This window comes from Pogoniulus pusillus, chromosome 31, assembly GCF_015220805.1.
Source record: "Pogoniulus pusillus isolate bPogPus1 chromosome 31, bPogPus1.pri, whole genome shotgun sequence".
In the NCBI taxonomy this organism is placed as follows: domain Eukaryota; kingdom Metazoa; phylum Chordata; class Aves; order Piciformes; family Lybiidae; genus Pogoniulus; species Pogoniulus pusillus.
Genome location: NC_087294.1, coordinates 875,385 through 1,106,038, shown reverse-complemented (window position 1 = coordinate 1,106,038; position 230,654 = coordinate 875,385). Strand labels below are relative to the sequence as shown.

The following is a 230,654-nucleotide window of genomic DNA, read 5'->3' as shown; positions in this document are numbered from 1 at the left end:
CGTTGCTGAGTTCTCCATGGCACTTACAAATCCCAACAGTCCCCAGCGTTTTTTGGAGTCCAGGTAAGCTATTTGCTTTCATGTGTGACAAACTATAGGGTGAGGTTTCACATGAACACAGTATTTTACCAGTCTTGCCCTAATCATTGGGGGACTTATGGGAATCATCTTACATTTTTTTTTCTTTATAAGTTATGCACAGTAAAACATCACATAAAAACTTTCACAGATACATTCGTGCAGGAAAAGGGAAGAAGCTCTGTGCCAATAGGCCTGCTCAGAACCAGCACAGCACAAAAAAAAACAGAAGAAAAAAATCCCTACTGACACTGCATTACTGATGGTAGGTAGGTAGGTAGAGATGTACAAAAGAATTCAAATACCTATGTATGTATTTAAATGCTATAGATTACTGGCTCAATTAATTGCAAAGACCCAATTTCATTTTAAGAGTATTTCATAAGATAGGCTTAAGTTCAAAGTGGTTTTATGTCAATAAAAGCATCTTTCATTTCTTTTTATTTCCTTCCTGACAGGTTAGTCAAGAAAAGGATTTTTTTTCCCCTGAGGACTAGCTTTCACTTGGGAAATAAGTGCTATTTTATTTCATGTTAGCTAACTCATGGTAAGTGGCAGTAAGCTACAGCAGGTTAAATTCACACAGTTTAGATCTTCCACCATCATCTATTTCACAAGCCAAAAGAAGGAACACAAAACATACAAAAAAAATACTAAAGAAATATGAACATAGGAAGTAGTAAGTAGGTAAGTGACAGAACATGCTGTTAGCTCTCGGTATAGCCACTCTGCTGCTTTTTAGGGAAGGTGAAGAAAGCAATGAAACTTGGATGCACAGAAAGAGACACATTCTATGGCTGTCAATAACAGGGTACCGTTTCCCTGGCTCCTGGAAAACAAAAGGCAGAGAAGCTCACTTCTAGCACTGTGCAAAAGATAACTACGGAAACAAAGCGTTCAGGTTAATTCTTTATTTCCAACATCAACTACACTGATAAAAATCTTGCACCAATCAGGTAGCCTACCACATTTTGCATGTAGACTTCCTGAAAAACTTTTTTTTAGGTACAGAATAAAACAAAATCTCACCCAAACAAAGACATCAATTGTATATGCACGAGTGAAAGTACAGAATACTTCAAGAAATACACTGTGGCAGCTGAGCATATACCAAAGAAAGGACTTTCCATTGGCAAGACTACGTAGTGCACACAAAAGCTTTAGTTTCATAGTATATACAGTAAGGTGATCCATAAAGTGGCTTGTTGATGCGAGTCTTGTGACCAGCAGTCTATGCCTTCAGTTTCCAGTGGGCACTTTCTGAAGAAACAGACCTCTAATTATAGGCACATGGGAGTAGAAAGCACACAAATTTGCAAGGTGGCAGCATAGGCATTTGGTTCCATTTTTAACCCCCTTTGTTTCTTTAGGCACATCTGAATGCAAAATTTTATTCTTTTTTCTTTAACACAGTGCAAAATTGAACACCCTCATGGGCAACAATCACTTTGAAAACAAGTTTCAGCTTATTAGGCATTTGAAAGACGAAAGGGAGATTCTGAGTAAAAAGGGTAGGACATCCATGCTAGAGAAAGAGTAATTTTAAATGTTTGTATCAATTTAAAACTATGCTATAGTTGCAGAGCAACTGCAAGTTGACAGCAAAGACTGTGTTACAGCCCTGTCATTAACATGGCCCTTTCTTTTCACACCTGCTGAATTGCTGTCTGTAAAGCTGTATTACAGTTGCAGATAGCATGGGAAACAGCCAGCTTTATTCGAAGTAAGAAATGCACATCAAGTTCAGCTGAGAATACCCCTATGTACAAAGTCCCTTTAGCTTCAGGTTGGGTTGCATTCTGATTTGAAAGCAGAATATTCTATACACACAAAGCTTATGGCAAGACTAAGGCTCCAGTGAGGCAGGATTCTTGCTTTGCTGGTAGCTTGGTTCTTTTTAAGCGTTTGGCACACTTCTCGAGGAATCAGTGGGCACCAGCTGGAAGGGCTGGAGGCTCCAGTGCAGGCCCTGCTTTGGACAAAGGTGCATTGATTTTTTTATTTAGAGGGCAGGGACCTGCTGCTAGGCATTGCAGTAGACTTGGGATCTCAGCTTGGATTATCTCTTGAATTATAGTTTTAAGTTATTAAACCCCTCAGTGTACAGAAGGAGAAAATATATCAAGAGATTTTACTGCAACATAGCAGTAAGTTTACCACAAACACACACCAAAAAAACTCATCAGCGTTGTTTTAGCTCAGTACAAACCCTCCTGCCCCAGTTGGGACTTTTACCTGAGACAAAATCTGCAGCATCGAGACACGGCTCAAAGCACTGCACAGCAGAGCAGCTGTCGCACGTTGCTGGAAACTCGGCCGCCACTCCGGCTGCAGCGCATCCCCTCCCTTCCCCTGCCTCCCGGGCGGGTCAGTAGCGGCCATAGGCGCCAGTAAAGCCAGTTCACCTGCTCCAGCCCTGTCTGGCTGTGCCCATACTACCTCGCCTTTGTTTCGGGGCGGGGGTTTGTGTGTGGTGGTTGGTTTGGGTTTTATCCACTTCGAAACATTACACAACACTTCTTGCGTTAGCTGTCCAGAGACAGCACTCTGAATGTTTTGGTTAAAGCATAATTAGCTGCCTTGAACAGTTTTCTTTTAATATTGTTTGTTTACATGCTGTGTATTTTATTTACTGTCCAGCACCAAGTATGCAGGTAGTACTGGTTTGTCAGCTGCAAATATGAAGTATATATATGTATATATACACACAGACATACATAGGCCAGTATCCTGTGAATCAGAATGACCAAATGTCAGGCACAATTGCTGGCGTACACCAGAGCACAATGTAGCAGTGCGCAGGAGAAAAGAGTTGTTTTCATCTCATGGCCATTGTCTAATTGATCAAATAGCTACATTCAGCTGTCTGATACGGGGTCTTCATAAATAACTACGGGAAGGGTACTACATTCCTTAAGGGGCTGCTCCAATTAAAGTCTCATGAATGAGTTAATGACACAGATCCTGAAACTGCCCCAAGGTAAATGAATGCATTACTGGGAATCAGTTTTCTGTTGTCACCATAAACACAGGAGGACTGTTTGACTATAAATTACCTCCTTCCAAGGGCTAAGCCTAGGAAAGCAATCATAATTAAAATGTGTTCCAAGATACATGGTACCACTCTGCTGAACACCACTTCAAATCACACCCAGCTTCACCAGGAAAACCTGTAGAGTGTGCTGATACTCGCCCTGTGTAAAGTACCATCAGCATCTGCTTCCGTGTTGTGATTTGCTCTCCATTACATACTTTTTTTTACTCTATGCCAAATTCACACTTGAGTCAATGTAATAAACTATTCTGGAATATAGGAAGGGAGGCATTCATTTAAAGCCATTTGCCTTGCAGCTTATGAGCTTGATCTGTGTTCCATCCCAGAGAACACCAAGTTGCACGTACAGAGTTTAAAAAGCAGCTCTGACTCACACTGGATTGCAAGTGAATGATGACAGTGTAAGCACACCAGTGTAGCTAGAGGGATTTCTGTGCTCCATTGAGATCTTAGCCTGCACCCATTTCAGGGCACTCATGTTATTTTCTAACACATTTGTAAAACGGCTACTAAAACAAAACCACCAAAACAACCACACAAACCACCAAAATGCCTTTTCTTTCAAGACTCTCAGGAGCCCTCCAGAAGCCCTTACGTACCACCTTTGCACAAACACACACAAAAAGATTAAGTCCTGTAGCACATTCAGAAAAAAAAATCTAATAGGCAACAATAAAAGACCTGTTCACTTACAGTGCCTGCTTCACATGTGTAGGCTGCACAGTTCGGGAGGAATCGCCTCAAGCATAGGTAACAGCTACCGTTTGACTTTTAAACTGTGTGTCCTTGAATATGTACATGAAATGGTTACAGACATCATTATGTACATTTACTCAAGCATCAAATCCTTGACTTGAAGCACAAACTTGTCCTATGCCTTGCTGGCTTCACAGCTGCTAACTCGATCTCGCTGCACACGGACTGCTTCCGTAATAGGGAGCACAGCAGACATAGGCACTCTTCTGTGGTATCAGTTGCACTAGTTCCTATATGTAGTTGCAACAGGATATTTCAATCAACATAATCTGAGGCTTTCAACTATCACAGTACAAGAGGCATCCCTAAACCCTCTTCTAGCACTCTGGCCACCTCCTAAGGAGCTCCTGTGGAGCAGCCTATACAAATGCTATGAAATCTTACTGCAGGGGTGGTCACTTCCAACCAGCTGTTGGAAAAGTCCCTGGTCCATGCTAACTCCCAAATTGCACCTGTAAACCAGAAGTGCTGATAGCACAGGCAAAGTTTGTCATTAGACTAATAAAATATCCCTGGCATACATAATAATTGCACTCCAGTACCCAGCAGCGCTCCCTGACATGTTTAGTTTTCTAGCACAGAGGCAAACAGCAGCACTGACTCCTAATCTGAATAGTACATAATATAGACTTCTTCAGTCTCTCTCCTTTGTCTTGGCAAAACTCTTGATGTTAGCAGATCTTCTGTGTATATAAATATCTGATCTGAAGAATCTGACTAATCCTTATGCGGAAACAGTTAGACACATCCGTAGAGAAAGAGTTATTTCCTGAACGTGCAGTTGCAGAGTCTCCACCGTGTCTGAGGCTCATTGTCCAGTTCTAGTGTCACTGGTGAGCTGGCTCTTAACTGTGATTTTGGGTGTGCCTCAACAGGACCCAAAGAAAGCCAAGTAAACACAAAGGCTTCTGCACTTACCATATTGACAGCACTCCCCACACATGGCTGGACCACACTCTGCTGTGGGGGTGAGACCATCCTGCCCTGTTGTGCCACTCATGCACTAGCATCCCCACCCCTTGGGTTTTAGCATAACAAAGCAAGGGATGGAGGAAGTTGTTTGTTTTTTTTATGGTATGTGTGAAGACCTTTTTAAGACCTGATGATTTTTCTAATCGTGTGATGTAGAGTCATCATCTGTGTTACTACTGTGTTTGCTGCGTTGCCCTTGAATTACACACTGTCAAGCAACAGAACAGTTTAGCTTTGTAGGATAGGATGAGATTGTATGCATGCAATGCAATTCAGCTAAAGGGTATGGTAAGGGAACCTAAAAGTCTGGCCAGTATAATCTTGAGAGAGAGTTGTCTGCTGATGTAAGCCAGCAAGATAACTCAGAATTATTCTCAGGCAGGGGATCCTTTCTGCTGCAAGAAGAAGAGAGGTAGGAATCTACTTTAACTACCAAGCCAGTCACTAGAAGTGTAGTTTCGTTATGACACACTAAGATGCCAATCAGCTTTCCATTTACCCTGCCAGAGAAAGTAATCCAGACTCTTTTCCAAATTGCTTCAATGTTTCAAGCAAGTAAAGGATTATATAAGCTCACAATTTGAGGTGACTATCAACAGAAGCTACCACTCATGAAGATACCAATACACATGGGTGGTATGGCCTATTCATTCATAGTGAAATTAATGTTAGGGTTAGATCAGGATTTACCTAACTTACATGCAAAATTAAAAATACTCCAGATTTTAAACCAGGTTAGCCTGCTGGCTGTCCATAGCAAAGAAATGTCTTCCTTTTAGCATAAGCAACGAGCTTAGTTAAGTGCTTGACAAACACTCAAATGGAAAATGCAGGTGACTGTTGTCATTGGAGTGTTTACACAGGTAGCACTACAGACAAAGCATGAGCTAGGTAGTACGCTGCTGGGCTTCTCATCCCATTGCACATGCTGGCTTTGTTTACATTGCATTCTGCATATTCTCCTCCTCTTTGCTGTTTATGTAAAAAGACTGCAAGGAATGAGATGAAGCTGATGCAGCTGTCAGCTGGCTCCGGTTCTCCTCTTCCATAGGTGCAGCACTCCTGGCTGCTGGAGCATGCAGTCGGTGAGCATCCAGCATCTCCAGCAAGAGATCATAAAGTGGAACCACATTTTTACACTTCATGTTGTAGAGGTGCTCCATTCCTTTGTTGCTGTTGGTTGTAACAGAACAACAGTTAGCTTCCAAATATGCTATGGGGGGAAAAAAGCTATCATTTATTAGGTTGGTCTAAATTCCACCTTGTGTAGCACAGCTAACTTAACAGTGCAATTGCTGCATGTGTCTGCTACAGTTAGCAAAAGAAGGCACCTTCAAAGAACATCCCAGAATGCTCAGGAGCAACTCACCTTCCAATAGTGACACTTTTGCTCTCCTTTACCTAGATTAGAGCACAGAAACTGCTCATTTAGAGTGTGAGGAGATGAAGCTTGGCTAAGTAAAAGGGAAACTATAAGATTTTTTCCCCTATTAAAAAAAAACCCTCAGACAATTTGCTGGCAAATGGTAGTTGGTAATAACCACTCACAAAACCATGGAAACAATAATTCACTTTGCATCTGGAATTTCTTTAATTACACAAATATTTATTAGAGAAAAAATAAAAGAAGGAACAAAAAAGATTATTACCATGAAGGCAAAGAAACTCCACAAGAAGGCACACATATTAAAAGTATGAAAAACACATGGGCAGACTCCTTGGCTTTTCCCTCAATACTTGCTTACCAGCCCAGGAGGTAACATCTCCATGTTTCAGCTTTAGGAGCAGTGATGTTGTGCTTATTCTAATCTTAATTTTATTAACTGGGGGGAAAACCCCAATAAATTTAAATCTATGTGACAACGTTGCTGGTCCCCTCATAAAAATAAGATGGCTGATGTATCTGTGTAGCCTTGTCATGTCACCACTCCAGCCACTGAGCAGCTGCCTGAAGAGGTAGTTGCTTTGGGGACAATCATTGCTGCAACTACTCAGTGCCTCAGACACCTGACCTCTAGTTAGCAAAGGCTGCAGCCCTCTAGACTGGGTTTCATTAGCTCTGCATTTGCCCTCACCCATCAGATACACATAATGATAATAACCTTTTTTTAACTTTTCTTTCCCAAAATGATTTGCAATCAAGCCACTTCTGAAAATTGGCTACTTAAGGTGGTAGCTCTATTAAATTTTATCTCGTAGGAGATTGCAGAGCTGCTACATTAGTATTCTACTTGGTACTTGTCAAACAGAATATGAGATGCACATAGCATTAAAAGCAACTACTGCTTACAGCACTATCAAAACAGGAAGCAAAGGGAAAGCAAACCAGGAGAAACAAATAGGGAAACTGTTGACTGCTTTCACACCATAATTGCCCCTATCACTCTGCAGACAAGTTCCATACAGCTTTATGGAAAGCAGACTTTTTTCCTTTTGTTTTTTTAAGCAGCTCTGTACACAGTTTGTAGTCCCACCTGTGGAAGAAAAGAGTTTATGTCTGCCTTGGTGAAACCCTGTGATCGCTTGTATGGGAGCAGTGCAGCAGGGCTGACTGCACGCTTGCTCTCACCTCATGTGTCTGATGTGAGAGAGGATGAGAAGGAGCTGAGCCAGTCGTCTGTGTTGCTGCTGCAGAGAAAGACCTGACTTAGCCATTAAGTGTATCAGAGTGTCTGTGATTTTGTCCAGAACACGGTGAATGTAGTCTCTCTCCTCCAGAGATTTCAAAGTGCTGGACAGAAAAGTGTACACACCTGGAGTAGGAAGGAGAAGAAAACAAACAAACCACAGGCAAAAGTTACTTCGATGGAGTCAGACTTGCCCAAGGTACACCTTGTGGGTGACCTCTTCTTCTGTGTTGAACTGTGGGGGCTGAGTCCCACTTGCCAGCCAGGTCACTGACACTGAAGTTTGGATTTGGCTGCTGTGGGCAAAAGAAGAAGGAAGATGATGTCGCTCCCCTGCCCAAGTACGTGCAAGGTCTGGACCAGGTGGTAGGAAAGATCTGCATCCTGCAGTTAGATGTACAGAGAGGCTGAACTCCTTTGTCAATCACTCGCTTCTGAAACCTTGAGGTGATGCTGTTCTCCTTTGAGAGCTCCACAGTACTTACTGACTTGCCCAGGCCTTTGGCAGCATTTACCATTTTATTCTCTGTTTAATGTTTGATCTTTGGTGATTTGCTATTCAACTTAAAACTGAATAACATGCTGCCACAAAACAGGGAAACAAAGTCAAGGTTGGTTTACACACCTGCACCTTGGCAAAAACCTCCCAACCAAACAAGAGCCTTGAAAGGTAAGCTGCTTCACCTGCAAACTTGACTCTACTTTGAAACTCAAGTGTAACCGGTGTAAACTTAGCTCTCAGACACTGCTTACTGAGAACAGCCTGACGATTTGGACAAGAAGGAAATCTTTCCAGAGATCAAAACACCTTCAGCTTCCCCCTCCTACTGCCCTTCTGTATCTCCTATAGAACAAATGAGAGATGAAAACTGCTTTAAAAAACAAAAGGTTAACTCAAACCCAGAACAACTTCTGAAAACTGTCAGAACTCCTAATCTTGGTATGAATACAGCTTGAAATCTGTTACAGATGAGTAGCACAATGGTCTCTTTTCTTACAAAGGTTATTATATTTACCAAAATTAATTCACTAAAAACAAACAGGTTCTGCAGCTTTTCTCAGGTGGATGATTTTGCATCCTTCACCCAGCATAGGTCTACTGACAATATTGGGCTTTATAGCTTAGTAGGTACCTGCAGGGACAAGATACTTAACTATTACTGACAAATCACAGCCTATTAGAAGGAAATAGGCCTCCAGAGCAGCTTACTTCAACCAAAGGATGCTATTGTGACCTTGTTTCATGACTTTTAAACCAGCAAAAGAAAAAAATCTCTGAGGAGGAACTGTATCTCACCCACATCTAGCCCAGTAGCTATTAGAAAGTATAAATCAAAAAAAGCACTCCTCTAAAAATCCGAAACTCCAGCCTTTTTCCACTCAATAACTGCCAAGAAGAGTGGCATTTGGCTTTTATTTTTGCCCCCCACAGTGACTTCTTCTGCTCCAGGCCAATGACCGGAAATGTCCCCAAAAGAAATGCTTGCTATCCATCACACACATACATACACACACAGAGTTTCGGAATAGAGGTGCAGAAATTTGTCTTAGCAAAGTGAATATTAACAGTCTCAAAAGTCTTTCCACGCTCTGAAGCTGAAAGCAAGCCTAAATTGAATAGCTACCAGTTTGTTTTCCAGCTCTTTCTGTAGATCATTACTGTAAAACATAATAGGAGCAAGAAGAGAGGAAGCACCACCCTGCAAACAAGTAAAGCCTCTTGGTCTGTGCCCAGATGACAAAGCTATGCACAGAAGAGCACCTGTCAGGGATGCAGTACTACCCTGCCAGCTGCAGCTGAATGGTATATATGATTTTTTATATGTCACTATATATAGTGATACAGTTTCGCATCTTACTGCAGAGAACACCCTCTACATCGGTTCTGCCAGAATAAACCCTCCTTTAAGATACCTCCACATTTAGAGTTCAGGCTGACAAAATCACACTCAAGGCTCTTCTTTCTCTTCCACTGTGCCTCATTGGTCAGAATCTGTAGCAAGTCAGGCTGAGCTACGAGCAAATTCAACTCTATACCAGACTCTCGGGTTGTCCTGAGGGCCAGCTACAAAGGAAGGAAGGAAGGAAGAGGAAGGAAGGAAGGAAGGAAGGAAGGAAGGAAGGAAGGAAGGAAGGAAGGAAGGAAGGAAGGAAGGAAGGAAGGAAGGAAGGAAGGAAGGAAGGAAGGAAGGAAGGAAGGAAGGAAGGAAGGAAGGAAGGAAGGACCTACAAAAAAAGCTGGGATGGGACTTTTTAGGATATCAGGTAGTGACAGGGCTAGGGGGAATGGAGCAAAGCTGGAGGTGAGTAGGTTTAGACTGGACATGAGGAGGAAGTTGCTCAGTCTGAGAGTGGTGAGAGGCTGGAATGGGTTGCCCAGGGAGGTGGTTGAGGCCCCATCCCTGGAGGTGTTTAAGGCCAGGCTGGATGGGGCTGTGGCCAGCCTGCTCTAGGGTAGGGTGTCCCTGCCCATGGCAGGGGTGTTGGAACTAGATAATCCTTGTGGTCCCTTCCAACCCTAACTGATTCTATGATGCTACGATAGGAAGGAAGGAAGGAAGGAAGGAAGGAAGGAAGGAAGGAAGGAAGGAAGGAAGGAAGGAAGGAAGGAAGGAAGGAAGGAAGGAAGGAAGGAAGGAAGGAAGGAAAAGAAATATTTAACAGGGGCTGGAGAATTCAAGAGAAAAGAGTAACAAGCAGTTACAAGGAATAATGTAGCAGGAGTTCTATAGGATGCATAGAACCAGCTAAATCTTTCTATCTCTCTGGAATAATCAACTAATCACCCAGAGAAATCACCCAGTAGGGCAGAAGTGACCTATATCTTTATCTCCACATACTTCCCCTCCTCTTTTGGGATAGACTCAAAAGTAAAACAACTGGCATCATGTTGCCTTCTCATGTTTTCTAATATTTATTTTCCAGCGTTAAGAAACAGCTCTTTATCATTGAGCTGAATGGTTGTTGTGGGTTGTTTTTCGTTGTCAGAAGTAGAGTTTGGTTCTGTAGCCAAAAGATGTGTTGCTGCGGCTTTAGAGGACACCTTCTGGGCTGTTATTTGGCTAGATACAACACTGTCCTTGCTCTTACAGACATGCTGCCGCCTTGGTATCTCAGCAAAAATGTGGAAGTAGCATAAATGCAGATTTTGCTTTATAAACAAATCCTTCCATCTTTTCCACACACACTGGGTGAAACAAAAGAAACTTGCTTGCATTTTACCCAAGACTACAGGGAAAGGGAGTATAAAGATCATAAACAGCCTTGAAAGATGTTACCAAAAACAGAAAAGAGAAGCCCAACAAAAGCAATAAACAGCTCCTCATGAAGAGACTAACAGATGTCCAAGGATTTAATGAGTTGTTTGTGTACACTCAGTGAATCGAATCCTCACAAAGCTTCTGAATGCAAATGCAGGCTGCTTTTAAACATGAACAATTAATCCAATTAGGCCACTTGTTTAAATCACTTTGAGACCAGCTAGTGTAAGCATATGCATACATCATACAGGTAACATAAGGTCCAAAAACTCAGAGTGCAGCTTTCTGCGGCTTCCTTAGTCCAAGAGTTGTGTATGTGCAATCATAATGTAAAGGTGCAGTTTAAAGGAGGCTTGGAGGTCATCTTCACTCTCCTACTCAAATATTACAACTTCAAGGGTTGATCAAGCTGTCTAAAGCTTTGTCCATCTGAGGTCTGACTTTCTCCAAGGACAGAGGTTTCTGAGGACAACCTGCTTCAGTGCTTAAATGCTCTTGCTGGCAGGTTTCTTCCTTCTGTTCATCTAATCATGATCTGTAGTTTGTCTCCTTTGCAGCTCATTCTTCCTTTTGCACTTCTGCAAAGAGTCTGGCTCCAGCTTCTCTGTAATCTATTCAAAAGTTGTCTGAGGACTGCAGTTGGATCTTTCCTTAGTCTTTTCCGGGATGAACAAATCCAGCTCTCTCAGCCTCTCCTCATACAACACTATGCTTCAGAGCTCAAAATATTTCATGTGTCCCAAACAGAATCATAGAATCACAGAATGGTAGGGGTTGGAAGGGTCCTCTGAAGATCATCAAGTTCAACCCCCTCCTGCCAGAGCAGGATCACCTAAAGCAGATCAAATAGGAACACATCCAGGTGTGCCTTGAAAATCTCCAGAGATGGAGGCTCCGCCATCTCCTCTGGGTAGCCTGTGCCAGTGCTCGCCCACCCTAAAAGTGAAGTTCTTTCTCACATTTAAATGCAACTTCCTATGCCCTTTATCTCTTATCCTGTCACTGAGGACCACTGAGAAGAGTCTGGCCCTATCTTCCTGACACAGACCCCTTAGACATTTCTAAGCCTTAGGAAAATCTTCCACTTTACCTAATAGACAGTGGGTATGTTTTATGAAGAAAAGCATCTCCAGAAGACATTTTAGAGTGCCAAACATCACTTACAAAGCTATTACACAAACCCCAAGTTATGCTACTTAGTTATTTCTGTAATGCAATCCAGCCTCCTAAATTGGACATCTAAAGGATCTCACAGTCAGAAACTCATGTTGGCATTCCCACTGCCTGGCAGGTTAACTCCTCCAACAGTTACAAGATTAGTTGCCTATAGGAATGCAAAAACTGAAACGTGACATGAATTCCCTTTATGCATAAGAACAAATACAAGACATACATTAGCAACACAGCCATACATTCTGTGGCCACACATGCACACACATTCAATTTAGAGCATACTCAGTTATACTATAAACCACAGGAATTCGTGATGCTGTACATAACAATGTTATAAATTGCTTGGATCACAAACCTGTAACAACTCAACTCAAATCATGCACTCTGATTTACAACTGTCAAGACTCTTGTACAAAGCCAGACTTCTGAGCAGATGTAAACTTTCATTTAATGCTAAAAACAAACAGATCCAAAAAAAAGATTATTCCTCAGATCATGAGATGAGCTCCGACCTTCTACTACATAAAGCACTACTGATTCAAACCTGCTGAATATGAACCTTGAAGAAATAGCTTCACTCACAGTCCCATCTCTGTTAAATGCACAAGAAAATTTGCCTCTGATTATCACTGACCTCACTTGCCCTATTTCCCACCCCTCCTCCCCTTTTTCCTTAGAAACAAAACCCATTAACAAAGGGAGATGTGCTCACAAAACAATAGCTGGTGCTGTCTGGCAGAGCTTTATTTAAGTAACAAATTTAGCTCTCTGGATCAATACTAAATATTGCAATGGGGCATGAATGCCCAACAACTTGGATTAATGCTCAAGACAAGAACATCCCATGTGTTTTATTCAAACTTCCAGAGGTATTTTTTTCCTAATTCAGTATTTCCTGAAATAAATTACAAATTCTAGATTCATTTGAGAGGATAACTACATTTGAGCATAGTAGCTAAAAATGTGGAGGAGTATCACTTTTCAGGAAGAACTTTTGACTCTAGGAAATACTGTGTTATAATTATCAGGACAATAAAAGTAAAATAAAATGTCAAACAGTAATTACAATTGTCACACCCTGGTATAGATGACAAAAATGACAGACCCTCATTCCTAATACACCAGGTGCTTGCCTCAGATGTCACTTTTTTGGTAGCAGATGAGAATCACAACAAAACTTGAACCACATCTCACAGAACATAAAGGGAATCTTTTATATTTCCTTGTTTAAATATTTGGGGGTTTGAGGTGGGGTTTGGGGTTTTTGTTGGTTTTGGTTGGTTGATTGGTGTCTTTCTGAATAGATCAGGAAGGAAGATGCTCCAAATTGATAAAGCAGTCTCCCATGTTTAGTGTTAGTCTTTGGTGGGTGTTACCTGAATTTGTGCTTCATGAAATTTGGGCAAGAGATCTGTTAGACCACTGGATAAAAAGGAACACATAGGCCTCTGCATCTGTTTTGCTTTGAGACCAATACCACCTGTGAGTTCAAACACAGCAGGAAAAGGTGAGAACAAGTGGGTGCATTCTCTGAGTTGGGCAACTCTAGCATCCTTAGTCATTAGGTGACAACTCAGCAGTCTCACAAAATCACCTATTTTTTGAAGTGCATTTCAGAATGAGATTTACTTATTAAAAAGAAGGCATAGATTTACAACTAAGCATTGTGTAGGATCTAGGTCAAAACACTGCTCTGATCACCCTTCCCATCAAATGTACGCAGGGTATTGGCTAATGATTGCATTAATTTGCCATGTGCCATCTACACTACTAACCAGGTTTGCTCACTTCCATCACTGCTTGGTGGCTCTGCCTGCATTTGTGCTGACAGATCCCTCTTGATTGCTGCTGTCTCAAAATGAAAACGTCATTAGTGACAACAAGCAGCGTTCAACCACATGCAGGAGCAACGAGTCAAAGCAAAGCACATCACTTACCAGAGTTGAGCAGGATGATGGACTTAAGGCACACAAATTCCTCCCCTTGAAGGTTCATCATGCGAAACCGAGCAGCAGTAGCCAGTAGCATGTCAAATATTTCCACCATGCCCTCTACACATTTCCCTTGATTCCTGTGAGAATACCATCAAGGGGAAGATATTCACAGCTGTAACTCTGTGGCAGCATAAGCTTTTCACCCCCCCTTCATCACTGCCCTCCAATTTGCTTTCATGAGCTCACTAGCTGGGCCATGACTTCCTCCTCTTTGATGTAGGTGTGATTACAAAAGCATAGTTCTCAATATCACACATAAATGAATACATAGCTAGGTATTATATTCCCCCTCAAAACGTCAGCTTCATAAACTCATCACCAAGCCATTACTGTAGTGAAACATATGAGGCTGATTCAACCAAACCTTTACATTCAGGAAAAGATTTGTTTAAAACTACATTTTTATGTATTCATGTAGGTGTTCTGTCAGTGTTACTTTGTTTCCTCTTTCAGTTTTTCTTTACTTTTAACTCAAGTAGTCCAAATTCTTTGCGTTTCTTCCTTCCTAAGAAGAATTGTACCTGTCCATGCAATCTGTAATGTTCCAACACGTTTAATCCCATTTTTGTTTCATATCAGAGTAATTGAGACCCTTATTCATGAGCTCAAGAACTTAGGACACCAAAATCCTCTGTGTAGATGGACATCTGATTAAAACTTTACTCCATGAATCCGATAAACTTCACATTACAGTGCTAGACAAAGCTGAAGTTTGGGAAATCTTAGTGTTCATTAGCAATCACAATTAGCCACCTGCCTCTGCCCACAGTACAAGGCATTCTCACTCACTAATTTTTATCTTACACACCCAAACTACAGTTCAAGAATGAATGCTGACTGTAATTTTTTTGTCATGTCTGACTGAGGCATTTACTTGCTTCCTAATCCCCATGAAACTACTGGCATTCAGTAGTCCAAAGATTCAAAGTATTACAGTATCACACAGTATCACCAAGGTTGGAAGAGACCTCACAGATCATCAAGTCCAACCCTTTACCACAGAGCTCAAGGTTAGACCATGGCACCAAGTGCCACGTCCAATCCTGCCTTGAACAGCCCCAGGGACGGCGACTCCACCACCTCCCCGGGCAGCCCATTCCAGTGTCCAATGACTCTCTCAGGGAAGAACTTTCTCCTCACCTCAAGCCCAAATCTCCCCTGGCACAGCCTGAGGCTGTGTCCTCTTGTTCTGGTGCTGGCCACCTGAGAGAAGAGAGCAGCCTCCTCCTGGCCACAACCACCCCTCAGGTAGTTGTAGACAGCAATAAGGTCTGCCCTGAGCCTCCTCTTCTCCAGGCTAACCAATCCCAGCTCCCTCAGCCTCTCCTCGTAGGGCTGTGCTCAAGGCCTCTCCCCAGCCTTACACCAGAATGTGTATTACACATTCTGAACAAAGAGCAAAATTGGAATAGCCAAGGCCACAGTTTAAAGAGATGGTAAGCTATCTGTGAAATCAGACTTCTAAAAACACCTTACCGTGACTCATACGGCGAAAAAGGGATTCTGATAGCGAGAAAGAAGTCTTCCTAGGTACCTCTTACAAAAACAGTTCAATGAACTGTATCTTACAAGACCAATATTCCAATCAAGATCTTTTTGCTGACAAGTACAGACAGCCTCAGGACAATAATTGTCAGTCCTGCAACACATAGTCTGTCTGGCTGAAACTCCATGCGTGTTTAGTCCCACCAAATGAACTTACTAATTATGTAACTTGAAGAGGTTCTGAATACTTTGCAATCTCATTTACTCTGCTGTCTGCTGTGTGTGGAATACCAGGCTACTGCACAAGAAAAGGAAGAGCATCACTTTAGGCAGAGTGAGGTACCAAACTGTGCAACGAACAGTTCAGAAATTTCTGCTTTCTTTTCAGACTTAGGCACCAGATCCAGCTCCAGGAGCTTAGTACCATCGCAATGCAGGCTCCTAATCAAATAGTTTTATTATCTAGGCTACAGCACTGATTTTCTTTTTTAAGCTAGCTTAAAGTATCTGAAATAGGAACCAGCAGTTCTCCTGCACTGCCTTCTGACTTTCTAACATTAGCTGATAACAGGGAGGCCTAAGTAGGAAGGCCTAGATAACTTTCCTGGAGGACAAGTTAAGCAATAGATTTGAAAATTATCCTTATCCCACCACTATATTGCTGTCTTTGTGTACTCTCAGATTACTGGAACCAAAACAACAAAAGCTTGTTTGCTGCAAAGCATCAGAAGAATTTGCTGCAAAGCATCTTCTCAGAAGAATCCTCAATACTTTGGATGTTGGGAAATGTTTAAGAGAATTAAAGGTCTTCAGTTTCTGAATAAAACTATTATGTGTATTAAACTTTAGTAAGTCCACAGAATCACAGCACCATCCAAGATGGAAGGCAACTCAAGATGTGTTTAGTCCAGTCTCCCACCCAAAGCAATGTCAGCTGCCTCAAGGCTTTATGCAAGTCTGGTCTTTAAAACCTCCAAGGATGGAGACTGCACAACCTCTCTCAGGATAATTATTTTTGTCATCATGGGTTTTTTTCTCCCCTGTATCCATTCAGAAGCTCCCCTGCTTCAGTTTATGACTCCTGTCTCTGTTTCCCACCAGGCATCTCAGAGAGCCTTAATAATCCTTGTAGAGTTTCAGTGAGGCAAGCTCATAAGCCCCTTTTTGACCAGGCTGAGCAAGTTCACTTCTCTCAGTCATTAAGCACACACTCCCACTTTGGTGGCTCTTCACTAGCTTTACTGAAGTTTCCTAGGTGATCTTTCCTGTAACAGGGGTGCGAAGCTGGATGTTATATTCCAGATACAGTCTAATGAGTGCCAAATAAAAGCTTAATAATCACTTCCCTTAGTCTACTGCCCACTGCACCAGTGACTGAAACAGTCCCAGATACTGCTGGCCTTTATGGCTGTCACGTTGCAGTAATGGCACATGCACAGGTTGCTGATCACCTGTACCCCAGGCTCTGTCTAGCAGAGCTATTCCCTTACTAGTTCAGCCCCAGCTTGAAGAGTAGATTAAGTCCATCACAGGTGCTTCACATTTCTCCTGTCTGAATTTGATGAGGTTCCTGTCAGTCTGTCCTCCATTCTGTCTAGGTTTAAATGTATGGCACCTCTGCCCTCTAGCATATCCATTGCATCCCCTGTCTTGGTGTCATCTGCAGACACGAAGACAGTACACTCCATCTTCTGTTCCAGGCCACTCACAAAGACATCTAACAAGACATGTTCTAGGATAGATTCCTGGGGTACTGCAGCTGGATTAGTAAAATGTAATCCAAGCTCTACAACTGTATCATGTAATGAGCAGTAGTCAGACTGCACATTTTATTCCATTAAGTGAAATGCATTTCATTAACAACAGCAGTGGTAGAATTAAAACCTCACACCAAAGGAATGTGGAAATCATTAGTGGCAACTAAAAAGCTGATACAATACGGCACATATTGCAGAACAACTGAGACTGAGGTGGGCTTAAATATCAAGGCAGAGTGAGCAAGAGATGTAGTCATTTTATCACAGAAGTGATGCAGACTGGCTGACCTGTAGTTCCAAGACTTACTTTCTTCTTTTGAAGATGGGTGCAACATATGCTTCCAGTAACTGAAGACCTCTCCTGGTTCATAGCCTTTCAAACATGACAGAGAACAGCCCTGCAATGACAACATCTAATATTCTTGTATGCAGATCATCCTAGGGACCTCTATGGGACAAAATGTTTTAAGAGATTCATGGCTCAGTTCCCTTTCACTATATCAATCTTCTTCCTTTTGAACTCTAAACATAAGAACCTGGATTTTAGTTGAGTTCTAGAAAAAAGCATAGACATGAGGAATGTCTTTTTTAAAAGCCAGGATCAAATGGTAGACAAGTAAACATTAACAGTGGTGGGTGTTTAGGTGACAGGGACTCCACACATTCTCATCATACTTTGCATGTAAAGGGAAAAGCTGAAGTAGGCACAGATGCACCCATCAAACCAAAGTCCAACTGTCTCTGGCTTCTTTATTTAAAGACAAAGGATTGCCAAGGCCATACAGGATCCTCCAGATTTGGGAAGGGAATGTCATATTCAAAAATGGACTTAATAAATTGGTGAGGCTTGTCACATGATGTGCTTCCCAGCCTAACGGTAGGTTAGCAAACAGCCTAGGTATGATTGAGAAAGCTGCAGGGACAACATCTGCATCCTGATTTAGAAGAGAGCATATTCACAGACTTGAATGCTCTAGCACAGAAGAAGAATTGGAAGTCTGCACACAGTCATACTGCTGTGATAAGACTTGAAACGCAAAGGCTTGGTGAAATAGTGCACAGACCAGACAGAGTGCATGACTGGGGGATGCTTGTAGATAGGGTACAACTTGATCAGGAAGCTCACGTATGGAACAAGAGAGAAGAACCTGAGCTCTACGTAAAGGGAGACCTTGACTGCCCAGACCATAAGTAACCAGAACCACAGATGTCAGAAGACTCTGTATAGGCCAGAGAAATTAACACTGACGACTGGGGCAGACAGGCAGGGATTGTTACAAACTGACTAAGAGTATAAAGTGGATGAGTCTTTCTGTAACTCACAGAAGTCTCCCAATCATTGATCTACAGTTTTGTGGAGGATTTCTACATGGATAGGCTGCAATCATTGTCTGGAAGGTCAACATAGCATTGTGCAAGTAATACATAGAGTTTTTGGAATCTGTTGATGATAACTTCCCAACACAAACAGCACAGTGTCCGACCAAGGGCAATGTTCTATCGACCTACTTCTCACAATGAGAAACTGCTGGTGAATGTGGCCACACTGTCTGCAGCAAACATGAGATGTGATGAGATCACGATACAGAGGTAGGCTGGAAATGCAAACAACAGACCTTTGCCTCTGGGTTTCAGATGAACTGGCTGCACTTTATATTTAGAGATTCTCTAGGCAGAATATTCTTGGAGAAATCACAATGAAAAGTTTCACAAAAGCTAGACACTCTTTGAAAGAAAGTACATTGAACACTTAGGAACAAGCCTACCCCACTGCAGAGGAAGACTAGGCATTTTAACAGAACAAGCGAGAAGTCCCTTACCAAACTAAAGGCAAGAGAAAATAAGAGAAAATACATGAGAAATAGAAATAAAAAGAGACAACAAAGGAAAAGTACCAAAATATTTTTTAAGCATTTACGCCTAAAACATGTAAGGAACAGAGGATACCAAGAAGGGATTTCACAGGAAACCTAAAGTGAGAGCATGCACACTTCACTTTTCAGAAAGTTACCTTCCAGTAATAATTTTCCTTTTTTTTCCCTTTTTTTTTTTAAGGGTAAGGGTGTTGGTGGCAGGGGCCACTTCGCTAAAAAGCCTTTCCAATTGATTTATAACATCGGTTCAATAATTACTTCTTGTTTAAACAAATCAAATGTTTTTGGCTACTTACCCCAAAATATGTGCCATTAGTTTCAATGCATGAATCACAGTCTGGGAATCACTCACTGGACAAGCACTGGACTGGAATTAGCATAATTCAACTTGGAATCAAGTTTATAGCCCCTTCAAGAATTTCTTGAAACAAACATTTGCCAAATATGAAATAAAACCTAAGTAACAGTTGAAGGAGGAAAAGGACAGCAGCAAAAGAGACCATTAAGAGTAAGGCTCTCTGTTCCTCCACTGAACTGGGCAGTTACGTTTACAACGTTTCACATAACCTGCCCTTTGAGTTACTCCTGTTGGCATCATCACTTCCCAAAACAAGTTGAAAAGGACAGATTTAGAAGCAAAGCAACAATTAGGATCAAACCTGAAGCTCAGTCAATTCCTATCTTTTCCAGTAGTAACAAAATTATCACCTTCTGAGGTATGCTAATATTTTCTGATGTCTCATTTGCTTGCTTCTTGAGCTAGCTATGAACCAAAAGTGGTGCCTAATTCACACACTAAACAAGAGAAATTAAAATAAAGCCAAATAAGGGCAAATTCAAGGAGACTGGGAGGATACAAAAGACAGAGCAGAATCATACCTCGTGCTATTTCTGAAGCACTAAAGAATTGTCAAAAGATTGCAACACCATCAGTGAACTTGATGAGTTTGCACTAAATTCCACTGCCAGTGTCACCGACAAAGATGTTAAACAGTGTTGGTTCCAGTACTGACTCCAGAAAAACATCACTCATTACTGGTCTCAAATTGGATGTCAAGCCATTGACTGGAACTATTTGAGTGTAACCACCCAGCTGGTTCCTTACCTACTGAATAGTGTGTCCAGTTCAGAAACAAGGATCAGATTCAGGACAGTGCCAAATGCTTTGCACAAGTCATTTGCTCTTCTCTTACCCATCAATGCTGCAATCTCTTCATAGAAAGCCACCAAATTTGCTAGTCATGATTTGGCATATTGGCTGTCAACAGTCACCTCCTCTTTTTCCCATGTGCCCTAGCACAGTTTCTAGGAGGAGTCAGTGCATGATCTTGCTGGGTACAGATGTGTTGTATTAACAGACATTGATAAAAACTATATACTCCTTCGTAAATCAATGCACTAAAACAGCTTAAGGAAGCAGCCACCTCAGCGGATTGTCCACCTGGAATCCCTTGCCTTTAGTTAGAGCCATGCAGTCAGAACTAAGTCTCTTTCCTGACTGGACCAATAGAGGATCATCTACCTGAGCACATAAAGTAAGAGTACATTATACATTTCAGCAGTAGTGACTTGATTCTGAAACATAGACAAGTAAGTACTAGGTATCTCTTAAATTATTTTTGTCTTGGTAAAACATGATGTGAAATGGATCCACAAATATTCCTCTAAAATACTGCTATAAAAATTCTAAGGAAGTTGATTTTTTTGAGTCATATTTGAGACATTTACATTATAAAATTATTCTGAAGGCTCTCCATTTAGGAATAATGAAGTTGCAAGAACTGGCTGAAAAACAAATGTTATTCTTGTTGACAGGAAGGCCTTTTTTAGTTCAATTTACATTCAGTCTGGATCACCTTAAAGACAAAAATACCTCCAAATTCTCCTCAAATCAGAAGTCCAAAGAAATTTTGAAAAGGTCAGCATCACAATTCAACATGACCTGGAACTGGGGCCTGAGCTTCCAAGGTCAGAGTGACTAGATGAAGAAGAAATCTTAGAATGTGTGTACGGTCTACACTGAATCCAGAAATTATTTCATTCTTTCTGAAAACTTCTGTTCTGTGCCTACAAATCCACCCAGGGATTCTCCTTTTCTGACAGCTGAAGATAAGGAAAAGCTTCTTTACTCTGAGGCTGACAGAGCACTGAAACAGACTGTCCAGGAAAGTTGCAGAGTCTCCTTCTCCAGAGGCTTTCGAAAGCCTCCTGGACATGTTCCCGTGCAACCAGCTCTATGTGAACTTGCTTTAGCAGGGATTTAAACTAGATGATCTCAAGAGGCTCCTTCCAATCTCTACCATTCTGTGGTGCTGTAAAATTGTGCAGATCAGAATGAAAGGAGGTTTGATTTCTGTTGTTTTGTTTTGTTGTTTGGGTTCTTTAATTTCGTCACTTTGAGCATTATTTACCACCACCCCAAAGAGACCCTAGGGGTCCTCATGATTTACATTGAGCTTGTTTGAATTACAAAATTGAAGAGTCTCTGAATTTTGCTCCAAGAAATGTGGAAGATTGGTTTTGGGCAATTCCTTCCCCAAAACCAAAACCAAAACCAAAACGAAAGATTAAAGAAAGATTTCATTACTTCAAGAGATTTTTTTATCTGTCTACATGATTATCTACTTGGTTCTATCAGGTAAATAACCTGAGGACAGGATGATCATTTGAGTTGTGTTTCTTCACAGAATTTATTGCTATTAAAGATGGGATGAAAATTAAATGTACACTTTATTTTTTCTTTTTTTGCCCCAATTTATCTCTAAGGGAAAATTTGGATGTACTTATTGACTCTGGGCTTTTTCCCTTTGAAATAAGTAAGAGCAACAAGTCACCAAAGAAGCGTTCTAAAACTAGCATCTGTGACCATTTTGTTTCCATTTTGTCTAATGAGTCAGTGGCAATGAATAGATTCACAATTACACAATGCCAAAAACACTGTTATGCATTTACTCAAGAGAGACAAGGGTGATGTCCTCAGACATTTGGAACACTTTATAAGATGAGATACTAACAAATCATATTCAGATTTCAGCCTGATACTCTTCTATTGTATCTAATTTTCTGTTTATCAAAAAGCACTCTCTGCACAGAAAAAATAAGACTCTTTCTGTGCATGGTGAGAAATTTTCAGACCAAAACCATGAAAGCAGTAGATTATGCAGCTGCCCAAACATGCACAGAATGCTGTCTTGATGCTATTCATGCTAGATGCAGTTTAAAGAGCTCTGTGACCTCCTGCTATCGCTCAGTATGAAAATCAGTAAAGCAAAAAATCTTCAATTTCTCCCAAAAGAATGAAAACAATCTGCATCAAGCACTGGAGGAGGAAGACAACAAGAGTTTCCTGTTGTTCTTCTTGTTGTCATTATTGCTGTTATTATTAAAGAAGAAGAGGAAGAGGAGGAGGAGGAGGAGGAGGAAGGGGAAGGGGAAGGGGAAGGGGAAGGGGAAGGGGAAGGGGAAGGGGAAGGGGAAGGGGAAGGGGAAGGGGAAGGGGAAGGGGAAGGGGAAGGGGAAAGGGAAGAAGAAGAAGAAAAAGAAGAACGAGGAGGAGGAGGCTGATTTTTTCTGCTGTTAAGCATGTTTTGCAATCATGATAAGACAGTAACATTAGAACACAACGTGACAAGACCCATACTGTCTCATATCAGAGGTATACATTTACGTATAGGCATTTGGATCGACTGATTTCAAGTGATTATCTCCAGTGCTAGATTAGAACAGATACTACTAGTGGATTAGCATACAATTTTCTGCAATTCCTATCATCACTATTGTACTTCTCTTGATCATCACAAGCAAGAAGTCAGACTTCCTTGTATGACAGCTTATCTATCTCTTTGATTGCATAAGAAACCCATCCAGGAACTTTTCCTGTTCCTTTCAATATTCCTGTTAAGGGAAATCAGAAAGGCACAGTTCTCCAAGCATGGATGTAGCACAGATTCAGAGTGAAATACCCATCTCCTTTTCCTATTGAGGCAGGAAGCAGCAATCTATTTACTTTTCCATTAGTGACAAAGAACTGCTGGCTCTGTAGAACTGACTTCTGTTCGCAGTGAGACGAAATGGCCACCTCAGAACGCAGGTACTAGGATTACTCCTCTCATGTGTGTGTTAGTTCACATCTGTCTGCACAAAATTTGGATCTTGTTTAATACCTTCTGGAAATCAAATAAGATCTCCCTTATCCATTTGCTTGTTAATTTCCTCCAAGAACTCTAATGTATTGATGATGAATGGCTTCCCCTTTCAGAATGCCTGGCGACCCTTTACCACCAACTCCTGTTTATTCCCCCCTCAGACAATTCCCATCTTTAGGTGCTGTCTCACCAGTTTCCTTACAGTGGTCACCAGTCCCACCCACTGTTTTAAGACACAGCACTGAGGTTGGTTCAGGTGAGTAGCCATGCACCCCAGCCAGCAGTTCAGTTCCTTTAGACTTATGTTCCAAACCTTTAAGTAACCCCTGATAATCATGATATTTGAATGCAACAAATCCTTTAAAACACAGTAAAATATGACTTTCTTATTCGTGAAGAAACATTCCATTTTCTTCAAAGTTCTGCAGAGCCTATTGTCAGGCCTAAGACACTTCAGCCCTGCTCTAATGACATATTTAAGATCTGCTTTCTTGGGAATCTACCAGACAGGAAACATCTGCTCTGAACTATTAGAAAGCTAAGCCTTTACTCCTAGATTTGCCTAGTAAGAGATACTAATGAAAACAAACAAACCCCCCCCCCAGAATATAAAACATTGGCATTTATCCTAGGCTTTCTTCAGTTGTATCAGGTACTGCACATCACCTACAAACACTGCAAATGTGCTATTCTAGTTCCTGATTAGGCCTATTTTTCTACCCTATAATTACTGTTATCTGAGCTTTTCTACTAGCTTCAGCTGCAGACTGCAAACATGTCCCAGTTTTATGTAACTGGTAGGCTGCTAAAAGTCTTGATTTTGAACCCAGGCTGAAGTGATTAGGCAGTGAGAGGGTGCATTACCCCACAGAGCATCCCATCTAATTACCAAGCCGAGTGGGAACAGAAAGGACTAATGTGATGATACTCATCCAAACAGAGGGGAGTAATCTACTGGCAGCTTAATTGTTGTATAATTTTTTGTATAGGCAAATCAGAATTTTTAAAGGAACTTCAAATAAATAACAAAGAGCTGTTTTACAGATCTCTTCAAGGAGTCTTCCAAGTGTGAGTTGTTACATTGGAAAATTATAGAAGTACTTACTTGAAAATTTAACAAGTGGATACTCACAGAATGAGAAAAGTCAGTCTTTAGAAGATTTTCAGAAACAAGGCACACTCATGTTTTATATAACTCAAGTAGGAGGAGTGAGTTTGGAGAAGAAAAATAAGATTTGTTGAAACAGCAGGGTTGGAATGTTATTTCTATAGCATTTCGGACAGATATGAACAAAACAAGGCTGTATTTACCCAGCCAAAACACAAAGAGCTGCACAATAAAACTTCATGTGACTTGAACTGTATATACATTTGTATACAAACAACTGTTTCCAAGATTCTAGACAGAAGTAATCTATTAGAGACAGGAGAAGCCTGGGAAATGAAAGGGATGTGTAAATCAGAGAGAACGTCTGCCACAGAATGATCAGAGAGAGCTGGAGTCATATGCAAAACGTGGTAAAGCTTCTTACTGACAACACTGAATTTGCGCCAAGTCCAGAAAAACACAGGCTAGAAACAGATCTGGGATTTATCATCTGCAGTTAGTGGCTCTGAATTACAGACAGTAGCTAAACTAATACTTGCAGCCAATGCTGTTATCCCCATAGATCAGGTAAAGGCGTGACGGAGAGTCAGGACAGAGTGCAATGGATGAAATCATTGAGAAGTGGTATCCTGTGAAGAACATGCTGAAGAGACAACAAATGAAAGCAACTGGTACTACAGCACCCATCTTTCACATTATTATATCCATTCGGTTACATAATTTCATTCTTCAGATAAACTGCAATAAAATATCAAAACATATTTTTCACTTCTATGGTACCTGCCCAAACACTTGATGGAAGGACTCCATTGAGTCAAACAATATTCTCTCACTGTATAGCATCCTCAAAATCTCATTTGCTAAACAAAATCAGCACTTCAAACCACTGTTAGCACAAATTAATGGCTAAATCAACAGTTAACTATTTAGCATATCAGTGCTCCCCCAAGAGTCAATCTATTTTAGTTTCAGCAAATTTACTCACCAAGTAGACTGAGGCAAGTAAATGATGCCTTGGAAACACATTTTTCATTATTTGAAGATGAGAAGATGAAATAGATACAAATTTTGAGAAACAGCCTTAAGTCTGATTATGAAGTCAATTGATTTTTGAATATTGAGTAGTAGGTGGCTCCAGCTGCATGCAAATTGTTGTCTTTAATCCAAACAGAGCTGGCTTCAACTGTGTGAATCAACCACTCAGACTCCACTTCGCTCAGAGTGTGGGGAGTTTTAATTGGGGAAGGTTGTGGTTTCAAATGTTTTCCTAGTTTTTGCTTAAGTAAGAGGTAGGCAAATGGTGTTCTGTGTCTGCACTTCAGTTACCCTTTTTTTCTCAAACTCTGTTTCAGGATATGGAATGGGCAAGTGGGTCAGTGTAAGGCATTCTGCAGTTCACAGCAGTTTCAACATTATGCCATGTTTACTTTCCTACAGTAGTACATTTTGCTTCTTCCTCACACCAAGAAAACATTTTAAAGCTGTTATGTTTCTTGAGAAGAGTATGCTTATAATTAGGTAGATAGTTTCTGTACTCAAAATGAGAACGTGTTTATATGGATCTAGTTCCATAGCTCAAAGATCATGTGCTAACACAAGTGGAAATGAGTGTTTCCTAAGGTGAGAAATACTTTTCTATTCCTATGAAGTATTCTATTTCATACTCTCAGGCACTGTCACATATATTTTACTAAACAACAAAATTAAACTTTTCTTCCTTTATTTCTTTTTGCTATAGAGGGAAGGGGAATCAAATGCAAACATCAAAATTCAGTGCCCTACAGTTAATGCAGCAAGCTGCTCAAAAGCTGGTTTCCTAGCAAGAGCTTTCTTAATTCACCTAGGAACAGTTGCAGTAGCCAACGACTTTTTTTGCCATCCCTCTACTGCAGCTCACTGTCCCTGCAGCTACATGGCAGGACCAGAAGCTTACCTAGTTCTTAGCTGCATCACAACATACTCTACCTCCTCATTTCAGCTCTTTATTCAACCTCAATTTAGATCAAGATGCCATACTCTGCATTGAAGTGGCTAGTGTGCACACGTAAGCTCTCTCCTGCAACTCTGCTGTGTGGGTGGTAGTCTTCAGGTGAAGAGGACTACTAATAGCTGGGATGATTCTATCCTAACTAACTCCTTCTAGATTTGACACAGTCACTTGTCAAATCCCCTGCTCACTGGTTATTCTCTTTTAACACTCTTTCACAAGGCTGAAAGTTTTCATGGCTGGGAAGAAAGGAAACTTGAATTACTAAGATAACTAGAATATATATTAACAATCCATCGATCTTCCTGCTTTTATTTGTGAAGAATGCCAGCTAAAATCCAAGATATAAGATATTGCTGCATGGCAGAGATGCATAATTTTATCTCTCACTTAGAAACACCTACACTGCATCAACAAGACAGGCTACAAAAGGCTTAGGGCAGGAAGCAATTGTGTCTTTTACATATTTGACTCCCATTTTCAGGAGCTAAAAAGAACAAAACAACAACCTCAAGGTATACTGCACAAATTGAGAACTTTAGGTAATCAGAAATAATTTTCTGAATCGAAGTGATGAGATTTCAGTACTTAATTTTCATTTCATTTACTTTTGCAACAAGCAGTATGGATTAGAAGACATTTGCTGCTGTCTTTGAAAGAAGGTAATTCAACCAGCAGTTAGATTTCAGATGTGCTCCTTGTCTAATACATGACCAGCATCACACTTCACAACACTCACATTTCAGGTTCCTTTTGCAATTACACATGTTACAATTCTGCTTAACTGAAGTCCTGTCAAACTATATCATGAGATGACTAGGATTAATCTGACTGCCATAGAGAAAGTATAACCTAAATAATTCACAGCAAGATGCAGACTGACCTGTCCAGTAATAGGTTAGGTGCAAATAAAAGCTTTCCTGGGTGTTCCATGGAGCGCCAGACTAAGCCAATCATCAGTATCTCTAACCAGGCACATTCCAGTAGATGGACCTGATCATGGAGTGTTAAATCCACAAATCCTGAAAGAATAAATAAGAGTCAGTAAAAGCACTGCAGTTTTATAAGTGGAACAACCTGATTCAGAGAATCAGTATAGGAAGCACATTGGAGCTGGACAGCTAAAACAAAACCACAATAAACCAAACATTAGTTACATTTACATTTTGGGCTGAGTTTTGTTTACTAGGTCAACCATGGCCATGGCTCCAACCTGCATAACAAGGAGCTAAGAAGCAACTGCAATGCTGTTTGCTGATGAGCAAATGGATAAGTACACAAGTGGCACTTTTGTTCAAACTTAAAAAAAAAAACAAACTTTACTGTTAATTCTAAAGTCAATTTTATCAAAATAGCCCAGCCCCAGGGCAGAGCAGGAGGGCATCCCTGGCCAACAACGGTCAGCACTTTCTAGTCCCCTAGCTGTGTGCTGCCTAGGCATACCCTGCCAAAAAAACAGGGCAAGAATCGGGTAAGCAGCTCCACCACCCCACCCCCATCTGTTGCTAGTGGCCTGGGAAGCTGCTGTACACTGCAGGAAGGGACAACCACCTGCTGCATGGTGCATGGCGGAGCAAAAATGGAACAACCTCGCTTACAGCTTGAAATGATATCTGTAATCAGTTCATCAGGAAAGGAAGGCATTCGTGAGGGAGGGAGGACAGAAGGAAGGACAGAAGGGAGGGAGGGAGGGAAGGGAGGGAGGGAGGGAGGGAGGGAGGGAGGGAGGGAGGGAGGGAGGGAGGGAGGGAGGGAGGGAGGGAGGGAGGGAGGGAGGGAGGGAGGGAGGGAGGGAGGGAGGGAGGGAGGGAGGGAGGGAGGGAGGGAAAAATGAAGGAAACAAACATACATGTTTTTTAAACTTAGTATTGTGCTATGAAAGATATTTTACAAGTAATAAAGAGGAAGACAACATAGTTCACAATAACTTATAAAATATTAGGCTCTGCAGAACAGTTGATATGTTTTATGAAAACAGCCAATAGAGATAATCAGTCTGCTGCAAAAAAAAAAAAAAAAACAAGAAAAATCAAAGAGCTTTCACATGTCTGATGTGTAACTCATCTATCAATCATTAGGAATTAATTTAGAAAGATGCACTACTTTCTCTGTTTATAAAAGCAGTAAGACCTGGGGAATTAAAAATATCATTGCCTGCATTTTTTTCTTACTAAGTGCAAAAATTACTTTCCGACTTCATAGACTGATGGAATGGCATTTGCCTGAGTCACCAAACAGTTTGAAACAATGCAGCTGAAACTTAAAACAGCAACATTTTTAATTACAAAGCATTAATTAAAGTGCTCAGGCGTGAAATTGGCAGAACAAATCTGGAGAACAAGCAATAAACATCATGTTTGCTATTAAGTATTGCCTTTGTGTGATGACACACAATAAAACAGTGGGTTCTTCTACGCCTGAAGAGTACTACAGCAAGGCACAAACGTAAGTCCCTGAGTGGTGTGTGAAGTTTGCAATTAGCACATTACAAGTCAGTTATATTGCCATCGTTTCACAGGGCTGCACAGCATTCTGCAGCGGATTGTTTCGACTGTTGCAGGAAAAATGAGTTCCTTACAGACGTGCCACTACACTTTCCTGTAAAACTCTGCTCATTCTACAATATTCTGCAGGACAAAACCACTTTGCTCTGTTCTCCACACTGTCTTGGTCTTTGTAGTTTTACTACACCTTTTCTCAACTCCTTTTTAAGCCCTATCTTTTTGCTGGCTCTGTTCTTCCCTATGCCCATATATGACATTTCAGATTTCCTGCTCTTGAGAGTAGAAACATACTTCCCAACAATGGTAGCATCATTTAAAATACAGCAACATGAACACTTTGCCTTAAAATATCTGGAATATTAATTCTGTCTGGAATATTAATTCTGATTTTAGTAAATCTAAGAATATTTAAAAATAGGATTAAAAAGAAAACTGATTGTGAGTCCATAGTTTAATGAAGTGTCAGGCTGATCCTGCTTTGGGTTCTATGGCAAAACAGTTATCACAAATGTTGATTAATAAAGACTTAAAAGTCGGTGATATAAAAATAGACATAACTTTAATTCACAAAAAAAAAACCTTACCAATTATCTTCATGACCCTTTAGGTGACAGTATAAGTTTAGACTATAAAAACAATAGTTTTGATGAAACAGCTTTTTATGAGACATTTGCTTTCATCAAAACATGTAAAAAAGAAACTGAATTAAAATGTTTTAAATTATGCACCTCAGTATGTAATGGCAAAAGACAATGAAGTGATTCCAAGTGCTGGTAAAGGAATGCCTCTCAGTTCACTTCTTTATCTTAGACACCTTTTTTGATGATCACATTATGTAGGTGTCATGATGGGATGTGGAAGATGATGCCAAAAGCAGGTTGATAATGTAAGTAATCTAAATCACCCATTTTCTTCATCCTAAAAAATACATACATGAGTTTAACCCCAAGAACATTAAGCATGTATACAAGATTGAGAAAGACAGTTTACAAAGGCCTGTAGTGATAGGACATGGAGCAATGGTTTCAAACCAGAGGATTTAGATTGGATCTTCAGAACATGTCCTTTACCATCAGGGGAGTGGAACACCGGAACATGTTGCCCAGGGAGGTAGTTAAGGCCCCATCCCTGGAAGTATTCAAGGTGAGGCTCGACAAGGGTTGGGCAACCTGATCTAGTTGAGGATGTCCTACTTACTGCAGAGGGTGTTGGACTAGAGGACCCAAAGCACTCTATGTTTCTATGATTCTATGAAACAGTAACAGCTACAAAGAGGACTTTGACATCGCAGTGATAAGGGAAGGGCAACTGACGTCATCTACCTGAGTAAGGCATTTCACTCTGCCCCACATGACATCCTGGTCACCATACTGAAAAACATGGACCTGATGGGTGGAGCGCTGCTGGATAAGGAATTGGCTGGATGGTGGCATGCAGAGAGTGGTGATCAATGGCACAATGTCCACCTGGAGACCAGTGACAAGTGGCATCCCTCGGGAGTCAGTGCTGGCACCAGTGCTGTTTAGCATCTTTGTCAGCGACATGGACAGAGGAATTAAGTGCACCCTCAGCAAGTTTGCAGATGATGCTAAGCTGTGTGGCACAGTCGACTTGCCAGAGGGCAGAGATGCCACCCAGAGGGACCTGGACAGGCTGGAGAGGTGAGCCCAGGCCAACCTCATGAAATTCAACAAGGCCAAGTGTAAGGTCCTGCACCTGGGTCAGCACAATCCAGAGCACAAATACAGGCTGGTGGTGAATGGCTGAGAGCAGCCCTAAGGAAAAGGACCTGGGGGTCTGGGGTGATGAAAAGCTCAACATGAGCCAGAGGTGTGCATAAACAGCCCAGACAGCAACCGTGTCCTGGGCTGCATGAAGAGAAGCATGGCCAGCAGGGCAAGGGAGGGGATTCTCCCCTTCACTCTGCTCGCATGAGATCCCATCTGGAGTACTGTGTACAGTTCTGGAGCACTGTGTACAGTTCTGGAGCCCCCAACACATGAAGGACATGGAACTGTTGGAGCAAGTCCAGAGGAGTGCCACGGAGACGATCAGAGGGATGCAGCAGCTCTGCTATGAGGACAGGCTACGAGAGCTGGGTCTCTTCAGCCTGGAGAAGAGAAGGCTTCGAGGAGTTTGTAGTAGCCTTCTGGTAGCTGAAGGGGGCCTACAGCAAGGCTGGGGACCGACTATTTACAAGGTCCTGGAATGCCAGGATGAGGGATGATGGGTTTAAACTGGCAGAGGGGAGATTTAAACAGCATGTTAGGAAGAAGTTCTTTGCAGTGAGGGGGGTGAGACACTGGAACAGGTTGCCCAGGGAGGTTGTGGCTGCTCCCTCCCTGAAGGTGTTCAAGGCCAGGTTGGATGAGGACTTGAGTGACCTGTTCTAGTTGGAGGTGTCCCTGCCTATGGCAGGGGCTTGGAACTGGATGAGCTTTGAGGTCCCTTCCAACCTAAACCATTCTATGATTCTGCGATGCATTAGTATCAGCCCAGTTTGAGCTTCCAGTTGGAAGCTACACCTAACGAAGATGATAAACTTTACAAAACACATGGGGAACTCTGAGAGATAAGGAAATGAAATCACCTCTGTGTTACCTGAATTTGGAAGCCGTTCTTGAAGGAGGATGAGAATCTGGACAGATGATGTCATAAAGAATAAAGCATTGCAAACTATGCCCTCTAGCGAGGAATAAGAGAAATCTGGTTACTCTGTGAGGCTAAATAGGGAGTTAAAGAACAGCAATAGATCACCACATAAAGGAAAAGAGAACATTGCAGAAGGTAATGGTCTAAGAGAGAGAAGCACATACTGGAAGCTAAACATGCTCCAGGTCAGACTAACAAATGAAGGCCACTGTTGATAATAAAACTAATTATTATCTAAGCAACATACTAAGTTGCCATAAATTTGCTGTCATTAGGAACACTAATCAAGATTTAATCATTATTTTTTCGACATACTCTTTTTCAAGGAAGCTAATTCTGAATGATGTTAGAGAAGGTAAAATTAAATGATGAATAAATCATTAATCACTTCATCATTCAGAGCAATTTAATGTCACTGAAGTTGTGTGTAGATGTGCACTGCATTCTCAAATATCTTTCTTTTAATGCTGGCAAATTTTGAAAGCAAAAGCATTCTTCCAATTCTGAATCCTTTGTTACTATGCTGCAAAGTAAAAGAAAGACCTTCACCTCACTGCCAATAAGTGAATTGTACCTTATGGATATAACCTACATCTGACTCCATATATCAGACTGACGAGTTGCAGGGCTTCGTAAGGCATATCAAAATCATTGTATGGCCAAAACCCACAAGACCTAGACTGCCATTGAGTCATCCATATATCATCTGCCTGACAGAAGAGACACTTACAGAATGAAAGCCTTAGGGGATCACCCCTTATTCAGATACAGATAAAAGAACAGTATTTTTGAGTAATTGTCACCACAGAACACAGGAATTGTTCCACAAACTCTTGCATACATATGGAAATCTGAACTTCTGAAAAGCCAGAAAAGTCTTCTGAACACTCAGCTAAGAGTAGGTGGCAAATAAATTTACATTATGAGTAGAACACACACAGGTAAAGCTCAAACTAAACTGATTATCCTTTCTTATACAAGACAGTGGTGTGTGCCATTTCAGTGACAATAGGATAGAAATCTCTCTTCCAGGCAGTAAGACACACTGAAGCAGCAGTGGGTTTCCTGAAGGAAAAGCTGTAAAAAGCCTTTCTGTGGCAAGCATGTCTCTCTAGGGGTGACATTAGACCAGGGAATCCAAAACTGTATGATCCTGTCACCCTAAAACAGGGAGGCAGCAATTACCTGCAACAGGTATGAGCAAATCTCTTTGGTATCTGGGAGTTTGGGCAGCTGGTCAAAGGCAAGGATTGCCATAAGAGAACAGAAGGACTGCTGAAATTCATTGTTTGCCTTAGTGCCTTTTTGATCTAAGAAGTAGCTTCCTATTTCATCATAATTTATATCTCAATTAACATTCTCTGAGACTCAATATCCAGTGTCATTGCCGACTGAACCCTCAAACAGGCAGCTCTCCAGTGGGTACTTACTATCATCTGGGAGCCATTTAACTATCATTACTTTGTAGCTTCCACTAATGTTCTTAAGGCACAACTACCAGGTTTGCAGACCATTGCTCCTCCCACAATGAACGATAAAGCAATGCTCTTTGTTTACTTTGGTTCAGCTGAAATCCTACCTGTATGTTTACATGTCTTAATTACCATTATAGGTACCTAAAATAAAAATGTCAGCTGATTTTAAAAAAATATATTGTGTTATAAAGAATATTTTCACTTCCAGGTGCTTAGAAGGAAAGTAAAGTAAAAGCAAGGAAAAGCTTTAAAAGCATCTCATTTACAACAGCAATTGATACCAGATGCGTACAGCAAAACACCGCAGCAGGACAAACGTATGCCTCTACAGAAAGCTTTCTCAGACTCCAGTGCTATGTAGCTCCAGGCCTTCCAGAGCTGAAGATAAAGATGCTCTTTTTGTGCTAACTTGTCCCTTAACATCTTTTCCTTCAGGTTTATCCAGATGCTTTTGGAACTCGCTTCCACTTCAGATTTCTTTTATATTCTCTGGGAATTGTCGTCTCCAGCAAAAACTCTCACACTCTAAGTTAACATTAGGAAAAGAATAATCTTCTGTTTTTCTGAAAACCAAATCTCTTCCTTTCATTTGATGCATCTCATTATTTTATTGAAATATATCATAATTCCCTAGGTCATCTTCTCACTGCTAATCTTCCCTTTTCCAAGTTCTTTTAGTGTATTCAGTCATTCCATGCAAGAAAGTTATCCTGAGCATTCATTTTGTCCTTCTCAGAATATTTTCCAAGTATTTTCAGTGTCAGTGAGGCTAAGACTGAACAGTTTTCAGTCTGCCCTTGTCTTCATTACCTTAGTCAATTTAATACTGTTAGTAAGTTTTATCATCATTATTCATGCCTTTTCCCCAGCTAGCTTCACAGAACCACAGAATGGCAGGGGCTGGAAGGGAACTTGAAAGATCATCCAGTCCAACCCCCCTGCCAGAGCAGGATCACCTCTACCAGATCACACAGGAATGTGTCCAGGCAGGGTTTGAGTATCTTCAGAGACAGAGACTCCACAACCCCATGGGCAGCCTGTCACCATCACTGTGAAAAAAATTCCTCCTCATGCTTAAATGAAACTTCCTATGCCTCAACTTCCACCCATTGCCCTTTATGAACGTGCTGAAATACGTCTCACTAGTGAACTCCAAAGGTTATCTCTTTATTAAATACCTCGCTTGTTCATATGGAAAGTCTTTAATTTGATAGCAACAGCAATTTTTGTATCTCCTATAGCAAAAAAGACTGCGAGAAATCAGAACATTTCTACATCACATGTCTTAAATTTGCTCGTATGGACCACTACTTTTTTCTATCCTGATACAGTGTTTTAAAAAGTATCACAGTATCACAGTATCACTAAGGTTGGAAGAGACCTCACAGATCATCAAGTCCAACCCTTTACCACAGAGCTCAAGGCCAGACCATGGCACCAAGTGCCACCTCCAGTCCTGCCTGGAACTGCCCCAGGGACAGCGACTCCACCACCTCCCCGGGCAGCCCATTCCAGTGTCCAATGACTCTCTCAGTGAAGAACTTTCTCCTCACCTCAAGCCGAAATTTCCCCTGGCACAGCCTGAGGCTGTGTCCTCTCGTTCTGGTGCTGGCCACCTGAGAGAAGAGAGCAACCTCCTCCTGGCCACAACCACCCCTCAGATAGTTGTAGGCAGCAATAAGGTCACCCCTGAGCCTCCTCTTCTCCAGGCTAACCAATCCCAGCTCCCTCAGCCTCTCCTCGTAGGGCTGTGCTCAAGGCCTCTCCCCAGCCTCGTCGCCCTTCTCTGGACACGCTCAAGCATCTCAATGTCCCTCCTAAACTGGGGGGCCCAGAACTGAACACAGCACTCAAGGTGTGGTCTAACCAGTGCAGAGTACAGGGGCAGAATGACCTCCCTGCTCCTGCTGGCCACACCATTCCTGATGCAGGCCAGGATGCCACTGGCTCTCTTGGCCACCTGGGCACACTGCTGGCTCATGTTCAGGCAGGTATCAACAGGCACAGAAGAAAAAGTTGTTCTTTACAACTCAACACAGTATCTCAGCTATGCAACAGTCATGTCATAGGACACATTTGGAAGAAAACACTAATTAGGTTGGCAAAGACAGCAAAGAAGTAGTGATGAGTGCTGCAAGCCAATAGCTAGCAACCATTCGTTAAAGAAACCAAATTAAGAGAGGCTTATAAAGACAAAAATAGCTAAGGAGTTGAAACAAACAGAAAAGTAATTCCTGCATCAAGTTCCGTTTTCATCTGTTTCTCCTAAGCAAAAGCATAGTTGAGGATCAGTACCTTAGAAACCACTTTTTGATAGAGACACGAAGCCTGCGCTTGCTGCAGTGCTTCAAGCAGGGAGACGAGGCCACATCTACACACTCACCCAGCCCCTGAGGTGACAATATGAGCTCAACTTGCACGGATTGCTAAACCTTTTCAATCCTTAAGGCTGAGCCTGGAAACCTCTCACTTAAGAGGCGGCTGAAAGCTAAGAAGAGGCTAAACCTTGCCCCTTGACTACAGCCTTGTCTGCACACAATGACAGCTGGGCAAAATATAGCCCAAGGGCAAGTGGAGAATCACTGCCACTGTTTCCTATGGGTCTCAGTACTCACACAGCTATTTCTATAATGCTACTTATTCCTACTTCTTTCCTCAGATCTTCAGAACAAAATGATAATAAAATGCCATTAACTCCTCCCCCCCGAGGGCCCTTTAAAGTATGCTTTAAAGTGTGATAAGGACATACTGGCTTACACAGCCCCAGTGTTTTAAATCAAGACATATTCTGAAGACTGAATACCTAAAATTTCTAAAATCCAACATTTTGAAGCCAAATATTTTGTTTCAAAAGTAGTCTTCCTATTTTTTTTTAACTGACATTACTTTTGCTTCTGTAAGTGAGGCCAGGAAAAAAAATACAGTTTACTGAGTTCAAGGGAGGAAAGTCTGCAAGGCAAACATGGAGTAAATCATGCAGCTCTAAGAGGCTCTAAATCCTTTATCTGTCTTCTCTAAGCCTAAACAATCTGTCAGAACAGAAATGAGAGGGGATCAGAGAGAACAGCATGTGCTCTTAATTACTGTTAATTCCTGTTAAAACTTTAACTTCATATTTGCCTTTTTCAGCTCTAATGGTTACAAACCTCTTCTGGAAAATAACAATTAACATTTATAGGCCTAAACATAATATGAGTTAGGGATGTTTGGGGCTTTGGGCAAAATGCCAAAACTCAGAAGGATCAGGAGGGCCTGCTATTGTCTCTAATGGCATTAAAAGTCAAGACAAAGCAAGCTGTTCCCCTTCTCCTCTGCAGGAGACTTCCATCCTCACTGAGCTTGTATGAGATCTCCCTTGTGGCCTGCTGAAGGCACCATCCCAGACAGACTCCCCTCTGATGCTGTAACTAGAGCAGGATGCCTCAGGGATGTCCCATTTGTTTTAGATCCTGTTTCTAGGACCTGGTCTGTTCTGCACCATGGCAATTCTAACATTTATTTCTCAGTTGGAAAAGACCTCTATGATCATTGAGTCCAAGCACTGACCTAACACCTCCATAGTCATTCAGCTCTGTCACCAAGTGCCATGTCTACAGGTTTCTTGAACACCTCCAAGGACAGAGACTCCAGCACCTGCCTCAGAAGCATACTGCAGTGGCTGACCACTCTCAGTAAAGACATTTTTCTCAACATCCAATTGAAACCTCCCTTGGCACAATTTCAGTCATTTCCTCTCATTCCATGACTTGACACCAGGGAGAAGAGACCAACACCCATATCATAACAACCACCCTTCAGTTAGTTGTGGAGAATAAGGCCTCCCCTCAGCATCCTCTCCTCCAGACTGAAGAACCCCAGAGCCCTCAGCCTCTACACATAAGATTTATTCTCCAGACCCTTTACCAACTTCAGTGCCCTTCTCTGGACATGCTCCAGCAACTCAACGGCCCAAATCTGAAAACAGTATGCAAGGTGCAGCCTCATCAGTGCCAAGCGCAGGGGCAGAATCACCTCCCTACTCGTGCTGGCCACACTAGTCCTGCTACAGTACAGGATGCTGTTGGCCTTCTTGGCCACCTGGGCACACTGCTGGCTCATGTTTGGCCAGCTGTTAACCAGTACCTCCAGGTCCATTTCTGCTGGAGAGCTTTCCAGCCACTATCCCTCAAGCCTCTAGTGTTGCATGGGATTATTGTGACCCAAGTGTGGGATCCAGCACACTGCCTTTGTTAAAGCTCATACAATTGGCCTCAGCCTACCTTACAGAGCCTTCTTACCCTCCAGCAGATCAACACTCCCACCCAATTTGGTGTCATGTGCAGACTTACTGAGGGAACACTTAATCCCCTCATCCAGATCCTTGATATTAAACAAGACTGACTCCAACACTGAGAGCTCTGGGGAACACTGCTTGTAACCGGCCATGAGCCAGGTTTAATTCCATTCATCTTTAGGCCTGGCCATCCAGTTAGTTTACCCTAGTGAAGCTTCTACTCATCAAAGCCACAAGCAGCCAGTTGCTCCAGTAGGAAGACAATATCAAATGCTTTACTAAAGTCCAGGTAAACAGCATCTCCAGCCTTTCCCTCGTCCACTAAGCAGGTCACCTGGTGGCAGTAGGAGACGAGGTTTTTCAAGCAGGACCTGCCCTTCCCAAGCCCATGGGCCCAATCACATAATGGCACTCAATTCAAATCAGAACCACTTCGACTTTTTCCAGGCATGAGTTCTGGTGACATTACTCAGTGTTTTCTGCTTGCACAAAAGTGCACATTTTTCAGATCTACCCAGTCCATATCTTTTCAGGATGAGGAGATGAAAAAGTTCCTGAAGCTCTTTCTGGTCCAAAAAGCCAACACCTCATTCAGGCAGGAATCTCTTCCTCCTTCTGCAGATACACACCACTCTAAACTATGACTGCAGGTACCCTGCATACGAGAGATCTAATGAACACTGTCCTATTTCAAGTTGTTTATAGCAAAGCAATACTTCAAGTTAGCCAATTGCAGTTGATCTACTCAAAGGCAATGCTTTGCACCAAGCACAATCTGGAGCCAGGGCCGTGGAAACACTCACAGGGCAGCGACAAACACTGATGGTCAGACACATTCTCTTCTCCTGACAGACTCTTGACACATCTTTTTTAAATACTGTTGTCTTGCCCAAGGGAAACATCAGAAATCCACAACACAGTACCAGCTTGGCTGGCACTGCTCCTGGGCTGGCGGACCACATGCTGGCCCAGAGGGACAGTGGGAACACTGAGCTCAGGAGCCAGTCCCTAGCTTTGGAGTGATACTATGAGTTTCAGAGCCTGTGAGTTCTGACTGAAAAGCAACCCAAGCAAAGTATTCTGCAGCATTTCATCATGGATGGTGAAGCCATGTGCCCAAAGCTCAATTATTCTTCCTCACTGTGCTCTCCTTTACTGGGATGCATCTTGGAGAGAAGAAAAGCTGGGTTGCATTGTAGCTCAAGTCCATGGCTGACACACACAGAGAAGCTAAGTGCATTCACATCTGACTCTCTTGTATGTGTCACTGTGTCTGCCTTGGCTAAAACACAGGTTTTATTTTAAACCATTTCACTTTGGTAACCAGAGATTACTCCACAAAGTGCATTAGCAGTACCAGTTAACACAAATAAGTTGAGGCTTTCCATCATAATAAAAGATAATAAAAGTAATCAGCACTCACATAGCACTTTACATTTGGAGAGGAAGGTAAAGCCATTAAGTATTATTAGATATGTTTTATAGAGAGAACACAGAGAGGTTAAGCACCTTGTCCAGGAGTAGACAGGATTAGGACGGAGGTGTGGCAGGCTCTCAGCACACTCTCTAGTCCTTTCAGCCACAAAAATCTTTGGGTGAAGAAGCCTCTATGAACTCAAGTGCAAGCTCTGTTTCTCACAAATAAGTAAAAGGTATATATAGTTCCTTGGAACCTCTTTCTTGTCCTTTTTGAACTACGCCACTCCAGTCTTCAAACAGGGCAAGAAAGAGGTTCCAGGGAACTATTAACCAGTCAGCCTCACCTCCACCCTTGGAAAATGATGGAGTGGCTCCTTCTGCAGGGCATCTTAAGGCACTAAGAAGAGAAGTTTATCAGGACTAGTCAGCATGGATTTACCAAGGGGAAATCATGCTTGGCTAACCTGATAGCATTCTATGATGACAACTGAAGGGGTAGATTCAGGGAGACAGTGAATGTAGCGTACCTTGACCTTTGCAAGGCCTTTGACACTGTCTCCCATGACATTTTAGTGAGCAAGCTCAGGAAGTGTGGGATGGAAGAGCAGACAGAGAGGTGGATTAGGAACTGGTTACAAGATAGAGTTCAAAGAGTGGCAATCAATGGTGCTAGGTCCATCTGGAGAGCTGTAACTAGTGGAGTCCCCCAGGGATCAGTGCTGGGTCCAGTCCTGTTCAACATCTTCATCAATGACATTGATGAGGGAACAGAGTCTGATCAGCAAGTTTGTTGATGGCACCAAACTGGGAGGCTTGGCTGATACAGCTGGAGGCTGTGTGATCGTCCAGCAAGACTTGGACAGACTGAGAGCTAGGCACAGGGGAACCAAATGAGGTTCTACCTGATCTCCTTTTATGATCAGGTTACCTGTCTGGCACATGTGGGGCAGGCTGTGGATGGAGTCTACCTGGACTTCAGCAAAGCCTTTGACATTGTCTGCTGCAAGAAGCTCCTAGCCAAGCTGGCAGCTCATGGCTTGGACAGATTGATATGGGTCAAGAACTGGCTGGAAGATCAGGCCCAGAGACTGGTGGTGAATGGTGCCACATCCAGTTGGCAGCTGTCACTAGTGGTGTGCCCCAGGGATCAGTGCTGGGCCCAGTCCTGTTCAACAGCTTTACTGATGATCTGGACTAGTGGATTGAGTTCAGCAGCAGTAAGTTTGCAGATGACACCAAGCTAGGAGCAGCTGTGGATCTGTTGGAAGGTAGGAGAGCCCTGCAGAGGGACCTGGACAGGCTGGACGGGTGGGCAAGTGCAGCATTCTGCACTTTGGCCACAACAACCCCAAGCAGCACTACAGGCTGGGGACAGAGTCCCCTGTACTCAGCAATGGTCAGGCCACACCCTGAGTACTGTGTCCAGTTAGTGCCATAATCTAGTTGATTGGGTAGGGCTGGGTGCTAGGTTGGACTGGATGATCTTGGAGGTCTCTTCCAACCTGGTTGATTCTATGATTCTAAGGACAAGTTCTGCACCTAGGGAGGAATAATAAACTGCAGCAGCACAGGCTGGGAGGTGATCTGTTGGAAAGCAGCCCTGTGGAGAGGGACCTGGGGGTCCTGGTGGCTAACAAGTTACCCATGGCACAGCAATGTGCCCTTGTGGCCAAGAAGGCCAATGGGATCCTGGGCTGTATTAAGAAGAGCATATCCAGCAGATCAAGGGACATTCTCCACCTCCTCTACTTTGCCCTGGTGAAACTTTGTCTTGAGTACTGCATTCAGTTTTGGGCTCCTCAGTTTAAGAGGGACAGAGATCTGCTGGAGAGGGTCCAGCAGTGGGCTACAAGGATGATTAGGGGACTGGAGGGCACTGCCTTGTGAGGAGAGGCTGAGGGACCTGGGACTGCTTAGTCTGGAGAAGAGAAGACTGAGAAGGGATTTAATCAATGTTTATAAACATCTGAGGGATGGAAGCTGCAGCACAGGAGGTTCTACCTCAACACAAGGGGGAACTTCTTTACTGTAAGGGTCACAGAGCACTGGAATGGGCTCTGGAGGCTGTGGAGTCTCCTTCTCGGGAGCCTTTCAAGGCCTGTCTGCATGCATTTCTCTGTGCCCTGAGCTAGATTGTATGTTCCTGCTCTGGCAGGGGGGTTGGACTTGACGATCTCTTTGGGTCTCTTCCAAGCCCTGACACCCTGTGAGCTGTGATCCTGCAATACATGCAAAAAAATTTTAAAAGTTCAGAAATAACTGAACTTTTTTCCAAGGAGAAAAAGGAAAGAAAGCCTTGCCAAGTTGAGCTGGGGGGGAATTGTTAAACTGTTTAAAGTGGGAGCAGAAAACCCCAATGCAGGGAACTAACAATGCAGTAATTCTCAACTAAAGAGAAAAAAAATCACTCATTCATCTAGGCAAGCCTATACAAAAAGGATTTTAGGCCTAAGCTTTCATTCCCCTCTAAACAATCAGTTCTGAACATCATTAAATTAGTAACAAATCTTAGTACTAATAGTTACAACAGCATGCTAGTTTGAGGCTAGCTAAAATCTCTTAGTGAGAGAAATTAGGCTGTTCTTGTTCTGGCAAGCTGCATGTGCTAACGATGGTAGAGGCAAGCACCAGATGGCTGGAAACATATCCAGTTCCACATGCTACTGCATTCTTGCTTTGGAGAGACAGATCATGTGGAGACATGGAACTCCAGAGAGAATCGAGTCAGACAATGGCACTCATTTCAAGAACAATCTTGTAAAAAACTGGGCCAAAGAGCATGGTATTGAATGGATCTATCACATACCCTACTATGCACCAGCTGCAGGGAAGATTGAACGCTACAATGGTTCGCTGAAAACCACCCTAAAAGCCATGGGGGGTGAAACTCTGAGAAACTGGGACAAACATTTAGCACAAGCTACATGGTTGATGAATAGTAGGGGTTCACTAAACAGAGCAGGACCTGCACAATCAGACTTGGTCCAAACAGTAGATGGTGATAAAGTTCCTGCTGTAAGTGAAAAGAATCTGTTAGGGAAAACTGTTTGGGTATTTTCTCCTTCGGGCAAAGGGAAACCTGTCCGAGGGGTGGTGTCTGCTGAAGGTCCTGGTCACACCTACTGGGTAATGCAGGAGAGTGGTGAAATGCAGTGTGTGCCACAGAGAAATCTAACTTTAGCTGAGAGAGTCTAAATTCAGAGCGTATAATACAAGCTGGTAGGAGTTTTCTGTTCTAGGCACCATCGGCGTCCAATAAGACACAATCTACAAGAGAATCCACATGAGCACAATCCCAACGACACCTGGGAGACCCTTTTCTTGTCTCATCTGTGAGGAGACAAATTGTTGTTTTCTGAGCTTTTGAATCACCTACATCTGAGATAGCTGGAACAAAGTGTAAATTGAACTTGTGATATTCATTAGTGTAAATATTTAGATTAGACAGATAGTTCTCAGCAAAACGCTGAGTAAAATAGACAGGGGTGGATTGTGCTACTTTGAGGCTAGCTGAAATACTTCAGTAAGAGAAATTAGATTATAGGCTGTGAAAAGGAAACAGGAGTGATGTCTACTTCACTCATAGGCTTGCTGAGATGTATGAAAACAAGAACACAAAACACAGACAACACAGTTGCAGTGGCTCTCTGTTGCAGCCAGCTGGTGCCTGTACTTTTCACCCTAACTGGCTTTCTGTGTTACTAATCCTTCTGCTTTCTAACCCTGCCTGGCCAATCCTCCGAACTTACCCTGCATGTAAAGCATACTCTGGGATAATGTGGAGGGGTGGAAAGAAGGTGGAAGGGTGGTTGGGAGCCCCTCTTGGGGACTCTGGTTTCTGGGAGGGCTGTTGTGTTTCTGTATCACTTTTAACTTGTACATTTCTGTATATAGCTGCATATATTGTAAATATCTGCTTGTATATTGTGCTAAGCTGTAAATATAGCTTCATTTCCTTAACTTCCAGCTCAGATGAGTCTGGTCTGAGTGATTTCATAAGAGTCGGGGGGAGGGTAACACCCAAACCGTCACAAACAGCTATTGTATAAGATTATTGCTTGTGAAGGCACTTTGCCAGTGAAAGTTTATCACACTGTTTTTGTAAAGGAAGAAGAGAGAAATATACACTTTTCTGTACAAAAACCAAGCACTTCAAATAGTCAGCAAAAAGCCATGCTCATTATTACATGACAAATTACTGCAGCACTATATAGCAGTTATTTAAAGCATGGTAATTATCATTCTTTCCTGCACTTCAGGCCTGCAAATACAATGTACAGGACAGTGTCTGCATGCTAAGAACAGGACAAGGGTAGATGTTTCCAGTTATTTAAGTGTAGGAATGGACCTTTTGGAGGGTGTCTCTGAATCTTTCCCTGCACAGGTGAAGAAGGATACTAGGCAAAGTTTATTAGCTGCTAACTGTGATACAGAGTGTAAAGTAAATCTTTCTTTATTGTCTCTGCAACAGTTAATTACATTATGCTAAATTTATACCAGCACTCGGGCCAGTTGTAACTAGGCTTGGGGGTTTCATTTTGTCATTTTTGTAAGAGGTCATCGCTATGCAAAATGTTTTCCATCAAAAGTAGATCCAGTTAAAATAATTTGTGGGTCTAGTTATGCATTTTTGTGTGACTTTTATGAACCCAAAAGACAGGCTCGTAAATACAAGCTGTCCTCTTTACCTCATTCTTTGCCCTTCTACCCCTCCCCACTCCACCAAGACTGCTACTTTCTTGCTCTTTTCTGATGGTTTAAGTGTTTGCCCAACTGATGAAATAACACAGCAAGAAGGAGCATAAGAAGGTGAGTGACAGGCAGTCAGGGAGCACCAACCACCTTCTATGGTATATGCTTTGTACAAACTTACCCTAAGATTTAAGGCCATGTCCAGCATGACTTGGATTTTTTTGTATGTTCAGCTGCATCCAAGAAAGCATGAGGTTTTCAGCATTTGTTTGACCTCCTTACTAAAATACCAGGCTGTGTTCCAATCATAACTCAAATCAAATGTAAATAAGTGATGTTTTTGTGGTTGTCAAGAAAAATCATTTGAGGCAAAAGGTCTCTTTAAGCAATCGCTCTCAAGGCAATCTCTTTAGTTATGGCAGTTTGTAAGAAAACATAGTCACTGAAGAGGAAAAAGGAAGCAGACTGAAGTAGACTCTTTCACAGCTTTTTTAATGACCCCAGCATGCCCCTGTGAAGATTCAAATGGTTGCTCCAATACGCAGTTGTCAGGGAAGAATTTTAAAGCCAAGGCTCAACCTGTGAGTCTTGCCAGTACTCTCTTTTACAGAGTACACCCACATGCTTTTACTGCATCCTTTCACTAATGTCTTAAGCACTTGAGTTGAGAAAGCCACATTAGATGGGACAGTACTATAACAGCATCAGTGAGATCAACAAGGCAAGTGGTGCTTTGTGCAAGGCTCTGCAGGCCTATTCAGAGTATTCCACTGTGGCCCTGCTAGGTGGACCCTGATAGAGGAGGGGAGGGCTCTGAAAAGCCTCAGAGCACATAAAGACAGTGCAAATATGTCACACACTCCAGCAGCCATGTGCCTGGCAGGACAGGGGGGGCAAGCAGAAAAAAAAATGGTTAAAGTGAGTCTGGAGACCTCCTCGGTCACTGGCAGCTCAGTTCTACTTCTCTGCACCCCATTTCCTCCACAAATGTTAGAGTACAAAAATATCTCTATTGTTCCACTTTAAATCCTTTTAATTTCATTAATTGTAAGAGCTATACAAAGGTCCTAAAAGTCGCCACAACACAACCAAGAACATTTTGTAACACAGATAAAATTACCTTGCAAGGTAGCACAATCATCAGCTTCAGCCACTGTTCTAACATTATTTATTTATTGGAAGAGTAAGAAACTAAAGTTAATGATTATTAACCCTCTTGTTTCTGAATGTCCTTAATATCTTGAGTTTATACTTTTGACTATTTCTAATCATTTTGTTGAAGACTTGAAGTTTCACCATTTCATTGAATCACAGAATCAACCAGGTTGGAAGAGACATCCAAGCTCATCCAGTCCAACCTAGCACCCAGCCCTAGCCAGTCAACCAGAACATGGCACTAAGTGCCTCAGCCAGGCTTTTCTTGAACACCTCCAGGGATGGTGACTCCACCACCTCCCTGGGCAGCCCATTCCAATGCCAATCACTCTCTGTGAAGAACTTCCTCCTAACATCCAGCCTAGACCTTCCCCAGCACAGCTTGAGACTGTGTCCCCTTGTTCTGTTGCTGGTTGCCTGGGAGAAGAGACCAAGCCCCACCTGGCTACAATCTCTCTTCATGTAGTTGTAGATAGCAACGAGGTCACCCCTGAGCCTCCTCCTCTCCAGGCTAAACAACCCCTGCTCCCTCAGCCTCTCCTCACAGGGCTGTGTTCCAGGCCTCCCATCATATTCATTGCCCCTCTCTGGACATGTTCCAATATCTCTCTTGAATTCAGGGACCCAGAACTGGACACAGCACTCAAGGTGTGGCCTGACCATTGCCAAGTACGGGGGAAGAATAACCTCCCTCGTCCTACTGGCCACACTGTTCCTGGGCCAGGATGCCATTGGCTCTCTTGGCCACCTGGGCACACTGCTGCCTCATCTTCAGCTCCTCTCTCCCAGCACCCCCAGCTCCCTCTCTGCCTGGCTGCTCTCAGCCACTCTGTCCCCACCCTGTAGCGCTGCCTGGGGTTGTTGTGGCCAAAGTGCAGAACCTTGCACTTGGCCTTGTTCAATCTCATCCCATTGGCCTCTGCCCACCCACCCATCCAGCTTATATTTCCACCTGGAAGCTTAAGAAATATTTCTTTTGAATTTAACACCTTATTTAACTACAACAACTTTCATGTTGGGCTTTCAGAGGCCTACCCTCTTTCCATTCACAAAGTCCAGTTAACAAGGTACTAAGCTTTCTGCTCCTCAGTCTATCCCATTCCAAGATCTACTGTACTCACCAGTGAACAATTAACATTCACTGCAGCAGCATCTGGAATTAGCAGAGAAGAGGATTATTTTGCAGCCCAGAGAAAAGAAGAAAAAAAGTCAAGTCTTTAGAGAACTTGAAGATTAAAACTGCTTCAAGCCTACAAATAGAAATTGCTTAAATCATAGTGTGATGTACCCAAGAAATGAAGCATAACCTCACAGTTCATGGTCTGGTCATTCCTCATAGTCATTAAGAAATAAAACTAGCTTGACTAGGGCACCTGCATCTGGTTTATTTCTTCAGATTGCTCACTTTCATGAGTCTTATTTTTGCCTATTGTACTTTCATGTAACCGAAGCTATGTGCATATAGGTACTGTGTGGCTGGTACCTCCTCAAAAACAGAAACCCAAGTGTATATAAATCAGACTCAAAAGTTTATCTTCCCTTCTATTCTTTCCACCCCTACATGACTGGTTTTGAGCAGAAACTAATCTCTGCCAAATTATCCAAGAAACTGTAACGACACATCAAAGAGAAGAAAGACAGCAAAATTAATTGCAGCAATTTCCTTTAACCACTACAACAAGAAGAGCATTTCAGCATCTGTGTAGGAGTGTCAGCATATGACAGAGCAAAGAATACATTACAGGGAAGGCAAGACATTGGAATGCAGCTGGTCTTTCATATTCATTTTCTTGTCCAGGGAAACAGTGAGTTAGTAAGGAGCATGTTTCATGAAAACACAACATTCTCCTAAGCCCCCGTTTTTGCACACTCTCTTCCAATGCATAACAAATCCAAGGCATATTTCAGCATTTGCAAAGCCTCAGGCAACTGAGGAAACCTCAGCATGTTGCATGGACCAGGCTTAGGTGTGTATACAAAACACAGGTGTTGCATTGCCTTGTACTCAAGCTCCTATATTGCTTGCTGAAATACTTGCTTAACCTAGAGCTGGTTGGAAGCACTCTGACAGAGCATTTTACACTGGCAAGTGACAGGCTGAAGAGTTTTAAATGCTCTGGGAAACATGTCAGACTTCACAAAATGAAAACCAACAACCAAAACCAGGCTGGTGTCCCTTTCAGATACCTCACTGTAGGTTTTTTTTTGACTCCATCAGGCACTTATTCCTACTCAGCACTGTAAAAGGCAAACAAACTAGAAAATTCAGGACTCTGTTTCCCCCAAATGATCTTAAATTTGAAAAGGTGCCTACTAAAGTATTTGAAATCTGTATTAAATCTATTCATTAATATCGAATAAGTTGATTCACTTTCCCTGAGAAAGTTATTTTTTACCAAAAAAGGTCAGGAAATATTACATGAAAATTATTCTTTTTTGTTGTTTCAATCTGCCAGGAAACAAAGAAATTAATTATTCACACACCCTGACAGAAACAGTTGGAAAAGCTTTGAAACAGTGTACAAGCTCACCCAAAGTAACTAGACCTACAAAGGCTATTGGCCATCCTTTTTCAGAACTGGAAAGTTGCATGGAATTCCATGACATTAAAAGAATCACAGCAGCATCTTCTAATAAGCACAAAACCAGAAGCTACAGATTAAAAGGAAAACATGTAACTCAAAATTCAGCAAGCTGTCCTTAGAAGAGAGAGAGCTTGTGGGTTAAAATCAGAGGGAGGACTAACAAATCTGACATCCTGGTTGGAGTCTGTTACAGACCACCCAACCAGGATGAGGAAACAGATGAGATATTTTACAAACAGTTGGAGGCTGTCTCCAGATCATCAGATCTTGTCCTTGTGGGTGACTTTAACCTGCCAGATATCTGCTGGGAACTTAATTCAGCAGAGAGGAGGCAGTCCAGGAGATTTCTAGAGCACATGGAGGACAGCTTCATGACCCAACTGTTAAGTGAGCCTACTAGGGGTCAAGCTCAGCTTGACCTGCTGCTCTCCAACAGAGAAGGGCTGGTAGGAGATGTGACAGTGGGAGGATGCCTGGGGTGTAGTGATCACGAGTTAGTGGAGTTTTCAATATGCAGGGAGGTAGGGAGGCACTACAACAAAACCTATACCTTGGACTTTTGGAAGGCAAACTTCAATTTGCTTAAGAAACTTATTTGCAAAGTCCCCTGGGCAGCAGTCCTTGGGAACAAAGGGGTCCAGGATAGTTGGACCTACTTTAAACAGGAGCTCTTGAAGGCACAGGAGCTGGCAGTTCCCATGTGCCCAAAGATGAGCCGGCGGGGAAGGCGACCAGCCTGGATGAGCAAACAGCTCCTGAAGGAATTGGGGGAGAAAAAGAGGGTGTATCACCTCTGGAAGGAGGGGAAGGCTTCTCCTGACGTGTTTAAGGAGGTAGCCAGATTATGCAGGAGAAAAATTAGAGAGGCTAAGGCCCAGCTAGAACTTAGGCTGCCACCTCTGTGAAGGATAATAAAAAGCACTTTTATAAATGTATCAGTGCTAAAAGGAAGGGCAAGAAGAGCCTCCACTGCTTACTGGACCAGGAGGGGAACACTATAACTGATGATGTAGAAAAGGCTGAGGTCCTGAATGCCTTCTTCGCCTCAGTTTTCAACAGCAAGGAGGGAGGAGTTCAGGGCAAGTGGCCTCTGGAACTGGGGATGGGGTCGGGGAGCAGTGTGTTCCCCTGGAAATTCATGAGGAATTAGTTCAGGACCTGCTGAGCCACCTGGACACCCACAAGTCCATGGGACCAGATGGGATCCATCCCAGGGTGCTGAGAGAGCTGGCAGCTGAGCTGGCCAAGCTGCTCTCCATCATTTTCCAGCAGTCCTGGCTCACCAGAGAGGTCCTAGGAGACTGGAAACTACCAACATGGTCCCCATCCACAAGAAGGGTGGGATGGAGGAACCTGGGAACTACAGCCCTGTCAGCCTGACCTCAGTGCCAGGGAAACTGATGGAGCAGGTTAGCTTGGGGGTGATAAGAGCACACCTGAGGGATGGCAAAGGGCTCAGGTCCAGCCAGCATGGGTTTAGGAAGGGCAGATCCTGCCTCTCCAACCTGATCTCCTTCTATGATCAGGTGACTGCTTGGTGGATGTGGGGAGGCCTGTGGATGTGCTCTGTCTGGACTTCAGCAAGGCCTTTGGCACTGTCCCCCACAGCAAACTGCTGGCTAAGCTGTCAGCCCATGGCTTGGATGGCAACACTCTGTGCTGGGTTAGGAACTGGCTGGAGGGTCGGACCCAGAGAGTGGTGGTGAATGGTGCCACATCCAGCTGGCAGCTGTCACTAGTGGTGTCCCTCAGGCATCAGTGCTGGGCCCCATCCTCTTTAACATCTTCATAGATGATCTGGATGAGGGCATGGAGTCAGTCATCAGCAAGTGTGCAGATGACACTAAGCTGGGGGCAGATGTGGCTGGGTTGGAGGGCAGAAGGGCTCTGCAGCGGGACCTTGACCTCCTGGACAGATGGGCAGAGTCCAAGGGGATGGCATTCAATAGCTCCAAGTGCAGGGTGCTGCACTTTGGCCACAACAACCCCATGCAGAGATACAGGCTGGGGTCGGAGTGGCTGAGAGCAGCCAGACAGAGAGGGATCTGGGGGTGCTGATTGATACCCGCCTGAACATGAGCCAGCAGTGTGCCCAGGTGGCCAAGAGAGCCAGTGGCATCCTGGCCTGCATCAGGAATGGTGTGGCCAGCAGGAGCAGGGAGGTCATTCTGCCCCTGTACTCTGCACTGGTTAGACCACACCTTGAGTACTGTGTTCAGTTCTGGGCCCCCCAGTTTAGGAGGGACATTGAGATGCTTGAGCGTGTCCAGAGAAGGGCGACGAGGCTGGGGAGAGGTCTTGAGCACAGCCCTACGAGGAGAGGCTGAGGGAGCTGGGATTGGTTAGCCTGGAGAAGAGGAGGCTCAGGGCAGACCTTATTGCTGTCTGCAACTACCTGAGGGGTGGCTGTGGCCAGGAGGAGGTTGCTCTCTTCTCTCCGGTGTCCAGCACCAGAATGAGAGGACACAGCCTCAGGCTGCGCCAGGGGAGATTTAGGCTGGAGGTGAGGAGAAAGTTCTTCCCTGAGAGAGTCATTGGACACTGGAATGGGCTGCCCGGGGAGGTGGTGGAGTCACCGTCCCTGGAGCTGTTCAAGGCAGGGTTGGACGTGGCACTTGGTGCCATGGTCTGGCCTTGAGCTCTGTGGTAAAGGGTTGGACTTGGTGATCTGTGAGGTCTCTTCCAACCTTGGTGATACTGTGATAGAAATATAATTAGAGTGTTTTTTTTCCAATCTGTGGTAGCAGTTCAAAAAGTGACAGTTCTGATCTTTCTCATTTACAGAGAAAGTATGACCTATTTTGCTTTTCCTTCAGCTGCATATGGAACAGGACTTCATAGGCACCTCACAGACAAGAATGAGCCATTCAGGCATAGACTAGGAGACCATTTTATACGCAGCAGCATCACACTGACCCTCAAGGCACAATTTGGTTCTTATATAGAAGATTGGCTCAAGCTGAAGGGTCCTATCCTCAGAAGCAGAACAACTGTGTTTGGTGTAAGAGCCCTGAAGCAGCAAGCATACCTTGGCTGCTACTCAAACAATGTTGCCTATATTTGATGATATCCAGAAAAATCTTGGAGTCTCGTTATGTACTTGTACAGCTCCTGTATGTTTCTAAGACTCTACAAGCACACTCGATGCAACTCTGCTGCCTTGTAAGCCTCAGGTATTATCAATCTGCTCAGAGTCAGAAGCCAAGAGACACAGTGTCAGGCTGTCAGGTGGAAGGGGAAAACCAGCACATCAGCATTATACTGAGCTATTTTTGACATCCCATTATTGAATTATTTCAGAGCACCTTCTGACAAGCTGATACCTCAGACTCCTGCGTACTTGAAATCAGCACTTAAATATTACTTGTAAATAAAATATCTCCCACAAAATCTGGCAACAATTATTCACCTTGTTCAGCTAAAGAAGAGCAGGTTGGAATTCATCAGGGTGCAGTGATGAGAGTTTCACCAAAATCTGTCAGCAGCCCTACTACTGATAAGAAGATACAAAAAGACTCGTTTGGAGCTTAAAGAGAACACTCTGACTGAACTGTCTGTTGAAATGAGGCAGTAAGGCAAATGTATTTATGCTGTCTGGCAGTGTCACATTCAAATGTCTGGATCTTTCCTGAACAGTTAATTAGAAGTAGCCCAGTGAGAAAAAAATAGAGTGGAAGAAAAACAGAGAAGAAACAGAACTGATTTCAAATAAATTACATGTTCTAATATATAACTTTCAGTTATAATTAATATTTCCTTAGATACATTTAGCAGCATCAAAGATCATTTCTCAGGACAGCTTTGCATAACACCTGGACAAAACAGTACGTAGAACCTCTGCAAGATAGGGCCCACATTTCTTGGAAGACAGGAATACTGATGAGGCATAAAGACCAGGAGCATGACAAACACGACACCAAAATTAGCAGATGGATGAATACCCTGGGCAACATAATTAGAGAGACATATAAAACTAACCCTAGTAGTCACTGGCACAGATAGGAGCCAAATTGCTTTCGTAGTGGTAACGCAACATATTTCATTGTGTAAAAGAACATAAACCTGTGTGGATACCTAGGGGGGAAAAGGGCAAATTTGCTCCATAGCTGTGTTATATGAAGACCAAACAAAATTAAGTCACCAGAAACATTGATGCTAGGTTTTCACTAGAAGCTCTTCTCTGTTAGCTGAAAATCTACATGTATTTTTAAAATGTGTGAGACATTAACCAATTAGTACCAGTGGTTAATTAAACCATCACTGAATCAGCTGTCCTTTTCTAGAGGCCTTGCAAAATTGAACCCTGCAATAGAATAGAAAGCAACTGCTGGTTCCAAAAAGCCTGCCACGGGCTTCTTTTGCTTCATGTCTCTCTTTACTATCTGCACAGTGCAAACTTGGCCCAAAGACAAAGAATAATTCTAGAAGAATTAGCTGTCTTCCTGGAAGACAGACAGAATACACACTAGAATAAGCAACCAAACACAAGGTAACACCAAAAAGAAACCCCAGAGCTCTTCTAGTTTCCAAACAGCATAGGTATAGGAACAGCCAGATTTTGCTTCCTAGAAGTCCTCTGTACATCAGGAATGGAAGCAAACTAAAGACCCTCTAGGAACTGGGGCAGGAATTGGCAGGGCTCATTGATAGGGCTTTAAACTAGATTTGAAGGGGAAAGGGTTAATAGTCTCCTGCTAGCTGGTGACAAACAGTGGGGCGGGCTCACCAGAGGCAGAGGGATGGAGAGCTCATGAGGGCCCTCGACTTGCTGCCCTGAAGCAAGCCAGGGATGATGCACCAGACTTTAGGCATGCAGACTTTGGTCACTTCTGGGATCTGCTGCCAGAGTATCATGGGATGAAGGCCTAGAGGGAAGAGGGACCCAGGATAGATGGTCAGTACTCAAGGATCACCTCCTCTGTGTCCAGGAGCGATGTATACTGACAAAGAGGAAAGCAGAGAAGAATGTTAGGAGGCTGCCTGGCTGAGCAAGCAGCTCCTGGACACACTGCCACACAGAAGGAAACTCTACAAGGAGTGGAAGAAAGGACAGCTGGAATGGGGGGAGGGGATATAAGGAAGCTGCCCCAGCAGCTAGAGGTCTGCTTAGGAAAGCCAAGGCACAGTTTGAACTGAATCTAACCAGGGAGGTCCAAGGGAACACCAAGAATTTCTGCAGGTATATTAATGGTAAAAAGAAGGCATGGGAAGGTGGGGCCCTCTCAGAAAGGAAACAGGTGAAATGGTCACAAGTGACAGAAAAGGCTGAGGTTGTCAATGACTTCTTTACCTCAGTCTTCACTGCAAAGGCCTCCAGCCACACTGCTGGAGCCATAGAAGATAATGGCAGGGACTGGGAGGAAGAACTGCCCATCCTAAGTGAAGATCCTGAAAGTGTTCAAGTCCATGGGATACACCCATGGGTGCTGAGAGAACTGCAGATGAGGTTGCTAAACTCCTCTCTATTCCATTCCAAAAGTCCTGGCAGCCTGGGGCAGTCCTCACTGACTGGGAAAGGGGAAACACAACCCCCATTTTCAAACAGGGTAGGAAGGAGGAGCCAGGGAGCTCCAGGCCAGTCAGTCTCACCTCTGTGCCTGGTAAGATCATGGAGCAGATCCTCCTGGAGGCACTGCTGAGACAGGAGAATAGAGAAGAGGTGATGGGGTACAATCAGCATGGCTGCACCAAGGGCAAATCCTGCCTGGCAAACCTGGTGGCCTTCTATGAACAGGTCACAACACTAACAGATGAGAGGCAAGCAACTGATGTCATTTGCCTGGACCTGAGCAAAGTCTTTGGCACTGTCCCACACCACATCCTGGTCTCCAAGCTGGTGACACAGGGGTTTGGTGGGTGCACCACTGCATGGATAAAGAACTATTCTGATGGCTGCACCCAAAGAGTGGCTGTCCATGGCTCCATGTCCAAGTGGAGGCCAGTGACAAGCAGAGTCCCTCAGGGATCAGTCCTGGGACCAGTCTTGTTCAGCATCTTTGTTGGTGCCATGGACAGAGGCACTGAGTGCAGCCTCAGCAAGTTTGCTGATGACACCAAGCTGTGTGGTGCAGCAGCCAGGCTGGAGGGAAGGGATCCATCCAGAGGGACCTGGACAGGCTGCAGAGGTGGGCACAAGCCAACCTCATGAGGTTCAGCAAAACCAAGTGCAGGGTCCTTCATCTGGGTCAAGGCAATCCCAAGCACAAATCCAGGCTGGGCAGTGAGTGGCTGGAGGGCAGCCCTGAGGAGAGGGACTTGGGAGTGCTGGTGGACAAGAAGCTCAACATGAGCCAGCAGTGTGCACTTGCAGCCCAGAAAGCCAACCAGAGCCTGGGCTGCAGCAGAAGTGTGGCCAGCAAGGGGAGGGAGGTGATTCTCCTCCTCTACTGTGTTCTGGTGAGACCACACCTACAGTACTGCCTCCAGTTCTGGAGCCCCCATTACAAGAGGGATGTGGAGATGCTGGAGAGTGTCCAGAGCAGGGCCAGGAGGATGCTCAGAGGGCTGGAGCAGCTCTGCTGTGAGCACAGACTGAAAGAGTTGGGGCTGTGCAGTCTGGGGAAGAGGAGGCTCTGAGGTGACCTTCTTGTGGCCTTCCAGTATCTGAAGGGGGCCTACAAAAAAGCTAGGGAGGGACTTTTTAGGCTGTCAGGTAGTGACAGCACGAGGGGGAATGGAGCAAAGCTGGAGGTGAGGAGATTCAGACTGGATGTGAGGAGGAAGTTGTTGAGCATGAGAGTGGTGTGAGCCTGGAATGGGTTGCCCAGGGAGGTGGCTGAGGCCCCATGGCTGGAGGTGTTTATGGCCAGGCTGGCTGGGGCTCTGGACAGTCTGATCTAAAATAGGACTGGGGGGTTGGAACTAGATGATCCTTGTGGTCCCTTCCAACCCTTACTGATTCTATGATTCTGACTAGGATGCACCTTGAGGGGGAAATTACCATGCTTCCTCTTACCTCTGATGTTCCAACCCTCCCACAGCTCTGGTATAGCATTACAGAATCTATCACAGGTCGAGCAGAAATGTGCAAAGTAAAAGCTATACAACCTCTACCTCAGTAAACAGGTTAAAGGCTATAAATGGTGACAGTAACTGGAAGATTCTTGCCTTTTATTAAAGAAGAGATTGGAAAAGATTCTTCTTTTGAGGCAGAAGTAAAAGTAAATCAAATTATAAAGAGCCTTGAGTTAGAGCTAGAGTGTATGTTACTACTAATAGGACACACAAATATTTCTTTCTAGCATGCCCAAGCTAATACTTGCCTGTTCATTCCCAGTATAGTGTCACCTTCACATTCCACAGTTTCACAGTATCATCAGGGTTGGAAGAGACCTCACAGATCATCAAGTCCAACCCTTTACCACAGAGCTCAAGGCCAGACCATGGCACCAAGTGCCACGTCCAATCCTGCCTTGAACAGCTCCAGGGACGGCGACTCCACCACCTCCCCGGGCAGCCCATTCCAGTGTCCAATGACTCTCTCAGTGAAGAACTTTCTCCTCACCTCCAGCCGAAATCTCCCCTGGTGCAGCCTGAGGCTGTGTCCTCTCGTTCTGGTGCTGGCCACCTGAGAGAAGAGAGCAACCTCCCCCTGGCCACAACCACCCCTCAGGTAGTTGCAGACAGCAATAAGGTCTCCCCTGAGCCTCCTCTTCTCCAGGCTAACCAATCCCAGCTCCCTCAGCCTCTCCTCGTAGGGCTGTGCTCAAGGCCTCTCCCCAGCCTCGTTGCCCTTCTCTGGACACGCTCAAGCATCTCAATGTCCCTCCTAAACTGGGGGGCCCAGAACTGAACACAGCACTCAAGGTGTGGTCTAACCAGTGCAGAGTACAGGGGCAGAATGACCTCCCTGCTCCTGCTGGCCACACCATTCCTGATGCAGGCCAGGATGCCACTGGCTCTCTTGGCCACCTGGGCACACTGCTGGCTCATGTTCAGGTGGGTATCAATCAGCACCCCCAGATCCCTCTCTGTCTGGCTGCTCTCAGCCACTCCGACCCCAGCCTGTATCTCTGCATGGGGTTGTTGTGGCCAAAGTGCAGCACCCTGCATTTGGAGCTATTGAATGCCATCCCCTTGGACTCTGCCCATCTGTACAGGCGGTCAAGGTCCCGCTGCAGAGCCCTTCTGCCCTCCAACCCAGCCACATCTGCCCCCAGCTTGGTGTCATCTGCAAACTTGCTGATGACTGACTCCATGCCCTCATCCAGGTCATCTATGAAGATGTTAAAGAGGATGGGGCCCAGCACTGATGCCTGAGGGACACCACTAGTGACAGCTGCCAGCTGGACGTGGCACCCCCTCAAGTTTTTTGCAGTGAACTGGACTGGGAAACTCACAGAAGCTATAGGCATGCAAAACACACACTACAGAAACGTGTTTTCTTTAACCCAGATCCATCTTGCTACTTGCACAGCTGCCCCAGTCATGGTGGAAGCAGAAAGGCAGAAACTGCTCTAGCTGACACTGCAACTGAAACACTTAAGGAACTACAATCCAACAGCATACATCCTACCAATTTATCCAAAGGCCTTAAGAAATACTACCTCAGTAGCAATCAATGGGGGTTTCTGAAATAGGTCAGCCATGCAACATTACAGGACATAGAACTGCTTGAGAGAGTGCAGTGCAGAGCCACAACGATGGCTAAGGAAAAGGAACATTCCCTTATGAGGAGAGACTGAGGGAGCAGGGGCTCTTTAGCTTGGAGAAGAGAGACTGAGGGCTGACCTCATCCATGTTTATAAATCCGTGCAGGGTGGGATGCCCGATGACAGGACAAGGGGCAGTGGGTGGAAGCTGAGGCACAGGAGAAATTTGTCCGCAGTAAGGGTGACAGAACACTGGAGCAGGCTTCTCCAGAGGCTTGTGGAGTCTCCCTGTCTGGGGACGTTCAAAACTTGGCTGGATGAGTTCCTGTGTGATGTGGTACAGGTGATCCTGCTCTGCAGGGAGGTTGGACTGGATGATCTTTTGAGGTCCCTTTCAGTCCCTGCCATTCTGTGGGTTTGGGATTCTGTAACTCTTAGAAGCATTAGAACTTTCCATAAGGGAGAGAGAAAGCAATATTTTCTTATAGCCTCTCTTAGCTGAGAATAAACTCCCACAGGAATAAGGCAATTGCAGATTTCTCACTCCCCATTCTGCTGTGGGATATGCTTTAACTAGCTTCAAATTGTAGCAGTCCACAACTAACACACAGACAAAACAACATACTCTTTACACACATAGTTCATTTCCTGGAGAGATAATCAAAGCACATAAATGTGCTGCATAACAGCAGTGTCCTACAATGTGCTGACAGGGTAAAAGCCTATCCAAAAGAAGTCTGCAATAAGTCTTTCCTAATTACATCTATGTATCTCAAAATCTTCTATATATCAAACACGAGATTTTAGTGAATAACTCACTTGAACAGAAAAATAAGGCAGGTTATATTAAAATAACCTCTAAACTGGAATTACAGCTGGCACTGCTCTAAGATGTAATACTGGAGTGAAACTAAAGGAGTTAGGCTAAAGTCATTAGCCAGCAAGTGAAAGGGGCCAATGGATGTGAGTGATGTGAACAGAGAACAATGGATACGTGTGCATGCACACACATACCGCATCAGTGCTCTCCAACAATCACATACTACTTCTGTGGATTATTTTAAGAAACAAGTTAATCAGGATGGATCATTACCTACTCTTTCCTCAGACTGGAAATTAACAAGCATTTCTTGGAAATCTCCAAGGTTCAGCATAGCTTAAGACTTGTCCAAGAATGCAAATTCCTTATCTTCTAAAGAAAAACAGCAGGAAATGTTTTATAAAATGACCGTTTCTTTTAGAAACAAAACATTAAGTTTAAGCATTTGATTTCCTTAAATTTTAGCTAGAAATATAAAAAATATTACTGTGGATGCTCAGTTTTGCCTCTTTATTTGACAAGACCAATAGAAATCAATCTTCTTTTGCCACTGGAATGGGCTGCCCAGGGAGGTGGTGGAGTTGTGTTCAAGAAAAGACTGGATGAGGCACTTAGAATCATAGAATCAACGAATCATAGAATCAACCAGGTTGGAAGAGACCTCCAAGATCATCCAGTCCAACCTATCACCCTGCCTTATCCAATCAACTAGACCACAGACTTAGTGCCACAGTCTGGTTGATTGGATAGGGCTGGGTGCTAGGTTGGACTGGATGATCTTGGAGGTCTCTTCCAACCTGGTTGATTCTATGGTTCAAGCATTTATTTTCAAATGAATTTGTATGTTATTGGATGCCCAATGAACTCCAACATATAGGTGGTTCTTGTTAAAAGAATGTTAGCTCCTTCTTACCTGTTCATTGTTATTTCTCATCTGCCACTATTTGACAAACAAATAAACAAGACCAATGACAATAATTCAATCTTCGTTAGTGAAGATACTTTTTTCTTTGAGACAGCTTGTTAGGAAGCCACCAAATTCCAAATTTTGACATTTAAATATCACAGAATCAGAATCATAGAACATTAGAGGCTGAAAAGGACCTCCAGATATCATCAAGTTCAACTCCCCTGCCAAAAGTGGAATCACCTATGGTAGTTCACTCAGGAATGCATCAAGGCGGGTTTTGAATGTCTCCAGAGCAGAAGACTCCACAACCTCTCTGGGCAGCCTGTTCCAGTGCTCTCTCACCCTCACTGTAAAGAAGTTTCTCCTGATGTTGAGGTGAAAGCTTCTATGTTCAAGTTTGCATCCATTGTTCCTTGTCTTATTGCTGTGCACAACTGAAAAGAGATTGGCCCCATCCACTTGCCACTCTCCCCTCAGATTTTTGTACACATTGATAAGATCTCCTTTGAGTCTTCTCCAGACTAAACAGCCTCAGGTTTCTCAGTCTCTCTTCATAGGGCAGATGCTCAAGTCTCCCAGTCACCTTCGTGGCTCTCTGTTGGACTTTTTCCAGCAAGTCCCTGTCTCCCAAGAACTGGGAAGCCCAAAGTTGGACACAGTATTCCAGGTGTGGTCTTCCTAGGGCAGAAGAACCTCCCTAGACCTGTTGGCCACACTTTCCCTGATACACCCCAGGATGCCATTGGCTGTCTTGGCTACAAATATTTCTTACTCTAGAAAGTTCTGAACAAACTGCCCTGCAATAGCACTTTGGGTCTTGATTTTAAAACGACTACGTACACATGAAGCTTTACATATACGTAGTGCCATATTCTATTGTTAATAAATCTATCTGGGTATGTGCACACCTATTGAAAGAGAGACTTACAAGTTTGTCTTCAGATTTAACATTCAGCACATACTTCGTTCAGGGATATTTCAGATGTACTTGAGGTTCACCACTCTAAAGAGGGGTGTTTCTTTTAAAAAATCATCTAGAGGAGATCACCATTACTGTGCTGAGCTAATAAAAGGTAGGCTTTAGAGATGCCTTCATTAATTGTTTTTTACATTATTCTGCTGCACAAAGAAGAAACCAAGACATCTCTGTGAAAACAAATGTTACGGGGTTTGAAAAGAACTGGAGTTCCAACTGTGGGTGATTTATTGGGCAAATATTATGAAGAACATTGTTAGCTATAAATCCTTTTTTTAGCAATATATGAAACACCTGTCACCTGAAAACAATACAAAACAAACCCCCAAACTAACAACGTGTGTTTTCACAGCATGTGACACACACTCACCTCCACCTTAACAGAAAGCCTTATACAGACAAGAAAAGCCACGGTCGTTTTTTTTCTCACTTCAAGGGTAGTGAAGCACCGAAACAATTTGTGGCTGCCCAGTCCCTGGAAATGTTCAGTACGAAGCTAGATGGGACTTTGAGCAACCTGGTCTAGTAGAAGGTGTCCCTGCCCATGGCAGGGTGGTAGGAACTAGATGCACTTCATGGTTCCTTCCAATCCACCCATTCTAAGGTTCTATGATTTGATGATTTTTCAGTATGGTGCACAGAGAACAACTATGGTTATGCAGTATAAGAGAGGCAGCTTTATTCTGTATTTCTTTATAAACTTGTATCTTGCTACAGCTTTCCTAAATTAAAGGAGCCTAGAAAGATGGATAACTTGCTGGATTCAACATACTTTGGCAGTCCAATCTCTATGCTAAGTAATTACTTCTGTGAAGGAGAGGACAATGCATCACTCTATAGATCACCCCAACATTGCAATTTGGCAATATCAGAAGGAATTATCCTGGTTTTGAACGAAGCACCACCCGACATATGAAGTAGAGGTTTCCAGTGTCTTCACAGACTGTTGCTAAAAAAGGGCATCAACACCTAACTTACTCTTCAGACTCTCTTCTTCTGGACAAAGAAGTAAAATCTGGAAAGCTATGCCATAAGCCATAGAAATTTGTAAATGAAGAAAAATGTAATAAAAACAATCAAAAAATCATGAAATGGTGCAAGGTGTGTAAGAGAAAATCCTCAAGGATGTACATGCGAACTGATTCAAAGGTTCTCTAAGGGAAGATTCAAAATGGTTCTTTAAGTACTTTTGCTTTCCTAATTCTGCTTTCCCTTGATGGAAATGCAAATGAAGTGACTTTGAATATATTCCTGTAATCCCTACTGCCAGAAAATTTCTGCTGAAAAAGTGGTATATGAAGCTCAGTGACTATGCCTTGTAAGAGGAAACAGGAAAGGAATATTGAGTAGAAAACATTCCAAGGCTGTCCATGTGGCAGGGGGAAGAGGCAACAACCAGATCCTTCCACTTTGAAGAACAAATTACTGGCCTTTACCAGGAGCAGTGAACCTGTCATTGCCTCATCTGACTGATTCCCAGTTTTCTTCCTCTGATCCTCTTGTATGTGCTCTCTACTTTTAGTCCCAGATGGAGTCTCCTTGATGCTGGTCATGTTGATAATTCTAGTCCTGAGGCATTTATCTCCCCTTCTATATCTCTAACTCCAGGGACCTCCTAGAGTTAGACTGCTTAAATTTCCCAGTTGTTATTTAGACTCTGAGCATTTTTTATCCTGCTGTGGTTTTCTTCCGGTCTTCACTTAGCGAAAGTACTGCCTGTGGCTTTGTTCCCATAGGTGCCTGCAGCCAAAGTTTATGTTCCTTTCTGACCATTTCTGCTGAACTGTTTCTTCTCACCTTTGGCTTCCCCCTGTCTGACACAAGAGCCTGGTGCATATAGCTCTGCTGAACGGCTACCTGTCTTGTAGAATCAGCATCCCTGTGGCCTCTCAGCAGGACACTATGTCACATAGTCTCTTTCTTTTCTGTCATCAAAATTGCTCCACAGGAGGAAATACACCTCAATGTGTTTCAAAAGCACTAAAAGACAAGCTTATATTGTCGTGGTAGGCCTGAATAGGCCAAAATAGGCTTATACATGTACTGGCTTCCCTAGAAATGTTTGTCTGCTCTTCCTCCTTCTGCTTTTGAGGAGAAGCAACTGCAGGAAAGAGAACAAAGAACCTGGAGCTACTGAGTCTAAGGCCTTTGGCTTGCCCAGACTTTTTTTGCTCCTGTTTACACCCTGTGGTAAATAAGGTACATACACTTGGCTTGTGCCTACCTCATGCAAGGCCTACATTTTCCCCAAATTTGGGTAAAGTAAGCCTACAGCTTCACCTAATATGGTCAAGGTTGGATAACTGTCATTCTGGTTGGTTATCCTGTGTCCCAAGGTCCATTAGGCTCAGACTGTATTGATAAAAAGAGATGAGCAGGTAACACAACATGCTCTGCCACTGTATTTGTGCTTGCTTGCCTGCTGCTGCCTGCTGCCATCGCACTCTGCTTCTGGCAGTGTTCTGCCTCACTGCCTTAGTGCATCCTGAACTGCCTGGAAACTTCCTGCTTTGAGTTTACCAGGAACATGCTCTTAGTGCCTCCACACAATGGGCCTGCGTAGCCAGCATGACATTGTGCTAAGATTGCACACTGCAAGACATCTTGCCTACACCTGAAAGTCTTCTGCCAAGATGGGAAATCCTGGAGGTACACAGATCATCCAGAGAAATCAGGACTAGGTCAGAGATCATCTGCCTCCTTTCCCCAGCATCCCATGAAGCCTGGGAAGAATCAGAAGCTTCAGGAGCTAAGAAGACACCAACAGAACCCCATGAAGGCATTTGGGCACTGTTTGAAGCTGTAGCTAGCCCCGCAAGTCAGGAGATAATTTTGTGTGTAAATACTTAAAGCCTCTTGTAATTCACTAACTGCCTTCTGCCACAAGCAGAAAGAAGCTTCCCGAGTCCATCTAGTGGACAAGTGGTATACTGACCACAAGAACCTTCTCTTCCAGTTCAATTAATGTTTACATATTTTGCTAGTTATTTCTTAAACCTTCTAGATCCTATGTTATCATCTGTATAATGTTTCCATGACCATTGCAAGAGAACCTGATTATTATTAAAATTAGTGGGGGAGGAGGGCAAGACTCCTGAATATCAAAATTACTAAACAATATTAATTTTGAAATAATTACAATCTTCCATTGATTAATTACAACTCCACTACATACATATAATAAAAATATAAGCTACTTGCAAGAGTGTATTTGTCTCATACCACATTCAGAAGCCGCTAGAAGAGGACAGGAAAGGGGATTTGATTGATTTTACATGAAAAACATGAAAGACTGTAGATGCTTCCCATACTAAGAAAACATAGGGATGGAAAACTTGAATTTCATATTCAATATTTTTAACTATATTGCCCTGATAATCCTACTGTTGCATGCTACCTCCCAGTCTGATGTTCAGATTCAAATGGCATTCCACTATAAAGATTGTCTCATGTCCTGTACTCATGGTGATTAACTGAAGCGTCACAGAAAAGAAATTAGCAAGAAGCAGACATAAAGTAATATGTAGATGCTTGTTATAACGTCTCTTTTTCTTATAGATGTATTTTCTTCCTCTCTTTTTCCCCTATGAAGTCAGTGGAGAAGCTAGAGTATCACTTCAATATATTAAAAAGACAAGCAGAGGGGTGTTTTTTTCACTAACAGTGAAATTAGTGTGGATCTCCACATTAATTCAAAGGAGAAGAGACTATAAAGGAGGTATTTTGTAATATTAAAAATTATTACAGGAATTGCAAGTCACACCTATTTTGAAGCTAAGTGTAACTTTTTTGCCAGGAAGATGTCTACACCTTGACATGTTGTAAGCTGTCCTGCACCTACAGGCTTACTCACACACATAGCCCTTGTATAAGACTTCTTTCCTTCTACTGCAAGCTGGTTTTTTTATTCTTTCTTTTCTGAAGGTTTAATGTCGTGGAAGTGCAGTGTTAAACTGTGGCTATTGTTGGCCTCTTTACACACTGTTCACAATTTAGCAAACAGAGCAGTTTAGAAGGTCAAATAGGAAAACAATATCTTAAGAAAAGAGCAATTCCTGTGGCTTTGAAATTTAAAAAAAAATCTCTGCCAAAATGTTTATCTCCTCGGTTCACGAAGCCATAAAAGGAGTACAGCACTATGAATCATCTCACAACTTCAAAGCCTGCATGCCTAGTGTACCATTTTAGGGTTATTAAGCTGTACAGCTACTGTACTTGTAGTAAATAGTTACACAAGATTGTGGTGGCAGTGCCAAAGATTTCACCCTTGCCACAAAATTCCCTTAAAGCTACACTCTTTACCACGAGCTCACTGTAAAAGCTTGTCATCTCAAGAGCTTCTAGACAAAACCAAGAAATTTGGAGGATTACACTGAAAATATGAGCTTCCTTTAGAGAAGACAGCACAGATATTAAATGAAACCCACTAAGTCCTTTGCCATATTAGCATTTCTGTAGAAAAAGAATGGTTTTGCTCATTGCACCAAAGATCATGATGAAAATTCAATGCACTGAAAAAATCTCTTTCCACGGCACTGCAGTGGGTACTATATCCCAGAGATGTTATGGAAACCAAGAGAAAATAGAAAGCCATATCTTTCAGGAATATGTGATTCAAAGATTAGCAGAACATTTATTTACCTACACTAATATCTAGCCTGCAGGTGACTTTCAGTGATTTCTCAGTGGTAAATGGCAAAAGGATCAATTTCCCTATGTATGTCGAGTGTAGCCCACCACAATATGGTTACACCTGCCTTACCTGCAGCAGCTTGCTATTACAGCTGTCTGGGGCAACCAGACACCACTAGAGTCTTACAGCTGTCACCTGGGAGGACCTAAGCCAAAATCCCCATAGGTCATGCTGCAAAGCATTCTGAACTTTTTGTATATGGCACAGGACACTGTAGAAGATCTTTCTTTGTGTAATCCAGAAAATTCACTTATATTAGTGGCCAGGTTTTCAAAGAAAAAAAGTAAAACAAGCTTTTATGCATTTGGAATGCTATGAATTGTACTGCCCTGGGAAAACTTTGTTATGGCCTGTGTTAACAGTTAAGTTATAGATAAATACTTAACATATTTTTTAAGGTTACGCACAAGATGCTGCTACAAGATCTCTTTTCCTCACAAACTGCTACTGCCAAGATTGTAGAGTCAATTCAAGCATACAAATATACATATATATGCATGTTACTATACTATGCTGTGTTTTGGCACACTCCCTGTGCTGATTCATTTGTAGTAAAAGATGTTTTAGCTCTTGGTTCCAAACTAGGAAACTTTAGTAAATTAGCCATGAAAATAACTGAGTGGAATCCCACAAAGCAGTTGCACACAATACTTACCTAACAGAAAAGTTAGTCAGTTTCTCTGTTTATGCACAAAGCATACAAAAGCCCTCTCTAACCACGTAGCATTGCTTCAATTCCTAGTATTAATGGAGTAGTCAAAGGTAACATAACGTAGAGGTGAAGATACTTGTATTGCCAGTATAATCCAGGAGAAGGAAACCTGGGCAGATAGACCAAGTAAAGGCCTTATCTTTGAAAGGTGATTAGTACTTCTAAGATTTAATATCAGCAACTAGGAACACTCAACCTTTTCCAGGGGCCAAATGAGACATCAAAAGAAAAACATTTTAAACACCTAGCTCCAAAATCTCTACTCTCCGAGGACTCAGTTTTACAGGTAGGTAAACAATTAGCCCAGAATTTGTTTAAATCAGCATTCCAAAGCACAGGGTTTGGTTATGTATATCACCCTCCAAGATTCAGCTAAGTACCCAGCACTTTCAGAATCCCCAAAGTATTCCTATTCTGTCTCTCCTGTTTCAGGATTTCCCTTTGGTATGATCAAACTATGACTGGGAAGGAATGTTTTGCTTTTCCTAGTCAAAGTTCCCCAGATTCATACCTGTCACAGTGCTGTCAGAGTACTTAGTAACATATATACATAGAGACATTTGGTTTACCTTTTCCTAAGGAGCTACTTTGGCAATTTACAGGCACAGTAAATGTAAAACACATTGGATAAACACAAACAGTTTAAAATCTTAGACATTTGATTTCCTAATTTCAGAAGCTTGCTTATGAAATGAAGGATATATTTTGTAAACCAGGAGGCATTTTGATCTTCACCACATGCAATGCCTTGTGACAAACAGTTTAAGAGAGATTCCTGAATGACAAATGGATCTGAGTATTGCTCATGTCTAAACACACCTTCATCAGTTACATTAGCAACGAAAATCAAATGTCACAGAAGACAAGTGTTTCCCATTGCACAACCCAACGAATTTAGAAAGTGATATACTCATGTTGAACGTAAATCAGTGGATTTTAACAGACTCATACTAATTATGTCTCTAAATTCCATAGAAAAGTCATTTGAATTTAACTGTTTTGATAGTAGAAGCTTTAAACACTTTGGACACACATTCATTTTTCAAAGAGATTTTCACAGTATCACAGTGTCACAGTATCACCAAGGTTGGAAGAGACCTCACAGATCATCAAGTCCAACCCTTTACCACAGAGCTCAAGGCCAGACCATGGCACCAAGTGCCACGTCCAATCCTGCCTTGAACAGCTCCAGGGACGGTGACTCCACCACCTCCCCAGGCAGCCCATTCCAGTGTCCAATGACTCTCTCAGGGAAGAACTTTCTCCTCACCTCCAGCCTAAATCTCCCCTGGCACAGCCTGAGGCTGTGTCCTCTCGTTCTGGTGCTGGACACCTGAGAGAAGAGAGCAACCTCCCCCTGGCCACAACCACCCCTTCAGGTAGTTGCAGACAGCAATAAGGTCTCCCCTGAGCCTCCTCTTCTCCAGGCTAACCAATCCCAGCTCCCTCAGCCTCTCCTCGTAGGGCTGTGCTCAAGGCCTCTCCCCAGCCTCGTCGCCCTTCTCTGGACACGCTCAAGCATCTCAATGTCCCTCCTAAACTGGGGGGCCCAGAACTGAACACAGCACTCAAGGTGTGGTCTGACCAGTGCAGAGTACAGGGGCAGAATGACCTCCCTGCTCCTGCTGGCCACACCATTCCTGATGCAGGCCAGGATGCCACTGGCTCTCTTGGCCACCTGGGCACACTGCTGGCTCATGTTCAGGCGGGTATCAATCAGCACCCCCAGATCCCTCTCTGTCTGGCTGCTCTCAGCCACTCCGACCCCAGCCTGTATCTCTGCATGGGGTTGTTGTGGCCAAAGTGCAGCACCCAGCACTTGGAGCTATTGAACCCCATCCCATTGGACTCTGCCCATCTGTCCAGGCGGTCAAGGTCCTGCTGCAGAGCCCTTCTGCCCTCCAAAGACATGATCCAAAGCATACCTAAATGAACAAGAGAACCTGCTCTTGACTTGAACAGACTGTGAGTCAGGCCTTGAGTACTGTGAATTTGCCACAAATAAAGTCTCAGGTGATTTCTTCTAAGATACAATGAGAAATGAAAACCACACAGGTTCTCATTGATCATAGCTGGAGCCCATAAAGTGACATGTGAAAATTGGTAAAAAGGAAACCCATGAGGACTGGAAAAGACTTGGATTTAATGGGTTATTGATTCACCAGGAAATGTCTTGCCAAGTTTAAATGAAAGAAAACAGAAAAACAGCATCACCTGTGTGGAATATGAGCAAAAGCTGTGGCAGTATTTTCTAACATCTCATCATAAGGCAGCTATATAACAGGTGAAATAAATGGTCATAGTCAAAATGCAAGGAATCAGAATCCCAACAAATTTATACAGTATAAATTCCATGTACGGCAGTATTTTTATCAAGCAAGGATGCCAGCAGGCATGATAAATTTCTAACAAAATTTTAAATGTTAACTCAGGAAAAGTAGTTACACAACTTCCCACGATTCTGTAACTCCTTTCCAGAAAAGAGGGGTCTTAACTCAGCAAGCATGATTCACCAAAATGATAAAGATAAAAACCCTTAGCTCCAGCAGGACAATGTGCTAGTTTTAGGCTAGCTTGAATATTTTAGTGAGAAAAAATAAATGATAGGCTGTGAAAAGGAAACAATGGTGATGTCTACTTCACTCATAGGCTTACTGAGGTGGATAAAAACAAGAACACAAAACATAGGTAACACAGTGGGTCTCTGCCACAGCTGGTGTCTCCCTGGGCTGCTTCTGTGTAACTCTTCTGTTTTCTAAGCCCCCTTGCCAATCCTCCAAACTCACCTTGAACATAAGGTATACTCTAAGGTAAGGTAGAGGGGTTAAAAGAAGGTGGAAGGGTGGTTGGGAGTCCTCCTTGGGGAATCCAGTTTCTGGGAGGGCTGTTGTGTTTCTGTATTACCTTTAACTTGTATATTTCTGTATATAGCTGTAAATATTGTAAATATAAAGCTTGTATATTGTGTATTGTGCTAAGCTGTAAATATACAGCTTCATTCCTTAACTTCCAGCTTGGATGAGTTCAGTCTGAGTGATTTCATAAGAGGGGGGGCGGGGCAGGTAGCACCCAAACTATCACATCTCTATTTTGGTGCTACCATGTGAGGCAAATTAACTTTGATTGATTGCTAATTAAGTCTGGAGGTTAAGCTGAAGTTGTTTTGCCTTGTTTTCTCTATTATTTGGCCTTCATGTCTCTGATTATTTTATCACTGGATGACAGCCAAAACTGGTGCCTTCCTGTTTGATCTGATATGGACAAAGGTTAAAGGAGTGGTTTTGGATTTTGGAGAGTATCTTGTCAGCTAGGTAGGCTTTAATATTACTGAAACTGTTACCAACTCTGTTTTTACTAAGCCAGGAAATACTACCACAGCTGAAAAATATTCTCTGATGAAGGTAATGTAATTTTGCCTAAATCTACCTTAGAGACCCCTGTGGTGAGTTTTACACATGTAATATAGTGGTATATTTATCATGTATTAATAGAGCCCTAATAATTCTGGGTTTAGTACTAATGCTAGCACTGCGCATGAGAAATTTGAATGTGGCTGCTTTAAGAAAACAAAAGAGACAGGTTTCCTCACAAAGAGAGTTAGAGATAAAGCCTGGAGACAATTAAAACCATTTCTGCTCAGGGGGAGAGCAAGAGAGGCCTACATGTCCACTGCTGCAGCTCCTCCTGCAAGTTCTGGGACAACTGCCAAAGTCTCGTTTGTTGACAATAATGTGGCAGGCAGCCAAAGAACAGGGCCAGCTGTTCAAGTCTCTGTTGTTTCTTTACCTAGTTCAAATCTTCAGGGAGCAGCTTCTAACCCTAAACCAAATTCAAATGCACAGACAGCAGTCAGACCCTTAATGATTCAGACCCACTAGAAGGAACTTCCAAAACCTTTTTGGCTCCAGCCTTTCTTGCTCCTGTGAAGGCAAAAGCTAAGACAAAACATTTGACAGAGTGATTCAAGACAGGATTTAGGAGAGAGAACCTGTGGTACATAAGAGGAAGAAGAGAAGAAAAACAGCCTTTGAGATCTGACCAATATACTCAAATCACAATATAGTGATGAAAGGAGCTTTGTGAGATTAGCTGACAAGAAGGAGGATGACTCTGAGGAGTTTAAGAATGCTCTTAGGAAAGTTCTGTTTCTAGGCCAAGGACAACCAGGACAACCAGGGGAAGAGGAGATGGATGATATCCAGGATTCCAATGATCCCCTCAAAGAGATCAGGGAAGTTAGAAAGAAATATGCAAGGGAATCAGGAGAGCCAATCCTAAGCTGGCTGGTGAGATGCTGTACTATTGGTGCCAATGCCCTACAGGTAGGAGACAAGTCTGCAAAGCAGCTAGGGCCACTCACCAAGGAGAGGGGAATGGACAAATACTTAGCAAGTCCTCTTGGTAAGGTTAGCTTGTGGACACACCTCCTGTTGGCTGTGGCTGTGAGATACACTTTCTGAGATGATTCGCCACAGGCAGCCAAGAAGTGGAACACCGTTGAGCAGGGAATTAAGCTTCTGAAGGAGTTTGCTGTGAAGGAAGTGCTTTATGGAGATCATGGCACACATGAGCCTGATGATATTCCTCTTGGAACAGGTCTCACAAAGAAGCTTATTAAGCTTGCTCCTTCATCCTATGCTAATGTCTTGACTATCAGGTTTCTATCAAGGAGTGATAATGGAAGGCCTCTCACTGTTGGTGCATATGTTGGTAAATATAAAGCTTCATTCCTTAACTTCTAGCTCAGCTGAGTCTAGTCTGAGTGATTTAATAAGTGGGGGGGGTGGGGGTGGTAAGACCCAAACTATCATAGATAAAATGCCATACAGAAATTGCTATTCTGGCTCTGTTTCTAAACTCCAAACTCACGAAAGATCTGTAACTTATGGTCAAAAACATAAAATGTCAATTATATAAATAATACTAATATCTGTGGGCTCTTTCGTGATACTGAATTTATGGCTTATATTACAGACAAAGGAGTAATCATTTTTTTCAGAAGGGATACAAATAGTTAACATAATTTGACTAGAGCAAAGTTTTTAGGTTCAGCTTTTAGTAATCAGTTTTTACCTTTAATGTTGCTGGGTTTCACATAAAAAATTACATGCAATCCAAAACCTGTCTAACATTCTTTAGTTTGAGGAAATACTTTTCTTGCATAAATCTCCAGTCAAAAGTTTGCTTATATTGCAATATAGTTTTTTATACATCAAGCAATATAACAAATAATGTGTGACGTTTTATGTATTTAAGTGAAGAAGTGTCATAAAATCAGAATACGTAGTGTGCAAATCAGTGAGCCTTTTTTCTATTGGTTTGTCATGTATAAGACTGTATGGTCCACTAGGTTTTTTTTTCTCCTTACCTGGAACTCTCTTTGCCCAGTTGATCATGTGCACTAATTCTCTGTCTGCAAGGTTGGTCAACAGGGTCATCATAGAGGCTTCATTGAATGGTCTATTTGGGTCGTATTCCGAGTAAACTATGGGTGGCTCAGCTTCCAGCAAGGCACTGACCATCTGCTCTGCTGTCAGGGACAGGGCTGGACTATTCTTCTTGTTATGTTTAACCACCAGTGGACTTGTCCAAAGGGTGGGAGCTCGCAGCTCTGTAGAAGAAGCTTCCCCGTTCCTGGAATCCTGCTCTTCTCTTTGTCGTTTCTGTTTCATCATTCGCCCACCTCTGCGATCCTTCCGTATCCCTAGAGACACACAAAAACATCCTTGAACATATGTATCATATACACATGGCTTCAGCCAATCAGCTGATAGACCCAGGTGGCATGAACTCTTGGTTTATTTTCTGAAGGCTGCTTCCTATATATGGAATTGTGCATCAGTAGGTGGAGAGGAAAATCTATAAACAACCACTAATAACTTCATCATTTCTGTGGGCCAGACGGCTCACAGAAGGAGCAAAACATCAGCAGCTTTTGAGAGCCAAAGTTATTTGAATTAAACATCATCCTACTACTAAGCTTGTAATCTTCACAATTACACAAAAAAAATTGAAACAGAAACGTTCCCATTTTAAGATAAGCTTATATAGCCATATAAGTAGAGAAACAGAAGGAACAGGAAAGATAATTGCAACCTGAGACTCTAATGTGGAAGACCTTACTGTCAAAAGGCTGTAACAAATGCAACAGAAACAGTCTCATCATTACTGCACATTTTGCAGTGTGCTTAGCACTGTATAACCCTGAACTTTGGGATAATATCAAGTCAGCCATAGCAATTAGAATAACAACATAAGACCTTACAGGGGAACAAAATCTCCCTTTGTGGAAAGGTTACAAGAAAAATACATTGATAAAAACCACGTGGACTCCAACCATAAAGGGAAGATTAAGTCTGGCTCCAAGTGGAGGAGGCTTAGGCACTTTGAGGCTGAGCTAAAAACTTAAATCAATCATCAACTAGGGGTGGGGGACAAGCAAGTAATAAGGAAAACACATAAGGGATTAAGCTACGAGGAGATGGTGCATATTCAGGAGTTCTCATGCAGCAAGGCAATCCAGCACTAGCCTCAGCTTGAAAAATAAAACCAGGGAGTATCTACAGAGAAGGAGCAAATAAACTATTCAAATAACAGAGACGAGAGAACAATTTAAAACCCCAAATAAAAACAGTTGTGAGAAGTGCTGGCATTTGCAAGCAATCAATGCAAGTCTTTCTGGGGGGTGGGGGGAGTGGGAAACAGCCTTTGCTGTTTTCTTCACACCACCAAAATGTAAGTCTTTAGATTCCTGTTCCTAGATGATAGAAACATCTTCATCTCACACACAACATTCCTTCAGCAGGTGCCTTTTCCCAGTCTCAAAAGAGCAGAGAGGATTTTTAGATCTGCCTGTTTCTTGAATTTGGTGACATTTACTGAACTAGTAGTTGAAGATTAAACATTTTAAGTCTAATTCCTTTGAAATCTAGTAGGCCTCCTGATTCTGTTAATCTTTCCTGACAAAGTAAGTTCACTAAGTCTTTCATCACTCCTACTACTTAACCTTTCTGCATTTTCACATTCATTAAAGTAGTTGTAAGCCCAAAGAGTTGCTGCTCCCATTTTTCATTCAGCAATTCCAAGTTTTTCCTACCTCTAAATTGTGTCTGTTCAGGAGACAAAGATTCTTACTATTAAGAAAAAAATCAAGACCTATTTTGGCCAAACATCATCCTAGAATTATTCTCATTTCTGGCTTACTTCATTGGACTGCTTAATATAATGCATGCCCATCTGTAGTAAGTATTTTTGTTGCATGCTTTATATCCATGTAAAGTTTTTAAACTAATATTGCCCTGTGAAACATGCAGACATAATCCCATGAAGAAAATCACACGGTGGATACACACTAAAGCATTTGACTTTCTCATGTCCCAAATTCTGTATCTGCTTATCTAGCAATTTCCTTTCAAGAGTTAAAAGTATCCTTGGGGCTTGTGCTGTTCAACATACTCATAAACAGATGGACTCAGAACTGACATAATTCAGAGAAAAGATCCTGGGGTTAGAACAATACTATAAAAACATCAGATAAGTTAGTTTAGAAAGTAAATAGAAAGCTTGAAAATAGTAGGAGAGGAAGGGAGGGTGGAGCATCTTCATAAATCACAGATTTTATTAACTCACAAGCCATACCACACTGTGTGCAGTTCTGTTCCTCTTCTTTTAAAAAAGAGATATAGAAGAGATAAGAGAATGATAGGTAGTATCATCCAAAGAGTGAAATAAGTTCAGTACAAGAAACAACTAAATGAATTAGGTGCTAGTGGTCTGCACGCCAGATACAAGACTACAAAATCAGGAGCAGCAAGATGAGTAAGGCATGTACACGGATGCTTCTCATTTAATACTAGATGGTATCAAATTAAACTACCCTGTCAAGGTTCAGGACAGACAAGGAGAGTGTCTTTTTCACACCATGCAGAAACAAAGCTGAAAGTGTAAATATATTAGAAGGTTCTACATGTTAGAAAGCTGTGGGCCAAATTTGATGGAGAAAAGAATCCATAAAGATTTAATAAACACAAATAGGGCACATTTGGCTTATGTGTCCATGGCATAGATCAGAGGGGGGTTTTGTGGCTTTTTTTTTTGGGGGGGGGGGTTGTTTTTTGGGTTTGATTCTTAATCTAGGCCTGCCTTGTTAAATAAAGCAAGCATAGGATGACAATTCAGCATGATAGGGGGAAGGTGGAAGCTGTAGGGACATTTATCTGCTTACAAATAAAGATCCTAAACAAGAGCAACAGTTTTAATGTGTCTGAAATATTCCCATTTGACTTAAAGAAAAAGAAGTGGTGCATTGAGCAAAGCTAAACATAAGCACTTTGGAGGAGATGCTCCATACAACTCTATTTTTACAGTTTTATTTCAGGATTTAAAAAAACTCAACCAATCAAACACAGTAAAGCCCACACTGGATTTTGTAGAGACCAGATCTGGAATAAAATCAGTAAGATTATACGTTCCTTCTGCATCACATCAGCAGCTTTTATCATCAGAGGCAGAGGGGTCTTCTAATCTGTGTAAGCATCATACTCAGCAGAGATTTATAGAAATTACTGCTAACTCTTCACCCAACCCCTAGGTGGACAGGCAACATAGTGATTTTATTATTCATGTTCTTGGACTGAGTAGGAGTGAATATCTCTTCTAAAAATGCAACTGTCTCCAAATCTCCTTCAACTTAATCAAATTTTATCTCTGTTAAAAAGAATAGCAATGCACAACCACCGATTCCAAAACAGACAACTCTATCAAGCTACAATTTCATTGCCAAAAGTGCAATGATTCTGTAAGATTTCTTAAAGTACATGAATGCACTCATTTTGATCCTACAGTTCAGCCATTTACAGAACTTGGATTGCCAAACATTGTGTAAAACTATATTCTACCATAAATGGAAGTACTATGTACCTTTGCAATGCTCCAAAACAATTTCTACTTGGTTTGGAAAGCTACAAGAGACAGTCTTTTCAAAGGCAGCTTTATGGAACTTCATGTGGAAATCAGTCCTTCTTTCAGACTATGGAGGCAGGTTTCAAAGCTGCTGAGTAATTACATACTCCCATCAGAAGAACCTCATCAGCAATAAAATTTCATATGGACTGTGGAGCCCACGTTAATCAAGTGAAACACTTCACTGGTGTTTTCCAATATGTGACTAAAACAAAACAAAAACATCCAAATTATTAAAAAAAAAATAATCTCAGACATCTTACAGCCAGCTTCTTCCTACTCACAGTTAAGACAAAACTCCATCCTTTTGTCTCCTGTATTACAACAAAAAATAAAGATTATTTCCAGGAAGAGGAGAACAAATAGAAGCAACTTTATTTTGCTCTGTGAGAACCATGGAACTAAGCATTTTAGATGCAAAGATATATCTACAACTTCACATCCTGCTCTGCTTAAATATTATTCCTACGCTTTACATAATAATCTTCAATTTCTTTATTGTTAGGAATTTGGTAGGAATGCTTGTGCATGCTTGTTGTTTGCAATAAGTGGAAGCAGATTTGATATAAACCAATTTCTTTTCTTTTTTTTGGCACTAAGGCTGAACAAACCCTGCTTTGTGTGACAAAACCAAACCAGCCAAGCTATGTTTTACGTCCTTCCTATTGTTCGCTATTCTGGAAATCCTAAACACAACGGATAGAGCTTTTTGTCTTTCTTTGAACAGCCACTTGCTGCCTGGGGAATCTCTCCTGCTATTTTTATTGTGATACAAAAAAAATCAAAACATTTATTCATCTTCTCTTTCCCCTACATGCACAACATTCACTCTACTTCACATGAGGGATGGTTATTAATACAGGAACTGCATCTGCCTGCCAGTGCAAAGTCTATTCATTAGAAGCCTATTTATTAACTCATTTGTCTTCATGCTCCACATCACTTTTGCTGGAGTTCTGGAGAATTTTCAAATAGATGCTAGCCAAAAGTGCAAAAAATACCTTTCTTTAAAGACTACAAGTCTCAAGTGAATAGTATGCCTAACATCATCTCGTTTACCTGCACATGCAGGGAAATAAATAAACAAACAGACAAACCAACCAAATAAATAGATGTCTGGGCAGATAAATAATTAAACAAGAACATAAATTGGTAGACTAAGAGACAACTAAATAACCAACCTGCTAGCTGACAGTTCTGGAATTAAACCTACCTCAAAAGTCTACAGAGGTATAGACCTCTAACTGTGATCTAGTACACAGATTTTTCAGCAAATCATTTTCCCACTGTCAGCGGTCATCAACCACTGAGAGAGCTCCAGGAACTGTACATGTGGAGCCCAGCCTCATGAATACAGACTCATCTTCATTTGTGGTGGCTTGGATCACCTCACCAATGGTGAGACACCTGCCCTGAGCAATGTCCACAAGCCAAAGAACTATGGACATTGTTTGGGGGTCTGTTTCAAATACATCTCCCTGTGATTTACCTTGCAAACAATCTGCAAAATCCATTACCAGTACCACGATGCATACTTAACAGTGACAACAGAAAGAGAATTTTGCAGTTTTCTGGAGGATAAAGGTACTAAATAAGACCACACCTTAAAGTTGTTCAATTTAGACCACAGTCATCACTTCTGTATACTACATCATTTAAAAATTTAACTTTGCCACTTTAATCAATCAGTAATATCACAGTATCACAGTATCATCAAGGTTGGAAGAGACCTCACAGATCATCAAGTCCAACCCTTTACCACAGAGCTCAAGGCCAGACCATGGCACCAAGTGCCACGTCCAATCCTGCCTTGAACAGCTCCAGGGACGGCGACTCCACCACCTCCCCGGGCAGCCCATTCCAGTGTCCAATGACTCTCTCAGGGAAGAACTTTCTCCTCACCTCCAGCCTAAATCTCCCCTGGCACAGCCTGAGGCTGTGTCCTCTCGTTCTGGTGCTGGCCACCTGAGAGAAGAGGGCAACCTCCCCCTGGCCACAACCACCCCTCAGGTAGTTGTAGACAGCAATAAGGTCACCCCTGAGCCTCCTCTTCTCCAGGCTAACCAATCCCAGCTCCCTCAGCCTCTCCTCGTAGGGCTGTGCTCAAGGCCTCTCCCCAGCCTCGTCGCCCTTCTCTGGATATACTACAGAACAAGGGGACACAGTATCAAGTTGTGCCATGGGAGGTTCAGGATGGATATTAGGAGGAAGTTCTTCACAGAGAGAATGATTTTCCACTGGAATGGGCTGCCCAGGGGGGTGGTGGAGTCACCGTCCCTGGAGGTGTTCAAAAAAAAGACTGGATGAGGCACTCAGTGCCATGGTCTGGTTGATTGGACAGGGCTGGGTGCTAGGTTGGACTGGATGATCTTGGAGGTCTCTTCTAACCTGGCTGACTCTATGATTTATTAATATACACTATGGCTGTACATAGCACACACAGAAACTCATTTTCCATCAGTTTAATTGTAGCTGTCATTGTAGGACACATACAAGTCACCTGACAATACTGTTCTAGTTTGGGAGAGGGCATAATAATTTTACTTTATAGGAAAGTGCAAGCAGGCAAAATAATTACACAGATTGAGACTTTAGGCAAGAATGACATCTCTTGTCTGCCAATAAGTGATAAAGATGCTGTGGCTGTGCTATTTTTCTCCGAATACCCCATTCTGTAGGACTAGTTTAGTCCAGTGTTGTTTATCTTAAAAGAATCTTGCAGCAACATGAAGCTAAGGTAATTTAAAACCATCATCTTCTATCAATAAATATAGAACTTCATTATCATTGTGTAGCTGGACCTGAAAAGTACATTCACTTCTGAAGGAATTTCATTTTTCAACTCTCTGTCAACAAAGGTGCAAAAATGCAGCCACCTCTCCAAACAGATGCACAAACCACCGTGCTGTACAAACGGCAGCACATCTGACTTCAGGACTCCAGGCCCATACACTGGGATAGGATAGTGGCTTATGCTAGAAAATGCTTTAGAACATCTATGAGAAATAGGAGGTTTTAAGTAACATTCCATAAGCAAATAATTGTACCAGTTATTACATAGGGTTTCTATATGTGTATAATTAAGTCATATTTTGGTTTACCTCCTGAGGGAATATTTGGGAAAAGAAAGGTAACTACTGAAAGTTCTTGCTCCACCTCAGGAGCTGATAGTTGCAGGAGAAAGAGGAAGGAAAAAAGCTTTTTTTTTTTTTTTTGCTACTCTTCCTTGTTTGAACATTCAGCTTTCAAGGAACTGCTCCACCACTTCCTCTGGCCCTGGGAGATAGGGCTGCAGCACTTAAGAATTCAATGGAAAAGCAGAACAGACAGAAATAAAAACAAGAGCAGCTGGAAAGGGAAGGGATGGAGATCTGAAGGGAGGAAGACAACTGATGTGGAGAATGGGATCATTTAATGCTTCTTGAATATATTTAATAACCAGTACATAATTACTCAACTGGGAAGTAATTCTAATTGCTGCCTGCATCATTTTTCATCACTTTGTACACTTGCAGAGGTGATATATCAAACCATATTCTGGGCTGCACCAAAAGAATAATGACCAGCAGGCCAAAGAAGTGATTCTTCCCCTCTACTCTGCTCTCATGACACCCCACCTGGAGTATTGTGTCCAGCTCAGGGGCTGTTGTGGAAGGTTAATAGGCCTAAAACATTTCCTGGCTTTCCCCACCCTTCTGTTGATGGGGGAAGCAAGGGTGAGAGGAAAAAAAAAGGCTTGGGCTACTATGTCCCCTCCCAAAGTGATAAACAGGTACCCACAGGTATTTAGGGACTTGTTGATGTCCTGCCCAAATAAGAGTAAGCAAGCACTGTTTTCACTTGATATGGTCAGTTTTGCAAATGCCACTTTGGTGAATCTCTGTGGGCAAAGGAGCCTTTGCACTCGGGCAAATAACAGAAACTGAGCTAAGTTGCAAGCAGTTGAGCTGCTTCTGCCTGGCTGCCTCTGCCTCATGGAGCTACCTCTGCCTCATTGCTCTGCATCAGTGTGTGCTGTTCTGCTCTACCTCACTGCTCTTGGACAGTGTGTTCTGCTCTGCCTTGTTCTTCAGACCAGCTTAGCCCTGATGTTTTGGCCTAGAACTACCTGGAAACTTAAGTGCCTCAAGTTTCCCAGGAGAAGGCATTAAGTGCCTCATGGTGTGGTGAGAAGTGCCACTGACATTGTGCTCTCTGCACCTCTGCAGGACATCCTGCCTGCACCTCTGCAAATCCCCATATCAGGAGGAATCAGGATCAGGTCAGAGATCATCTACCTCTTTCCCAGCACTGCTAGAGCCTGGGAAGATCTAAAAGCCTCTCAACAGCTCTCAAGACACCAAGCAGTTCCAACACAGCCACAAAGGAGCCAAGAACTATCTTGAAATCCCTACTCCACCACCGTGAGTAGCACAGGTATTCCCTAGGGCTCTGGGCTGCCTTTTATTTGTAAGTGGGGTAAAGCCATTTTGTGGCTAAACTCTTCTAATTTTCTGATTCTCCTAAATTAATTAATTGTCCATAACAATCCTAGTGAAGATTTTCCCGACCCAATTAGAACCCAAATTTAACTAGTTTGTATATGGTTTGTGGGCAGGGCTTTTTGGAAATAGAATAGCTACATACTTTATAATTCCTGCCTCACTAATTGCCACAAGTAAATCAGGGGCCTCCAACATAAGGATGTGGATTGGTAGGACTGAGTCCAGAAGACAGCCCCAAAAACAATCAAGGAGGTTGGAACGCTTCCCTTTTGAGGAGATGTTGAGACATTTGAGGTTGTTCAGCCTGGAGAAGAGAAGGCTTCAGAGAGACCTTATAATGGCCAGTCATTACCTAAAGGGGGCCTGCAAGAAAACTAAAGAAGCACTTTTTACAAGGGCATGTAGTGACAGGACAAGAGGCATATTTAGACTTGACATAAGGAATAAATTCTTCACTATGTGACTGTGAGACTCTGGAACAGTTACGCAGAGCAGCTGTGGATACGCCATCCCTGGAATTAAACAGAACAGAATCATGGGATCATAGGATTGTTTTGGTTGGAAAAGACCCTGAAGATCATTACATCCAACAACTACCTGTCTCTTCCAAGTCTGGTGGTAAACTACATGTCTTAGTGCCACATCCATGTGCCTTTTAAGCACCTCCAGGGATGGGGATTCAACCACCCCTCTGGGGATCCTATTCCAATGCCTGATAGCTCTTTCAGTAAAGAACTTTCTTCTAATATCCAACCTAAACCTTCCCTGGTGAAACTTTAGGCCATTTCCTCTTGTCCTATCACTTGTTACTGGGGAGAAAAGACCAACATCCACCTTTCTACAACCTCCTTTTAGGTAGTCGTAGAGAGCAATAAGGTTTCCCCTCAGCCTCCTTTTCTCCAGACTAGAGGAACTCAGTTCCCTCAGAAATTCCTCATAAGACTTGTTCTCCAGATCCTTCACCAGCATCGTTACCCTTCTCTGGACACAGTCCAGGACATCCATGTCTGTCTTGTAATGAGGAGCTGACACAATGCTCAAGGTGTGATCTCATCAGTGCAGGGGGATAATCACTTCCTTAGTCCTGCTTGTCACACTGTTCCTGATACAGGCCAGGATGCTCTTGACCTTCTTGGCCAGTTGGGCACACTGCTGGCTCATGTTCAGATGGCTCTCAATCAACACTCACAGGTCTTTCTCCACTCGCCAGTTTTCCAGCTGCTCTGTCCCAAGTCTGTAACACTGTATGAGCTTTTTGTGATGGGGGTGCAGGACCCAGCACTTGGCCTTGTTGAATCTCATACCACTGGCCTCAGCCCATCAGTCCAGCCTGCCCCAGTCCCTCTGCAAAGCCTTTCTGATCTCAAGCAGATGAATTCTCTCTCCTGGCTTAGTTTCATCTGCAAACTTACTGAAAGTGCACTCAATCTCCTTGTTGAGATCTTTGACAAAGATATTAAAGAGAATTGGTCTCAGTACTGATGCCTGGTGGACACCACCTCTGATCAGCCACCAACTAGATTTAATGGCATTCAACGCCACTCTTTGGGCCTGGCCACCCCTCTATCTATTTGTTCCTGTCTAATGAGATGTACACCATTCCAAGCCACGTGCACCCAGTTCTTCCAAAACTCAAGAATCCATAATCCCATGAGCACTGTGCCCAAGACAGTATCCAACTTGTGTATGGGCAGCACTCTACAAAACCTTGCAGCAGTCAGTGCTCTACAAATGCACTTGACAGGCATTTGGATGGCTTTTCAAGTATCTAAACCAGAGGAAACAAAGGAGATTCTGAAACCTGACAAGTCAAAACATAAAGGCAATCTAAGTTGCAGAACTGGAGAACCAGACTTTAGTTTCTAGACAGCAAGCATATAAGCAATGATATCTCACTTGCATCAGAGTTATTTTGTACCTCACTGGAACTTTGCAAAATAATTTTTAAACCAGGGAAGAAATTTCACAGAATCACAGAATTAACCAGGTTGGGAAAGACCTTCAATTCCAACCCATTACCCAACATTATCTAATCTACTAAACCATGGCACTAAGCACCACATGCAGTCTTTTTTAAGCACTTCCAGGGATGGTGACTCCACCACCTCCCTGGGCCACCCAGTCCAATGGGCAGTCACTCCTTCTGTGAAGAACTTCTTCCTAACATATAACTTAAACCTTCCCTGGCACAGCTTGAAACTGTCCCCCCTCATTCTGTCACTGGTTGCCTGGGAGAAAAGATCAACACCCACCTGGCTACAATCTCCCTTCAGGTAGCTGTAGACAGCGATAAGGTCTTGAGCCTCCTCTCTACAGGCTAAACAGCTTCAACTCCCTTAGCCTCTCCTCGTAAGGCTATGTTCCTCTCACCAGCCTTGTTGCCCTTCTCTGGACATCTTCAAGCACCTCAACATCTTTCTTAAATTGAGTGGCCCAGAACTGGACACAGTACTCAAGATGTGGCCTAACCAGTGCCGAGTACAGGGGCAGAAGGACTTTCCTGGTCCTGCTGGCCACACTATTCCTGGCCACCTGGGCACACTGCTGGCTCACGTTCAGTCAGCTGTCAACCAGTATCTCCAGGTCCCACTCTGCCTAGCTGCGCTCCAGCCACTCTGTCTCCACCCTGTAGTGCTGCACAGGGTTGTTGTGGCCAGAGTGCAGAGCCCAGCACTTGGACTTGTTAGATCTCATGCTGTTGGACTCAGCCCATCTATCCAGCCTGTTAAGGTCCCTCTCCTATCCTCCAACAGGTCCATTTGCTTGTAGCTCTGAAGATGCCCCCCCTCGCCATTTGTGGCTTCCTGGTAATCTAGACTTTTGCTTTTATTGCTTCATTTCCATTTCAGCTGCACAGCTACTGCAGCTCCTAGGAAGAACAGGTTATGAACGGTCCTGGTGGAAATTGTATAGGAAAGGAAAAGGTTGCAACAGTCAGGTTAAACAGACTTAGAAAATTAAGATACTTGGCACATAGGTAAACTGGAGAAAAGAAGACAACAGGAATAGTGAATGTGAGAATGGTGTAGGAACCACAGCAGAACTTTTTGTAGCGTTCAACAAAGTTTGTGTCCATACTCTGTGGAGGGAAAAAAAAAAAGGCAAGTTCTTTTTTTTCCTAAGAGAGCAAGAAAAAGATGGATTTGTGGTTGGTTTTGGAACCAGTGATCAGTAAACTGTTTACCAGTTAACCTCCCAGACTGTGACAACCTTTGAACCTGAGACTCTTTGCCCATAGTTTTGCTCCTCATCAGCAGACTGGAGATGGTAAGAGACGATTGACACTTCTATGTACACACACAACCTTGCAGCCTTACATTTTGTCACTTCGCCGAAGGACAAAAGTGCTTGGAAACACCTCTCCTAGACAATTTTGTTACTCTTCAAGACTGATTCACCTCAGAATTATATTGGAAATTACCAGAGAGAAGAATTTCTGATGGTTTGTAAAATAAACCCTGCTGGAGAATAAAGCCTACATGTACGTGGTAGGGAAAAGAGATGGTAAGAAGACATCCTTCAGAATGAGAGTCTAGAGCACAGTTGATGACCAGAGTATCAAAGGAGCACACAGAGAGGAACAGTCTCTCTCAAATGCTCTGACACAGGAGGTATTTATGAAACTGCTGGAGAAGAGCTCCAGGACTCAGTGCAGACTCCTTTCACTGTCACTGTGCTCTAGGCAAAAGTGATTGCTAAAAGAAAATAGTGTGAACAAATGAACAGATCCTTTATGGACACAAACCTCAGTGTAATCTAAGCACAGATGAATAAGAGTAGATGCAGGCAATGTAGCTGTCTCTTAATGACCTCTTAAAGTAACTTTAGTTTTCAGACAGACCTCATTAGACACACCTCAGCTAAATTCAATAATTTTTACAAATTTCTTTGGAAATAAATTAAAATCCTACAGTTTCCTTTAAAACATGAGGTCACTGTAGCTGCTGTAGGTAAGCCAAGGTCAGGAATATGATTCCATTATTGATAGATTTGTAACAAATACAGATCGCTGAAGCCTTAGCTGCAAGGTAGACCATAATATTGTAATGCTCTTAGCATAATGGACCTTCCAAGGTGAATTTGACAGCTTAGAGATTTCGAGAGCTATTTTATCTGGTCCTCTACACGTAAAGACATTATTTGGGCACAGAAAAGTAATGCCAGTTTCCAAATTAAAAAAGTATAGGCTTAATAAACTTCTTCTTTGGAATATGATTCAGAGAGTCAGACTCTTTATTTCACATCCACTTCTCTTTCAGAAAATCCAACAGAAATGTACATTGTGCTGAAACCTCAAGTGGATTGACAATAATTTAAATTAGAAACATTGTCTGAAATCTCAAAGTGTAGTTAGAATTTAATGCCTCTTCTTGAACAGGCCTGCAGTGAGTATATAATGGGCTGGTTTCTGACAAGGGTTACTAGGCACTGAGTAGTACAAATGGTAATTACAGATTTGAGTCTGCTCTGTGAATCTGGACGTCGCAGTTTTTTCCTGCTCCCAAGTGGCTGAGGAATACTGTGCGCCTGTTTATGTAGGTGTTTCTCACTTTGTTCCAGACCACAGAATGTCAGAGGCTGGAAGGGACCTTGAAAGATCATCTAGTCCAAACCCCCAGCCAGAGCATCTAGACCAGATCACACAGGATTATGTCCAGGCAGGTTTTGAATATTGCCAGAGAGGGAGAATCCACAAGACCCCTGGGCAGCCTGTTCCAATGTTCTGATCAAGGTTTTTTTGTCCTCTATAAACAGGGCTACCTTTTGTTAAAAGGGAGAAAGAGAGAGAGATGCAGTAGTGGAGGGATGCGGAGCCCAAGGTTTGGCTCCTGGAAATACTAGCATTTCACTCATTGATCAGGTCACTTTAAACATCACAGCTACTCTACAAATCATAAAGCTGGTCTTCCGTGTAAAGTTTTTAAAGCCCTGGTGACAAAAAATGCTGTCAACAAGTAGGCAAACACAATTCACAGTTTGAGAACTGATGATCTAACAATGGGTGAAGGTGCAAGATACAATTCATCCTAATCTGTATTTAGCATTCAATCTTGAGCATTCATAGCACATGCTTTAAAGAGCATCAGATGACATGTATAAAAGAAGCAAGAGAAGTTCAATTAATTCATAATTCAGCTGAATCCCTTTCAGTGCTGACATTCTTATACAAATGATGCTAAGTTTTGGCTACAGTAAATATGGCAACAGCCCCATTTCTAGGCATTATTTACAGTGAAGCCACAGACATTTCAGAGAGGTCACAATAAAACCTTTATAAGAACCATACATCAGCTATGGTTTGGAAAAGCCAAGTTGTTTCAGGAGTATGGGTCCATTAGTATAATCCTCAAAGACAGTAAGAAATTGTAATTTTAGAAATTAGATGGGCTAATTAGGATATTCAAGCTAATTGACATGATGCATCAGGCTGATGGTGCTAGAATTCAATTTTAAATGTCTAAGCAAGTGAAGAACCAGAAGCTCTAGTACTCTAGGGATTTCTCAAGCTCAGCAAAGAGAATACACAAGCTGTTCTGACCTGCACAGGCTTGCTCAATACTAGTAAATGCAGTGAACACACTGAGGTACCTGCAGTACAAACAAGTGCAGACAAGGATCCTAGACTTCATTTAAAATTAATGAGCAGCTTAAATAGGGACTGTCTCATAGCCATATCTACTTTCAAGTTATATCACAAATAAAATAATTCCTAATTCAAGTACATAAAGACTAACCTGCAAATGTAAACAAATGTAAGGATCTGACTGCATTTACAATCTCAAACAAGCTTTCAAAGGTAAAAGATAAAAAACATGTAAAATATTTGTGATACTGCAGATAACTATAGCATATAAATAAGCATAAGACAGGTTGTCCCAGTTACACTTGACTGTGAAAGTCTTAAACAATGTTTTCCAGATTTTGTGTTCAGGTGGCCTAACAGGAGATTGCCTGGAGTTTCTTAGAGCCCAAATTATCCTTTGAAATGTAATGGGAAAACAAAGTATTTTAGGCAAAAGTGTTCACAGCAATGGTCTCTCTTTCTTATGTTGGGGGGGCAGGAGTGAAATATTATTGCTCAAAGGCAATAATCTCCCTTGCATGTCTACAAGGAGAAAAAAAAAAAATCACAAGAAAGTCTGCCTTTGATTCTTATTTTTCAGGAAGCTGTTCCATACTTACTAAGCCTTGCTTCACCTGCTGCTTGAGTATATGCTTGCAGCCTATCAATTATACCTTTACAATGTGCATTTCCTCATACATTTACTGGGCCCTACCTACACAGCCATTTGGCTGACTACAGAAGAGTACATGCGATACCCATCATAAAGGCTCTTCTCAGACAAAACACAACAGTTCCATGTCATTAATCCATGTCACTTCATTCACTAATTTCTATTTTTAATATATTTCATTAAAAGATGATTATATCTAGAATTAGAAGGTCTAGAGCCCTGACAGTGTTTGCATCAGACATCAATTTGCTTCTGCTTTTGAGAGTTATTTTGATAACTCTCTAGCCTTTAAGCATTTTGCAAGGAAGCATAGCTCAAGCTATGTAATGGCAAAAATCAGCAAGGTTTTTCTCTCAGAGGATAGCAAATTTGCCACACTTTTTAACTTCCTGGTAAAAATCTGTCTTAAACTTCAACATTGTCATAACAGACTAAAATCCTGAGGTTTTTTTGCCATACCTACTGATTCCACCAGCATTCTGTTTCTCTGATCCCATAGAACACTTAACGTTAAATCTGACTTGTCACACACGAAGGGAGGGGAAGACTGGCATTCTAATGGCTAGAAATCCCCATTCACTTACTACACTACACAAATGTTTATTTAACAAATAACAAAATATGGTGCTTCAGAGAATGAGAACATTCAGGGCCAAGTCATCAGAAAGTCATGAAAACAACGAAGAAATGGGAGAAGAGATCACCTGCAACATGTGTAAGGGTAGAGAATCAGGATTGTGATTGCTGTAGAAACTCATTTTATAAGCTGAGACCCCACATCACTCAAAATAGTAAGTTGGAATGTACTTCTCCAAACCAGAACAGAAACAATCTTCAAGAAAGCATCAGTGGATCATAAACTCAAGCACTTATCATTACTTACAAACAGAGACACACGGACTAAATAATGACATACAATTTTAAGGCATTTTTGGCTTGTTCAGAAAGAGAGACTGAAGCATTTGGACAAAATACAATGGCTACAAATTCTGCCTCTGATACTGACTGCATCAGTAGAGACATTGGCAGTCTACTTGTCTGCCTCTCAAAGCAGCACACTAAGAGATGCAGAAGAAACACTTGCAAACATAAGAGCAGGAAAAGAAAATAACTCATCAGGACTGCAAGAAGCTTTTAGAAGATGAAAGAACATTGGTACAAAAAAAGGCAATAAAATTTCCACAGAAACTCAGGAGTAAATGTTCCTGCAGCATAGCTCAAGAGACCCTTGAAGCCTGTTTTTTTTCTTATGAAGTTCCCCAAAATACTTGAGTTGTGTTTGCTCTAGTAAAAACTACATATATGAACAATTTTTATATTGTCTTGTGACCTTCTAGGAGAAAAACCTCAGCAGTCATAGCTTATCACAAACAAGCAAACAAGGAAAGTTGAAAACATTAACAGAAGAATCTTCATCAAAGTCAATGTTTCTATTAAGTTTGATGCAAATCTGGGCAAGATTAATAACATGGCATTTGAGAGTGGGGGCGTTGTTGTATTTCATTTCCCTTTGATTTCATATACTTCAGTTGGACACAATTAGTTGCTTCCTCATTTAGGAACCGTATTAGTTGTCCAATGAAGTTAACAGACAGGAAGGCAAAGAGCAAGCTGAGGATTTGTTGATTGCTGCATACATACCACCTTTCATCATCCCCACTTCATAGCATTTTCTTAGTCGGCAAGCCTGGCAGCTCTTTCTTCTGTTCTTGTCAATGGTGCACTGGTTAGTAGCAGGACACATGTAGTCATTGTGCCCTGTAAAATCAGAGCAAAGGTAAGGACAAAGTTACAGATAGGAATAATAAAACTGCCTACAGTGCTCTCTAATTTTCCCTTGAGCATTGAGTACAGCATCTAGCACCTTGGGAAGAAAGTAGAGTTACCTCCATAATCTATCATGAAATGATTGATACAGATAGTAAAACTAACAGCTAATCAAAAGATCTTTAAAAGTACCTTTAAAGATGAAAATTACAACTTCTGTTGAATAGTGAAAAGAATTGACAGTTAAAGCAGTCACAAAAGAGGATCAATTAATATGAACAAGCCCCCTGACCTCCTTGTTAGCCTGAGAAATACAAGGCCACCTGGCCCAAGAGCCTGCATGGCTGTTTGATCAAGAGTGCACAAAATGGCCTGACATTTACTGAAAGAAGATCTATACACAGAACGTTTTTAAACACCTACCACAGTGTGGGGTAGTTAAGAAACAAACAACAACGTAAAATAGAAACAACACTAATTAATTGCATCTCAGGGATAGATCTATGTCTAATTCCAGTTATACATCTGCTGATAAATGTCAAAACCTTTTGTCACAAAAAATCCTTACATTACCATATGCTGCAACCAAATTTGGTACTGGCATCTTTTCCTTCAGAGCTCCCCTTCCTTACTGATAACCTTCTACCTCTCAGGTTTTATTGCAAATATTTTCAGCATTCTTTTTGTTTTTCCTGCCTGAAAGCCTCTATTACAATTTTCTCTTGGAAAAAAAATGTATTCTTCAACCTGTTAGAAAATTGTTTTCCAAACGCTGAAAGTTAGCAAGGACAAATATGACTGTCCAAAATGAGCTTATTAGTGCTCTGTATTCATCTGAACACAAGTAAGGTACAGCACACAACAAAAACCATTTTACTGCAGAACTCTCTGTTCTTTCTTTCAGGTCAAGGGATCAGCTTGAGGTGGAGTAGGGTGGAGGTTGGACAGAGGCCTTGGTCTCATCAAATCATCTATCCTTGACTAGAAATTAGAAAATAGAGTAAAAATTACTATCAGATTACACCAGGAACATCTGCTCTCCACTGCTGCATAACTGGCATCCAATCAAAACAAGCAGTCAAACTGCAAACTTGTTAATACAGTAGCAGCTGACTACAGACACATGTCTCAAGCAGACAGAATCACTAATCTGCAGGTCTGCTTCACAGGGCAGGAACATCCTGGAAACACCTGAATCCACAGCCCTCACTCCAGCACCGGGGAAAAGGCAGAACCAAAACACTGCCTCCAACTCGGCATGAGGAACCACTTCACTTCTCAGCTCCTCTGCTATGATACAGACTATTCGCTATCTGAGTCTCAATATTTCACTTGTAAGGAAAAAAAACTGAGGAAAAAGCCCAGTCTCAAGCGTACAAAAATACAGGGAAAAGAAGCAAAATGAGAAAGCCACATTTTACTGAAAATGCACACCAAAAAGCAGCACAAGATTGCACCATCAGACCTCAGTCATTGACCTTGTTCTTTAAGTCAGCCTCTGAGATAGCCTGAGAGAAACCAAGAAAGACTTTGACTGAGTCTGATCTTCTTCGTAGTCAACTGTGAGAGTCTAAATCCTCTCTCGTGTTCATCAACAAAGATACAGACTGCATCTCTCTCCCTGATCAATGCAGACAAAGATTGCCTTTGGTAACTTCTGGGACTCAGACTCGGTGCTTGGCTGAAAGCTCAGGTGTGCAAATCAACAGACAAAGCCTTGGAAACTCCTGGACCTCAGCCTGGCTGGAATGCCCAGGATGACTACATCTTACCTCAGCTACCCCAGAAAGGCTTCTGCATATTCAGAGTATGGACAGGTACAGCCAAGGAGGGGGCGGAAGCCCTCAGCCCGGTGGCACCGGCGCCCTGCCAATGCATGAGGGTACACAGGAAGAGTTCCTGGGGAGCTGCAGCTGGGCACTGAGCAGAGAGCTGTATAAAAGGCAGGAGGATGCCTGCCAAAGGGTGCACTCCCACGAGACCACCAAGTGCCCTTCTACCAGACTACCAAGGGTGCACCTCCACCGGACTATCAGAGCGGCACCACCGCCAGAAGAACCCCTGAGGATCTGCACAGCAGATCATGCCTGGGCCACGCACCCGTCTCGCTCTCTGCCCTCCATCTGCAGCTGAGGGTAATGTGATCCCAGCTCTTTTCCTTCCCTGCTTCTTCTCTTCCTCTCTGTCGTTCTCTTTATCTCTCTCTCTCCCTCTGTTTTGTCCAACTTTAATAAATAGTTTTATGGTGATCTATGGTCTCGTTTGCACCTTAACTTCACAACACAGAAATCCCTAAGAACAGCTCTTGCTCCTCTGGACAGAGATACTGTTAATCTCTGTTCTCTGCACCTTGACATGAACTTAAGAGGTAAACTGACAAGGGAAACAAGTGCAGGCGCGGAATCCAGATCACCATTTCGCTGTCTGTGAAACGGGTGTGGGAGGGAACGCTTCCACGCAGGTCACAGCTGAATATGTGCTGAGCACCTTTGCTGGAACAGTGTTGCTCCTAAGTTTCAACTTTCAGGAATAAAACATAAATAACAAAATTGGCACGCTGTAAAAATCAAGAATCAAGTGGAGTTGGCATCTGTGGGACAGGCAGCCTTCCCCACAGCGCTGATGGGGACAACGGTCCTTTCTTTTGCTCTGAACGTAGAATTCCCCAGGCCAACTGCACACATCTGGGAACTGGCGTTTGGGCTGCAGAATAGCACATCAGTAATAGTCTTTGTGATGGAGTGGGACTTGCGGCCCCGGCCGAAATTTCTGCCATTCATAACATCACACTTTTACACTGAAAAGCTTTATCTTAAAGAGGTGCCTTAAAGGTTAATTAGCCTGTTTTCACGTAGATGGCCTGCAGCTCGGACAATCCACTCTTCTCTCACAGCTCTTGACAAACTTCACAGAATAAACCTGACACAAAGAAAGATCTGCATGTGAGGGGCAGACTTCTCCAGACCACAAGTGCCATATGGATGTGGTTGGTTAGATGTCACATTTCATATAACATAATTATTTGTTTACATAAACCAACATGCCTTCTGAAGACTGGAAAATATGCAGGCAATGAAAAAAGCACTGATAATTAGACTATACAGTAGAAATTACCATCAAACAATCAGGGAAGAAGAAAGAAAGGGAAGACGAAGACAGGAACCTTTCCTGTTTCTCCACAATACAGGAGATTTTGCAGGCAATTTTATCACTGCCTTAGACCTAAAATCTTGTGCCCCATCTGTTATTTCAGGACAATGATATCTCTACCCACATTCCATTCTCTCTTTAGACGAGGTAACAAAATAAGACACGACAAATTAAAAAATATGCCAATCCAGATCCCAATCTCTACAAAATATGGCATGGAGTGTGACATCTAGTTTTGTTTCTCTATCTGGTAAACCACAATTGCTTTGGATCCTTGGCAGACGATTAAATCAACAGCTGCACTAAAGCAAAACCTCCCACATGTATTACTCACAACCACCTCAATATGTACACTCCAGAGACAAAAAGCATTTTCAGATAGAGTTGTAGACAAGCCATAACTATCTATTTCCCATAGACTTTGAATCAAACCTTGTGTATTTTTAGCTTCCCAGCTTATCTGAGCTAAAAAGGGAAAGGGTGGAATTCTGCTACAGAAGACTCCCACAACTAATAGAGTGGCTGAAAAGATAAAAATACTGAAAACTACTCTTGTGTGCTTAGAATTCAATAAACTGCTCCCAACAAGGAAATTAACACAACTCTATTGACTAAGTCCATCTAGTGTTGCATTTTGATGCTTGGTATCTGAATGCTTCCTGGTATCTTAGAGTTCTCAAGAAGCTGTAACATATTTGCCCTCGTAGCACTGCTGTAAAGGAGCTGCTGGTATTTCCCTGTACTGGCACAGAGTATAGCAAGGGGGCAGGGATGGGATTCGTACTGCAGAGAGCGTGCAGTGAACATTGGCATTTCTAAGCACATTGAGTGTTCTGTATTGAATTCTGTCAAACTGAAACTGCAGTGCAGGCAATTTGTGGTTTGTTAAATTATTATACTAATCTTTAACAGTAGCAAAAGACCCTTTTCTGCTTACGTACTACTTTGTCACACCAAGTAAAACCTAGTTATGCTGCTCTTTCCTCTACTGGTCTATGTTTGTACTCCTTGGTTTGCACACTTGGATTCTATCATCCAGATTCTGTAGAAGATTCATCCATTTCATAATCAGAAGGGTCAACAACAGTCGCTTGATCTGTTCTCCTATACATCTCTAGCCACATTTTAGAATGTCTTTAGCTGTTATTTATAACAAGGAAGTCCAACTATTTCAACAATCTGTAAATTACATCAATTTTTTGACAGAAATGCTTAATTTTATTCAAAGAATTCAGACGATGAGATATATACTAGATCTATTACTAAATTATGGCAGCAGTTAATTGCCATGCTGGTTCTCTTACAGCAACTCTGGCACAGCACACATACTTCAATAGTTGCTTAATAGTCTCCTTTTGGAAATAAATTATGCCAAAGATCACTTCATGCACTTCCAGTACCTCTGCCATTTTAGTAATCTTACATGGTTCTCTCTGATTTGATGTCCACTTTTCAAAAGTGGCTGCAAAGGACAATGTAACCTACAGAAAGTCTGAAAGTTCATGGTAGTGAAACTCACAGGATCAGTTTAAATCAATAACCCACCTGAATTAAATAGGGTTACAAAAGCATGTTTCCCTTCACATGCTCTAAAATGAAGTAGAACAGTTAAGCACTTTGCTGCTGGACAAACATGTTCTCTTGTAATTTGTAAATGTTTTTATTTTCCCTGTGTGAACATTTTGAATTTCTGACATGCTGAATGAACCCTGAGCTTGAAGTAATGTGAGTTTCCAACTGAAATATTCATTAAATACATGAAACACAAAATACTGGAAAAATCTTTTTGTAGCTTGATATGCCACATTAATAATATTTTAGAGGAAGTAAAACACCATTAAACCTAATAATACAAGATAGATAAAGTTCTGGGCTCCTCAACTCAAGAGAGATGTCAAGATACTGGAACATGTCCAGAGATGGGTGACAAAGCTGGTGAGGAGCTTGGAACACAAACCCTATGAGGAGAGGCTGAAGGAGCTGGGGGTGTTTAGCCTGCAGAAGAGGAGGCTCAGGGGTGACCTCATTGCTGTCTACAACTATCTGAAGGGAGGCTGTAGGCAGGTGGGGTTGGTCTCTTCTCCCAGACAACCAGCAATAGAACAAGGGGACACAGTCTCAAATTGTGCCAGGGGAGGTCTAGGCTGGATGTTAGGAGGAAGTTCTTCCCAGAGAGAGTGATTGGCTTTGGAATGGTTGCCCTGGGAGGTGGTGGAGTCACTGTCCCTGGAGGTGTTCAGGAAAAGCCTGGATGGGGCACTTGGTGCCATGATCTAGTTGACTGGAGAGGGCTGAGTGCTAGGTTGGACTGGATGAGCTTGGAGGTCTCTTCCAACCTGGTTGATTCTATGATTCTATGGCTTCTAAGTGATAGGAATTTTGTCTAAGAAGCGTGTGCCTGAGTTTATATTACATCACACTGGTTGCAAGTGAACAATGTCATGTTGTATTAAATACAGCAAACATTAGTGTTATGGATACAGAAAAATACCACCAACTGGGCTTGCAAGGCCATCTTAGTGCTCTGATCATTACTTGTAAGGCATCATACAGCAGGAAATCATGTTTTAAAGGAAAAAAAAATAATCTCTAAAGCAGAGCAATTAGAAGATTAGAGGCCTAGGGCAAAAGAAAAAAAACCTATGAGGAAGGTTAGGTAAAAGCCTCAGGCTGGGAGAAACAATACTTTTTAATGTTTTTCTTTAAGTGTGATGGCAATTTGTGCTTTAAAAGTTATTGCAAAACGAGAGAGAACAATTTACTTTCTGTGGCATAACAAACAGGAAAATAGCAATGATTTTAAGCTGCAGGAAGAAATATTCAAATTTCAAAACTGTCTTCAAAGATTTGGAGAAGAAAACACTGTATTAGGATACAGGTTTTTAAGAAGTGGTTCAATAAACATACACAAGGAAGTGGCAACACTTAGAATCATAGAATGGTTTCAGTTGGAAAAGACCTTCAAAACCATCGAGTTCAACTGTTACCTATTGCTACCAGGTCTGGTGCTAAACCAAGTCCCTTAGCATATCCATGTGTCTTTTAAACACCTCCAGGGATGGGGATTCAGCTACCTCCCTGGAAACCTATTCCTGTGTTTAATAACCCTTTCAGTAAAGAATTTTCTTCTGATACCAAATTTAAATCTTCCTGGTGCAACTTGAGGCTTTTTCCTCTCATCCTATAACTTAGAATCATAGAATCAACCAGGTTGGAAGACACCTCCAAGATCATCCAGTCCAACCTATCACCCAGCCCTAGCCAGCCAACTACACCATGGCACTAAGTGCCTCATCCAGGCTTTTCTTGAACACCTCCAGGGACAGTGCCTCCACCACCTCCCTGGGCAGCCCATTCCAATGCCAATCACTCTCTCTGGGAAGAACTTCCTCCTAACATCCAGCCTATACCTACCCCGGCACAACTTGAGACTGTGTCCCCTTGTTCTATTGCTGGTTGCCTGGGAGAAGAGACCAACCCCACCTGGCTACAACCTCCCTTCAGATAGTTGTAGACAGCAATGAGGTCCCCCTGAGCCTCCTCTTCTCCAGAAGAGGAGGCTCAGGGGTGACCTCATTCTCTTATTCTTGATAATAAGGAGAAGAGACCAGCAAGGTCCTCACTACAATCTCCTTTCAGGTAGTTGTGGAGGACAGTAAGGGCTCCGCTCAGCCTCCTTTTCTCCTGACTAAACAACCTTTCAGCTACTCCTTGTATGACCTGTTGTTCAGACCCTTCACCAGCTTTGTTGCCCTTCTCTGGGCACACTTCAGTTTGTCCTATCACAGGAAAGAAAGACGAACTAGAGCTCAAGGTCCGCTGCAGCCCTACGATTTGCATAGTCCAAGAAAATAAGGAAGTATTCTTATATCAACACCTTAAGTCACTGCCATATCTGTGTTGAAAGTAGCACATAAAACTCACTAGAAGAATACCACATGCAAAACTCCCTTACTAGGTAAAAAGCCATGTTGAGTTTTGCCTTTCAGTAGCACCCAAGTTTATGGAACAAGACGACCATCAATTAGAGTGCTACAGAAATTATATGTGTGAACAATGATCAGAGCATGTCTTTAACTCAAGGGGCTATAGAGAAAAGCTACTAAAACCACAGAAACAAATCAAAATAAGTTTCAGAAGATGTTGGCTGTTAGAGTGGTCCCAATGATGACTAAGCCCTGGTGGGCTTCCCAAACACACACCTTCCAGCCTTCAAATGTCCAATAGTCACTTACCTCTCAAATTAGAACCACGAATTTTCTACCCTGAGACTAAGTACCAGTCTGCAGTCCTCTATTTATTGACTGTGATGACACCTGCTAGTGTCACTGAGGTTCATGTTTGGTAGTTTTGTGCTTTCTGCTGACCATTCATAGATTCGGTGTACGAGCAGACAACTTCTAGAGTCAGTGTACAAGCAGTCTTATTAGGGAGTTTCTGTCTTCTTGGCTCCAAGATCTAACAGAATTTGCAGCTGTTATCAAGCAGACTACAAAAATGCTATGAAAACAGAAGACAACAATGGGAAGAGAAGATCACAGAAACCTCCCAGATTAACAATATTGCCATTGACGCACCTCAGAATTACCTAAACCCCCACTTACTGGGCATGTTTTACCTCTGAAACTCTCTTCAACTCAGACAAAAATAGGTATATATTACCAGCACTCCTAGAATTGAAGTTTGAACTAGGTACTTTCAACAAAGTACAGCTCTATCTTTATGAAGTTAGACCAAGTGGTAACACTCAAAGTCTACCATCAAAACTCTCCTATTTGATCAAAATTCATAACTGTTACATAAAGTCCATTTCAAACCACACAACTAAAGTACTTCCCAGTTTCAAGAATTCCTGCATTTTGAAGACCACTCTATCTCTGTAGTAAGACATTAACAGCAGCCTCTAGAATCCCTTAGCATCCATTCTCAGATGCCAGCCTGCGCTTGCTGGACGTTATTGCCTCTCATCATACAGCAATTCTTAACTATTTGTCAAATAACCCAGATTTTTGTCTCAGTATAGAACTGTAAGAAAAGGCAGAGAAAGACCTGAAAAACATCAGAAGGGCAGAGGAAGGAGGTAGGGAAATTAAAATGGAAATTTCTAAAATCCTTCATCAGTTCTCAGCTCAAGATATTCTGCAGCATAAGGAACTACCCCTCGTTTGTTCAGAATCCTTTGCGATCTCACTGTGGATTCTGAGCCCACTTATGTAGGCATTTGTGGGAGTCTTGCCACCTATGGTAAGAGTAACTCCTTACTGTCCCATACCCTCTGGTGGCTATCAAAAAAACCCAGGTGAAGTAGGAGGAGAGAAGAATGTGTGAGTCAGAAGGGGGTTTTAATTTGCAAATAGCATCTGTAAGCCTGACACTGAAATTTTAAAGAGGCTGTTATGGACGTGGGGGAACAGGAAAGGAGCAAAGACAAAGGATTCAGAAGACAAAAAGCTAGACAGAAGTGGATTGAAACATTTAGTTCACTTAAGATACCAAGGTGATTTGATTGTAACAAGTTATAAGAACTTCCTATAGGAGAAAAACACTAGATACAAAGTCTGGTTCATGGATGTGAAGTGAAAGCTAAAGTAATTCAGATTAGAAAGGTAACATTTTACAGGTGGAAGAAAAAAATTATTAGAATAAGCAATCAACCCAAGTAAGCTCTTGAGCCCAGAGATCAAGACTGGAAAACTTCTAAAAGATATACCCGAGCTACTGGGGTTTGTACATGGATTTCATATACAGCTGACATCGGGAGAAGACCAGACTTACTGATCTAATGGCCCTTCTTGGTCTTACAATCCATAAATATTTGAGTAGAGAAGTACAGTGTGCTATGGTGTGACTGCTTGTTATGCTTCTGGATTCAAGTCAGTTCACCAAGCATACTCTCGAAGGCTGCATGGGCTGGGCAAAGAATAAAGCACCCTTCTATCACCAAGCAACACAGTGTTCTTCGTGTCAGATGATTGCTCTTTCTCATGAAACATTATACAGTAATATCAGTCTGCACAGAGTTTTCTCAAAACAAGGTTCCAAATCACTTTGGGGACACAAACTAACAAAACAGACTGACATGGGGAGTTCCAGGAGGCAGCTGAGATTTTCCAACAGCCATCTGTTGTTTAAACAAAATTGAGCAGTTGAATGTATCAAGAAACAGTTAAGTCAGATTGTTTTTCAAAGTTTAACTGTTTGATAGCAAACAAACATGAGTTAGTATGTAAAATTCCACATCCATCTCAAGTAGAGTTCAATGCAGATCTGAGTTTTTAAAAATAGAAGTATTATACTTATGCACATAACTGAGCATAACAGATACACTGGGAGGAAATATCCCATACAGTTTGCTCAGTGCTCCCGTCTGTACTCACATTTTCCTGTGATTCTATTAAGAACCATATAGAATGTTTGCCTACAGTCTACTAACAACACCAAACTTCACTATAGTGGCTGTCCTGTGAACTCTCTGATGAGAAGTATAAAAAAGATTAGTAATTTCTGCATCTGTGTATGCACTCAGAAACAGAGGACAGGAAAAGCAGTGGCAGACTTGCACTTAAAGATAGGCTATGAACAGCAACAAAACCCTTTGCTGAAAGCATTCTCTGCTAATTTCAGTTTCTGCAAACAAGTCCTGAGTATCTCAGTATAGTTTAATCATATCATTCCCAGGAAATTTTTATCCCATTTTAAAAATGGGCATCATAGATACAATGCATTTATAATAACATTAGTCCACATATTCTTCTTCCACACATAGGCCTACAGTTTAATAGTATTCACCCAGTCACAAGCTATTTAAAACCAGCACCATCTGTAAGGTAAATGGCATGTTTTCTCACCTAGTCTCAATCTAAAAGCTGCTGTCATGTTCATAAGCTGGACACATGCCCAATGAGAACACGCAGCTGCTGAGGGAATGATCTTGTCTGTATCCAGTAAGAAATCTTCAAAATCCCTCAGTTCATCCCCACTGAATAGCTGTGGCTTTAAGAGTCCAGAGAACATCTTATGCCATCTGTGATGGGCTGACCACAGCTCTCTCAGAAGCACCTATATTCTTGGAGCACATTCTCGATACCAGTGGATGCCGTTTTTCACAACAGCTATTAACAGCAGAGGAGGATCAACTGGAAAAGTTAGAGAGGAGTTTGGCAAAACAGCATCAGAAGTCTAGAAAGCATGTTCTACTGAAAGAAGTGGCTTTGTTTAGTCTAAAGAACAGAAGACTGAGGGAAGATATGATAACAGCCTTCAACTGTGTAAAAGGTTGTTGTAATAAGCCTTCTTCGTGCCCCCAAGGGCAAGCAGCAAGGGGCTTAAATCGGAATTAAAGATCCAGAAAAGCATTTTATGGAACACAAATAAATAATAGATCCATTGTAGGGGACCTCAACTTCTGTCCACGTGGACACTTGGGCAAAACCACCTGCCCTGTGCTGACAGAACCACAGTCAGGTTAATTTTATCTTCCAAAATGACCAAAAGCTGAAGATTTGTGTGGTACAATTCCTTGATAACTGAATTACTTTTGCTTAGAATATTCCAATTTTCACTTTGTTGTTGACTTAGTTCAATTTGAGCACAAAGATAAAAATTATCCTTAGGATTTAAAAATTCTATTTGACCAGGGGAAGTCAAACAAAAAATAATGACAAATGCTCTTCTCCCTACATCACAGTTTTATGTAAATCTCTTTTCTGAAAATCATTTTGATGAGTCTGGAAAAGCAGAAATACAATTAGCTATTAATTAATCACTGTCATTCAAATATTTTTATCAATGTCTAGTCCACAGCAAATCATTCACTTTCAGGCGAGGAAAACTGTAAGCTACAGGCTGGAAGTCATATTTAACTGACCTCAGTGGCAGCCATGCAACAAAACAAGCACTAATGACACTTTGTGACAAGAGGGGAAAAACTTCACTACATTTACTTTCCAAAAAGGAGCAATGGAGTTTTTTTGGCTATGTATCACCTAGAGATTATAAAAACTGTAGGAATCTAACTAACCTTAGTGCTTTACCAGTTTTCTGTCTGAAAAGGAAGAAATCTGGTTTATTTTCTTCTCACAAATGAGACCTAGGCACTGACCAGTACCCTGTTTTTCAGTAGACTTGTACTTGCTTCTTAGTGTAGGAGATGTTGAGCAAAGCAAAAAAGTATACATTCCACAGAGTGACTGGGACTTAAATCAACAACTATCTCAGTCAAGTAATTAACATTGTTTCTGATAGATGTCCTTTAATCCACTGGACAGTTGCACAGTATATTTTAAGCTACAGGAGTGTGAAATAAACCGTTCTGTGTGTAGTTCAAAGCCCTGGTTTGCTGACAGATGTAAATGCTATTTCATCAAAGAACTACTCCTTGTCAGTAGTTATTCTCAAAAGACAACTCTTATCTTAAAGAAATGAAGACTTGGATAGAAGCATGTTCCTAATGGAGCACTACTTTAGGATTAGTAAATCAATCAACATGAACTAATCCTCATCTGACAGGGAATTCTCAAAGAAAAGAATTGTTTTGGATAAGAACTTAGTCATAGAGATGAGATACATGTAGTGTGGAAGACCAATCAGCTTGATCCAATATGCATGTTCAAATTAGATTTCTCACTGCCTCCATGATCAGACATAACTAAACCAAACTAACACAGAGATTTTCTTTATCTTGGGCTAAATAGCAATGTATTACATAGCTGCTAGAAGCGTTCACCAAATAGAGAGCTAACGACATAAGGGAGAGTGCAGCAGCAGCAGCTAATGAAAACCCAGCAAATATCACTGTCCCGGGATCAAGCTGCAATCTTCAGCAGCTTCACAATGTCCTCAAGAGAAAACAGTACAGGTGTTTTACCTGAACACTGTATTACCTTGAATACTCCTTTTGAAGAAAGCTTTGCAGCCCTCACAAGACCAGACACCGTAATGGTAGCCCGAAGCGTAGTCGTTGCAGACGGCGCAGTACCGCGTCTCCTTGGTTGACTCCATGGGCAGGCTCGCTTTCTCGTTTGTACTGGACATCCTCTCCCGGACATTGTGGCACCTGCTGTCAGAGCTTGGCCTGGTAACAGCAAAAAAGACATGGAATTATTTCAGTGCATAGCAGTAGCGTGGCCAGCAGGAGTAGCAAAGTGATTGTGTGTCTGTATTCAGCACAGCTTGAATACCATGCTCAGTTTTGGTTTATCACCACAGGAGAGACATGGAGTTTATGGAGTGTGCCCAGGGAATGGCAACAAAAGCTGGTGAAGGATATAGAGAGTAAATCTTACGAGGAGCAGCTGAGAGAGCTGGGACTGTTTAGTCTGGAGAAGAGGAGGCTAAGGCCTTATTGCTCTCTACAACTACCTAAAAGAAGGTTGTAGTAAGGTGGGTGCTGGTCTATTCTCCCTAGTGTCAGGTGATAGGATGAGAGGAAATGCACTGAAGTTTAGATACAGCATTAAGAACAATTTCTTTACTAAAAGAGTAGGTTGTCTAGGAAGGTGACAGAGTCACCATCCCTGGCCGTGTTCAAGAAATGTGTGGACACAGCACTTCAGGACATGGTTTAATGGCCATGGTGGTGTCAGACTGAAGGTTGGACTTGATGATCTTAAAGGTCTCTTCCAACCAAAACAATTCTATGATGGTAAAAAAGGAGCAGATCTACTTTTGAAATGACAGGTGACCACAAAATGTAATCTTTTTATCATCCTCTGTCTGGTTCTAGTTGGAAAGGTGTGGAACCACTAAGATACAGGGGAACTCCTCACAAATGCATTTGATGTCATTAGGCACTGCACTTTGAAAAAAATAAAGGCACTTTGATAGATTGTTTTTTTTCTCAAGACATTACAAAGGAATACCCAAAAATAAGCACAGTTTGTGTGCACTTGCTCCTGGACAAAGGGCTCGACATGACTGCAGTATCAGTGTGTAGCTTGAGAATTTGAGACAAAATCAGTTAAGGTTTGCACCTGAATTTGTAAGTCACTTAAATTATTAATCAGGCTGTTTTCAAGCGTTGTTACTCAATTAGAGAGCAAGCTTTCTTTAGGTGGTCAATTATATAATGTTGCATAAAGCAGTCCTATTCTCATTCCAATACCACTTAAATAAAAATCAAGTGCTTATAGCACAAGAGAAGTCAGAAGGTATAAAAATTTTCTGGTGAAGGACTTTTGTTCCAGTCACAAGCTACACGCTGATAGACATACTAGGCACACACTGAGCCACATGTGCAGTATGCTGCTGAATGAAAGCAACCCAAATCTATGGTGTAAATGGCACTGAATTCGCGTCTAGCGAACCTGCTAAGAGGTTAGCATGGGTGGCTGCTGAAGGCATGGTAACCAACGTTCAGAAAGATGAGAGGATGGGAAATTGGCAAAGCAACCAGCACTGAACCCCAGGATTGATCCTGGAAGGCAAATACCTCTTTCAAAACATGCTTTCCAGTAAGGGTCTGCACTTCACAATGTTCAAGAGAATTGGCTGTGACAGCATCAGACAAGCTAAATCATGAAGAATCCTACTGTTTAGAGAGTAATTATTCAGTTGCCATGCATGCTTTAACTGCTGGTTAGTAACAGCTGTCTCTTGTCTGCCCAGAGTCCTGTTTTCTCAAACAGATATGACCTGGTTTTCAGCTTATAGCACTGGGAGCTGTTTCTTACAGATGTATTTCTACAACCCTAATTTTGCCTTACTCCTTTCTTCGGTGCTACAGCGAGAGGGAATCTTAGCAATGCTTTTGGTACTCAACGAGCAGGTGCCCACAAGACTCTGCAGTGCTGGCCAGTGACAGGACAGGAGGCAACAGGCACAAAAAAGACCACAGGAGGCTCACCCCAAACACAAGGAGAAAATTCTTTACTGTGAGGGGGAAGGAGCAATGCAACAGGCTGCCCAGAGAAGTGGCAGAGTTGCCTTGTCTGGAGTCTTTCCGAACCTGCTTGGATACATTCCTATGCAACCTGCTCTTGGAGAACCTGCTTTAGCAGGGAGGCTGAACTAGATGATTCCCAGAGGTCTTTTCCAACCCCTACCATTCTGTGATTCTGCAAATTGACTTCACTTTTTACTTCTGAGCACTGATTCAAACTGTTGCTTCTTCTCTTGTCCATCCTATTCTCCTTTGCCTGCAACTACATCACTTAAACCACCCTCTCAGTATAACTTAAATTAACAACAATGTGGCTTTTGAAAAATATATGTATTTTTTGTGTAGATAACTAAAATAAAGTTTTCAATATTCAAAGTAAAACAGAAATCAAGACAATAAATGACAACACAAATGTAACAGCAATCTGCAGCCTGTTATATAAGCTAAGGTTCCCAAAATTATTTTCAGATCAGTAAGAAGTACAAATAAATTACAATTCCATAAATTCTACCTTTAACGTCTTCTTTTTTTAAAGAACATTAAAAAAAAAAACCTTCCAGCTACATATTTTTGTGGGTGTGTGGTAATTATCAAACACCACACACACACACTTACTTTAGTCACTGTAGTCTCTTTAGTAGGATACTGCAAGCAACACTTCAATGAATAGTGCAAAACTAAACCAGAGTAAACAAACACCAAAAAATCAGTCATCACTCAGTCCAGATCATTGAAATGTTAATCTTTTTGGACTGCTTATTTTCACTCAGATCAAGAGTAGGTTCACAAATATATTTTATTAAATTATATTTAAGAATAGTAAAAAATGACTGGACTGTAGCCTGGAAAAAAAGGAGCAAACTTTTGCTATCTAGAACAGATAAGAAATCTTATGGAAAGCATACACTCCAAAGAAAATAAGATGCATAAGCACTGACAAGTAAAGATAGACACATTTTGTTGCACCGCTTGTGCTGAGTCTGTTCCACAGGCTCTATTTGTCCTTGGACAGAAAATAAGGCACTTTTTCAGAGACAGGCTGCAGGCAGAAGCTATGAAACTGTGCACCCAGGATCTGTGCTACAAGAGATCACAGAGACACTAGGGAAGAAATGACCCTGCTCACATATGTCCATAATCACCATGCATTCATATTTGACCTAGACTTCCGTTGCCTCCCTGCAAGTAAACTTGTTACATTGAAAGAGCACTATAAATCTATTAATGCAGACCTTCACAAAGCTAAATGAATGTAAGGATGGCCTTGCTGGCTTCCCACCCCCAAAATCAGTGCCAGTCAAGCACTACTTGGGCAAGGCTTTGCAAACCAGCCTTGCAGAGCCATTGTATTTAAGCTTCTGTGAGCCACAGTGGTAAGCACATCAAAATACCTCTGGCCCCATCCTCCTCAGAAATAACATCCTGCTACCTCTTTCCATTTATACAATGGAAGTGAAAGCTTGGAATCAATAAAATTTAGTATTTATTAGAGCAGGTGAGGAGGAAATCTTTTTTGGGAAAAGATCATCCCAATACACAAAATTTGCTAAATCAAAACAACTTCTTGAACTGCCAGTTAGTGCACATCACAGACCACTGATGCTGTGGCCTGACAAAAAATAACAGGCTGCTCTTTACACAGTTTTTAGTTAGGTTTCAAGGGTTAGCCTTCTGGAGAACATAGTGCAACAACTTAACCAAACTTTAATAGCTTTGGCAGGATCACAACTCCCAAAATACAATAGCAGAACCTTTTCAACCATTTCCTTTGTAATCCACGCAAACAATAACAAAACAAAGCAAACAAGCACAAAAAAAAGACCAAAAGTTCTTGTCAGCTATGCTTACCAAGGGGAACATAAATCAAGAAGAAAGACAACCTTATATAAAGCCCTTCCTCCAAGGCTCCCACTGAAAAGGACAAATTAGAAAGGAAAAACCTCATCATTTACCGCTCATTTCCAAATGTAATAATACAGCAGACATAAACCAGAAAGTGTTTTGGAACCTACAAGCAGGATGAACTTGTCTTCCATGCTCATCTTCATGTTTTTCCACCTATGTTGCTCTGAGTTTGCCCTTCAATAGATGTGTTAGCAAACAAGACATCTGTGCTTTGAACATTCACTCATCACCTGCAACACTGAACCAGCCAAGAGATCATGAACCCTATGTTGATTGTAAGGCAAAAAGAATGTGCACGTGAGGGAATTACAGGGGTTTTATGTTAAATGATTTTTCCACATCATGGTAATCACACTGACTGGCAGGACGAATTTAGGAAAACTCACAGTACAGAATCCACCTAACATCAAGCTAAGGCCCAAGTTATTCATAAGAGGGCCTAAGGGAGAAGTTATTTTAGCAGTAAAAGGAGACACTTTGAAGAATCTTAGTTTTCTAAATTTACTTTCTCAAAAGAAACTTTAATGGGTATCTGATAACTCTTTCGTACCAGAATGGATGGATGTTCCCAGCATAAAAAGCCCCAAACCAACAGCCATTTTAAACACAGTCAAGGTCTAGCACAAATGCTTTTCCAAACACTGGATTTATTGTAACACCACTCTAGAAGTCAGTTAATTAAGTATGCCATTCATTAACTTGCTGTTAGAAGGTGAATTTCCATATGGAACAAAATATTTACAAAAGATTGAACAGAATTTAGTGCTTGAAAATACTTGAAGTTTCTCAAGAAGTGCTGCGAGAGGAATGACTAAGCACACAAATAACAGAAAACTGCCAAGTCCATTAAGCACCTTAAAACTCTATCCTCAGAAAGTCAGTGTGAAAAAAACATCATATGCCAATGAAATGAAAATGTTGGCTTAAAAAAAATATTGCCAAATGCCCAGGGGTGTAATCAAGCTAAACAAAACTTGACAATGGAAAGAGAAAGTCTTACACCGAGTTATATATCAAACAGAATCATAGGGTATTTTGGACTCGACGCAAGCTCAGGCACTGGCCCCAGTCCAAGCCATCATTGGCACAAGATGGGCTGTAGTGATGAGGGTGGGCTCCCAAATGAGAGTTTTTGAGACCCAAAATCAGCACAGTTCCTTGGCTCATCCTCCACCAGTGATGAAGACCAGCTGGGCACTGATTGCAGGTCACTTCTGATCTTGGACTCTGAGCAAGTTTTATTCATACACCTAAACTCTCTTCCTCCCCCAAAACATCTATGATACCGAGGAAAAAGGACCCCTGCATAGTCCCTGCCTGAACAGTGCCCTGGGAGAGAATAACTCAGCCAGGCCAAACAGCATCTGACAGAGTGAAGCTGTTAAGCAGCAAGAGCCATTGTGGTGGTGTTTGCACCCATGCCCAGCCTTGTTTAGATAAGGAACATACGTGCAAGCCTCTCTTGCTCCGCTGTCCTGCGCTTGTTCGCTGGTTGTTAGCAAGTTCACCCAAGTTACACTGAAGCCGAATGATCAAATAATCTTTAGATAGTGACGTAGGAGGAAATACATTTTCTAGCCAGAGGACTCTGCAATGTTTCTTTAGAACCAGAATATGATGCAATTTTATTTGGTAGCTAAAGTAACAGGAAAAATATCTCAGTATTGACCAAGAAATGGCAGTGTTGAAGACAGGCTCTGACAACAGAAAAACAACAGCATATCTGTTTAGTTCATTAAAACACTCTACTATATGTAAAATTAACCATTTCCTTTGGTGTTTGCTTTATAATCTTCCTTTGTCCTTAACTCTGGTTATTTTTAAATGAGTGAAATACTACAATCATACATGCCAAAATTAAACTACCCCATGTGTGAACAACTCTCTACTAAAGCTGTTTGCTAAAGTTGCTGTAAACTTGCACATCCTTTCTGCCCCTTAAAACTTCTTTTTTGACAAATTCAATCTTTTTCTCACATCTGTCACTAATGTTTGCAGCCTGCATTAAAGCCTAGAGGGATGTGTCTATGTGCTGTCACTGTGCCGTCTACAGCATCTCCAGCCACATTTCCTGGCGATTCCACTGACGACAGAGGAAGGTAGCACAGACTCCTTCTTCATGTCCTTAACACCTGGATTTTAATGTTTTCAGTATTTCCACTCCTGGGGTTGATTTTCCATGCTTTATAAATATGAGCTAAGGGCAACAGGTGCAAACTGGAAGCACAGGAGGTTCCACATGAAAACAAGGAAAAGCTTTTCCACTGTGAGAGGGACAGAGCACTGGAACAGGCTGCCCAGGGAGGCTGCAGAGTGTTCTCCTCTGGAGACTTTTAAAACTTGCCTGGATGCATTCCCGTGTGACCTACTCTAAGTGATCCTGCCCTGGCAGGGAGGTTGGAGCAGAGGATCTTTTGAGGCCCCTCCCAACCCTAACATTCTGTGATTGTGTGTGATTTTGTGATTTTACAGCTACCCCCTGGACAACACATAAGTTTGTCCAGATCCCTGAAAAATGTGGAAGCTTCTCTTGGGGGTGACATGAGGGGCAGGAAGTGGGTCTAAAAGAGCCAAATTTATCAATTCGACAGATTGACATTTAAATTCATAACCACCACCACCCCCAAAAAAAACCCTCTACAATAAATACTGAGAAATTGCTTCTATTTCACTGTATTTCTCAGTGTTGTTAGATCCTAAACTACAACTCACTCACGGGGTCATTTGGTTAGTATTAAGTGAGGAGTGGTGGCGTAGCTGTACCTCACAGAGCAGCCCAGAATTCAAACAGTTCTGAAGCAACAACAATTCTCTGGTTAATAACTGCTTTCTGTAGATAAGGCAAATGCATAAACACCCACACACATACTTTATATGGATATATGTTAATAGAAGATCAAGATTTTAAATATAGCACATGGCTGAACTGCACCTTGCAAGTACAACTGAAACCCTCACTTATCCCTTCCGTGTCTATGCATGTTATCTTACATGATATGACCATACTTCCCACAAGGTAACAGCTCATCCCTGCACAGAACACAGAGGATTTATATGAGCAGCGATTCTGCCTCTGGGGGGTTTTGCCTGACTGTACTGAGTCTGGGGCTTGCTATCTGCACACCATCTGAATTCAGCTCTAACCTCACAACTCATTTCCTTCCAGTATTTCCATGCCAATTGAGAGGTTTAGCAGTTGACAAGTGTTAATGAATACTTCTTCCCAATACTCCTATGAGTTGAAGAAATGAAAACAGAGGCTGAGAGAGTTTAAGGTCAAAAGTATACACAAAGTTATGTGCAACCTGAGTTTTGTAAGTACTCACTATTAAATTGTGTTTTGAATGTTCTGAGTGCTGCTTTCCTGTTCCACAATTGCAAGGGTAAATGTTCAGTACTGTAGGACTTCCTTTCAGCAGAAAGAAAATTACAACATGAGAACACTTGTGAGGAGTTTGATTTAAATGGCTTCTGAACTTCACAGAAGCATTTGTGGCATGATTAGACAGAGAGTTTAGTTCTTCAGGCCAGCAATCTGCTGCTTTCTCAAAATTTCTGCCTCATTCCCCTTTTTCATTACTAATCACTGCAGGAAACTACATATTTAACCCTATGAGCATGACACGTTTCAGAGCTGCTCCTGCTCACATTTCAAAACAGCAGTCCACTTATTAACATCTTAGAATTATGAAAATCATAACTGTAATAACCACAGAGGCATAAAGGGACCAAAGAAGATTTGCAGAGGTCATCTTAATTTGTGCTTACCAAAAACACAAGCTTGCAAATAGTTTTTTTTCCGCGGGTAGCTTCTCACCTTCTGAAGAGAGCATCTGAAAAATCAAGCACTGCACTCCTGCCTCGTACCGAGTCACAAGCAGCAGGGCTGCGAACATGGAGCACTTCTCACTCCCCTTAACACAGCAGGCGGTGGCAGGGGATCCCTGTCATTTCCAAGCAGCAGGTAACTGCTAACAACTGTAAACAGTAATACTACAGGTCCTTTCTTCTACTCCACTTGGGAGAAGTAAAAGCTAGAAAATACAGAGGGTGATTCCACTGCAGTCAGTGGGAATGTCTGCTCTATCCTCCCACAGCTGTTCATTGTCAAGTGCTCTCACATGATCCACCCAGCTCTCTTGTCTCATTCTTAAACTGAGGTCCACCTTTGGGCATTTCCTTCCTTTCAGTCTCCCATCCCATAATGGACAAATTCCTCTCCTCCTGTGTCTGGCCTGACTGCTTGGCTACTTTTCCCTTTCCCTGCAGGTGTCTCATCTAAACCTCTCCTTCTCCCTCCATCACTGCTTTCTTTCCTCATGTCCTCAGCAGCACTCTTCTGGCTCTCTCTGTGCCTTTTAAACCCAGACTTCCATGATTACTTAGCTCCTGTTAATATTAACATATGATCCTACTTTCATTTGACCTGCTCCACAAGTTCCACAAACATACTGAGATTTGCAGCTAGAGGATTGAAGCACCTTAGAACTGCCATTTGTTGCCCATATGTAACTTGTTCATCTCAAACATGCTGTATCAAAGCTGGTGCACTAGTTCTGAAATTCTGTGGTGAGCAGTTATATTACAGGTGCTACGAACCAGCAACAAGAAAATCTGCAATATTTCAAGGCAGCCCAAAGAGCCTCACATTTCAAGTGAAAAAAAATCCCCATCTCCAACCAGCCAAAACCAACAGCACAAGGAGTCACTTTGTAATGCCTTTAAGGCTAGCAAACTTCATTCATCACTAGGGCCTTGCCTGTATAATATGTATTTCTGTCTTTTCCTCTGGACTAGGACTGCAACTCTTCCAAGGCAAGCCTTCATCTCCTGTTGGAGCCCCGAGGTTCTGTGTGTCAGGAGGATACTTTGCCCCTCATCTTAAACGGGAGCCACAAACAAGTCTTTGCAGAACCAGTGGAGAGATTCCATGCAAGTCATAACCAGTGATGACTGCCATAATATTTCTTGTCAGAATTTCACTTCTGAAATAAGAAAAAGCATTGTCTCCTTATTTCTATCCTGAAAACTACTGAAATCAGAAAAAAAAAAATCTAGTCTCTGCAAAGAGAAAATTCAGAATAGAAAACTCCCTTTCTATTTTCAGGAGGAAATATTTATGTGGCATCTTCATCTTGCAGAAACTGCCATTTTAAAAAGGTTTGACATAAAAATATTCAAACACCAAAAGACTTACAAAGAAACAAGCATGTGTATAACAAGCAAAAATAACCTACAGACACATCCATAAGTATAGTTTTGCCATGTTAAGCTGGAGCAGAAGTTCCTACTAATTCTACTGACAGCCAAGCAGACCTTCAGTCTTGCTGTGCAAGTGAGATAACAGACCTCCAGAAATGATGTATTCTGCAATCACTGCATACTCACATTCAGTAAAATAGGGGCAGGGTATTACTTAAAGGTTATCTATAGAACTGGAGAATTGCCAGGGACGGAAGAGATCTCAAGGATCACCTACAACCCCCCTGCCATGGGCAGGGACACCTCACACTAGATCAGGCTGCTCAGCGTCCCATCCAGCCTAGGGTTTCAACCACCTTCCTAGGAACAGCTGTCCCACTGCCTCATCATCCTCATAGAATCATAGAATCATGATGAAGAACTTTTTCCTAACATCCAATCTGAATCTACCCATTTCTAGTTTCGCTCCATTCCCTCTCATCCTACCACTACCTGACATCCTAAAAAGTCCCTCACCAGCTTTTCTGTAGATATTTCCTGTAGATTCCTTCAGATACTGGAAGGCCACAACCAGGTGTCCTCGGAGCCTTCTCCTCTCCAGACCTGCACCACAGGAACTTGTTTTAACCTGACCTTACAGCACATCCAATAATTCGACCTTTCTATGTGAAGTGTTTGCTACTGGACTACGTAATGTCCAGCCCAAGTCCTCTCTGCTGGAAATTAAGCTCCTTTGTTCTCAGCTATGTCCAGTTAGCCCAGAAAACACTTTGTTTGCTTCCCTTTAGTACACAGTTTCCATTTGTAAGGCTCCTGCCACACCATCTCTCAGCCTGCAGCCTGCCTTCCAGAGTATCCTGTTTAACTTTCTCATCCTCTTTCTGCTCTCATCAGGACTTTTGCTTGTTCCTGAGTGGATATAAAAGCCTGAAAGAGACCTTGCTAGTCTACCCTGTTTTTCTGTTCACAGAATAAAAACTGGGGTTTTTTTCCCTTCAAAATATTATTCTGATGAGCCGATTTGTGTTTAATTTATGGCTTGGAGTATTTTTTCTTCTAGGCTCCTTTTGCCTATTGAGTACTCACTTGGTTATTGCACTTCTGGGTTAGATTTCTCCTGCACAGAGCCTGGGTGCTGCAGTGACCCTCAGTGAATTTGAGCAATACTGAGTGTTTCAGAGCCTGTTGTGACAAGCAGCACTAGGAAAATGTGCTCTTACACGCTTACATTTCACGCAGCCCAGGGGCAGATTTCTCCTGCCTCTAACAACTGGAAGATACCACTTGCTTATTTAAAGGTTAACAGTACTTTGATCATTGGAACAAAGCCTCTGCAAGGTACTGTTGCAATGTATTTTTTTAACTCCTGGACCACAGGATAATGCTCATACTTTTCAAGGAACATCAGTGGAATTCACTTTTTGATCTCATTTCCAAAGAGCCAAACTAATGACCAGCCAACTCGTTCAGGGTGTCTCTGCTTGGCTCTGCCTCCTGTCAGGCAGAGTTTTGCCTGGGCACTGTCTCCAGCACCCTCTGTCTCATTCAGTTAGGCAATCCCACAGACTCTAGCGTAGGAAGAGTCATATAATCTGAGGAAAAACCTTAATCCACTGTCTAAAAGCAGGCCAAACTTGACAGAAGAGCTCCAGCAGACAAAGTGCCTCTGGGCACCGCAGCTACTGCTTTCTGGCAGTCACAGAGTTGCTCTGTGGCTCTGTGGCTCTGGAGACAGAAGCCTGAGGATAAGGGCCTGAGTGTAGCAATCAGCTGTGCCCACAAGTGTGTCAAAGTGGAGGGCTCAGTGGGTAAACATTTTGGAAGCATGGACATAGGACATCCCACTTGTGTAAATAAGCTGGAGAATAAAATCTGTTTGAAAAGCTTGAAGCATGCCAACAACAAAAAGCCAGCTTCAGCTGACAGCCTCTGGTGCATTTCTATCTCCCACAGCTTCCACGCCTCAGAGCCATCTGGTAGCCCTTGTCCTTATTAATGTTAGGCTAGGCCTCAGTCACTAAGCTGAAACGCTGTACCACTGCATCACTTACAGGAGTCTTAGAACAGAAGTTGAAGTCTAGCTTATCTTGTAAGAATAGAACACATCAAGGAGTCTTTGCTCAAGGCCTCGTTGTTCCTAGAGAACTTTCTATAGAGTTACTCAGTCACTAAGCTATTTTTTCCTTTCTACCATTCAGTTAAACTGGCACATCCCTACCATTTGAAAGGAAAAGGTTAAATGCACTCAAGGGACTGACAAGGGCTGTTTCAGGAAGTGTTGTCAGATTCTTACACTTACTTCCAGACTACTTCAAAGGTAAATGCCAGGAAAAACACAGGAATCAGTCATAAATCTCCTTTCACCATGCCTTTACAGGACTTTCACAGGCTCCTGTGTTCCTTTTACTCTTGGGCAAGCCCTCTTTCCAAATATTTCAGGTGCATGCATTAAGACTGCAGTTTAACCAATGAGCCAATGCTTCATTAAATTCCTAGGATAATTTTTCAATACCAAACACTAAAGAAGAGATTTTAAAAGATAAATATTTGCAAGACATAAATGTTCTCCTTTGCACCAAACTAGAAAACTGCATTCAATAGGAATGTGGGTTTTACAACACACTACAGTTTAGATACTATTGCTTCAAAAATTCCAGTCTAAACCAATCTATAATTTCAAATGGTCATTTTTCTTTAGAATTACTTTTTAAGCTGAAAATGTAACTTTAAGGAGTATGTTGTGTTTGAAATTTAACTTTTGAAACAAAGCATTGGTACAGCCACATGCAGTCCCGACAGAGAAATCAGAGGGCTCTAAGCCACAGGAAAATAAGCCCTGGCAAAATAAAAGACTGCATGAAGTAGTTCTCTTAAGTTCATCAAAGTGCATGCAGACCTCTTGACCCAACTGATACAAGGCAAAGGGAAGAGACAAAATCTTTTCCCAAAAGGTTTACCACCCATGCCAGCTATAAGCCACTCTATGCCAGCTGCTAGCAAGAACGCTGCAAAAAGGCTAGGCAGAGGTGCCAAGGCCAAAGACACAATATGGGTAGAAAGGGAAAGAACTAGGCTCTTGGAAAAATCTGACACCTGCATGTAAAAAGGGTTGTGAACTTGCCCCAGCTTATGTGGTTTATCTGCATCTTCTTGTTCTTGCCCCAAAACAGCAAACCGTAGGAACGGAGCCTCTGGAGTCCCTGAACTGAGTGCACAGCGAAAGAAAAGAGAGTTGCTAAACATACATACATATCTGTGCTTAAATCATTTTCACCAAACCAAACTTCTCCTATAGGGACCCACATAAGCAGAGTAAAATCTGCAGATTAGCTTCCTTGGAGGTTACAGCTGCCTTGCGGCTCCTGCAGCAGAGAAAAGCCTGTGCAAGACCGGTACACTGCGTGTTGTGGTGTAAGGCCTGATTAACGGCTGAGAAGGCAGAGGCACAGCTCCTAGCTGAAGCCTAGGGACAAAAATATGCATTCAGAAATTCAAATATCACATGAAACAGTGCTACAGGTGGGGCAAAAGCACACGGCTGAGTATGATCAATCAAAGGACAGGTAACAGAAGCAGAACAGAAGGTAAATAAATAGCCAGCCTGAAAGCATGTCATATTAACCAGTCACTGTGCACAAGAAGGGCTGCATTTTGCCTGCAGAGCTGGGCTGCTAAAAGTGTTCACAGCATTCTAGTGCTGGCAGGTCAATAGAATACCTGTGCTTTTTAGCTTGTTATGTGCTTTTCTTCCTCTGTTAGGAGAAATCAATAACAAATTATGCCATGCTTCAGTCTCGAGAGGTCTGGACCTTAGAAGGGAAGCCATGGGTCTTAAAGTAGCATTCTTTACTTTGTGCTTTCAGTCAGAGGCAAAACAGACACACAGCACTACGATGCCTCACAAAAGCTGGGTGCTTTATGGGAAATATTGCCCCAGCTGAAGCACCTGACTCACACTTGTCCTCTGGAAAGTGGTGCATTCAGCTTGGCATGCCAATTCACCACTTGAATCCTGATGAACACTGGAATGTGTGATAAACTTGTTGGAGTGTGGAACGGAACAGCAGGGTCTGGCAATGCCTCACAGTACAGCTGTTACCTGTGTGCTAGTTCTACAACACCCAGGCCCCACTGACACACGGTGGAACAAAATACAACTTCTCTATCACGTCTGTCATAGAGGTTCTCTAGAAACTGAAAATTGCATATGGTAAAATAGAATTGAAAGTGTAAGAAACAGAAAATAGAACTGAGAAAAAAAGAGAACCTGCACAGATAATTATACAAAGGGTGTAATTTGCAATCCAAGTTGATTTTCAAGGTGTTTTTAAATGTCTTAGATCCTGCAGTTCTCTTTCCCATCAAGAGATGTAAGCCTTCAGCATCTCTCTAAGTAACCTCTAGACTTCAATTCTGAAAATGTAGCATCAAAGGCTACAAAGGCTGTCATTCTTCTTTATGTCCAAACTGCTGCCAGACTCAGTAGTCTTGCTCTTTCTTCATTTCTGACTGCAGACACTTAGGCTCAGAGCAGCAAATTAATGCTATTCAACACAGAGTCACAAGACCACATTAGCCCTGTGGTCACATTAGCTTACAAATGCTGCCATGGGAATCGTGATCAGAAACATGACAGAGGAAAAACTATTTTAGTGGCAGCTTTCAGCTGATCAGAGTAATGATTACATTACAATGAAATAAAGTATTAAAGCAGCAGCTTGAAATACCAGACTGTGTGCTTTACTTCACTCCCCTGCATCTTCTCTTTCCTGCTTGAAGACTGCAGATCTTTCTGCCCCTCTTCAGGTGTAGGTGTCGCAAGTACTAACCAGATAGGTAATAGTAGGTTTTACATATTTAAATTATCCAAAGTAGCTACAGTATTTATCCAGATAATGCCCAGAGATAAATTTGCATATGCTGAATATGTAATCAATAGTAATCAAAGACAACATAGCTCATGAAAAGTAGGAAATACATTCATGTATCCAACGGCACGTAAAATATGCTTGAAAAAATGCTTGTGAACATATTCTGGGGGTAACGTGCAGCAAAGTGTGAAAAATTCACTTTATGAGAAGTCCAGACACTTGTCTTTCCTGTTGGTGACCACTTTGCTTCAGCTATTACGAAGTTTCATTTTGTTATGGCAAGACTATGCCATCTACGTAATTTCTTACTCCTTGCAGCAACAGGGAATAGGCTTCAATGCTTCAGAGATGCCCCAAAATAGCACCTCATTAATCTTTTTACTCTTGATTATTGGTAGACAGCAATTTTTCCCTGTCCTATAAATTACAAAGGAAGGGAAAAGTCTATTAGGTAGAGAAATTCACACTAAATTAAATGTACAACATTATGATCACAGCAGCTGCACTTCTATCGTGGCATTTAAAATTTTACCTCTTTCTGTGGGACACACAGTAGCAGTGTGTTAAAACAGGAAGCTCCTGCTGAATCTTACCTGTTTTTTTTCCAGACACAATCTCTTACAAATAAAAGGAAAAAGAAAAGGGAATAAACAAAACCAAACCTAACCCCACCACCCAGGTCTCCACTTCTGGTGTATAACATCCTTTAAGGGTTACCTATAGCAGAATGCCCATCCGTTCGCTCGTGTCTGACCAAATACTCCCTGTTGTTTACAGATGGACGTTGGAAGTAGGTGTTGTACCAAGCTTGTCATGGCAAACTTATTAAGCTAGCACAGTCCAGCCCAAGCTCTGATGGGAAAGCAGCAACACAGTGGAGCTGAGGGTGGCAACTGACTGCAGCACATCTCTCCTCACCTCTGCTCTGGAAAGGCTGGCAGGATCTGATCACAGCCTCTCAGCACTTCACAGCACTAGGACCCAGCAGTAGCCAGCAGCTATAACTCATCTTTCTTCAAAAGAACCTAAAAGACTTTGCATATCCTCACACCAAAAGGGTCTTAAAATTTTGCAGTACTCTATGTTGCAGGTATTACCCTTCCAAAAAATCATCTGAATGAGAAGCAGGTTAGGACACACCTAACACCAAGCTCTAGTGTAGGCTTACTGTGATATAAATATGATCAAAATGAATGTTTGATTTTTCAAACAGTCCACGTGCTCAAAAGTACACAAAAAATATTCCAGAAGACAAATAGGTCAAAATTTGAATTATTACCCAAAGGCCTCTGTTCTTTGAGTTACTTCTGATCTGGTTTGGGTTTTTTTCTAACCTTAATACATATATTTTGGAGTATCAATATAGTTTTTAAATTGTTCTTTCTTTCATTCCACCTAGCATCTCAGGTGTTTGTTTTTTTAATTCAAGCATGTACCATCCAAGCTTGAAACCACAGTCACCATAGCCACCTGATTTCACACACGTATTGATACAGATTTACCGATCACAAAGACAAATGATTCTAGCAAACATCAGTCTGTTGCCAAATCCAGAACCCCAAACTAGTTTTAATTAGGTTATCTTGAAAAGTGTAACATAAAATGGCAAAATAAGCCAACACTGCAGAGATTCTGAGGGAAGAGATCCTTATTTGGTCTTCATTTTCCAACATCAGTACTGCTCTACAAATGCCAGTGGGAAGTGCCACATTAGACAAATTCCTGATCCCCGTTTTCACTTGCCAATAAAATGTGGGGAACCCTTTGGACTCCCACCCAGGAGCTCAGTTCCTCTCCAGCTCCGCAGTCTGGAGTACACATCCCATAGGAACTGAATAATGATGCACAGCAGCAGACTCTGAAAAGATAGGTAAATATAACTCTGTGACACAGTCTATCAGAGAATTCTTGTTGCTACACATGCCAGTGAGTTAGGAGATGAGAAAAAGGACTTGGAAAAAGAGAGATAAAGAGCATCCCAGCTGATACAATGCAGGTCTGCAGGCCCACAAAAATCCACCCGCCATAACTCTTGGCTGAACTTAAAATCTATCAATAGGTACATGCAAGTGGGTTTTGGTTTAGATTTGATTCATTTTTGAAGCCTCTTCTAATAAACACTTTGGTTTCTGGGGTTCTTTTTAGGGAGACAAAATACTTCTCTGAATTTGTTGGATGGAACTCAGCTAAACTCCTTGTGTATGTGTGCAAATGCAAGAAGCAAAAGGGGATATTTTTGAACAAGAAACTGAACTGGCTCAAGTTTTGCCCTAACCCTAAGACAACTGTCATTACTACTTTGGAAAAAAAAGAGCACAATTGCAATATGCTGAGTTCAGCTGCAAGAGTCCTTTAAAATTCATCAATTCCCCTCAGCAGTGCACTGCAGTAACTGTAAGGCTGTAATAAAGTAGCATTGATAACTTAATTAATCACAGCAGTTTAGTCTTTTGTTACGGATGCAGCATGCTCTCACTATTACAAATTCATTTGGTTGGAAAAATACAGATATAATCAGTGTATAGGTTTGATCTCTGCAAAATCTCATTCCATAGGAATTACTCCAGCGCTCCAGGGTTGTTAGTTCAGGTCAGTATTAGACTTAAGCTAACAATATGAGGATTAATATCTCATCTTCTGTGGACCTGAATCTGTACTGAACTTCAAACTTACCTCAGAACCTCTAAGTATAAATGGATTTTTTTTGCTGCATCATCTTGTACAAGACTTGTTCCTTCCACACAGCATCTATTTCTGAAGAAGCATAGCAGCTCACGTTCTCAGAATATCCAGGGATTGAACAAGCAAAGAAAATACCTTGAGAGTGCTGATAGTAACAAAGCAGGAATTTAAGGAATAAAAGTAGCTCTTTAATTCATTGTTCCCCATGACAAATTTAGTGTAGAGCCTAACAAAGACAAAAAACCTGGACAGCACACTCCACTTCCCAGTTGCAGAAATACCTGTTCCAAACACTTCTGTTGTGATTCCCATGTAATGATTCACAAGATGCAGTAAATAAAACTTCCGTTCCTTGCCAATGCTTACTGAGGTGTACAGAAAAGTTAGTGATTTCAGATTCACTGAGCACTGAAATATTTTACTTCCTTATTGCTTTTTTAAAAATGATTTCTGCTGGGCACATTTTAGTTGGATTACCTAATGCTTAGCATTAAGCTTCGTAAGGAATATTGTTGCAATAAAGGAGACAGCTCACCATGCCCTACTCTCCTAGATTTTAGTTCTGAACAAACTGGAGGGACAGTGTAGAAGCAAGGCCAATTCTCACTCAAAGCTGCATTCAGGCTACCTGCCCTTTCCAGCCAGATCCACATTTGTTGACTATGAAGTGAATTAGAGAGAGAGGAAACAAGTCATATGTGAGTCAGAAAATGAGTTATACAGGAAAACAGCTTGAGCTATTAATAACTAAGAGTAAATAAATAAGAAGCTGGTGCTAGCCATACAGCAATGGTGTTAAGTCTTCTTGAAAAGGCAGGCTTAGCCTAGGTAATTTTCTTAAAAGCTTTTGCAGAACAAGAAAAGGGAGGTGGCAGGGGACATTTAATATTTGCATATGTACTGTTTTTTTACTGAAATGCATCTCTTCCCTCTGAAGAGTGAGTTCTCAGCTCCTCAATTCAAGAGAGATGTTGAGATGCTGGAACGTGTCCAGAGAAGGGCAGTGAGGGGCCTGGAGGACAGTCCAGTGAAGAGAGCCTGAGGGATCTGGGGGTGTGCAGCCTGGAGAAGAGGAGGCTCAGGGGTGACCTCATTGCTGTCTACAACTACCTTAAGGGAGGCTGTAGCCAGGTGGGGTTGGTCTCTTCTGTCAGACAACCAGCAACAGAACAAAAGGACACAGTCTCAAGTTGTGCTGGGGAAAGTATAGGCTGGATGTTAGGAGGAAGTTCTTCACCAAGAGAGTGACTGGCATTGGAATGGGCTGCCCAGGGAGGTGGTGGAGGCACCGTCCCTGGGGGTGTTCAAGAAAAGCCTGGATGAGGCACTTAGTGCCATGGTCTAGTTGGCTGGCTAGGGCTGGGTGCTAGGTTGGACTGGATGATCTTGGAGGTCTCTTCCAACCTGGTTGATTCTATGATTCTATGATCTTCATGCTTTTTTTCAAACCACAAGTATCCTTCATCTTAAGTGAGGAATACAATAAAATGAGGTTCATATGTCAGAGCTCATGTCAGATGTAAATTAGAGATCATGAAAAACTGGTGCATTACCTCCTTGCTCTGGACAGGAAAAATAAATAACTGTGAGGCAGATGAATATGAAAGTCCATACAAATGGAAATATATTTATGCTGTACTTCTGCTGACAAAAATACTGGGTATGTGTTTAACAAGCTTGCAAGTCATTTTTGTTCCATTTGTCATTTTGTTCCCTGTGTTTGGTAGTATCATGGTTAGTTTCCAAAATCATACCCACTGGTTGAGAACCTACCCAATATATTGAATGTTCTCATCCTTGCTAACATGCAGCCTTATGTCCTCTTTCTTAATTAACCTTGTTCCGAATAGAGTCTTGTCAATTTTTCACAGGTGATTTTCAATAGCACTCTTCATTGTAACAGTTGGGCATTTCACAGACACCAATTAATGTTTGTTCACAAGGTCCTGCATGGTAAAGCAGTAGTACATTTCCCATGTTAGGACATTAAGCATAGAGAGAGAGAAAGACACACAGACACAAATCTAGTTCTGCCCTGTTTCCTCTTTGGGAAGGCTGATGGTACAACCTTACTGATGGAACTTTATTACATTTGCTCTGTGTGCACGACAAATAGCAAGGCTTTAAAGAAATGAAGCAATCAGTACCCAAGCCAGGATCTCATTGGGTCCTTCTGAGTGGCAGCTGCTCTGACATTAGAGCTACTGGATGACCCAATGTGCAGGCTATTCTGGGTAAATCTGTATTAGACACAGTCCTGTTTATAACCCCTGTCTTGGTCCTCAAGTAGCTTTAACTCAAATAGCCATCTTCAGATCTGTCTTCCAGAGTTTCTACTTCAATTTTACTTTTCTAGTCCACCCCAAACTCTTCAGATCCTCATAGAATATCCACCTCCTCCTACCAGAGCACTTCTTTTCTTCATCCATTCCATGTCTGGCAGTTCACAATAGCTTGCTACAGCTCCTCATCAGAAATTCCAAATGTCTCCCTTGCCAAACCTGCCATATTTCTTCCCTGGCCTCATTATGTTCTTCAACAAGATCACCTTTATTCACTCCTTCTCATTTTGCAAGCTTAGTTTTTACTGCATTTTGATGGCATTACTATTACCTAACTCTTCAGAACTAACAGAGATGAAGCAGAAGGACACAAAACACAGAATAGAGACAACCATTTTTCTTATTCCCAGTGCAGTGAGATGTGGATTTGCATAGACAAACTATAAAGTGGGTGGAAAATGACTACACTGCTAGTCTCAACAGGTTTTTATCAGCAGTTCAAATCTGGCCAGGCTCTATTCCATTAACCACAAGGATGAAGGGAAAAATTGTATCCCTAGGAAGTCAATGATAAATACCAGATCGTGGGACAAGAGGTGTGCAGAGTGGTGGATATGCTGCAAAACAACGCTGCCATTCAGAGGCTCTCAACAGGCTGGAGAAATGGTCCAACAAGAATCTCACGAAGCTCAACACTGGGAAATGCAGAGCCTTGCACCTGGGATAGGATAACCCTGCCGAAAAGTGGCTCTGCAGAGAATGACCAGCAAGTGCTGCAGAACACATTGAACGGAAATCAGCTGCGTTCCTAGCATCACGGAAGGCCAAATACATACATCCTCGATTGCACTAAAGTAAACATAGACAAGAGACTGAGAATAGAGCTTGTTCTCCTCTCCTCAGCACTTGCAAGACTGCTTTCAGTTTGCAGCTTCCAAGGCAGTCGGACAAACTGGAGCAAGTCCAGTGAACAGCACTCAGATGAGGAGGAGCTTGGAACAATTGCGTAAGAGGACATGCTGAGAGAACCAAAGTCTTGAAGAAAAGGCTAAGACAGAATTTTATTACTGCCTTCAACTATGTGACAGAAGACCTCAAAGGAGACAGAGCTAGAATCTCCTTGGAGGCACACAGTGAAAAGGTGAGAGACATCTGACACAACTTTGTACAAAGGATATTGATTATACATTAGCCTATGTAGCTGTGATCCCTGGATCTCTGGATATTGACAAAACTCAGTTGGATAAGGGCCTGAACAACCTGACTTAGCTTTAAAGCTAGCCCTGATTTGAGCAGAATGCTGACCAGATAATCTCCTAGAGGCCCCTTCAAATGTACATTACTCTGTAATGTTTGTCTGTCAGTAACTTGCCTCAGCCCACAGTAACAACTGTAGAGAAAGTCCTCTCAAAATCTGTGCAGCTGCGCAATGAGGCAACCTCATGCATCCAATCAGAGAAGGATGCTTCTGCAATCAAGTCAATATACAATCACAGAGGGGATGGAGCATGCACAATTTCATACAGTTTAGCTATCAAATGCAAACAAAATCCCACTGTGAGTAGTGAGAGACATGAAGAGTTTGTAGCTTAAATTTCAACAGGTCTTCTGTGAAAAACCAAACAAAAATAACCCTGATTAACAGCACACCCATCCCTCCACTACTATCTCAGAACTATATCTATAATACGAAGGTGTCTAGGCTACCCAATAAAATAAGTGGGGGAAGTTTTGCATGACTGTAGCAAAATATTCTTTTCCCTTCATGACTCCTAGAAAGTTACTGTGAAAAAGTTAAAAACTAGATTACCTGAGATGATCACAGGAAACATAACTCAAAGCTTGTAACCAAAGGAGAGGAATCTAGACAGGCTTATGAACCAACGCTACTAGAAGTCATAGAATAGAACCACAGAATCAGCCAGGTTGGAAGATACCTCCAAGATCATCCAGTCCAACCTATCACCCAGCCCTATCCAGTCAACTAGACCATGGCACTAAGTGCCTCATCCAGGCTTTTCTTGAACACCTCCAGGGACAGTGACTCCACCACCTCCCTGGGCAGCCCATTCCAATGCCAATCACTCTCTCTGTGAAGAACTTCCTCCTAAAATCCAACCTAGACCTCCCCTGGCACAACTTGAGACTGTCCCCTTGTTCTGTTGCTGGTTGCCTGGCAGAAGAGACCAAATGTCTGTACATAGAGTTTTGCTCTAGTGTGTCTACATTTTTCCCTGTGGAATTAGATTTATTTCCACTTCATTTAGGATTTTATTGCTTGGATCAAGAAGAAACAGTAATAGTAACTGTAAATAGCAACTATTTACAGTGTTTGACCCCTTAGGGCAATATGCCTTGCAGATATTCCTAATACATGCCTCTTAAGGTTGTACTGGTTCTGATATTCCTGCTATTAATATTTTCAGCTATGTTATTTTCTGTGGGTTTCGCTCATAGCCTTTCTCCATGAACCTAATTAGAACATTCTTAAATATTTAATATTCTGCTGACCCAACATTTGCAGGATTTGCATGCATTATCTCTCGTTGATAGCCTCATAGATGAAAATTAGAATTACACTTCTGAGAGCACAGCAAGACAAAGCTATAAATACTTTTTCAACCCATAAATCTAAATAATTCAGACCACCTAAAACTGTTGCAAGATAATAAATGTGCTACAGTAGCTCATACATTGGCAATACCCACATTTTCCCTTGCTTGTGTTTATCAGTTTGGCTAAAGAAGTACCATTTTACCACAGGATGCAAGCAAACAAAGAAGTCCTTCTTTGACATACTAGCTCCCCAAAGGCAGCTAGATTTGGTGCACACTCTCCGCCACAGCACTCTTTGCTACCACCACAGTTTCCTGGATACAAGGATTCTATGATACGCAATTTGAAACAGGGATATTACTGTCAAGTTCAAGTTGTAACAAATAACCAAAGTAGAGAACAGTTATTTTAATTAACTTTCTTTAGACAGCAGCTGATAAAAGTTACAGAAAAATAACCAGATACGACTCCATTGAGATTACTCAGTTTTCAGCATGTTTACTAGCTGGGCACACTGAAAACACAGATGAAGAGGTATTAGGTGACATTTTATTTCTGCCAAGCTCAGATTTCAGAATACCTGTCTTTGATAGTAAAATGAAATTATTATTTCAGAGTTAGCAGCTTCTAAGCTTCCATTTGTTTCCAGACAAACATGAAGAATGTTTCTAAAATCTGGCATATTTTTTTAATGAATTACTGGAACTCACAAAACCTGAATTACACTTGAAGTGAGAAACTTTTACCATTGCCTTCCATGCCCAAGGAAAAGGAAGTAATCTTTTCCTATTTGTACAGATGCTAACTGTTAGTTAAGATTGTCACTGCAATGGGTGAAAGACCACTGCAATTGTTATTCACACCTGTCGAACAGAATTCACATGTAGAACAGTCAGACAGAAACTCCGTGTTTTCTGATGATCCTCTTTCTATCAAAAGGTTAAGAAATAAAGCCAGATCATGCCTGAATTCAATACTGTTATGAACACCTTGTCAAGGAAAAAGACTTCCCTGCAGATTTATGCTCTTCTTGTCTCTAACAGGTGTCACTGCTAGTATCTGCTAGATTAAATCTGGTAAGCAGTATCTGACATATTCATGTTCCTGCACCAGAAGAAGAAATATCTTGAGTCTGATTATGTAAGAACCCTCCCAGCAACTGGAATCTGAGTTTGGCAGAAAAGCAGAAATGCCTTGCCTTACCCAGTGTCACACTGCTCAGGGTTCCTAACGAACTGTGTGTGGTAAATTACGACTCTTTGCAGTTCACTGGAAGGGCCACCCAAATACACACAGAGTGTACAACCTCAGCTGTGGCTTCTCCTTGTACAGCAACTTCTATAAACAGCCCTTGTAATGAATGCAATGAAAGCAGCACTTTAAATGAGAATGCTGAAGGACAGCATCTCCACTCTAATCTCAGTTCTGATGCCTGAAGAGATAACAGAAAACTCCCAGCAGACAGACCAGGGAGCTTATGATTACCTTCAGTGTTTCGTTGTTAACACCAAAATGTCAGTTAGTTAGAAGTGGATCCACTTCAGCGGCAGGACTCCTCTGTGTTTGTTTGGAGCCATGCCTTCAGCTCCCATTGGCCTTTCTTGTTGGTTTAACAAAAAATGCTGTCATTCGGCAGCCACGCTGCAATTGCTGGAGGTACTGATGCCAGCAGCTAATGCTTTCCCTATCAGAGCAGACATGGCCACCAGTGTTTGCTGTTTCAGTAGCCTCAGAGCAACAGTGATCAAGGCCAGTGTCACCCAGTCAATTCCCCCTATTCCTCCATAGCAATCTCTGTTTAAATAAAGGTAGATTGCAACTGGTGAGCAGGGGGGTGATGTACAGGTGGAATTAATTTCACATAACATTGGACTTCACTGGGCATCCATCTTCATCTAGTACACATCTGTGCCAGAATGAGTCATTTTAGCTGTATTTTATAGTCACCAAAAAGAAACTTGCATTTTTAGAGCCTAAAGTACCTGGTCTATATTAATCAGGTACCGCAGAAAGAGTGAGCGGTGTGTGTGTCTCTCTGCGCGTGTCCATGTATGTGTGTGTGTGTGTTCTCACAGTTCCTCTTTCTCTCTGTGTTTCCATAGACTAAGAAGAGAATCCATGTGAAGGCTTGATGCTGTTGTCCATGTCACATGCTGTTTGGGGTGTTCTAGGTGATGACCTTTACTGACACCTATCTCCTATTCCACACAAGTATAGCTACACAGTAGGTCCTGTGTCATATGTGCTAGACCCATTTGACCACCTATGGAGTGGAAATCTGAGTACAGAAAGACCTATGTATCTACATGGAATCAGATTAGCCCCATCCACATGAGCTACCTGATAAACCATGGGCTTTGGCCACAGGTTTTAAACCCATATGGAAAGGAGCTGGTACACGGAACACTTCTGCTAAAAACACCTTTTCTGAAGAAGTGGACAGTTTTCTTCGAGGAGAAGAAGAGAACCTTGAAGAGGAAGCTGACAGAGAGCAAGTGAAATCCATCTCCCTGTGTTGGCAGAAAGCAAGATGATGAGGAAGCATTACAGCTCTACTCATTCCCACCACTTCCCGGCCTTATTCTGGAGCGCACGGAAGCACAGAGCACAGGTACTCCTCAAAACTATGGGTGGGTGAACCTATGGTAGGAGCACAGTTTCAGCAGGAAGCACAGCAGCACATTCTCTAAGAAGAGCTGAAGAACCAGCCAAGTTGGTTTGTCCAAGTCCCTCATAACTGTAATGTGCGTCTCAGAACATTAACAGGTTTATCTTTCCAGTCTTTCTGTGAGATAGTTAACTCAGTGTTTCTCTTTCTCTTTCATCACAGCCCACTACTGCTGTAAAACTGTCAGAGATATCAGTACAAGCTCTGACAGTAGGAACCCTTCCAAGTGTTCAAGAAACTTCCTGAACTCTTGAACTGTTCAAGTGAGGACAGGTTGATGCTTTAGAGCAAAATGAAGCAAGTAACAAGCAAACAAAAGCACTACATGACATAGTACTCCTCCATGTTTGAGGCACAGGAACTTTCACTTAAACAGGAGGAGAAGCTTTTTGAAAGTGGGGGTGACAGCACTGGAAGAGGCTGCCAGGGGAGGCTGAGCAGCCTCCCTCTCTGCAGACATTCGAGACCTGCCTGGCCGCGTTCCTCTGTGAGCTGGTGTAGGTGATCCTGCTCTGGCAGTGGGGCTGGACTGGATGAGCTTTCACCGTCCCTTCCAGCCCCTGACGTGCTGTGATTCTGTGATGTTACAGAATATCTCATGCTACATTAAAAGAGAAACAATAACACTTGAAGTTTGTGGTTATTGTATTTATATTCTTCTAAGTCTAAAATCTGGGGAAATCCTCTCTTTTTAGTACTCACCTCGAACAGCTACAAAGACTCATAATAAATTACACAAGGTTAAAAATGCCTATCAGCTTAAGTAACTGTTTTAAAACATACATCAGATTAAGTAACTGCTTTTCAGACTGATGGATTTGTGAATTCCAGCAGAAGAGGGATCAATCCGTGTTTGTAATCTTTCTCAATTTTAGCAAGTACTAAAGTTAAAGCTCTGATCATATTGATTGGAACAGCAGTTTAAAATTACTCACTTTCAGCATGATAACTGGGGCTAAAGCTAACTAAATAATGAATCTAAACCTAGAATAACTACTCACAAACTAGCCACTAAAAGTGAGGGAGCAATGATTTTTCATCTGCTGTTCCTGCATTCATGCTGATTTGCCCTGCCTCTGTCACTCCCTATAGACTGACAGACAACTGCCTTGTCAGGTAGCTGGAGGGTGCAGTTCATCTTTACATGAGTTTTGGCCAAATTTGGAAGGAGTATCAAACACAGTCTAGAGAGAGCCTGAAATACAGGCATGATTTCAGTTCAGATCCAAGAGACGCAAACTCAGTGGGGTAACACAGAAATACCACACTCTGGCAGAACAAAAGGGACTTGGGTTTGCTGTTGCTTTTAGGAATTTACTGAGATAAATTCACTACTGAAAGGCTTCTTGGTTTTCCCTGAATGAACAAAGTCCTGCCAAAAAACCATGCAACAACCAAAACTCAAATTTAATAGTGAAGAACAAAAGAAATCTTTCAATAACTTCACTGCAGTAGCCCTGAACACAAGATTGCCTGTAATAAGAATCAACTACTTCTCAGCATTTAATAAAAAGAAAAACCTAATATGAAAATAACTGAGAAAACAAAATAAAAGATGAGATTTTAAGAGGAATAAAACCATCATCAGTGCTATGCCTTCCTCCTTTCACTGGAGGGTACTGGCATTGTAAGATAAGGAAGAGGTATTTAAGCTTGGCTCCCTATAAAAACAGGCATCAGGTTAGACATAAAAGGGGTCAAGCTAAAGACAGTCATTAATTAAGCCTCTTCTTTTTTTCTCAGATTCTGACACCCCCTAATTTAGAGACTCCAGAAAGGAGAAAATTGGTGTATTTTTCACAACCTTTATAAAATAATTCCTTTCTTTATATATCACTTTGTTCTTCATCTTATCTTACAACAAGAGACAAAGCCTTTCAAAAAAAGGAAATATTCCTTGAGAGAAATAAATGTAACTTCAGAATTAATACATCTGCAGCTACACACATGGCTATAGGCAGCACGACTTTGACTACTTATCAGAAAATCAAATTACATCAACATTTTCCCTTATCACATACAGGCACTTTTGTGACAGAAGATTTTAAGGTTTTCATCCAAACATTAACAGAATGTACTTTCAGCTCCAACCTATGATCACTTGTATAGCTGAATGCAGCATTTGCATCTCAAATCTCAAGTACAACAGGATGATGAAATGCAAATATTTCTGTCTTAAAAGCCAAAGAGCACAACTTCATTACACAGAAAGGCAAATGAGAATTGCAGAGGAGTCTTTCTGAGCTTAGATTGCTTATTACAGAAGTAAATAGCCATATCATAAACTGTTCATGATCCACTTTAAAACCTGTTAGGGTTTCTGACTTGAGAACTTTTGCCTTTACCACTTTTACTGCTAGGTTGTTCCAGAAATTCAGTATCTTGGTAGTCAGACATCTTCCAGTCTCCAATATAAATGCATTTATTCATCATCTGGTTACACTGCCCCACGGCCTCTTTTCTCTTATGACACAACTGAAACCAATGAGACTATCATGCACGATAATATTTTTTTTAAGAACTTGTTCTTAAACCCATGATTAAATATCTAAGTATTTCCCAGAGACTGAAAACCTACTCAAATTCTTTTAACAGGCTGTTGGTGATTGGATTTGTGCCAAAACACAAGAATAAAGACCTAATATTTCCTGCTGTGGAGATGATAATTTTCTAAACACAAACTTGGAAAAATGAATGTTTTTTTAAATATATGTATATATATTATTAATTCCAAGACTGATCTGCCTCTTAACAAAAGACAGTAATTTCAGAATATAATCATATTGATACACAGTCCTTATTGTGGCTGCACAGAGCCACAAATCATGTGTATAACACTGCATGTAGAAAAACTACCTGCGTATTCGGGATCATCGATTCACCTAATTGGTGCTGCACTAAGCCTCATCAGCTGCATTTGACAAAAACACATCCTCAAGGGAGACACCCATTCTTGATCAAAAACGTCAGGAAATGGGGAATCCAGCACTGGCCTTACTCTAGTGGGTGTCTTCTCCAGGGGCTAAACTAAAAAAAGTACACTAATTTTATTTTTATGTCTTTAATGTGGATTCACTGTTTAAAAATAAAAGGGCATTGTTTCCATAGTTAAATTCTAACTCCAGGTGACTCTTGGATTTGATTCTTCTTGAAGTAAAATACCCTGGCTAGGGTACATTTTCTTCCTGTGTATATTTCATCTTCACAATCTCACTACTCTATTGTTTACATATCTAAGGTCACTTACACACTTTTCACCATTTGTTTGCACTGGTTCATGTAAAAGAAAACTCAACCTTTAATCTAGCACAAAGTGCAGTTTCAAGTCACTGGTAATCATTCAAGACCCTTATATTATGATTCTTCCTAAAGATATTGTCTGAACCACTTCAGTTCACAAATCACTGACATAACTGTTCACCAGTCTTTATTGCATCTGCTCCCCAAAAACTGACTGTAGGAAGTGCAGTCATCCTCTGTTTGGTAAAGACCAGATTCTGCTACCAGATTCTCAGTCGGCCTGAGTTAGCCTGTCTTTAGGTACACAGGCTGCTGTTCACAGTAACATGTTATATTGTGCAATTAAGTCTGTCAGTCTGGCCCTTAACACAGGAAAAATAACTCACTTCTATTTTTCCAGTCATTCCATTTCTAGCAAACTATTCTGTATCTCTTAAACGGTACAGACAGAGTTTAGGGGGAGAAAAATGAAAACATTTCTGATTGCTCACTTTGATTCACTGAGGCCCAGTATAATAAATGGATGGAAAGCTATTGCAGAAACACGAAGGGTGTGGGTACCGGTGTGTAGGACTACATTTTCTGCAAGCTACAGTTTTGTCAATAAGCTACATTTGCTTCAAAATGTACAGAAATGGTTTTACAACTGAGAATAAATATTTAAGTGGAGGAAAACCATCACCCATCTTCAAAGATACTTTTATCTTTCTATCCCAGGCCAAAGTAAAGGGATAAAAATATAAAAGTCCCCAAAACCTCTTTGTAAATGCAGCATACCAGATGGATGGTTGACATATGTCACTGTCCAATGAAGAATGCAGGTTGATACATGCACAGTTCTCACAATAGCACATGAAGGTGGCTGCTGACCGAAATAATGCCACCGATTCAATTCTAACTGTTTGATTAGGAATGATATTGTGCTTCTGAAATACTTCCTATATAAGTCACTTCTTACACTGTAAAGGAAACCAGAGGACAAAAATACTCTATCAGCTAAAAGCTGAACAAACAACCACTCACACTCAGAAATATGTGATGGTGAATGCCCTTTTAGTATCCTTCAGACAGTGACAGTAATATATTACAACAGGGAAGTTGCTTGCCATTCTTTAACCAATTATGATTTCATGTTTCTCCAGGAAATATTTGTTCTTGTTGTGCAATTTTTTTCTCATTTAGGCAGAGCTTTCAGAACTTACGGCTTACAGTCACACTGTGGGCTAGATATCCCGCACGATTCAACTAAATCACACGGACCTCTGCACAAAAAAGAAAGGATCAGAGGACACAGATTTCCTCACTCTAAATTTCTCAGCTGATCTGCTTAAAGAAGAAAGATAAATTATCTTTGCATTTACCTGTAGAAGGCTGGAGGAGCAGCTTCCCTCATCCCAAAGCTGCCCTGTTCGTTTTCAAGGTAATAGGGTACCTGTTGGCTGTGGTGGTGGATGAAGGGTGAGAGTTGGGGCGCCGTTTGCAGGAACACCACTGGGCTTGGTGGAACATTGTTCAGTGAGTGAAATCCTGCCAGACTGCTGGACCCAAAAGATTCAGAAGTAGGGGCATAACTGAGAGTTGTAGAGCTGTACACTGGAGCTGTAGTACCGAAATCATAAGCGGCTCCTTCTGGGTAGTTAAAAACTCCTGTCTTGTTGCTCTCCACGTACATGTCGCTGAGCGATCTTTCCAGGGGAATCTTCAGCTGAGGTCTGCTCAGTGTCTCCAGTTCAGTGCCTTGAATCTGGTGCAGCAGAGTAACTCCAGAGGTTTTGGTGTGAAGGGTCATGGTCAGTGCTAATAGCAGGGAGCAAGGAACATATCTGCTTTTACTGTCAACAGCGAGATCGGCAGCTGGTAATTCACCTAAAAAAATACCAGAACCTATTCTGAGGCTCAGAATACATCATAATAAAGCAGCACTACACAGGTATCCCTCTAACCTCAGCAAGGAGGAGGGTACAAACGAATGCAGAGTGAACACTGAAAATGCACATTCTCTCTCTCCCCTTCTCCCTCTAACTTTTAGGAACTCCTCATCTGCACTAATATGCATTACAAGGCACTGGCCATGAGCCAGAAACTCTTGCCTTGTGTCGACACTGGTTTAAACATCGCTTCAGGAACAATTAATTTTGGAGTCACACCAAAGAATTGTCCCTCTAAGTGTTACTTCATTCTTACTAGCCATTTAATTTTTCACTTCAGGGCAGTCAGTGCTTTGCAGCAGCTAACGGGAAAGGACACTTAAATCCAACCAGGAAGAGCAGTCCAGTGGTCGGGCAGATTACTGCCTTTTATTTCCTCAGCAGGCTCCAATCTATCTGTGCTTATCTGTCCTCCTGTTTGATTCATTTTCACGCTTGCTAGAAATATGTAATGTGTACATTGCAATGACCCTGGTTAGGAATGTGCTGTAATTGAGATAGGGCAAAGCAGAATGTGTGCGTGCAAGTGTGCGAGTCTGTGTGTTTGTGTCTGTCTGTGCGTTAGGAACCTCACTCAATAAAACTCCCTAACAAAGTCTAAGGTTTACAATATCTACGTAGAACAAAAGGGTTATAACATAATTTCATCAGTAATAGCAACTTCAAGTTACTACAGTGTAATAGCAATATTAAAGAGAGGGAAAGCTTCAGATTAGCCTACAAATTCCTCTGTGAAATCGTGAGACAAAGCATTCAGATTTTGCCACGGGAAGATCTTAACGGTTAGGAGGGGAAAAAAATTTGATTGTATGACATGTGATTTGAGTATAGGAAATTCTTTTTCCTAGTCCTGAAAACGAAAGTTCAGCAAACACGAACCTTTAAATCAGACTTGAAAATCAAGTACTCTAAAATAATCAAATGGAATCAGCTGTGAAATAAACTTAAATGCATCTCGAAGTTATATTTAGGAGAAAAAAAAGGGGGAGGGGGAATGGAGAGAACATAATGAAAAGGTGTGGCATGCATGCTTCATCTTGCCATCTCACCCTATATAACTTTAACTTTGCACAGACTAGTCCTCCTGAAGCAGCTGAATGAAAACCTCCAGAAAAGGTTTCAAGCTCTCCAGATTTGCTGCTGTGGTCTGTGCTTCAGTCAGTGAAATAGGTCAATGCCATCCTTAAACGCATTAACATATGGGCCTCGCTTAGTGTGCTTTGAATACTAGCAAAGACTCTGCTATACAACTCCAGTTATTAAGTTCAACCTCCAAAAAAGCTGAAGAAACTGATAAACTCACTATGCAGGTCACCATACCTTCAAAAAAGAGTTACCAAAAATGTTTTTATTTCAGTAATAATACTGTGTTTTCAGAACTTGTACTAAAATAGACATTTATATTTGCAAGACTGTTCTGAAGCAACATACATGTCTACCTTTGCAGGCACGCAGCTAAAGCAGCACACACATAGACATGCACTTGATAGATTTCCTCACCCGACCAGCCACCCTCTCTACCCTGTTCAAATTTCAAATTGTAGACTTTGATCAAAGAGATAAGCTTGTTTAAATAACACTGAACTAAACATGTTCCCAGTTAAAAAAAAATTATAATCAGATGACCATAGCCAGCAGTTCAGAAAGTCTTCAAAGAGTGAGTCTGAAAATACACCAGACAGCGAGAGCGAAAAAAACAGGAGTGTGTGCCTGTTCGCACAGAGTGGGCGAGCATGCAGCTGCAGGGACTCACAAAACAGCAAGCAGGCACAGCTCTCAGCAGCCAGTCTGCTGGGCTACACAGACCGAAGTGAATGGCAGTCACAAGTTTAAGGTCAGTTACTCATGAATTTCATGCTGTGTTAGACTTGCTATATGGACAGGCAACAGAATGCTCCAGCGTAATAGCTATGCAGAAGATGGAACATGTAAGTGTGCACACACGGAGAGATGACTTATGAACGCATCCTGTGTAACCTCAGTGCTCCTTGCATACAGTTTTTAAAGGCTTCATTTTAATTCTTGGGGTGGGGGGGAGACAAATACTTAACATTTCCACCATACATGAAGACCATTAAAGCACAGCATAAGGTAACGTAAAAGCACCATCACTTCTCTGTATCATTTAAACTAGGGAGCACATGAGCAACTTTCCACAAGACAGTGTGGGTTTTTACAGCCCTGCCCTCTAAAAGGACTCAGAAAATAGTAGTGTCACCAATAAAGTCTTAGGGGTTTCCTAGCAACCCTGTGGTAGCATCCTGTAACGTCTGACTTACTTTTCCTGTGAAAGAAAAGCAAGAGAGCAAGAAAGAGCAAGAGTGGGGCTGGGAATTGATCAAACTAAATTCTCTGAAGGAGTTGTAGTTCTTATTCATGTATACTGCAAAAAATCTGTTCTAGAGTCTGCATTTTATATGTGGGGGTTTGCAATATAAAAAGCTATGAGATGCAACAGATTATCAGAAGGGTTATTTTTCTTATCCTGCATGATCACAACTATCCTACTTGCCCCAAATTTACACGTGGTACTAAGATATTGATCTTTGGAGATGGCATTAGATGCTTCTGCTTGTGGGCTTGCCCCTCAAAAAGAAGAGACCCAAGATTCTACAACCTTTGTGATTGAAGGCCAGTACTTGCTCCGGGACCCAATTTAACCACTCCCATCTACTAGATGTCAGGTTTTGCGTGTTAAGAGCACAATAAGGAAATGTATACATGATACAGCAGTAACATTTGGTACTTTGCACCCGATGGATACAAAGTCTACACAGAAATGTGCTTTTTACTGAATTCCACTTCATGTACACCTTTAAAAGTGTGTAGGTCTGAGGAAACAGGCCTGCCTCATTCCCCGAGTGTTTGTGAGGTTTCTTGTACACATGCAGTCACAACAGAGATACATCAAACTGTGAGTCGTTTGCAGCATCTTCATGCCCCGTGCTAAGCAGAAGCGTTCAAACATGCTTAGTCAGAGGAACATCTACCTTGTCACTGGTGGTAACTCCTCCAGTGATGCATACTCAAGCACAACCAATCTGCCCTACGTATTTCTCTCGCCTTATGAAGGCCTAGTATTGCTTTGGAATTACCAACCACATCCTGAAGGAGAAAGTCATCTATCTGAGTCTTCCTCAGACACACATAAAAATAGAGGGAAATTGGTTCTACCAATTCTGAAGATTTTCTCAATTGTTATCAGTTATAGATTTTCTTTCTGCTATGTTTATGAATTTGCTGTCTTTGATCCATCCAGATTTACGCATGCACAGTATGTATGTACATGTTCAATTAGAGATGAAATAGGAAAGTAAAAGGGAATAGCAATGAATAAACTCTCAAAACATAGAAGACTGCAACTGAGGAGCACTACAGGTATGGCGGCAAGAAGGTCAGAGCAGAATTTGCTTCATATGCAGTGATTTTTAGTGAGACAGAGTCAATTCATGAGTTTCTGAAACTGAAGATTCAGACACTTTCTCATGGAGTTAAGCAATTAAATTGATTACATGAATGAAACTGACCAATTAAATCTTTTGCTTCCCTTTTAAAAATCTCTAGAATCCTATTTTTTCTCTAGATAAGCCAGAGTTCCAATGCCCAGCTCAGATTTTCCAGAGTGAGGAAGTTACTCTCAATCACTCTACTATAATAACAAAAAAGTAGTAGCATTAAAATTATATCACACTTCTGTGGTTAAATTAGCATCATTTGCTGATTAAGAATATTTAGGCACATTTCTAAAGGCAAATTCTGCTCATTTTGATGAACAATCTGCACCATTTTTACATTTCTGTCTTTTTTCCTTTTTTATTGTTGTTGACAAATGACCACAGTAATCAGATTAAGCTATCAGCCATGCATACTGCAGTTTGGCGCGACTACACCATCAGCTCAACACCCTTACCAGCTACAAAACAGATGGGTACTGAATCAGGTTCAGGATTCTTACCATAACAGACAACACAAACATATTTTCACTACAAAAATAAAAACTATGATTTAAAACATGAAAAAAAAAATAAAGAGAACAAAGAGCCTACTTCCACTTATTGCAAGTGGGGCACCAGCAAAAGGTGGTAGGAAATATTACTGTAAGTTATCTAAATAACCAAAAGAAGGTTTGAGGACTTCCAGCACCGTCTGCACTAAAATTAACCACAAGTTCCTTCTCTAAATTAACCACAAGTCTTGAAAGTAATTTAGAGAATGGTAACAAAGTGAGTTCCATTTATAGAGAGAAAATAAGAAAATTAAAAGAAGGAATAAACAGCCCGACCAGATCCTTGATTCTAGAGGAGATAAAAGAGCAGCTTGAGGGATGAGGAGATGAAAATAAGAATTATAGGAATCTTTAAAAACAGAACAACTCATAATCCTATAATAGGCTTTTTTCAGCCCTACTTTTAGTAAGTATTCCTACAAAAGATGGTAAACTCAGAACACAGACTATAAATTTTCCATAAACCTGCTGACAGTGAGAGATCATAAATTTCGTCGCTTTGGTTCCACAGCTATAAAGATAGAAGCTTTTTTTAGCTGCTGCAATTAAAGAAGAATCTATTGCACATAACAGGAGGAACATTATGTTTTTCCAAGATTCCACTGTAACATTACAGAGAAATTATGTTGTGTTTAGTCCAGTGAGGAAACTCCTCAACAAAGACATCTGGAGAACAGCACCATCTACCCCTCTGCTTTATAAATCTTCTCTGAAGGAAAAGAAAAAGAAAAAAGGGGGAGAAAAAGCCCTGGATACCACTAAGAAAAGCAAGAAGCATGCCTAAAAATTCCTTAGGATCTTAATAGAGATAAGTGCTTCACCCAGTTATTGGGAAATTTCTAACCTGTAAAGGTTTGTAAGCTGATATGAAGATTTATATCTTTTTTCACCCTATGCTCCCCCTAACTTAGGAAAATAAGCCAAGGTACCAAAACACTGGTCCCAATGTTTTTCATTCCGGATTTATTGCCCAGGTTGGTTTTACTTATAAAAGATCTTCTGCTTTCACATGTCAAAGGCAGGTAGAGAATTTGAGAACATTTGCTCAAAGCAGTTCTTACTGCAAAGACAGAACTTTACTGCAAAGCAGAACTTACTGCAAAGACAGACACAGTTATTCCATACATGCATTTACTAATTTACACCACTTAAATATACCTTCAATTTAACCTATCTTTCACATGAGAAGATCTATTACATTCTTCAAAATGATCTGTGTCATCAGGATAAAAATAAGGCATAGATGTCAGCACAGGGTTTTGGTAAAGTATACTGACCCTTTAAACTTTAAGGCTTTGTTCACAGCTATTTATATACTATCATATTTTAGTCATTCAGGTGGAGCTCTGAGAGAATGATTTGGAAGAATCTGAATGAGCTGGAAAGAAATGTTTTTGTTTGTCTCTATTTAGAGAAAACCAGAAACCCTCTTTCAAAACAAGAAATGCTTTTTGCTGTAGCAAATGAGGGTCATGGGCTAGAAACTGAATTTGTCAGGGAGGTGAAACCATATGCCACAGAAGTGTCTTTTGCTGTGATTATTCTGCAGCTCCATCCATACTTGGCCAACTTTTCAACCCTTGAAATAACTGCAGAGTTTTAAGGATTAAGATTTCTAAAAGCTCCCTCTTCACTGACCATGCTCCCTCCTCTCTCAGATCCTAGTCCTGACTAGATCAGGCACAAAACCTCCCAATGCAGTGAATGACATGCTACTATTCTGACTGGTATACATACAGAAAGTTTCCCCCTTACATTACGCTTCTGGTGTAGAGGAAGAGTCTGGGCTTAAATGCAGATTACTGTGTCAGTTATAACACTGAATTTCAGTCCCCAGATGTATTTCCTGACACCGTCTGCCTTTTCAATTCGGGATTAGAAAACAGCATGCAGAAATGTTCCCTTTCTAAAGGAGTAGAAGGCATGCTGAAACACAATTAGCTTGTACATGTCTTCAGGGTTTTGTTTTTCCAAGATGGGGAAGGATAAGACTAAATGATTGTGACCAAGTCATACAGAATAAATTACTTACTATGTAAATAAAATAGACCAAAATACCTGAGTACTCTGGACAAACTCAAAAGATATTACTGATGTTTCAAAGAGTTAGCAGATGTTTTCACAGAGGCAAAAGGAAAAGGCAAAAGAAAAACAAAACAAAAAAAAACCCCAACAAATTAAAAAAAGACATTTCTGTGCTTTACTACACCAACCGTTAACTGCTTGTGAACAAGGATGCTCACTGGTAGAAAAGCAACAATCCTATGATTAAACATTAAGCAGCATTCCCTGGTTAGTCACAAACACATCTTAACAGACTATTTCTCGTGGATCCAGTGTCATCTAAAAAAAAAAGAATAAGCTCTGAAATGCAAAACAGGAGCTTAGTGGTTAATGTTCATATGCATCTGTTCTGTTCACATTAAAAATCTGGAGTGACTGATCACCCTGAGTGAGCACTCTGAAAATAACCTAGCAAGAAAACTTTGAAAGTCTCCATACAGAAGACAGTTTTGTTATCTACTGAGATTGGCTTAAGGGGAAGCATCCTCAAAAATATATCTTTGAATGTTACCATGTCGGGGCTCCCAAAAAGAGGCAGAAATTAGACAAAGAATTAACCATGTTTATGTGGTGGTATTAAAACTGGTAACTTCTGTTTATGAGATTCAAGGTATGAAAGCATGAGAAAGTTTCTCAGATACCATTATAAACTTGTGACTGTGATATCTGTATTGCACATCTGTAAATTCTTTATTTAGTTTAACCTTGAAATATCCTGGGGTGACATGGTGCTAACTGGCAGGTGGCCCAATACACCACTCCTGTAGAAGAGTAGACCTTTAAACTGATGAAATACTGTTAGTGTAACACAACTCCACAGTTGTGTTACAGATTGTACCCCTGCTGAACTACACAGACCAAGTGACCATTCATAATGAAGAAATCTGTGTGGAAAAGACATCTTACAGAGCTCAGAATTAATCCCCAAATCATCTTGACATGGAAGAATGGCAGAGTATGTGGCACAAATAGAAACACTTTTCTTCCCCCTGCCTTTACACTCATCCCTTCCCCCAGCGTCTTCCATTGTTCCAGCAGGTTTGCTTCGTGGATGTCAGCTTCTTTTGCTAATCTGTCATATTTCATAAGTAATTGGCCTCACTCAAAATATTATTTCTCAAGACTCATTTTCTGCCAAATGCTTGACTGTGTACTGAGCAACAAGGGTCTCTCAGACTTCGGGTTTAAACATGTGCATGCAAGTCTTCCTGTGCAAGCGCGCCCATGGGCATGCAAAATACGCATGATGACATGCTCCTCAGGTAGCATCTCTCAGCTCTCTCAAGAACTGCACTGTGAGACTGCTCTTTTGCTATCTCTTGCTGTAGTTCCAAGTGACACTGCAGCTGATCTCTAAAACAGCTTTTTTTTTCCCAAAAGATATATTTGCTAACAGATGGAGAACTGAAGAGGTCAACACAAACAGTTGGCCATTTTATAATCTCCACACTTAAAGAAGAGGCCTCAGTCAAATCAGGCTTATTGATACGAGACTTCCTGCTATCTTCTATGATTTCTCAGTACAAGAAGCAAGTCCCAAATGACCAGGATATAAGGACAGCCTAAGTTACCAGGGTCTGCTCAAACTGTAGGAAAGAAGAAAACAAAAAGGCTCAGGGAGGACTTACTGCTATTTACAACCATCTAAGGAGAGAATACAGAAATCACACTCAGACTCTTCTTGGAAGTCTATAGCAACAGTCCGAGAGGCAACAGCTGGACTATGGGAAATTCCGTTAGGCACTTCACCATGAGAGCAGCCAAATAATAAAGCAGCCTGTCCTGAAGTGCTGGCAACTCCCTGTCCTTTGAGGATGAGATTCAACTGGAAGTTCCAGACTCAACTGTGCAAGTCTCTGAGCAACCTGGTCTAAAAACACCTTCTTTGAGTAGGTGTTTGGACTAAGTGACATCTTGATGTCTCTTCAAATGTATACTGTGAGGCTAAGTATCTAACACACAGATCTGCAACAAAATAGTCAGAAGATATTGATTGTTTTGATGATGGTCTAGCTCCCTATTAGCCACAGGTGCCTGATTTCAGGATCCCATTTCACAGTTTCAACCCTTCTGCAGCTCTTTCATCGAGGCATCTGCCTTTTTCAATTGGGCTGCTATTTTCCCTGAATGAGATATGAATTAAGGAAGCTCCACAGGCAAATTCACAAATTCCTTCAATTCATCTACTCGCTGGCCTGATCAGTGCACTACAGTCTCAGTTCCCTATCATAATCTAAGCTGGAAAAACAAAAGACTATTAGCCTCACTTTACCTTCTCGTTATTTCTGTTAAGTGCTCCAGTCCCTCTCCAAAGTACTTTTGCTGTCCATTGCCGCAGTAATGGACCTACCTGTTTCCAATAGTCAGTGGCACACATATGTTTGAACACCCATCAGGACTGAGGGGCTGAGTACTCTGCCATCTTCTGTGGCTCCCACAAAACACAATCACTTGCCTCTTTTGACAGGCACGACTGTCTTCATCTAAAGACTAATTACAAAGTGTCATTGTCTGAATCTACTTCAATCTGTCAATCTTTTTCCATTCATATATATGATTCATGATATGCACAGTAAAGATACCCAAATGTTTAGAAGCTAGAGCCTAATCCCAAACCAGAAGGCAATGTAGAATCAATCTAATTGCATGACCTAGTTTCTTCAGTCTGTTTCTCTGCAATAATGGTACTGAGATAGACCATGTTCATTTTTAACATATCACACATTCACATTTCCTTTATAGAAGCTGTCTCTTCCAATGGAAAGGTCTTTGTGCTGTAGTTAACCCTATCATCTAAAGAAGTTACATTTATTGTGATGGTGAAGGCAAGATAAGTCATCACTCAAATGGCTTGGAAAAGTCTTGGTGCTTCAGCATCCCATTATTGTCTAACAGCTACTGGTAGCAGAGGTCCTTCATTTTCCAGACATCCTCAGAGAATTGGATTTCCTTTAGTTATTCCACTAATTCCTCTTAGTCAATCTTCTCTGTTATTGTGAGCATGGCTGCATGTACCTGTGAGTAATCTGCAGCCAGCACATAAAGAGGTACCACTTGTGCAACTGAGCTTCTCTCTATCCAATTAGATATTAATACAAAGCCATTGGATTGTTGCCAGTAGCACACAAGGAAGGTATGTCAATGTACTTCTAGTTCTTGTCTCCCAAACCTCAAGTCCAAAATGAAACCACCACGAGGGCTATCAGCTGTTGAACTAATCCATGTTGCTATACATCTTTCTTTATCCTCTCCCTGATGTCAAGGACTAGCTTGTTAATGTCACCGCTACAACCACATCTGAGTGGCTTGTGGCCACTCATCAGCAAACTGGCAAATAGTAGAAAAGCACAGTCAGGCAGCAAGTGTTCATTAAAATATGTCTAACAGGGAGCATAATGGCTGCAGTCACCCATGCAGACCAGAAGTGAAACATATTCAGTATTCTAGATAGAAAAAATAGGTAGATTCTGTAGTGAGTTAATAATTTATTAGGCTCTTGTAACCGGGAGTTGTGACTTCTATTCTGTTGTGGGGTTTTTGTTTGGTTTGTTGTTGGGGTTTAATTTTCAATCACCAATTAACAATATATTTCTTACCTTTAACAAAACTTCAGCCCTTCTAGAAGAGTAAATCTCAGTAAGTTTCCCTCAGAAGATAGGACCCTGTTTAGCTAGATGAAAGGTACTGCCTATATCAAAAGAGGAACTCTGAAGCTAATTGGCATCTTCTTCCATGGCAGTTACAGTGAAGACATGCAGGATCAGGAAGATCTTGAAATGAATCCTGATACTTTTACATTTTATATATAGTCCTAAATAAGGCCACCCTGTGTCTTCTGTGCTAACGTGAATCAGTCATTGTCTTCAGTGGGACTGATCACAATGAGCTAAGTTAGAAAGGAGTTTAAGTGCTTTGCTGGATCATGGCCTAAGTCTCTGATCCGCACCCACACATCATCTGCAACCCTCATAGAAGTCCAAAATTAACAGCCACAGAGGTTATATCTTGTTCCTGGGGAATAAACTGCAGGCTTTCCAAAATTCTGTTTGTGTGATATAACTTCTTAGTCCAGAGCAGTCCAGTTTTTAAACCGATCTAACAAGCCTACATGCATGGCCAAAGGAATCTGAAACAAAAAGCAGCAAGACTCCCAGGTCTGTAGCGATCGGTAAGTGCACTCAGGAGTACCTAAGATCACCATCGACAATTAGGTCCTGGTTGCACTAAGGAGATGTATACTTAGAACAAAGAAGATTTACTTAATTGAGCAGATTTCAATATCCAAGCTTATATTAGTGACTGAAAATAGCAACCTTAAAGAGTGTCTCTATTTCTTTACAAAATTCATACACATAATATATCTTCTGCTGCCATTATGAGGTTGCATTGTTTGTTTGTTTGCTAAACTCCAAATATGACATCTTTTGGTCAAGCTGTCAAACAAACTGCACACACAAGAAACCTATACAGAACTATAGAGTTAGCAGTGACAGCAATTGTCAAAAAGACCAGTTAGCCACAAAGCAGGCAACTGCAAAGGGCACTTACAGACTGGCCAGAAAGCAACTGATGTATGAATACATTTACAGCTGATGAAGACTTCAGTTCTGGCCAGAAAAAGCAGGAGCAGCAATAAAATCATGCAACTCAGTGCTGCGTAACCAGCGGCTAATAGAAAACGGTGTCACAAGCATCTGCGCTAGACTCTGCCTCAAGAGGAAGAGAAATAAAAGCCACCCAAAAAAAGAAAGGAAAAACAGGGTAGGAAAGCCCCTAGACTTCTGGTTGATGAAAGCTTTGAAAGTCACTGCTATGTTGCTGTAGAAAGAAAAAACGCATTGTCATCTGTCAAGCGAAACAAATAGGGCCTCTCAGGAACAGTTGCGCTGTCTTGGCAGATATGAGCTTGCTTAAAGCAGGGAAGATCAAAGGAAGCAACTAAATGCCAACAGGGAAAAAAAAAAGGGTGGGGAAAAAAAAAAGGTCAAAGTTGTTTATTAGTTCAGCATTCCCCTATCTTTATTTGCTCTTCCACCGTTTTCATTGTTTTGTGCAACAAGATGGAGGTTTTCCTGAAACAGAGCAGTCAATAATCTAATGCAATGGCACTTTTGCAACACAGGCTCTCCTACGAGTTCAGACCCATAACAGCGACTCCTATTCTTCAGGGGCAATGCACATTCAACACAACGGTTTACAAGTCACAGGATACAGCCAGAGTGAAGACTGAGGCAGCTTCATTCAACGCAAAATTAATTAAATTCATTTGAAATTGTCCTCAAAAATAGAACAAGCCAAATTAGAAAGCATGCACGCTGCCAAAGGTGTATTTGTCCAGCACACATTCACCTTGGTTGTGATGAAACTCAATCAGTTACACCATGGATTACATATACCCATGACATGGTTTATTGATTTTCTATTATCTATATTATACTATGTTTTCCTTAACAAATACATTTCTTTCATCTAAAAATCGAGAGTTTGCAGAAGAAAAGTATTGCTTAGGATGAAGTATGTTGCTTTTCACATCTCTTTATAAGGAAATGAATCCCATCCCAATCACCAAGCAGTACAGTAAACCACTCTTAACAGGAAATCATAAATACCTGTCATTAGCCAATTCTGGAAAATAATACCACACATTACTACTAAAATTACTTCACTCAATTCCACAATGACAGCCTAGAATTTATGTGTTCCACTAGAAGAGAAGTACTTACCTAGGATTTCTATTATTCAGCTTTTAAAAGGTAAGTAAAAATAGTTCATGTCAGTAACTAAAAATTACATGTTGAGTTACAGGAAGATCAAAATTTATTCCCCTATAACGTTAAGAACATGAAGGCACTTTTTTCTTTCATAGTTCAATGTAGTTTTTAAAAGAAAGCAAAAGGCTGTCAAAAGCAAAATACCACATCTGATAGGTCGACACTTCATTCCAATGTACAGAAGTGATTCCTGCGTATTTCTGGGGTGTAGAGAAAGAGTGAATTTAGTAGATAAATTACAAGAATATTCATGATCATGGAATCATAGACTCACAGAATGGCCTAGGCTGGAACAGACGTTGGAGATCATCTAATTCAACCTCCCTGCCAAAGGGAGGATTGTTTAATAAAACTGAAGTTTGTTTGCTAAACTCTAAATGTGAAATCTTTTGGCCAAGCTGTCAAACAAACTGCACATACAAGAAACCTATACAGAACTACAGAGCTAGCAGGGATGCCTCTCAACTATACCAGGTTACTCAAGGCCCCATCCAACCTGGCCTTGAACATCTCCAGGGAGGAGGTATCCACAACCTCTCTGGATAATTCATTCCAGAGTCCTGCCAACCTTGTAGTGAAAATTTTCTTCCTAAGATCCAATCTAATTCTATTCTCCTTCAATTTAAATCCATTTCCCCTTGTCCTCTTGGTGGACACTCTGTAAAAAAGTCCCTCTCCAGCCTTCCTGTAGGTTCCCTTCAGGTATTCGAAGGCAGTTACAAAGTTCCCCCAGGGTCTTCTCTTCCCTAGGCTGCACAATCCCAGTTCTCTTAGTCTATCCTCACAGCAGAGGTGTTCCAGCCCCTTGATCATCTTTCTGGCCCTCCTTTGGACTTGTTCCAACAGATCTATGTCCCTCTTACACCTCTGGAGACACCAGAACTAGATGCAGTATTCAAGGTGGGGTCTCACAAGAGCAGAGTAAAGGGGGAGAACCATCTCCCTCAATCTGCTGGCCACACTCTTCCTGATGGGTACATTTTGCCTTCTGGGCTGCATAAGTGCACTGCCAGCTCATGTTGAGCTCCTCACCCATCAACACTCCCAAGTCCTCTTCAGGACTGCTCTCAACTTGCTCTGCACCCAGTTTATAGTTCTGTCTGGGACTGGCCTGACCCAGGTGTAGGACCTTGCACTTTGACTTGTTGAACCTCACACAGTTTGCACTGGCCCTTTTCTCAAGCCTGTCAAAGTCAATTTGGGTGGCATCCCTTCCCTCAAGTGAGTCTACCACACCACACAGCTTGGTGTCATCAGCAAACCTGCTGCACTCAATGCCATTGTCCATGCTGCTGACAAAGATGCTGAACAGCAGTGGACCCAGAACAGACCCCTGAGAAACTCCACTTGTGACAGGTCTCCACATGGACATTGAGCCCCGAAGCACAACTCTTTGAGTGCAATCTTCTATGCAGTTCCTTATCCAGTGAGTGGCCCATTCATCAAATCCACACCTCTCCATCTTACAGACAAGAATATCATGCAGGACATTGTCAGATGCCTTGCACAAGTCTAGGTAAATGACGTCAGATGCTTTCCCCATGTCAACCAGCACTGAAGCTCTGTCACAGAAGGCCACCAAACTAGAGAGGCATGATTTGCCCTTAGTGAAGCCATGTTGGCTGCCACTGATCACCTCGTTATTTTTGTATGCCTTAGTACAGCTATCAAAAGGATCTGTTCCATGATTTCACCTTGCACAGAGGTGAGGCTGACTGGTCTGTGGCTTCCTGCATTTACTTTGCCTCCCTTTTTGAAAATGGGGATTATGTTTCTCCTTTTCCAATCTGTGGGAATCTCACAAGAGTGCCATGAATCCTCAGATTTGATGGCTAGTGGACATCAACTTCAACCACCAGTTCTATCAGGTCCTGTGAATATATCTCATCAGGCCCCATGGACCTATCATTAGAAGCCTGCATCTGCTACTGAAGGAGAAAAATCCTTCTCCTTACTTCCCACTTACATGCTCACTCCTCCTTAACCAAAGTATGAAATCCAGTCTGCAAAACCTGCACCACCCTGAAAGCATACACCTGACAGCCAAGGAGCACTTCTGTAGTTACATCAGCAATTCCTGCAAAATGTTTTAGTACTCCAGATAGTAGAACAGGCACTACACAACATTCTACCTTCGTAGCAGCTTCTGCTCTAAAACGTAGCCCCAGTGAGGTTGCCCACATTCCGAATGCAGATACTGAAACCTGCGGAAGGTGTTTTCTTATGCAGTCTGAGTCCTGGTACATAGTACAGATGAATAAATCATTTGGAAGCAGATGTAAAAGTTGCTCATTCTATGCAGAATTTTATCCCTCAATATTCACATATCTAGTTTGGATGAAAACTAATTCGCATTTACTCCTGTTCCTGTGTACCCTTTGCAAGAGACTGAGCCACCGAATGGCTGTATGTCATTCTGAAATACGATTCCTGAGGTAAGGATTTTAGGGCAAATACCTAGAATTGACCTGAATAGGTATTTTTCTTGAGCTTATACCATAAAGCAGTTTGACCAGTTTAGAAATGAGATGCTAGTTAAATGCATTCATATTATGTCATTTGGCTACCTTTAGCAGTATTACAGCAGTTTCAAGTCAAGTGTAGGTTCTGTGTTTGCTCAGAGACTGCAATGGTTGCCAGGTTGTGTTTTGGGCAATATACACGACCAGCTGCTTATCAGGCCACAATCTAGGTTGAACACTGGTGTAATGATATCTCCAACTTCATTCTGTGGGATCTACACTCAAAACATTTCAAGCATTTAATTTTAGCTGTGGAAATCCTTGTATCATGATTTCAGACAGTTTGTTTTCACAGGCAGTTCAATCCATTCTTTGCCCTGTGGTATTCCTGGCTTCATTTTCCTATGCAAAATAAAAGCATGAGGTGTTAGAAAGCAGCCCTGTGGAAAAGGACCTGGGGGTGCTGATGGACGACAGTCTGGACACGAGCAGATAGTGTGTGCTTGCAGCCCAGAAGGCAAATCATGTCCTGGGCTGTATCCAAAGATGCACAGCCAGCAGATCCAGAGAGGTGATCCTGCCACTTTGCTCCGCTAAGACCTCACTGGAACACTGGCACCCTCAACACAGTAAGGACATGGACCTGATGGAGCAGGTCCAGAGGAGGGCCACAAAAATGACCCAGGGGCTGGAACACCTCTGCTACAAGGACAGGCTGAGGGAGCTGGGGTTGTTCAGCCTGGAGAAGACTCTGGGGACACCTAATAGCAGCCTTCTAGCACCCGAATGTGTCTACAAGAAGGAAAGGAAACTGAAAGGAAACGGAACAGGAACTGTTTACAAAGGCCTGTAGTGACAGGATGAGAGGCAGTGACTTAGAGAACAGATTGAGGCGAGATGTTAGGAAAAAGTTCTTTACCATGAGAGTAGTGGAACACTGGAACAGGCAGCTCAAGGAGGTTGCCCAGGCTCTATCCTTGGAGATATTAGAGGTTAGGCTTGACAGGGCTCTGGGCAACCTGGTCTAATGGAGGATGTCCCTGCTCACTGCAGAAGGGTTGGCCCAGATGACCTTTTGAGGTCTCTTCCAGCCCAACCCATTCTACAATTCTGTGATTCATGCCCTGTTCATTGAACAGACAGTAACTTTAAAATATTTTTAGCAAAAACCAAAACAGGCTAAAAATTACATTAGAAATAAATAAATAACACTCTTTCCAAAGCCACCATATTTCATGACAATATTTAGAAGCAAGAACTATTCCATCCTATAACATCTTACTTATTTCTATCTAAATACTTTTTAAAATATTTAGAGGTGGGTGCTTAAAAAAAATAGCTACAAACATTGTAATAAATAAAACAGGGCCTGAAGTTTAGTTAGCACCCTACAAAAATCCTGGAAATAGCCAAAGTTCTTCTAACATGCTAACTTTTTCAGCCTTTCTAAAAACCCCAAACACAATGACCTTTTTGTAGAGTTTACAGGTCAACACATTTAGCATACACAGGCAGAGAGGAGGGGATGAGACCATAGAATCGTTAAGGCTTGCTCCTGGAGTTGAACCATTAACACAGTTGAGTCATTTACTTCATATTTTAGATAAGTTACTTAATAGATTCATGTTACAATCTCTTTTTACTAAGCCAAACCAGCTCCACAGCACAACTTGAAATGCAAAGTGCTTTACACAAGAAAGTTTCACAGGCTCACGTTGCTTAAAAACACAACTCAGACAAAGGCAATTAGAAGAGAATATGAGCAGTGTGAAACTTTAGATATTTTAATCTCATCCCAAAGCACCACAGAAGCTGACCTACAGAAAAGGAGATTAGTGCCTTCAAGACAGAAGTGGAACACTGATTTTGATCAAAATCTACCCCTGATGATCTTCCAGAAGCCAGAGGCTTGAAAATAATACCAAAGTTATTTCTGCAGGTGAACAGAAAGATGCCTACCTGCAGCTAAATGCCTAACAGTCACTGTATCATCTTATTTGCCTTCCAGAATGTTCACATTCCACATCAGTTCATTTTTCAATTCTACATACTCTGCTCTTGATTCATTTATAATCTGCATTTGAAGGCAAAGCAGAAGTCTGCATTTTTAGATGTGAACAAAGAGTCACAAACTATCACAAACCTTGTGTATGTGTAACCCACTCTGGGCACATTACCATGTTGTTCAACAACCTTGCAGTCCCATGTCTAAATGTTTGCAAATAAAGTATCTGTTTTCTTCTCCATTCTGGATCAGCTTATCTGGTAGTTTACAAGCACATCATTGTAAATACATGTAAATATCTTTTGGATGTAATGTCTGTGAATGTAGCTTGCTGTAAAATACAGCTTTATCTTATTTCCAAGGCGTTTGAGCTGGTCTAGTGAATTTCCATTTGGGGGGTAATTTCCTCAACCCACCACAGCTTATAATGCCAGATGGACTTCTGAATCTACAGATTCATTGGCTCTGTCACATCAGCAACTTGTACTGATGAGACGTCTGAAGGAGTACTTGAGGAGAGCCAGCCTGTATGGGCAGTTTTGCCAGCACTGCTTAGAACAACAATCAGGCCAGTCTGTAATAACTTTGCTTTACTCACTTCCAAATACTCTTGCAGGAACTTGAAAACTGTATGCTTCCCTGAGTGTAACACCACATCAGGCTAGGAGCTCTTGCTTTTGGGACTACAGAAGTACCTTTAGACCCATGAAAAAATACAGTACAATCCATAACAGCTAATAGATACATACGTAATGCTTAACAGTCATTCTGAGTCTGGTTCAGTGGCCCAAATACAGTCATTTTATGTCACTTGAGTTACAGTATGACAGTTACAGACACTACATGAGGCTGGCATAGTGGTAGAAGAGACCTATGATTCAAGGGGCACAAACTTGCATGTAAACAACTCAATCTAAGCATGAGATGGAATTTCCTACTTTGAGGGAGACAGAGCACTGGAATAGGCATACCAGGGAGATGGTCGACTTTCCATCTCTGGACTCACTCAAAACATGCCTGGAGGCCATCCTGTCCAACCTGCCTAGATAAATCATCTAGGTCAGGGGTCCTCAAACTATGGCCCACAGGCCAGATACAGCACCCCAGAGTCCTCAATCCTGCCCGCCAGCATTTAAAGAACCCCCTGCCCTCCCCCCACTGGGGGTTGGGGGAAACCAAGCAGCCACTTCCTGCCACTGAATCTGCTCACCGCCTCTGCAGCCCCCTGGCACCCACTGGGACCGGGGGGAACCAAACTATAGTCCAGCCCCCGACACTGCTGGGCTGGAACCAAACTATAGTCCAGCCTCTGACACTACTGGGCTGGAACCAAACTATAGTCCAGCCTCTGACACTACTGGGCTGGAACCAAACTATAGTCCAGCCTCTGACACTGCTGGGCTGGAACCAAACTATAGTCCTGCCCCTGACACTACTGGGCTGGAACCAAACTATAGTCCAGCCCCCGACACTACTGGGCTGGAACCAAACTATAGTCCAGTCCCCGACACTACTGGGCTGGAACCAAACTATAGTCCAGTCCCTGACACTACTGGGCTGGAACCAAACTATAGTCCTGCCCCTGACACTACTGGGCTGGAACCAAACTATAGTCCAGCCTCTGACACTGCTGGGCTGGAACCAAACTATAGTCCAGCCTCTGACACTACTGGGCTGGAACCAAACTATAGTCCTGCCCCTGACACTGCTGAGCTGGAACCAAACTATAGTCCTGCCCCTGACACTACTGGGCTGGAACCAAACTATAGTCCAGCCTCTGACACTACTGGGCTGGAACAAACTATAGTCCAGCATCTGACACTACTGGGCTGGAACCAAACTATAGTCCAGCCTCTGACACTACTGGGCTGGAACAAACTATAGTCCAGCCTCTGACACTACTGGGCTGGAACCAAACTATAGTCCAGCCCCTGACACTACTGGGCTGGAACCAAACTATAGTCCAGCCTCTGACACTACTGGGCTGGAACAAACTATAGTCCAGCCTCTGACACTACTGGGCTGGAACCAAACTATAGTCCAGCCCCTGACACTACTGGGCTGGAACCAAACTATAGTCCTGCCCCTGACACTACTGGGCTGGAACCAAACTATAGTCCAGCCTCTGACACTGCTGGGCTGGAACCAAACTATAGTCCAGCCCCTGACACTACTGGGCTGGAACCAAACTATAGTCCTGCCCCTGACACTACTGGGCTGGAACCAAACTATAGTCCAGCCTCTGACACTGCTGGGCTGGAACCAAACTATAGTCCAGCCCCTGACACTACTGGGCTGGAACCAAACTATAGTCCAGCCTCTGACACTGCTGGGCTGGAACCAAACTATAGTCCAGCCTCTGACACTGCTGGGCTGGAACAAACTATAGTCCAGCCCTGACACTACTGGGCTGGAACCAAACTATAGTCCAGCCCCTGACACTACTGGGCTGGAACCAAACTATAGCCTAGCCCCCAACAGTGTCTGAGGGACGGTGAAGCAGGCCCTGTTTAGAAAGTTTGAGGAGCCCTGCTCTAGGTGAACTAGACAATCTCTGGAGATTCCCTCCAACCCTTACCCTTCAACTATGTGTGAGCAACGAGCACTTACATCTCCTGGGCCACTGGCTACGCACACATGTATGATGTGTGTGTGCACAGATAGAGGGAATATGCACGTGTATATAAGCACCTAGCAGCAGTAGCACAACAAATTAAAGATTAAAAAGAGAGTGTATCACCTTTGGAAAAGGGGGGAGGTGTCCCAGGAAAAGTTCAAGGAAGTTGTTAGGTCTTGTAGAGGAAAAATTAGAGAGGCAAAAGCCCACTTGGAGCTCAGGCTGGCCATGGCTGCCAAGGAAAATAAAAAGTGTTTCTTTAAATATATGAATGGCAAGAGAAGGGCCAAGGACAACCTCCAGTCCTTGTTAGATAGAGAGGGGAACATAGTGACAAAGGATGAGGAAAAGGCAGAGGTGCTTAACACCTTCTTTGCCTCAATCTTCACTAGTGGGACAGGTTGTCTCCAGCACAGCTGGACTCCTGAAGTGGTGGATGGAGGCAGGGACCAGTACAGTTCCCCTCTAATCCATGAAGCAGTAAGGGACCTGCTGAGCCACTTGGATCCTCACAAGTCCATGGGACCGGATGGGATCCACCCTAGGGTGCTGAGAGAGCTGGCAGCTGAGCTGGCCAAGCCACTCTCCATCATTTATCAGCAGTCCTGGCTCACTGGAGAGGTCCCTGAAGACTGGAAGCTGGCCAATGTGATCCCATCCACAGGAAGGGTCGTAAGGAGGAGCCAGAAAACTACAGACCTGTGAGCCTAACCTCAGTGCCAGGCAAGGTCATGGAACAGGTCATCTTGGGTGCCATCACACAGCACCTACAGGATGGCCAAGGGATCAGGCCCAGCCAGCATGGGTTTAGGAAGGGCAGGTCCTGCCTCACCAACCTGATCTCCTTTTATGATCAGGTTCCTGCCTGGTGCATGTGGGGCAGGCTGTGGATGGAGTCTACTTGGACTTCAGCAAAGCCTTTGACACTGTCTGCCACAAGAAGCTCCTGGCCAAGCTGGCAGCTCATGGTTTGGACAGATTCACTCTGTGCTGGGTCAGGAACTGGCTGGATGGCAGAGCCCAGAGAGTGGTGGTGAATGGTGCCACATCCAGTTGGCAGCTGGCACCAGTGGTGTTCCCCTGGGATCAGTGCTGGGCCCAGTCCTGTTCAATATCTTTATTGATGACCTGGACGAGGGGATTGAGTCCAGCATCAGTAAGTTTGCAGATGACACCAAGCTAGGAGCAGCTGTGGAGCTGCTGGAGGGTATCAGAGCCCTGCAGAGGGATCTGGACAGGCTGGATGGGTGGGCAGAGGCCAATGGGATGAGATTTAAGAAGGCCAAGTGCAGGGTTCTGCACTTTGGCCACAACAACCCCAAGCAGTGCTATAGGCTGGGGACTGAGTGGCTGGAAAGCAGCCAGGCAGAGAGGGACCTGGGAGTACTGGTAGATAGTAGCTGAAGATGAGCCAGCAGTGTGCCCAGGTGGCCAAGAGAGCCAATGGCATCCTGGGCTGCATCAGGAACAGTGTGGCCAGTAGGACAAGGGAGGTTATTCTTCCCCTGTACTCAGCACTGGTCAGGCCACACCTTGAGTGCTGTGTCCAGTTCTGGGCCCCTCAATTCAAGAAAGATGTTGAGGTGCTGGAACATGTCCAGAGAAGGGCAACAAAGCTGGTGAGGGGCCTGGAGCACAAACCCTATGAGGAGAGGTTGAGGGAGCTGGAGGTGTTTAGCCTGGAGAAGAGGAGGCTCAGGGGTGATCTTATTACTGTCTACAACTACCTGAAGGGACATTGTAGCCAGGTGGGGGGTGGCCTCTTCTCCCAGGTAACCAGCAATAGAACAAGGGCACACAGTCTCAAGTTGTGCCAGGGTAGGTCTAGGCTGGATATTAGGAAGAAGTTCTTCCCAGAGAGAGAGTGATTGGCATTGGAATGGGCTGCCCAGGGAGGTGGTGGAGGAACCGTCCCTGGGGGTCTTCAAGAAAAGCCTGGATGAGGCACTTAGTGCCATGGTCTGGTTGACTGGATGGGGCTGGGTGCTAGGTTGGACTGGATGATCTTGGAGGTCTCTTCCAACCTGGTTGATTCTATGATTCTATACTGCAATACTCAAACCCTATATATTCTCTTCAATAAATACAAAACTGGAATCCAAAAATACTGATCAAGCCAACTCAGAAGATTGCTGAAGGAACCTAAAGTCATGAATCACCTCCCTGCTTTTTCTCCAAGTTCTAGATATAATCATTCTTCTCCTTTGGAAGAGCACTGAAGCTGTCCTCCCTTAGCAGCTTGGTGCCCAGTTTCATGGCAAAGAAGCAGAACAGAGAGTGGTGAGGTATTGAAACAGGCATCCCAGGGAGGCAGTAGAGTTGCCATCCCTGGAGGTGTTCAAGAAGCATGCAAATGTGGTGCTTCAGAACATCATGTAGTAGTCAGCGTAGTTGGGTTACAGTTGAAGTCGATCTCAATGGTCTTTTCCAGCCTTAATGATTCTACAATTTCAAATTTCTCTATGGACAGTTTACCAGGAGTGCCCTGAGCATGTGTAACACAGCAATACACTAAAGACAGCTTACCAAAGTTAGCTGCTTGCTTTAAATCTATGAAAGTTCGAATAGCAAGACTGTAGATTGGTCATTAGAAATTTCACTGGGGAAAACAAAAACTCAAATTTTGGTCCTGCTCCAGGAAATATTTGCACTTTTTATTCAAAGTCTGCTTTCATATAAAACCCAGAAAAGAGTTTTAGATGAACACTGTAATGTGCAACCTCAAAAATACAGAATAACATTTTTTCTTGGGGGTCTACTTAAATTCAAACAGCTCTGTGAAAAGTATCCATGCTATGGAGAGTTCATATCACCAAGAGAGAAGAGCAGGCTCAGAGACTTACTGGGCACAGGGTACCTTGCCATCCCTTGCCAGCATTAGAGTAAAATTTGTGCCTGTGAAGCAGACAGAATTTGGAGAAACCTTCATTAGCTCACTAAATCAAAACAAGACATATTTCTGATACTCCCCTCCCCCAGACTCTTCTTGAAAAGATACAGGAGGTGAAAGAAACAATTGCCATGTGCTCCTTACGACGCCAGAAGACGAGGATACGAACACATGCGACCTTCCATTTGAAACATAGGAAGGCAATTACAAAGTGTTCCCATGTTTACTGAGAGAGTTTGAGGTATTTTATTTAGTTGAGTTACAGTTTTCCAACTGCAAAACAGAAATTATTTTCCACCAGAATATTTATCTTCACTAGTGACTAGCTTCCTGCCAGATTTTCAACTAATAGTTATCTTTATGCCTAAACTACCTAAATAACATTGATACTTTTGTGAGTGATAAAACCAGAGGAATTCTCAAGTGAACTTGCCACAGGACTCAGAGCATAGCTTGGGTTTATGTTTGCACCTGTAACTGCAGACTTCAGCAGCACGCTGGTGCTATAATACCATCAACAACAATGGGTACTTTGCTGATTGTTTTACTTCTCCTCAACAAAGCAGGCTGTAACAATCCATAGCAACTATTCGTCCATGACCCTTTTGAGCCTGGCACAGCCAAAATTTTCACTTCTTTATGTCCCAATCTCATACACATCCTGTAGGCATATAACACCCTACCTAAGCTCACAGTGTGATTTATACACTAGCATTACAGGCACTGTTGCCATGGTCTAGTTGATTGGGTAGGGCTGGGTGCTAGGTTGGACTGGATGATCTTGGAGGTCTCTTCCAACCTGCTTGATTCTATGATTACACAGTGCCCTCAGAATGGTTTATAAATATTAAATGTCAGGAATATTTTTCCTTATACAACACAGCAAAGTTGCAGGATTTCTCCAGTAAAGCAAGACACAATGGTTTTTAGTTTCTTGATCTATGTGCATGTGCATTCACCATTGAATATCATCCATTAATGAAGTATATGACTCAAAGGCCACAAGGACATACAAAGGAATTTTACAGAATCCAAACTTTTACCAAAACAAAGAAATCTCAAGAAATAAGGCAATTTTTGTAAACCAAAACCTTTGCAACTGACATTCCTGCCAGCCACCTGTGTGATCACCCTCGTTGATCAAAGGAATGGAAATGATTCCCGTTAGTTGGAGAGCAAAGCATGTGATACCACTCTACTATAATCCAGTGATGCATCTCAGCATTTCACTGAAGGATCTGCAGCTGACCCACACGAAACTGCTCTGAGAAGTGGCAGGATTACTCAATGTAGTCTGGAAACCACTCTAAGGGATATAATAAATAAATAAATAGTATTTCCCCCTGAGACATATTTTTCAGTTGTGCTTCTTGTGGCTACTTAGCAACAGCAGTCATTCTCCATACAGGCATCCTCCTGGTACATCGAAAGAGCCCCTGGCAAACCACCATAAACAATATTCATTATTCTGAATGCTCAAGTGGCAAAGAAAAAAACAGAAGTACTGAGTTCAGAATAACACTCCATAGTTTGTAATTGCTGACAAATATCATTTGCCTATATTCCAGGCACAAATTTGCATTATTACTTATAATGGACTTTTCTCAATGTAAAAGGAAAGAGATTCTAAAAATCTGCAAACCACTGACATCAGTCCACACTGCCACAAATTTAAGCCACGATGGGGGCCATTAGGCAGTTCAATAGCTCTGCAAGCATTTTGGATAGGATTTTCTACAATCACAGATGGAATAAGTGATTCAACATCAAAAATGTCAGACATTCCTTGGGTAGTGTGTCTAAGGATACCAGATGTGGTATGAACTTAGTGAATAAAATGCAATGTTTAGAAATCTTAAGGTAGATAGAACCATACCACTTCTTCATCAAAATACATCTATTGCAAGACCAAATCCATTTATACTTCATTATAGTTTAGCATTGTGGTTACTCAAAGGTGCTAATTAAAATCTGGCTGTACCGTTTAAGCTCCATCTGTTTTCTCTTCTCCCTTACAGCGTTGGGAGAGTGGTTGGAATATTCATATCCAAAGAGGGGAAAAAAAAAAAAGGAAAGAAAAAAAGTTGTATTGTTACTGTGTAATGACTGTGAACACAGACAAGAAAAATATTTGAGCATGTGCAAATTCTTCTGTGAAAATTCTTTAATGCTGTTTGGAACACTGACTAAACAAAGATCTTGCACTGTCTTAAAATTTACACATTTCAAGTAATTTTTAGCTCTGTTTATCAACTTTTCAACATTCCTCCAATATCACACACAAATGAAACAAGTGTTTTCTGTGCTGGAACACACTGAGCACTCAATCACAGAGTCACCAAATGTTAGGGACTGGAAAGGACCTCGAAAGAGCATCTAGTCCATCTCCCCAGTCCATGCTGCTTCCCCATTTCAGCACCAGAGGATTACATTAGCTGGTTTTGTCACAGTACTGCGCAGGCAGTTCATGGTTGCTTGGTTCCCTCAATACTCCCTCCAGAACCATTGTTTCCCGAGACACAGAATAAGATTACAATAAATGTGCAAACACAACATTTGCTTGGATTGTTCTATGATATGTGCTCAAGGTTCTGCTTGCCTGACTGGCTGTAGTGCTGGACTTCTAATCTCACTCTTGGGATCAGCTGCTCGGGGCAAGAATTGCAAATTCTGATGGTTTTCCCAGGAAACACAAGCACAGATGACAGCCCCACCTGCTGTAAGGTTCCCTTTAAAGCATGCATACACATTCGGTTTAGTTTTCCCCTTCCAGAGTAGCTCTCTTTCCCTGAGCCTAGAAGGACTTGCATCTTCTTCACCTGCCATCAGGCACCAAAAATCACTCAGGTACAACTGGTACAACTTTCTCATTATCTAAGACACAAAATACGTTACTAATTGTGCCTTAGCACTACATGGCTGACATGAGTCCCAGCACTATATGGTATTGAAGCAATTGGACCCTCTAGAGAGGGTGGAGCCAGCTCATTGGTGTGGTCCACAAAGACAATATGAGAACAACCTAAGGGCTTATTGGCACTGAAGTGGATGAATCATTCTATAGTCCAGTACAAGTAAACAACTTTACATGGACAAATATGCTGCTGCTCCAAAACATGTAGATGAATTAAAAGACTTTCTTGCAAGCTAATTAAAGCTGACTGAAAAGGGGATAAAACCAGCATTTGCAATCAAGTTGAACAAACTTCTCTACTTGATCATATAGGTAAACTGATGATCAAACTTATTTCCTGGCCTAAGTCATTAAAAGTCTGAAGGGCTTGCAGGCTTTTACTCTGAAGACAATACTAAAGTATTAGTGTCATGATGATACCTCAATGTCTAGGAGAGATGCAATTGAAGCATACAGAGATTTGCCCAGAATTAATGCTTTCAGCAGAAAAAACTGTGTCTACACAATTGCTACAATGCACCTGCAATCAATATTTATGACAGAGCATTATGACTAACAGTCAATGTTAACATTGCATATGCAAAACAGCATATTGCTTTAAGCTAGTTGGTGCTGATCTCTTGAAGATATCAGTAGTTTGGCTACAAACTTAAATTAGAACTTTTTAAGGTCTTAGAAATGAAAACTAGAAAATCACCTTGGAGCTAGTGATATTGGTTATATAAATCATCTATTTGAATTAGAAAGTGAACATTCTCTAGGGGGAAAAATGTAAATGAGAGGATTCTGTATATCAGCAAGTAAAATCTGTCATTCCATGAGTATACATCATAATCATGACCACTTGAAACACAAATTCAAGGGAAGAGACAAAACAAACAAACAAGCAAAATCAACCAAAAAAGTGTCTCTCAGACACATTTAATTACCCACTGAGAGTAACTGTGCAACAGTTGCTCTAGGATAAAATCCCATGTTATTTAATCTGAATCAGAACAAGGTAGTTTTATTAGGATGGAATGAAACTAAGTAGGGAAGACCCCCAATTAAAAAGCTTCAATGCAATGACCAAAGACAACAGCTATTGCAGACAGGTTTCCTAGTGCAGACATCTTTGCAGAAAATGTAATACAGTAGAATGTTCTCTAGGTGATCCCCTGCAGGAAAGGATGAAGCAGAAATCAGTATGCCCTGAAGCAACAGGGCGATAATGTGAACAAAAGCAATAAGATGAGCTGTGTTGCACAGGAAAATGGGCAACTGTCCAAAGTAGAACTAGGCAGATGTAAATTACCTGTGCTTACCTTGGATTTCCACTGGGAAAGCTGCCTTGGAATGTGGACATTTAGGATATTAATAACACAGTGCACTGCAGGAAATCTGAATGTCATAAGGATGTATTTTAAAGTCAATAGAATTACATGGGATTTATAAGGTTTGAGGAAATATTTCAGGATACAGCTATTTATTTCCAACTGCTACAGCTCTGCTAGCTGAATATTCTTACAACTGACATTAACCTTCATTTGGACAGGGCAGGGAGGGACTAAGTGGTAGATAACCCCTTATTAACCACAGATCTCATTTGTAAAAGGAACCTCCTACAAAAGTAATGTATACATTTCAACCTCTAAGAACACTGGTCCTAAAGTGACAACAAACTTGAAGTTCAAACAAACAAACAAAAAACCCCAACCAACTTTTAGAGGATACACTGTATAATGTACCCTTTGCCAGTGCTTCAATGGGCACAGAGTAGTAAGGCAACATATTTGGTTATGTGTCAAGAGTCTGAGATGAAAAAAGGAATTAAGAGTAATAATTGATAGAGATTCAGAGCTGCCGTGTGAGCAACGAGATCAGACAATTTTATGTTTTCTGCATTAGACTGATTTTAGTCCAAATTTGATTCCAGTCTATGCTTTTTGCTCATTCACCACTCTCAGTGGGTTTTGACAGATACTTGTGCCCAAGAGCAACACTGAATTAGCATCATGCACAATATTACTTGGAAGAGTGTGGGGTTTTTTTTTCACCATTTCAGACCATTTTACAAATTACTCTTTAATGGAAACAAACATTTGAACTCAAGAGCACAGCAGTAGCAGCCATTGTTAACAAAATGTTAGCCCCACGGGTCAGAGAGAAATACCCAAGGATGGCTACCCTGAGAGTACTAGCCTAACAGGCCTCTGACAAACTAAGACTCTTAGATAGAAGAAGTTCAGGGAGAATTGGAAACTATCCTCCTCTGAAATGAGATGCCACCTTCATTCCACAGTTCATGAATCTGGTTCATTGAGGTGGGGAGGAACACAAAACCCAAACCCACACATAGTCCTCTCTCAGATGTCCACCATGAGCAGCCTTTCCACGACTGCTGCATTACTTTTGATACACAAATGTCTGTCATTTCAGATGGTTTTAAGAATGGTATGAAGCTTAGCCAGAGAGAAGTCTTAGTCTGACAGTACAACACTGGGTGACCTGGTCTAGTAGGGAATGCTCCTGCTGACTGCAGGGGGGCAGGACTGGATGACCTCTGGCCTGCACCATTCTATGATTCTATGATAACTTGTTTCTTTTGCAACCATACATTGGGCAGCAGATTGCATGGATGTCTTTTCCTTCATTTCAAAATAGGTAGCTGTCCCCTCCTCTGCCTTCCTTGACAATCAGTCACTAAATCTTGGCATCCAGCTTTTCATTATCCTATGTGTTCTTCGAGGCCACCTCTGATTCACACTGTTATTAATACATTGGAAAAGAAAGATATTGCCATTAACTCAGGTAGCCTTCGAGCTGTGTGCTAGTTTGAAGCAGGGTAGAATGTTTTGGTGAGAAGTAGATTACAGGCTGTGAAAGGAAAACAATGGTGATGTCTACTGTCCTCAGAAGTCTCATTGAGGAGTTTGGGAAGAAGAAATGAAAACATTAGATAACACTCTTGCCATTTTGTCTCACTCTTGCTTGGGCTGCTGGCTGAGCTGCATCTTACTCCCTAACCTCACCTTCCATTTGGCCTAATCCACTTTGCTTCTTAACCTCTGGCCAAAGGACTGGGGGAAGGTTGAGAGGGGCAGGGGGAAGGTGAGGGGTGGTTGAAAGCCCCTCCTGGGCACTCAGGTTTCTGGGAGGGGAGTTGTGTTTCTGTATTACTTTTTCCCTTGTCTATTTCTGTCTATAACTGTATATACTGTAACTATCTGCTTGTATATTGTGCCAGCTGTAAATATAAGCTTCACTCATATTTCCAGAGCCAGCTGAGTCTAGTCTGGGTGATTTCCAAAGTGTAGGGGGGCAGGGAACACCCAAACCATCACAAGCTGCAAACTTCTGGATACTGGAGGAGTATTCTTGAGGAAGTATAATCATAAATTGATTCCACAATCATGGTGCTACATGGTCATGACCAAAGGTCATGGTGCCACATGAACATTTGATCTGACTCACTGTAGCCATTTTGCTGCCCTTGGAGTTCATTCGAATCAAACTGTTTGCTTAGCTTAATGCACTACTTCTGGTTTAGAGCTTAAATCGAATATCTTTGATATCATGGATATCAAAGGACAGCAAGGTGTACACAGACTGCATCTTATATGAGAAAAGTAGCTTAGAAATGCTCTGCATCCATGGATGAAAATGTAAGACAAGAGCTTTTTTTCCAAAAGTCAGGTATATGAGCAAGAATTAATAATCTTATATGATGTATTTTTAACTACTTCAAACAACTCAGGAAAATCTCAAACTAGAGGGAAGTCTGTGTAACACTCACAGAATTCAGTCTTAAGAGACACACCCTTGTAACTACTGTTCACCTCAGAACACAGGAGGAGCCTTCCCTTCAGCTTCTTACTGCGCAGAGACTAGGCACACAACTGAACAAGGTTCTGAGCCACTTCTGCAGTGCATCTTTTGTACAGCAAGTACAGCAAAATTCTCTTAGAAACGTTTAGAAGTTGCAAACTTTGTCCAACAGATTGCTACCAGGAGCTAAAAGGTTTTGCTACTTGCATGCAATCACAAAAGGCAGAAACAATGCCACAAACACAAGGGTATCACTCCATAAAAGCAAGTTCTGAGGGCCCAGATAAACCTAGTCCTGATTAGAGTAACTAATTTCCACAGCTACAGGTGACAGGCAGACCAAAGTGACCCATGGTCATAATGACATTCTCACATTCAAGAGGACAGAGGACATAATTGTTTCATGTTTGCAAACAGTGCTGAACACTATGATTAAAATTAAACAAGGGCAAGTGCTAAGTTAAAAGAAGTGAAATCAGGGGCATAACAAACACAGCTAAATGAGCCCTGGAGCACAGGAAAAATGGCAACTCATCACAGAAGTTCCCCTCATACAACCAGACAGGACAGACACAGGGTACAAACTGAGGTCTGCTCAGCCATGAACACACCATGGGACAGGAGCACAAACACATCATAATGAAAAAGGCTTCCTTAGCCTACAAAAACTCCTGCAAAATCCACAACTTAGTGTCCTTTAGGATGGATTTAGAAAAAATTATGTTATATTCACTCCCATGCTGTCCAGACATCTTTTTAAATGTCCATGATTACCCAAGCCATATTTCACTTCTCTCTCACCTAGTCTCTGTCCTTTCTCTTCTTCTGTCTGTCTTCCACATTACTTTTTTCCCAACCATTCAATACTACATTCCTCACCCCCAATATAAAATGGGCAAGGGAGCCAAAGGTTAAGATTTAGTAGAGGAGTTATGCCTTCTCTGTGGAAAGTAGCATGTGACTGCATTGCTTCAATGAAAGAAGATAAATTAGATTGAGAAAAATTGTCAGCAGACACCTCCCTCCTCCAGAGTATAACTCCTCAGGGCACACAGCAGCACATGACAAACTTCCAATTATTGCAGAGTTTCTAACAAGTGGAACCCACACAGATTCCACCCCATTATGCAGAGAATCCTACACATTATACTAACCCCAGGACTGCACATGGGTTATTTGATTGAGTCAATAGTGGAAATGGAGCTAAGAACATATCAAATTTTCCATCTACCAGTGCAGATAATGGAGATGTGTAACTGACTGGGATTCAAACAGAAGTTTGCACAGGTAAATTATTTTCATAAGTGGCATTTAAGAGTCATGAAACAGTTACTGTGCCTCAAGAGATATTTAAGCATTAGGATGGACTGCTAAAATTGGGAAGAAATTTGGTACTATTATGTTCATTATTCGGTCACTAAAGCTTATCAAAGGATACAGACTCTTCTTAGGTCAAAAAAAAAAAAAAAGGCAAATCAAATATGGATAATTCCTGGGGAAAGGGCAGAGAACAGAAGAAAGAACTCTGCCATGAACCTACACTTTCTGTATACTTGAAATACTGGTTGTGTGTTTTGTCCCTTCCTCCTCAGGAGCATGTGGAAGGACACAAAAGCTTTGAGACAACCATGGATGACCAAATGTCTAGAATATATATGCAGAATGTTTCCTTTGTGTGATCAGTGATGGAGAAAGTAAGCTGGGATTGCACTCCGGGAAAAAACCAAAGACAGCCTGGAGGGAGTACACAGAAGACAATCGCATCATAAAGGACACGGAGAAAAGGGTAGGCTTTGAGTGTGTACCAGTACACAAGCCATAGGGCATCAAACGAAGCCACTAGGAGTCAGGTTCAAAATGAGCAGAGGTAATTCTTCAGATGACAGAACTCACTGCTAGAGGATGTTCCAGACACTGTAAGTTCACCTGAATTCAAAGCAATGTAGAGCAAACTTCGAAGCTTATTAAACACTCAAAGACTCCAGCTGGCTCAGGAAACCCCTGTACTAAGTGAAGGCAGGAAGAGCACTAGAGAAAGCATGTGTGCTTATTTCTCTCTCTTGCATGTTTCTTACCTTTCTGTCTGTGTGCAACAGAGCTGGGCTGAAGGGGAAGAGCATCATCACCAGCCTTTGGGCTTTTCCAAATTCATAATCCCCCTACAGCACCTGAAATGTGTAGAAAGAAAGTGCCACAACAAGTCCTTCACCCATGCAGTAGAACCCTGATTACTGCTGTGTGCCCTAATTAGGCTCTGCTCTTAATAATGTACAACTAAACAAGTTGTGTCCATGTGATGCACAGTCTCAGTACAAGATAAGACAGGGAAAAAGAGGGTTGAAGAGCCTTTTTCTCCTCAGCAGAACTCGATGACAGTGCACCAGAATGGACTTTAGATTCAGCACACTGTCTGAACATTAACATGCAAACATCGTGCACGGAGAATCATTCTCCACACCTTAACTCCCTTCCTGAAATGCTTATATGCCAATGCACAGAGCATGGGGAACGAGCAGGAGGAGCTGGAGATCTACATTAGGCTGATTAACTATGATATAATTGCCATCACTGAGACATGGTGGGACAGCTCCCACAGCTGGAACGTTGTCATAGATGGCTATGTACTGTTCAGGAAGGACAGACCAGCAAGACGAGGTGGGGGAGTTGCTCTCTATGTGCAAGAACAGCTGAAATGTGCTGAGCTCTATCCCAGGTGGGAGGCAGAACAGTTTGAAAGCTTGTGGGTAAGAATTAAGAGATGTGGGAAAGGAGATGAAATTGTTATGGGTGTCTACTATAGACCACCAGACCAGGAGGAAGACGTTGATGAGGCCTTCTACAGACAACTGGAGGTAGTCTCTAGAGCTAACTCCTTGGTGCTCATGGGTGACTTCACTGGCCCCAGCACTGATCCCTGGGGGACTCCACTGGTCACAGCTCTCCAGATGGACCTGGCAACATTGATCACCACCCTCTGAACTTGCTCAGCAAGTTTGCTGCTGACACAAAGCTGGGAAGAAGCTGATACAGGAACTCCAGCTGATACTGGCAGATAAAGCGGCAGGCTGTGTGGCCATCCACAGAGCCCTGGGCAGACTGAGAGCTGGGCACAGAGGAACCAGATGAAGTTCAACAAGGACAAGTGCAGAGTCCTGCACCAGGGGAGGAATAACAAACTGCACCAGTCCAGGCTGGGAGGTGACTGCTGGAGAGCAGCCCTGTGGAGAGGGACCTGGAGGTCCTGGTGGCTAACAAGTTCCCCATGGCACAGCAATGTGCCCTGGTGGCCAAGAAGGCCAATGGGATCCTGGGGTGTATTAGGAGTGTGTCCAGCAGATCAAGGGAGGTTCTCCTCCCCCTCTACTCTGCCCTGCTGAAACCCCATCTTGAATACTGTGTTCAGCTTTGGGCTCCCCAGTTGAAGAGGGACAGGGATCTGCTGGAGAGAGTCCAGCAGAGGGCTAGGAGGATGATGAGGGGACTGGAGGGCATGGCTGATGAGGAGAGGCTGAGGGACCTGGGGCTGCTGAGTCTGGAGAAGAGAAGACTGAGAGGGGATCTGATAAATGTTTATAAGTATCTGAAGGCTGCCAGGAGAGGGGGACAGGCTCTGCTCACTGCTCCCTGGGACAGGACAAGGAGCAATGGGTGTAAGTTGCAGCACAGGAGGTTCCACCTCAACACAAGTGGGAACTTCTTTACTGCAAGGGTCACAGAGCACTGGAACAGGCTGCCCAGAGAGGCTGTGGGGTCTCCTTCTCTGGAGCCTTTCAAGGCCTGTCTGGATGTGTTCCTGTGTGATCTGTGCTAGATTGTGTGGTCCTGTTCTGGTAGAGGCATCGGACTCGACGATCAACTTGGGTCCCTTCCAACCCCTAACATCCTGTGATTCTAAATCCATACCTGGGTGTAAATCCTGTCAAGTACAAGTGCTTAGATAATCAAAAGTCCTACTGATAAACATGACTCTTCTCCTTAAGCACTCTGAATAGTAGTGATAGACATGAAATGCTGCTGCATACTGTAACTCTTACCACTATATTCATTTACACATCTGCCTCTAACAATGAACTGTTACTGGTCTGAATTACAGAAGTTTAGTGACACTGCCAGTAATTAAGGCTGTGCAACATTACATTTCTTTTCATATTTTCAGCTTCTCATAACATTCTGGACTGAAACTAATTGCAGTGATTTGCTGTGCTGTACACAGGCTATTTTCTTCCATGGTTCATCTGCAGTGTTCCCAAGGACAATGCTGAGGAAAATGCATCATTTTGCCTGTAATGTAAAAGTTCACTGTCCCTTTATTGACAATCTCATACACTTCCATACTTTGAAGTGGTATCAAAATATAACAGAGTCTGACCTGTACGTCAGCAGGATCTTCAGCTTCTCTGTGAAATTCTACTTCAGTTTGATCAAATTGGATAGTGCTTATTAGCTAACATCTAAGAGAAAAAATACTCTCAAATCTCATTCCACATGTTTTAAGAAGGTCATCTACTTTCCTGCCAGCTTTCAGCTGAGATATTCTATCACAGAATTCATGGAGTTTTGTCATATCTTTCATATTTTTTCCAGATGACTTCCTTTCAAACTACATTTTTGGTTCATCTTCTAGTTCAGACTAATTTTCCAGCACACATGTGACCTGAACAAAGCTGTCCAGAATTTTATACAATACAGAACCTTGCACAACTGCAGAGACATTTCCCTACAGCACAGGCTGTACGAATCCCTGAGGAGGGAAGACACCTCTAGACGTTCAAGCCCGACATTCCAGCAGGGCCAGCCGGAGCACGTTGTTTAGAACTGTGCCAAGCCAGACCTGTCACGTTTTCCTAAGTGGAGACTCTACAGCCTCTCTGGGCAGCCTGCTCCAGTGTTCTTGCACCTCACTATAAAACAAGAGAATAAAAATTTCCAGTGTTTATGTAGAATTTCCTGTGCCCATTGTGCTGTCACTGGGTACAACTGAAAAGAGTGTGGCTCTGTCTTTACTCCCTCCCCAGGTATTGGCACGTATTGGCAAGATCTCCCTGAGATTTATCTCTTCTAAGCTGAACAGACTCAGCTTTTTCTTCCCCTTAGGTGCTCCAGTTCCTTAATGAACTTGGTGCCCCTTGTGGGATGAATCCCAGTCTATCCACACCTTTTATGAGACTTTATGGGAGTTTATTATCATCTGATCAGGACGGGGAAGCTGATGAGGCTGAAAGCAGCCTCACAACCACAGGCCTTGGTTCTCATGGGAGAATTCAGCCACTTCATATTCACTGAGAAGGCCACATAGACAGGTGTGCAGAGAGGTCCCTCCTGCATAATGATGATAACTTTTTGACTCAGCTGGTGGAAGGGCCAACAAGGAGAGGTGTAGTACTGAAGTTAGTAGTGACAACCAAAGTGGTACTAGTGGAGGACATTAAATTTGAGAGCTGCCTCTTGCTGTAGTGATCATTTCAAGACAGAACTCAGGATCAGCAGTAGTAGGCACAAAACAGCAAGTAGGATTGCAAATTTGGATTTTGGGAGGGCTGACTTCTTCAAGAAACTGTTCAGAGACATGCCATGAATTAGGGCTCTGGAAGGTAGGGAGACTCAAGAGCAATGTTTGATATTCAACAACCACTTTCTCCAGGCTCAGGACTAGTGTATTCCTAAGAGCAAGCAATCAGGCAAGGGCAGAATCATAGAATCAGTCAGGCTTGGAAGGGACCACAAGGAACATCTAGTTCCAACCGCCCAGCTGTGGGCAGGGACATCCTACCCTAGAGCAGGCTGGCCACAGCCTCAGCCAGCCTGGTCTTAAACACCTCCAGGGATGGGGCCTCAGCCACCTCTCTGGGCAACCCATTCCAGGCTCCCACCACTCTCATGCTGAAGAACTTCCACCTCACATCCAGTCTGAACCTACCCACCTCCAGCTTTGCTCCATTCCCCCTCGTCCTGTCACTACCTGACAGCCTAAAAAGTCCCTCCCCAGCTTTTTTGTAGGCCCCCTTCAGATCCTGAAAGGCCACAAGGTCACCTTGGAGCCTCCTCTTCTCCAGCCTGAACAGCCCCAACTCTTTCAGTCACAGGAGAGGTGCTCCAGCCCTCTGAGCATCCTCGTGGGTGGTGTGAGATCTGCGTGTCTGAGCACGGAGCTCCTGAGGAAGCTCAAGCAAAAGAAAGAAGTTGGCAGGATGTGGAAGAAGAGAGTGGCCATACAGGAACGCTGTCCGAGTGTGCAGAGGTGAACGAGGCAAGGCAAGGCCTCCTTGGTACTAAACCTGGCAAGGGAAGTCAAAGTCAACAAAAGGCTTCCTTCAATATAATCAGAGGCAGGAGGAGCACTAGAGGAAAATGTGCACCTGCTTTTGAATGAGGCTGGTGCCATGGTGATGTAGGATGCAGAGAAGAGAGTTACTGAATGCTTCCTTTGCATCAGTCTTTACTGCCTAGATCTGCTTCAGAGTCTCTGACTTTGGAGACAACAGAACAATTCTGGAGGAAGGGGGGCTTTCCCTTGACTGAGGAGGATCAAGTTAGAGATCAGTTAAACTCCATATTCAGAAGGCCAAGGGTCTGGACGGGATGCACTTGTGAGTGCTGAGCAAGTTGGCAGAAGTGATTGCCACTCTCCATCATCTTTGAAAGGTCCTGGAGGACAAGGGAGGTGCCTGAGAAGTGGAGAAAAGCCAGTGCCCCTCCAGTCTTCAATAAAGGGCAAGAAGGAAGACCAAAGAAGCTACGAGCCAGCTGGCCTCACCTCTATCCCTGGAAAAACATGAGGAGGAACTTTTTTTACTTTGAGGGTGGAAGAACACTGGAACACCTCACCACACCAGAGAAGAGGGTGCAGTCTCCATCTCTGGAGTCATTCATAATATACCTGGGTGCTGTCCTGTGCAACCTGCTCTAGGTGAACCTCCTCTGTCAGGGGGCTTGGACTAGATGGTCTCCAGAGATCTCTTCCAACCCCTATCATTCTGTGATTCTGTAAACACCTGTGCATATTGCCCTGACTAGAAATGCATTAATAGCATCAACTAATATGTATAATGCCTACATACATCTAAACATATCTAAGTGCACCTGACCTAAAGCACTCTTTAATTGCTTTCAGGCAGGGAGATCTGAGGGCCAATTGACAGTGCCTCTTGTTAAGTACATGATCTTTCAGCTGATACAATTACAATGCAGTTTTGCAGCTGAATGAACTGCACAGTCATGTCATTACAGATCTTATGCTCCGGGGAATTTAACCTTCTCCAATTTAGTAAACATTTGCTGTGATTTCCTCTCAAATGCTTCAGTTAAGGTTGATCACACTGACTGAGTTTTCCTTGTCTGAAAAGCCTGTCACCAAGGAAAAGAACAGATCTCTGTGGTGCAACCAACTTTTCTGTCATTCATTTTTAATTCATTTTCTGTGTCACCTACTTCTCAGTTCCTCTTTCCTTCCAAGGGTCATCTACAGCCCAGTATACAACTGAAGTCAGACTGTAGTGAACCATTCCCAATTCTCCTTTTCAAATAACAGATGTTTGCTGCTATATAATCAATTTTTTAAGACTTGACAGATGATAAAATTATCAGGTGTGGAATTTCAAAAATAACTTCTATTGAATTATTTCATCATCCTAATTTAAACAGACTCAAATGCACATTTTAATGTCACTTGTTTGGTCACTTTTATGTCCATGTCAACTATCCTACCTGTCCCATAAACTGGGTAAGAAAACATGTCTGATTTGCAGAGAAAGTGAGGATTTAAAATTGGCTTCTATGTCTCAGGTTTAGATACGATTACTTAAAGTACTTCAGTACTTTAAAGTGCTGAGAAAAAAGGTCTCAAAAGTCTCAAAATTCTACTAATCTAACTTTTATTCTATCCATGATCTCTATAATAGAAATAATAGTGCCATTTTGACCTTGGTGTTTTGAAATTGTCTTAAAGCAAGAGAGATGCTCTCTTATAACGTCTTATAATAAATGAAACCCAAAAATCTTATGAGGGAATTAATAAACTTACTATGTCTCAATAACATTTTCATAGCTACATTTAAAATAAGAACTTTGTCATAATTACACAATCATGCTGAAACATGGAATAGCTGCTCATCAGTTACACAACTGCTGGTTTTTTGCCTAAAGAATAATCATGCAATGGTGTAATTACAGTTCAATTATATACTATGCACACACAATAAAGGTGAATTAAGAATTAAATAGTAGTTCTTACAGATTTTGCAATCTTCCTATTTTTCCCTTGAGATTCAGTATTTATCTCATGAACGTATCACTGAAGCAGTAAGTAACTGTCTCCTTCTCATTAGCAGTAGGATATCAATTACAAACATCTATGCATACTTTGCTTTGGTTTCCTAAAATACAGTTTCACAGCCAGGAGAACACCTTCATGTCAGTGGAGAAAACACATTGTTTCCCAGGCAACATGCTGAAGCATGTGCCAACAGCACTGCCCGACAAACTTAGAAGTGTTGTGGTATCTGCCACTGAGTACCACATTGGATGACAAAAACATCGTTCCTTATTCTCATGCAAAACAGCACTCCAAAGATAAATGGAAAGAGTAAAGAAAGCAGCAAGAAACACTGGTAGAGTAACCACAACAAGCACACTACTCTTCTGAAACTATCTTCCAAACTTCCTCTTCACTTGCAGTTGAAAAACAACTGCAGTCATCAGGGCCCCCCAGTTTAGGAGGGACATTGAGATGCTTGAGCGTGTCCAGAGAAGGGCGACGAGGCTGGGGAGAGGCCTTGAGCACAGCCCTACGAGGAGAGGCTGAGGGAGCTGGGATTGGTTAGCCTGGAGAAGAGGAGGCTCAGGGGAGACCTTATTGCTGTCTACAACTACCTGAAGGGAGGTTGTAGCCAGGAGGAGGCTGCTCTCTTCTCTCAGGTGGCCAGCACCAGAACAAGAGGACACAGCCTCAGGCTGTGCCAGGGGAGATTTAGGCTTGAGGTGAGGAGAAAGTTCTTCACTGAGAGAGTCATTGGACACTGGAATGGGCTGCCCGGGGAGGTGGTGAAGTCGCTGTCCCTGGGGCAGTTCAAGGCAGGGTTGGATGTGGCACTTGGTGCCATGGTCTAGCCTTGAGCTCTGTGGTAAAGGGTTGGACTTGATGATCTGTGAGGTCTCTTCCAACCCTGATGATACTGTGATACTGTGAATTTATTTCACACTGCTCTGCCTAGCTTTCCTTGTCTCTTCCTGCCTCCAAAGCACTAAGGTACCCAGATGATGCAGTTCTCCAAGAAATTGCTGTTTATACTGTGTTCAGATACATACAGAAACAAATAAAAGAAGATAATAGCTTTCAAATCATCTGGTGCTGACCCTTCAAAGAAAACTAATTTTGGATATAATAATAATAATACATTTTGCCAAACAAAAGATCTATAAGGAGCAACTTGTATTGAGATTAAATTGTGGCACTTAATCTAGCTAACACTGATTGCCTTCAAGGAAAAAGGGCATGCACAACCATCACAGGCCAGAATTTGTATACTAGAAGCCCTTCTTTGCCAATATGAGCAGCAACATCAGGCACAACCATTTCTATAGAGGTGAGCAGAGAAAATCTCCCTTATTTTCAGGTAATGGCTTCCATAACCATTTCTCTGTCATTGCTACAGTCATCAGCCTAGGAGTCTACTCACAGAAGTATTGTGTCTGTGGCTTTTCTTTGAAAAGATTAAAAACATTAAAAGGAGACTAAAGTTAAGCCCTTATGTGAAGAAAACACGTGTTGGACTTACAAATCCAGTGTGTGACACTGATCTCAACGTATCCTTCCTACTGGCTGTTTTAAACTTAGAGTGTCATGGCTGGCACCTTCTAACGCACTGACAGGTCCAGTGGCTTCAACATGACTTTAGGTTTTTCACCTGATCCAGGTGAGATTTTGACAATGTGCTTCATTTCTGTAATGCTTATTTTCTGGTTTACAGGGTTCTTGGTAATCCATTTTCTCGTGGCTTCCTCCTAAACATAAACTACTACTTCAGTGAAAACAGAGGAAGAGTTGGCAGGTTCCACGGACTCCTGGTCCAGGGTTGAAACAAAAATATATACACACACCTTAAGTCACTTTCTTCAGATCTGTTTCCCAATCTGGATTACAATACAGCCCAGAAGACAGTGCAGCGTGCTTTATGGAAGGGATGATACAGTAACTGTGAGAATCACCAAGAGGAGGACAGGAATAGTAGTCATAGAATTAAGTTGGAAGGGATTTTAAAGATCATCTAGTTTCAACTGTCCCCTTTTTGAACAGGTAAATACATGTGAATGGATATTCTTATCAGAAGCAAAGAAAAGAAAACCTGCAAAAAAAGACAGTGTAAATACACACACACAAAGTTAGCAGGCACTGTGCTCATCAGCACAACATGCCCACGTGCACTTCAAAGATAGAAAACCTTTTGGCAAAGGCAAATAAAGAAATTACTTCCTTAATGATCATCTTTTCAAACCAGCAAAATAATGTAGCACATTAGAACAGTAAACCAGAAACCATCATTAAAAGGTAATCAAAACCTGGAGGTCCAGGGTTTTGTGCTGTCTCAGATAATCACTTCTGGAAAAGATGTGGTGTTGAAAAAAGCTTGGCCCAGGTCTGGCTACCTACAAACCACCTGTCTAATCAGAGAATCTAACACAGAGACAAAACCAGATATGATATGCTCTATGTGAAGGTACTGTTGCCTGCTTTGCACTCAGGCTGTATGAACATTCATGTAAACTACATTATCACCTCATTAATGCCTGATTAGACTCATACATTTCCCTGCTGTTGGCACATCTGAATGGTTACAAGAGGAGAAAAGGAAGAAGAGGTGCTTGATTGACTAAATTGCTTTTGAGGATATATAATTCAGATAATGTAGTCTAGCTTAGTACTTGAATGTAATTTTAATGTTTCAAGTGGTAAGGAATTCTTGTTTTCAAAATCTCCCCCCGTGAACACAATGTACAAACACATGTGTACATGTACACACATGGGTATGCAGAGCTGCTTGCACATTGAAAGAAAGCACATCATCAGTATAAGGCTCACCATTTCCCAGGGCTGAGCTCCCAAGCCAGAGCCCTATTTATCCATCTGCTCACTCAGATAAAGTGCCTCCTCTCTGGAGGAATTCAGGGCCAGGCTGGATGAGGGCTCGAGGAACATGGTCTAGTGGAGGGTGTCCCTACCAGTGCCATGGGGTTTGGAACTAGATGATCTTCAGGGTCCCTTCCAACTCAAGCCATTCTCTGAATCTATGAAATTGTACTAGAAATCAAAGGATGTGCTAACTAATATATAATAGGCACACAGACCTCTCCTCTGCCACTGAATAATTTCCTTGAAAAACTAAACACTCAGAATTCAGAAAAGCAAGAAAATAAAAAATACAACAGGAATTCATGAGGCATCTTCATCGACTACTAAACCTACCTGGGCTATAATGCATATACCTATAGCACCCTCTGGCCTCCAGAACAAAGGGAGTTGGTGGAAAAACTGAGACTGCTATCCTCACAAGAGAATCACCCAGGAATTAAAAGACAGGACAATGAATTTTCACTGTATGACCCTTTTGCCTCTATAGAGGAACCCTGCAAAGTGTTGGTTTTTTTCAGGAGATAGCAATCCCTAATAGGCAATTGTACAAAGTACAACTGCAAAGACTTTCTTCTTTCCAGAGACAGAGATCTTACCATGCACACTTGCCTATCTTCCCTATTCTTAATTCCAGGTAAGGTTGCAATAACGACTATGAAGGACACAACTAAGAACCTGGAGAACTCCCTGACATGCAGTATTAAAAGTTGAGGAGTCACAGACTGCATCAAGTTGGAAGAGACTCTCAAAGGTCATGTTGTCCAACCCCCCTGCAGTGAGCAGGGACAACTCCAACTAGATCAGTCTGCCTAGAGTCACGTCAAGTCTGATCTTGAATGTCTCCAGGAATGAGTCCTCAACCACATTCCTGTGCAACCTGTTCCAGTATTTTGCCACTCTCATTGCAGAGAACTTCCTCCTTATGGCCAGCCTAAACCTACCCTGCTCCGGTTTAAAACCACCGTCCCTCATCCTATCACCACAAGCCCTTTTAAACAGTCATTCCCCAGCCTTTCTGTAGGTCTCCTTCAGATATTGATATGTCTCTCCTGTGTTGGGGCCCCAGAGCTGAACACAGTACTCAGGTGAAGTCCCACCAGAGCAAAGTGACAAGCATCTCTCTCAACCTGCTGGCCAGCTCCTTTTGACACAGCCCAGGATGTGACTGACCTTCTGGGCTGCAAGTGCACATTGTTGGCTCATCTCCAGCTTTTGTCCACCAGTACATATCAAAGATTGCCCCAAGCTAGGTGCAGGACCTTTCACTTTGCTTTATTTAACCTCATGAGATTCTCCTCAGCCCACCTCTCCAGCCCATCCAGGTCCCTCTGGACAGCATCTTGTCTTTCAGCCTCATCAGCTGCACTCTTCACCTTGGTATCATAGCAAATTTGCTAAAGGTGCACTCAATCTCTCTGCCTATAACATTGATGAAAATATCAAACAGCACTGGTCCTAAAACAGGCCCTTGAGGGACATCACTTGTATGTAACCCATGTCCATTTGGACATCAAGACACTGACCACTGCCCTGGGATAACAGAAGGAACAGTGGGACTGAAAACCCAATGCTTTGTGAAGCAAATTCTATTTCTGATTCAATCACAGTGATACTACAGAAAGCACTTGTATTTCTCCAACAGTAAAAGATGTTGCTAAGGGTACTCAGACAAATTAACTGGCCAGAGAAGAGAGGAGGAAGAAAAGAAACAACCAAAACCAACCAACCAAACAAGCAAGGGTCGCTAGAAGTGAAAAAAAAAAGCCACAAGGTGTATGAAGGGTGTTTTCACCTGTGGATGAGTTTGATACAGAAGTTGTTTTCCAAACAGCTAGAAATTGTTTTGCCATGGTAGACAGCCTTTTAAAGATAAAAATAAACTGAAGCCATGATGTTAAAACATTCAAGGATGTGTCTGTGACTAGAACAGCTGTGCACAGTAATACTCAGACAAGATTTTGCATTACTACAGCACTACCAGCATGAAGATATCAAAAAATCTAGTGATACTGATTAACTAAAGGCATATCACAGCCATACTTTGTCACCCCTGCCTAAGCAGAAGTGGCAATTGAGAAGCATTCCAGGAGTCACACAAGAAATTATCAACAGTCAGGGTTAGAGTTGGAGGGCAATGGGTCACGAACTGCAAAGAACAAGACGTAGGCAGAACCTGTGCATGTGGAAAAGACTCAGGAAACTCACTGCTGAGTCCTGTACTGCAGTCAGACAACTGATTTTCTGTCCATACACTGCTCACTTTCCAAATTATAATCTAATACAATTTCTTGTGTATCTGAAAGGATTTTCTAGACTATCATCTTTGCCTTGAAAATTACTTAAAGATTTTAATGTTTTCCAGTGGTTAATTATCCCCTTAAATATTTGCACCTTTTCCCCAAGCTTTTGACCCTACTATATTTTCATCTGCTATCTCAAGGAGATTTCTATCATCAAACTATTATTTGTATACAGAAATTAACAAACCACTACCCATTGATAAGGCAGATTGCCTTTGGCTGAATCTAAGTCAGTTTTTCTGGAGCTCTCCTACAACTGAAGGGTTAAGTCTGTGGCACCAAACTATAGCTTTCCCAAAGTGAAATCTTTTGAAGCACATATAGTATAAGCATGAGATTCCTCAGCACCAGCTCTCTTGCTTTCTGTGCCTGTGCTGTCCGGCTGCACTACTTGCTAAGGTGGGCACATTTGTACTACGTTTGGACAAGCAAAGTGTGCAGTCTTTATTTCCAGACCAATCACCTCATATGTGGCCAAAATAAAACATGAATTGTTTATTTGAACTAAACTAACCAAACTGTCCAGATCACCCTAGACCAAGGTCCTTTTTTCCAAGCAGTATTTTATCCTCCTTACACTTAAAGCAGTGCTTTCACATTTCGTCTTCCTTCCCAAACACAATTTTCACCTTCTTCCCCAGCTGAAATATTTCCTCTGCTCTCCATAGTGAATCACAGAATTGTGGAATCATTAAGGCTGGAAGAGACCTTTAAGATCATCTAATCCAACTGTCCAACTATAACCCAGCTACCATGACTACTAAACAATATCCTGAAGTGCCACATCTACATGCTTCTCAAACACCTCCAGGGATGGCAGTTCCACCACTGCTCTGGACAGTATGTTTGCCTAACTAACACAGCTCTGCAGAATGAGCTATAACGAAAAGTGCCAGGGCAACCCTTTAATATCTTAAACACAAAGAAATCAACAGGAAAGATGCTGACAGAACAGAGGAGCAGGAAGAGCCAGGAAGTACCTCTCCAAAATTAACTCCTTGATGTACAACATTAACTCTGCAATAATGGCATAGTCACTGTCTAAGTCTTTCCCAGCACTTGTTAAAATGCTGAGAAGTAGGTGTTCTCCAAAGGAAACATCCAAAAATGTAGCTTTGTAGGTAATTCCAAGAATTGCAGCTTTGTGATTCACTTCTGTCACAAAGATTTTGTAGCAGTTTTACTTACTTTGCAGTCAGAATAAGCTTTAGAAATCAAAGGCTATTGAATTTAGATGGTTTTTAATATTGTACTATCTGAAAACACTTTTGCAACCATGATCATCTGTGAACCGTGGAATTAATCACATTTTCCTAATCCATTCAAGACTGTGAAACAAATCAGAAACTCCTTCAATGTCTGAGCCTTTTGAATATTTCATTGTTCTGACTATACTCTTCCTCCCTGCTCAAGAGAGCATGTGCAAACCCTCTTGCCACTCACATCAGTTGTGGAGGTGATGGAGCCGGTAGCTGCAGCCTCTAGAGAGATCTCCAAATAGCCTCTGCCTTCAGCAGACCCAGTCGTTGAGAGGACTGAGCACCATCCATGAAAGAATCACCAAGCAGCATGCATGCAGAGAGCTATCACACAGGGCAGACAGTGAAGTTTTGGTCAGCAGTGTTAGCAGCTGAGAAGGTGCAGAGAGAATGATGGGACAACAAAGAGCCTAAAGCCTGGAGGAAAGGAGAAAGCAAGCGAAAATTAAAACAGTGACAAAGAGAAGGAAATAAGCCAGAGTCAGCCAGTAGAAAGCTCACCTGCAAAGGGACTAAGGAGTTTCCTCCTGAATCACAGAATCAATCGGGTTTGAAAAGACCATCAAGATCATGAAGTCCAACCTATCACCCAACATTATCTAATCAACTAAATCATGGCACCAAGTGCCACATCCAGCCTCTTTTTACACAATTCCAGGGACAGAGACTCCAACAGCTCCCTTGGGAAACCATTCCTCTTTCTAGAACTTCTTCCTAACATCCAGCCTAAACCTGCCCTGGTGCAGCTTGAGGCTGTGTCCCCTCGTTCTGTCACTGGTTGCTTGACAGAAGAAACTGACCCCTACCTGGCCACAACCTCCTTTCAGATAGTAGTAGACAGGGATAAGGTCCCCCCGAGCCTCCTCTTCACCTGACTAAATTGCCCCAGCTCCCTCAGGTACTCCTCACAGGACTGTGCTCCAGCCCCCTCACCAGCCTTTTTGCCCTTCTCTGGACATGTTCAAGCATCTCAACATCTTTATTAAACTGAGGGGGCCAGAACTGGACACAGTACTCAAGGTGTGACCTAGCCAGTGCACAGGGGCAGAAGGACTTCCCTGGTCCTGCTGGCCATGTCATTCCTGATACAGGCCAGGATATCATTGGCCTTCTTGGCCACCTGGGCACACTGTTGGCTCATGCTCAGTTGGCTGTCAGCCAGTAGCCCCAGGTCCCTCTCTGCCTGGCTGCTCTTCAGCCACTCTGCCCTCAGCCTGCAGCACTGCATGGGGTTGTTATGACCAAAGTGCAGAACCCAGCACTTAGCCTTGTTACAACTCATCCCATTGAACTCTGCCCATTCATCCAGCATGTCAAGGTCCCTCTGCAGAGTCCTCCTACCCTCCAACAGATCAACACTTGGAGCCATCAAAGTGTGATTTGGTGTCACACTTACTAATGGAGGACTCAATTCCCTCATCCGGATCATTGATTAAGACATTAAACAGGATTGGGCCCAGAACTGATCCCTGGGTCATGCAGCGATTGGTACCTGCAACCTTGTGCTAAAGAGAGATAGCACAGAAACACACAAGCAAGACCACTTCAGCCTGTAGACTACAACTCACAACAAAACTGAATACACCCTTCCAACCTAAGCCAAGCCAGAGAGCACACCACCAGAGGTCTTCACAGCAGCACTGGAAGCAGTTCAGCTGAGCCAATGGTGAATTCTTCTGCTTCCAGGACAAAGAAGGCTACACATCCACTCAACACTGCACCAAGTCTTCTCTACATGTACTTGCTACGTTACATTCTGCAGCAAAGATGGGCTCCCAGCACGCTGTGAGAAATCCTGCACGGGGATGGAGGAGGCCCCTGCGTCTTGCTTAGGCTGTGCATCACAGTGCCTTATAAACTGACCTGCAGGTCAGGAAAACAAAACAACATATAACACAGAGAGCAGACAGGAGGCTTTCTTACCTCACAGGCTGAAACATCTGGATCAACTAAGACAACAAAGATGCTGCTTCAAACTCATACCACCAACAGAACAGAAAATTAGCTTTCCTGCTCTGATTGCCAACTGAAAATGAAGAAAACTGAATGAAGGAACAATCAAGTTCTTTTATAAATTAAATTGGAATTAAGGACTCCCAGAACAAGCTAACATACTCCATACTTAGCATGCAGCACAGAGAGGTGACCGACTTTGCTACTGCAATTTATCAGCCATTTTGGTCGGAGCAGCACAGCTCTCTTACAAGGAAGCGAGACAAGAAGGGTTTGCAGAGTAAGAGAGACGGGAGGAAAAAAAGAAGAAACAGAGAGGAAAAAAAGCTATTGCCAAGTAGGAAATAACATCAGTGTTCCCATTTGCCAAATGGGGGTAAGAGCCATGGCTAAAAGCTCCTGAGACTTGATGATTTTGCAAGAACTGTGACAGTAGAGAAGAGCAACTGCGTTATGTACTAGCTCTTCATTTCACCTGTAGTATTTCTTCATGTCCACACCGACTGCTTTCAGAATAGCAGTACCAACAGTTCCATGAAGGTAAAGCAAACAAGTCACAAAAATGTTATGGAACAATTTGTCCACAACATTTTCTTAATTCCAGTATCATAACTGAGAGGTTACACTAAAAGCAAGAACAAGAAGTAGGAAAAAGATTGAGTTAATGGCCACAGTCCTGGTATTTGCACGTCCCACTTCAGAAGGACAGGTATTTTCTCGAGGTAGGCTGTTTTAATACTAAAATGATACTGCAAATGAATACAATGCCAAGAATAGTAACTTTGATAATGCAAATCATTCTTCAAAGCATAAACTGTGAGGAGAGATGGAAAAGACTGAAAAAGCAGGGCATAGAAGAAAATAAGCCAAGAAAGGAAATTGCACTAGAGATGTGGAATGTGCAGACAAGATAGGGAAATAATATATAAAGGAGAATGAGTGATAAGAAACTGGAAAGCAAGATAAAAGCGGTCATAAAAGAGAAAGCAACAAAGACTAGGGACCAGATCCAGAAAAGCTCTTACGTCCTTAACTCCAAGGAAAGTATATGAAGAACACTACAAATAAAGTTAATGATATATTTTGCAAGACAGAGGACTCCATAATCAAGGAAAGAAAAGTAGCAAACTGAAGAACAAGAAGATCTAAACAAAGAAGAAAACTGGTCAGCAGATGACCATTCAATATTAAAGAATCTCTGGATAGCCTAAAAATACACAGAAATGAAGAGACAAGTGAACAAATATGATCATGTAGATGTAACCACCTGACTGTGACAAAGTCTAAATAGCATCAAGTTCAAATCAAAGCAAAGAGTGTTCAAAAATCAATCGAGGGCAAGCTTTTGCCTAGAAACTACACATGGTATTTGAAAGATTTCTAAGCAGATTTTCCTGGCTGTTGGGAAAAGCTATTAACTCAGGAAAATACTATGGCTCAAAACCAACCGAACAGAAAAAGGCAAAACAAAATCTGCTTCACCTTTGTTTTGGAAGATGAAAAACAAGTGAAAAAATACAAATTTAATAATAGTCTGGGATAAGTAAAATTTCATATTCTCAATCCATAATGGCAAGCTTATAGACATACTTAAATGTGTGCAGAAAACATATTTATAAAGGGAAAACAGACACAAGGCAACACTTCAGGAATTCTAGGCAATTCATAATTGAAATAAAAGGAACATAAAAGTATGGCAGCAGTTCAGGCAAGGGAGGCAGCTTCCAAAAATATTTAGGGAATGAAAAAGAAAGCTGGTATGGGTATCTGACAATTCTTAACATGAACCACTGGTATTCTTAATAACAGTGGTACAAAAAACCCACAGCAGCATTCAGTCAGGAAGTTTGGGAAATCAAGGTTTTGATTAAAAATTAGAAACTAATATATCAACCAATGAGGTTGTGTAAGCATACTGATTCCTCTCAGCCTGACTGCATCAGTCCAAGATATTCATCTGATGAGCATAGTTATTTTGCCTATTGTAAGGCATTCAATGCAGTAGTTTGTCTATCCAATTAAAGTATGACAGAAAATAAACTGTCATATATTAAAAGAAAACTGTTTACTAGACTTTAAAATCTGTCAAGGAATTGTGCTACTTTGAGCCTGGCTAGAATGGTTTGGTGAGAAGAATTAGATCACAGGCTGTGAAAAGGGAGCAGTGGTCATGTCTACCTCACTCACAGGCTTGCTGAGATGTATAAGATCAAGAACATAAATGTAGATAAGGCAGTCACTCTCTGGGCTTTGTGGGCTGCATCTCTCTCTCTAACCTAACCTGCCATCTGTGTGACTAATCCACCTGCTTCCTAACCTCCCCGGCCAACCCTCCAAACTTACCTTGAATATAAGGCAAAGACCTTGGGTGAGGTAGAGGGGTGGGAAGAAGGTGGAAGGGTGGTTGAGAGCCCCTTCTGGGGACTCAGGTTTCTGGGAGGGCTGTATTACCTTTTAACTTGTATATTTCTGTATATACTGTAAATATCTGCTTGTATATTGTGCTAAGCTGTAAATATAAGCTTCATTCAACTTCCAGAGCCCCTGAGTCTAGTCTGGGTGATTTTCTAAAGTGTAGGGGGGTGGGTAACACCCAAAGCATCACAGGAATATAGAGAAACATCAACAAGCAAGCATGTCCTACGGCAATATACAGGCTGTGCTTGGCAGCTGTATCAGCTTTTATTTACCTCTGCATCATAAACGCAACAACAGCGTAACTAACCAGATGTGCAGGAAATGCAGTATTTGGAAGAAACACTTTTTTTTTAACAGAAAGAAACAACATGGGAAATGTTATAACCTTCCGTCAGGGAAGCAACAGAAGCATATTTCAGCTAAATACAAAAGCATGTATATATAGGGGGAAAGTGGGAGAAGAAACCACGTGTTAGACATACTGCTCCATCCAGAGAAGATGTGACTGACAAAGACTTGGAGTAGTATCAGAAACTCGACCAGTTGCTGCCAATGCTACTCTGTGTCTGGAGGGTTAGATTCATCCTCAGCTCAGTATGGGAAAATGCAACAGCAGGAAGAGTCACATTTGTCACTGTTTGTCACTGAAACATCATCTACTTGTAAAGGCCAGAAATCAACAGCACTTTTTAACTGCACAGGTAATTACCCATTGAAAAAATACCCTGTTCTTGCACAGACTGAAGGAAAGAGCTCCTTTCCTATACTATCTATAATCTAAAAAAGATTGCACACAGCAAATCAGTCAGGATGCTCAGATTAAACCTTTGCAGCCACACGAGCTCTGAAAACAGCGCTGTAAAAGCCCTGTGCTTGTATTGTGGGAATTATCCATAAGACAAACGCTACAGCAGAGGGATGTGGTCCCAGAGGTCTCCCTCACAAACCCTCACAGCATCCAGATGTCAAGAGCAAGCAGAGCCAAGAGCTCACCATGATGAACTGCAAGACACAGTGATGTGCAAAGCCTAAGAACTACCTCTCAGGGCTGTCTACTACTGCCGAGACTATTGCAGGTTCTTCTGCTGGCTGCGAAGGCAAGAGGAAGGTCACTTTATCCTCACTATGCTTTCTTCAAATATGCACAATTCTGACCCCAGCACAGCAAATTCAGTATCCTGGTCACGATGTAAACCAGAAAGAGAACGTCATGACGGAGGCTTGTCAGAAAAGAAAACTGCTAGGCTGGAAATCTGTCAGCAACTAATAAAATCACTGGAGCACATTTAGCTGATGTATGTGGTGCATTTTAGAGTACAACGTATCAAAAAGAGGATGCATGATACAGCGCAATACTTAGAACTGTTAGCAAGAAACAAAAGGTAGCTCTCAAAATACATTCTTAGTGCTGGAAGATATCCAACTGCATGGCACAGTTGGGGGACAGGCGATTTGGTGGAGGGAAAACTCACTGATAGCACTCTTAAAAGATTCAGAAAATCAAAGCAAATTTGTGCAGAGAGGAATGCTGCTAGGTACTTCTGATTTCTCCGACTACGCTGTGGCTCGTGCCTAGCTTCATACTCTACAAACCTCAAAGATGAGAAAAACTAAGATAGACAAAAAATGCTTCCGTACAAACAAGCAAATTTGAAAGTTGTGCGTGACTGCAAAACAAAACCTTCAGATGCTATCAATGAGTGCTTCAGGAATCCACTAAATACGTAGCCCACAAGATAAGCAAATAATAATTTCACAGCTATGAAAAAGCAAATTTGTAATAGCAGTCATAGAGCTCTTAATTTAAGTACCTATGTAGGAGCAAGCACAGCCAACAACTCCCCTAAAACACTGGTTGATTTCAAAAGCAGGGATTGAACAGAAACAAGAGACGCTGCTATAAAGGAGCTAAGTGGACAAATAGAAAAGTAAAATGTTTGTAGGTAGTACACAGAACATGTGGAATGATCCTGAGCAAATGGAAAGCCAACACAGCGTCTAACGTAAGAAGTTATTTGAAGCAGCTTCAAAAAACTGAAGTCAGTGTCTTGAGGACAATAAAAGGTAAAAAGGACCATAAAAGAGAAAATAAAACTCTGGCAGACTAACTATAAAAACACGGTAAGACAAGCCAAAAAGGCTTGAGAAATAACTTGCAAGAGGTTGTGGTGGGTTTTTTTGGGGGAGTCACGTAGCCTTTTTAAAAGTATATCAAGATCAGAAAGCCTGCCAGTGTCCAGAGGTCTGAAACATAAAGATGTAAAAGCTGCAATGAGAGAAAATAAGGCTGTACCAGAATAAATTCAGATTATTCACCCATGCTCATAGCAAGGACCTTAAGAGAAATTCAAACAACAGAATCTTTTTTAAGGGAGATCCTGGAAGCATCTGCCTGAAAATTAGTGTTGGTAACAAGGGCCGTAGAAAAGTCCCCAGAGAGAACAAAGAGAAGTCCCAAGGACCAAATGGTGAGTTCTAGAGGAACTCATATTTTCCATCTTTAAAGTATTTGGGAAAGTAGGGAGAAGTAAACCTAAGGTAGTTGAGAACAAGTAGCCAGACATCTCTGTCAGATAAATTAAGAGAAACTGCAACAAGGAACACGATTAGAGCACCCATAAATACAATATGGAGAGAAGTGTTATCATGGGAGCTTCACTAAAAGGATTTCTACTCCGGAGTCAACACAAATGTGAAAAGAAATGAGATTAAATAAATCAATAAACTCAGTCTCCTCGAGCCCTCAGAAAAACCGAGATGCACAGGCAGGGCCCATGGGCTAAATGACTGGGTGAAAGGTAGGACACAAACCCCAGCACGAACGGTTAGGGTGTTTTCAACGAAGGAAGGCCACAAGGGATGTCTTTTGGGTAGTGCCTTTGCTATTTAATATTTCAATAACAGGCCTGGACAAAAGGGTGAATACTGACACAACTAAGTTGGACAATGTGCTAGGGTAGTTGGATACTGCGCTAGGGTAGTAAGGGTGAGGACCAGTGTGATGAGTTGGGAAAGGATTTCACAACATAAATCAAGTAATCAAATTGCAGCCAAAATTCAATAAATACCTGAAGGATGAGTACACTAAACAAATGTTGGCTAAAGTGTGACTTATTTAGACTTTAAAAAAAAGATGAGAGGAAAACGAACTACTCTCTGTAAATACAACATTAGGCATAAATATCAAGACCTAGAAGGTATTTAAGCCACAGAAAGCAAGCTGCCAGTGCGAACAAATTTAGTATGGAAATTACAAGCCTCTCAGCTGTGAGAGAGGGGTGAAACTCTTGATCAGCCTCTCCACAGGAGGAAAAACAACCTAACTGGGCTTTAAGATAAATGTGGATAAGCACTGTGAACATGTTACACAATCTGGTTGCTATGACAGCTCAGCTCTGGGTTAGCCATCCAATCTAGACTGGATTCAATAAATGAAACTGAAGTGAAAACTTAGCAGCATGTAGTAGATGCACTATGACTTGTGTCTATGCAGTGCATGCCCTGTGCAGAAATAAGTTTCCGCTTATAATGCCATTGTACATTTCTGCCTCTCTTTAGGTCCAGAGAAATGAGTTGCTTTGCATTCAAGAAGCCTTGGAGGTAACTAACTCAGTTGAAAGTATTGAAAGTATTTCTGAGCAAGAAAGAATATTCCAAAATGTCTGCTTTTCCTTTTCATTATGTTTCTGTGACTGAAGGGGTAGCTTTAGGAGTGAAGGTCCAGTCTTTTGCATGCAGTTATTCCACTTGCCAGAACAGACTTGGTGCTGAGATAAACTAGTGATAGGATAGTTAGCCAGCACAAGGAAGGCCATTAGTCAATGAAAATAAACTGGGTCTATGTTATTGGCTCTGTTCACAGCAATAGTAAGGTTTTGAAGTTATTTCCTCAAACTTGGAATTGGCTTGGTTTGCAGAGCAGCTGGCATGTACCAAAACCAGATTCCTTTTCGGAGTCATCTATAGTGAAATCTCTGCTCCAGAAGTGTGCCAAATGCACTCTGGACCTTCATGGGGGCATTAGGGTCTGAACATGAGTCACTCTTTAGGCAGTCTCAAGCCATGTGCATGCCATTATATGCCACCTGGGATATCAGGGCCTCACTGTCCCAACACAGAATGAGACATTCACAGAGATGGACACCAATGACTGGACATGCACTAGGAAGGCCATGCCAGGAAAGCAAGGTACCACAGGCATGCTCCCACCTCAACCTTAACCCCCAAGTGGAGTGACCTAAACAAGCCCAGGATTTACTAGAAGATCCTAGGATTAGTTACATAGAAGAAGCCCAGGGCATCAACTGCGACAGAGACACACACACAGGCACTGTCTGATCTATGTCTTGTGTTCCTGTTTTAAAACATCTGAGCAAGCCTATGCATGAAGTAGACATCATCACTGTTTCCTTTTCACAGCCTATAATCTAATTTCTCTCATTAAGTTACTCCAATTTGCTTCAAACTAGCACAGTCTCTCTTGACTCAAATTTCTCCAGCTTTTTCTGGTTTGTTTTCAAGGCATTTCTACAGGCATGTCCTTCATGTTGCTTTGATTATATAGGAAGAAAACAAATCAGTATTTTTTTTAAGATAGCTTTTCAGCAAAAGCCCAAAAGGAAGTATAAAAGTAATCTTTTTCTGTTATATATGTTCTAACCTTCTGGTTTTCTCTCCATTTACTCTGTTTTATTTCTGATGGACACTTTCATACAAAACTGTGCCAGTGTGCAACACCAAGTACTGTGTTAACAGGCAGACTACCCAAGAAAACAGGGTGCTAAGGAAGTAACTGCAAACTCTTATGTTTCACATGTCACAAAAACACACAATTTCATTTCAGTGCTGCCTTTGATGTTCTCCTGCTTTGAAGTGCACATGAACAAGATTTTGTGTGTCTAGTACACCAACATATAGAGCACCATCACTGAAATGAGTCATGTTTTATGCAAAGCAGCTTCTCAACAGGATACAGCAATATATATGATAGGTGAGGGCAAGATGTAAATCCACAAGAAATGTGTCGAGTTTACTTTACAGGAAAATTTTAGGCTGACAAAACAGAAAGATCAGACTGGCTGGGACAGAAATATTACCACTCCTTATTCTTGTGAATTGTGCTATTTGCTCTCAAATGACCACACAAAATCAAAAGTCCATATCCAAGAGCGTTGAGGTAATGGCTAATGTCTGCAGAGAAAGTATCCTTCAGACAAAGACAAAAGAAGTCAACACAGGCAGAAATGGAATGATTTCTTGGGATAGTGGGAACACAGTCTGGCATCAGTTGTGGATATATTTGCATCCTGGGCAGCAGCAGAGCCTAAGATTAATGATATTGTGAAACACATGAGAAGATTGTTGATTTACAGCAATATAGCAAGAGAAGCCTACAAAGATAATTCAAGTCCATTACCTCAAAATCAATGATAGCAATGAAATGAGACTCGGCTACAGAATGCTTCCTACTGCACCAGTGCAAAACGAGCACACCTGCAAAGACACTGTCAGCTTATGCCCAAGTATATAGAAGGCAAAACTAAAGCAGTGACACTAAAAGTACCCAAAAACTTACAGAAGAGCAAACAAAAGCTAAAGAAGATTTTGACTTTCAGTTGGTTTGGGGTTCAAATCAAGTACTTTAAAAAAATGTCAAAATGCAAATCTGAGCAATTTTGGCTTTATGGTGTTTATGTTTAGCTGTCATAGACGATTTAAAGCCTGATTAGGCAGTTGTGATTGACCACAAGTTATCTTTCAACAGATATAACCTGTAGCTGCTGTGCTACTGAAAGCCAAAGAAGTTGTGAATGAAAGCTATTTAGAACTGAACAGACACAACACTAGTAGGTCTACACAGAAAGCTATTTAGAACTGAACAGACACAACACTAGTAGGTCTACACAGAAATGTATTTGGACTCTTAAAAAACAAAGTACTTGAAATGCAGCTACATAATTCCAGACTATTTTCTTTGCAGACTATTCTCTTGCAACTATTCCACTTTTTAAGATAACCAAACAGAAGATAAATGGTATTTTTATTACATGGTGGACTTTGCACTAAAAAAGGTGGGTTATATTTGCATATTAATAAAAATGTATTAAATCCTTAATTTTTTTTTTCAAAACAGTTTTGTTTGTTTCAAAAAAAACCCATGTTTTGTCACTGAGAATCCAGAGCACACTTACATGGTGAACTGACAAAATTCAACCTTCTTCAGCAATGGTAACAATATAAGCTACCTAGAAAAGAAAAATCCAGAGTCAACCTGAATCAGAGGTCTGGGAAATTATAAACTAAACTCCTGCACCCTGCCCTGGTGAGGCCACACATGTAATAGTGTGTCCAGTTCTGGGCCCCTCAGTTAAAGATGGACAGGGAACTGCTTGAAAGAGTCCAGTGCAGAGCCACCAAAATAATTAAGGGAGTGGAACACCTCTCTTATGAGGAGAGACTGAGGGAGCTGGGGTTCTTTAGCTTGGAGAAGAAAAGACTGAGAGGTGAATTCATTCATGTTTCTAAGTATGTGAAGGATGAGTGCCAAGAGGATGGAGCCAGGCTCTTTGCAGTGATGCCCAATGACAGGACAAGGGCCAATGGCTGGAAGCTGAGGCATAGGAACCTTCATGGAAACATGAGGAGGAATTTTTCCACTGTGAGAGTGACAGACCACAGGAACAGGCTGCCATGGCAGGTTGTGGTCTCTCCCTCTCTGGATGCGTTCCTGTGTGATCTGGTACAGGTGATCCTGCTCTGGCAGGGGGATTGGACTGGATGATCTTTGGAGGTCCTTTCCATCCCCTAACACTTTATGATTCTGTGATATGAAAAAAGGGTTTCTTTCAGATCAATCTATAAACTCCAAAAACTATAATACAGATATGGAAGCCACCTAAAAGGCCATCAAAAAAAAATAAATATATCTTATAGGTGTAGCAATTCGTTTAATATAAGCCACAACTGCTTTACAGTCTTTTCCTCTACCTCCTTTCTCAGACTAGTTACCGAGCATCACCTTAAAGCTGCCTGACTGAACTGCTACAGTTAGTTGTCTTTAGAATGCAAGGGTTTTTTCCTAAAATTAATTTACTCACACAAGGTGTTCATACAGATCACCAAGAAAGCATTGTACAAATTTCTTCCACATTCAGCAGCAGCACTGCCCTCCAAAAATTTAAAATTAAAAAAAAAAAAAAAAAGGACAAATGTGGTGAGAAAAGACTTGGTCATGTTTTTAAACTGTTACTTCTTCAGAGAAAAAATACTGTATTTACATTCCAATTACACTGTTTAGCCAGAAATGGAAATGGTCTTCTGAGTCACCAAGCACAATCCTTCCTATCAAGTCTTCACCTCCCGCAGCCAACATGGTGTGCTTCTTATAAACAGGGACATGTCCCAGCCTACCCCTCCTCTAGAAGGCTCAATCCATCCAGATTTCCAGCTCCAATCTGAATTCATCCATCTGTTTGGGTTTGTGTCAGCAACAGCTTCCAGGACAAGTATCCATGGCTCATAAAAAACAAACAAACAAAACTCCAAACAAAACAGTATCAAAGCAAAATCATCACCTACAGCATTATGGCAGAAAGACTTAAAATCATTTTTCCTAAACAAAAGTCAAATTATTACCTTTTGTCATTTTGATTTACAATTTATATTCATATGTTAAAGGTCGTAAATGAACTCTCCACGCATTAGTATTTGCCAACTGCACTTTATAGTCATACACATATGTAGTTTACACATATATACAACTTTTAAAAAATAACTTCCTTTTTGGTATTCTTGTACTCTCATTTACAACCAAATTACTTCATGTTTCCCTGCACCACTCACCAGACCTCTAGACAACAACTCCATGTACAGCATAACAGACTGGGGCTTAATTTTTTCCTGTAGCCTCCCAGGGCTTCCATGCTTCTTTCTCCCTTCCCTCTGCACACTCTGGCATGGCCATTGCAAGCTGCTGTATGCCTTCCTCAAGGCTTCTGTAGACTGCACAGTGCGATTCGAGTAGCAGGACACACACAGTAACCCAGTCCATGTTGGCTCTGTCCTTTCGCTTTCTACTTACGCATTTCCCACAGTATTTTAATTGTCTCCCCCAATCTGTACTTCAGGAGGCAGTGCAAGAGACATGGGATTAGAAACTGCTGTCAGAAGTAACTTTGAATAGCTATGAGGAAGAGATGAAACAGAAAACCTGCTCAACGTCCACAGCTGCTTGCTCGTCAGCAATATTTCAGGTGGCATGTGCAGGCTGTGCCAGCAAGACGCATATGGCCATCACTCCAAATGAATGATTAACGACTTAACTGAGGCAGCAGCACCACAAGGTCTAAAATATGAGAGCGACAGTCTGGGATTAAAATCCTCACAAACTAACAGTGCTGTACATCTCTGCAAATTGCAGGGAGAAAATGCTCAGACTCCCAGGATTGCTGTGGCTAGGAAGGACCTTGGGGTCCCCAATATGTGATGCAATCCCCCTGTTCAAGCAGGATCACTCACAGTAGGTTGCTTAGGATTGTGTCCAGTTGAGTTCTGAGCATTTTCAAGGACATAGACTCCACAACCTCTTTCGGCAACTTGTGCTGTTTTTTGACTTACCCTCACAGTAAACAAATACGTTAGCTCTTGTTCTTTTCTTCTCTCTTTTAAAAAGATTTATCTTTCTTTGCAGAAATGAAATAAATAATCCAGTAGAGAGTAAAAAACAAAAGTAATAACACACTCATTTTATTCTACCAGTTGCCATTTCTCTGGTTACTACAGAGACTGGCGTATTTCTTAAGATGAGGACTCACATTCACAAGGCTTAGTGTTAAGTTTTGGGAAGCTACAAGGAATTCAAGTCTGAGGACAGGTCTCGAAATTCCGGTATTGTGCAAACTCACAAAGCAAGGGCAAAGAGGAAAGAACTGGCTAGTACTTGGTTGGGCTTTTAAAGCAGTATAAACAATCTCACCCACTGCACATGGTTCACTTTACCAACAAACCCAACAATGCAAACCTTTAAACAAGAAGTCTGCAAGGTTAGCACCTGAGTTCCACTGAGTTTGCACGATGCTTTCTAGTTGTTCCAGTTTCTGAGTCAGGTACTTACACAGAGATGCTGTTATGCTTCTGGCATGAATTTTTTGCAGCACCTATGATGAGAAGAGGAACTGCACTGCAAAAGTAGCATACTCCACTATTGCTCTTTGTACTTAAATGTAATCAAGTGAAATGTCTCTGTTCAAAACAGGCTTTTAGGGAGAGGAGGAAAAGAAAAAGAGAGAGATTTCAAACAGTCCTTCATCTAATGCCTGTTCATTAGGGTACAGACCAGCAACAGAGGCAATAAAGACATGTGCAGTAATGGCCTCTGTACCTCCAAGTGATGCAACACAGGGTCCAAGCTACAGGCCATGAAAAGAAATTAGGAGATTCCAGTTTAATTGCAGCTTTCTCACAACTAATTGTTGTCAATTTTTTATAGGATATGAAGGCATATCAACTATGATCCAAGTTTAAAATATGCATTTGAAACTTGAAAACAAATTCCAAAGAAATTACATGTGATTTGGAAGAAAGAAGAAACTAAATTAAATCAAAAGAACCCAACAATAGAAACGAAGTTAAAAACAAACAAACAACTTATATCCTATCAGAGGGGAGAAAGATTTTTTCAAGTCTTTATCTAATGGTAAAAAATAGTTATATTAGACAAAATCATTATGCAGTAGCATTTACCTTTTTTTTTTTTTTTTTTGCCAGGCTTAGAACCTTTCTAAAAACCGAAAGCCATGACTCCCACTTTGTACCAGGAAGAGCCTCTGCAACTGAATGTCAAATCTCACCAAGCACAGGATTTCAGAACCATACAGCATAGATACTGCTCAGCATGGACTGGGATCAAAATGCAGCATTTCACTTCATTCATACCAGTACAGTGACACACTGCTGTGTGTACATGAGTGCTCTTTAATTGAATTAAGTCCTTTTACTATTATGTCTCAGCCAAGGCACCAGCAAGTGATTTCAGATCCATTTGTTTACTGTTGTCCTTCTACTTCAATGATCGGTTTTGGCTGGGGAGAGGGAGGAAGGGGAGGACGCAGCAGATAGTTAACACCGCACCTACTACACGCCAAAAACAAAGCGCCACTGCTCCTGAAATACTCCATATTAATCTTAAGACACGCTTAAGGCAACCTTTGGAATGTACTTGGTTGGGTTGCTGTTGCCTTTTTAGGCTTCTCAACAACACTGCAGGACACAGGAAGAACATAGTAAGAAAAGTAACATTAGAACGAGTAAAAAATAAACTTCTTCTTGTTGTTGTTGTTTTTAATCTAACTTCCAAGCATTCCCACAGGTACTGTTAGGTGTGCCTAAGGCAGGTCTGGGGGAAAGCAGCACTTAAAACTGAGTGTGAGAGACAGAAATTGCGAAAAACCAGGAGCTTCTCCTGACTTACATTGATCCCAGCAGGCTGTGGCCATTCCCTCCGCGGGGCCTGACTGGCCCGCGGGGTCACATGACGGGGAACAGAAATAGAAGCGGCTCTGGGCGAGGAAGCTGCGCCCGAGCACGCTGGCAGCAGCCCGCGTTCCGCAGGCGCGGCCCGGAGCCCAGCAGTGCCTGCAGGAGCGAGGAAGCTGCGCCGGAGCACGTTGGCAGCAGCCCGCGTTCCGCAGGCGCGGCCCGGAGCCCGGCAGTGCCTGCAGGAGCGAGGAAGCTGCGCCGGAGCACGCTGGCAGCAGCCCGCGTTCCGCAGGCGCGGCCCGGAGCCCAGCAGTGCCTGCAGGAGCGAGGAAGCTGCGCCGGAGCACGTTGGCAACAGCCCGCGTTCCGCAGGCGCGGCCCGGAGCCCGGCAGTGCCTGCAGGAGCGAGGAAGCTGCGCCGGAGCACGTTGGCAGCCGCCGGCGTTCCGCAGGCGCGGCCCGGAGCCCAGCAGTGCCTGCAGGAGCGAGGAAGCTGCGCCGGAGCACGTTGGCAGCCGCCGGCGTTCCGCAGGCGCGGCCGCACGCCCTGGGCAGCGCGGTTCAGACAGCGCCCGCGCTGGGAGCCCAGCAGCTCCTGCAGCCCGGCCCCAGGCGCCTTTACGACGCTCCAGGAACGCGCACTGCTGTAAATCTCAGCCCGAGTCTGTAGGAAACGAAACTTGGTAACTACTCTAATACTGCTCTAATAAATCTCAGCAAGTTACCGTACCTTTAATAAAATAAGACTGATTAAACTTACAGCTTACAAATAAACTCACACCACTGGAACCATTTCCACCTTCAGGCTAATGTTTTTAGTAGCTTGTTTCTAGAAAGGAAGCAATTTTGTTTAAAAGCATATGCTCTTCACATAATGGAGAGAGCTGTAAACACATTGTCAAGATTGCTCTCAGTTCTTCCACAAGTGAAAGTACAGCAGCAGACCTAAATGCCAGTCAAATAAGCACCATGAAGCTACAATTACAAATAAAATGAAGATTCAAGGAATGAGAGGCATAAGCTGAATGTTAATTAGTGACCAATGTAAGTTATATGCAACAATAAAACATCTGATTTTGAAGTTGCTGCCTAATTTTCTCTGTTAGAAGAGCAGCTCTTGGAAGTTCAGAAAGCTTGTGGAAAGTGACTTCAGCAAAATACTGTAATTAGGATGGCAGGAAATGCATGGTACCTTTCCTAACAGTTAACTTCCTCACCGTTTAGTACTTCTGGGTTACCACTATTTTATGTTCTATGGAATGCCAAGCATATCTTTGTTTCTAATGACCACCACGAGAGTTATTGCAGAAGGTGGCTTTACCAAATAATGCAAGCAGCAGTATGAAGGAGACCATGATCAAGGAAAAGGAACAAGCTGCATATTGCAACAGGAAAAGGACAGGAAATTTTTTGTTCTTGTTGTTCTAACCTTTAAATGTAATCATTTTCACTTTGCAGTAATGCAAATGGCTCGCAAGGGGTTTTGGATAGACACAGGAGTAAAGAATACAATGCAAAATCCCTCATGGCAATCTCCCACTGTGCAAGAAAAATTAAAATGATACAAAGAGGAATCAAGACATAAAATGATTCTCCTTTCATAAAAAAAATGTTTCTTAATAGTAAGAACTTGGATTAATTTTTTTAAAAACCATGTATATATGTATCCAAATATCTGTAAAGTCAGATAATATATTCACGTTATTAAACTAAGATCTGTTTTATTCTATGTGATATCCCTACACTTAAACTGAATTTTTCATAAAGCAAGCTACTGGTCCACACAAACATGGTAGTATCAAAAGCCTTTTCATAGATTCCCTGTTCTTAGTAGTCCTCATGAAAGGAAATAGGAACATTGACTCAAAGCTGTAGAGGAGTACATCAGAGCTGCTGCCACTGATGATTTAAATATACAGGAATTCTTTCCAAAAGCACTAGATATAAAACACTCTCTTTTTTGAGAGACAAAGTGCATACTGCTGTGGGCATCTTTTCAAGTACTGTATGAGGTACACACTATTTATCAGTGTGTCCTTAAGAAAAGCTTTGCCTTACTTAAATTGTGCCATTTTGCAAATAATGCAGCAGAACTGAAGCTGATGAAAATTTCCCATTGATCATGGTAAGATGAACTGAAGCATTGAATGAAGCACATGAAACAGCAGGTTCTCTCATAGCTCAAAAAAATTACTAAAGAAGATTACCTTCAGCTGTATCCCATTCAGTGATTTAAGAAGGCTGAACAGAAAATCATCAGCTGGATCAATTTTAAATGTAACAATGGCATGCTTTCAGAGAAGGCCTAGGTAGGTGCTGGTCTTTTCTCAGAGTATTCTCACTGTGAATCCCAAATACACTTCTGTTCATCTCAGTAACCCCTCTGTACCCAAACATGTAGCTTATATTTTATGGGGTTTGTCCTATTTTCCCACATTTTACTTTTCTATTTCATATTAGGAAAGCTGCAAAACACATGTGGTGGGAGCTACAGAATAGAATCAACCAGGTTGGAAGAGATCTTCAAGATCATCCAGTCCAACCTAGCACCCAGCCCTAGCCAGTCTTTTCTTGAACACCTCCCGGGACAGTGCCTCCACCACCTCCCTGGGCAGCCCATTCCAATGCCAATCACTCTCTCTGTGAAGAACTTCCTCCTAACATCCAGCCTGTACTTCCCCTGGCACAGCTTGAGACTCTGTCCCCTTTTTCTGTTGCTGATTGCCTAGGAAAAGAGACCAACCCCCACCTGGCTACAACCTCCCTTCTATGCTGCAATATTCCACCATAACTCAGTGGAACAGAAATATAGTCATACAGAAAAGAAGCCTACAGGCAAAGATAATGAATCAAATGGCTAGAGAAATGCAAAAGTAGAGAAAGAAATGTACTCTTATGGGGAAAGCATGAAGAGGACCCAGTACACTATCTACCAGACAGAGTAAAGAGCCTTAGGTAAAAACAGAAAGTGTTCCAGTAAATCCTGGCATTTACTGCACAATGAGAAATACACGGAACAGTAGAATATTTGTTTGCACAGCCAGGGTCTGTATTATTCTGCTTCCCCATTTTTTCCTAACACTGATGTATATAGAATCATAGAATAATCAAATTATTTAGGTTGGAAAAGACCTTTAAGGTCATGTCTGTCCACTAACCATGAGCTAAGTCCACCACTAAAGCATATCCCTCAGCACCACATCTGTACATCTTTTCAATACCACCGGGGATGATGATGCTACCACTTCCCTGAGCAGCCTGTTTCAATGCTTGACAACCCTTTTGGTGAAGAAATTTTCCCCAATATCCAATCTAAATCTCCACTGAACAATCAAATATCTTGCCCTATCACTTGGGAGAATTCATCAACAGCCACCTCACTATACAACCTCCATTCAGGTAGCTCTCTAGAGAAATCAGACCTCCCTCGAATCTCCCCTTCTCTAGGCTATACAATCCCAGTTCCCTCATAAGACTTGTTCTTCTAGACCCTTCACCGGCTTCATAGTTCTTTGTACTCACTCCAGAACGTCAGTGTCTTTCTTGTAGTGAGCGGCTCAAAACAGAACACAGTATTTGAGGTGTGGCCTCACCAGGACTGAATAATCACTTCTGTAATTCTGATGGCCACACTATTCCTGATGCAGACCCCCATGCTGTTGCCCTTCTTGGTTTCCTGGGCACACTGCTGGCTCATATTCAGCCAGCTGTGAACCAACATCCTCAGGTCATTTTCCACCAGGCAGCTTTCCAGCCATTTTTCCCCAAACTGGTATCATTGCATGGTGTTCTTGTGACTCAAATGAAGAACCTGACACTTTTGTAGTGCATTGCTTAAATATCCACTCATCAGATGAGCAATTTGACAAATACTGCATTTTAATACTCTATTTATTTGCTCAAATATTGTCCAAGGGACCTCTATCATCTTATAAAATTTCCACTGAAAATATGGTAGGGACAAACATTAATATGTTGACCTGCTCTGATAATACATGAGACAAAAACAAGCAACAAAAAAATCAATTACTAGAAAGTTGAAGAATACTTTAAAAACAGTGTGTGGAACAATTTTACTGATTTGAATTGCTAGAAACACGCATCCCTATTCCACATTTTGGCTTGATTACTAAATTCCTGAGGCAGAAGAAACCAAGTAATTTTTTTTTTCAAGCTGTGGGCTCCCTTATGGAGAAGAGACATTAAATCAATTTTCTAAGTCTCTTCACAAGTTAATAGAATACTTAGCAAAATGCCAGGGCCAGCAAGTTATTGCACATCTGCTTTCACATACAGTGTTTGGATACCTTTCTATTCACATTACCAATACATCCTCAAATGGGTTTCCTTCACCACCCCCTAAAAAGTGTAAACTTTACTGTAAATCAAGATTCCATATGGTCTTAAAGGGAAAGTTTCCCATAGAGTTAGTGGGAAGTTTTAGTACAAATATACAGAAGTAAATTAATAACATGTTTATTCTTCTTTATACACTCTCAGCTAGAGCTCTTGACTATCATACATGTGTGTAACTATGATCAACAACAATTTGAACAAACTGTAGCCATCCTGATGCTAAAACTGGCCTTTAAGGGCCTAAAGATAATCCCCTGTAACAGATGGCCACCCCAATTTATTTGAATTCATCACACACATCTCTGAAAGTTTACTAGCATGTGGTGATACACTTGAAATAAACACTAACATACAAGTTACTCACAAACTCTTCTCCTGGAAAACACCATCCTCATGTAAAATATTTAAGCCCATTTAGTGACCTTCTATGACAGAACATCCAAGAATATGCAAAGTAGTGATAGAATATCCACAGTAGTGATATAAACCAAAAATAAATGGAATAATAAAACCTAACCCTTGTACTCCAGGGACGGCAGCTTCTACTAAAGATTTTTTTCTCTTTGTTTAATATTCATTATAAATTCTCATCCCTATCACCCAACAGAAACACATAACAGAAAAACAAACACTAGTTGAGTAGTTTTGTGCTGTAAGAAGATAATGGAAATAAGACATTTCTTAGTGTTTTCACATGCACAATAACATTTCACACATTAAAGACAATAGCTTTGCTACCACTTTTCGGTTAGCATCCTCAGTGGACAGCCCACTTCGATTCAGTCCTTATTTCCACTAAGAGACATGCCCAAAAGCTGGGAAGTGTGAGGGTTTATAGTATTATCCATTAACTGCTGTGTCAGCCATCAGGATGTCACAACTACAGTCTGTTCTGCCAAACTGCTTAGAAGATTGCAGATCTGCAATTCATATTAGTCTTGAAGATTGCTCCCAGATTCTTTTTCAATTGAAACAAAGTAAGGAAAGTAAAAAGATACCTTAAGATGCCTTAGGATTTTTAAATGTCCCTGAGGTTTAACTTTGGGGTTTGGTACAGGGCAAATTCCACGAGACATTTTGCTGTAGTAACTCCTGCAGATTCAATCTTTTTAATAAGGAAGGTCTTAGCTACTTCTTTTCTGAGCCCTAATAATACTAATCACTTTAAACTCTGAACAACTGGCATTTAGTCTTTAATGTAGCATTAAAATGATGTGCTCAGAAAAATATTAACAGAAGAGTATGCACTAAATAACTACCTAAGAGCATTGAAACTTTTCCAAAAGGTTTCAGGGTCTTTCTTGATCACCAGCAATTAAATACATTATCTGAGCCTCACAGTTCCCATATGACATTCAATACCAATCTCATTGTCATCATTATCACCATCTGCTCAAGAAAGGTCAGGATTTATATGAACAAATTAATTCCTAGAAACATAATACTAGAAACGGTTTAAATCAGAAGGTTAAACAAATTAATTTCCTTGTTACAGCTGTTGAGCATTAAGAGAGACAAAGTCCTTCTATATCGGGGCAGACTCACTTCTCTTTTAATGGGCTTAACAGTGGCCTCAAGAGTACTCAGAAGCTCTTTACACATAATTTCCTGTCCCCTGACACGAAGGTTGTGAGTATGTAATAGCAAATCAAAAATAAGTATTGGTTCTAACAGGCATCAGAAGTAGGTGAATAAGCATGGTTTGTGCTGCATGGGGTTCGCTTCAGCAGTGTCCACATACAGTGTATTTTCTTTTCCTTAGTGCCAGTACTTCTAATTCAAACCAAAATCACCTTCATTGGCTGCCACAGAAACTTGATTAGTCCTGAACTGTGACAACTTCTCCTGGTGTTAAAGTGATGTTTCAGGAAATGCAGGCCTTCATGATATAGTGAATCCGAAAATCACTTCACCGCTGATGGAAGAATCCCAGAGGCCTCTCCAGTTACAGGACACTTGCAATGTTTCAGCGCTTCAGGCACAGCTTAAATAGATCTTGTTTTCATACAGTCATAGAGGACTTTATGAGCATGCATTTACCTGCACTGCCAGTTGTATGGGAGCTCCCAAACTCTTAGTTCTTTCCTAGCATTGCTGCCAGTACTACCAGCTCTTCTGCGCTTACAGTAAGGGCAGAAAGAGTGCAGCAGCCAGGACACTCAGCAACACAGACACGTCACCCATCTAGGTCCTTTCTCTGTTCCTGGGCAGGCTGGGTTTTCAGCAGCAACCCACGCCTCCTTCCACCAGCATGAAGTATGTACTGTCTCTTCCACTTCAGATCCAGCCCTTTTCAGCTTTACAATTTTTGCATTACAGAAGTAGAGTGTTAAAGGAGAAGAGAAGGTCCATAGGTAAAGAATAGTAAAAGGACGAATGGAAAAAGATGTGCCATTAATGGAGGAACTGAGTAAACAATGAAAAAGGAAATCTCCCATCCTTGTCTTGTTCCTGTTCTCCTTCCAAAGCTGTGCTCACGTTCACTGAGTGTAGACTCAACAAGCTGACATACTGTCAGTACCTCTCACTGCTTGCTTATACCCTCTTCCAAAGGGCCCCAAATCGTCACAGCTGTGACACGTGGTCCTACACATGTGTGCAGTACCAAAGTTAATCTGTGACTTGCCAAGCCAACCAGCCAAACTTCAGCCTACTTCAGCCTGAACACAGAGATTCCTGTGACTTCTGTGAGGCAAAAAAGGAAATGGATACTATTGCCTAGAAACACAGCTGGGGCAACAACCTTTCTCCTACATGGGATGCAGAGCCAAAAATGTGTAGGTAGGCAGGAACCAGTTATCTGTATTTGTGACTCTTGGGACAGCACAGCATTCCCGGCTTCTGCCGCACCGCACCTGTGTGCTAGCATCCGCGGCCCTGGACGTGCATAAAGCTCCGAGACTCTGCCTGTAGTTTCCCTAGGCCCAGTGCTCCACACTCTGGTTGTCAAACAACATCTAAAGCTTCGGGATGCAGGTGATAAAAACTAACAGCACAAGAGGTCGAGTTCCTTTATAACCAGTTAAAGACTGCAGAGTAGTCTCCTAAGAGTATCCTATCATTGCTTGAGCCAAATCATGTTAGCCATTCAGATTTGGCCAGCATACTGGCATGACATGCTTCTGTCACATCCTTCCTCCTGACAGACTGAAGTTCTCATAGCTACCAAAGCTCTTTATTTTTGCTTTGAAGATCAGATTAAATGAGTGGCCAACAGCTCACACACACACATGCAAACCCTAGCGCCCAATTTCCAAGAAAGGAGGTTTTCAGATAAACACTAAGGATGTGCCATTGCAGCAACCCTCACACACAGGTCACTTCTAGAACCAGTGCTGGGCAGCAAACCTTCTCCTCTGTATCAGAAATAAAGTCCATCAGGCAGTAGATAGCACAGGTCATACTGGGTGAGGCAGCTGCCCAGAAGCAAGTTTCCAACACTGTCCATAAGCAGATGTCTAGGGAAGAGTAGCAACAGGTAAGCATCCGTGACGTTTCTCCCCATACTTGGCCAGTCTCCAGCTACTTTATTCTATGAGCTTCCTGAGCCAGATGCAGCCTCTGGAAGCCATGTGCAGAGTATGTGTATGACTCTGGAGAAGGTTATTTGAGGAGAAAGAACAGGGCCCTAAGAACTGCCCCCTTAGTTCTAGCCTAACATGCTGTATCTTCAGTAAACATGTTCTTGAGAAAATTAACCAGAAAAGCCAAAACCTAACAGAGAAACACAGAAGATAAATAAAACAAGGATCTTCTGTTCCCTTCTCCGTCCTATTTTGCAGAACCATTTGGCAGAAACAATCAACAAATTTATCCTTAAAAGCACTCTAGGTATTATCACATCTTTAAAGAATTTTTTTCCTACTAATAAAAGCCTCCACCTGACACTCCTCTCTATGTGAGACAGCATAAGGAATGGAAGCTGCTTTCTGCTTTTGGATTTAAATGTTGGTCTCAAATAAATCAATCAATAAATAACCAGCTTCCACAAGCATATGGATTAACCCAAATTCTGTTGAGACTTGACAAAATGAATCATGCTGATGGGTTTGCATGATGGGCATGCAAATCAATTCCTCAATCTGTGGGGCTGTCCATTCTTTACGCAGCAGGAAGCAGTCACTGCCACAAACTAATGAATACAGAGAGGGGAACAGAAAGGATGTCTTCAAGTACAGGAGCTCTGGTGAGACCTTGCCTAGAGTGCTGTGGTCAGCCCTCGGGCCCCCAGCACAGGAGAGACACAGGCTCAGTGAAGTAGGCCCAGGGGAGGGCTGCAGCACCTCCCCTGCGGGGACAGCCTGGGAGAGTTGGGGCTGCCGAGCCTGGAGGGCGGCAGGCGCAGGGAGACCTGGCAGCAGCCCTCCAGTGCCTGAAGGGGGCTACAGAAAGAACGGGAAGGGCCTTTCCGCAGGGTGAGGGAGTGGCTTTGCACTGCAGAAGGGTGGGTTTAGGCTGGATTTCTTCTTGTTTACAGCGAGGGGGATGAGGCACTGGGACAGGCTGCGAATGCCCCTCCCTGGAGCTGTGCAAGGCCAGGTTGGCTGAGGCCTTGAGCAGCCTGGACTGGTGGAAGGTCTCCCTACCCATGGTGGGGAGTTCAAGCTATATGGTTTTTAAGGTCCCTTCCAACCTAAACCGTTCTGTGAATCTGTAAGTAGCTGTTTTGCTGATGGAAAACAGGCAGTCTTTGTTCTTCACTTGTATGTGTCTGTCTGAAATAAGGGGCAAAAACATGTATTAAGCTTATTAAACAACTCAAGTCACTCTACCTGAACATCGTAGCCGCCTTCCTCGTGGCTTGTGGTGCCTCTGCCCATGCAGCAATCCTGTCTGGCCGCTGAGTGAAACAGACTGATCCAATGAGGCACAGCTCAGGCAAATTCACTCAGTCAGAAGCAGCCCTGCCAGGCTCCTCTTTAGACAGGAATCTGCGACACGTTGGATCCTTTGGTGGCACACCAGCCATAGGATGGCCCTTTCGTTTGAATCTTTTTTCTCCAGTGCAGTTCTCTGCTTTTTGCACCTCATAACACAACTATCTGGGCAGAAGTGCAGGGTGAGGGGGGCAAACAGGCTAAAACAAAGGGAGAGGCTGACACAGAGCCTTAGTTACCAACCATGCTGCTCCTTGGCTGCAGAACAGCCAGGTGAACCTGATCAGCGCCAGCTGCAAGATCCTCCTCCATCAACAGCCTCTGCCCACTCAGGTAGTCCTTCCCTTGTGAGTGGGTAGCTGTGGCAGCTGACCTGCCTTTGCAAGGTTCTGGCACTGGCAAAACAAGCAATGTAATTCACTTTTGCCCTTATAGATCTGCTCTGAAACCTATAGCTAAATTCTACCTAAAAGATAGGAAGTGCCTAAAAATATTAAACTCACAGGAAGAAAAAAAGGTGGGGGGGGGGGGGGTGAGAGAGAAAAAGGAACTGTTAAATCACCCTCAATATATTGACTTTCTTCTTTTCTTTTTTTTTCTTTTTAATGTGTGACCTATGGGTTAAATTCAGGTACAGAGTTCAGGCAAGCTGCAGTTACTGAGCCATGAACTCAGAGCTTCTGATTTCACTGTTAGACAAACCATTACTCTGCAGTTCAGCAAGCTGCCCAGCTTTGTGACCTAGCTCACACACAGTTCAGAAGTGCTGCCTTTGAACTCTAAATAAGCTGTACTGCTAATAGGCTTTCTCCAGTACCACCATGGTTTATATGTTAGACAGGCCAAAGAGCTAAACAAAGAGTCAGAACTGTGTATTTCAGCAAGTGCAGCTAGGTGATGTAACTGTCTTTATGCCCTGCTTCCTTCCCTTCCATCGTGTATCTTACCTTAAAACTAACTCCTCATTCTTCCATGCTCCAAATATTTGGGTTTTCTTCCCCCACCAGAACTGTCATTCCACACGACTGCAAATCCTAATGACCAAAAGGTTTTGTCTTATTTCAGGAAAAAAAATATATGGCCTATGTTTGAGGACACTGGGGCTTGGGGTTGGGTTTTTTAACCTAGCTTCACTTTTTTATTTACCTTAGGGAAAATTTTTCTGCATCATTTCTGCATTTGTGAAGAACAGAAGCTCATCTTAAATGAAAAAAGAACATCATGTCATCACACGACTCCGCCTATTCTTCTAGTTTACTAACTTCTCATAACATGTAACTTGCAGTAAAAGCCTGAAGTAGATCACCACAGAGCACACTCTCTCTGTCTGCTACTTGCCAGATTTCCTGTCCTCCTTCTACTGCCTCCAACATCGCATTTCAAGCTCATTCCCAAATCACGTTTCTGAAGCCACTTGTCCACACCTTCTACTATTGTCTATTTGTTTCTTCCCAACCCATATCCTTGCTCAATCTCTCTTACAAATCAGCAGCCTAGAGTCTCCACTTATTACACATCTCTTCTGCCCGAAGCTGTGTCTTTCCCACTCCAAGAGAAGGCAAAGCACAGTGTTTGTCCTCAGCCTCCAGGGCCTATAAGTCTGCCCCCTCCCTCTGAGCAGCATTCTCAAATTCTCCCAGCCCTCTGCTACTCCTTACCCTGAGTGTGTCTAAGAGCGGAAACTCTTCCCAGCTCATCCAGGATCCCTAAGAAGCAGATCATCTCAAGTGCCCTTACATGGCATGTACAGGACAACCAGGTGATCAACCCTGCTAGCAGGGGCTTATGAAAAGCAGGTCCTGCTTGACTAATCTGGTATCCTTCTATGACAAGTGATCCACATAGGGGATGAAGGAAGTTCTGTATAGGTCATCTACCTAGAATTTAGTAAAGGCTCGTTTCTCCTAGAGAAACTGGTTGCACATGATTTAGACGAGTCTGCTGTTTGCTAGGTAAAGAAATGGCTGGATGGCTGGGCCCAAAGAGGGGTGGTGAGTGGTGTTAAATCCAGTTAGTGACTGGCCATAAGTGGTGATGCCCACGAGAAGCTTAACCTTCTTGTTCCTGGACCACGCAGACATTGAGCCAGTGCTCGCTGTCACGTTTGGGTTAACCTTCCAGAGCGTAAGGTATTTCAAGGCAGATCCCGAAGCACTGAAGCAGAGTGTTTTTCTCAGGTTCGCTAGGGAGAAGGAGCATGGGAAGGATGCTCGCAGTGAAGAGAAAGCTCAAAATCTCATCTGCTTGCATATCTAGTAAATGTGCAGTACCGTTTAGCAAACCAAAGCTGAGCCTGAGCAAATTGAAGGATGAGAGTTTTCTTGACTGTAACGAAGCAAGGTGACACAGAGACCAAGAACGGGAAAAGGAGGAAGAATGAAAAGGATGAGAAGAATTCTGTTTACTTCAAGCTAATGGTCAAACATCTGTGAGAAATGTGCCAGGATTTTAGCAGAAAGTAGAAAGAGCTGAAACAGGAAAAAAAATCTGCACTTTGCTCCTTCGCTTCCTTACACTATTCCCAGGAGCGTTAGAAAATAGTGACAAAGAGAAAAGAATTCATTGGGTGGAGAGGAAAGCGTAAAGAAGTGTTGAAGGCTTTGGGGGAAAGCCCGTGAGTTACTGCCAGATTTAAGGACGCTTTTGGTTTTTTGATTTCCAAATGTAAAGTTGATAACTAGGAAGAAAAGAACAGCTTAAGAGAACAACAACAACAACGATCAGAATAATGTGCTTGCATAGCTGTTAACAACAAAGAATTTTCAGATCCATTAGTCACGGAGGATAATGTTAAACGACAACTATTAGAGATAAATACTTGATAGATTGTACCCTAAGGCGCTCTTCCAGTCAGCCAAAGCAATCTTTGGCTTGCCGATGTAGCAGCAGAGCAATTCCAAGACACTGGGCACTTGTTGGCACTTTTCTGTGCACTGTGATCTGTGCACATTGTAGTGACTTTGATCGCGTCAATTCATCAGAGATGGGGAAGTGAAACCTCGGAGGACAACATTTGCTGAGTGTTTAAAGACTGTTCATTATATATGAATTTGGGTTATTCCATAGATGCTTTAGATTTACTAAATGCCTGTGAAAGTGATGATACTGTGAAAGTATCTAGGAATGCAGCTCAGCTGTGGTTGGAAAGAGGATTTTATCCTGTAATGAGTGAAAAGTTCCAGGCCACTCTGCATGACTTCTGTCACCACTCATACTTAAGTACCTAGTATTAAAGAGTCCACTGTAGCCAAGCTTGCTGTTTAACTCGTCCCGTCCGAACAACATGAATACACTACAAATGCTTCTGTGCTTTTAGCCACAGCCTCTGGGATAACAGTCCTCTACCCAGCACCCGGCAAAGCAGCTAACGCTGCAGTAACTGTCTGCTTCAATCCTAAAGCTCACCCTGGATCTCAGCCTCCACAATTGCAGGACCACTTCTTTTCCCAAGAGTGCAGACTATCTGGTTCTCTGGTTGTGCACTTAGACAGAGAGGCCCATTGGGAAGCAGGAGATAGGTGGAAATTTTGTAGCATCTGTACATGAGTGCAGACAGTGAACGCCATAGCACATTCTGAGAATGATCTTGTAGAGAAGAGTTGCCAATCTTTAAAAAAAAATAAAAATCTAGGGAGATACTGGAAGAAAGCATAAAAATAAGTAAATTAATCCATTAAAAAAAAAAAAAAAAGAAAAAAGAAAAAGACAAAAAGCAACAGTGTTCCTGGCAGCATTCCTGCAAATTTATCTTAATGGAACAAATACCAAAAAAATAATAAATTAATTACTAGCAGTAGGTTTATGTGAATCAAATTGCATTAAATTATAGAACAAAAGGGTCACAAGAAATCCATGACCCCCTAAATATATATATATATATATATATATATATATATATATATATATATATAAAATAATGAAAAGAGTGAATTACATTGTGATATTAAGAAAGGCATTTGATATATGTAAAAATCAGATCTTCAAAATAATTTCCATCTGACCTGGATAGCAACATTGCCAAAATCAGTGCAGTTATCTATAGCTACATTGCAAAGAGCAAAGAATGCATTCCTGTCCTATCGTAGGATACATTTTAAGACGTGTCTTGCTTCACATCATGAAGATGGAGGAGACTGCATACTTGTTTAATTATTGCATTAATGCTCTTCCAACCCTGTAAAAGAAACTTTTTTCTTTGAACTCTGTGAATGGGCATAACTCAGTTTGCACACTGCAGTTTTACCACTGCACAATGGTGTTCCTCCTTGGACCATGCACTAACCTCTTGACATACTAACTTCTTGGGACAATAATACCTTGAATTCTCCAGTCATCTTCCATTTGGCTTTAATTTAAAGATGATTTAGCCCAGCTTATCTATGGTTACCATCTGCTCACCACAAACTCTGTCAGTGTTCCCCACAGGAAACAATAGGGGTTGAAAAGAAAAAATGAGGGAGGGGGGGAAAAATAGGGCAGCATCCTGTGCTACCGCTAGAGCAGACAGTATGTGCCTGACAGCACTGCTCAGAGTGCCCTGGCACATAAAGGAGGAGATGAGAGAGGAACTGGCCATGAGGCATAATGACTATACCTTGTTGAGAGTACATCTTTCAGACTAGCTGAATAATGTCCACTGCAAGTTCATGCTGCCGTGACACCTACAGCTAACCCAAGAGCTGCTTAATCAAGAGGCATGTAGTAAAGAAATGCTTTCACTGGGTGCTCTGAGCTGATTTCTGTTCAGCTCAAGCATTGATCCCCTGCTGAACTGTGAGTTTGCAGTGGAAATTATTTGATCTCTTGAAACACATAGCAACAAACTGAAGAAATGCTGCATTCTATCATTGTATTGCAGACATCTGCAATGGAACAGTGCTCTCTTAAGGGCTCTGGGACAATGAGACATTATAAGCATTTGTGGGAACTTTTTTTCCCATAAAAGTGTTAACACAGAAAAGTTCTCTGAGGAAGAAGGAAGGAAGGAAGGAAGGAAGGAAGGAAGGAAGGAAGGAAGGAAGGAAGGAAGGAAGGAAGGAAGGAAGGAAGGAAGGAAGGAAGGAAGGAAGGAAGGAAGGAAGGAAGGAAGGAAGGAAGGAAGGAAGAGAAGGAAAGAAAGAAAGAAAGAGAGAGAGAGAGAGGGAGGCAGGGAGGGAAAGAAAGAGTGGTGTGGATGACCTACAAGGAAAGCCACATAATCTGTTTTGGCTAACTGATGCTGAAGACCACTGGAGTACTACATTACTCCTTAACCAAACAGTGGCCTAGGAACAACTTTTTATTATGCATTTAAATACTCTGAATTCTGCCACAGAGAGGATTAAAACATATCATTTGCATGAAGCTCTGTGGAGCAGCTTTTCTATTTGTAGGACTTCAAGTTCTTAATTTGAAATATCCCTCAACCTCCATATAACCATGAACAATCTTCCTCTTATCTGATTGCTGAGAAATAGCCTTTCTGAGCTCTGCCTTCTGTCATGAATTTAAAGATATACACTTTTCCACAAATTCTGTCCAAATATTCTACTTGGTGCTACCTTTCAGGCCAAATCTGTTATCTTTTATGCCAGACAGGAAAAAGGGTAGTTCCTGTGAATGATTTCTGCCCTCTCCACTGACAATTTTTAAAGAATCTTTGTGTGCAACTCCTCCATCAACAAGCTTAATGAGCATGGACAAATGCTTTAAAGTGCTATCTGCTTTCCAAGGTCTCAACCACAGATGTCTCTTTTTGGTAATGCTGCATGCCTTTGACCTTACTGCAAGTTTGATGTCTTCCACTGATGTACCATCCAGACGTGATTTGCTAGGTAAAGGACGAGGTTTTGTGAGGGTTGTTTTTGGTGGGTTTTTTTGGAGGTTTGTTTTGTTGGGGTTTTTTTTTGGAAGCTAGCTGCAATTCTCAGCCTTGATTTAGAGTTTGTTTTAATATTGTGTCACTTTTCAACAAGTGATTATGCATAACAATGGCAGGTTCTAAAGGATCTTAACTAGTGAAGAGGGAAATGTTTTAATTTTTGAGTCTAAGTGTTCTGCTTTAAGCAGACTCTTCTTTCCCTTCCCTTCCCTCCCCTCCCCTCCCCTTGCCACTATATCCATGTTTTGCAGGGAAAATTTGGGAGAACAGATCAGGACCTACACATACAATATGTAGGTTCCACCTAACTCTGAAACATTTTCCTTTATTTGAATAAAGCTTGCATGGAATAAACTGATGTGTGTGTGGGTTTATGCTCTTCAGTTTCTTTTAATTGTTAGTGTGTTTCTTGATGCCTCTTAACAATACCATTTCTGAAGAAGGACATTTTCTTTCCTTGTCTGCTAAATCATAGTGATCTTTAATGTATTTGATTTAATTCTGTGCCACTTGTTTGCCAAAACACTTTGGAATATCTCCTGAAAGAAAGTTTAAAGAGAGCCTGATGAAATAATATATGGAGGTGCCATTGAAAGAGAGAGTATTTTTTCTCTAGTAGGGGGAGAAAAAGTAATTTTCAAACCTCTGGTGAAAAGGCAATGCTCTTATGAAACTTCCTTGGTTTCTGGTAGCATGACAGCGCTGGAATTGGTCCATTGGTTCAAGAAGCGGGCCCATTTCTTCTACTGTCCTGTCTCCATCACTGATCAGAAACACACTCAGGGAACAAGTATATATGATACTTCTGAGTACATTAATACCCTCCAGCTCTTCTCATCTCAGAATCCTGGATCTGGTTTCTGCACTTACTGACCATGTATGATCTTTTCCAAATACTTACCCATTTGCTTTTAAACATTCGGAGGCTCTCACTTGTGTGAGTTACCCATAACATGCTTTGATGTGAACCTCCACAGTATATCAACTGCTGCATAAAAAAATAATTGGAAAAGAAGTCTTGTCTTTTCTTTGAACCTGCCTTCTGTTGGCTTTGTCATATGGAAAGAAATGATAAGCAGTCAGTGCCACTCACAGCTTTGCAGATTTCTATCAAATACCCCCTAATTCAGCTATTTTCAGGGTGACAAATCTTAACCTATTTAATTGTTCCCCATTTTATCTGGGAGCATGAGCCAGAAATTTTTGACCCTCAAGTGCCATTGCCAGCAAAATTCATCCCTTCAAGTGTATAACTGTGTTTCTTAAACAAAAGTACTGTTAACAAAAGATGATCATTTGCATAGTCAGACATGTTTGTTCTATGGATTCTTAGGAGGAGGAGATGTTAGTTTCTATTTTCTGTTTCCTATGTTCATTTTCTATTATGGAAAAATAAACTTTGAACTTGTAGACTATAACCAAATGCACAACTACAAGACAGAGAGTATTTGACTAGGCAGTCATAATATGCTACATATCATAGGCGCCATTAATTTGCTACATATGTCATTGATGGATCCTTGGACAAAGAATTAATTTCATCCAATCTGAAGAAAAACTAAAACAAGTCTGAACCCAAAGGCCTGTAATAGTATTGGAGGAGTTAAACAGAAAAGGTGATGAAATGGTAAAGAAAGACTATACTAATTGATTGGGGTTTTCTTCTCTGAGTAAGTGGAGGCCAGGAAGAGGTATGACAATGACCCTGCAATAAGTAAAGGAGTGCTACATAAGGACAGTAATCAATGGCTTACAATGTCCAGCATCAGAAAGAAGGATTTACAAGATAACTTAGACTGCATCTTAGAGCTGTCTAACAGTCAGAGAAGGGAAATGCCAAAATAGTCTATCAAGAGAGATCTGGAATCTCTTTCACTGATGGCTTATAATATTTTCCAGGGTGGCATTCATGATCCTTTCCCAGTGTGTGGAGATAAGTGATTGTCTAAAATCCCCATCAGCTCTGCACTTCTATGGTTTCTTACTGATATAACATGTGGCTTTAATGGGATACAGCTGGCTAAAAGCATTTTATGAGTTCTGATAGCCAGCCAGAGGACCAATCTATGGACCTGCAAATACCAAGAACAGGACACAAGAGCTATTGTTTGTACTCATATGGTTTTATTTGTGTGTTACTTGTTCTGAAAAAAAATAGATTTTGCTCTTTCCTTTTCTGCTGATTCTGTCTGTTTGTGGTAGGCAAAGTAGGGAAATAACATAATTGAAGCTCTTATTCTGAATTCAAAATTTCCAAATTGCTAAGTGCATCAGAGGACTCTCAGCATAGTACAAACCGAATTTACTCTTAGGAATAGACATAATCGTAACTTTGTTCCAGTTAAATCACGGTTTTAGGTTGTTGTTTCTCTCTGCTCACCGTTACAATTACTGTGGCCTAATTGGAACTCAAGCTTCCGCATGCTCTCCAAAATTACAACCACTCCACTTCTTCATAAATTATAAAATCACACACCTTACATTTGGTTGTGGCAGAATTTGATCTGATTTCACATCAGATCCTTGTGAGCGCTGACTGCTGCAAGGAATGAAAAGAAGGCTCATCATTAAAGCCTTCTCCTGACAGCTCTGCAGCCATAAGTGTGAACAAGACTGCCTCGCTAGACACTAACTCAGAATGGCTACCAAAAGATAGCACACTGGTGAACTTTAATTTGACAGTTTAACTTTATTCTTGATATGCCTGTTCAGTTTAGCTTCCTATACAATTAGTGAAAAGAGGTGGGGTCCTACAAACCAAACCCCTTCCATGAAGCAGACAACCAGAAACTATTCCTAACAGGCACCCAAGTTCTGTACTTCATTTAAAAGCCCAAAGCATCAGGTAAAGAACATTATACATGAGGGTTTAATCCTGCCAGGGAGCATATTTTCTGCTCATAAGCAGGCAAAATCTAACAGAAACAGACACAAACCACCTACTAAGAAACAGTAAGATCTAGGTGAATGTTTGCACAGACTAAACAAAACAAACTAGACACACAAAATGTTTCATTATTCCAAGCAAATTCAATAATTAAAATAGAACTACCTGCAGACTACCAACACTGTGTGAGAAAAAAAAATAAAAAGCACTGTATTTTAATGTGCTTTAATTAAATGCTGAGCTTGTGGCTAAATACTCCTCAGACATCATGGTAGTAATGCAAATTCATATGGAAGCTATGCACAGCTTTTACACACCTTTAGGTAGTGTCAACAGGGACTCTTAGAGACTGTCAGTTTCACTCCTGGGTGCTGGTCCACTGTCATCCACTCTGCATTGCTGGACTGTCTTGTGAAGAAAATCCAGTTTGCCCCAAGACAAGAATTCCATGAATGTTGTCAGAGTTGCAAAGTCAGGCATTCAAAGTAAAGGAATTGCCTTTGTTGTTTCCATTTGCACATTCACTTCTCGACTCTTGCATACATCTTAACACAAATTTCATTTTCCTCTTGGTTCCAACTGAATATCTCAGTTTTAGAAATTAATTCTCCCATAATTTGTTCCAAAATGTGGCATGCCATGCAGGTCAGAACAAGAGGCTATTTGTCACCTCTTTTAAATATAGGTGTCTTGTTTGGTAACTCTCTGTTAAACCAGCCAGTGTGAAATACATATTAAAACCCTTTGCTGTTGGCCTTACAATAGCGTTAGAACTGTGCCCTAACTTTTGCAGCACATTCAATCCCCCTGTCTTGTGCATGTTTCGGGAAAAGGGAAATAATTTGGGGGTGTAAGTAAACAAGACAAAGATTAAGGCTGCACAGGAGATCTCATCTCCAGAATCTGCTCATCCTGAATTTATGACACTGCAGAATTGCTAATGCATTTAAAATAGATGTTTTGTGGAGGGTTATTTGGGTTTGGGGGAAAAAAGTATTCTTCCTTTCACAAATTTCAGCTATATGCAGCTTTCTGACACTCAATTCACATGAAGAACTAGGAACTATGGATCCACCACAAAACCATCCTCTGTACCCTCTGCAACAGTCTTTCTTTGGCTGCTGCTCACTCACACATAACTTCCCATTGTGCCTTTTTAAGGCAGTTTTGGTCATTACTGCTTAACCTTCTGATGGGAGCTCATCTTCTCGTAGACACTAGTGTGAAACTCATCTTTTTCAACTTTCCATTCTCCCCTTTTCAGGAGACACCTGCTTAGACTGTATGTGGTCAACCAGTCCCATTTCTTCTGTTCAAGCATTGCAAAATAGCCTCTGCCTGCCTATGCCCTAACTCCCTTCCTCATTCCTTACCCCAGTCTCTTGGTCTGGCTAAATCCTGGGGTTTCTAACCCAGCAGAGTAACTCCTTTACCCAGTTTCCACAATTCCACAAACATCCCTTCCCTCTGTTTCATGATCTTCTATACCACCCCAGACCCTTGCCCCAGTCCCTGGGTCAAGGCCAGGCCCTGTTTTTCTTTTCAGTTTCATACTACAATTTTCCAGAACAGGCAGTGAAGAGCAGGAGCCCCTGATCTACATAGTGATGTTCAGAGCCAGCATAGCCAGCAACGCTCCAGGCTGCAGGAACCTTGCTTATATGAGAGGTCTGCTCAGCCCTGCACTGTCCCGGCCTGGGCGGAGATAAGCTTCAGGGGGGAAGGCTGAAAACATGTAGCAAGCATGAGTCGTGTGTTCTTTAAGCAGCTTACAGCTTGGCCAGATTTGGGCTGATTTCACAAAGACAAAAGCTCTCCTCCTGCCAGTGGCCACTTCTCTTCCAAGTGTCAGGTCTCCACTCAGAAAGCACAGATGCACTCAGACGAGAAAGTTTCCTTTAGCAAGGGACAAACAGAACTTAAAATACCTTTGAGAGCCCGCACAGTATGCATGAAGAAAATCCATTAGGGTCCACATTTTCTACATTAATAAAAAGCCTATGCTGACCTCTTCCTGCATGAAATGGTGACCTGCAGATCAAAAATCCCACAAACCACAACTACATTTAGAGTTCCACAAAGATGAGACCATCTTCATTGTGCAAAATTATTTCTCTAGTCTTATTTTACACACAAAACCCATACCCCAGAAAAGAGAAGCTAATTTTGATTAATTTCTATATGAAGCATTTCAGCTACAATTTCCCCAAAAAAAAACCTGCATCAGTTTTGCATCCCAGCTTAAGGAGAAGTCAGATTTGAACTCTGACAGCTATAGTTTGAACATTACAAGCATGTGAAAACAAAGTCTGCAATGGGAAGTGTCAGACAACTTTAATAATAGGTGGGGCTGATATAACCACTTTATCATAGGGAAACACACTACATAGACAGAGAGATCAGCCATGAAACAATCTCCTTCCCGTTATTGCCCTGCAGATCCAATTGCTTCCACACTTCAAGCCACTTGAATTTTGGCAGCCCACTGTCTAACAGCCAGAAGCACAATTTCAAGCCGATGATAAAGCACGAACCTCTCAAAACAACTCTTAACGGCTTTTCCAGCTTGTCATTTTCAGTGGGTGAAATTAACAGCAGTTGCACACTTGTTGCTACATTACATTCTCTAAATCATCAGTAATTTCTGGAAATTTCTTCAAACCTGAACCTGTAGCTTATAGATATTTTCTGATATATTCAACAGCACATTTGGAATCCAGGCAGTAGTTGTAATGTATTACTAAAGGTAAGGTTATCTCACAGGTACTTCCCCTGCCCAGGGCACAATGCAATGACTGTTTTGGGGCCAGTGGGCATCTCTGCGTTTCTGCAACACGGAACTTCACAGGGAGCTATACACAATGTATTTTGTTTAGAGTACAGTTAGATAAGCTGTCATTGCTGCTTTGGGTAAAGGGCATCCTACCTCTGACTGATTATTGCTCCAGAATCCAATTCTCCCCAAAGCAAAGACTGAGTCCTGCTCTCATAGTCTAGAACACAAATGCACAACAGGTGCAGCACAGCAAAATGTACATCCACTTACTGTACATATAAATATAGGCATGCAATGAAGTCACAACAGATATGAATCAAAACAGAAACAAACAAGCAAAAAAAAATACCTACTTTGACAGATTCATACCTGCAGTCTTCTCATTTTGAAGCAAAAAGTCAGGAGAGGGAATATTCAAATTTCTTTCCCATTTGGGTGGCTTCTTTGCACATGTTCCTGAATTTTCAGCTATGATGAGATCCGCTCATTGGCAGTCACCAAGGGGCTGATATGACCATGAAATGAGGAAATGCAGTGAATGAAAAATAAGGTACTAGCACCACCATTTGCTGAGGGCTGGAAAAACTAGCAGAAACTTCAAGTGACCATGTAGACCTATTCTTTTGCAATGCTAGCTGTTTTTAACTCACTTACCATTGCTGCTATTGGAGATGCTTGATCCAAACATGCTTTCAGCATTCATTACTTGCCAGGAAAATCTTAATCAAGTCCAGATGGCTTTTATTCCCAGCACTATAAATCTTCACGTGTAGAAACAGTTTAATACAAGGGGGATATTTTAGTTATTTGAGCTAAAACAAAAATACCACTGAGAGCTAATTGCATACAGGAAGTGAATGTAGAGTGGCTGGCAGAGGTGGACTGAAACAGTGTAAGACAACTTTGGGAAACACATTTTATTGTTGCCTCTTGCCATCCCAACACTAAGAAATACAGAGCTCCTGCAAAGTGACCCTGGAAGGGGTGAGCTCTCTTCTGCCAGTGGGACCCTTCTCCACTATTCACACAATGTTTCTGTGTCTGCCTCTGGTTTTCTGAAGCAATTTAAGTTTCTTTTAAGAGGTCCACGAAGCAGAAAGTTAGCACAAATCTTATTTAAGCAATGTAAAGGAGTGCAGTCTGATTTAAAATATATACTTGCTAAGAAACAGATTTTGGCATCTTTGTTGCTAAGTGTAAATGAGATCAGAATTGATGCAAACTTTTAAAATTCAATTTTCTTCTGTCTTCTCTGCTGTTTATTAGTTTCATGGTGCTCCTCTTGAGCAACAAATGTAGCTGTTGCACATGACAACCATCAAATCAGTGCATAAAAACATGCATTAAGTCCTTCACCATTTCAAGGGAAAACTACTGTAGCAGGGAGATGTTTTGATGTGAGACAAAAATAGCTCTACAAATGCTTTTTTCTTTTTTTAAACAAAACTAACAGAAACCTTTCTATTGCACCAATATATTGAGGAATTTTCTGTTATCAAGGTATTATTGCTGGCCCAAATGACCAAGTAAATGTCACTTTTACACAGATTTTAAAGTCACATTTTAAATTCCTTACTCTGGTAGCTCCTTTCCTTGTTAAAATGATAGAGAAAATCTTCATTATATAGATCTGAGTAAAGGGCAAAGAGCAAGAAACAGCTATTCCACCTCATAACCATTTTATCTGATACCTGCTCTACACAAAGTAAATTTAGAAAGGGCTGAGGAGGAGCTAACTGAAGTATATCTTGCTCCACTGAAAACTGTTTATACTGGGTTCAAAATCTCAGGATTATTGTTGCAAATCTGTAGCTTAATTTCCTCCTTTGCCAAGTCTTTCCACACAGAGCACACTTCTATCATCTGTATCCTTCAGAAAACAAATCCCTGAAGTTATGAAGCATTCTAAGGCCCACAGTGTGAATTCTGTTTATCCAGCACATGAAGAACCCTAAACAATTTCTCACTGTCACTTGGGTTAAGAAAGCATTATCTGCACTTCTGTGTATAATATGCAGAATTGAGACATAAGGACATAATAAGGACACACAATAATAGTAAGGGCATAATAGGTGATGCAGAACAAAGGTGAGAAAGAGAACTATTAGTTATGGCCTCCTGTTTGGCTGATGTCACCCAGCATAACCCCAGGACAATTAACAGAAACACCTTTTACATGCACAAGGTGAGGATTTTGCATTAGGTATATGTAAGGACACAGCAAAAAATATTTGTCTTTTTTATATGAAGATACAGTGAAGAAAAAATTGGGGGGAGGGGGGGAAGAAAGCAGACATCAGACTTCTTTAAAAGGAATTTTTGGATCAAATAGTTTCAAGTATTTTTCTCCAGCTTGTGCTTTTTCAGAGCATTCAAAATGGATTTAAAGATACTGCTGCCTTTTCTTCAGAAAATGTTCCACCTTGGCTTTTTCTCCACTGTGGAATCACTTCTGAGGCCACCTTAAAAAGCATCCACTTGCTGCAGACATTTTGTCGCGCTTGTCAGGCTCCTTTCCCTCATAAACTGTTTCAACATACAAAACACATTTTCCAGTTTTTGTTACCTTCCCATTTCCTCGAGTTCCATTGTCTGGGCAATTATTTTTGTCTTAGTTATGTTTCTCCTCCCTCTTTTAGGTTTTCTCTGGGGTTCTTTTTGCTCTGCCATAAGTGCACTCTGACGACTGCCGTTCTACCTCTGCTGCAGTAAATGTCTGTACTCCGCACTAGAAGCAGGCACAAATATTTGCTGGTGTCAGCCCAAAATTGTCTGTTTCTTGTCCCTTTCTGAGTTCAGGAAAGTGAGCCACGGACACAGAAGGAAATCAGACATCAGGCTGGAAATGTGTAATTAGGAGCTTCTGCACTGTGGTTTCTTCTTTCTCACTTCAGGATTTTCTGGGGAGATCACAGGTCTCTGAACCTCTGGGACTGGTGATGTTGCTGTTGGAAAGATGTGTCGATCCAGAGATTATTTCTAGAGGGATCAGGGTGACCAAGTCCTTCCTAACTACACAGGGAGAGTCCTGATGGGACAGGTATGGGGTGCCAACATTCAGCATGTCTCCCGACATCTCTCTGGTGACAAAGATAGGAAAGAAGACACCAATCCCAAAGGTCTATCAAACAGTGCAACACTAGGGTAGAGTAAGCTGCCAGACAGGAAACCTCTGCGTCCTTCAAGCAAACTGAAAGAGAGTGACACAGTGGCTAAAGCTGTAGGCTTCAGGACCCAAAGCACTGCCAGCCTGACTCCTGTCCAACTCTTTTAGAGAAGCTTCACACAGGGTCCTCTCAGTGCCACACATGGGTATAGGAGCACTGCTAATATGAGAGTATGTACTCTTAGCACAGAGTCTCTGCACAAAATGGGGGGAAAATACCCTCTTGCTTGTTTGGCAGCCTCCAGGTACCAGCACCTCCTCTACAGTAATGTGGAGGTTAGTGAAGATTCAGCTCACAAACAGGCACGTAACCTGTAAATATTGCTGTTGGTCTCCAGCTTAACGAGGGAACAGAATGATAAAATAAAACAGGCATAAAATCAGGATTCAACAGACAATGAAGTTGGTGCTTTCAAACCACTGAAATTGGCACTGTCTGAGCAATGGAAGAACTAGCAGACCTTTTCAATATTAATATTGTTCAGAGGAATGATGTAAGCAGATCTGTTGAGGATTGGTTTGGGGGGGAGGGTGCAGTGCTTTTGCACTTCATTTATATCATTTGAACTGTGAAGCAACACATTAAATTCCCATCTCTATTAAAACATCAAATCCTATCTTAAGGAGAGAGAGTACATTTCCAGCACTTTAAGACCTTTGTAAAATCTTGATGGTGCTTTTCACTTCTATTTGAAAGTGAGATTATAGATGCAAATGCCATTGTCCTTATAAACGAAGTGACTGCAGATAACATGCCAGCACTGCGGAAAGTGAGACAACAAAAGACAGGGCTAAAGACACCCACAACTTAGCAGGGGAAGAAGCATTGCTCTTTCAAATACAGAATGTATATTTCTGTAAATTATAAGAGAAAAAAAAAAGGATGCTAAAAGAACAAGTACATAATTTACCTTTTATGACAGAGAATCTGGTTTGCACAATAGTTTCACTGAGAGCTGTGGGTTGCTGAAACTTCCATAAAAATAAGATCTCTGTGTATCAGGGTGCAGAGCAAGCTCACTGCTCTGGACTTCAGAAGAGCAGATTTCAACCTCTTCAGTGACCTCCTTGGCAGAGTGCCATGGGAAAAAACTCTGGAAGGAAGGGAGGCCCAGGAAAGCTGCTCAGTGTTCAAGGATCACCTCCTCCAGGCCCTTCCTAAAAAAGGGGAAGGCAAGTAAAAATGCGTGGATGAATAGAGAGCTCCTGGACGCACTTAGATGCAAGAAGAAAGCCTACAGAGAGTGGCAGCAAGGACAGGGAACCTGGGATGAATACAGAGAAATTGTTCATGCCAGCAGAGCTCAGGTTAGGAAAGCTAAAGCACAGCTGGGATGGAATCTGGCTAGGGACATTAAGGGGAACTTCTTCAGCCATATTAGTGAAAAAAGGAGGACTAGGGAGAATGTGGGACCCTTCCAGAAGGGAATGGAGAGCTGGTGACAAAGGATGGGGATGAGGCTGAGGTGCTCAATGGCTTCTTTGCCTCAGTCTTCAACAGCAAGGACTCCAGCCACAATGTCGAAGTCCCAGAGGGCAAAAGTAAGGAGTGGGAGACAGAATATCTGCCCACTGTAACTGAAGATCATGTTGGTGAGCACCTAAGGAATCTGAACACGCACAGGTCCATGGGGCCTGATGAGATCCACCCATGGGTCCTGAGGGAACTGGCAGATGAAGTTGCTAAGCCACCATTTGAAAGGTCCTGGCAGGCTGGTGAAGTTCCTGCTAACTGGAAAAGGGCAAACATAATGCCCATCTTCAAGAAGGCAAAAAAGGAGGACCCCAGGAACTACAGACCAGCCAGTCTCACCTCTGTGCCTGGCAAGATCACGGAGCAGATCCTCCTGAAGGCTCTGCTAAGGCAAATGGAAAACAAAGCAGAAGTGATTGGTGCTAACCAGCTATGGCATCACCAAGGGCAAATCATGCCTGACAAATTTAGAGGCTTTTTATGATGAAGTCACAGCAACAGTGGACAAGGGAAGGGCAACTGACATCAGGGCAAGGGAGGAGATTCTCCCCCTTTACTCTGCTCTTGTCAGACCCCACCTGGAGTACTGTGTGCAGTTCTGGAGCCCCCAACACAAGAAGGACATTGAACTGTTAGAGTGAGTCCAGAGGAGGGCCATGAAGATGATCAGAGGGATGGAGCAGCTCTGCTATGGGAACCTGCTAAGAGAGTTGGAGCTCTTCAGCCTGGAGAAGAGAAGGCTTTGAGGAGACCTTCCAGTACCTGAAGGGTGCCTACAGGAAGGCTGGGGAGGGACTATTGACAAGGTCTTGTAGTGACAGGATGAGAGGTAATGAAACCTATTACCTGGCAGAGGGGAGAGTCAAACTAGGTGTTAGGAAGAAGTTCTTTCCAGTGAGGGTGGTGAGACACTGGCACAGGTTGCCCAGGGAGGTTGTGGCTGCTCCCTCCCTGGAGATGTTCAAGGCCAGGTTGGGTGAGGCCTTGAGCAACCTGTTCTAGTGGGAGATGTCCCTGGCTATGGCAGGGAGTTGGGACTGGATGATCCTTGAGGCCCCTTCCAACCTAAACCATTCTATGATTCTATGAAATTCTACTTGTGCCCTGGTATGGGAAATGCTGCAACAGACACGAAATAACTGCCTCAGGGCAGGCATAGCATGAAGAGCTTTGGATAAGTGGTGATGCAACTGTGCAGGCTGTCTCTGGAGTTACACGTGCCCAGCTGATGGTATCACAGCCAGCTGCGTTCAGAACACTGCTTCTTGAAAGGCATATAATTCAACTCCTAGCCAAGATCATCAGGGAGCCTGTACTGAGGAGTTACTCCTGTGCAAGCGCCTTTGCTTAGGAGAGTTACTCTGTAACTGTCTCCTGTCTATGATGCCCAGCAAGGGCCCTTGCCCTGGGCAAGCATCACCCACAAGAGACTATCGATAGCTCTGTTGCAACTCAGTCCCACAATTGGGTTTTCTAGGCCAACTCTCTGTAAACCAATTTAAAGTAATTTCATGTTTAGGAAAACACAAACAAAAATGCATGCAAGCAAACAAAAAAAAAACAATTTAAAGTTTATTCTACAATGTGAAATGTCAATATCTGAAAAAAATACTTGCCTATCCTAGCAATAGTCTTGATACTCCTTTTTTTCCACCCCTGTGAGATTTATTTGGTCAGTTTAGCTGTTGAGGGGAGTTTTTTGACCAGAGGAAAAGCTAACAACGTTTTAACAGCGCTAAAATATGCCACCTTATTTAAACCAAGTTTGTGCTCTCAAGGTATCTGTAGAACCCACAATGAAGACGCATCATTAGAAAAGCTGATGTTAATATTTCCACCATAAAACTTCATTAAGTGTTTTATAATTGATGCACAACAGATCTATGAAAATAGGTCTATATCCCTTTCAAAACAACAAATGAACTTATGACTGCCTCGGTCGTTCAGTTTGTGTGCTGACAGGCTGGGCTTTCTGTAGTTGACCTTTATCAGATTGGCTGACTGACAGCAATTTGGTCAGTCATTCTCTTAAAGGCAAATAAATTTCTTGGCCCCAGACCAAGATCAATTGGTTAACAGCATGTCAGGCTTGATTTCAATTGAATATCTTTTTGTTGTTGCACTTGCTAAAGTTTCTTTATCTTGGTATTTAGCTAAATGACTGACAATAAAATTACAGTAGATTGAAATCAATAATTGTGTTTTAAATCCAAAGCTATAAACAGGGCCCCATCCCATGGCCTATTGCCAACAGGCACTGAAACATCATCACTGAAAATGTCTACTTCACTAATAACTGGGTATACTTATTCATGCCTATGTTTTCTTAGCACAAGAAACATGACTTTGCATCTAAGCCTGCGTTGATACACAGCATAATTTAATGTCTTCATCAGGTTTTTTAATTCCCCTGGCCTTAAACAGGGCAAATTCTGGTACCCATGGGAGCATTCAGCTCTTTGGGACGTTGCTCTTTCTAGAGGTATATGCATCAAGGGCCAGCCACTGCTGGATGGACGACCTAAGCCAAATGACAGTGGAAAAAAGCAGCTGGTTAATACATCACCCAAAATAAGTTGATTGTGTAGTGCTGTGGTAAGAACCAACTGAATTAGCTGGGCAACATTTTGAAGCACCCACTGAGCATCTTTGAGAGCACCATCATGAGACTGATAGGCAATAGCCTCCAAGTCTTGCTGCTTGATAGCAACAGCACTGCCATCATTTTGTCTCCTGATTCCTTTGACCACTCTTAACATTTATACAGTAATGTTTTCACGTCAGTTGTTCTGAATTTGCAGTGTCACTGCCAAATGCTGCCCACTTCTCGTGTAATGGCATCAGCCTGACTTTGTACCTGTTAGCTGTTTCGAGGAGAAAATCCCTGCAAATGCATGCATCATCTCTAAAAACATGCCAGGCAAAAGACTTCTCAGTTTTTTCCCCACACAGCTAGCTCCTAAGCTGTATTATGCACTGGTATTCATCTGCCTACATTATGTTTTGCACTAGTAGCACATTTCTCTGTTTCACAACAGCTCTTCACAGTAGCCTAGCCAGCAAAATATGCAGTGAGTGCCCATCTTAGATTTCTGCTAGTATTTAGTACACATATACACACAAGCACATATATAACGTGATATGTTAAAGAAACTGCACTTGAAAATTTAAGAGATTTTGTGTTTCATTTATTTTGGACTGCCTGGATTTCTGAGCAGAAGAAGAAACACTGAGAAGCAGTTAAGTAATAAAGTCCACAATACCCAAAGCATTTAACTTATTGTTAGAATATTATTTCCCTCCTTTTAAATTTGTCAGTTTGGTTTGTGGCTCCTTAAAAAGCTGAACTGTTGCTCTGTTAGGGATAGACTTCAGTAGCTTAGGTGGTTCCTCTACACTAGCGTCACTCCATCAGTTTACAGTCGGGTCCCATTCTTTCACTGCACATCCCTATGCTACCACCATCCTGATCCCTCAGGCTAACCTTCAGTATTCACTTACCTCCTTGTTGCTGATACTACAGAACTTTTACAACTCTTCTCCTTTTTATAGACATATCTTTAGATGAAAGATGTCACCCCTTCAGTTTAAACTGAACATGTTAGGCCTTGAGCTCATATAACTACACTGTTTTTCACATGGGACTGTGAAAACCAGCATGCCCAGCTGGAAAGTTGTGATAAGCTTCCGAGAGAGACAGTACTAAACATACTCTGATGTAATTAGAAGATCAGGTATTTTCAGTACTCTTAGTTACAAATTCAGAAGCCTCCAATGTAGGTTCTAAGCAGGTTGCGCCAGGAGTGGCCACTACCTGACGTGGCAACAAGGCTAACTGTGCTGCCTGACCCACCACTGCCCTCCTTACATTCCAAAATAGCTTTATCTTCTCTGTCAAGATCAAGTTCCCTTGCATTTCGTCTTTTCTAATGCATTTAGCTTTTATTCCTTCACTCAACTCTTTTGGTTGGTTTTTTATATGGCTACTTGGCTGGTTATCATCTGGTCATTAATTGCTGCCTGAATTAAGGCCACCTGCTGGCACAGCCTGTAAATTCAGCTCTGAAATGTAATCTTTCTGCTTCTGCCAAGGGCATTTCTGCATATAAATATGAAGCTTTCAAAAATGTTCTGAAGACAATTTTATGTTTTAAAAACTCTTGTAGTTTTTTTTCCATGTTATCCATCTGAAAGCTTCTTATAAAGCTTGTATTCCTTTTGGATACACTTACAAGTGCTTCCAGAATCACTTTTTCAGATGGTAGGGAACTCACCAATAGATAGTTGCTTTGTCAGAAATGACATTTTTCTATCATTTGGTCTCAGATTTCTTCCCTGTGACAAAAACAAACAAGCAAATGAACTCCCCACCTTTTCACTAAAGTGTTAGCCAGTTTTCTTTTCTTAGAAGCATTAATACCTTTTTGGGCTTTTTTTCATTAACAAACTAGATTTTGTCATCTTTCCTGTTAATATTTCTAATCTTCTGGGCCTAATGATGTCACTAAACACCCTCTGCTTAGGACTACTTACAAATACTTGTGACAAAGATATTCAGATATTTTACAAGGGACAGTGACAGCAGTACTGAAATTGCTAAATGCAATCCCTGCATAACTCCAGTCTCCTTTCTACCAAACGGCCTGGAATTTTAGTGATAGCATCCAGACTGTGGCTGAGCTGAACTGCTTTTCTGGATGTTTGATCAAGCAGTATGTCTTGTTTCAGTGAAGCAAGTGTGGTTCCTTTAGCAACTGTTAAATCAGAGGCTTATGGAACTGCAGGAAGATCTGTGTCGTGTAGTGATTTTGTGGCAGGAAATGCAGCTGAAAAAGGATCCCAGGAAAAGCAGTGAAGTGGCTAAGCTGTCAGCCCGCGGCTTGGATGGTAACACTCTGTGCTGGGTTAGGAACTGGCTGGAGGGCCGGACCCAGAGAGTGGTGGTGAATGGTGCCACATCCAACTGGCGGCCAGTCACTAGTGGTGTCCCTCAGGGATCTGTGCTGGGCCCCATCCTCTTTAATATCTTCATAGATGATCTGGATGAGGGCATTGAGTCAGTCATCAGCAAGTGTGCAGATGACACTAAGCTGGGGGCAGATGTGACTGAGTTGGAGGGCAGAAGGGCTCTGCAGCGGGACCTTGACCGCCTGGACAGATGGGCAGAGGCCAATGGGATGGCTTCAATAGCTCCAAGTGCAGGGTGCTGCACTTTGGCCACAACAACCCCATGCAGAGATACAGGCTGGGGTCGGAGTGGCTGGAGAGCAGCCAGACAGAGAGGGATCTGGGGGTACTGATTGATACCTGCCTGAACATGAGCCAGCAGTGTGCCCAGGTGGCCAAGAGAGCCAGTGGCATCCTGGCCTGCATCAGGAATGGTGTGGCCAGCAGGAGCAGGGAGGTCATTCTGCCCCTGTACTCTGCACTGGTCAGACCACACCTCGAGTACTGTGTTCAGTTCTGGGCCCCCCAGTTTAGGAAGGACATTGAGATGCTCGAGCGTGTCCAGAGAAGGGCGACGAGGCTGGGGAGAGGCCTTGAGCACAGCCCTACGAGGAGAGGCTGAGGGAGCTGGGGTTGTTTAGCCTGGAGAAGAGGAGGCTCAGGGGTGACCTTATTGCTGTCTACAACTACCTGAAGGGTGGTTGTGGCCAGGGGGAGGTTGCTCTCTTCTCTCAGGTGGCCAGCACCAGAACAAGAGGACACAGCCTCAGGCTGTGCCAGGGGAAATTTCGGCTCGAGGTGAGGAGAAAGTTCTTCACTGAGAGAGTCATTGGACACTGGAATGGGCTGCCTGGGGAGGTGGTGGAGTCGTCGTCCCTGGGGCAGTTCAAGGCAAGGTTGGATGTGGCACTTGGTGCCATGGTCTAGCCTTGGGCACTGTGGTTAAGGGTTGGACTTGATGATCTGTGAAGTCTCTTCCAACCTTGGTGATACTGTCATACTGTGAAGTATTAGGTCCCAATGCAGCACCAACAGGCAGCTCAGCACCAGAACAGAACCAAAGGATGCAGCAATCTATGTGCATTATGCTGCAGTTTTCAGCAAGTTGCTTCAATTTGCTGTAGATTCTCTGCCCGTGAAGAGAGAAATGATGGGCTGCCAGTCCTTTGTCAACCACTTATGATCCTGCCATAGAAAGTACTATGCTAGAGCATAGACTTATTATTAATAATTCATTAATAACAAGTAATTACTAATAATTTATTTTACTGCAATTGGATTTATTACTAAGTTATTGTAAAAGCATTTGCAATTAAATGTTTTTATTAGAGGTATGTTCATTTGGGGTTTTTTTGTCACCACTGTGACTGTTACTTGGTGGGCAATACAGTGTGTGTTCTGTTCACCACATCGCAGTATTTTTGTGTTCTGACACTTCTCTTTACAATGTTAATTTAGTTTACATGTGGGCAATGGTATTAAACGGGCACTTAGTGCCAACAGGACAGTGCTGATTAAGGGAGTGCATTATCATGGTGCTCATTAGTTAAAGAGTTGCTCTCCCAGTAAATTCTCAAGAAGTAATCAAAGTGGCTGAAAGGAAAACATTGGCTAGTGTTACACTCGAGTCCTTTGTGAGCCTTTATTCCCCTCCAAGAGCGCACTTCCAGCTTCCCAAAGCACCTGAAGGAGTAGCAGAGGTTTGGGCAGCTGTCCTGCTGCCGCAGATTTTCACACACACGGTGTCATAGGAGCACACGTTGTCAGGTGTTTCACATGTTACACACAAATATGCACATGTGAATGTCTGTGCAACATAGGAACGTTATAACAAGGAAGCTTTTCCTGTTTGACCTTGTTGAATAACAAGGTCACGGACCTCTGACTAGCCGAGAGACAGCAGGGGTGCTAAAGCACAGTGTTAACTTCTGACTACAACTTCAAGACAAGCAGCTCTCCTGTAGGAAATACTTACTTGAAGTGTACTGCGTTGAGAATTTTTCCTCCGAGGTAGCTCAATTTGCCACTGAAAGTATGTGGCCATATAGATGAAGCTTTTCAGAGCAGCTTAAGCAAGGATTCTTTTAACATTAAAAGAGTGCAATTTGGGGGATGTGGAAATTACAGTCTGTCTTAGAAATAAATGTCATTACAGTTTGTTGTAAACTAAAAGCAAATAACACAGAATGATATTTCAAAGTTTTTCTAAAGAAAATCTCCAACAAATTACAGGGAGTCCATTATGTAGCCAAACACCAAATCATAACACCCCAGTGCTTCATCTGGGAACATTTGTTTCAACTTCTCGGAGTGAGTGGGCAGCTGCAGTCGCCTTCCTTTTAAACAGAGAACATCAATGCTTAACCTTTCCAAAACTGGAGCCTTGAGCCATAGAGGTGGAAGGAATGTTCTCACATCAGACAGAAAGCAGTTTTCCTGTGGGGAGAAAAAAGTAGCTTGCAAATATATTTTGGGGGTTTAAGTATGACAGAGATAAAGGCCATGGTCTGAAGTCATGCGGTGGTGTGAGCCAGGTGCCCTTAAGGAGAGCACAGGAACCCAGTCCTCCAGAAAGAGACAGAGCGTCCCGAGGGACGGACCTGGACATCGCAGGGTACTGCAGCGCTTTTGTTCCATTCCACTTCCCGGTGTCGCAGCTCGTAAGCAGTGTGATAGATGAGGCTTATTGCAATATCCAACCAGAGGCACAGGGACTCTCCTGAGAGCTCGGAACGCAGATGAATTGTGGCACTGGCTGTAAGAACAGTAACAGTGATGCGGTCTGTGCCGTTCAGCGCTTTGCTAAGACGGTGAAGCCGGCTGTGTGTACACAGCTTTGCTCTCTTGGCTCTTGGGCTCTGGCTGTGTCGCTCCTCCTGCACCTCTCTGACTCCTCCACACCGTATCCTAACCCTGACCTCATAACATCTGTGAGCCCTGCTGCTTTGCTGTCTGGGGGGAGAGGAGAAGGTGGCGGTGGCCCCTTCTGGGCTCTCTTGGCCCACCAGGAGAAGACTGGATGCCTGTGTAATTTCTGAGCTGTCTGTGGCTGTGAGTGCAGTTCGTGTTTATGCTTGTGAGTGTAGCCTTGCCATAAACACAGAGTTATCCTCCAAGCCATCTGAACTCATCTGGTGAGTTATGTGTGGGGGGAACGTCCCAGCCCCACCACGCCGTGCCTAGCCGGTAACTGTTCTCCTCCAGGCTTCTCCTCGCCTCCCTTCTCTGCCCAGGCAGAGCATCCCTGCTTATCTCCTGGCGAGCATGGGGGCAGGCAGCCTCTAGCTGGCAGGGAACTTTGAGCTGCATAGATGTGGCTACTGAGGCCTTGCAGGCCTGAGGTGGGAAGGGCAGTGCTGGCCTACGCTCAGGCCCGATGAGGTTGGATGGGGTGGAAGACTCTGGAAGGTTTTAGCCCAATCGCCTTGGCCTCGCTTGTGAATGCATTCCTTCTGCCTGAATGCCTTCTGCACACACACACCTGTAAACAGAATCTCCCTTTCAGCTTCCCATCGGTCTGCAGCACTTCCTTTCCCCAAAAGGAGTAAATATTACTTCTGTCCTCCAGCCCTGGGTAGCTCATGGCCCTGAGCTGGGACAAGTATGTGAAGTATGCAGAACCTCCACACCCTGCCACATCCTAACATGTAAAATAACTCTGATGTTCCTGGAGCTGTGCAGGTTCTGATTCACACAAGTGTTAACTCATCAAACATGTTTGCAGCTAAACAGCTCACAAACTTACTGGGCTTAGGGTGGCAAAGGGGACATGTTTAGTTACTGGCCACTGGGAGTTGTGAAATGAAACAGTAAAGCACTTGAGATTCACAGTATTTCCTTTTCAAAACTCTGCTGCAAACACTAACTGCATGCTGCGTGAACGACACCCTCCATGCTGCTGAGGACATGTGGGATCCTTTTTCCCTTTCAGAGGCATTCCTTTGTTACATGCATTCATCCATTCCGTTGAGCAGAGCTTTTGTGATGGTATAACTGCACCTTTCACTGAATATACACAGAAGAGGCTTTTAGAAACCTGTTTCATCTAGAAACCATAAACCACAGGATTCTGAGCTGCTATCCAAAGCTGCAGGCTCTCCAGCCTCCTGGGTTTATTAAAGTATTGAACAGAGTTCCACTGAAGAAGTTTTCTTCTCTGGTCCATTCAGAGTCCAAACTAGCCAAACCTACCAAGATACCAGCCATAACTCAAAAGCAATGACTCTACTCTTGTTTCTCCCCACCTTTTCCTGCCACTGCACTGGGAAAGGGTCAGGCACTCTACCTGTGAGAAATACGTCTTCTCCTCATGATCACTCTTTCTCAAGGTCCAGGCTACCTTCCAAACAGTTTGCAGATTTCAAATAGACTCACCAGTATTTTGTGTCCTTGGTTGTAGCTGTTTTCCAAACTTGTGCCCCTGAGTTTTGAAGAATATTCACCTTCATCACTCAAACTGATCTTTGACAGCCATTCTGAGTTCTCTGCACCTCCAGCAAAAAGCAGATGTTGAAGCCCCTTCATGTGCAGAACACACATAGGTGAATACCGCGGAAGAACTTCACCTCCTGCTGGCATGGAATGCCAGGAGCAGTACTGCTCATGGAGACAGGTTTAAGTCGAGGTAGTTCCTGCAAACAGCAGTCGCCAAACAGTAACCTGGTGGCTTGCATCACTGCTGGAAGGCACTTGTAGTCACCACAGTGATGCACACCAAAAGAGACAGTCCCTGCACAACAAAACAGGTCTGTATAGTTTTTCCTTCCTCCGTTGCCTCATTTCCTCCCATTTGGACATGTGAGTGCTGATTTTCTCCTACTGTTCCTCTCATTTTGCTCTTACTGTACTTCAGAGTCTCCACCTGTGTCCCTTCTTCGGCTTCCCTCCTGTCCTTCGTTGCTGTCTGTGTTTAGGAAGCTCCAGACTGCTTGCATTCACCTTGCTACCTGATCCTCACTTTCCAGCCTTCAGCTCTCCTGAATGCTTATTCCCATATACCTACCCAACTACTCCCACCTTTACCTTTTTTTTTGACTCATAGTGTGCTTTTCCTGTATCTTTTCCTTTTTCTTCCATTCCCTATGAAAACTTTCCTAACTACCTACTTCTCAAGTCTGCCTCTTTTATCTTCTGGCTTTGAGCCAGACCACTTGTTCCACTCCCACCTGTTTCTAGCAAAAAGAGTACTGGAAGCAGAGATATGTCACCATTTGTTCCAGCCCAGAGCAGCCAGGAATACTCACTATAAAGAAGATCATTCTTTTGCTCTGGCCTGAATTGCTCCGAATTGCCAGGTTTTTATTCACAGATATAGGCAAAGTGTGGGTTTTCCATTAGTCTTGTTCTTAGGCAGGGCTGAAGCACATTGGCCTGGATGCTCAAATTAATAAAGTCTGCAGCTGGCATGAGAGACTTTGCTTCTGCTGTAAATAAAAGCAAAGCTTCACATTGCATTGCAGGCAATGATAGCAGTGAACAGATGCTGGCCTCCCAAACCAGTCAAGCATTTCTCAGTGAAACCACAGAGGGAACATTTTTGGAGAATTACAGTTTCATTTTTGACTTTCAGGCCAAGAAGCCACTCTAAAGAGGCTTATTAGAAGTATTTGCAAGCACACTGTGTAAGAACAAACCAGCTGTTGTAAAAAATTGTTATCCCAGCTGAGGAGATATGGGTGTCTGCCACTTGCTGGCAGAGGCATTGCCATCAATAGAGCTCCATGAGAATGAAAAGAAGCTTACCTACCTTGATTTGAAAACCAGGTGGGTAGCAGTCCTCAGGCCCTTTGTCAGCCCTTTCTCCTGCTCCAGCTTCCCTTTCCCCCTCGGTAGCACAGGCTGAATTCCAAGGGCAACTAGCTTCTCTCCTTTCTATCCTGAAGCTCATCCTTAAGTTAAGCAGAAGTTTCTAAAGCCGTGCAGTTAAGATTTATCTACTCTCTGCAGCTCTGACCCCATTACATTATTTTCTGGTTAGGTCATTACTCTAAGCCCATCTCTGTTTACTGGTTGCTCTTTCAAATATTTATTCTCTTTTTATTCCTGTGCTCTCCTAGGCCTGCCAGCTCCAACTGTTGAAATAATAGTTGCTAACAGTAAAAAAATGGACCTCATCTTTAAGCTTATTTTTAGCCACTTGAATCAACCCATTCTAGCTCTGTGACTTCGCAAGAGGCACCTCGAGTACTCTCTGTCCCCACCTTCTTCCACAAAGGCACCGGCAGCCACATGTCCTGGGCACTTGCTAATGTGTCCATTCCTGCTGGACAAACTACTGCCTATTTTCTGTCCAAGTGTTTCAATCTGTATTCTCAAAGGCAGCCAGACCTGGCTAGTGTTGAAGTGACATGCTGAAGTGACACCATAGGAAGTATTATTCTGAACTTCTTTAATACCAAAGAACATCAAAATATGTAGACATTGATATTATTGTGATAATGTCAGCACTAGAGAGCCCTTTTCTGTGCAGCCTGGCTTAGACTGATCTTCAAGGAGAGCTCTGAACTACTAATCCATAATTTGCAGGATTCCTTCACCTATGCTGATGGTTATAACACTTCTGCTACAAAAATGAATGCAGTCTGCTTCACAGATGTCTGCACCTGTGCCTGACTGGTTTGTCCGCTGTCATCGTTTTGCCCTTGTACTATTTCTCTTACAGCTCCACCTCCCCCACTACGAACTGGCAGTACAGATCTGTCCCCTTGTGGTCATACGCCTGCCAAAGGCTTGCTATTTCACAGGATCTCCTCAGGCTGACCAAAACCTTTCCACTCTTTCTCCTCCCTACAGAAGAGCATACTTACTTCCCCCACCCCAACAGCTCCAGAAAAATCACCTAAAAGGAATATGAAACATCTTCAGCTGCCTGTGGCAGTCTAAAGACTCTGCAGTCTTTTACAAGGAAGTGAGCTGTATCTGCTGAACTCCATGCAGTGCTGAAAAGGTCCAGTATCCCCGACTGGAGGTGAGGTACATAGAGCAGGAGGAGTCTGTCAGGGCTGCGGGGCAAGAAAGTGGCAGCAGCACAAAAACCATGGACAGGTTTCTCTACACAAACTGGCTCAAACCAGGGGTCTTTTCTAAGGATGGACTTGAAACCTCACTCAGTGAAGAACAGGGATGATCAAAATTACACTGGATAAGTGATCTGTGAAATATCAATATAAGATACTGTTAATAACATCAAATTTAACAGACCATGTGGAAGTTATGGAAAAAAGTCCAAGGAATTCCTCCAAGGAAAGGTTTGAGAATTGTTTGCTAGCACTGTGTTTCTGCTCGTCCCTTGAGAAGCCTCTTGGGTTCATTTTGAGTCTCTGACGTGAGGGCAAGAAGTCAGCCAGAGCTGCTGCCTGTATCACTTTATACTGCAACTTCATAATTTGTGCTACGTATTTTCACTCTGTTCCTGCAGTTTGAAGGCTACATAGAAGAAATGCTTTGAAATTCTTGTCTTGTGCTTTTCCTGTATTCACTGTGCCACCCTGAGCCCACATTGCACCTGGCCATCAATCAAATGGGTGTGATTACAGACTGCAGCCTCTCTCTGCTAGAACCTGAGGTGGCTCTTCGATCTGTTCAGATTTACAGCCTCATGAGCAAGGCTTTCCTTGACACCCTGCAGCTGTCTCTGTGCTCATACTCTTCACAATACGAAAACATGACCAGAAAGGGAAAGGGCTGAGTCAGCTCTGCTGGCATGTTGCTTCATAACAACACTAGAGAAGGTCTTTCAGCATCCCACAGCTGCCACAGCATATTTGTTCTATAATCGGAGCTCCCAGTGCATGACCCGATGAGCACTAGCCAGGGTTATGGCTGAGGAGGGGAGACAAATGGCATGCACTAGCATGAGCACACGCAGACAGGCTGCCCAGACCCAGGAAGCCCTCGGTGGAGAGTCTGCTGCCCACAGGACTGTCTGCACAGCACTGTAAGAGGTTGGCATCATCACTTGGCAGGAAAAATTGCCCCCCAGCAGATTGCACCCTGATTTTGGAAAGGGAAATGAAACTTACTTTTCAGGAATTACTCAGACCTTTAACCAGAGAACCTTGTAGATCAAAGCTCCTTGACAGCTTAAAATGCATTCAGTGGCCTATTAAAAAATGATATTAGTAATGATTTGAATGCTTGATTTGTAAGCAAGCAAACATCTTTCCCAGCCAACACAATAACATTGCATTTGCAAAATAAAACCACAACAAAAAAAAAAGCCAAATCATATGGATTAGAAAGGACTTGTGCAAGCAGCCAGGGATCAGGTTAGGAAAGCACAAGTGCCAACAGAATTAAACTTGGCTTGGGAGATAAAGGGGAATAAGAATTTCTTCAGGTACATCAGGGACAAAAAGGGAGCTGGGGAAGATGTGAGGCCTCTCCAAAAGGAGAATGGAGACTTGGTCATGACAAATGCTGCGAAGGCTGAGGTGCTCAACGATTACTTTGTCTCAGTGTTCACTGGCAAGGGGTCTAGCGGCACCACCCAAGCTGCAGAAAACACAGGTGGGGAATGGGAAAAGGAAGATCTGTCCACTGTAAGCAAAGAGTGGGTTTGAGACCATCTGAAGAGGCTGAAGTTTCACTAGTCCATAGGGGCCAAGTGAGGTCCACACACTGGTCCTAAGGGAACTGGCATGTGAAGCTGCCAAACCACTGTCCATCGTCTTTGAAAAGTCCTGGCAGTCAGATGTGGACTTGAGAGGAGGACCACTTGCTGGATAAGCAATTGGCTGGATGGCAGCACTCAGAGAGCTGCAGTCAACGGCTCAAGGTCCAAATGGAGACAAGTGACAAGTGGCATCCCACAAGGGTCAGTACTGGGACCGGTGCTGTTCAACATCTCTGTCAGTGATATGGACAGTGGGATTGAGTGCACCCTCAGCAAGCCTGCCAATGACACCAAGCTGTGTGGCCTGGTTGACACACTGGAGTGAAAGGGATGCCCTCCAGAGGGACTTGGACAGGCTGAAGAAGCCAATCTCATTAAGTTCAACAAGGCCAAGTGCAAGTCCCTATACCTGGGTCAGGGCAATCCCAAGCACAAACACAGGCTGAGTGGGGAGCAGCTCAGGAACAGTCTCAAGGAGAAGGACTTGGGGGTGTCAGCTGATGAAAAGTTCAGCAAGTCAGCGATGGGCACTTGCAGCCCAGGCAGCTAACCATGTCCTGAGCTGGATCACAAGATGCTGACTGGCAGGTTGAGGGATGCAACTGTGTTCCTCTACCCTGCTCTCATGAGACCTCACCTGGAGTACTGCATCCAATTCTGGTGCCCGCAGCGTAATACAGACATTGAACTGCTGGAGTGGTCCATAGCAGGGCCATGAAAGTGATCAGAGGGCTGCAGCACCTCCCCTGTGGAAACAGCCTGACAGAGTTTGGGCTGTTGAGCCTGGAGAAAAGAAGACTTTGGGGAATCCTTATAGCAGCCTTCCAGTACCTGAAGCAGGCCTACAAGAAAGCTGGGAAGGGACTTTTCACAACAGCTGGTAATGGTAGGATGAGAGGGAATGGCTTTAACCTAAGGAGTGTAGATTTTTAGACAGGACATTAAGAACAAATTGTTTATAATGAGGGTGGTGAGACACTGGAACAGGTTGCCCAGGGAGGTGATGAATGCCCCCTTCCTGGAGGTATTCAAAGCCAGACTGGATTTGGCCTGAGCAGCCTGGTCTAGTGGAAGGTGTCCCTGTCCATGCAAGGGAGGGCTGGAACTAGATGATCTTTAAAGGTCTCTTCCAGCCTAAACCATTCTATAAATCTATGAATATCCCTGGGCCTAATTCTAGTCAGCTTCCGGCATGGTTAGACTCACTGCTCTCCAGTCTCACCACCAGCATTACCAGAACTGGTTTCTCTAGATGCAACCTCTTGGAACCCAACAGTTTGAATGTATTTGCACCACAATCTTCTTTCACTTGTTTCTCCTACTTACCAAAAGTGTAAGCAATTACAGGGAAAAAAAAAAAACCAAGGGAACACATCACAACTGTTTTTGTTCTGAAGTAAATACTCTTCTTTGTCTCACAGACCATTAGCTGACTTCAAAACTATCAGAAAAATAATCTTATTCAAGTAAATTGTCTTGTTTTGTAAACCTTTCATTTATGATTCAGCTACTCCAAATTATTAGTACAGTCTAATAAACTCATCCTCCTTTTCTTTCAGACCAAATAGCATTGCCTCATTTCGACAGAAGAACACAGCAATACAAAATCTTCCATTTGAAAAGGATTAAGTCTGAACATTCTTTCCAATTTCTATTCTGGCAAACTGACATTTTATTTTCCACATAGCTTTGTTTTTGTCACAGAGGCAGGGAACTAATGTGGCCGAGTCAGGAATTGTAAAAATAGAATTATGTTTACTTTCTTGAAACCCCCAGGCCCAAACTATATACAGAACCAGTGTGGGTTTATTTACAGATGCTAATTCGATTGGGAATTCTTCAGAAGGATATTAGGGACAAATTTAGAGATTTAGGAAGTCAGGAAATGGAAAAGGCTAAGCTATGACACAGCTTTACCCCACGTGAGAGGGGTATTCGATGGTGATCCCTTGCTGGATTTCTCTGCGGCTCAGCTACTTCTGATGCTGCAAGCAGCAGCCAATAGTCTGGATCCATGTGGCAGGAGCCCAAAGCAAGTGGCAAAGCTGCCAAACTCAGAAATGTCTCAAGACATGGCTGCCACAAGACAGGGATTCATGGAGGTGACGCTGCCTCAGCAGTGGCAGGGAAGAGCCAAACTTCTAGGGTCCTCCAGCCTGGAAGGCAGCCAGGAAGCTGGTTGCTGATATGGTCTGAGAGCAGCCAGGTCCAGGTGCTGCCAGCAGTGCTCTCAAAAGAACCCCAGGACTTGGCAGGCTTGCAAGTTTGCACAGAATGGTGCAAAAGTGGAGAGAACTGTCCAAAGGCAGGGACGGTGTAAAACTGAGAGCTGTGTAAAAAGGTAGGAGCTGTCCAAAAGTGGGGGCAGCCCAAAATGGGGATTCTGCCACAGCAGGAACCTGTCCTGTTGGGAACTCTGTCAGGGCAGGACTCCCTTGCCTTCTCCCTTGCTCTATTTATCCTTTTCTGGACAAAGTGTCCATTTGCCATTTTATACTGGGCACAAACCCATTCAACCACCAGCCTGGCTCCACCATGGGCCCACATGGGTCAGCAAACACACAGCAAGGCGCCCCCTGCTGTTCCCCCTCCAAGCCTGCAGGGCAGGGCGAGGAAAGCAGCTTTCGTTCCTTCCTCTCCCCATTCAAACCTGGAACAGTTTTTAATTTTAACATCTCTTAGGACTTGAGTCATCTGTATTTCACTTCACTTGTACCATCATAACGTGCAAAACAATCCTCTAATTTAACACCCCTGGAAAGAAACTGGGGGGAAAGCAAGCACACTGCTTTCAACAGCAACAATAGACTCAGTGCTTTGTGGAACCCTGGTTCTAGTACATTAATACTCCAACGCATGTTTCTGCTGTGTTTTGAAGAGTAATAGTTTCATACACTCATAATGCTATTTTTTTCCATTTGCATTGTGATTTTATTATTATAGAGTTTATGGCATGCACATTGTGGCAGGGCACTCCAAAATCCCTTCTTTCCCCCACTCTGCAGAGGTTTGAATGGGGGAAGAAGAAGGCACACAACTCTTTCCCTGCCCCTGCAGGCTTGAAGGGGGACCAGCAAAAGGCAGCCTTTTCCACACATGCACTGACTCATGGGAAAGCCCGTGCTGGATTTGGCTGGTGATTGGCTGGATTCTGTGCCCTCAGTATTCGACATCAGACACCTTGCCTAGGAAGACCAGAAGTAGAATGAGGGGAAAAGCACAGACAGTTCCCACTTCTGCAACGTTCTGTGCAGTTCTGCAGTAGTCCTGCTCTTGCACAGTTCATTCTGCTCCCCAACAAGTCCACAAGTCCGCAAAGTCCTTAGATCCATTTGAGAGAGAGCTGCCAGCAGCACCCAGACCCAGATTCTCTCAGACCACCACATCCTGGCTCACTGCAGGAAGGACCAGGGGCAGCAGTTTGGCTTTCTTCCCTGCACTGCTGAGACAGCACCTCTCCTCGTGGAAGCTGTGTCTGCAGACACTTCGGTGGCTTTTGTTCATATTGAACTTAATGCTGCATGGATCCATGACTGGATTAGAGCTTGCAGTTTCAGAGGCTGCCACAGAGATTCAGCAGGGACCCTCTCTAAATTCCTACTTCACCTCCATGCATAAAATCTACTGTTCCCTAGGCTCTCTGCTCAGCCTGATTTAAAGGTGGGGTAAAGCTGTCTTGTAGCTTTGCCTTTTCCATTTTCTGACTTCCCTAAATTACTAAAATTGCCCATAAGCATCCTTGTGAAGATTTCCAACCAAACTGGAACCTGTAAAGAAAATTTGACTAGTTTTGTATATAGTTTGGGGATAGGCTTTTGGGAAGATAAAAATAACTATCTTCTTATAATGCCTGCCTTGGCCAATTAATTCCCAGCCAAATCACACATTATTTCATTTCAATATCTGTGATTATAGAATCACAGAAGATACCTGGTTGGAAGAGACCTCAAAGGTCATCCAGTCCAACTCTCAAGCCAGCAGTGAAAGGCTGATACTAAACCACACACCTAAGTGCCAGGTCCACATACCACATACCTCTTGAACAACCCCAGGGATGGTGACTCCACCACTGCTGTGATCAGTCCATTCTGATGTTTCATAACTCTTTCAGTGAAGAAGTATTTCTTAATACCCAGCCCGGACCTCCACTAGTGCAGCTTGAAACCATTTACTCTAGTTCTGTCCCTTGGCACCAAGGAGAAGAGGCTGTCCCACTCCTTGCTCCCACCTCCCTTCAGGTAGTTATAGAGAGCCATAAGGTCTCCCCTCAGCCTGCTCCTCTCTAGATTGAAGAGCCCCAGCTCCATCAGACACTGCCTGCAGGTGACGTGTGCCGGACCCTTCACAAGCCTTGTCACCCTTCTCTGGACACGCCCCAGCTCCTCACTATCCTTCCTATAGCGAGGGGCCAAGAACTGGATGCAGCACTCAAGGTGTGGTCTCACCAGTGCTGACTACTGGACTGCAGCTTCTTCATTTGTTTTGTCTTTTTTTTAGACACTGAAACAATCTGAAATGATGAAGTTGTTCTCACTGGAGTTGGGTCAGCTATTACTTGGAGAGAAAAAAGTCTACTCCTGTAACTATGGCAACTCTGTGATGTCACACATATTACTTTTATTTTTAAACAGATGTTGTGTTGATAAATCAAGAACCCTTTACTACAACAAAAGAGTCATTATAAACACAAGAAATTCTGGTGTAAGAGAAAGGTACCTGGGGGTCTTGGTGGGCAGAAGGGTGGCCACGAGCCAACAATGTGCCCTTGTGGCCGAGAAGGCCAATGGCATCCTGGGGCATATTGGAAGGGTTGTGGTTAGTAGGCCAAGAGAGGTTCTCCTCCCCTTCTACTCTGCCCTGGTGAGGCTGCATGTGGAATATTGTGTCCAGTTCTGGGGCCCACCAGTTCAAGGACAAGAAACTGCTTGAAAAAGCCAAGCACAGAGGCACAAAGATGATTAAGGGAGTGGAACAGCTCCCGTATGAGGAAAGGCTGAGGGAGACAGGCCTCTTTAGGCTGGAGAGCAGCAGACTGAGTTCAGTGCTGCATGAAATGAAACTTAAAAAACAATATTGACAGTGAGTTTAAACTTTGTTCAGGGCTTGATTAAATTACATAGGTCAAAAATCTCCTGAACTTTGTTCATGTCAAATTACTACTTACTTTCTTTTGCTTATTTGCTTTGGCTACACAACAAAGGTGTCGGCACCACTTCCAAAAGCAAAGCTGGCATGTGTACAGATAGCAGGCAGCTAAGATAGTTCCTGAGGAATATCAGCATTAATATTTAAAAAAAAAAAATAGATCTACACAGTAAAAATAAATTTTAAAACCAGTGAAAAGGCTTTAGGAAACCCTTATTCTACTTTCTGTTGGCTTAACACACAGGACAATAATGAAGCTTTGCTACTGAAGTCATGTGAAAACCTGCATCCTCTGAAGTAAACTGGAGAGCTTTGCTGGTGGCTTCTGTGGGGCTGAAATGTCACTGCTGGTGCCATGGCTGGATAGAATGATACATAGCACAAGTTTTCAAGTCTCCTGACAGGCATTAGGAAACCACTGCACAACCATCAGTGTGATGGTTTGGGTGTTCCCCACCCCTGTACACTTTAGAAATCACCCAGACTAGACTTAGCCAGCTCTGGAAATTGAATGAAGCTTATATTTACAGCTGGCACAATATACAAGCAGATAGTTACAGTATATACAGTTATAGACAGAAATATACAAGGGAAAAGGTAATGCAGAAACACAACTCCCCTCCCAGAAACCTGAGTCCTCAGGAAGGGCTCCCAACCACCCCTTTGCCTTCCCCCTGCCCCTCTCAACCTTACCCTAGTCCCAAGGAACAGTGGAGGTCAGCCATGGGGGTTAGGAAGCTAAGTGGATTAGAAAAGAAACAGAGGGTGAGGCTAGAGGTGCAGCTTAGCCAGTTCCACAGCAGAAGTGAGAGACTGTCTTACCTATGTTTTGATTCTTGTTCTTACACATCTCAGCAAGCCTATGAGTGAAGTAGACATCACCATTGTTTTCCTTTCACAGCCTATATTCTAGTTCTTCTCACCAAAACATTCTAGCCTGCTTCAAACTAGCACAATAAGATACGGCTAAATATGCATACTTACTTTATGACTGGCACTTTCAGAGACTATATCTTGCAGTATTATCTGGACTGAGCAGATCTGATTTTGTAATGCAGTTTATTTCACTTGCAAAATATGGTAAAATATGGTTTATATCATATTCATTAATGTAGATGAAGGAAACAGGTTGAGAGAAGGTCTCTGTGCCCTCTACTCTGGCCACATCTGGCATTACATCCTGTTCTGAGTCAACCACTTCAAGGACAGGGAAGTCCAGCACAGAGCCGCAAAAATGATTAAGGGAGAGGGACATCTCCCCTAGGAGGAGAGGCTGAGGGAGCTGGGGCTCTTCAGCTTGGAGAGGATGAGATTGAGGGGTGGTTTCATTAATGTTTATAAACACGTAAAGGGTGAGTGCCAAGAGGAGGGAGCCAGGCTCTTCTCAGGGATGCCCAATGACAGCACTAGGGCCAGTGGGTGGAAGTTGAGGCATAGGAAGTTCCATGGAAACGTGAGGAAATACATTTTCACTGTGAGGGTGACAGAACACTGAAACAGGCTGCCCAGGTTCTGGAGTCTCTTTCTCCAGTGATATTCAAGACCCTCCTGGATGCCTTCCTATGTGACCTGGTGTAGATCTCTGTCAGGGAGGCTGGACTAGATGATCTTTCGAGGTCCCTTCCACCCCCTGACATTCTGTGATTCTGTGAAGCAGGCGATGGCATTTAGTAATAACTGAAGCAGAAGAGAGCACTGATAGAACCAGCAAAAGAAGCTGAAACTACTTGTACTCTCTTATAAAGAACTAGATAATTATTACACTCTTTTCCACCCTTTAAACCTCCAAACACACATAATTACACCTAAAAATACTTACCTTTCAGTTATTTACTTTACTCTGACATTGCAGTGCTTTCTTAAGTTCACCTCTACATAAATCAATATTAGCTTTTTCCGTTATTCCATTTGCAAGGCCTTACTGAAAAAACAATGTTACATTATAA

The 230,654-nt window shown here is 42.4% G+C and overlaps 1 protein-coding gene across 1 annotated transcript; it reads right to left on the bottom strand.

Annotated features, from left to right (window-relative positions):
• Nucleotides 1-974: 974 nt before the first annotated feature.
• Nucleotides 975-184,634, bottom strand: ESR1 (estrogen receptor 1). Its single transcript, XM_064169411.1, has 9 exons — nt 184,599-184,634; nt 125,973-126,477; nt 97,209-97,399; nt 85,051-85,167; nt 69,097-69,432; nt 27,155-27,293; nt 13,859-13,992; nt 7,431-7,614; nt 975-6,034 (listed from the first exon to the last, which is right to left on the bottom strand). Exons 1-9 carry the CDS (start codon nt 184,621-184,623, stop codon nt 5,800-5,802), a joined length of 1,866 nt encoding a protein of 621 aa, XP_064025481.1. The 5' UTR covers nt 184,624-184,634; the 3' UTR covers nt 975-5,799.
• Nucleotides 184,635-230,654: the final 46,020 nt, after the last annotated feature.

Bases quoted from the DNA above. Each gene is read 5' to 3' on its own strand.
- ESR1 (XM_064169411.1), bottom strand. From the start codon at position 184,623: ATGGCCACAGCCTGCTGGGATCAAT. The intron at 13,993-27,154 runs GTCAGTCTGCAT...GTATTCTCACAG, and splicing joins CCTAACCTATTACTGGACAG to GAATCAAGGGAAATGTGTAG. The intron at 6,035-7,430 runs GTGAGAGCAAGC...TACAACCAACAG, and splicing joins TCTCACATCAGACACATGAG to CAACAAAGGAATGGAGCACC.